This window comes from Chroicocephalus ridibundus, chromosome 1 (genome assembly GCF_963924245.1).
Source record: "Chroicocephalus ridibundus chromosome 1, bChrRid1.1, whole genome shotgun sequence".
Taxonomy (NCBI): domain Eukaryota; kingdom Metazoa; phylum Chordata; class Aves; order Charadriiformes; family Laridae; genus Chroicocephalus; species Chroicocephalus ridibundus.
Window position 1 is genome coordinate 75,039,689 of NC_086284.1, and position 243,793 is coordinate 75,283,481.

A 243,793-nucleotide genomic window follows, 5' to 3' on the forward strand; every position below is an offset into this window, starting at 1 on the left:
CTGGGCTTGACAGCTGTAACTTCTCAGCACTGGAAGCCAAAGCAACTTCTTTCCAAAAAGTGCATTATTTATTCGAAGGCAGAGGGAGGGTGTTCAACAGTGTTGCTTTTGTATTTCTTTGCAGTTTGGGGAGTACTGCTCAGTTCAAATCCAAATTCCCTAACCCCAGCTAGGAAGAGGAAGGAAACTCCTGGAGCCGTACATTGGTGTCTCCATCAGTGATGCCTCTGACTGCTGCTGCCCACACTCTGCTCTTTTTTCACTAGACTAGAAAATCCGACAGATTAGTGACCCTCTGACTCCAAGCGTTGGCCTAGAGAGAGAAGAAAACTTTGTTAGCCTTGGCTGGGTTAGCTGACCAGCTGCTATTTAATAGTGATATTGTAAACAGTAATTGATAACATTCTCCCTGGTTGTAATTAATCTCAGTTATTATTTTATTTCTTCCCCCACCCCCCAAACTCTACAGACCTCCTTTTATTTCACTTTATGTTTTTTACTTTCATAAAAGTAATAAGTTGCTCTCAGTCAGCACAAGAGTCCTGGAAGAAGTGTGGGAAAATAAAGAGAAAGGGACGAGAACTGGAAAAGTGCCCAGCACAACCTGGGAACGCTGGGCATACAATCAGAAAATACAGCCTTTGGTTGACATGGCAGCCAAAAAAAAAAAAGAGAACAGCGTAGATTCTGAAGTGCCTTTCAAAGGAAAAAGTGTATCTACTGAAAATCTTTGGAGAGCCAGTCCTAAGAATTGCTCTCCACACGTCTATCTAATTCAATTTTGACAAGAGAGCAGCCCAAAACAATTCAAAGAGGCTTGTAACATCTCGTTCCTTCCTCACTTTAATGGGTTCTCCAAAAAGGAATGAAACTATGGGAAAGAAGACAGGGAAGGTTGGTTTTCAGATTACTTAGATAGCCGCTCTCATACACATATTTCTTAGCTCTGGCCTGGCTTGTGCTCGTGCTGCAACAAGTGCTCTGCAGGCTATTTGACACTCATGGGTTCTGTTAGTTCTGTGTTGAAAAACATCCTCATGTGTGCTTTCCAATCTGAATCAAAGATGAATGTTCTCTGTGGCTCGTTTCCATTTCAGTGGAGCAGTAACTTCCATTTGGCATTTAATGACCCTGCTACTCTTGCTGCATGGTCAGAGGAGAGAGAGGTTAAGAGGTCTACAAGGGATGGCGGTAATTTGAGTCAAGCCTCTCAGTGTTTTTTAAGAGAGCAAATCATATATCCAAACAGGATACTTTTGAGCTGCCTCCCAACTGTGTACAATGACTTCTTCCAGTCAGTAGCTGCTGGCATAAGATTGCTAAATGGTACCCAATCTCTATAAGCCCACTTTCTCTACAGTCTCAGTGTTGGCAGAGAGTTTGAAGAACTACAGATAATATGTAGCTAAAAAGAACCTATAATGGTGTGAGTTGCTGTAAAAATTTTATTACAAGTTTGAGATGGTTGCGTTACTCATTAATGACATTTCCTAGGCCAGTAGCAGGAAAACTTTTACAGCCCTTCACATCATCATATAGCGTCTCTCCCCACAGGTTCTTAAGACAAGTATTAAAATCCAGTAAAGCCAGATTTTTTGTCATTCTTTTCTCTTGTTCATTTCTTAAATATTTTGGAGTTCTTACTTATACCAGTCAAGGGATGGTCACAACTGTAGTATGGAGTTATTTCTGAAAATGATGAATGCAATGGACATTTTATGGGAAATAAAGATGTTCCTCATGCTTTTGATGGGAAAATAGACAGTAACATAAGTAAATCTTGACTGAAAATAAGAGCTTCTCTCTTTCTGAACAGAGTTTGAAATAAGTCATGCGAAGTACCTTTTTAAGTGTGGCTTTCTTCTCCCCATTCAAATGAATCGTAAGTTTATTGACACGGTTCAACTTTTACATTCTTCATTCCTCCCCATCACCTCTCATAGTAAATAAGAGGACAATATAACTGTTCAGGGAAAACGTTAACAATTTAAAGGCTTTGCAATGCAGATATTGTGAAGGGAGGGGACTTCTTTCTAGCAGAGTGATAAATATTAAAATTGGATTAGGAAGGCAGACTGATAGTGCTTCACTTCACACCTCCTGCAGCCCACAACATTTTATCCAATTTGCTCTCATCACCAACTCCGTTTATAAATGAAGAAGCCACATACCTCAATATTTATAGGTCAGAGCTGCAGGTCTATTTAGGGACATTATGAATACTGTAAATCAAGTCATACCATAAACAATGAAGGAGACCAATGGTATAACAGTAAAACCAGAGATAATTTATTGCCAGGTAGAAAAAAATACTTTAGATTAGTTTTTTCTCTTACCCAAAATGGATGTGCTGAGAGGGCAAGAGAAGTATAATTAACATTCTCAGATGAAGCAGACCCTTCTGTGGGCAGCCAGGAGTGATGAGATGAACCATTGGTGTGATTCATTTTGACCATTTTTTTTCCTGTCTATCTGGTAAACCTGCCCTGGAAATAAGTGCAATTCCATCCAGCTTTGCTAGAGGACATGGAAGGAAAGCAGAGACAAAAGAGCAGAGTGCCAAACACTCGTGGGCTACAGCGTAGCCCTTTTGGGACAGTTTCTTGCAAGTCCTGTAGCAGATGACTATGATCTCCTGTTTTAGGCCATTCAGTTTTGCTCCAGCACTTCCCAGATTCATCTATCAACTGCAGCAAAAGGGCTGGTGTAATATCGGTGTTTCCCTGAACTGTGTGCACCCGCATGCTCTGAGCTACAGTCACTGACAGTAACATGAACTACTTGACTGGGAGGAAATTTCACAAGCCAAAGTGGTCTGATCGACGCCTGCCTTTCCAGACAGGAGTTTGCGGAGAAAGGGGACCAGCTGACTTCAGGCGTCTCCTGAAAACTCCTTGTCCTGATTTCAGCTGGGACAAAGTTAATTTTCTTCCTAGTAGCTGGTTTGGATGTGGTTTTGGTTGTTGCAGTATTTTGGATTTAGTATGAGAATAATGTTGGTAACACACTGACATTTTAGTTGTTGCTGAGCAGTGCCTATACTAAGTTGAGGACTTTTCAGCTTCTCACACCACCCTGCCAGCAAGGAGGCTGGGAGTGCACAAGAAGCTGGGAGGGGACACAGCCAGGACAGCTGACCCCAACTTGCCAAAGGGATATTCCATATGTCGTTAACGCTAAGCAATAAAACCGGGGGGAGTTGGCCAGGGGGCAGCAGCCACTGCTGGGGGCCTGGCTGGGAGTCAGTCGGTGGATGGTTAGCATTGCATTGTGCCTCACTTGTTTTATTTATTTATTATTATTATTATTATTACTATTATTATTATTATTATTATTATTATTATTATTATTATTTGCCCTTCTTTTTCTGTACTATTTCTGTACTATTACTATTTATCTCAGCCCACGAGTTTTACCTTTTTTCCAGTTCTCTCCCCCATCCCACTGGGGGAAAGTGAGTGAGCAGCTGTGTGGTGTTTAGTTGCTGCTGGGTTAAACCACAACACCCCTTTTCAAAGCTCCTTTGGAGGAAAGAACTCTCTGCAACAACACGGCGGGTGCCTGAAGGAGGAAGAATAGCAGATTTTTTGCTTGCAACAGCCTTTGTCAAGTTGACATAAACATGTATAAAGGCAAGCACCTGACCCGAGTGTTTTTGTTTGAAGTAAAATGCTAAAGCAATAACCTTGATTATAAATTGCGCTGCTTGGACTTCTGGGACACTTTTATTGCTAGGGGCCCTTTGAATTCAGTACTGCTCTTAACCCTGATTTCGTGTTTGACTTCCTATGCAGCACTCCCTGCTGGTATGAAGTGGTAGCAAGCACAGCTATATGGTACTTTATCCCAGACATGGCATCATCCCCAAATCTTCCTATCACTTCATGAGCCTTCGTGGATAGCCAGGTGGTAACATACCCGTGTCTCGCTGACAACTATAGAAATGTGAGGGCCTTGGGAATCCCATCATTGTTTTTGTAGCAGTATTTTATATTTTTAGAACTGAGCCTGCTTTTATTTTTTTGGTTTTTTTTTTTTTTTTTCAGTTGTCATGGTCAAGGTAGTGCTTATATCACCCCAGAGAGCAATAGTTCTTGTAGTTAGAAACCTACCATGCCTGGGAAGGGTAAAAACTGAAACTTTGCTTCTGTATTATTTGTTCAAAAGTAGTTCATGTTGGTGGGTTCGAACTTTACATTTTTGAATACTAACTGCTACTGGCCATGATGTTTCAGAGCATGTTGAGGTCTGAGAACATTTGAACATCAGATTTATTTATTGAATGGCAAAGCCAGGCTGGAGGTTGTCATCCTAACTGGTCACAGTAGAATCATGAGACATTGTGGCTTTCAAAAGGAAACTCAAAGTTGGTGAAGTTTAGCTAAACGTGTGCAAGTAGGGTGTGTTCTGTCTTTGTTTAAATAAGCAATGTATTGAGCATTAAATATGAGGTACTGAGTAGCTTTTAAGGAAGAGAGTCCTCTGTTTCCAAAGCAGAGCATGAATTTCATAGCTAATTATGTGTTATTTATAGAAAGACCCCTTAAATTTAAATTCATGTCTGGCTAAAAGTGGAAATCGTTCATGTTTGCGAAATACAACTTTTCAATTACAACTGCTGTGTGGTTATAGCAGAACTTTGCTTTGAGTACTCAGCCACCACATTTGAGAGATCCTTGAACTCTGTTGCAGACCTTGTCAGCATTGAGCCAAAAAATATACCAGAAGCTATTGAAAGTTTCATTCTTTATTCTTAGTATATTCTTGCATTCCTTGGGCACAGAGCTGTATTTTGAATATATTGGGCTTTGAGTATCTGTGTATATTAATGTAAACTTGAAGGTGCAAACAAAGTGGAAAATGAAATGTTTAGGGTGACACAAGGCAAAACTAACAAACATTAAGTAAAAGAAGAGGCAAGACAAATCAAAATTTTCAGCAGTGAGTTCTCCTAAACCGCAGAATTTTCTCCCAAGTGAATCTGGAATGAGAGCACACTACTGAAGGCACCCAAAACTAGGCTGGACCTCTGTATATCAATGCCATAGTGTCTCAAATGTACCTGAAAAAGCAGTCCAGGTAATTCTCTTCTGTGGGTACTGTTAATCTACAAAGAAGGAATTGTCTGAATATTAGACCTCTGATACCAAAACTGGAAGCTATTTCTGGCAGGAACTGGAAGCTATTATTCACCAGTTAAGGGCAGTTGATACTAAGACTAAGTGTTGATGATCTCCATAAACAATCTGAGCCCTGGGAAGGAGTGGACACTCACTGAGCTAGCAAATGACACCACACTGGGGGGAGAGATTGATGTGCTGGTGGGTAGAGTTGCCATTCACAAGAACCTCAACGGGGTGGAAGAATGCACTGAAAGAAGCCAAATTAACAAATCAAAAAATTAAAATACAAAATCCTACACCTGGGACAGGAAAACTCCATGCAACATTGCAGGCAGGGGATGAGGGACTAGGGAGCAGCTTTGACCAAAAAGATGCAGGGGAACCTGGTATACAGCAGGCTGAACATGAGTCAGCATCGTGGTGGTGAAGACTACCAGACAGGGCTGTTTTAGCAAGAATTTAGCCAGCAAGTGTTTATTCCCTTCTACTTGGCATCTGTGAGGGTGTATGGGTGATACTGTGTCCAGCTTTTGGCTTCTCCATGCAGGAAGGACATCAATAAGCAGAAGTGAATGTATGGAGGACCACTGTGATGGCTGGGGAGCACAGGATGAGCAGAGGGACACTGAGGAGCCTTGGCTTGGTCAGCCTGGAAATAAGAAGGCAAAAAGAGGACCCTAACTGCTTTCCTTTACTCTGTAATGGGGGCTTGTAGGAAAAGAGAGATGGTAAGGGAAACTTCACTTGGATATAAAGGAAAAAAATTCTTCCCCTGAGTGCGATTCAGCACTGCACAAGGTTGTCTCAGGATGTCATGGAACAGCTTGGAGACGTTCAGCACTTGGTGGGAGAAGGCACGGAGCCACCTCACCTAATTTCAAGCCAGTCAATAGAAGAATTTATAAATACACTTGAAATAATGGTAGTCTAAGGAAGATGGATAAGGAGATTTTATCCTCTTGGTCTCGTAACAAAAAGAAGGACTGCCAATGAAATAAAAGGTGGTAAACTCAAAACTGATAAAAGCAGAGTTTTTTCCTGCATTATGAATTATTAGATAAAACAGTGAAGTTACAGTTTTAAAGGATTGATACAGATGTCTGGAGAGTTGCAGGGAAAAGTAGAATAAGAAGAGCTTTGTTAGTTACGGTGCCAGAAAAGGGAGATCGGAAGAGAGACAGAACTCCACATTTTGGTTTTAAAGAAGTTCTAAACATCTGCAACTCACATGAAGTACACATCAGGGCAACTTAGTCCTCTGTTGTCTGCTGTGGAATGTTTTCAGCAGTCCCAGACAGGAATGTATGTTTTAGGAAATCCAAAGCAATCCCTTCCAAAGCAATAGAAAAGCGCACACAAGTTCTTCTAAAATAGGATCAAGCTTTCCCTGCAGAAAGACATGATATTCAAATCTGTGGGGTGTACAACAAACTAAAAGTATTAACAAAGACATTGTCAAGTAACAAGCAAAGAAGTTTTCTCTCCTTACAGCTAACAACCATGCTCAGAATTTTCTTTTTCCATTAAATAATTGCTTAATCAGAAAGGACTGAAGCCCCTCTGTTCCTCTTAAAGCCATCCTGAGATCATAAACCTTTGCTTGGAAATATGAACACAGGTGTTGCTGAACTACATCAAAATGTCATGTACTACTTGCAAACATGGCTAGCAGTGATGACTGAGTATATGTCAGAATAAGTTTTGCCTTTCCCAAAATGAAATGAGTACCTTCTCCTCTGAGAAATGCTTCTGCTGACTCCACCTGAGCTCTGGACCCTGGGTGTGCTTCCTCGTTCCGGATGGGGTTTCCTGATCCTAGGACATGGGGATAAGATTTGTGTCCTTGAAGCTCCCCAGGGATTTTTGAGCTCAAGTTTTCATTAGGTGGAGCCCAGGTGTGGGGGCAAGGAAGGACAGGAGCATGGTCCCACAGGTCCCCTAGTCTTCAGAACTCCCCAAGACCGCCACCAAGGGAGCACCCCGTGGCGCATATTTGTCCCAGAGTTAAGAGCAGACACTGTGAATTATTCCTTCCTCCAATATAAAAATATTGTAATTATTACTCAGTTTAGCAGGGAATTTAAACACAACAAATTTATGTATGCATTTACATCTGAAGAGAGCATGAGAAGAATTTAAATGTAGACTAAGGCCATTCGGACAATTGATGTACCTTTGCATACACGGACATTTCTTCATTTTTGTGTGTGCAAAGAACTGTATGAAAGAAGCAGCAAAACAGAAGACATTAACAAGTGACTTGATTAAAAATCGCAGACTACTAAAGGCTGACAGGTCAAAGGGCTAGATTCCAGGTATATCTGAACAAGAAGGCAGCGAGTTTTGTTCTACTGATGTGCAGTAGGCAAACTAAACAAAAGGCAAACTAAAAAATGAAGTCGGGCAGGCATTAGATCTACAGCACTGATGTTCGTAACTGGCCTCATGACGAAACACCACAAAATCTTATTGAATTTCATGACGCTTTCGAAAATTCTATCATTATCTGTTTATTGGCCTCAGTTAAAGGCCTCAGCAGAACAGTTCTGGCCTGCTTGGCACAATTCTACTGCAGATTATAGAAAAAACAAAATTATAAGGAGCAGTAAGTATGCAAGCTAATATAAAAGCTATGAGATTTAAAACTTACTAAAATAGTGCAATAAACTTCTTGCAGGATTTCTTATGCTTCTTGTTGCATCAGCTCTCTGAAATGGTGTCTGAACTAGTTAAATTAAAAATGACAGAATTCAAAACACCTCAAGACTCACGTTGGTATTCGGACCTTTTGCTCTGATGTTTGGACATACTGCACTGTTCTAATGAGCTCTCTAACAGCAATTTCCACACTTCAGGAAGGGGAGCACTTCACAAAAAACAGGCAAGAAGTTTGCCTATGCACTTATGAAGTATTGCAAACGTGTCTGGAAATTAATCTATGGACTCTTCCATCTCCCCCACAGATGATGTCTGTCCAGTCATACTACAGCCTTGAAACCACTTCCTTTAGATTTGCCACATACTTCACCTGAATGAATATGCCTTTTCGTAACTCATGACTCATTCGTTTCCCATACGTATTGTTTTTAAAATATTAATTTCAGGGAAACACATAGCATTACTTCAAGCAGAACAACATTTCTCTGATTTTTCTATTAGTGAAGGACTCTATGGTAACAATCTTAGTTCTTCTGAAAGACATGGCAATATACCAGTTAATTTTATAGCAATTTCTTCAGCTATTTTGCTTAATAGTCATGCAGAATTCTTACACTTCTAGTTTCTTTTGCCCACAAACACTGTAATCTAGCGTACACTTGTTTCACTTCTGTCATGTCCTCATTTGACCCTTATTGGTAGCCTTTTGATTCTCATTGACTTATGAGACTTTTGATAAACTTCCAGATGCCAAAGCTTCCCACTTTTTACTGAAGATGCTCTTATTTTTACAGTCCTTGCCCTTGTGGTGAGCATTCCCTGGAGGGGGGTGTTTCAGGCGATTGTAAGGCTCAACATTAGAACATGTAAATGTTTAAATTATGGCTTGCAGATCAATGACAAGAAATAGGACATCTATTTCTGGTAACACTGTAGATTTATAGTTATGAGTCAAGGCTAATGCAAGGTGAACTCCTCCCTTTATGATCACTGCCACAAATGCATTAGCTCATCTGTGAATTTAAAAATCGACCTCCAGACAGTTAGTTGGCAATTTGGCACCTTGCTTTGATTGTATACAATTTAACAAAAGAACATCCAGCACTAATTCAACAGTAATATTGCTTCTGCCTTTCAGGAATGATTTATTCATTTGGATATGATGTCCAAATTACGTCTTCTTAAGAAGGGGGGTTTACTTTATTTGTTTGCAGTTTATTGTACTCCTTCTCAAGGACATGACAAAAGTGAAATTGTGGCTACTGATTATTAGGTTGAACGTAAGTATGTCCTGGGTGATGACCCTTTGTACAGAAAACCCAAGGGGCGGACAGGTGGGTGGGAGGGCAGTTGTTACACCACGCTTTATGACTTTTTACAACCTACCTCATCTGGAAACTACTGTCCCAGCTGTCGTCTGCATAAAACAGACAGAGGTCTTGAACCCCAGCGCTGCAGACCCGGAAGGATTCACTAGATCTTTATGTTGCCTCATCCTTGCAGCTGCAGCATGAGCATCTCAGCACTTCCCAGGCATCACTGGGCAATGGGCTTCACCTTGCCTGTGCTGAGCTCCCTGTCAGTGCCATAACCACAGTCTTGGGCTATTGTAGTGTTACGGCTGACGTTCACCAGTAAAACGGGTTTGGGTTTGTCTAACCCCTTTGGTAAGCAGCTGCCTCAGCTACACTGATGTACAGAAATGTATGCAACATTTTGTACAGCAGATCCCATTCTTACCCTCATCATAGAGGAACAGGCTTTCCTTTCCTCACTGTTGCCTGCAAGGATGACATGATGCATGACTTATTACTTGCAATGTTTTTACTGCCAGGGGCATAACTAGGAATTTAGACAGTGGGTCATTGCACTTATATTTTCTCATTAACAATATGCTTATTGTTATTTTTAAATCAAGTAGTATAAGTAAGTATTTAGGTGTCAGAGAATCCCTACTTTATTGATATTTCAGGTGAATTGTCTCCTTAGTTATTAACTGTCTGCTTGACTTTCTCTTTCTGGATGGGATTTTCACTGGATTTAGCCACTTGGTGCCTAGATCTTGTGGAAATTCATGCCTGGCTGGTTATTTCCACTAGGACTGTCTTGGTTTTGGGCACCCAAGTGTGAGCTAACTTTCATTCTTACCATGCATTGTAGCCATAGCCCTGCTAGATCCACTGTGGAGGGCATTTCAAAAGGATATTCTCCCAAGAAGGTGGTTACCTGCCCTACTAAGGAGGTCGTGCAGCTGTAGGTCTAAGATGTAAACATCTCTGTAACTATGGATCTCACATCTACTCAGTGGGTGCTCCGGTTTCCCAGTATAGTGTGTTGGGTCTGCATAGACATCTGGACTTGAAACAACTACCTGTGACTGCAGGTATACTTCACGAGAAAGGATATCTTCTTGGACTTAGTTCTCTCTCTTTGTTTCCAGGTCAGGCAGATAAGTAGCCCTAGCAGTGAAAAAAAACCCCACAGGTTATCATTGCTATTTGACCAAAGCAAATAACTGTCAGTGCTGGATGATAAAAGGTGGTCAAGCAGGTATGCTGTCATTTAATCACAGGCAGTGCTATGGTTTCCAGAATAATAGCAAACAGTGCTCCAGAGGTCTGCTGGGTCTATTACTGTGACACACGACTTGAGAGCCCAAGCCATAAATATGTCAACTAGACACATTTGTGCTCATTAAGTAAGCTTTGATCAATCAAAGAGGGGAGTTAACAGGCATTGGTGTAATACAGCTGATGCCTCATGTTTTAATGTCTCACAATGCTAAAGGGATCCAGCAATCTGCTATTTACAGTGTGAGTGATCCGAGGCGTTCCTTCCACTGACTTCCACGGACAACCAGTGGGGTGTCTGTGCCCACTGGCATTTCATTCGGGCTCATTAAGCATTTGATGGGAGGCTAGCTGGCAAGACAGTTTAGCTACCAACTCAGCTGGATAACTAAACTAACAGTTGCAGAGCGGTGATGGATAGTGTTTGGCCGGAAGACTAACAAGATATCACTGCTCACACACCTCTTTGAATGTCAGTCTGCTCAATGATGCTCTTATTAGAGGGAAAACTGAACACGGCAAGAGTTTCAGACCGGAGCAGACTGATGTTTCTGCTGGTTCCATAGGGCTGGTGCCGGTAACTAGCGAGAGGACATATGAGAGGATGCTGCACCTGGGACAGCAAGACAATTCCCCTCCTGGAATTGCACAGTTGCTGTATGTGTTTTTTTTCCCCAATGGCTGCATGTGAATGGAGAAAACCAAGAATGTTTTCACACAGGAACACTTTTGTTTCCACGGTGCATTGACTAGCTCCTTTACCACCAAAGCTGCTTACGTGGCAAGGTAGAGAAGAGTCCCATAAGGATAGTGATGATGTTTCACTTGAATGAGCTGTAAGACAGATTCACATCGCAGGTAATGACACCAACAGATTTCATGATAGCAAAAGTTTCAGAGATGGGTCATTGTAATTTATTTATTTTTTTTCTTTGAGGGAGAGGATTGGTGCAGGGCTCTCTCTTTCCTTGTCTTTCTCTCTCTTTTTCTCACTAATTTTAAATCTTTTCCTTTGCCAAAAATCCTGGAGGATCCTTCTCTTTCCCCTTTCCACTCCCTGCCATTTCTCAGGATATCCTCTTTTAGGCTATAGCCTTCCAGTATCTGTAGCCTTCCAGTATTCAAAGCCTTCCCCATTCCATAACCTACACAATAAATCTGCATTGCTCAAAACTTGACTGGGAATATGTGAGAGAGTGTCAGACTGTGGCTCACCTTGAACCCACTTTTTTACTTTAGCTAGGAATGTTTTAAACTACTTACTTACATTTCCGCCTACATAAAAATTCTTCTAAGCCATTGTACAACAGAAGATGGGGAACTTGGATGCAAAAGCTTTGTAGCAGATGTGCGTTTGTGACACCCTGCCTTTGCCTTACAGTTCTACCAGCAAAAAGTAGAAAATGGACCAATATTATCAGAAACTCCACAAATATTATGGAATTAATATCATGATTGCCTCTTCAACTGTTTTAAAGCTAAGACCAGTGTGAAAGAAAAAAACTCGCTACAGTATTTCCATCTTTACTTTTCCTGCAGATGTCTCTTCATTCTCACACATTTTTCAGCTTTGTATCGACAATGCCGCTTCTGTGGCCGCAGGCCTTGTGCCAGGCACAAAGGCGGCACCTCTGTCCAGTCCGGCTCCTGAGGCAGGCCTTTCTCCTGGGTCCCTCTCTTGAACAGCTTGTGAGACTTCTATATGAAATCACACTGAGCTTCTTCCTTGCCTTTGGCAACCACAGTAGCTACTATGAAGGCCTTTGGGTTCTCAAAAGCGTGAAAAGAGTGAGGGCAGTACAGAGAACTCTTTCTCAGAGAAAAGGGAGATTTGAGAATGAAATCCCAGGCTGGACTACGGAGTTTGGAAGTGTAAGAGTTTGTCAAGTTTATTATTGATTTTGTGCCCTGAAGCCCAAACAAATTAAAAATTCCCTTCTCCGAAACTTGTTGGGAAGGACCTTGAACTGATTTCAGGACTGGTTCCCTAAATTATAATAGAATCATAGACTCGTAGAATGTCTTGGATTGGAAGGGACCTTTAAAGGTCATCTAGTCGAACCCTCCTGAATAACTTCATGGTAAGGGTATTCTAGGGATAATTCCACCTCTGAGGGATTCCCCATGTGCCAACAATAATCTGGATTTCCTAGAATACAGCTTCTGTGTTAAAAGCAAACTGTAATGCTGAAAGCATTTATTCTCTACAAATTTAGTTCCATTTTGCCTACTTGGCATGGATGTTAAATTTCCAGCCTCCATAATTAAGCATTTATTAGAAATACAATTGAGTTATTTTAACTTAGAAAGGGATTTAGTAGACTATAAAAATTACTCTTCTCCTAAAGCAGGGCCAAACATGACACTGTCTTTCATACTCAGGTAAAACTCCTGCTGAAATGAAAGGGAGTTTTACTTGTGTAGGGACTACAGAGTATGCTCAGGCTCTGGCAAAATGTCAGCATTGCTGGGCTGCTGGTTTAAAAAGAATGACCTGTCTGAAAGGGAAGTAAAGATGAACTCCCCAAGCCCCCACCTTATGTGGGATGCAAGAAGACTGTGCTGGATAATACTCTTCTCACAATGTTTTAGTTTTTATCATAAGGTAATTCATCAAATAGTAGTTTGTTATTAAATGATTTGACTCTTATTTCACTGGGGACTGCACTAATTTATAAATTGTAGCAGGTGCGTTTTTGGATTTGCACAGCTGCTACCACGCATTATATTTGAAAAGCCTCTGGCAGAAATGACACCAGTGTGTTTTTCTTCCTAAGAGCACTAGGTAGACAAAACTAAAGTTTATGTTTTGAGGAAAATGTGCTAAAAAGTCTTTTCACCCTCTCATTTATTCATTCTTTTGTATTCTGCCGTTGGTTCACTCTGAACATCACAGCCACATCTGACAGTCTTGGTGGTCTTGTCAGCACAATACATTCGGTAATCTCACCACTATTTGCAAGTAATGCTTATTGTAAAAAGCTGCATTGGAGTAACAGCAGAAGTTGAATCTATTTCATGGATCACGAGGCTGAAATACAGAGAGCATTAGAATTACCCTTTTAATGACTCTCCTCACTGCGCTGCTTGGACTGAGACCTCTCATGTTGGAAGTCTTGCTGTACGAAGAGGACTGGAACACAGAGGAGTCAAACCCCTTCTTACATAAGGAGGAGAAATGTTATGTCACATGTCATAATTTTGGTAGGTAAGTTCACTGTCCTCCCATAGCTTCCTTTTCTTGCCTGCCATCTGTAGATGTGCTTATAATACATACGTGGACAAAGCTGTTATCAGAAAATATATCTAGATATTACTGCCCTTTAATCCTAGCAGGCTGCACTGCTATAAAATCAAATGTCTGTCTAATCAACTGAAACAAATTAAATAGCAGTTTTTTAAATGTATTGATTCAGCTTTACAGTTCTCCCACTTTTGTAAGAGGATAATGCTAAGCTTGACTTTTTATAGAACTGCAGAAAAAAAGTGCTTCCAAGCGGTATAATTAAGTCAAAATAAGAAAATCCAGCTAAACCTTTTGTTCACTTTCAGAAGGCCAGAGGTGCAAGTATAGATGAAGAAGAGCATTTTCTTCTCCGTCAGGAAGCTTCATACTTGGAGTTCTCTCCACTGTTTTAAATCAAAGTTCATTGTAAAATGTGATTAGGTAGAGCCTGAAGATGGCACAACGGTTGAGACATTTTTAAGCCTGTTTTCTTTAGAACGAAAATGCATCTTCATCTTGATCGCAGCTGTCGTTTCTTGGGAAGTAACTAACGAGGGATACTGCCATCTAGCAGAGGGAACAGGGCCTGATCGAGCAAAATTTCACTTTAGACCCCTGACATTTGACAAAGCCAGGACACCCTCTGGCTGCAGTACAGGTTTGCTGGTTTGACAGGTCAGCAGTGGAAGAGTGCTTACAACTTCTATGGAAATGTGTGTTATTGCCTTAAAACTGGAGCCAATAGATAGGGGGAGGCTGTGCAGCTTCAGTGCAGAGGATGAGCACTACTTGCTAGCTTGTGTAGACAGGGGAGCTCTGATGATGGTGGTGCAATAAAATATGCAGCTTGCATAGGGTGTCAGCAGAGCGGCAACAGGCACGGGATGGCTTAATAGATCTATTCTCCCCTCACTCTAATAATGTTTTGCTTCATTTTAAGTGAAAGCAGCTCTGTGATTCTTGACTCTGACTGACTTCATGACTTTCTTTCCAAAGAGATTTTGTTCTAAAATAGCAAAATCCAAAGAGAAACATTAAAGTGCAAATCTCTACAATTTTCAGTTTTAGAAATATATATAAAAGTAAATCTACAATATATATTAAATAATATACAATATAGTATAATACATAGAATAATAAATATTCTATTATATGATGTATGATATATATAATTTATCACATATCGTGCTCCTTATATCATATTTCCTATATTATATGATATATGCTATATATTACATTTCTACACGCTAAAAGGAATCCTTCAGAAAACTTAAGGACCAGACTCAACAAGGAAAGAACCAACTGAAGTTATTTTCTCTAATATTTCCTTTAAGTGAGAAATGCTAGGAAGAGCCGATTTGGTTTGCAAAGAAAAACTTGCAGCAAGGATTAGAAAAAGAAAACAAACAAACAAACAAAAAAAAACCAAACAAAAAACCCCAAAAAGCCCATAGCAAAGAATTTCTTGTAGGAAAGAAAACCTTGTAGCAAAGTTATATGGTAAAGACAGGGTGACATTCTAGCCAAGGGTGTTTATGAGGAGCATGTCTTGTGGGTGTGGGCGCGTGAGTGACAGACGGAGCACCTGGGCATCCATCTCTCCCTCTGCCTCCAAATTCACGTGCCCGTGGGAAGGGGCTGCAGTCATGGCGTTCCTTCTACTGCTCATGGAGAAAAGCTGGTTTCCCTAAAGGTGAGTTTAAGCAAAAGCATGATATAGGTGGTGTAAAAAGCCTATTTCTCCCCCCTGGAGAGGACTGAACCCGTGCACACCTGAAAGCAAAGGCACTTTTGCAGCCACACGCTTCCCCAGCACGCTTCACAAACTCCTGTTTGGTGCCGCGGTTCAACACAGCTGGAGAGTTAGGTGCTAAAACAGGGGCTTCACAGGAAAATGCAATGCAGAGAGTGCCTGGTGTGCTGAGGAGAAGTAAGAAACCTGCATCAGACCCGCTGGGCTACAAGAACAAACCTCATGCTGCTTGAGATGCAGAGTGTCAAACCTCTTCTGCAGCTAGGTACTTAAAGCTATTCCTTATAAAGTACAAGAGAGGTCAAACCTTTGTTCTAAAAGCCCTGACAATGCTGGAGAATATTAAAATTTCCTTCATACCTTTTAAAAGGTAAGATTTCCTTTTTACCGATTCCTTTTTAAATCAACATTTACTGGATATTGGAGATTTTAGTCCAAATTCAGTCCGTGCTTGAAGGGAGATGGATGTTTCAAGGAACGCCCCAGCTTCTATCTACTAGTGCTGTGTAGGCTAAAGGGACTCTTTTCTTTTTTTAAGCTTGTCTGATTTATACTATGTACTTACACACTCATTAGAGTGAAGCCCAGGACACAAGTCCTCCACCATACCAGACTGCTTTAACAATTAGCTTGTCGAGGCATCTCCTTGCTCTCACTTGATAATGCCAGTGATTAATTTTGTACGGTAGTGGAGGAGCTGTAATGGGCAAGACACACACGCACACACACACACACACGTGTGTGTGTGTGTGTGTGTCCCCAGAGGCTGGGCTGGACCTTCCGGTGCCACCAGTCACCAGCTGGCAGAGCCCCAGCTCTCTCCAGGGTCCACCCTGACACCCAGGTCTCGAGCCCCTCACCTCCTCACCAGCCTGTACTTGCCCGTGGTTGCCCCCCGACACCCCACACGCACCCGTCTCTCTGGTGCTGGCCCTGGCCCTGCAGCAGGTGGGCCCTCAGACCTCCCTTGTGTGGGCACAGGGTCTGTGTCCCTCTCCCAGGCAAACCATCAGAAACAGAGTTTAATGAGGAGACAGGAGAGGCTGCACTGGCTGGAACAGGCCTGGTCACACACATGGACTGACCAGCACCTGCTTACATGTCACTGGACCCTTTTATCCCATTTTACCTCTCTTTTCTCACACTTGTTCTTCCCCAGTACCCCACGATCCCTCCCTTTCACCACCTTTGTTCCCTCCTCTAAACATCCCATTCAAAATGCTCTTCCCCAATACAAAGTCTTGTGCCTGTAGGCAGTCACCCCACATCTGTCAAGTGACCTGGCCAGAGCCCTCCCATGGATTCATCTTGATGGGTCTCACCCAGCCCATGGGGTGTCTTCTCCCAGTGATGCTCCAGAGGGGCCATGGCAGCAGACTCAGCTGGCCCCCGTGGGCTTAATGGGGCTCGTCCACACACCCTTGAGCCTCCCTGCTCCTTTTGCAAGTCTTTTTTTATTACACAACCTAACAAACTTTTGAGTAGACCCAGTAGACCGTGGAAGCATGCCATGGCCATGTTTGTTTTGGGAGGTCCTCAAGGAGCTGCATGCCTCATTAACCTGCTCTCTGGAAGCAGGCAAGCGGGGACCTGGGGCTGAGACCCCTTCCAGTAGTGGGGAACATTTTGTACATGCCAGTCATACATAGACGTTTGAGTTAGATCCTAGGAAGCAGTTAAGCCCACTATGGTTTTCCTGGGGGATCTAGAGCAGTTTGGGATCCCTCTGGGCACAGGAATGGGAGAAGTTCCTCCTTAGCCAGAAGGGCGCATGGGAACATGGTGGACTGCCAGAGGAAGAAAATGATGCTCCAGAAGAAGGCAGTAAAAGCACTGAAAAAAAGCATGGTTTTTTTGTATAACTGAGAGAAAAAAAAAAGTCCTCGGGCATTGCGAAAGCCTGCTATCAGAAGGCAGGTTTTGATAACCTTTCAGTATTGATTAATCAGTTGCTGTGTTCATTTGAAACAAAGCCTACGGCTTATTTAGGAAGTAGCAACATTGCAGCTTAGTAGTGTCCAAAATACCATATCGCTATCAAGGCTAATTTAACACTGATGAGATCAATAGAGTTCCTAGGGCTAGGAGTAGATGAGAAACATGGCTCATTACATGCTGCTCTAGCTCTCCCCGGGAAAGAGGAAAAACATGCAGTAGGGTGAGAGAAAAGGGACTTGGAAACTATGGAGTTCTGAAAATCAGGCAGGTACTTTTGGCTTGCTCCAGTGAGTCACCTGAAGTGACACATCTGAAACGGCATCAGAAAACTGGGAGAGGTTCCTTTCTATATCCGACTTGATTAGCTGCACCCCTTGACCAGGACATCGTTTTTAGGCTATTGTTGTCCATGCTTGGTTGCTTTCCCTTCTCTCTCTTCCTTTCTTTTTATTTAAGCCCGCAAACATACAAAACCCAAGTTTTCTATACAAAGGTAGGTCTCTACGCAATCCCATAATCTTTAATGGTACCAACATAAGCATCAGGTTTACACATAACTTCTTGTGGATATTGTCTGGTAAATATTGCCTCCTGGTATGAAGTTTTAGAGTTAGACACAAAAAAGCACCCGCAGTCTTGAAAGAGGGGTGGGATGATGTTCACAAACCGCAGTGCAGCCCAGCCCCTGGATGGCATGTCACTCGTGCCTGTGCTCTGCAAGGGGAGAGACGGAGATGCCAGAAGAAGTACAAACAGCAAGCTTTCTGTAGCAGGCCTGCAGTCATCGCGATCAGAGGGCAGTAGCCAATGGGAAACACTACAGAAAAAGATGAAATCCTGGTCCTCTCTGGGAGTTAGGTGTCTTTGCTTGCCCTGGATGGAAAGCTCAGATCCCAGAAGTCAATAGCTGTATTCTTTTGTTCAAAGGACTGCATGGGGTGAAGGGAGAGTGTGTGGCTGATTCCCTTGTTTTTTCACAGTTTTAATATATCGCTTTAATAATCGAACTAGCAATCTGTATAGCAGACTAATAGAGTGCTCAGCAAGAAGATGGGAGCAATCAATTCCCTTTCCTCCCTGGCTAGAAGAGTTCAGCTTCATGTCCCAGCAGCGAAGCCAACCAACAGCCACAGCATCACACTCCTGCACGTCCTTTCTTCCTCCAGTATCGAATTTTTTCTTGCAAGTGGCACCACTACAATAAGAGAGGTTGGCAATGGTTCTTCCTTCTGTCTCCACCTCTAGTACCATCCAAGAATAACCCATGTAGTCTCTACCCCTTCTTGCAATCACTAGGCTCTGTGACGTTTTGAAGGCTAAAGTTGAGTTGAATTCTAGTACCTTCTAGGTTAGATGTGCAAAGATGATCAGGACAGCCTAGGTCTTTTGGTCTGTATGAGAGGATGCTGGCGCTTCCTGTGCAGGTCCAAGGGTAAGATAAGTTGACTGAAAAGCATTGAAGGGATTCACATGGCCAGATTACTCCCTTCTGAGTTGCAGGTTCATACCCAGTCTGTCATTGCAGTGATGAAGAGGGAACTTCAGATGGAGGATGAGTGATTTATTTGGGAAGTGTTTATTTATGCATTCCTATCTGGCACATACATACATCACCGACAGTCATATTTCATGGTGATGGGAAAGACACTGTGTGTAATTATCTTAGCCAGACAGTCATTTCCTCCTTTTAGAGAAAAGATGAAGAGTTCTGAAGTCAAAAGCACGGCAGGCTCTCCTTCCCAGAAGCACTACTCCTTTCCATGGTAAAAATTTATGTAGTTCATGTAAGAATCTTCCTGTTTGAGAAAGCTAGCTGGAAAAAGCATTTGGATTGCATTTCGTTTTCAATCGCCAAACACTCTAGTATGTGATGGTGGCAGTTCCAGGCAATATAATATGTAATTTTTGTACTTTGTTAGAGATAGTCTGTTTAAGAAAATGTTTTAACCATCCCATTTAACTTCTCAGCAACGTCACGCACTGACACAGAGGTGTCCTCTGGATCTTTTCTCACAAGTCAGATCTACCGGGCTGGAGACGGGCACAGCACCAGGGCTTTGCCTCGCCCATTAACCCTTGTCTCCCCACTCTTCCCAAAAACTTTGGAGTTGCAGTGGAAGTTGTGATGGTTCCTCCCATAGCCACCTCATGCCAAAGCAGCCCCACAGTCTCTGAAGCTCTGGGGCAGAGCCCCACATCAGCATCAGGGAAGTTGCCCCTGGCTGAATCATGCCAGGGGTGGCCAACTGCTGTGTGCCAGCCCGTGCTCCCAGTGATGCTGCCTTACCGCCTGTCAACCCACAGGATCCCTCCCTACACGGGACCTCTGGCTGAAAAGGGCCTTAGCCTCCCCATTCCCACCATCCTGTGTAACTGACTGCTTTTTTAGTCTTTCCTCCTAAAAACAGCTCCTTTGAGGCCGTAAGCACAAATATAGTTTAGAAGAGTAGGGTCCTAGAGGCTCCCAGGGCCCTCGGAACATTGCAGGCATGACACAGTACCCTACAAGAGAAAAAATGCCCTGCAGAAGTTAACATCAAATTGAATTCAGGGATGTATGCAGGAGCATAAGGCCTTAGCCTCTCAATAATTTCCACGGGAGCTAACTTTCAATCAAATAATGCAGTCAAAGTTCAAGCCAAAGAAAATGATCTCAAATAAGGAATGAACAGAGCTCAGCTAAAACTAGAATCAATAGAGTAGGGAACTTAATGACCTGTTCAACTTAGTATCATGTAATTGAGCCCAAATCATATTTAAGCAGATAGAAATCTGGCCTTACTGTTTGTTAATAGTTACTCATATTCCAGTAACAAGGCTACAAGAGTGTTCCTTTAAATGCACGTCATGTGTTCGCATTAGTACCCTACTCGAAGTAAGGGTAGCTGATTAACTCCAGCCAAGAGAGAAGAGTCAAATACAAATTAAATATTTAATGGCGTCAGCACATGCAGTGGAAGTAGATATGTAAATTATTGAAAAAAAAAAAAAAAGAATCCCCAAAGTAAGGAGAACTTTTTTTCAGCAGCATCCCTGTTTTAGGGGTTTCCAGTCTCTTTTATTCTGGAGAGTTGCACAATGACATACCCAGTGCAGCAGCTTGTGAGCCCACATTTTTCAGTCACAGTTTTCACAAAGGAGAAGTGTAGATAACACCAAACAGAAGGTGAATTGCACTTACGCAGTACGGTTTGTATGCTTTCAATCTGCAATTAATTTCATATGCGGTTTTTAAGACCTGTGATAGTTTTATTGTAATTAGCCAGTAATACACAATACCATGAAGCATTGTATCAAGCTGCAGAAGAGTATTTCCTTGCTTAGTCAACAGTGATGTTCAATGAAACTAACAACATAATAATGCATGAGATACATAGGACTGATTAGGGAAAGAAAAAAAAGGCTTAATTTTTGAAGAAAACTGTGTATCTGTCTGAGACGATCCCTTTCCTGATGACATCCTGCTTATTTCTGTCTTTGGAGGCTACAAGATAATGCTGAATCACGGTGCAATGGGAATAATTACTCTGTAGTAGAGTGGGCTTCCCCCCTGCCCTTTATTTTTTGAGCGATGGTTTCTGTGTTTAATTAGGACCAAACTGAAGCTCTCTGAGGTTAGCGAGCCTTTGGATTGATTCCAAGGGTGTTTCTGCCAGGGCTTAATGCTGCAATTTCATTGTGTCACTGGTTGAGCTTTCTTTCCCCTTTTGGAAGAATAACCAAAGTCTCAGTATACAGGGACAAGCTCAAAAATAATCAAGATACAACCCCATAGCTGGAAGACACTGTTCCCTAGCCAAGAAGTAGCAACTTACCGTGTTGGCCTTCAAAGCCCATTGGAACATAAACCAAAGTCAATTATTTAAATCAACAAGAATGTTAATGGAACCGTTAGTGGAGTATCAGGTTTCAGCCGTCTGTGACATGCAACATTTTGCGTTTTGAATCACATTAAAACTGTTTCGTAAGCAAAACAGGTGTTGTGACACTAGATAATCAACAGCAAACCATTTTACTTCACAGTACTACAGACAAGGAAGATAGCTGGTTACCACACCCCAGCAGAGGAAAAACAAACTTCTTGCAAGGTAAGCAATTTTTTCGGAAGTGCTAATTCAATTGCTTGTGCTTATGCAAAGATACCCATATTGGGGCATCAATATTTTCATTACACTGTGGACCTCAACAATCAATTATTGTATCTGCAGCACAGTTTCTCTCTTTTAATCAGTCTTTCAAGGTCTCCTTTTTCTGTTTGTCATATAGATTAAATATAATTAAAAGATAGTGCTGCAAAAAGCAGGTGACTGCCGTTGCTTAAAACTATTATTCCATTAATATCTGTATTTCTTTTCTTCAGCTGGTCTTCATGAAATTCAATATATGGAAGACTGATTCAAAGGACATCCAGTTAATAAACAGAACTAGTCTTATCAAGTCAATTTTCTATTACACTTGCCTTTCAGTATGCTGGAATTTTAGACAATGTTCATTTCAAAAGTCTTCACATTTCTGTAAATATTCTGACTTGAGGCATGAGGAAAAGACAGTACTACTTATTATTTGAACAATTCTCCATTTAAAAGAGCTTTGTTTATCTCTGCTTCATTTTATTATCCTGGATTTTCAATTTTGGGTACTTGGAGAGACCATCTGAGCTGTTTGGGAGTTCAGGTCCAGTTCCCTGGGGCCAAAGACATCACAATATGGCAGAGCAAGAAATCTGAATTTTACATTGCACGCTTGTAGCTTACTCAGTGACAGATTATATGTGTTGGAAGAATTATTATTATTATTATTTTTTATTTCATTTGAGTTGGTAGTAAAAGCTTTTGTTTTCTTTTCTCTTGTTTTAAGTACAACTAAGCACAACTTAACATGATCCAGCAGTGTGCCCAGGTGGCCAAGAAGGCCAACAGCATTCTGGCTTGTATCAGGAATAGCGTGGCCAGCAGGAGTAGGGAAGTGATGGTGCCTCTGTACTCGGCACTGGTGAGGCCTCACCTCGAGTGCTGTGTTCAGTTCTGGGCCCCTCTGTACGAGAGGGACATTGAAGTGCTGGAGCGTGTCCAGAGGAGAGCTACCAGGCTGGTGAGGGGTCTGGAGACCAGGTCATATGAGGAGAGGCTGAGGGAGCTGGGCATGTTCAGCTTGGAGAAGAGGAGGCTGAGGGGAGACCTCATTGCCCTCTACAACTCTCTGAAAGGAGGTTGGAGAGAGGTGGGTGTTGGCCTCTTCTCCCAGGTGAATAATGACAGGACCAGAGGAAATGGTCTGAAGTTGTGGCAGGGGAGGTTTCGATTAGATATTAGGAAGAATTACTTTACTGAAAGAGTGGTCAGGCACTGGAACAGCCTGCCCAGGGAGGTGGTTGAGTCACCATCCCTAGAGGTATTTAAGAAACGTCTAGATGTGGCACTTCAGGGCATGCTCTAGTGGCAGAGATTGTAGGGGGTTCTTTTGTTGTTGGGTTTTTTTTGTGTGTGTGTGTGTATGTGCTTATAGTTGGACTCGATGATCTCAAAGGTCCTTTCCAACCATGAAGATTCTATGATTCTATGATTCTAAGATTCTAAGCTGGGCCTCCTTCTGCTATTTCATGAGTATTTCAAGCTCCTCTCTGGACTGGTATCCTTGACAGAGGCTTTTCTTTACTGTCTTGTCTAAAGACATCAAAACCAGCTTGTTGTTCCAAGCTAGGTAGCACTGGACTACGAGAAGAGAGAAAAAACATTATATTTTGTTTGCACAATATATCACAAGTCACGGTGTTTTGTTACAGGAACTTTTGATCGGTAGAGGCAATTGTCAATAGACTGGTCAATAGGCAATAGGCTGCTAGCAAAAGGTTATACATTAAATAATTATATTTAATTTTTCTGCAGCACTAGGTTATGGAACAAAATCTTGTAGTTTCTGCATTGGGGCTACTACACTTTAGACATCTGTAATACCATCTGGAAAAAGGAAGAAACATTTGTTTTGGGACTTGAGTTCTTCCAAATGACCACCATATAATTGAACCATCTATTTTTACTGCATAACATACATAACCTCCAAAAGTGTGGGTGCTCCCGTTATGTACCCATGGTCCACAGAGCACAGGGCTTCAAAAGAGTAGTTTAGGTAAACTGATATAATTTGTAACTTCTAATTCTTTGCAGGAGCCTTGAATTTACAGTGGCATTCACAAAATAAGCAATCGCAATGGGTTTACAAATAATAGACAACTAGAAAAGGTGTCAGGGTGAACCTTTTTTGGGTTATAATCACAGAATCATAGAATGTATTGGTTTGGAAGGGACCTCTAAAGGTTATCTAGTCCAACCCCCCTGCAGTAAGCAGGGACATCTTTAACTAAATCAGATTGCTGGCTTTAAACATCTCCAGGGATGGGGCCTCCACCACCTCTCTGGGCAACCTCTTCCAGTGTTTCACCACCCTCATTGTAAAGAACTTCTTCCTAATGTCTAATCTAAACCTACCCTGCTGTAGTTTAAAACCATAGCCCCTCGTCCTATCACTGCATGACCTTGTATAATGCTGCTGGATGTATTGTGCAAAGATTTGCTGGAGAAAAGTTACATAGCAGTGGAAGGAAAAGCAGTGTACATCTCCAAATCTCTAGAAAGAGTTAACATTTCCTTTTTCAGGTGCTGGATATAAACACTGGATCTGAAACCATGTCCCGACCCAAATCACTGGAAATTTTGTCATTAATTAGGATGAAGCTCATATTCAGTGTTTAAAATATATGTCAATGACTACTGAAATGCACAGCTCTTCTGTCTAGCTTAGGTTGTTTGTTGCACTTCTCGTGACCTGTTGGGCTGATATTGCCCTGAAAACAGGGAGGACCTGGACTGACAGAAGTTCTGCGTCTTGATACCCAACATGCCAGTGGCCCTGAAATGCTTGCCTTAAATGGAAAATTCGCTCTGTCTACAAACAAGGCTTGAAAAGAAACAGAAAATCATTAAAAATTACAAAGGAAAGTACCAAAGATGCTTGGGCCTTGATTTTGCAGTCTGTTTTTATTGAACAAATCTGTGAGTGCTAGTGCAGCAGGACTAATGAATGCATTGATGCACTCTGCTCCTTTATGACTTGACTGAGATCCCTGTTGCAGCATGAAATGAAGGCTTCTGTGTTTGAAAACAAGTGGGTTCTGCGGAGATGGATTTCTGCCCTCCAAGGGTCCATCCCACAGATTCGACCCTGTGGGAAGAGAGTCTCACTCTTGGTGCTTCTGGAAGATGCTTTCTTGCTTTCTTCTGAAAGTGTTTCCACTCCTCTTCCTCCAACATTTTTGTGTCTTTCAATTCCTGCAGCCTTTCCTCAGTGCCAGGGAGTAGTTATTAATCAAGACATCAGTCTATTGTGCTGATCAAAATGGAGACATTTTCCCTCCAGAATTTCCATTTTCTCCTATTTAAATGGTCAGGGAAACAGTCTGCCTATTTGCATTGCAAAGCATGAAGTTACAGGTCAGGAATCATCTTAACTTTGTCTGAGAGCACCCAGCTTGATGGGTTGTGGTCTGTGGCTTGGATTTAGGCATTGTCAAACTGCAAACAGTAAATGTCATGGAAAGTTGACTGAAACAGGATGAATTTTGGAAAAAACCCAACCTCAACAGCATCTTTTATTTGTCCATAATGCATGAAGAAAGATTTTTATACAAACCATTTACCATAGGCATAAATTAATGTCTAACACTCTTGTCAGAAAGAGGAAGCAAATTTGCATGAAGCACTTTGATGTATTTGTTAACTGACCCTTTTCCTACTTCCTTTAATTAGAATTTCATATCTGGTAAAATGTATCATTTGTTTCTGATTGCTACGTACCAAAAGAGGAAGGAGACAGTCATTTTAGAAGAAGTTTTCACACCTGGTCTATATATAGCTAAATACATCTATTTCATAGCTAGCTTGCAGAGTGGATTAAAAAAAAGATAAATTACTGCACCATTTATCTGACCTTTCAAAACAACCATTTCCATAGTGAGATGGAGATGGAATTAGAGAAGGTCTAATTAATTTCTTTCTGTTTTCCTTCTCACATTGTTTCTCTAAAGACCTTTAGTCATCTTTATACTTTTTAGAAAATAAACAGGGAATTAGGGTTCATATATATTACTGCTTTCTCTAGACACAGTCCTAGAAAGGGAGTGAAAAGCCGCAGGAAGGGGATGGACTCAGTAGTGCTGCTCTCCATCCCAGGGAGGTGGTCAGTCGAGCAGATACTAAGGCTGAGAGGTGTCCTCCCTTTGCGCCACAGTGTTGTGCTAAATTAAAACTGACTTTGCCAACTGCACAAGCCGTCTGTGGGGGCCACTTTGCTCTCAAAGAGAGAAGGTACCTTTGCACCTATCCACCTGGCTGCTCTCTTGTGTTTCCTCCCTGTCAATAAAACCATTCACTATTGTGGACCATTTAATTTGATTATTGCTGTTTGTAGCCACAGGCTACTTCCGAATGTAATTATTAGCCTGAGACGTGTTATTCTTAAGAAATGACTGCTGCTTCAGTGTCCCATTATTTCCTGGTTCCCCTGGGCTCTGCTCAGTGGCAACTGAAACCCAGACCTCCTGGATGAGGCAGAGAGGCTCAGGACACCTCAGCAGAGTAAATAGAAAGTCATTGCCATAACACGTCTTGTTAAGCATAAACACTCAGCACAGCAGGGTCTTTGAAGGCTACCGGCAACCCAGTGCAAACAGGACACCTATGAAGCCCATCCGCCTCCCACTGAAGGGTCAGGAGCAAAGTTGCTATCAGCTAGACCGAGCACTCAGGATAAAAACAGCAATGCAGGCTGTAATCAGTATCAGCCCAAACTGTTTTATTGCCTCTTCTAGGTAAGTCAGCTAGGAAAGGATTAAGGACAATCTGTCTTGCAGGTAGCCCAGGAGAAGACGTCACAAAGGAGACTGTGAAACGATGAGAAGAGTGATGGCAGAGGCCATTAGCTCATGTTGTTTAGAGTTTTTGCTTTATTTTCTGCAATCTGTGGACTCTGTCTTTCCTCAAAGCACTTTGAAGAAACTTGAAACAAACCTGAAATGGAAGAGGGTTGACTTCTACCTCTTGGCTGGACAGTCATGAAATCCCACTAATGCACTCTCTCCCTTACCAATTTCCCACCTCATGAGGGCAGTTCAACATGGAGGAAAAAAGGCAAGGAAAAGGGTTTCTGTGAATCTGTTTTGGTCAGCTAATAGACGACAGTACTGCAAGATTTTAGCTTACTAGAAATACAAAGTGCTCCTGACTGCATGCATTGCCTGAGAAATCTTTGCTGGCTTTCCAGCACCATATTATAACCCCTTCATAGCTGGCTCAACTGAGAACCATGAGCTGTTTTCTGAGAACCTATTTGAGATCTTCGTTACCAGTGTGGTTCCTCTCCTTCTGAGGCACTTGCAGCGCCTGTCTCTGGGTGCTACTTACATCACATCAGGCTCCAACACGTTACCCAAGTCTCATCAAAATAGAATGAACCAAGCCTTACCAGGTATTGCAATATTTACCAGGAATGATGGCTCGAATGTCTGCATGGCTTTCTATCTGCTTTACTGCAGGCTCCACATCTCAGACACTGCACAGTTACACGTGGCTGTATCCAAGGAAAATGCAGCATTCTGTGAATTGGCTTCACAGTCTTTCTGTTCTTAGTTAAGGGGACACCTTTGCAAGGAAACACAAGGGTACTCCAAATCTCCCCATAGCACACACGGGGCGAGAGCAGAGGGAAGGAGACAAATTAATTTCACACCTGAATTAATTTCCCTTGGCCCTTGGCATGCCCAAAGGAAGACGAGCATTCACCCAGGCTCACTGGAGGGTGAATCAGTTCCCAAGTGCTGAGTAGTCTCTGAAGAAGCTCATTTCTTTTAATTGGCAGTACTGGGAGCCTGGGCTCCTCACAGAGGAGACAAAATTAGATGCCCAAAGATAAGTGGGGTGGGGAATCCGAGTCAAGGATCCTGGGGACAAAAACTTTATCGAATGTTGAGGGAGGAAAAAAAATTTAAAAAATCATGTGAGGCTTTTGTAAAAGCTGCCCTTACAAATGGGTCCAGGAACCATGAAGTTAGACCGCAGAGATTGCAGTTCCTCAGTTTGAACCAGTTGTCTGTCTGATAAAGCTTTTTTGTGCCTTTTATCTCCCTCACCTCCCAGTCTCCAGAAGTTGCAGTGCCTACAGCTCAAGTGATGCACATACATTTCAAAGTTTGCTGGTTTCATAAGGTGTATGAACAGAAGATCAGGCCTTAGGCCCTGAAATAAGACACAGCACAATTTGAGAATCAAAGATTTTGGGGTCCTGGTTGTAGATTTTCTGTAAATCTCCTTCTGCCAAACACTCCCAGGAAAACTTTGCCAGTGTTGTTAACAAATGCCTGTTTTAGAAAGGCTGGTCAGTTGAACCCATAAATATATAGACAGCTGTAGCACAAAAATATGCAAACAACATCTCCCACATTTTAAAATCATTAAGAATATCTTGAGAGACACCTGCGCCATCATAGTGGTGTAGTAGACACACATTCACAATGACAATCCTTTCACTTTTTTTTTACTCCTACTTGTTACATAAAGAATTATTTTTTCAGAAATGTTTATAGTGAAATTTTTAAATCCAAATTACCGCTTTGCCAACATTTTGTTGCATATTCATAACCACTTGTGACATGATGCCAGCTGCTGAATTAATTATTTAGTGAATATTTAGCGTGACACTTGAAGGAATGTGATGAAAGTGCTGGCTCTAGATCCTATTTTAAGAATTCTTATTAACAAGTGCTAGAAATACCTCAAGGTATGTTGCAGTCCTGGAGATCATGTATTACAACAAAAGAAAGTGGAGCAGCAAAACATTAAATTCCTTAATTTCCATGTAAGATGTTGAGGAAGTGAACTCAGTTGGAGGGACCTGTCCTTTGCTAGCTTGCAATAAGGAAAAGCTTTTAGTCTAGATAGAAAAAAAGGTAAATACCCCACTGACACATCTTTACACATGGAAATGTAAGATGAGATATTCTACTTTTCATCCATGCACCTTTTCTTTCATCCTTTCTTTCCTTTCCTTATTCCTTCTATGGGCTATTTCATATAAGTATTGCAATTAGATATTGCAAAAGCTTATTCAGTCGCCTAGTTCAAAGCCTTGCTAATTCTGCTTTCCCTACAATAAAAGGCATTTTCTAGATGATTGAAGTTTAGTTTAGCATCAAATGTCCCAGAGAGTAGATCTTCCACCATTTCCCATAGGAACCCATGTCTCAGTCTTATAGACCTTCTGTGATGTGCAGCTTAACTTTTCTGGCTCAAATTTCATCCCACTGCTTCCGACTATAAACCCCCACAGCTTTACAGAATCTCTCTTCAGACTTACCGTCTTCAGGCTGCCACTGTTCAAGACACGAAGTGTTGATTTCTACTTATCTAAGATTCTTTATATTTAAGATGGGATTTTCTGAATGGGACACGTTAAGATAAGATTTTGAGATAGGAAGCTGGTATTCTCCTAAGTGCTGACTATGACTGCAGGCATTGCTTGGATCTCAACACTTTCATAAACTCAGCAGTCAGCCTTTGGCTATTAATTCTTTTAGGCAGCCACATCGTTTTCAGCTTTCCCTCAGTCGCATCTCATGGGACTGAAAAACACAAGAGTGGTCATCAGAGGCAAATCTACCAAGTGGAAATATAGGGTGACGGCCACAGCCATTTTTCATGTCCTTTCTTGAGTTTCTCTATCTATCCCAAACTTTTAGCTCTTTATGGAATAGAGCAACTCAATTTGAAATTATTACATGGTTACATCTGGGAAAAAGTCTTTTGACCTGGGTGCTCATTTCATTCCAGACCTGATACTTCCCTTCCAACAGATGCCATTCATAACTAGAAGAAAAGCACAAAAAGCCACTTTTCATTCATTTTCCCTGTTTCAAGTTCCAATGAACTTTAGTTTCATAGCCTTCAGGGGCATCTCTCCTGCTTCTGAGGGTTTTCTGCCACGGTCCAAAAGGGAGAGTACTTGAGGTTGTGATGTGAGAGGTGCTTAAGGCAACTTCAGAAATATACTCTGAGATTAATGTGACGGATTTATCTATTCTTTAATTCCTTTGTGAAAGAGAAAGGATACAATTTTAACAAAAGAAAATTCTTCTTTAAAATCTTGACATTTGAACACGTAGAAGTAAAAATGTATACAAAGATGTGTAAAATTAAAAGGAAAATCTTAATAGAAATAGATTCTGACCTCTGTTTAAATCACTATCTGGACAAGTTCCTCATGGGCTGGGGGGTAGACAGGGTGAGGAAGAGAAAGGAATTGGACACTCAGTCAGAAGACAGCTGTGAAATTCCCAGCATTGAATATTTTCAAATCAACACTTGCATCAGTTCCATGGACTTGAAAGCTATTGAAGCATAACTTTAAAAAATAGGCTCGAAGAACGTAACTTGAAAGGTTTCTGCACCATAGAAAGAAAGATATTTAGAAACAATTTCAGTAGTTAAGCTTGAAATCCCTCATCTGCAGACATCTGAAGTGTGAATAGATATTTTTTAAAAGTCGGGAATTTGAAACTTCTGGTAAAAATACTCTTCAAAGGTGATAACAGCAACTGTGAATGAAGATGTAGAGATGAAATCCTGTCTGCAGCCACCAGCACTATTTTTTTAACAGTGAATGGTATCCCAAAGAAGACTACTGTGTTTTTCTCTGTGGCTGGGCGTGAGGTCCCCCAACAGTCCAAAGAATGGCATTGATCAAGAAACAGGAAAAAAAATCTTTAAAAAGGAATTGATGGTTTTCCCATATTTGATAAATCTCTGTAAAATTTTCCCTGTCAGCCTTTTGCAGTCCTATAAAGAAAATGACAGATTGCTTTGCCTGGCACTGCCCCTCTCAAAGCATCCTCCCTGTTAGACAGCTCTTGGGATCCACTAGTCTAAACGGTGTCCTCCACACCCAAGGTCTTGGCTGTGCCATGATGGCAACATCCCTCCGCATACCATGAGCCGTGACTTCCCCCGGGTACTCTGATCTCCCTGCTGGTTACGGGCTGTGAACTCCACCAGAGAGCTTTTAATGCAGTCTTTATCTTTACTTCTCGACGTCCGTCTTGCCATGTCTGCTGGGCCTCTTCTGCTCCTGTGACTTGTCAAGATGATGGATGTATTAAATAGCTGGTTAACTACCTGTGATGTTATACAAATAAAGAAAGGGAACAGGGAGAACATAATTTCCCAGGAAGTAACCTGGGGACGACATTATTAGCTCTACATTATTATGGGTGAGCAACAAGTACTTGTTGCTTAATAAAGCAGGGGCAAATATTAACAGCTGCTACCAGAAGAGCATACTGCGTACAATAATCAGAAACAAGCTGCCGATGGGCTGTGTAATAGAATTACAAATCAGTAAAGAAAAACTAGCGCTCTCTCTGACAGGTTGGTGTAGGTAGAGATGAGATAATTATGACCAAATAAATACCACAACAATAAAAATTCATAGGGAGGGCAGTTTCAGGCAGAGGCAGGCTGCAGTGCAGAACTAATGAGCAAAATTCAACACTCTTTAGCTGCAAAATGGAGATTAATTTGCTTTGTTATAAGGCACAGCTATTAAAAACCTCACAGGCCTACAGATACATTGCAATGCAGAGCTGTTGAAATGAGATTTCTATGTCCGATTTGTACTCTTACAATTATGCATGAGGCTTTTGCATATTATTTGAGAGGCTGAGATTATTAATGATTAAGAATCATTTATATCGTCTTCGAAGTTACATCCTCTTTTACAAAACTGATTAAGATGTGCTTGCTCTCTTCTCCCTCTCATCTTTTTCTTTCTCCTTCCGGACATGTGTCAATTAATGGACAAATATTGCTTTCTCCACTCACGACAGTATCCAAATGCATTTTTAGGGAAGCGTGAAAATCACATCAAACTGCCAAACTTTTGAGGTCCACTCATTATCAGACCAGATCACCTGTGTTTAGCTGTTATCAGGTGTTCAGAAGATTTTCAGAAATATCGAAAGCACATCGTGGCAAGAGAGTCAGCTAGATAGGCTCTGCCAGACGAAGAAGGTCCGTATCTCAGCACCACATTGCCTTCACAGGCCTTTGTCCTATGACAGACCAGGCTGGCAGACGGTACCAGACAGACTACCAGAATCACAGGATAATTTAGGCAGGGATGATCCCCAAAGGTCGTCTGGTCCAGCCTCTGCTCAGAGCAGTGCTGGTTTCCACATCAGCGCAGGCGTTGCTGGCAGCAGCTGTTTATAGGATCTCCCACGTGAACTTCAAGCCAGCTGCATCTGCATCTGGATGCTTCCTCCCTGCTCTGTCCTTGTGTCCAGCTATTCTTCTTGAACTCCTGGCTTTTTTTTGGCCTTCTTTCCTCATCCTTTATTTCACTGTATACCAGGAAGGAGATCCCTTTTTGCTACAGTAGCACTGAGTCCACCTTGATGCTACCTCCTTCTTTCAAACCTTTTTGGGTGAACCCCCCACAGCTATTATAAATGTTATTTCCACTCCATTCCTCTGCCTTTCTTTGGTGTTTTGCCTTTAAACTCTGTTTACATAGGAAATAATTTGGGGCAGTGTCTGTCACATCTTAAAACCTCTGTAAAGTGTCATAGGATATCATGGTGTCATCCAGCAAACCAATAATAATGAGGATAATGACTTCTTTCGTAGCTGTCAAACTTACTTTGTCAAGAACTCAATTCTTAAAAATACAGAACATGAAATGTTTGTCTTGACTTTCTGTCAAAAACATAAAATTTCAAGTGTGTATGAATTACATTTGTTATCATTCTTTTCACTCATTTATGTAATCAACCTGCAAAAATGTTAGATATGCAAAAGCACATTAAGTGACATGTTGTCAGTTTATAACAGTTTCATACTGTTAAAATAGTGATTTATACTGTGTCTGCTGTAGCTCTCACGTTGTAGCGTCTCACTAATGCTTGCACTTAACTGCATTAGCTTAATAGCATTGCCTGCTGATTCAGGACTTGCATGTTTCCTCTGTGAAAGATTTTTGTTCACATCAGTTTCAAAAACAACAAAAAAAAGAAATTTTGTGAAAACATAATATTCCTTTTTTGCACTTAACAAAATATTTTTTTTACATATTTGTTTTTTCATAATTCACTGGGGGATAGTTGGGTGTCCTTAAGCTGAGGTATTTTCTGGGAGCATCTAATTGTAGGAGTATACTTACAGAAATATCTCTTTGGCTTCATGGGGGTAATTTCACTGAACTTCATGAGTTGCTTTCTATATAACTGTGAAAATGATATGGTCTATAACATATATATATATATATATATATGTATATATAGAAAATAAGCTTGAAATTATGAGTAAGACTGTTTACTACCCAAATAAACTGGCAGTCTTCGTAGGATTATTTGAAAAGCTTGAAGGAAAACAAAAGCTGAAGTACAAACATTTTGTAGCCTGTAAGGATGATTTTGTACAAAAGCAGAACACAATAACATCTGCCTAATAACTGAACATTCATCATTGTACAAAATACTGAGAAATAACTTCAAACATGTATGAGCAATGGCTTATTCTAGCAGATGAAAGCAGATTTTGCTGTTTGCACATATCTGATCAGCCATAAAGCATCTTATGTAACAGGACAGAGGTACATTTTATTCTTTCTTCTTCTGTGATTAGACACAGGATCATCTCATTATACAGCTGAGTGAAACCAGAAGAGGCTCTTCGCTTCTTTATAAAACTCACAGTTGGAACCTTTTTTTTTCTCTTGTCTCATTTCCAAAAATACATGTAAGCACATTAAAGAAGACTTAGAAAACCTCTCTACAGTCCTCACACAAAAAATATTATGTATGTGTCAACTAGGTACTTGGTGACTTTGCAAGTTATGAGCACTGCTGAAGTTGTACACACTACCTGTTCGAAGGCCTTCAGAAAAGACCAAACCCATTTCAGGATGACAAACTGAATGTTCTCATGGTCTTGCCTGGCCTTAAAATGTTTATTTTGATTTCTGCATTGCTCAGGAGTTGTGCTCATCACAATTCTCCTGCTTCATTAGTTTTTTTGTGCGACTAGCCACATTAATGAACTTGATTGGGTCCTTCCAATATATTTAGGTGTCCATTTGTAGACAGGCTTCAACCCCCTGCAACTTCCAAAAAATTAGTCGTCTAGATACAGGCTGGGGAAAAGGCTTCCTTGTGCCTAATTTAGTGAGGGACTGAAACTGGAGGTCCTGGCTGCCAGTGATGGAGTGACAGAGTTGGGAAGGGAGAGAAAAGCCCTCCAAACAGCATACTTCCTTCTTTCCTGTCTCTGGTCTACAGAACTAGTTCTACATTATGAAATTAATGACTGCCAGAAGGCATTGCCAGGCCCTGGAATGAGACTTGTTGTACTGACACTGACACTGGGCCAAATTCCTGGGCACAGCTCAGATCACAGCATGGCCAAGCAACCATTCAGAAGGGCGGCTTGCATGCAGCCACTGTATTTTGGGAATTAAGAGCATTAATAGTGTAAACCTGGGCTCTTCTCTGCCATTTGGCCTCAATGCCTTAGCATCCTTATTTGCCAGTATAGACACAGTCCAAATGAAATGTAATCAATGGATTGAATAGCACCAGTTCCTTTTCCTTAGCCCGGCTTCTCAACCAATTAGCCAAAATTGAGTAAGAGCTTGCAACTTGACTTTACACCATTGGTTTCTAAACTGCTTACCTAATTCTTTTCTTTAAATTTTCCTTGGTGTAATATCAGAAGAATTGTACAAGTCATTCAGTGCTGAGACCATAAACCAATCCACACATTCCTAATACCCTATTATTTAAAAATGGGAACTGACCAAAGCTAGATTGCAAACTCATCTCTCATAGTGTTGAGAAATTACTCACTGAAAGATCCTCTTTGATTTCAGCGAAGCTGGTAAGGGAACAGTGACATGTTAAAATAAAGAATTTTTCACTCACAATATTCTTATTAAAAGTTTTTACAGTCCCTGCATATTAATTTAATATGTCCCAATGCTAAACTGTAGATGAAATTGGCATTTTAATTAATGCTATTTGTTTTGAAATGCATATATGTAACATTTTATATAATTTCTGAAAACAAATGAACGCTCTGTTCAAGAATTGGAGCCAGCAATGCCAGATCTGCCCAGAAACCAAATAAAACCAGTGAAAGCAAGAACAGTATGTGCCTTTTAAAACACAGGCATGTTACTAGAGCATTACTGGATGAAATTCGAAGCCCAGCACTCTCTATATGTACAACCTGGTTGGCAATTAAGTTCTTTTATTTGCTGTGTGTCTAGAAAAGCTTCCACCACTTATTTGTTAAGCCAAACAATTTTTTCAGTATTCCACATCCTTTTGAAACTGAATGTGTTGAGCCCCATCAGTCAATATTGACTCCTCTACCATTTATTATGTTTACAAAAGCTGCTCTGGAAGCTGCCTCATGCTGTAGCAGAAGAGCAGCTTCAGCCTGTAAATCTCTTGCTAGCTCACTTTTAAGACTAACGTATTAATACATTATGAATTATGCCTCTGGATTGCACCGTGTATTGCTCTCCAGTACGAAAAATAATTTATCAGCTTCTGTAGCCACCTCCATAATCTTAACCCAGATGTGATCTGCAGTATATTTACTTGTCTTATAACTCACTTGTAAACAGACAATCAATCTTGGTCCAACAAAGCCCAAAGATACACTAAAGGCAATGCAAAGACTCCCCATATAATATTATATGCTCATTTTGCCCTAGATGAGAACATTAGGCAACAAAAAGTGGCCCAGATGGTTTTTTGGTACTTATTGCAGGATGGTTGCTTTTGTTCTTAAAATGTCCCAAATATTTGGATGTAAGAAGCCTATACCCTTCTCCTCAGAAATTTCTGGACTATGCTGTGCCTGTAGTTGGAAAAGATGATTTTTGCAAGAGCCATTAATTAGTGTGGAGCACCCACCCCACCTCATGCCCTACAAGCTGAGATTTGTGACTGCCAATAAATCTCCATGTGATTGCTAAAGTCCCTTGCCTGCTCCTGTCCTTCACCATCCCACTCCAACAAGGCCTTCAATCTGGATTTGCTTTTTCTGGGTTCAGTTTTTTTCTGGAAGTATTCTGCTGCACCATACAAACACAAAATATTTGTGGAAATTTGAACTTTTAAACCTAGAGTGTGTATCCAACAATGGTTCCTGTGAATTCATACCTCCAGTGAAGGGAAATCCATGAAACAGCTTCTTCAGTCCATTGAAGCTGCTTTTCTCTTTCTTTCCACTGCTCTGGATAGCACTCCTCCCCCTCCTCTTGCCTCCAGCTTCTTTGTGCATCTGGGATTGATGGTTACTCAATAACAAAGAATTAGGTACCTCCAGGAAATGTGCCACTTTATGAATTGGTTTTCATACACACTGTAACATTAAGTTCTCTAAAAAGAAGATATGCTGGAAAATAAAGGTATGCTGTGAGAAATTTAATTGCATTTAGCTAGTGCCCCAGTCCTGAGTGCATGGCTGGACTAGTGCTGCTGTTGGCACAAACGTATGCTAAAGTCTTTGCAGCATCCTAGAGAAGTAAGCAGCAAGCTTGCATTACAAAGTGTAGCCCGATATTTTGTTATAGATTTGACTCTGAGCTTCTTTGCAAATCTGTGTTTCCTACTTTCCTACTTCTGTTACATCAGTGTGAGTAAGAGGAGTGGCAGACTGAGTTGAGCAACAACTTTCCAGTGTTTGTTGAACCTTAGCCTTTGTCATTCCTCTTCCTCACACCTTTCTGTAAGGACTGCATAGTCTTTGTCAGGAAAGATATCTTTAATATCAAATCTCTCTTAATGTCTTTATCATAAAAAATCTTTACTATATTTCAAGAAATACATAAAAATTATGGAAAATCTTGTACGCGTTGGGCTTATGAGTCATTACTATACACAACTATACATAGTACCATTGTGCCACTTCAAAATGATGTTGTTCAAGTTGGAAAATTCTCTTGGAAGTTACAAATCAGGTAAATAGAAAGACAATTTTACACATAATTGTTAAAGTAGGCTGGGTTTCAAACTAATAATTCATCCATAGAACGTATCCTAGAGATACATCAGAAATGTTCTCTTATTATGATAGGGGCCTCTTGGCAGTACAGCACAGCAGTTAGCCGGAAAAAAAAGCTCTGCTTCATTTTGTTCAACCAAGGGAACTGCAGCAGAACCTCATTTGAGTATCAGGCTCAGGCAGAAACCAAGTGTGCTTGATGTTCTTTCCATTCCCATGAACAAAGGCTCGAGCAGCAGCGCTGAGATGCAATCAGTGCCAGAAGACCTTCCTCACCTCCGTTCAAAATAAAAGCTGCACTTGGAATTTCATCAGCTGGATCAGTATTCTTTCCTGGAGTTTGGTTCTAAGAGACCAAGAAGATAGGTGACTTGTTTATGCATTTCTTATTTTAAGCATATTTAAATATAAGATAAGAATCACACTTGACTAAATAGAATCACTTTCCTCTGTCATTAATCATAATGGGGGAAACACATCATTAATCATTATGGAGCAACATACAATATGCTATTCTCTTATTTAAAATGTAACAGAGCTGAACTCTCACATACAATAAGACAGGGCTGCAAAACGGCCTAATATATGCAATATAGAATCATAGAATCATAGAATCATAGAATCATAGAATTGTTGAGGTTGGAAGGGACCTTTAAGATCATCGAGTCCAACCTTTAGCCTACCCTGACAAGAGCCACTTCTAAACCATGTCCCTCAGTGCCCCATCTACCCTTTTTTTAAACACCTCCAGAGATGGTGAATCCACCACCTCCCTGGGCAGCCTAATATATGCAATATATGTAAGTTAAGATTCCAGTGACACCTACATTGTTCTATACAACTAAAGGAACGTTTAATTTCCAGTATTAAACTAAATTATTTTTTTAAAATTAAAGTTAAATTTAAATTACCTTCTCCGCTGGGAAGTAAGACACACTTCCCCTGAGTAAAGGAACAATAATCCCTCTTTAGAATTTGCAGAATAGGAAAAGGGAATAATAGGTGTCATAATAGCATTTTGGTTTAAAGATTCGGACTGTTATTTTTTTTTATTATTGTGTATCTAGGAAGAAGTTTAACTTATTTGTACACAGATGACGCATGTTTACCTCCCTTTTTCTCGTGATGCCATATGGCTCCCTTATGAATGTTATGACTGCTGACACAGTCTGAGGGACTCAAAAATGGAACAGATGACTACTGGAAAGTAGAAAGTGTTTGTAATTAGTTCTTGAGCTTCTGGTGGAGATGTGCCACTGTAACATTCCCTCCACCCTCCTCCATCTCCTAAAAAAGAATATATATGAACAGGAACTATAAGGTTTTGGGGGGACAAGTTTATTCTTCTTACCACAGAGTTGCTACTTGAAGAGAATACTGTAGAAATAAATTGCCATTGAGAGTGACTCTTGAAATGTAAAAGGCTAAAAATATTATTTTGTTAAACGGTATACTTTACATTTCTAGGATTTGAATCTTCACAGTTCACTCATAAATACTCCTTTTCACAAATGTCATGGGGGCCTGTCAATAATTTTTATTTCAAGACAAGGTAAATGGTTAATGAATTCAGTTCAAGTTGGTTATCTCGGGTAAGGAATGCAAGCAGACACATGCAAGAGTAAAAGCAGGATCCAATAGCAGTAACCAAACATGTAAGTAAAAACGGCAGTTCTCTTGATTAGCAAGAATTGTGTAAAGATATTAAAATCAATTTGGTCTCTCATCTGCAGGTCTTGGAAAGTGGTGGGAAGAGATAACAGGTCTTCACCCAGAACTGGCCTTGGAAAGACCCCAACTGCTCCTGTCCTGCAGAAACAATTCACCCAGGCAATGCAGGGGTAAAGTCATTGGGTAAATTCTAAGCAAGGATATAGGGGCACAGCACCCTCTGGGGCACAGCAGAAAGGGGCTTTCCTCAGGGCTTATATGAGAATCATCAGAGTTGATTCACAGACTTTGTTTTCTCTCATCGGTGGCGGGCTGCTTGTCTGCAGTCATAATATATGGTGTACAAAATGTTCCTTCAGAATTAATTTTTTAAAACCGGGCCATTATTGAATGAGTAAATTCATGTGGGCAGTTCCAAGGGGACAAGGATTTTGCCACCTCCCCAAAAAGATGCTTGAAATGCAAAGAGTTCTTATGTCAGATCCTACAACGCTCATGAACCTTGGCCCTGTTGTTGGCAGATGTAAACTCTTCCAGAGAGTTGCACTGGAAAAGACAGTGTCAGGTAGATGTACTAGAGCCTGAGGACAGAAAAAAGACAAACTGGAGGAGAGATGGTTGGCAGAACTACCAGTGACTCATTGAAATCACTAGCACTGTAAAGGGAAAACGTGCATCCAGCGCAGCTTTTAATTGTCAAAAACTACAGCTACTCTTACTATCAAGAATAAAATGTTGTAGAAGAATGATTGTAGCTATAAAAAACCTACAACAGGCTTACTACAGTATTTTTGGCTGCTAGTGAATAATGCTATAACATATTTATTGGGCAAAGAAGGAGACCCGAAGAAAACAGCTTTAAAAGATTAATGAGTTCAGCAACCAGACAGAGTAACAAACACCCGAAAAATAGTCACACTTGCTATTGAGACAATATTATGTAAGTGCTTTTGTTTCCACTGTGGAAAATTAATTCTTGAATTTACGGTATTCTATATAGATGGTATTTCTAGGGTTTTGCATCTTTCACTGAATACAACTGTGTTCTGGTGTGCCCCAAAACATGCAGGGTGTCAGTTCAGTGTTTTCTGGCTTTTTTTTCCCTTTAGAAAGACTGAGCTTTAAAGTCTATTGCAAGACTTCTCATTTTTCCTTGGGTTTGTAAAAGCGATGAGATTTTTCTTTTTTTTTTGTCTCTCCTGAGAGTGTTAAAGGATAGCTTATTTGTAGGGATGTTCCTGCTTTTATTTGTGCCATTTCTTTGGTTTGCCGGGAATAGCAAATAGGAACCTTTTTAAATAAGCGTTCATACAGATACAGAATAAATCTATGGCCACTCTTGTCTCCTCATGGCAACAAGGCTCCTGAGACTCTTCTTTGTGGGCTGTCCATCTCTCTTCCCATTATGCTGCTTTGGCCCAACTGCCTCCATCCAAGGTCGCAAGTAGCACAGTTCCCCATCTCTGGGGCAGGAGCACTGCTTTTTTCTTACACTACTGAAGCCTAGAGGTGTATTTGGGAATGGGTCATCAGTTGTATCCCATTCTCTGCCTTTCCCAAAACCTGCAGGGCAGATGCTAGATCTCTGTTCTTACTGCAAAGATCAGCTCACGATGTTCCCATCATGGAGAATAAAATCAGCTTTAAGCCAACAATGATCTTATAGCTTCAAAACACGCTCATAGGTGAAAGTCAGAGCAAACCATTACAGGGGAGAGACCATTAAAGAGAAGCAATGAAACAAAGATGCCCGTTCTGCTGGAGGGTCAGACTGTATGGAGGAGCAGGGAAGGATCCAGATGACATTAGAAAGCCAATTACTGGATCCAGCCTCTGAAACAAGCTGTGTAATTTTAATCAGATGGGGCAAGACTGGAAATGGAAGGACATCATGCAGTTAAATAAAAAAAATCTATTAAAAAAAAGACTCCAGTAAAAAAATGTATGGTGGAGCAGAATTATAATAGAACTGAATCACAAAAGACTGAAAATGAAAAGAGCTTCTTTAAAAAGCTATCTTAGTTGGTTTTTCCAAGAGGATGACCGCAGAGATGATAGAAATGAACTGTACTTAAAAGAACCTCAGTACTCACATGGAAAATTTTGAAAAACAATTGAGAGGTCTTTGATGTGCTTTATCTTAGAATTTGAAGATTATAAACTGTGCAGTTTAATAGTAGTGTATTCTTACAGAGTTCATCTCCCAGATTACTGCTTACCCTCACCTGAAAGGCTGGTAAAATAACAATGACTGCCGACTGAAAGCCTGAAGAGATGTGAAGTCCTCCTCCCCAACTCCAGTGCAATGCATGTTTACCTATTACCCCCCCCCATGCTCTTCTCCCTTTCAGCAGCATAATTAGAAGTCGTCTCTATCCCTGGTGTCTCTCCATGATAGAGGTACCAAAAGCTGCTTCAGAAGGAGCTGGTGTGCCTACACCAATCCTATGCCACAGTGCTATTCAGACACTGGCTGGAAGTAATGTATTTATGCTGACGGACAGTGTGACACTGTCCTGCTTTATTAATTAATCCAGCTTATCAACAGGATTAATCCTGCTTCCGAGCAGTGCTGCAGGCTTGGATTCTGAAGCCCACTTGCTTGAGGGGTTGCAGGGTGCCATACCTATGCGTACCAGCAGGCACAGACGTCTCCCACTCCTCTGAACTTTGGCGTTTTCACTTCAGGTTGTAAGCATTGGGGAAGAGTCTGAGGTCATCTGACCCAAAAAACCAAAATTAATCTGACCAGATTTGAGACGTGTAAACTTTAGATATCTATTTTGGAATAAGTAACTCTTTCTTAGAAGTAGGAAGAAAAAGACATCTGGAGAAAGTGGTTCACCTAATCTACTTCAAACACTAAGGATGAGACGAACTGTAGTGTGGAGAAGGCCTGCTTCTCTACAGTGACCGTATAAGCAGAACAGGGCAAACAGGTCACATGTAGATCAAGCTTCAGGTGCTTGAATTATGACAGATGACTCTTCTCAACAGCCTATTTCCATAGTCTATGAGGAAAAAATAGAATCGCCAGAAGATGAGTCACTCCACGTCTTAGAAAGGAGAAATTTTTTCCTACATGCTAAAACAGGGACCCAAACCCAGGTTTAAAATGGATGCATACGCTTCAGATAGCTAAAATTAGGTGAAATGACTCCTAGGGAAGGTGGATACATTCTTTTGTCCCTCTATAACTTTTATAGAGGGGATCTAAGATTTTTCTTTGTGTTTTTCTCAGGACTTCTGCTACAAAACTTGTGTGTTCAAATTAACAGTTTTGTACTCTATGACCAACATGCAAGCTTTACTAAATATGAAGTGATTGTTACTTACTGCAGACGCCTACATGGTTATAAGCATAATGGCATAACGTTACTTTCCCTCCTTACTTCATGTCTTCTTATTCACCCACACTTTAAAATGTAATTCTGAAATACAGTGAGCAGTATAACCATAAGTTTCATGATAAATATTCTCTGCGTGAGAAAAGACACCGGGGAGCTCTAATGCTGAAAGATGGAAGGCAATAGTGGGCAGAAATTTACACCCATGTCTCTAATGCAATATAATGGGATAAAAATCCAGTGTCACTTTGGAGATGGGTACCCAGAGGATTCGTGAGGCAGGAAAGAAGCAGCCCTTTCATCTACTGCACTTTGACTGCTTTCTAGCCAAATACCAAATTGCCAGAAAAATGTTGACACACTGGAGGGGTTTCAGAGAAAAAGGGCTAGAAAGTGTGCTGAGGAGTCAAGTGCAGGGTGGTAAAAAAACAGAGGGAAGAGACCAGTATCAATCTAAGGAAGAAAGGAGTTGTAAGCTGTATGATAGATCCATCCGGTCTGCATTAAGTAGCCTATCAAGCGCATTTTTCCCTAGGGCATTCCACTCCCCAAAATTAGCATGAACAGGCAGCAAAAAGAAAGCAACACTCTTTTATAAGTAAGGACAACCCAAATCCCTACCTGGGCTACAAGCTACTGCTCTGTTATCTACTGTCTAATGTGATTTCTTCCTGTCAGTGAGGTACCTGTTTTTATGGCTTTCTTGTTTATTCCAGTGGAATGACTGGGATTTCTGCCCAGTTTGTCTCTCCAGTCTCTGTACCTATACGACACATACATCAGCAGCTCACTAACTCCTTGCTTGCTAGAAAATAAGTAGCACATCTCCATCTTTTAACATCAGTAGGGTTAAAACAATACTCTCGTACCCAGGGCACAAACACAGTCTGAACTATCATGGGCAGGGTGAAGATTTTGGGTGTTTCCTGGAGGCAGACTAAGGTGCCAGATTTTCCTCCATCGAAGAGCAGAAAGACTGAATAATTTGAGGATAAATTGCATAACTTAGTGAGCTGAAGTCAATGCAATGTATACTGATGGTCTAATTGGAAACGCTTGTTTTTATGGATGGATTAATACTACCAATATTAATTTCGTATTTTTCAACCTTCTTTTTTTTTCTAGAGTTAGAGGAGCCGGAGTGTCCTCCAAGGGATTGACAATAGGCCAATGTTGATAAGTCCTAAAAGAAAAGAATAAACAACTGCTCTAGAAGGGAACTAAAAGTCAAGTTTCTAAGGACAGTCTCTTGCATGTTGCTGAAGAACATAAATATTTCCCAAACAGGATGAGTACAAAATACTGGAAGGAAGCCAGAAATACAGGCTGAAAATATTTACAAAAATGGATGTGCATCTTAGCAATCTGAAGTGATTGACCTTTTTCTCAATACAGCAAACGGAGTGTTTATATAAGCATTTAAGACTTAAGTGTCTTGGAAGACATGCCTTGACTTAAATAGGATTATTGGTGTAAAGAATTACTAAAGTCATTATATTGCAGTGATTTATATAGATGTCACATGTTGCGTTGTTCATGGTAAGCTGTGAAAGAGTCACATAAAACATATGACCACAGAATCATTTAAAGACTATTGTTAATGCAGAACTGATGAATTGCAGTGGTAAGAACAAGAAAAAACTTGTTATAGAACGGGATATCACAGCAACATATGCACATAGATGCTGATGAATGGATAGGACCAAAAGAATAGATGCCTGGGATAAGATTCATCTAATTTTGAGCTCTCTTAGTTTCTATGAGTGCTGACAGAGATCTAGTAAACACAAGCAATAGTATATAAAGGATGGTTTACCTGGTAGCTATTTTAGACTGCAGTGAGTTGCTCTCTAGAGTCCACTGACTGGTGTTGACTAGATAGCTATCGACTAGAGTGGAGGCAAGCCAATTGCTCACATGTAGGCATTCACCTTGTAGCTAATCAGGTTAAGACAAGATCAAGTCAGTTCCTAATTTGAGGTATATTCTACCTTATTATTGAATGAATGCAAAACAAAACAAAAAAAAACAAAAAACAAACAACAAAGCGAAAGGCAAAGGCTGACATTGTTAAATTACAAAAGTAGGAAGAGGGAATCAAAATATGAAAAAAACCACTTGAAATTGACTATGCCAGTGGGAAATAAATATTCCTCTCCGTTTGACACTTGTCTGGAATGCCAACTCCATTTTAGCCATCAAGGTTATTTCAATGGAGATGTGATTATATGACTAGCTTAGCCATCAATTTTTTATACAATTTTACATTTATATAATGTGCACAATTACATTTTATATAATTATAATTAGATACTTTTATATTTCTTTTTTGTCATTGGCTATATTTTATTAAAATTGAAGTAGTACCACAGCTTCATAAATCTCAGGAATTGTTCTTCACTTTGATTTGCTTTTTTTGTATCCCAAAGCATTAAGAACTTATGAATTTTTTGTAGCTATTCAGAAAGGAAATAGAATCTTTGATGACTTAATAAAATTAAATCAATCATAATTACACCATTAGGCTGCAAAGTAGACAAGTATTACGAAGGTAACTCATCTTCTAAAGAAAATGTTTGCTTGGTACAGCTTGAGGTTTCAAAAACCAAATTCAGACCTCCTCAGGTGGCTGGTTGATGACCAATAATTTTCCCGTGAATTCTAAGGATGGTTAAGGTTAAAAACATGTTTCCTTTGCATCATGCCAAAAAAAAAGAGAAGCAATAAGCAAAAATATCTTTAAATCTGGTCAGTAATTCTGAGGGAACACCTTTTTCCTTGGAAGGTGTTATGAGGAAGAGTACTGGCAGTGAGTCGGCTCTGTGGGGTACACAAGGGGTACACAAGGGATACTCACACACGCACACACCGAGCAGGGTGTTATTCTGCTGATGGAAAGCCTAGCTCAACTGGTTCAAACCTGCTTTTTTCACTCATCAGGGAAGTATAGCAGCCAGGAGCCTCAGATATGAAAAGAGGTGAGCAGTGTTCCCCGCACCATGCAGTTCAAGCTGCATCTCTGTGCAGCAAACAATTCAAGAACTGACCCTACTAAGTAAGATGAAGGTGGTGCAACAGGGAGGTGGTGAGGGCTGCTGTCTGACAGGAGCTTCTCCAGCATTCCACCGCCTAAAGCATTTCCATGTTTTTGCTAGTGGGGTCAAAAACAGGAAAGAAAAGTCCAGTTCCTGCATGAAGGCGGCCCCACTCCCAGCTACAACCAAATATACAAACACACTCTCATGAAACAGTTGAGTATTTTTGACAGCAAGGTTGTGTACTATTGATACCATATCTACCGCCTTCCAGCTCAATCTATACCGAAATAAATAGGAGAGTTGTGTCTGGGAAAAGGGAATTTTAACTTTGTGAGAGGTCAGTGAACCCGTGCACACCATTTCCCGGGTCATCTCACCAATATAGGCTCACCGTTAGCGAAATTTTTGAAAATTATGTTGTAGCACTGTATTTCATTTTTGTGCCATCCTCACTGCTGTCAGAATGAATTGCGTGTGTGTATCAAACTCGGTATCATGGGGTGACTTCAGATGAGTCCAGATCTGCTTTGTAAAGACCTCAGCACCCATCACCATTACAAACTGTGTCTACACTAGCAAATAGTGTGATCCAAAAAGAACCAATTTGTAGAGTGAGATAGGTGGTGCGCGGGATCTGATGTCCATACTGTATGCACGTTCCTCCTTACACCAGCTCTAGCCTCAGCCCATGGACCCAGTGACCATTACCAGCTGAAAAGCATTTGCTGCTTTTTGGGAATACATCTCCCAGTTTAGATCATCCAAAAGGAATCTGCCTTCAGTGCTGTGAGACTGGTCCATGAAGGATGGTGAGAGGGACAGCAAGATCGGCTTTAAAAGGGCATTCCTGTCTGAACTAAAATCCTAATACAGATACACCCGCAGAAGAAAAGGGTTACACCAAGAGCAAACCTGGCCAGCAAACACCTCGGCCCCAGCAGGTGTCAGAGAGGTTAGGTGGGACTTTATAGGTCATAGTTTTAAGCTCAGACACCTACATGTTGTCAGAGTCTGTTTTAGGTGTCTCAGTACTTCAGCAGAGCAAGGACTCAGCCCCTCTGGGGCTTCGTTCCTCATGTGTAAGCATTTCCCTGTCCAAAGGAAATCATGAAGATAAGGAAAAAGACTGTGAAGTACTTCAGATGCTATGTTGATGAAAAATAGACGATTTTTTATAACAGTACAGAAAATGCTCCATTAATCATTTTTAAAAGGCTGTCCAATAAAACGTTCCAGTGCTAATAAACTAGGGGAAAAAAAGAGTGTAAATTAAAGCAATACACAAGGAAGCAGAGGAAGGTTCGCAGAGCTCAGGGAAGAGCTGTGATGTCCGTCAGCAGTGGAGATCACGGCCCGGTCTCTCTAGCAGCCCGAGGGAGGAGCTCCGGGCAGTGCAGGCAGGTGAGGCCGCGTCATTGCTCTGCTTTCCCTGCTCTACTCTTGGTAGCTCTGAAAGCACACAGACACATTGATAATTCCCCACTGAGAAAGACGCAAGGCCATAGTGCAGAAAACTGTTTACTCAGACATTGCAAGAAGTGTGTTTTCTTTTGACAAGACTGAAAAAATTCAGTGAGGTCTAATTTGTGGAAAATAAATTTCAAATCCACCTTCATCCAAATGGCTGATTAATCTTATCAGATACAGAAGCGTAGCATCTGGCCTTAGCTAACCATTACAACAGTTTGAACAGCTTACATAGGAGCTAGTGACCGAGACTCATACCTAGACATCACTTTACAGGTCCTGTGAATAATGAGACACTTAAGAGAGTTTCCTTGCAGCTGATATATCAACAACAAACAAGATTTAATTCCTTGAGTTCTCAAAGTTACATTCACAGATCTTATAAGTCAAAAACTTAATTATGCTAGAGTTATTTCTTTCACTGAGATATTTTTGAAAGCAATGTGCCCTTCACTCAGAGATTAAAGCAGACAACCTCTCTGTTAATTTAAATTTACAATACTCATTCTCTAGGCTATCACTTGTTTTCATTTTTCTAGACAAGCAGCTACTGTTCACCAGCCCGTGCACTTGAACTGCAGATTGTATCTGCATGAAACTCATAATTCAAACCACAACAGCATGCAGGAGCCCATTTGGAAAATGATGCCCATCAGGAAGAGATTCATTTCTCTGCGTGAATTTTTGGCAACACACTATTCTTCATAATTTGTACTGCAACTGCTCTCATTTACTGGCAGTACAGGTGTACCTTTGTGTGTTCATTTTTAACCGTAGGTGATTATGGAAAAAAAGAAAATTCCCTCAATGATAAGTCATCTATTCCACCTTTGTCAGATTTCCTAGTGCTTGACTTACAGATTTTTCAGTCTGAGTCAGCTTGACTATGGTATTAATGAGAAAACCAGGCATCATCAACTCTAGATCTTGAAAAGATCATCAGACTGTCATTTGGATGAGGAATGAGTACAATGATCACTGGATGTGACCCAACCAAGTACCGAATCTTCACAGCACATAACCTGTTTGAAATAAATGCAAAACCACATACATTTTGCAAGAGTGGGACTTCATTATCAAAAAAATTGTCAGTCCTCCTGGTCTCCTTAAACAGGGTTATTTAAAGATTTTGTGCAGGCTGATTTAGTCACACTTCTTCAGTGCTTTTACTCAGAGATTCCATAAATGAAAATAATTAAAATGTCTGAGAAAGAACTCTTCCTTGTGTTTCATTCCAAGAAAAAGGAAAAAAAAAGAAAAAAAAAAGAATATTGAACTAAATAAATACTCTTTGAAACTGATTCCTAGTAACTTATTAAAATGGTGTCGTGGAGGATCAAAAAGCCAAATTCAAAAGGCACACCAGCATGTGGGGAATGATCAAGTTATTTGCAAGTACTGAGGTTAGGGTGCTCCACCGTTGAGTGCATTTCTAAAGGCTCCAGCAAAGACAGTCTCAGGATGATGAGAAAAAATGCAGGCCACTTCTTTCTCTGAAGGTCTTCTAACCAAAATGTAGGAAAGTATTTAGACTTCTTTTGAGCCAGTTATTGTGAGTGCTCACAGTAAGGTGTCAAATATGTCTTCATGTATTCTCATTGCAGAAACGTAGAACCCTTTAGACCCACCAGTATGATAAAAAAATGATCATAACTGGACGTGTATTAGCAAATGTGAATTGGAACCTAACGTAAATGCTGGCACAGCTACATTGACTGGTTATAGTCACCTGGGGAAAAAAAAGAAAAGTAGTATCTTGTGAATAGGTTATGTCCCTACCCATCTCTGCTGCTTGCTGATGAAGGTCTTTGTCCACTTAATTTCTCACTTTAACTTTCTCTCTTTAAAGGACAGATGATCCAGGTAAGTGCAATTATATAAGTCAGAGAAGGAAACCCATACAAAGAAAGTCGATCTTCAGAGAAATGCAGCATCGATGCAGAGCAGGAGAAAGATAATTCAGACCTGCATCCAAGACAAACTTTCTCAAAGCTTATTTGGATACTCCATTTAAAGCAGAAGCTTCATTGAATCATGTACAATTTGCATGTACTCTTTACATCTCATAAATTTTATTTTTCTCGTGGTAGAGAGGAAGTGGTAATCCTAATAGCAAATTACTTTGATGGAAAGAATGCACTGGAATGCACTTCAAAACAGTGATTTTATAATACCTTACAAACTAAGTAACAGATTATGTGAAGGAAGCTTTGAGGGAAGCATGGGGAAATCTATCTGGATATATGTGGCTTGATGAAGCCCCGCTAATTGGCTTTGAAGCATAACGGCATGCTAGTGCAGCCACACTTGGTCTGGGACCTGAGCTGGCACCTCTGCAGAGCAGTGTGCTATGCATACTCCTTTCCTTGGAGGGGCTCAAGACCTTATGAGGAGATGCAGCACCATAGCTTTGATGGCTTTCCACGCAGCCATGATTCCTGATGGAGCTTTTGAACAGAGCTTCTGAACGGAGCTTTTGAGCATGCTTAGACAACCTGACAACAATAGACTGTGGGATTTAGTTGCCTACCTGGCTTACCATGCCTGGCTTCCAGCAGGCCATGTTAGACACCCTGATACAGCTGTGACGTGTGCAGCATTGACAGATCTAACACAGGAGATGCTTTGCCTTTGGAATGTCAGCTGGAGGACAAGAGGGTTATCTCATGGCACCTAAGTGGCATTAAAGACCTATGACTGCGTCCTGGAATCCTTCCCAAAGTGTCAGCATGCTTCAGAGCAGTGAACTGCTTTGAAATATATCTAAGAACTAGCAGGAGAATTGGAGAAATAAAAGCACTCTTAGGGAACACTTTTTATCTTGCAATTTTGTACTTCTGTCATTATCATAATTCTGGGAAATGACAACTTTTAAGAACATGTTGTTTTGTCCTTTTAAACTTGTCTTCCTAACTACAAGACAGGTTTTATTTTAAAATATTGGGGAACAGAAAAACAGCATTGATAAAGACTGTCTTCCAATGATTTGTGTTTTCTTTTGCCACGCTTCCCTCATTAATCTTGTACTGTTCACTTCATAGTTACAAATAATCCATGGAAGATTTGAGAAATCTCATTGTATATTTTGGCCTGTGGCCCAGTGGACAGGACGTGCTTGAGCAAGGCACTGAACTTGGGTTTTCCGCTTCATAATTAACTGCTCTAACTACTTGGCTGTGCTAAAAAAGGGGATCCGTAGCCCCCGCCAGTTAAAGCAGTGTGTCTTTCCCGGTTCTTTAGAAAACTGCTGGTAGCAGCCTGGTCTTAGGAAGAAATTTTAGCTGTGGACTCTACATGAAAAAGGTTTAATAAGCCTTACCTAGGGTCCAAAATGTGAAGTTTAGGCAAACATTTGTGCTCGAAGCCTTTCCATATGCATTCCAGTCTCTGGTACCCAGCTCCTCCCATATGCTCAGGCAGGAGCAATTGCAGACAGCACAGTCTGATAACAGGAGCCTGAGCAATGAAGCTAATGTGCAGTTGTACCTCCCTTTCATATACTTATGATCTTTACTGGACTGGCTCCAAATCCTCAGCAAGGGTCAGTCTTGTTCCCATTAAAATGAGTGAAAGTTTTCCCACTGAAATCGATATAATGAGAATCAGAGTCATTCTCATTAAATACAATTCCCATAGATTTAAGAGCCTATCATTTTATACTGACTGCTTATCAGTCAGTATAAGAAATGGACTTCATTATGGAAAAAAACAGCGTTGAGCTTTGGATTTTCAAAGCATGGTTTAAATATGAACCGATTAACTTCGAAGTTTTCACCTGATGCAGTGACAAATCATGATGACAAACATGCCAGTGCTAGTTATGAGTCTCACTAACCCAGTTGCCTTGGAGTTAAGTCTATAAAAAAGTTTTGAAAGAACCAAAGTTCTACAGGCATGGTTTATAAGGGAACATGAATCATTTATACAAAGAAAAATAATGAAAGGATTTTGCTCAGAAAGGTATTTGCCTTTATGTACCTTGATGTTAAAGCACCAGTAAGTTTAAATGCTGCTAAGAGAAATGAAGGGAATAGGATGGCTTCTGAGGACATAAAAGAAGATTTTTCTTACTATCCTATAGCTGCCAGAAAATTTCTGACTGATATTTTGTAAGATGAAAAAAAAAAAAAAAAGAGAGAGAGAAGGAATCTACAGTTATGTCCAAATTTTACATTTTTTTTTTCTATTTCACTTTTAAATGATACATTGTGTCTAAAATATCTTGGCCACTGCTTATAAGGTTGAATCTTCAGGGGTTTTTTTTTGTGCATGTCTCCAGAATGTCACCTTTAATGTGGAATGAGCATCCCTGGTCATTCCTTGCTTTTCAAGCAGTATCAAGAAGTAACTTCAGTGAATTGAGAAAACCAAACTGTAAGAACAAAGAGCAAACAGACACTTTTCAAAACAAAACAACACCCTAAAAAATGAGCCAAGATTTTCACTACCTCTTTTCCTAAACTAAGTTGAAGCTGGTCAATATGTGCAAAGAATCCTGACGGCTGGAGAAAGTCAACTGTCACAGTCATTTGCAAGAAGAATAACATGTCAGCCTCACCTTAATTCCTGGGAAGGTGGTGGAGCAAATCCTCCTGGAAGCCACCTCCAAGCACATGAAAGTGAAGAAGGTGACCTGGAAGAGCCAGGGCAAACCATGCCTGACCAACCTGTTTGCCTTCTGAGCCATGGGCAAGAGGAAAGAAGTAGATACCATTTATGTTGACCATGGCAAGGTGTTTGATGTAGTATTTTTACAGACAAACTGGTGAGACATCATTTGGATCAGCGGGCTATAAGATATATGGAAGACTGGACCACCAAGCTCAAAGGATTGTGATCAGCAGTACAAAATCCAGCTGTTCACTAGCTACTAGTGATGTCTATTATGAATCAGCAGTTGCACAATGCCCTTTTCGGACTTTATTTGAGATCCACAGAGCAGGACAGCATGGCCTCTCAGCGTGCCTAGGGACAGTGCTAAATCAGGTAGAGTAACTGGTACACTGGATGGCCGGGCTGCTATTTGCAGGCACGTTGACATGCTGGAGATATGGGCTGATAGGAAGCCCACAAAGATGCTGAACATTGAGTTTAGCAAAGGGAAATGCAAAGTTTTGCACCTGGGGGTGAATTGTCCTGTGTAGCAGTATAGGCTTGGGGCAACTGGACAGAAGGCAGTTTTGCAAAAAAGGACTTGAGGATTGTGCTGGGCAAGAAGTTGCCACAAGTCAGTAACGTGCAAAGACCATAGAATCATAGAATATCTCAAGCTGGAAGGGAACCATAAAGATCATTGAGTCCAACTCCCTGCTCCTCGTAGGACTACTTAAAATTAAACCATATGACTAAGAGTGCCATCCAAATGCTCCTTGAACCCTGACAGGTTTGGTGCTGTGACCACTTACCTGGAAACCCTGCTCCAGTGACCAACAAACCTCTTGGTGAAGAACCTTTTCTTAATGTCCGACCTGAACTCCTCCTCACTAAACTTCATATCACTTCCATGCATCCTATCACTGGTCATTAGAGAGAGGAGATCAACACCTCCTCCTCAGTTGCCTCTCCTGAGGTCGGAGTAAACTGCGATTAAGTCACCCCCTTCTCCCAGCTGAAGAAACCAAGTCATCTCAGACATTCCTCATAAGTCTTACCCTTGAGACCTTTCACCATCTTGGTCACCCTTCTCTGGACACATTCTAATAGTCTGATATCCTTCTTATATTGAGGCACTCAAAACTGCACACAGTACACGAGGTTGGGGCCACACCAGCGCAGCGTGGAGTGGCACAATCACCTCCCTCAAACAGCTAGCTATGCCAGGTGAAGGCTAGCCACATACTGGATTGTGTTAGCAATGCAATTAGCCAGGAGGTTGAGGTGAGTGACCCTTCACCTCTCTTCAGCACTTGTGAGATCACTCCTGGAGAACTTTGTGCAATTTGGGGCTCCCCTGTGCAAGAAAGACTTTGGCACAGGGGGAAAAATGCAGTGGATGCCAACAAGATGGTCAGAGGCTGGAGCACCTAACAGATGAGAAGAGGATGAGGGAGAGAGGACTGTTCATCCTGGAAAAGAAACAGTTTAGGGAGAAGTTATTACTGTTTTTACTAACCTACTCGGAAGGTGTAGAGAAGGCTGAGCCAGATTCTTCTTGGAGATGCACAGGGATAAGACAAGAGGCCATGGACACAAGCTGAAATATATGAAAGTCCAGATGTAGGGGAAAATTTTTAAGGGAAAGATAACTAAATTTTGAAAGAGGTTCCCTGGAGAGGTTGTTGAATTTCCATCCCTGGTGACAAACTGCAGCTGGACACAACCCTCAGCAATATGGTGTGACTGGACCTGCTTTGAGTGGGGTATTAGAATAGATGACCACCAAGGATTCCCTCCAACCTAAATTATGCTGTGGTGCTATGAAAAGAGGGCAGAAAAGCAGAAAGGGCTGGAGCACACCCTTTCCCTGAGAATAGTGCTGGATAAACTCTTGTGCCTAGGGATTGGGCACAGATCACAGAGTAGTTATTGAGTTACAGTCCTACTAACTAATCCCCCTACTTTTAGTGTGTATCCCCTTCTGTTGACAATTAGGATTCCGTGATGAACAAGCAGTTCACAATGAAAAATTATTACAGTGCTTCTGTCCTTCTAGCATTAGGGTTTTTTTCACTTTGCTTTATCTCGTATTCTCTGCGTACATTCATTTTTGCACCTCCATACGAACAAATGAGTCTGCCAAGGTGCTGCTGTCAGTTTTAGGTTTCTCTCACCCCACGTCATAAAGACCCAAATAAGCTACAAATGGCAAATGGACCTCACAAAGAAAGGCTTACATATAACGAGATAAGGCAAATAAGAAGCAGCGCAGGTATTATTACAGTGACAACTTTTGAATGGCACCCACGAAAGAAGGCTGACAAACAGAGAATGTGTTCTTATCCCCCAGTAAAGGAATGATAATTTTATATTGAAGAGCAGAACAATCTAAAAAAATGAGGGCTCCTTTAATTTTACATTTCAATATGGCTTTAAAAAAAAGTTACACAGAAAACCTGGAGCCTTTTTTGTTCCTTAAATTATAGCTTGTGAAGTCATTACTATGAATATCTTAATCTTTCTAAATGATCATTGTCTTCTTAATATTCCTTTGCATAATACACCATCAAAATTGAAATTCAAGAGTAAATTATTTTGCTGTGAACCATTTTTCTGCCATGATCTGCAGTCTGTATATGCACCACTTCCCTGCTTCTTTCTCTCTTGCAGATGTGTAGGTGAACTGTAGTAATTCTTACTTTGCAAATAGTGATGGTTTTCTACTTGCAAAGCCTTTTTTTTTTTTCCACTCTGGCTTCCCAAGAGAGGCTGACAACTGTTTGTAAATTAATAAAATTTGACTTTGTTCTCCAAGGAGCTTCAGACATTTTAGAGCCCAGAGGTGCCTCTAGGCTTGCTCTGTCTTGGAGAGAAGGCTGTTATATCGCATCCCTTGGTCCCCAAATTGAATACTACAGTCTGTATTTAACTAAACTATTTCTTCCAAACAGAAAGGTCTTGATTTGCTAGTGTGAAAGGTCACACTGTTTCTTTTGGTAATTTCATCTCACAATTAAAAGTGACTTCTGACCTGACTTCTTATTTAAGTGTGTCTGATATCAGCTTTCACCTACTAGAACTTGTTACTCTCTATTAGGTTAAGGAATCTTTTCATAAATAACATTTTTCTTCCTGGGGTGGGTCTTAAATATTGCTATCAGATCACTTTTTGATCTCCTTTATGACAAATTTTTTGTCATATGCCATATTACTGCACACTTTTTAAAAAAAATATCTCACCGTAGCAGGCCTTTGCTTTACTCTCTTCAATAATGTTTTGCTCAGCCTTCTTCAGTTCCTCGTTGTGTTTGACAATACAGATTGTATTTGTATGGAGATATTTTTTTTGGTCTTACTCACATTTTATGCTGCGAAGACTGCTTCCATATTCTTGTTCTTTTCTTCTTCTTCTTCTATGAAGATCATACCAATCCTTCACTCACAACCCTACGCAATGATATTTCATTTACTGTCCCCAAAGTCTTCTGAGAATACTTACTTTCTACAGTACCATCTCCCTTTCCCTATATTGATTTATCTTCTTTCTTCCTAGATGCACACTCTCAGGGGGTATTCACCTTACCAAAGGTATTCTGATTAAATCTATATTTACAATGTAGGTGCCCACAGCTGAACTACTACATGCAAGATAAAGGTACAGACATTTCTAAGGCCCTACCACTCTTACCCTGACAAAGGTGTTTAAAATAGGCCAGGTGAAATCATATCCGAAATGATGTATTCTCTATGCTGATGATAAAGGCATCTGAGGTGGTTAGCTCTGATGTAGACAACTAGTAGGCATTTAAAATGAGTTAAGCGTCACCCCTCATGCTTTCTTGCACCCATCTCGCTAAGGAACCACCTTATGATATATTACTTCCCCCCTTTCTCGTGCTTAAATAAGTATATAGTATATAAAATAAATATATATAAAATAATACCCATTTCCTCAACAGTCTACAACACCCACAAAATGCATTGGCAGTGACGTTATACTTGCTTCCAGATGAAGCATGAAAATTTGAGTATGTGATGTTCAGCAGTGATGCCTGAAGAATCACTGACTAACTGGGACTGCCCTATGTTCCTACCAAATGCCATCAGGTCATGACCACAGATACCAGGTAGCCACCAATTCACCAGTGCAGTAGTGACTTTACCTTTACCCTTCACAAGAAGGTCTGGAAGAGTTACCTTATGTTGTGTGGAATATGTTTTGGACATGAAATGTAATCCTTGCCTTTTAGAAAGTGATATGAACTACTGGCTATATACAATTGTCACTATCCGTCTCCAGATTGAAGCTCCCATGAAGTCCATATGATTTCTTTCCATGCATTGCAAAGGAGTGTTCTATCTCATTCTGATTTATACAGCATCCTAGCTGTGCTCCAGTACACTCAAACTACGAAACAAGAGCCTAGCAATTTACAAGCTCCCCATCCCTATTTAGGCAACAAAAATAACTGTCTCTGTTTTCAAAGGTGATGACTCTTTAAATGTTAAACCTGCTGATAAGTATAAGACACACATCTAAAGGTCAGAGATAAAGAAATCTACAGTAGTAAATTTAGTGTTAGGGTAACAGACTGCATCTTTCCTGGTAAAGTCACTGAGAGTTCTGTGACTTACTCTCTTATTTATGTGATATCAAGGGATAGTAGTGGATGGATTAGTCGGAGCATTGCTTACATTCCTCTTGTGTTCAAATCGACCTTGCTCAGCCCTGGAGCACCACCGAGACTTTCTTTTTATCTGTTAAATCCTCCGTTCCTTCCTTCCACCATGGTGCTAATTTATGTGAGCTGCAGTGGGTTGACATTGTGGGTTGGAGTCACCTCACCTAACTTTTTAAAGCCTGTGGTGTCGATGTCCACATGTGACCGTGTTTTCCCAGGCTCAGTTTGGAGTTGGAGTTCCTCTGACTTATTTTAAACATCCATGTTAAGACGAATTAAATCACACATAGAAAAGCCTGCTTCTCTCTGCTGATGATATGCCCAGGACACGAAAGTCTACAGTGTAAATCTGGACATCTGGTCCAGTGAGTCCCCCATGATATGTCTGACTGTAACTGGGGCTGGCTGCAAGGCTTCTGTCAGTCGCCTGCCCTCAGCTGTAACGGGGATGACAGGAAGAAAACCACAGAAGAGGTTGCTTTGCTTTGAAATACTAAGTACAGCAGTGAGTTGAAACAAACCTGTACAAATGCATTCTCAGTGGGAAATGAAAACTATTGTAAGTCATAGCAAAAGTCCTCCAACTACTGAAACTAAAGGTTATTCAGTTTTCAGATTCAATTTAGAGGTAACATTTTCAGCTCAGATAAAAGTCTGAGCTCATTTTCTGTCTAGAATAAAAAAGTTTTCAACTGATTTGTTTAAGTGTTAACATTTAGAATCCAAATGCTCTGACTATGCAAAATGACTTTTATTTATTTCCAAAATGTTTCTGAAAAATGGAACTGAAAAAAATCACAAGGCAGAAACACAGCTAAAAAAGGCTGTTCAAGCATGAATTATTCAGTTTAATTCTAGGTGAAAAATATTTGTGAAACAAAAGATATCACAGTGAAAAAAAGCACATTGCCAGCATTCACTATTGCATAATCACTGAATCTTCAAACATTGGTATTGCTCAGAAGGGAAAGATAAGTTATGCCATCAGGACCATGATTCCCATGCCAAAAAGGCCTGGACAACAACAGCAGGTAAGACAGAAATGTGACAGTAAATGATGTATGTGTGCACACGTGTGTGTGTGTGTCTAACACTCCAACTGTACGAAGGGCATCGTGCTAAAGAGGAAAATGACCATCTGCTGGGTTAAATGATAACCAGGGGGAGGCACACGCACTCTTGAAACAAGAAGTTGGCTTGAAAATTAGTATAAATGAAGCATAGAATACATGTATCAGAGGAGAGAGTGCTTGGGGTGGGAACGGAGCATCAGTAAAAACCTTGGTGGCCCCACGGCTCCACAGCCCCTGCCCAGGCAGCCTCCCCGGGGGACGGGGGAGGGGGATGCAGACAGCACCCAGAGAGGGTGACCGTGTGGGTGCGGTGTGGAGGGACCCGCACCTCAGGGTGTGACTTGGAGCCATGGGGGCTTCCTCACCGTCACGGAGGTCTGCGGGGTGTTGGGAGCAGCAGGGGGTGATGTGCAGCCAGAGCAGCCACGTCTCTTGTACGCACATGGATGCGAGAGGAGAGCTTCCTGCGATCAGCTACAGAACGGCATTTAGAAATTTGTAGGTGTTTATTAACGTTTTGTAACTGTCTTGTTTTGTGGTTTATCTGCTGCATTACCAACATTGATTCTGCGTGTATGGTTCATAGATTGTGAGTCAATGATCTCTCATTAATAAATCAATGAACTCTTTAAATTCTGATCTAATTCAAACCATGTGAACTGAGCAGCTTTTCCCTGTGGCATCAGAAAGGTCTGCGAATGAATATTTCGGTCTATACTGCCATCCCTACAGTGTCTTTGTGCGCTGTTCCAAAATAACATTTTTAGCTCCACAGTAAATGAGGTCCTTTTATTTAAAAAAGAAACCACCAACAAACGAACAAAAAAACGTCAGAAATGCAAACTCATTAGCCCCGGAGTAGACACTGTCCACAGAGGGAGGCAGTGGGCTGCAGCTCTGGGAAGTGCAAGCAAGAAGGGGCATATTGACAAATGACTGGAGGAGGGTTGCTCTAATCTACCTTTTTGCCCTGTGCTTCTCTACTGGTTTGCCAGGGAGCAGCCAGTACAACCCAGCATTGCCCAGATTCCCAAGGACCCTAGGAAGTATTTCTCCCCAGGCACACTTGGTGACACCTTGAATGACTCCTTCCACCAAGCCTGGACTGCTACCACAGAGCCTTTATCCTGCATAAGCTGTGGTCTTGACATCAAAATGACCTACATAAACAACTGAAAACGCTGACAGCAGCTTTATGGGATATCAGAAGAGCCTGGTTTGGAGGATGCCATGCATATTTAGGTTGGGGAGGACCCAGCCTTGGAGCATTTCTGGTGCCTCTGTACAGCTGCAGCATCCTCCTAGGTTGAATCAATTACAAGCAGAATGTCTCTCTCTTTTGGTAAAGCACCATTAAGAGCTACTGCTTTAAAATTATACTTATAATTTTTAACATTCTTCATTTCTTTTGTGACTGTAATTGATATTGAAAGAAAAATGTAATGTCAGCAGGACTCCACCTTTCCCTCCAGGTATCTCTATAATGGATGTAAGTGCACAGCCAGCAGCTAGTCCAGCACCTCACAGGTACATTAACAGGTAACAGACTTTTTCCGGGAAATAGTTATGCTATCACTAATGAAAAAAATAAATAAATCTGTGGAAATAAAGGAGAATTACAGCAGAGAAGCAACTCGGTCCTTTATAATTCTGTAATTTGCAGAGGGAAAGCCTTGCGTCTTGTCTGTCACTATTCTGGCAGATCTAACCTCCAGGACTATGAAAGAGCTGTTTAAAGAGACTTTCTTCGAGGAAGCCAGGCAATGGCCTCACTCGATGACCCTCTTCTCCAAGTGCAGCCCTGAAAGAAAACTCCAAACTTTCATGGTGGGGCAGCTGGTACACAGTCCTTGCATACAGAGTACCTATCAAGCAAGCAGGTTAATTAGTAACTGACCCCTGCATATAGTCAATCAAATATAAGGAATTGCTTGCTTCTGTGTTCTGAGGATATTTCTTCATTCTTCTCCCATAAGCATTTTCACAGAATCACAGCATGGTAGGGGTTGGAAGGGACCTCTGGAGATCATCTAGTCCAACCCCCTGCCAGAGCAGGGTCACCTACAGCAGGTTGCACAGGAACACGTCCAGGTGGGTTTTGAATGTCTCCAGAGTTGGAGACTCCACCACCTCTCTGGGCAGCCTCTTCCAGTGCTCTGCCACCCTCAAAGTAAAGAAGTTCCTCCTCATGTTTAGGTGGAACTTCCTATGATCAAGTTTGTGCCCGTTACCTCTTGTCCTGTCGCTGGGCACCACTGAAAAGAGCCTGGCCTCATCCTGACACCCACCCTTTAAGTATTTATAAGTATTGATAAGGTCCCTCCTCAGTTGTCTTTTTTTCCAGACTGAAAAGACCCAAGTCCCTCAGCCTTTCTTCATAAGAGAGGTGTTCCAGTCCCCTCATCATCTTTGCTGTACCCTCTCCAGCAGTTCCCTGTCCTATTTTCACAAAAGCAGTTGCAAGATCAAGGCTGCCCACCTCCTTTCATACATGTAGCTATGCTGTTCCCAGTCTCCTCCCAGAGCTATCCCCTCCCCAGTCCTGGGGATCCCCAGGTTTATTTCAACCTGTCTAGATTTCATTGTAACACAATGGCACCTATGTTATCTAGGTTCGATTGGTATCATCCAGAGTGAAAATTTATGGCTTTGACTCTAAGTCAAACCTAGACCTGGAGTCTTCAGTGGGAAGAGGAGGCTGACAGGTTGCGGAATAATTACTAAATTGGCCAAGAATACAAAAATACAGCATTGTTCACACATTAAGGAAAGTCATAAAATCAAGAGGCTTCCGAGGTAGAATACAGCTGCAGCTGGCACACGAAGAATGCCACATCTGTGATTCCCTGTACGAGGTTGTTTGCGAAACTACACGAGGGATGGAACGGAACACGCTTGTTCCGTGGCCTTCCCTTGTGACGAATAGCAGATATGGGGACGAGATGGTACTACGGAACTGATAAGCGGCCTACACGCTACCCAAGCCAACATTTCGTCAAATGTTGATGAAATACTGTCCTTTGTGCGAACTTTGCTCACTACAATGTACCAAAACACACCTCCATCCTGGAGACTATCCGCCTCCGAGGTGCGAACACTCCTCCTTGAGTACATTAATCATCATAAAAGTATGTATGACTAAAGTCACTCAAACTCCACTTTGAAGATAAAAAAATAGTATAAAAATAGCCCAAGAGAGAGGGGATGCCAGGGAAGACACCATCGCAAAGAATTCCATCGCTGATTTCCGGGATCAGTCGACGGGCTGAGCCTTTCCTCCCCCCCAAAGGGACGCCTTTGGTAAGACTTCAATTACACCGAGTGCTTTCTCGGGGACTTAGAAATTTCTCTAGAGAATCTCTACCCTACATTTATAGCCAGGCTGTATCATTTATAATTTTGTCGCGCGTTTTGTATACTTAACAATATCTTTGCACGTGCTTTGCAGACAGTGTATTTATCACCGGCAATCCTAAAGAACCTGTATATCTGTTGTTTAAATAAACTGCACTGTTTAAACAAACTGCACTGTTTAAGTAGCTAGTCGTTTCGCTTTCTCACTGAACACGACCAAAGACTCGAGAGTGGCCGTGCTAGTTCAGGAACACGACTAGACTGAAGGTGCAGTCCACTATTAGTGTATCCAAATCGCGATAGTTTAATACATATTAAACGCAATTGGACTGATAGTGCTGAATTGGGCATCATTCAGAATTTAAACCTAGCCGCACCTAGCCTCCCACCTCAGTGAGGAGTGTTAGAACGCAAGGGGGTTTATCTTCTGCCAAAACGGCTTGGCCCCTTTTCACACAACACAGGTCTGGGCAGTATATAGTCCGTACACGCACAGCACACCAGCTTCTGTTCTGATCTGGTGGTTCAAACGTTATTGATACCAGTGGTGCAAACTGATCTGACCAGAAATACACTGATTGCGGTGCACAATTTGTAGCAATATTTGCTTTTCTGGCTGCCTGGTTTTTCTGTTAAAGGTAAACTTTGCAGATGATGAAATCCTGACTTTAAAATCAGAGAGAAAAGAATGACTTTGGGGAAGTTGGTGGAGCCACTTATCATGGAGAGCGCCATGGAGAGCAAGAGAAGGGCTAAGAAATGTGAAGCGGAGCACTGGTGCAAACTGGGGCCCAGCTGCAGCTTGTCTGTGCATGGTGGCTATCCAAGAGGTGCAGCATTTAATATTCATGTGCTATGCTTCTAAGATGCCAGGCTCATCAGGCAAGATTAAGAGGTCAAAAACTGACAATCTAGACAATTAAAAGCTTCCAGTACTGGAGCCCATGAAGTAAGAGGGAGGTGCAGATGTGGGGAGAAAAGGGAGGAGGAAGATTTAATGATTCCTTCAGGGAAATTAATTTCCATCATCACCTTGTGTATTTTTGCCAATTTCTGGTTGACAAACGAATGCACAAAAAGCAGGAATTTTACTAAGTGTTTATGACAACATTATTTTGAATGAAGTTAATCATATTAACCTCCTGTGGGCCCTAGTAAAGGCTCTAAATCAATAACCCCGTGTAAGTCTGTAAGGTGAAATAGCTGCGTCTGGAGTGGGAGAAAAAGCGTCATGCCTGATACACGAGAGGAGTCACAGCACTGCCTCGATTACCGCAGCAGCTCTCCAACAAATGCTTGCGAAAGGTTTCCCCTTCAGACACATTTGCAAGTTCCTTAAAATGGGCCCTGAGTGTCTACTACAAGTGTCATGAAATTGAATTCTGTGCTAATTTTCCTTACTCCCATGAATGCCCCCATGGTCTGACCAGTATTCCAGTGCTGACTTAAATGGAGGCAAGGTACTACTGAGATACTTCCCCACAGATTTACAGCGAAAGCTTTTTTCTCTTTCTTAGCAAGCAGGTTTTTCCCCCCAACATATATGTTTTTACTATTCTAAAGTCAGGTTGGCCCTGCATTTGCCAAACAATTTAATCGGGGTTTTGCTGTTTGATTTGAGGTTGCTTTTCCGGTGTCCTCAGAGGCCAGCAGATCCCCTCTGGGTGTCTCAGATCCTGCTCGTTGACCTCCCAGGAGAGCGGGCTCAACACTGTGGTGCAATTTTCCACAGCATCTTCCTCTCACCTTCTGCTTGCAGCCTTTCCACTCTGTTCAAAGCACTTGAATACGCCCAGGACCACCTACTTGCACCACGGCAACCCTCCAGCTGGCTGCTTAGGGTGGCACTGGGGACACAGGCCACCTGGGTTCCAGTCTCAGTGCCCCTGAGGAGTTACACAGTTTGTGCATATCTTGTGAAGGGCTTCAGCAGAAATGAAGGGCACTCTCCGTCCTATACACCAAGTTGTCTGAGGATGCAGCCCATTTCCCGGGGTGCGAGTTCAGGAGAAAGGAAGATTTGTGCTGTGGAGGCTGAAGAGTTTCGGCTGAGCTGAAGTTGTTCTCCTGGTTCCCCTTCCTTCTGGTGAATTATTTAACCTTGTCGGCTAATGAAAAACTCATCACTTTGCTTTGATGTAACTAACAGTGGGGCCTGACTCCTATCTTACACCAACATTACCAAATGCAAAAGTTGATAGCTTTTTGCACTTACTTTCAGCCCTGCGTTTCTCCACTTCTCATGATTAAGAAAAGAGAAACAGCAGAGCAAGGTTAAAATGCTCATCCAACAATAGCTACAGTTCTCTGGCAAATTTTGCCATGAGGAAGCTATTGAAGTTGGCTTTAAATGCAGTGATACCCATTGCAAATATTATGTAGAAGCTGGGAAAAGATTGCTTATGTATCCTTTTTATCTATGTACTTATTTTAAAACCGCTATCCCCCAAAATAACAAAGTCCATTTTCTGAGACAGGGAATTCTCAAACAGAACAGAAAAGTAATTAGTGATGAGAGATTCCATGCTGGAAATTAATAACTTCTTATAAGCAGTGCCTAGTGAACCTGCATGGATCACATTCCTTGGACTACATCTGTATTATTATTATTATTATTATTATTATTATTATTATTATTATTATTATTACTGCCACTATTTCGTGGTCCAGGTTAGGGTCACCTAGTGGGGTGAGAGGACAAAATCAGGGAGATGTATGCCCACTTGCCTCATGATGTTGGTTCTTACAAGGAGGAAAGTCTAGTGAGGGGGCTGAGCAGATGTGATGGGGTGCTCCAGGAGACCCCCCAGGTGGTGGAATCAGCGGGACTGAAAAATAGAGGGTGCTGGAGTAAAGCCAGTTACAGCTTTTGGTGCTAGCCACTACACTTAGAAAATGAGAATTACTGCTAGAAAGAGCTTACAACCTAGAAGATAAGATGTATCAGCAGGATGGTGGAATTTGAAGCAAATATTTCTAAAAGGAAAAAGAAAATTATTATAAGGAACAGGTTTAAATTGATAATCCCCCTACACATGTAAAATTTGTTGAATGGAGCAGAACATAACTACATACTGTCAACAGTTAAACCCTAGCCATGGAAGAAGTATGTCACTGCATGTTTAAGTATGGACTCCTTCCCCAGAGTATGGGTGGATTAGCTGGTTTAAGAACAAGTATTACCCTTTCATTCAAGTCACAAGCCTGTGAGGGATCTGTGCGTACTTGACTGATGCAGTGTCACAGCCATGTAAGTTACGTGCTTTGACTTTCACTGGCTCTGCTGACATACAGATGGAAAGTAAGAGCTTGCAATGCGTCAGACAGTGAGGGAAAGGACATTAGAAGGGAAGATTGAAGTGGAAATGTTGGTGGGTGGCTTGCTAGCTTGCTCGTAGGAAGGCCTCAGCCTCATAGGAATCTTCATAGCAGCTGTGGAGAAAACAATGGGAGAAAAATTGCAAGTGGCATGAAAGCTCTGCTGTTAACAAAAGAGAAAAGGAAAAAAAATATTTAGGGATATAAAGCAAACATCCAGGTTCTCAGTATCAGCCAGACAACCTCGGTGTATAGTGCACATTGCACTGCCTTGGCTGCCTCCGACCAGGTACCATGGGCGGAAGCAAGGCCAATAGCCAATGGCACACACATTTTATTTGCTACAAGTTTTGCCTCTTTGTCACAGTATATGCACAGTTTTTCAAAAAGATCATTTTATAAGCACTCTTTCACTGGACATGTTCATGCAAGAACATGCTAACATCTCCCCCTTCCTAAAAGTGTTTCAGTGTCTAAGTAAGGTATCAGGAGTTGTTCCACACACCTTGTGTGCTCACTGAAGGTGAGCCAGAGAGCAGCTGAAGTGGGTGAGACTGAACCGTGTGCCAGCCTTCTCATGGCTGGCTGCGTCCCGCCATTCCACTGGAGAAAGGGTCAGCTTGGCCTGTCTTACCCAGGTGAATTCTGAATTCCTGCTTTGCTGTGGCACAACCTTAGCAAACAAACTGGGTACTGCAAAGGCATCTCAAAGCAGATCTTTCCAAATGAGCTTTGGAAGCTACCAGCTGATGCTACCAGCCTGGTAGCCTGGATAAGGTGCAGTACAGCCATTGCACTGCTGAGCTGTGTGTCCAGCAGTAACTATGCCCAGTGAAGGTGTTGCTTCTCTTAGCACGTTGTTCATGTTTCATAGAATGAATCACAGAATCATAGAATGTGTTGCGTTGGAAGGGACATTTAAAGGTCATCTAGTCCAACTCCCCTTTAACTAGATCAGATTGCTCGTAGCCTCATCAAGCCTGGCCTTGAATGTCTGTGGGGATGGGGCCTCCACGACCTCTCTGGGCAACCTGTTCCAGTGTCTTACCAAGGAGAGTTTCCAGTCTCAAGGGCCAGGTACCTATGTCACTTGTACGTAATTGTATTACAGCTCTTACTGTGGCACATAAATCCCTTTTTTATGGTCAGACCTTATTAGTTTAATTGTGATTGACTTACAAAGGTACTTACAATCTCAATAGACTATTGAAAGTTTTAAACTGATTTAGGAGCCTAAGTTGTTTAGACGCCCTTGAAAATCTTACCATCAAATGTCTCTCTTAAAGCCAACAGAAGTTGCCAAACTAACACAGGTTGAAAATCAGACCAGAAACACAAGCATTCAGTGGATTCTTCCTTTATACTGTCTGCTTTGTACTATTTTACATTTTACTTCCCTAAGAAGAAAAATAGCAAAGAAAACTTACCTGTGGCAATTATTAAACAAGCATATTTTTTTTTTATTTTTTTTTTTAATATTGCAATGGCACTCATTGGATCTTTTTCTCCTCATCAGCTTCTCACAGCTGCACCTGAATGTTGAGAGTGAACTACAGGCAGTTTAAGGTCTCCTCACTGACTTCTTTTAGGCAAGTTGATATTGCCGGGCCCAGAAAAAATTAAAGTCTTCATTGCAAAGAAATATCTTTAGTACAGCAGCACTTCACTGTGTCAGCGTAGGTGCAGTTCCACCTGAAGTGTCAGAGGTAATTTTAATGGGCATCAGGTGCCCTTTCAATTTCCATTTAGAAAATAAAAGAACAGCAAAAATTCATGGTCAGCGAGCCACCCTCAGAGGGAGTGAAGGAAACCCACAGACCTGAGCTGGCAGTCTGAACCTTTCGCAGTGCATCTTGCTGGCCAACCACACTGACTTGAATGTTTTTGTCTCGTGATGAAGAAAGTCTTCTTCACAGCTTCTCTTCTAATGCGCGACCACTGCGCCCCTCCCTCCAGACTGGAGCTGTGTGTGTGCATTTGTCCATACCTCCACAGCTCCTAGAAAACGAGGCTTTTTTTCACGATCAGGGACCAGGAGGCAGTAACTGGAAGGAATCCAAAAGCCTTTATAAGAAGCTGAGTTTCCTAACCTCCAAATTTCCAAACCTGGCGTGCAGTAAGGGCTCTGTGATTTTGCTCAGTGTTTTGCGTTAATGAACAGGGATTAATTTTACTGAAGAAAGTATTAGTGGTATTTAGAGATCTCGTGGGAGCAGTCATGTACTGTTCTTGGCAGAATTCCTTCATCGTCTAGTTAATAACTTTAGTTTCCTACACTGCTGACCCAGAGATACCTTTGAGAGGAGATGGATGATGAAATTAATTTTTCTTCTAATCTTTGATTAAACACGACAATGATTTACTTGGGCTGATACACATATTATAAGACCTGTTTCAAGGGAAATGGCCACAGGAACGGATGGAATATCTTTCAGTTACAAAGCTTTTCCTTATGTGTTCATGGTGAAACAAATTTCTCATTGTGGTAAGTGGTTACCGCAGGCTCTTACTCTAAACTGGAAGTTAGCTTCAGGACCGAGTTTAATCAATAAACTACTTTGTCAAAGAAGTAAATCACAATTAATCCTCATAAGAAGATTTTAGTAGTTTTGTGGAGTTAATACAACCTAGTGTAAGGAACTTCATGAAGTTACATGACAATAGGACTCTTGCCTTCTATGTGCAGGCTCTATTTTGAGATTGTCAGGTGCTAAGTTTGAAAGTGATGTGAATTCTGCTCTGTCTGAAGCAGAAACAAAAGCAACAGCCACTGGACACAAATTTTTGATGTGTTCTAAATATGCGAAATGTCCTTCAGATGTCAAAAAAGCATTAGTAACTGGGATCATTTTGCTTCTCTATATATACCAAAAAAATCCTTACACATCTGAAATACTAAGCAGTGCAGCTGTTCCAGAGCTTATGCTGAAAATTCATGTTATCTGAAGTCACTGAGTGCAGAGATCCAGGTGACTCTTACCTTGCCTCTGCTGCGTTGGAAGAAGTCACTGAATGCGGAAACCTCTACTTTGGATAGACAGAAAGTGTTGGCCTGTCAGACACACCCATCCAATAAATTTGTCATAGGAAAGAGCTATAAAGGCTCTTCTTCCAGGGGAATTCTTGACCAATTATTATTTTTTTTTAATTTTGAAATTCTGAATTCGTTGTATTTGTACCCTTTTTCTTTGCAATGTGGAGGAGAACCGAAATATACTACATGCTATAAAATGCGTCCACTATGTTAAAATTTAACAATTTTCTGGTTAGCTTTTGAAGGCTCAGCCCTACAAATACATATTCTTAATCATAGAACTTGTAATGCAGAAAAAACCCACCAGATTTGAAGTAACATAAATGGCCAAGAAGATTTTAATAACCCAACTGCATCCTCTCTGCTTAGCATTAAGAATCAATTGCTCTCCACTCAATGCTGATTCAGCTTCTGCAAGTCAACACTTAAGTGAGCCACATAAACATTCAGAATCAATCCTTCCCAAATACCCAAGTCTTTCCAAAGCTAAAATGAAACAAACCTCAAAATTTTCTATGATTTCTGAAAGAAGAATGATTAAAAGTATTTTATTAGGATTAGATTAGTAAATACATTAATCTTTGTAAACTTAAAGAAATGCCTAAAAAAATGAAGTTTATTTCCAAAAAGATTGTAATAAATTGCATCAACGTACTTTTTTTCATTTCAGAAATAAGCCTTCTTATTTTACTTCACAGCTGTGTTCTCCTGTGCTCCTCAACATAATATTTGCTGTCTGAAAAGGTTCATGTGAAAAGTTTTGTGTTGTATTATTAGGCCTTTTCACTCCACTTTCTTACAGATAAGATGAGATTGGAATAAACAATTCATGTCAATTAGAACTAGGGATAAAGACATGCAGAAAAGATAAAATGAGTTGCTGATAATTTTTTAAAACATGTCTCATTTTTGTTTACAAATCATTGGTGAGCATATCCTGAGATAGACACACTGTATCCTTAAAGCTGTCAAAATACTCAATGTGAGAAGACATTGGTACAGGTATATCTATGATTTATGTCATGTTTCATTGCAATCCTGTTCTATTCTCTGCCTCTAGTTTGTGTAGCTGTTGTAGATTTTTTGAAAGCAAAACAACAACTAGTGATTAACAGCTCAATTTGTTGGATGAACTCTGTATTAACTATAACAATTTACAACCTAGAAAGATTGTGGGAACCAAACTACGGGTTGGTGAATATTCAGCAGACGAAAGGCCAGGTGAATGAAGTTAGGTAGCTGCATTTGTGAAAATGTGAAAACTGCTTATTTTAATATATATGATCAGGTCTTACAACAAAACTGGAGTGTGGAAGGCAGCTTGTGAAAAGCAGAAGTGTTTCAGGCATAGGGAAAAAATGTGTGCAAATACAGATGCTTTACACGGTCTCATCCACATGGCTGAGCAACCCCCATCGATGGCAGCTGGTTTCATCCCAGAATTGGCTGTTACCCTCAGGCAAGGACCTGAGCACTACAGCATTTTCTGCTGGAGAACCTCTGGACACACACTTATGCCCACAACAGCTGGTCTTTTGAGGGAACACCTTTTGTAGCTTCTTTGTTAATTTTATAGCAGTATAGAAGGGTACGTTTGGCCAGCATAAGAATCTACACCACAGCAAAGCAGAGTAAAGGTCTGCCTGCCCGTTGTGCTATCTCCGCTTTGGTCAGTGTAAAATGCTTAAAATGGAAATAAAATATGATTCTTTTCCAGTTATTTACGCCCAACTTTCAGCAAGAAGCTGTTTAGGGAGGGGACATTGCAAGAAGTCTCAAGGTACAATCCATTAGTTAGTCTTTATGCGGGCTCTTGTACAGCTCATAGCATTTCAGCAGAGAAAAAAGTCAGAAAAGGGGCAAAATATGCTGCTGCTCCCTTTTCAGATGCCATACATTTTCCATAAAGCCCTTTCCCTTCCAGCATTTCCTAGAAACCCTGTTAACTAGAGAAACATTCAATACTTTTGTTCTTCTGAATGGTGCTCTTCATTTTGCTGAGCAGCTCTCACCTTTTCTCAATGTTTGCATCCTACATAAGAGGGTGCAGGGCATCTTTGGCCATGGTTTTAAAAGCAAGATGGAAAAGCCTTAGGATATCCACTGAAATGAGCAGGACAGTGATAATTGTTATGTTTGATTTATTTCTGATGGAGTATATTTCATCATACGTTTCATTATCAAGAAGAGGAAAATCATGGCAACAGAGCCTATTTAAATCTCTTCTGAGTGTACTTTACAATGGAGACATGGCTGAAAATATTTTTTAAAATTAACATTAGCCGGAGCATTTACTTATGTTCAGAACCTTGCTCCAAGAATAAATAGCAACTGGGGAGAAACAGCTTCTGCTCCTGAGACTGTGACAAGGAAACAAATGTTCACTGCGAGAAGTCAGGCCATCTCACTGCGCTTTCTGTTTTCTCGCTCGCTTCCTTTCAGTCACGCAGAGTTTTGTGATGTCACCCAAATAATGTTACCAACATCAAAGCAAACAAAGGCAATTTCCTTATCTGATAATTGTGGCCTTTCTCATTCCCTGCTGTGTGCGCTTCTTAAATAACCAGTGTCATTGACATCAGCAACTACCAGTACATGTTGTCTCATTTGCACACCACATGAAACAGAGCTGGTAAGAAATGTTCCCAATAACTAGGAGGCTATTCATCATCAATTAACAACATGCTTTAATGGGTTTCTTAGCAACATCATTTACTTTAAGCATACGCCCCTAAGGGATGTGTTCTGTGTTGTCAGACAAACAGCAAATCAGGGCAGCTGTTGATCCCTACCCGGTTGGATACTGGATTACAACATACAAGGATAGCTATGTCAAAATGACACTTGGACTCAAAATGCTTATATTGCTAGATGTTTCCATTAAGAATTAAATGTCCCTTCCATTCCCCCAGTGGGATTCACAACTAAAATTATGATTTAATGAAGGGATTTCAATCAAAAACTGACAAAAATCAGTCAAATCTCCAGTCTTGAAGTTATAGAAACATGGTAAAACTCTAATACCTGCTGGAGAAGAGCAGGTGGTCCCCAAAGCTAGATGAAAGCATTTAGTCAGAGTATTTTTAGGGAAAATAGAGAAACAGGACCTTGAAAATCTTTCAAGAGGCCATACAGCTCTAAAAAACATTCCATTCTCCATAGTTCCAGGGTATAATTGTTTGTGTGATGACAGTTTCTCCTAATGCTTCACATTATTTTGCATCTAGTATTTGAATTTTCATCCATTTCTTATTCAACCACGTGGGGAACCACATTCCCTTCTTTTTTTGCAGGTATTGTTTTATATGTTTGAAGAATATGGGACCTAATGAGGTACATCCGCGGGTCCTGAGGGAACTGGATGAAGTTCTTAAGCCACTATCCATCATATTTGAGAAGTCATAGCAGTCCAGTGAAGTTCCTGCTCACTGGAAAAGGGGAAACATAACATAGATTTTTAAAAAGGGAGAAAAAGGAAGACCTGGGGAACTACAGGCCAGTCAGTCTCACCTCTGTGCCTGACAAGATCATGGAGCAGATCCTCCTGGAAACTCTGCTAAGGCGCATGGAAAATAAAGAGGTGATCGGTGACAGGCAACATGGCTTCACTAGGGGCAAATCGTGCCTGACAAATTTGGTGGCCTTCTACGATGGCGTTACAGCATCGGTGTATGAGAGAAGAGCAGCTGACATCAATTACCTGGACTTGCACAAAGCAATAGACACTGTCCTGCATGGCATCCTTGTCTCTAAATTGGAGAGACATGGATTTGATGATGGACCACTCAGTGGATAAAGAATTGGCTGGATGGTTGCACTCAAAGAGTTGTGATCAATGGCTTGATGTCCAGTGGCACTTTCCTCATTGTATCTTCTGCTATACCTCTGTGTAGCTAGATACCACTGTTATTTTAAAGAAATTAGGGCCAAAATAGGAAGAGAGGAGGAAATTACAGTTTGGAGAGGGTTTTTTTTTTTATTCAGCACAAATATGGGACAACATTTTGAAGGGGCAGACAGAACATAAGATTTACTGTGCCAGCCTTACCTTCCTCCTTGACTTGACACACCACTAAATTCTGAAAACATGCAAAATTTTCATACCATTTATGTTAATGGGATAAATAGCCATCAATTATGCTCAAGCAAATAAACTTATTCCTTTGACAGCTGCTGCATTTTAGTTACTCTTGAAGATGGGTGATACCATCCCCAGAATGGTACTCAGTAAAGGACCAAGCCATAAACTCAGTGACAGTCTGAGAACCAGAGGACATTTTTTGCAGTAATTGATATTCTCTCAGCTCTATTAATGCAAGTCTGACCAGTTTAGCCCTTATTTCAGTCAGTTTTCTTCAAATTGTTGAGAAAACGTGCAATAAAAACTTCAACTTTGTTCCAGCAAGAGCACTTGGCAGGAGAGGTTTGAAAGCGTGCACTCAAGGGGAAACACATTATGAATTTATGTGCTTACTTTTCATTTCCTTAAGGATATTTTTTTTTTCACAAGAATTTTTTGAGAGTTAGTAACTGCTGTCCTCTTCAAGGTGAAGAACTCTATGGAAGCACTAAATACTAAGTGTTTCTGATTTTTGCAAACTTACCAAGATTTGAGTAGCCATTTGGGGGGGAAAAAAAGGGTGTGTTGAGTGTTACCATGGACTGCAGACATGCCTGTTTGCATTTTCATTAGGGTAAACCATTCCACTAAAACTAATTGTTTAAAAGAATCTTTAAAAATTTAAGCATCTTAACACCACACAGAAAAGTTATCAGAGTATTCCTAAAAATATCTTGTAGGGTTCTTGTGGCTTAAAATGCAGAATTCATCTTTGTGATTTGGTAAAGATCACACAGCGGAATTGCCCCTTTTTCTATGCATGGATGTCGGCATTATTTCAAGTGACTCATATGATGTTAGCAAGCACCAGTACACAAAGTATTTCACTCCTCAGTCTATTTGATAGTCATTGCTTCAGTCCCTTCCCAATGGCATTCTCTTTTTGAATCCACTTCCCCTGTTTTTCTTTTCTGCTACTTGAGAACATTTCTGGAACTTGCCACAGAGTTGTTTTTTTTCTTTCCAGTTAATGTGTAGAGTCTTGATTTACCCAACTCTGTCACTGTCACTGGGCAATGAAGAGAGAAAAAGGGTAAAAAAAATGCAGAATTCTTGCATTTTGTTTATGTTCTTTACTTTCTTCTTACAACTCAGCATATTGTATTTTGACCAAAAAACTTCTGTAAAACAAATAAAGCTTATTCTGAACAATGTCTTCTAAACATTGTCTTTCAAGAACCTTCCTCAAGTCATGAATGATATTTTCTTTTTATGAAGAGATGGAATTATCCATCTGCCCACAAGTTCAGTTTACAAAGCAGTTCTATTTCCTAGGGAGAGAAAGAAAAAAACTTTCAACAGAGTCTGAAGAAAAATGATCATGTTCTTTGAGTTATGAATCATTCCAGAAAGTCATGAGCTTTTGAAATTCTGATTTCTGCCTCTCATTTTGGATTTGTATTTCTTCCAAAGTGAATCTGTATTTCCTATTAATTTAATAATCCAGAAGTCCCTGTATTCTATGCATTTAAAGTTTTAGAGGCTGTAGAGCGTATCCCCAAGAGACAGAAGTCAGCACAGCTCCAGGAATGTAATTCAAGCTCTATTGATTTATACCTGCTGAGGATATGCTGGTGGATGAGATAGAAAAAGGAAATATACTCTTTGAAAGACAGAAAAATCCATTTAAGAAACCCATTGAAGTTGGTACTTGCCAACAAAGTCCTTTTCTACTATTCATAATAACAAGTATTTAAAATACAAAGAAAGCACCACATGAGTGTTTTAGAACCCTTGTCTTACCCTCAAGCTGCCATATATATTTTCATATATTTTTAAATGATCCTTTGTGCTGTCTGCCTGATTAGTATGTTTGTGCCTGATTAAAGGGTTTATTTTCAGAAAGCTAATCTTATAGCTTGTGGCCCCATCATCAAAAAAATCAAAAGATGTTCTAAGGGCATCTCTAAATACAAAATCTGCCTTCAGAAAATCTTGGACATTCATCTTAAATTACGGATGTTGAGCATCAAGAAATAGGAGTCCGTTGGCCCTGTTCTCTTGTCAGCTTCACCGGTCTTGTGCCCCTGAGCTTAAGAATTACAAGGTCATGGAAACAGAATTTGTCAGTCTCTCTCTTTGCCACCAAATATGAAGGGATTTCCTAACTCCTTTAAACCTTCAGCCTCAGTGGAGGTTACACCCCACCAGCTAAGCGATGGAGCCTGCTTTCAGCATTGCCTTGCTCTGTTCACAGAAGCTGCTGTATCTGATGAATGCATGTGAGAAAGGGGATTATCAGGAAAAAAGTCTGAAAATAAGTGGGGACTCTTCCTCAAGGCCAATCTCCTGCTCCAGCAAGCTTCATGAATGAAAAATGTGTCAATACAAAGGCCCAATAGAGCACTAGAAGCGAAAGCATAAGGCATTTCACATACCAAAGAAATGTGAAGAAACACCAAGAAAGACTGAATGCAGTACTGAGCCTCCCTCTCAGATAAATAAATATTTGTTTCACAAGCTATCCTCGAGACAGTGAAAATAAAGGTGAAGAGAACACGACAGAGCCTTCTGGTGACGGGTAAAAGCACTCATCTCGATGTAAATTGAATTGGGATTGAAGCAGTTTAATTTATGGCATGTATTTAACTGATAATCAGTGAGCTATACTTTCAGGATCAATATCAGCACCAGAACAAATATAAGGTGTGCTTTACGACCATCAATGTGGTCTGTCTTGCACTAGGACAGGTAGAAGAGCGTATATTGCTGTGCTCATGCCCTGAAATGCAGCACCTATTTGCGAACAGAGAAAACCTCAGGATGCCCTGAAGTAAGGTCTTGCTCCCCAGTGTTGTGTTTTGACTTCTTTCCACATGCTGTTCTCTGCTGGGTTTCTCCTGGCTGCCTCACATGTTTTTCTCAGAAACAAGGAAACAGCATCTGAAAGCTGCTTAGCAGGTGGAAACAGAAGGGACAGCAGTGACAGAGTATGGGGGTGGAGGATGGTTCCCTAAAAATAGGTGTCCAGGGGCTATTGAGATGTTCAAAGTTATCTGGCTGCCACTGCAAAGTGACACAAATCTCTTGTAGGGCAGATAATCTAGGAAGGCATTCTGTCATATCTGACAACCTGTAAGATTTCTTTCCCAAATGTCACTGGATTCCTTATGGTTAGGCAACAGCACCAAACCCAATGCAGCGCAGGCAGTGGAGTTTGGAGACTCATTCAGCTTTCCCCGAAGTCAATGCTTATAGTTGGCGAGTTGGGGAAGGAACCTCCAAGTAATGCTAAAGTGAAGAGAATGGGTTTACTCTGGTTTGAAATAACATAAGACAAAAAGTCAAAATAAGGTAAGACCTAAGATATAGTTAAGTGCTTTATGGTGTTAGAAGCATAGCAATATAATTTAGTTTGGGATTCAAATTACTCTGGGGAATAGGGAGAAATTAGTAAAACCTATTCACTATTAATGGAAGGATTGTAGCTTCGAGGGCCCTTTCATTCCCTTCCACACTGTAAAGTAAGGATTCCCATTTGCTGGTGTTCCCAAAATCTTGGCACAAGAGGGAATTGCTCCTGGTTACAACACACCTTCCTTATCCTGATTTAATATCCCTATTTCATACTAGGATATTTGATTTAAGTAGTCCAAATCCTCAATGATGTAAACTGGCTGAGTTACTGAAAAAGTCAGTATACCTCAACTTCATCAGCTAAAGGTCTAAGCTGGACACCTGTAATACCTTTAAAGTTGGTTCAAAGGAAAAAGTGCCTCCAGAAATGACTCATCCTATCTTAAAATAGTTGTCCAAGACAGATCAAGTGAACCATCTCTGGAGGTGCTCATTTTTCTCTAGTATCTGTAAAAGAAGCCTGCTGTGACTAGCTCGAGCTTAGCCATCTAACTTTGACACCTGTAAGGTAGATGAGATGCCATCTCCCCTCACTGACTTCGTGGCCTCTATTGGTGCCAATGAACGTCAAAGAGGCAATGCTGGAGAACTCAGGTTGCACAGGAAAAAGAAGTGCCAGGTTTGGATCCCTCATCCTGGTTATCAGAATCAGGCTCACAGCTTTTGTTTTGTTGGAGATATTTCTGTTTTGAAAGCAGAATTTCTGTGAAATGTCACTCATTCTCACTTTTTTTTTTTCCTCCTCAGATCTTCAGGTGTTACACAAAAGTTCCCTTCTAACACTCCAGATTTACAGTATTGTGAAAGGAGAGGTAATCACTGCCCAGGTTTCAGTGTGGTTTGTGTCTTAGTCCCAGATAGCAAACACACCTCATCCACAAGGGAGTATTTACTCTCGGCCTCTTGCTTTGCCAGTCCTGAAGAAAAGTAGCTCTTACGCTTCTTTAGCTCTGGGGATTTAACTCTGGTGTTCCAGCCTTTAAACAGGCCAGAGAGCAGATCATTCTCAAAAGTAGCATTTCTTAGTTTCCTATTCCCACAAGATACAGAAACCTTATTTGCCGCTTCAGTTTTTCAGCAGAAAAACTGCAAAAGCAGTGGGGAGCTGACTCTACGCCGCCAGCAGCAGACCAAGGCAATATAGCAATACAGAGACAACTGTGTGGAAAGTCAAGCACGTGTAAGCATTTTTTTACTTTTCTCAGTTACAATCTATATTGGTTTTGTCTGTATGAGGTATTCACATTCCCACAGTCTGCTTTGTTTACGAAAACAAACAAGATTTACTATAAATAAAAAGCAAGCCATAACTTTTTCGGTGAAATGTCTAAGTCAATGAAGCATATTAGAAGAAGGACGTCATAGGATTTTGGCACAATTCCACAGGTTATTATTGCTTTGAAATGACATAAAAACAGAGACCATCACTGAAGTGACGAAGTCTCATTCAGTAAGAATCCCATGCCAAATTACAGAGACTCAGCAGAGAGACCGCTGCCACAAAACATTGATTTGGCAGTAAATCCACTTCTTAGTACCTAGACGAGCTGGGGATTTTCAGAGCAAGCATTTGCAGATTCACCTATCAGGTTTCATTCAGCCTTTAGCTCAGCTGTGCACCCCCTGGAAGGAAATCCTTGTGCGACTGTAGAGGCAGGGTGGGGTTGAAAAGGACCTATACATATTTCAGGATCTCCAAATCTGGCTTCCCTTTGCGGAGGGTTCTGCTGCTGTGGGAACTCTCCACAGCTGTGAGGAAGGGGCTAGATCCTCGCTGCAACATCTGCCCCCTTTTGGAGAGCATGAAGAGGGAGCAAACACTGGAAGGGTGGGCAAAGGTTGAGCTTCTGTATCCCTCAGTGAAAGACAGACCCTCTACTACAGAGGACAGAGTGTAAGGAAAACCGGGAGGAAGTGGCTTTGTGTAATGTATAATTGTATATTATAATTGTATAATGACTCTCTGAAGCTTGGAGGTGGCATGGTATTAAACAGACCTTCGATTTGTTTAAATTACACCTGCAAGAGTACCCTAGCACTGCTCTTAAGGGTATCAAAAGATGGTTTAGACCTGAAGCAGTTTATATACACATTAGGAAGGAATACTTAGAAAGATGTCTCAATAAGAGTATATATATTTTATAATCAACACTGAAATATGATTTAAGGTATGCACAAAAGGCTTTGAATCAAAGGTAGCTCTGTGAGTGACAACTTGGAAGCTATTTTTTACATTTCCATCTCTTGATTGTTAGGAAGTTAATGTTAAATAGTAATGTTTACAGTTTTCACAACTGTAATTGTGTTAATGATGGGTTTGTGTGTGTAAGTTCAAGCTTAGTATGATTGATATTTTAAATAAATTTGTTTAACATTCACTCAATTACAGGTTTTACTTCCAAGTCTATCAAGAAAATAAAACTGAGATAAGTTATTTCCCTAAATTACAGTCTACAATCTGATTAAATTAAAATTTGAGTGCTTTGATTCCCATCAGTGTTTAGTAAATACTTTGAGCCATGGTTCCTCCTTTTGCTTGTTTCTTTAGGGGAATACCTTAGAGACAGACAGTGAGGAAAAGCCTGCCCACTGAATTCAGCATTCTATCAAAAGAAAGGTAAAATGGAACAAAAATAACAATTTTCACTTCTTTGAGGTAATAGCAGAACAGATAATCTCATAAATTTGGATTTGTCTGAGTACAGCAGCACTTGTTTCCATCTATATATTTAATATGAATTTTGTTAAAAGTGAATTTTGCCTCCCCACCTGCTCAGACTAGTTAGGAAAGCCTAGGCTGAAGAACTCCATGTCCTAAGGAGGCCGTGTCAGAGGCTGTCTTGGTAACCCTCTGACCCCTTTAGATACATCACTGCCATTTAACAGGAGACCCTTACTCTATTACAATCTCCTTCCAGGAGGAAGCAGGGCACTCTAGCCATATCTTAGGATCTCTGTTAGCCACAGCTTAGTGTGGATTTGAGTCAATGGTACCTGTATGAGTGCCATCTGAGTTGAGGTCGGATCCTGTGCACAAGCTTGTGTAGCATGTGGGTTGCTTGTGTCTCAGAATAAATCGAGTCATTGTCTAGGTGCTAAAGGAGGATCAGGACATTAAGACTCAAACCAAAGAAAAAAGAATACATATATTTGCAGACCTTCCTTCCACTAATAGATCTCGTGAGTACGATGTGTGTCAAGACTTCTGACCCTCCGAGGGGGAGGGAGAAAAGACAGTAAATAATCATTTTACTTCTTGGTCCTCAATCTTAACTATTGAGAAGGAGACTCGGTCAAAGCGCCTTCGATTCTTAGCAACCTCCATTCTCCCAGAAGAGGGATTTTTTTAATGGATCAGTTTGCTGTTGGTGGTGACTGTAACAGTGTTGCAGAAAGAGACTTTGTCACAGCTCTTTACTCCTGTCCATGAGTTGATGGATTTTCCCAGCTACGTATTTCAAGCCGCTCCTTAGATCATACTCTGCATGTTATGGCTGTCTGCTATTCAGATATTTGTATGCCCAAGATCCCCTCATTCTCTTTCCCTTGATGTCCGTTGCAGTCTCTTTGCTCTCTCTCCTTTCCTACTTACTGACATTCCCCCAGTCCAGCACTGGACGGACAGTTTGCTCCCGGCAGCAGAATTTCCTTTGGTGAGCAAGATGGGTACCCCAGCTGAGACTGGTATTCTGCAGTGACTCTTCCCTATGCTGAATTACTTTTTGCTCTAACTACCCTCCTTATAGCTATCTCCCTCCCTCCCTCCATACTGCTGCAGTAATGCTAGTATGAACGCCACCTAAGGTAGTTATCCTGCTTTCCATTTTCCTTTCATTTCTGTAGTTGGCCTGTTTGCAGTATTTCTCTGCAGGGAAGTACAAATCTACCCTTCGTTACACATTAGGATAATGAGATATCACAGCCTGCTTCTTTGTGAATAAGCTCTAATAGACGGTGTCCACATCCTGATAATATCCCAGACACAATCACAGGAAAAAGAATATGCATGTAACAAAACCTGACCTTTCTTCTGCCGTTGTCTGTTTCACAACACCTGGAATATATGCCATTACAGATTATCCTCTAGTGAACAGCCATCCTCTTCATCTGTGGAAGATGCCAAGTGACCGCACGTAGCTACCACGGTGTTTGAAGACTTGGGCTTGTATCTGGCAGCCCCAGTCACCAGATTAATATTATTAGAGTTAAAACCAAGCTATGGATCCACACTTCTTTCCTTCATGACCATGTTCCTCTGCCTTATTGTGGCGACCCTTCTCTGGAGACATTCAAAACCCGCCTGGATGCATTCCTGTCCAGCCTGCTCTAAATGAACCTGCTCTGGCAGGGGGGTTGGACTAGATGATCTCTGAAGATCCCTTCCAACCCCTATGATTCAGTGATTCTGTGACCCCTAATATCTTGCCAGCTCGTCATTCAGTCGTAGTGTTTCCATTTTCTAGCTTTTCACATTCTGGCCATGGTTTGATATTGTTGATTTCCACTGAAAAAGTTCCTTTACACGCTATGACTCTCATCCGGGCTTTCACTATTTTACATCTTTATTAGTACAAAATTGTTTTCATCTGCTTTGGCAAATCTCTCTCTTTACATATCCATTCAGACTGCTGCTGCAAAGTGCTGTTCTATGAGTCATTAATTTTGATCATATTACTCGTGTGTTGGATGATTTTCACTGTCTTTTTTTTCCTTTCTATTTTATCAGAAACAGGTCACTTGTCATCTCTTTCAAGGATCTTAATATCTTTGCCTTTCCATTTCGGCTCTCTTCACTATCCCAATGACTTCTTGCAACTCTTTTCAGCCTATGGCATCAACTGCATTTTCCAGAATCCTTTGCAAAGTTGCATCAAGATTGTCCATCAGCCCCTCCTTCACACTCCCTTTCTCTGTGAAGACAGCAAAGGCCTTGACAACATCTAGCCTGCTGATGCGCTGGAATCAATACCTCTAGTGTTTTTGCAGCACAGCTCTTTCATTTACCTGTTATGTTAGCTGGTTTTCTGCATGGCGAGTGTGCACACTGTCTGGGGAAAGGATTAGGTGTTTTTTTCCTGTGCTTGTATTTCCCAGTCTTGGTAGACTTAGTCCTTTTCTGTAATTGGACTTCCTAACCACAGCGGATTACTGCCAGACGGCTGTGTGACTTTTTTAAAGCAACATATAGATATGCTGACATAAGCCCAAATGAGGATACAACTATATTGGTACTTTCTGGATTGGTATAAGCAATGCTGATGTAAGTACTCGGGACAACTGGAACTGAAGCTTTTATTACAGTTACATACACAAAGATGCAAAATGTCCTTATTTAGAAAACTTGTAGGTCTCTGACTCATTTCACCATCAGACACAGTAAGGGTGGAGATGAGAATATACTCCTGTGAGGGGCATCAATATTATGACAATGAGGGCTAGAAAATACATATGTAGGTATTTAGTATACAAAATCATACAGGCAATACAGATGTCAAACCATCTAGCAGGACAAAGAACATTTTTCAGGGGGAGAAGAAGACCCTCAGGGACCACATCACCATTCATCTTGGTTAGTTGCCGTGTCTATGAAATCTTCCTCACACTTCCCCAGCACATGCTTCGATTGGTGCCCTCAGAGAATTACGTTTATTGCAAAGAAAGTTAATATTTAAAGATATGATCTTGTCTTCTGTTACATTTTGACATCATTCAGGCTTCTAATAGTTCTTAATCAATTCCTTTGCCCATTGTACTTTTTTCCAAAGAAGCATTCCCAACATCAGTTCCTTAAAGCAATGTTACAGGTGCTCATGGCTTCTTTGCCATGACGATGAAATGTTAAGGTATTTTTTCGTTGCAGTAGGTTTAGTCTGCCAGGAACTAAGTAAGTGTTTTTTGATCATATGCTCACCCCTTAAGTTTAATAAAATGGAATAACCCAATCTGTCAGATCTGTTTAAAAAAATGGATTAAGAGTTGTAACTGGCATGTTAGCAATAGGAGATACAACATTTTGATCTCTTCTGAATGCCCTAGTTGAAAAGAGTGAAGACTTGATATATCTGAAGATAAATCCATTCACCTGATGTCAGTCTAAGGAGCTGAATTGATGCAGCACTAAATTTAGAAAGAACTCAAGTGAGGCTGAATTTGTGAGTCTTCTTTTTCACAGGGAGAGGTCCTACCACATATCCCTGCATAGAAATATAGTTGGGGCAATACTCCCTCTATAATTACATAAAGTAATCAAGAAGCTAAGGCCCTAATTGAGCAACTCCTCTGTTCCGCTAAGCACATGTTCAAGTTATAGGCCTCTGTCTTTCTTATGTCATGTCCTAATTAGTTACATGTCAAGAAATGATATACAGCAGTGGTTAAGGAAGATGAGAATTAGAGGCTGTCATAGGAAATGACTGGAAAAACCTTCTGCCGGCATTACTCCTGCCAGTGTAATGGCAAAAAAAATGGGAGTAAAATTCTATTTACAGAAGCAGCTCCAAGCCCTCTAATTACTCCAGCTATAATAGTGACATGTTTGCTATCAAACTTGGCCAAATCATTGGAGAAAAAATTAAGCCTACAGAGGTGGATCTGGAGCTCAATTAGATACTAGAATACCATTTTTTTCCCATATTCATATGACCTGAGGCAGACTGATCCTGGATCCCCAGCCTGTAGATCAACACATGTTTGCAGAATGGCATCATCTTCTTTTTTGTGAGCCTGAGTAAGTATTTGGATTCCCTTTTCCCGGGCAGCTGACAAGAAGTTAGGCACAAGGCTTGATGTAGTCCGAGTCACACCTGCGGTGAATCCAGGACACTGTTAAAACGCACACCTTCATACAAAAAATTCAGGATTTCTTCTGGCCCAGTAATGTAGCCATCCCTCTAATGGACAATCACAGGCAGAGCATGTTTTTTTGGTCTGTGGTCTGAGCCAGAGGAGCAATCTCAGTCTGTTCTTGACTGTGGTCTGTGAGTGCAAGTGACCCAATATATCTAGGTTGGGTTCTGTCTTCAATCCAGCTCAGACCAACATAGTTCATTCCCTCTTCCTACTAAAAAATAGGAATATCATGTCTCTGAATCTCAGAGCGGGGGATGATGTGATAAAAATACGTCACTTTCAACATCAGCTTCGGAAAAGCACTTAATCCGATAGTGCTAAGTAGATTGCATGATTTTACATTATAAATGTAGCAGAAGTTTTGACTCTAAATAGAAGAATTTTGATAGTGAAATAGTGAATGACAACTGTCCATCCTTCTTTAACACAGGAGAAAAAGGTTGGTTTGACAGCACTACATCATTTGTTGCCTTTTCAGAACGCTGACGTGTAAATGCCACTTGCTTTACAGTCATTCACAAGAAATGTCACTTCAGCCAAGCAAGCTTATGGCTGAGGCTCTGTCGTCTCCCATCCAGTTTGCACAGTGAATCAGGCGCGGTGATAAAGGGGAGCAGAAGGCAGACAAGTGAGGTAAGTGGGGAGACGGCATGCTGAGAAAGCTTGGCAAGACAATTTTCTCTCAGCTTTAACCAAACTGACAAACGCTAAGAGAATGCCATTTACATGAAAACCGTGATCAGCTTGCAAATAAAGTTTGGTGATTCACAGGCTGCCTTTGTCCTTCTGAAACAATATTTGTAAGGCTGTGAAATATCGCATTTTCAATACAGTGACATTTAGAATACAATAACATAGGGATCTGCTTGCGTTAAAAAATGCCTCAATTTGAGCTAGTCCAAGGAGAACCAAAAATGTTTTTTTCACCACAGTTGCATCCCTATTTGATGCTGTGACCCCCGTTCATCTCCTCCTACACTATCCACAGCCCTTCCCATGGAACTGGCGCTCCCAGAAACTGCTGCAACATTTTCTGTGAGCCAGAAGTTCTCCTGAATGGGACAGGGATCTGTGGACATCGGCAAGATGACTTCAGCCCTGCCTTTGCAGCTACTAATGGCTAGATTGAGCCTGGTTCTGGCCTTTTTGGTGAGCCCAACCCATAAAAGGGATTAGAGACTGTTTGCAGCTATCCAAAAGGAGTGAGAGTTGAATGAAATAAAATGCTGGTTAAGGTCTTTTTCCACCTCCCAGTAGCTTAAATGGAGTCTCTGTAGGATATCTGAGAGAAGAGTATGTGGACAAGTTTATCTTGCAAAACTCACCAAACAGATTGGTTGATTGCTTAGGTTGCCTTTACTACCACACGGGTTGAGCAGATACTCTGAGGTCATGTCAATCACATGCTGCTCAGCCAAGTTTACAGAGTTCCCCTGGTTATGTAGGACATTGCTATGTTGGGCCCTGTGATACTGTAATTCCATAAATAAACTCTGGCTGGTGAGAGGACTTTGGGGGCAAATAAATATCCTGCCATCAGTTTTGGCAAGAACAGAAATTAAAATATACATGATACTAAATCCCTTCTCCCACCCCTGCCTAGTTGCAACCATCACCCTAAATGGGTTGATGTCTACATGCAGATGGCAGAACCATACTGTAGCACTGTGTCCAGGGGCACAGTGATGTTGGAGTGGTTGTATCAAAAGCTGGGATAAACAATGCCCCTCTTTGAATCATCTCTTACATTAATAAATTGCGGAGGGGCAGCACCTGTCTTCCAAAATACTCAAAACTAAAAGTTAAACCTAGCTAGTTAATTGTGGGTTTTCTTCTAACTAGTAAAAGCTGCTGCAAGAAGTTTAAAGTGGTGAATTAGACGCTGGCTTTGCCCTGAGCATTCTCTGGCAAACCAGTACAGTAGCAGCCTAATACATTTTATTCATTACTTGAGCAGAATTTATCCCAAATGTGAGCATGATGGTATTTCACTGAATGCAGCCAGCTTCACTGATCAGAAAATGAGAGCCCACAGTGCTTAGGAAATAGCCTATGAGAATGAAAATTATGTAGCTGTTAATGATGTAGAGATAACAAGGACCATTTGGATTTTGTAAGGACCACATATTACATTTATCACAGTGACTTTTAGCTTGTCCTCTTAGAGGTAAAAAACTTGTTTCACAAGTGGCTTTCATTCCAAAAATTTTATTCTATATTTTTGTAGTAACCTTTCCCAATTTAAATTTAGAATCTAGCAGTATCTACAAGCTTAATTCAGTAAACTCCCCCGATCGTGATATTGTCAGGGTGGATTCAGCCTATTTGGAACATACGTAACGCAGTCTGACCTCCAAGACTGTACAAACATCTGTACAAATTAGCAACTCATACAAAAATATTTTTCATATTAGAATCATGCTATTTTAGCAAACACCATACTCTTAAGCCAACCAACACTAAGTATGGGGTTTATTACAATGTGGTACAGTTGAATTCTACCTGAAATATTTTAAAAGCAGGCAAAACATCTATTTTTAATTTCCTAGAAGAGGGTTATTGCATCTGCTTTTGCATTATCTTTGAATTACCCTTAGTTTATCGTAATCCACGTGTGTCTTCAAGCCACGTTCCAGCAAAGCCGATTAGCAAACACATTTTGAAAGTTTTACCTGGAGTAGATCACAAAACTACTTCATCCACGGGCAAAACAAGTTACCTCAAGAGCATCAGATGTTGGATTTAGCTGTATTATTCAGTATGAACAGGAAAATTAATCAAGCATGATTATAAAGAAATTTGCAGCTTACCGTCACATGTCTGTAATGCCACACCTTCATCAGAACCGCAGCCTGCCCCCACAAAAGAGAAGCATCGACGCTGTCTGGTGTTTGGACTTCCCTTAACAAAGAGAAACTATCTCATCACTGCAGAAAGAGAGAAGAGGTTAACTGATTAGCCACTCAAACCTGCATTTGCCCCAGTGTATTATCCGGACTCTGTTTACCACTGCACATCTCAAATTTATTAAGATGTGAGTTGATTGACAAATTTTATTGAGAAACAGAGGGAGGCTCGGGGCTGTTCTGTCAACACAGGGCTCCAATTTTCCTCCAGGATGACAGACATGGAGAAGATGAAAGTCTTTAAGTAAATTAGTCAGTAAATTCCTGCCATCTTGTAGCTGACTGAAATGCTGTCACATGATGAAAACTGTGAGTCAAAACTAACTAAAAGCACATTTCATAACCCAGTAACCTATTTCCTTGGGGGGAGCGTGGGGAGCGGTCTTCATACTGTGTGTAGGAAGGGTCTTGTTCTGGTGTTGAGTGGAAGCACGATAATGCAAGTTATCAGCAAAAGCAACTGCCCAGTGCCAGCTTGGGTGTATTGCCACAATGCTTTCTTCCACAGAACCTCCGTGCCCAGCCGTCATGTTTACGATACTGCTTTCTGTCTGGGGAAAGCTTGGAGCAGATCACTGCAAAGTCAGGTAAACCGAGTTTCTAGTTCCCGATAAGAGACCGTAAAAGGGCAGGGGGAAGGGGAAAATGTCTGGAAACAACTATGTCAACTATATATCAACAATAGCGCAAGCAGGTCCCTGAGACACACAAGCAGAGCTGGTCTGACCAGTGACAGCGTAGGGGACCAGACATCAGAAAGCCACCAGGCTTGCTTTTGTGACCATAAATATTACACATCATCCTGCGGCCAGGAGACTCACGAAAAGGGCTCGCAGTTACTCTAGACAAATACAGTGACAATGCGGCACATCACACTGGCCTGGGAAGATAGCGCTCCTCGGTGGAACAAAGGCACATTTGACTCACAAATTAGCCTTCTGGTCCTCAGCACAACTGAGGCAGAACAAGTTCCTATTTGCACTATAAAATACAGAGACTGTTTCTGTGCTCTGTAAAGCCATAAATACTATGCTTTATTTACTCCTATTTCTCTGTTCTCCCAAACTGCTCAAACACACTTATTTTTATTAAAGTTTCAAATTTATACTCACCAGAGAGTAAGAAAAGCCACAAGAAATCTAGGCTTGTGGAGCTTCAGGTAAGTTGTGTAGTACTTTCTATGGAAGTGTAGGGTTTTGAGGTAGAATTAAACGGATATATAATAACCTCACAGTTCTTCAGCTATAGGTCTTCTGTAAGAGCTCAGGCAACCACAATTAATCATGTACAAAGAGATATACAAGAATTTCTTTGGGAAATAGATATAGAAAATACCTCTGCCTACCTCAGCTCTTTCTGCAGTCACACATTTATCATAGTACCAATTTGCACAAGTTATAAATAAATCCAAACATGCAGTGCTTCAGGGTGTTCTGATCCTCAAAGTTCAACCACTTCAAATGTGATAATAGTTTTAACACGGCCTGAAATAGTCACAAAAACTGGACAGTACAACATGGTATTTCAGTTGTACTGCAAGCAGGTTAAGCACAACTATACTGGAAAAATAAATACGGGGAAGACTGAACACATCCCTAAATCCTCGAAGAATATTTTGATCCCAAAAGCAGCTGGAAAAATTAGTGACAGAAAAGTCCTTAAGCTCTGTTACATGCACAGGCACGACTTCTTGCTCAGGGTACTCCTGCATCTCAGATTGTCAAAACTGGGAGACTCTTCTAGGGAGATACCCATCTGCATGTTCTGTTCTTCTGCTCTTGACTACCTGTGGAGTAATCATCCTGGGCTTGTTGGACTTTGGTTTGAGTCATGATGGTTCCTAATCTTTCTATATTTATGCTGTGTCTCTGTTAACAGTATCTTTGTTGATGTTTGCAAGCAAACCAGTTTGAGTCCTCATGCTGTCTCCTCCTCAGGACAGTATGTGCTGCTGTACGTGGGCACCTGTTCTACTCTCCAATTCAGTGGTTTTCTAGGCCAAAACTTTGTCCTCTCCTTCAGCGTCTGCCTAAGTTCCCCCAGCACAAATGCAACACCAGAACTGCCACTCACATTTGCTTTGTTTGGGCAATGCAGTGAGCAGCAAGACGGCACAACGTTTGACAAATGGCTGGCCAAGCAATTACCATTACAAACTAAGGGGGCAGCTGCTAGGCTTCCAGGTCTCCCAGCCCTGTGTCCTCTGCATAAAATACATACGCTGCCCCACTGCTTTATGTGCTTACCAAGTGGCTTCAAAGCGCAGTTACGTACCTGGCACACATACATACACACTCACCAGTTTGTCTCCTGATCATGTACTTCATTGAAAGCCAGTCGCATCCTGGGCTCCATCAAAACCACTGTGGCCAGCAGATCCAGAGAGGTGATTCTCCCCCTCTACTCTGCTCTTGTGAGACCCCGTTTGCAGTACTGCATCCAGCCCTGGAGCCCTCAGCACAAGAAGGACATGGACCTGTGGGAACAGGTCCAGAGGAGGGCCACGAAGATGATCAGAGGGCTGGAGCACCTCTCCTATGAAGACAGGCTGAGAGAGTTGGGGTTGTTCAGCCCGGAGAAGAGAAAGCTCTGGGGAGACCTTATAGTGGCCTTCCAGTACCTACAGGGGGCCTACAGGACAGATGGGGATGGGCTGTTTGCAAGGGCATGTAGTGATAGGACAAGGGGCAATGGTTTTAAACTAGAGCAGGGCAGATTTAGACTAAACATTAGGAAGAAGTTCTTTACAATGAGGGTGGTGAGACACTGGAACAGGTTGCCCAGAGAGGTGGTGGAGGCCCCATCCCTGGAGACATTCAAGGCCAGGCTTGATGAGGCTCTGAGCAATCTGATCTAGATAAAGATGTCCCTGCTTACTGCAGGGGGGTTGGACTAGATGACCTTTAAAGGTCCCTTCCAACCCAACACATGCTATGATTCTATGATTCTATATGAACACCCTTGCCGTATTAGGAGCTGTTGTGTCTTGTAGTAACACTGTGGTTGAAACTGGGAGGTATCTGAGCACCTCTAGGGGTGACATGTATACCTGAACTACTACATACTTCAGCCTCTTTCCATGGTTTTGGTCCTTTTCTCCACCAGTCTGTCCCTGTAAGCCTTCTTTCAGAACAACCACCTTCATCCTTATCACACTGTTAGCATGTCAAAACAGGAAAAAGGAGAAAGGTAATTGAAGGTAAGAGATAGAAGCATGAGATCATTTGGCCCTTCCTTTTTTCCTCAATGTTTGGCAATAATTCATCTGATCTAATCCTTCATACAAAATTTTAGCAAAACCCCCTCCCTTACTGCAAGGTGTTTAATAAGTAATTTGATACTAATTCATCACATCAAGGCTTTATTTCTTGAGGGAGGAATTCTTTACCATGGCCTTTTTGGTAGGGGGAAAGTTTGCTGGGCTTGAGATCAGCAGGTCTTTCTTTTTGGACAAGTGTCAGGATATCTTTGGCTCCAGAAACAACAGTGGTGGAAACCCCTCTAAATCTTTCCCCCCTAATTTCTCAGTTAATACTTTGACCCCTTCACTTACATTTATGCTACACTTATGGGGCCTCAGGCATAGACTAAGTGCAAACCCCTCCCTCCTTCTCCCACACTCGACGATTAGAACTGGTCAAAGGTTAACTAGTCCCCCAACAGACCTGGCCGTGAGTAACTGCTTGGGTTACCTGCCCCTACAGCTGGCTCTCCTGCTGCCTCTTCTTTTTTATTTTGTGCCTTCCTGGCTTTTTGTCTTTCCTACGGACAGCACGTTAAAAGCAATGGCAGAAAGTGCACCGGCTGCAACTGAACCAAAGTGTGACCTGTCATCTCCTTACCTCTTGTGGTTCCCCACTGGTCAGTGCTCCCAGGCAGCCACGGCAGGTATGAATTCAACAATTAATGTTTCGTGTTTCAAAAACAATTACCAGCAGTTGGGGAGTAAATTCTCGATCCTACTTCATAAGCTGCAGCAAAACCTCTCCCAGGAGCTCAGTTGAGACTTGAAGTTAGATCACGGTATATAAGCATTTCTGTCAGGAAGGAGATACCTATGAAGATATTAAATTTTGAACGTGCTCCTGCTTTGTGATTACTGATTAAACAATGTGTATCCTCAGTGGTCACACAGTTGCAGGCAGCATTTTTGGCAGTTTTCCTAGTGTTGTCTAATTGCCACCTGTCACATCAACATGTCAGGTATGATGCCCCTATTGAGAAAGGCTGATTCAATGAGTTAGAACAAACACGCCAAGGGACTTGTTTTTAGTTGGTTCACAAGAGGCTTTGTTACCGTGGCATTAGGCATTTATGGGGAGAGGGGATAAGAGTCTTGCATTACTCAAGAGAACTAGGTGTTTTGCCAAAGGAGGAGAGTTAAAGCTAGGAAAACTTGTTATATTAATGCCAAAACAACACAGAATTATTTTGGTCACGGGTACATGAACATGCAAACATACATACAGGGAAGAGGGATTAAATTAAATTAATATTTTCTGAAGCTTTTTGTTTAACTATTAGCTCATTTCCTAACCTTGTTTTGACCTGTTCAGACTGCTTGTCTGCAAAATAAGTTTTCTGTAAGGGGACTGTAAATGCCCCATTTGGTTATGGGACCAGGAGTCAGTCTTTGTTCAGCTTTTATCTGGCTCTACAGACATAGCCAGAGTGAGCTGGGCTTTGAGGCTAATTGCTCCACATTTCTGCCAGTAACTTGCTCTCCACCCATACTTGGGAGGCTCAAGCTTGTGGAGAGGGCAGAGGAGGAATGATGGAAGTTGTAGAGACAAAAGCACTGAGAAACAGCACTTCACATTGCACTTAGGAAAGCAGCTGGCTCTTTGAATACTATAATGCTACTAATGAACTGGAACAGGTCACGGACTGATCTGCCAACCACAGTGACAAATGTCAGAAAAGTGTGCTTCAGTCCAATGTGGGGAATGGAGAGGCCAGGAGACTTTTCACCTTTCACAGAAGTCAGCCAGGATGGGAATAAAGTTTGTTTCATGGTAAACCCTTTTGAAAAAAAAAAAAAATCTCTTTCCAGATTTCCAAATGTTTCTAAACCTCAGAGGAAACCATGGTTGAACCTGGAGCACAGCCAAGGGAGAAGAGGTTAGGATCACATTTCCGTGAAGAAAGAAGCACAGGGACTTGCTTGAGAAGAGCTCTGCAGTGCAAACTGCCGTGCCTAGCATGTCAGTGGTCCTGTGAGCCCTCAGAGAGGCGCATCCACAGGGTCCCTGCTGCAACTCCAGCTGCTTGTGAAGCTTCATGGTATCAATGGCCATCAGAAGAGCCTGTCCCAGGTGGGTGCCTTTGGTCAGACCTGCCACAGAAACTTCTGTGGTTCTCCACGTGCTCCAGAAACCACACAGATTTATGAAACATTTTGTTCAGTCCTGACATGCTGTGAGGAAACCGTGAGTTTGTATAGATCTATAAACACGCTCAGAGGGAGCAATTACTTCTGGCATGTGAATGATAGGATCAATACCTACACATTCTGAATAGCCTTTGCCCCGCCTGCTCAGTACGTAGGGGAGATTATTTTTAGCAGCGCAAGTTGTCTGCCAAGGTAGATTTTTCTGCCTTTGCTACAGTTACTTTAGCCTGGGAAAGGCCAGGGGAGAGACATCTGGTGGAAGGGTATGGATGGAGAGCAAGCTTGCTTCTAAATGAGAGAAAAAGTTTGGACCAAGCTTGCAAAGCCAAAAGCTAGGTTAATTAAAATATTTCATCCTGTCATTCTGATGCTCATTGAAGCAAACCAAAATACTTAATAGTGCCCTTCAGGGTCAGACTGATTTGCTTCACTTCTCTTCTAGCTGCCTCTCCCAGTCATTGTTAAGTGCAAGCCTCCAGCTCATAGGGACATCAAGTTTATTAATCAGGTTTCAGATGAGACCACATTATATTGGCCTGGGTTCCAAGGTCACCAGGTGTTTTCTGCAGAGGACTGAGTCTGATACTTTAGATTGATTGTCTATTTCTGGACATTTAGTGGAAACCTATTCTCTACAGTACTCCTCATAAGGTATCACCAAGTGACGTACATCACAAGCTGTAAAAGATTAGCTGTATTTCATATTAACAGAAACCATTTGGGGCTAAAGTACAAGTGCACTGAATGGTGTAGCATGGAAGAGGAAAGTATTGAAACAAACTCTTCCAGTGTCCACAAGTTACCAGCAAGGGTGGCTGCAATATGGAGTTGTATTAGGCTTCTGCTGAATCTATAGAATTTGAGCATTAATTTCCTCAAAGTCCTTAGAAAATCTTAAATTGAATCTCCCTGAAAAGCCATACATCAAAATGACAGAAGTTGAAGACTACATTTGTTGCAACTCAAAGCTGAAATCAGTATCATGGTCTCAATGAGGAGAAGAGAGCAGAAAAGAAGCTAACAAGTTAAGACTGACTTTCCCCCCCCGGCCAAATAAAAAAAAAAAGAAAAGAAAAAGGAAGATCTATCATGATTGAGGAGAAGGCAAATATTCGAGAAAAAAAAGATTCCTAAACCATTGTACATCACAGCCACAGTGACACACTCATGAGCCCAGGTTGTCTTTCTCCTCAGGTTCTCCAAACAGTTCTGCCTTTGCCACATTATGAAGGGATGGCTCCTCCTCGGGCCAAAGAGTGCTAGCAGGAGGTGGTAGCCCCCAGTATATTCGCTCAAATTTAACATGACCTCCACACCACTCTTGCTCTGATAGTGTTGGTAATAAGAAACGCAGCATAACTGGGTACTCTCAAATGAGTGATGGCACTGGACAGTGGGTCACAGCCTCATTGGTGAGCTGAAGCGGGAATAAAAGCCAGTGTTGCACCATTCCAAAGAAAGAGCTTCTAGGCAAAATGCCAGCCAATGTTTATTTCTCCAAGTTAAGGAGGAGATTACGACATTTTTCCTGGAACAATCCGAAGGACTACGCAAGAAATATGGTCTAGTGGGAGGTGTCCCTGACCGGGGCGGGGGGGGGGGTTGGAATTACATGATCTTTAAGGTCCCTTCTAACCTGAACCATTCTATGATTCTATGAAAAAGAGCTGACGCCCAGCTGTCAGGTTAAACAACAGGCTAAAACCCCAAGGATAAATACCATCTCAAAAGGATAGATACCATCTCCTTTGCTGCCGCTCTCTATGCAGCTTTAGGACTCTTGTCTCACTCGTGGAGGTTGACTGTAACTAGATTAGTCCTGAGCACATACACTGTCTCCCCTGAAATTCAAAATCTGTCTCTCCTTACATGTGAAAGAAGTAATTTCTTCTATATTTCCAAGTTTCTGAGGCAAGCAAAGGAAGCTCCACCCTTTCCTTGGCTACTGTGTCTTCCTGGCTCATTGGTTATCACCAAGAATTGTGATCCTATGGCTCAGCTCTTCTCTGAGTCCCTGCTGGTGTCAGCCTCATTTATCCATTTCTTTGCCTTCTCCTACTTCAAAGTCCTGTTCTTCTGTAAATCCCTCTCAATCACTACCAATGACAGAGCAGTAGTTCAACAGGTGTACATCAGCAGGGCACTGGAACAAACTTTATTGAAGAACAAAACAAGGGAATTTCAAAAACCCTGTTCCATATGGTCCAGAGCTCCTTCTGAAATGATGCAATGTTATTTCCTATTATTGTCCTCCTAATTTTTCCTTTATTCGCCCTTGTCATAAATTAAACTGGAAAGTCATTTCTTCCTCAGAAAGCAATGGAAAAACAAACAACAGAATAAGGAACTATAGCTCTTTTTTTTTTTTTAAGACTTCACGTGCTTCAAAGGAACAAGATCGCAGCTCGGCATCACTTGGATGAATAACTGCCGGAGGCACAACAAACTTCTTTACGGCTTAGCAAACACCACTAGAAACAAGAAATCAAATGCGAGCCCTTCCTTACATCATGCTGAGTCCTCTGTCGTTACTGTAGCTCTTCTCTTCTTCTTAAAGCATTTCCTTTCTTCTTCTTTATCTCAGCTGACTGGTTAGAAGGTCTCCAGAACTTGGGTGAAGGGTTGAGTGAGGTGTGGGGGAAGGTCCTGTTGTCCTGTCTGCAAGGCGAGTTATTTCCTCTGATGGAGGGGGAGTGTATTTGCCAGCTCAAAAAATTCTTCAGTGTGGTCTGTTTTACTAAGTGTTAGTGTAATGCTCAGCGTTTTACTGAGTGTTAGTGACTTTCAGAGGCCTTCAGCAGTGTATAGTATTCGATGCTGCTTGGCAACTCTCATGAATTTATCACATTATTTGTGAGTTTGATTTCTGAGGAAAAATTATACACCCTGGTTTTGCAACCCTTTCTCCTTCAGAAGCACAGGTCTTAGAGCCCTCCATGCATATATATAAACTCAGTTAAAGTCAGTCAGGGATATTAAGACAGATGAGGAAGTTGAGGTTTGAAGCCTGGGAGTACCCCTCAGAGCTGTGAAGAAGGTCTGGGACAGAGAAGATCAGTGGCCCAGAGCAGGAGATGGGGTGTCTGAGGGTGAGGAGGTGGGAAGAGGGATGGGGAGCTCACGGAAATGAAGACTGATTCAGCAATGTGGTTGCTGAATGGACTGTGGCTGCTGTAGGGACGGGGAAGAGGAGGAGGCGAAAGTGAAGCAGTTGGTGAGGAGAGAGTGGGCTTGAGGTAAAAACACGTTGATAGTTTCAGGTTTGGGGCTGACATATGGAAGGACATGGAGAATTATACCCCCAAACTCTGAGCATCAGTCTTCTCCAGCTGTCAACACACGGCTGTGAAATGCCACAACAGAGTGCGTGCCGTACCAAGTCTGGTGGAGGTCCTTGCAGGTGGGGACATGGCACCCTTGCTGCTGTTGGGGCCTGTGCCAGCAAAACAACGACAAGTGCTGTGGATTGCCCAAACCTGTGACAACAGGATGGTACCTAAAGAAGCCTTCGATTTATCCTCTATTTGGGTTTTTTAGAAAGCTACAAAGACTTTATGCAAAACTATTGTTAAAAAAAATAAATCTAAAAAATGCTGTTTGCAGACGCAATGATTTCAAAGATCAGCAGCATCAGAAGCAGGTGCAAATCAGTCTTGGATGGTATGTTACTAAATGTTGCCAGCGTCATATGGAAAAGTAGCGTCTGAACATGTAAAGACTCTCTCATAAGGCATATGCAGTAGAGGAGACATGTGTTACATTCAAATTACACAAGCAAAGTTTGAGTTTTCCCAGCTTATGAGTGCTTTTTTTGGCAACGATAGTAGGGTTATTTTAGCTTCACGAGTTCCATGTAAGCCAGTGCTGAAGCTAACAAGAGGCAGTATACACTGAGCTGCATAATCACGTCTATTCTTACTGTGAGAGTTTGGAGCATTAATGCCCTTTAAAGAGTTTATAGCTTTTGGTTTAACTGCGTGTTTATTGCTCAGTCTTTCATATGTTTGAATTTAGCCTCTACAAAGCCTATATACACGGTTTGTGTGGTTTTGTATGTAAGCTTATGTAGATAGGTATAATGAAATATTGTTCCATCAGCTTCCTCAAGTGAACTATAAATGGCACCCAGTTTACTGGTTTGTATAGGTTATATGTGAATGGCATATGTGTACCTAAGCTAAAAACACGCATGTGCGGAGAGAGGGCATTGAAGATTTTCTCAAAAAATACTGCTTTCACCTTCTGCTGTTTGTATTGCTCTATACCAGCCATACGTAAATGTGCTAATGTTTTGGGGTTTGGTTTTGTTGGTTGTTTTTTGGTTTTGGGGGTTTTTTGTTTTTTGTTTGTTTTTTTGTTGTTGCTGTTGTTGTTGTTTTTTGGTTTTGCTTTTGTTTTTTTCTTGTAGCTGGGTAACTCATCTATCTATTTCCACAGCATTTTGACTTCTAGGAACACCTAATTGGTGTTCCATTAGGCACAGTGCTAGCCTCACTTCAAACAAACACTGCATCCTCTTCCAGTATGCATCATTAATGACTGCATAGCACACAAAATCGTTCTCCATGAAGAAAAGACAGATGGCTTCTTTACGTTTTTAATATTGCACACAGTCAAGTCTTGCACTTGCTTTTATTCAATAAAATCTTTTGTCTCCTCTGCAGTAAGATGTATTCTAGCCTTTATGGCCTCACAACTTATTAGATAAATAATTACTGAATTTCCATCTATCACTGAAGGCACAGATATGCTATAGATACAGATGGGACTGGAGTGTGTTTATGAAACTGATAGATCATCTTTAATCAGTGGGTTCCTAAAGTGACCTTCAGAGATATAAATAGGTACCTGACTCTGAAGAAACTCTGTTTTCTTCTTCCTATGAAGAAAACAGAGTAGGTAAGGCATGTCCAGAGGGCAAATAAGAGGAGGAAAGTCACAAAGGTACTCTAAATCATTCTTTGAGAGGAAGGCTACCTCCGCAGATTAGGTACAGTGCCTAGTAAAAGAGTGTGAGCACCTAAATAAAGTTTGACTCCCAACAAACGCCAGTTGAACCCTGCCTTCTTCCCTCCTCTCCTCCAAGGAGAGTAGGAAGTATCAGAGAAGAGACTATCTTGGCAAGTACTTTTGTTATAGAAAGTCTTCAGCCCCAAAGGTGGTCCTGGGCATCTCCGGCCAGCTGCCGTAACTCAGGAATGGCCAAGCACACGCTCAGCCTCTGTCCTAATCTCAGAGGCAGTATATTATCTGCTGATCCTGGGAAATAATGGAAAATCCATTTTTTAAAGGATTATTGGAAATGTATTTACAGGAAGATTCTTGTGCCTGAAGAAGAGGCAGAGCTGGGCTGTTTTCTGGCTGTTTACCCACTGTGTGACAAGCAGTGGGACAATGGGAGGAAGGAGAGGTGGTCTCCTCCCCAGCTAGAAGTTAGTGATCTGCTCTAAGCTATTTACCTAAGCTCCTCTGTGAGTTGATGAAGGCAGAGAAGCGATCCCTTCCCCCCCAGTCTCAGACACAGACAGTCCCTCCTGGAGGTGCTTGTCTCTTCCTTATGATGCTATAGTGTCCCAAGTGAATGCATCCGCAGCACGTCTACATTTTAGACCTACACCTCTTGGGACCTGAATCACTTTTGTTTGGGCCTGACGCCTACTGCAGGTATCACACAAGACAAGATTTGCTTTTTCACAACAGCTTTTTAGAAAAAATCTGCCAGTCTGTGGTGAGAGGCAGCACATGTGAACTGAAACGGAGAGGGGCACACTGTGTTTTTCAAATCTTGGGTGGCCTGTGGCAATCAAGTACCCATTCTTCAGACTGTTGAAGGGCGAAACAAAAAAATAAATAAATCACCTTCCCTCCTGTGGATAAGAGCAATAGCAAGAAAATAAAGGATGGCCATCACTGGCACCCTAAGAGAGCAAGGAGAAATTGAAGTTAATTGCTGCCCTATTCCACAGAGGCCACAAGACCCTCATTAGGGAAGTCTCATGCAGCCTCTCACTTGGGCGTTGGTTTTTCCATGGAACAAAGGTAGTTATTGCAGAGGGGCAAATGACTGAAAGCACAAATGTTCTGCATTGATACTTCCCTTGTGAAAGGCCCAACCTCAGCCCTAGCTAGGGTTAGGAATCTCCTTGGACGTTACTGAGAATGAGGGCATCAAAAGCTCATTCTGACTCCTCTCATCCCAAACCAGAATCATTGCTTTCTTTTGCAGCAGTGTAACAGAGGCATAACACAGTTGGGCAATTTTTAAAATGCTGGAAAAGGGCACAAGATATTCACACAGCTATTTTTGCAGTGGATTTGTTTTTTTCTCTAATTTTTTTAATCCAGATGAAGAGGAAGCTCACGCCATCTGTACTTTCAGGATAACCTGGACAACAGCTGTTTCTCTTACATCAATGATGAACCTTTTGTTCTCCTCTGTGATTTGTCATCTGTGTTTTTGTTTGCTGTTTTTACTTTTTACTACTATATTCTTGCCCCACTAGGTCTAATTTTTCTCTGAGCTGTAAGGGTATAAATCAACAGTGAGTCCAATGAAGTCAGTGGTGCTGTGCTGACATGGAGACAGCATTTTCTCAGTGAAGTCTTTGGTCATTGCTTCCTAATGTTGTCACACACTCTTCTGAAACTGTGCAGGAGCTGTGGAAGCTAATGATTTTCTGAACCAGCAATTTTAATATCTAGTTACAAAATGTAGCCATATGGTCATTTGTCTCTTGGTCCTAAGGGCCCATATATCTTTGCATGCATCCTCTCCGGGGCCACCGCAGATGAAGAGCGCTTTGGGGACAGAACACAACAATAGCAACAGCAACACTCACTTCAGCTGGGTGGGAGCAGATTCATACCATTACCATGGTATTGTTGGGATCTTCCACTTGTTAGGAGGTTTATCATTTTCAAGTTACATAAGACAAGCATGTGTGTGAAAGGGAGAGAGACATACACAGAAGGAACATTCTGTACAATGCCTTTGTAAAAAATATATTAACTGGAAATGGCAAAAAAATGCTATTTTGCCTCAATGGTATCAAATGTCTTCTCCATCTTCCCCTTGATCTACAAATAGGCATTCAGGAGTCCAAAGTTTACCCAAATGTGGAGCGGTGACCACCATTTTAAGCAAGATCTGTCTCTTTCTGTAAAAACACCCCTGGTTTCCATTACCCACTCAGTGACCCTGCTACTGGTTCTGTTTCATTAGCACAACCCGTACTTGGGTTGGAAGTCCACCCCAAAATCATTCTCCAGCACAGCCGGGCAGTATCTCCTGACGCTGTGTGGATAGGCGTGATGACTGTCTGTGACCAAGAGGACTACCTATATCCACCTTTCTCATTATGGCACATCCTATCTTCCTCCTTTTCCTCTTTTAGATTATATTTCTCTCTAATTACAGGTTGCAGTACCTCTGGATGCCAGCAGGTGAAGGCAGGAGATTTGTAACCCTCCTGCTTAAATTCGAACACTTTGGGCTGTCCATCAAATTGAAGATGAATGTGCCTAAAGAACTTAAAATTCAGGAAGCGAGATTAATGGTACGTTGCTTTTTGTTTCATGCTTCTCAAGTAGTGCTATGTGCTCCTATGATCTTTATTTGCCTTTCAATCACAAACAAAAGCTCACTGCTGTGCTGTTCCTATCCCTCACATCTGCTTACAAAAAATCTCTCTGGACGATGCCTGATGCCTCCTCTCAGATACATAATTGAAGAAAGGGATCCTCTGAGGGAAAAAAGCACTTAACCATGTTTAACTTCTTGAATTAGATGCACATGAGTCTTTGACCCTAAGGATGGTCTCGGATACATCCCAAACAAGATAAATATTCAGTAAGGCTCTTGAAAGTGGTGTTTTTCTATTCGCCAGCCTTCTTGAATTTCCCTCCTAGCTCACACTGGTCTGTGTCACTTTTCATGCAACTTGTGATCTCCAAGGGGAAAAAAAGCACTTAACTATGCTGTCAGGCTCTTACTTCAGGCTCTCAACAATCTTCTGGTTCCTCTGAACACTAGTGTATATGCATGAGACTTATAGATATTGTCTGACTAAACAAATCAAACCACCAGCTATCTCATGGGAACTCCTGAGGTAGCTTTACTCCCCTACTCTTCAAAATGTCAGGGTGTCTTTTAAATAGGATTGAAAGTCTGCTAGAAATGCCAACCAAGTTGTAGTAACCTGAAAACAATCAAACGAATGTAGGTAAACAAGTTTGATAACTTTGCCCTAATTAGATACATTTTAGTAATAAGACATTAGAAAGGTGTATATATATACATTTATGAAATAATACACATACAAATACATTTTAATCTTGTGTATATAGTAAGTATGTGCATATATAGTATAGCAATGTAGCATAATAGCATACATATTGTTTTCCTATTGCTCTGTAAGTCTGATTTCTAGGGACACTGACAAATTTGGGAACTCTAAAGGAAGGATGTACGTGTGACAAAGAATATATTAAATCTGTCCCAAATCACACTTGGAAAGATACCAGGAAGTTACTATGTCTTAAATTATTATTAATTCACTCCTGAAGTAAAACGTAATTTGGTGGATGTTCCACAGACAAGCATATTATCTGGGAAAATGATTTACAGAAGAATAGGCTGTCTGAAAAAGCATACGTAGATGGATGGTCCACAGAATGGATGGGTTATCAAGTTAACGAAAACAGGAAACATCTTTGGGAAAACCAGTTAACCTTGTGTATGGATCATATAAGTAATCACACAAAGTATCATCAAAGTTGACTGTAAGTAATATCTTAGGTTGTGCGTATCAGACTCCATCACGCACAGCTGAGTTGTGCAAACACTGCTTTCCTTCAGAGTTGGGTGTGGGGAATTGTTCACGTTGAGATTCCCTACTGTAACACCAGGTATGTCACTATTAGTTTAGTAATATTAAAGGGAAATACGTTTCGATTGCTGGTGGTTGGTCTGGTACCCCACCCTTGAGATGTGCCTGCAATTTGTATGCAACAGAGGGATTTCTTCTGCGTTGCTTTCACAGTTCTTGCAGACCCTATGGAACCACACACAGCCCTACAGAAATATAAAGGATTAGTCTGAACCTATTTTTCTTCCTTTCTTTTTTCACTTTCTTTTCTTCCACGCTCAGTTTTCTAGCCATCACTGAGACATAGCTCACGGTTTGTAAAGAAAGCTCGAACAGCCTAGCAAATGGTGTGAGAACAAGCTCTTGATGCAGTACTCTTGTACTCGACGTCTCCGCACTGGCAAGCGCTTACAATTCCCCTTGGGTACCTCTAATTATAATGTATGGTTCATTAAAAATGACAACAGAGTTCATTGAGCCTGCATTCTTGTGATTAATTACAATGTTCTCCTAATCAGTTGTTGTTATTTATACCTCTGCCTTTATGCAACTGATTATACTGTACATTTGCACCATTCAGCGAGTAACAGAAGGGACAGGAAGGGCATGTTTACATGACGCAATGGAGCATGGTGTAGACATGCCTGAACCAGCGGTGACCCAAGCTGTGTGCTGGCACAGCACAGAGCTGTACAGCGCTAGAGAGACTCGCCTGGGTCTCCCTCTCAGACCCACAAGGAAGCGACGCCAAGCTTATAAGCTCTGCCTCTCAGAAGGATTTGTTAGCCTCTAGGAAGGGCTGTGGAGTCATGGTTTTTCTGCTTTCAGTTCCAGAGCTCATGCTGTCTCCAGTTGGTGAAAAATCACAGGCAGCTCAGTGCAGGTATTTCTCAGGAACTCCCTGTGAGTGTTCCTGCCTGTATGTGTGTGTGTGTGTGTATCAGATTTCGGCAGCCAGAAGCTAAATCCTTTTCTAAGCCTCCTAAAAATATCTTTAAAATATCCTAAATCCACTGACTGAGCACTGTTGTGTATTAAAGAACCCGTTGAATAAAACCTGAAAAAATATCTCTCAAAATCAGCTCCTGTCCATCAGGAGAAGAGAAATTTTGAGGGTGCAAAAGTCCATGTGAAGTTGCCAATAACAAGGCTGCAGTTTGATTTGTGTGCAAATGATTTCTGGCGATTCTTTCATGATCTCAGCTAAGGTAGTAAGCAGTTTTGGGGGCCTGTTATTGGATATCCCAACCCAATACAGACAGCAGTAATCTGATTCTTGGAGAAACTGCAGAGCAGTAATCTCTGCAAATTAGTTGGTTCCTCTCGTTTACGCTGGATGCACACACAAGAATGGTGCCGGTGACGTGCGAGCTCATTTTTCAGGGGATTTTTGCAGAGAAGCTACAAACTTCCTGTGTTGTTACAGATCTTTCTTATGCCTCCCTCTTCTTTTAGTTTTTCTGCTTGCTACACATCTGCTCTGCAATTCTCCTGTTCCTCAGTTTCAGGCTTTTAGTTGCAATCTAATGCTATTTGCACAGCATTATCGCCTGGAGGCCTAAGTCAACTTTGGCAAGCCTCCTACTGGCATGTTATGTTAATAACTGATTGGTTTTGTTCTCAGCGAGAGCAATTTGTTCCAACAACTGGGATGCATCCCACTTTTTTAGAGAGTACACAGCTACGCTCTAGCACAAACATTAAAGGCCAAGATCTTTAAAAATAGAAAGGGAGGGCCCACCAGCATCGCTGCATCCGATCCAACAGCTGCAGGCAACCACGGAGTAGCTGCCTAGTCCAAACTGCACACCCACTCCCGACCCCACTGTCACAGAGCCCTTCCCAGCTCCTGAAGGCAAATTTACATTTTCAGACTCCTGACTGAAGTTTTTGAGCATCCAAGCATCCCCACCAGCTTCAAGTATTTAGACATTTCAGCCAGACAGTAGTTAAAACTTTGGCCCGTTCTGATATATTGATGCTGCAGGAAAAATCACGCAGCTAAGGACCTGCAACTTACTGCGCTAATTCATATACAACGATGGGAATTAAGGTTGCAGGGACCATGCTTATCTGTAACATATTTGCTCTTCAAAATGTGCAAAGTATGTCCCTAATATTACAAGCATTTGTATTTGTCAATACGAGGATGTATGTCGATAGTTTAAGCTAGGCATTTTAACTGCCTGGGAAGTTTTAAAAAAAATCTCCCCAGACAAACAAAAAATGCTACTCGCAAGCAATGAAAAATAGTACGTGAAAATTACTTTGTCATCACATGCAATTTGCATTTTTAAAATGTGTCTGTGAAATTTTACAGTCATTTGCATTTCAAGTCAGCAATTAGATTAAAAAAGCCCACAACTGCAGCTGTGACAAGTACTCTCTTATTTGGAAAACCATAAACAATCCTCTTGTCCTCCAGTAACAGCTCTGATGAGAATGAATTTTAGCATAGCGCTCAACTTTTGCCTCTTCAAGGTTGCTTTCACCCTTGATATAGTATAACTGGAAAACTTAAAAGAACTGGAGTCCAAACAAGATATGTATTTAAAAATACAAATTGCTCTTGGTATTGCACTTGACCCTTTACAGAGCATCTTTTCAGGCACCATTAGGATCAGCTGTAGAGGAGCCCCGGAGCCACAGAGAGGCTTTTCCTGGCACACAGGGTGGGATGACATCCCATCAGCTCCACCATCCTTCAAATGAAGGGTAGATGAAGGTCTCTGGGGATGGACACCCATCAGCTCCCCCGGAGCTAGGACCACGTGCCCTCACAGGAAGGGGAGCCGAGGACAGATGCTTTCTCCCCCATCTTCCCCACATGTCTTGTTGACAGAGACTTTGAGGCTTTGTTTGGCAAAAAGATATACTTTTGTATTGCTCTATTTGAGCAGGACTGCAAATAAATATCACCTCTTTTCCCCAGCTTCCTCAGCTCTTAGCACCAAAACAGGCACCTTCCTTATAGACGTGCCTCCAGCTTGTCCTGGGCATTAGTGAACCCAATCCCAGGTGTAGCAGTCAGTCCATGACACCTTTGGGGAGTAACAGATACTTGGTGTAGAGAGGACTGACACTGAAAATTTAATTGCTCAACTGCTGCAGGTCTCTGCATTAAACGACCTTTGTCCTTGGCTTTGTCTTCAGCTTCTTTCTGTCCTGTCAAACAAAGCATCTCCCCACTTCACACTAGAACCAGCAGGTCACGACTGGCTGTGGGATCACCACTTGCCTTGGGGCTTGAATGGGATCTGATTTTCATCAGGGACATTTTGGAAATCAGGACTCCAGGCAGCCCAGCAAGTGGAGTACCCAAAAAAAAAAAAAAGAAAGGAAAGGGCAGGCAGTTTTAGTCATTTTAGAAAATGTCAGCTAGTATTCAGTAATGGGTTTTAAAACACGTCTCTGCATCAGCAGGAAAGCTCCTTTGGCTTTCTGAAGCACCCCTGCTCCAGCGGGCTGCCGGCTGCGCCTGCAGGGCACAACCCACACCGGGCAGCCAGAGACACCAACAATTAGTTATAAGCGCAGTGCAGCGCTCTGCTACGTGCTTGGTTGTTGCCATTGCTGCTGTTTTTCTCCTGGGTGGTTACTGAGAACAACATTTGTGAGTAGTCTTTATGCTTAGCTGATCTGGCGAGAGCAGGTGCTGTGGTCCACCACAGCCCCGTCCCAAGCGCCTCGCTTCACACACGGACAGTGGCTTCGGTTTCAAACCCTGAGATACTTCAGTGTTCATAGAATCATAGAATCATAGAATTGTTGAGGTTGGAAGGGACCTTTAAGATCATCGAGTCCAACCTTTAGCCTACCCTGACAAGAGCCACTTCTAAACCATGTCCCTCAGTGCCCCATCTACCCTTTTTTTAAACACCTCCAGAGATGGTGAATCCACCACCTCCCTGGGCAGCCTATTCCAATGTTTAATAACCCTTTCAGTGAAAAAATGTCTCCTAATATCTAATCTAAACCTCCCCTGACGTAACTTGAACCAGTTTCCCCTCGTCCTATCACTTGTCACCAGGGAGAAGAGGTCAGCCCCCATCTCTCTACAACCTCCTTTCAGGTAGTTGTAGAGGCTGATAAGGTCTCCCCTCAGCCTCCTCTTTTCCAGGCTAAACAACCCCAGCTCCCTCAGTCGTTCTTCATAATGTTCGTCCTCCAGGCCCCTCACCAGCTTTGTAGCCCTTCTCTGGACACGCTCCAACACCTCAATGTCCCTCTTGTAGCAAGGGGCCCAAAACTGAACACAGTGCTCGAGGTGGGGCCTCACCAGTGCCGAGTACAGGGGGATGATCACTTCCCTAGTCCGGCTCACCACGCTATTCCTGATACAGGCCAGGATGCTATTGGCCTTCTTGGCCACCTGGGCACACTGCTGGCTCATATTCAGCCGGCTGTCCACCAACACTCCCAAGTCCTTTTCTGTCGAGCTGCTTTCGAGCCATTCTGCCCCAATCCTGTAGCGCTGCATGGGGTTGTTGTGACCCAAGTGCAGGACCTGGCACTTGGCCTTGTTGAACCTCATACCATTGGTCTCAGCCCATCGGTCCAGCCTGTCCAGATCCCTCTGCAGAGCTAACCTACCCTCAAGCAGATCAACACGCCCGCCCAGCTTAGTGTCATCTGCGAACTTACTGAGGGTGCATTCAATCCCTTCATCCAGATCATTGATAAAGATATTAAAGAGAACCGGCCCCAGCACCGAGCCCTGGGGGACACCACTTGTGACTGGACACCAACTGGATTTAACTCCATTTACCACCACTCTCTGGGCACGGCCATCCAGCCAGTTTTTTACCCAGCGAAGAGTACGCCTGTCCAGGCCATGAGCAGCCAGTTTCTCCAGGAGAATGCTGTGGGAAACAGTGTCAAAACAGCGTCTCTTCCTGCCGGCACTAGTGCTCACAGGGGCGTGTTAAGCCTGAGCCCCAGCACCTTGCGGAGGAAATATGGCGCCTTGGAAAATATCCATCACCAGTCAATGTCTGGATTTCTCTGCGCTTCAAAACCTGTTCTTGCCTTATTTGTCAGTGGAGCTGGGTGAAAGATACAGACTACTTGGGCTCTGTTACTCATCGGTGAGATGGAAAGTAAGCTTTCTCTTCACCTTTAATTGAGGGCTTTTCCTTCCCTGTAATATGTGTTATCACAAAGTCCTTTCCTTATATCAAAAGGCAAGTGGATAGCACAGGGAGGAGAGAATTAGAGACACAAAAGAAGATTGAAAATAAATGATGAGCTAAAGGCTGGTCAGGGGAAGAGACTGACAATGGTTATGAGAAGAGTGTGTCCAAACAACACAAGAGAGGACGTAATCGCGAAAAATAAAGGCAATAGGAACAGTATATAATATTTTGGTGATTCATGGTCCAGAAAAAGGATGATGATGATGATTATTATTATTATTATTATTACTATTATTATTATTATTATTATTATTACTATTATTATTATTATTTTCTGCAACAGGTGAGAGAAAGACTAAGATGGTGGTCAGGGAAGAGAGGAGCAGGATATGACTAAAAATGAACTTGTTGCAGCTCAGCAAAGGGAAGGTTGAGAAAGATGTGATTTCTCTCTAGAAATCTATCGAAAGAGGAAATGCCAGACGGAGAACGGCTATTTGAGCTAAAGGGCAATTTTGGCAAAAGCCAAAAAAAAGAGGGAAAAGATCAGCCATAAGTACATTCAGCCTGGAGAGCTTTCCAACCATCTGAGCGGCAAGAGTCTGCAGCGTCCTCTGGGCTGGAGCCACTGGGGCAATCTCTGGGACTTCAAGGTAGAGGCTTCTCACTGCATGAAAAGGAGTGAGTGACGGGGCTGCCTGGCTTTGACAAGGCAGGGTGCTCCTGATGTGCAGGTCTCACTCTCGAAAAAGCCAATGAAAACGGAAATGAGCGCAGGATTTGCTGGCAGCCTTTTTGTTAGCCAGCAGCTATCAATAGGACTGAGTGCACTGAAAATTTCCACAGCGAGCTATCAGACCCTCATCCCGTCAGTGCCCTGAAGCTCTTACCTTCATGTTTTACAATCACTTTACAATGGAAAAAGGCATATATCCACGAAGATGGTGCTTCAGTGGCTATCAATGTTTTTTTCTTATTACTGCTGAAGCTACTAAATATGCCTTTCAAGATCATTTGCCATCTCAGCCAGCATTGAACTCCAAATGGGCCACTTAAATTTTAAAGAGAAATTCTCCCCACAATACTACATTATCAGCAGCATGGCGGTAGCTCCCCTTGCCTCCCTGCATTCAAGGTTCTCATCCTTCGCAGTTGTGATTTCTCTGTCCTTGTTTAAACCAGCAGTAACTCACCCTCAGACTGCTGGGCTGGTGTCAGCAGGCAGGAAATGGCACTAAAATCAGGCTCCCCTTCTTGTTTTTCATAGAATCATAGAATCATAGGGTTGGAAGGGACCTCTGGAGATCATCTAGTCCAACACCCCTGCCACAGCAGGGTCACCTAGAGCAGGTTGCACAGGAACGTGTCCAGGTGGATTTTGAATGTCTCCAGAGAAGGAGACTCCACCACCTCTCTGGGCAGCCTGTGCCAGTGCTCTGCCACCCTCACAGTAAAGAAGTTCCTCCTCATGTTTAGGTGGAACTTCCTATGTTCAAGTTTGTGCCCATTACCTCTTTTCTTGTCGCTGGGCACCACCGAAAAGAGCCTGGCCCCATCCTGACACCTACCCTTTCAGTATTTATAAGTGTTGATAAGGTCCCCCCTCAGTTGTCTTTTTTTCCAGACTGAAGAGACCCAAATCCCTCAGCCTTTCTTCATAAGAGAGGTGTTCCAGTCCCCTCATCATCTTGGTAGCTCTCTGCTGCACCCTTTCCAGCAGTTCCCTGTCCTTCTTGAACCGGGGAGCCCAGAACTGGACACAGTACTCCAGGTGCGGCCTCACCAGGGCAGAGTAGAGGGGGAAGATGACCTCCCTCGACCTGCTGGCCACACTCTTCTTGATGCACCCCAGGATGCCACTGGCCTTTTTGGCCACAAGGGCACATTGCTGACTCATGGTCACCCTGTTGTCCACCAGGACTCCCAGGTCTCTTTCCACCGAGCTGCTCTCCAGCAGGTCAGCCCCCAACCTGTACTGGTGCATGGGGTTATTCCTCCCCAGGTGCAGCACCCTACACTTGCCCTTATTGAATTTCATACGGTTCCTCTTTGCCCAACTCTCCAGCCTGTCCAGGTCTCTCAAGAGAGGTCTCTCCTGTCAACAGGTCTCTCCTGTTTTTGTACATCTGTAAGCAGTTTCTGGCCAAAAATGTCTCATACCTTCAGCTACAGTAACCTGGTTCAACACAGTCTGCTCTTAGATAAGGTTTCCTTTTCAACAAAGCATGCAATATCTCTATATTATTATTAAATAACAATAAAACTATTAATATTATTATATAAGCATTTGTGTTAATTAAAAATAGTAAGAATACGTATCTGTTGCAGTAGGACATCAGCCTGCCTCCAGAGATGGGGAGAGCCATTTCACCTGCCAAAGGTGCTCCACTTCCATTTTTTTGAGTGGTTTGGAGGCTTTTTATTTGGTTTGACATTTTTTTGCTAAGGGACAAGTCTGGGTTTTGTGGGCATCCATGGCCAAATGAAAATGCACTCTGCTTATTTGTCACCTTACCAGTTGCAATGTACTCGATTAAACTAAAATCGCACAAATTTCTGTCCCCTGCAGCTATCGCAATTTCAGGTTTTAGTCCTCTACTGTATTTTAATCTTTCCCATAGGTGCCTTAAGTTCTGGCATTTTTTTATATCTTGAATTTTATGTAATCAATTAAGATGTAATTTTTCCATCAGTCTGGCTAATATTAACTTCAGGAGCTACACAAAGTCTGTCGAAACCTCCGAGAGTTTTCTGTCGACTATAATGGGCTTTGGATCAGGACTCTTAACAGTAGTCATTTGTTTGAATCTATTCTAGTTTAATGAGTGATTAGCAGATGTTTATTCCACTCTTTACCTAACAGTTGATAAACCAGAATCCGTAAGGAGCTGTGTACTAAATAATGGTATGATTTTATAACCCTCAAATTGCTTTAGAAAATAGATTTATAAATCCTGCACATAAAAGTAAAGGATATTGACAAATTCTCTGCTATAAAAGAGGAGGCTTGCTGTGCTTTATGTGAGTCTCTCAACAATAAAGTGTTACCTACCATGGGACACTGGGAAAAACTATCAGCTCTTTATATAACTTGGTGTCTTGGGTACCTCTCCTTTCTGTTCTCTTTTATTTGAGGTAATTTACATGTCTTTGGTACTCCCGCTCAAATTCCTGCATCTTTTAGGACCAGATTCTTGTTTAAACAATGTTTAAATAACTCATGTAGGAAAAGAGTTGTGCAAAGAAAAAAAAAAGCCCTAGTTTTTCCAATTACTTGTTATAATTTTTTAAGTCACCTTCTGATCCAAGTAACGTTTCTAACACTGAAAGATACCAACTATCAGGATTTGTTCTACTCGACCTTTCATGATATTTAGGCATCTGGCTTTCCAGCTCAAGTAATCAAGATAATAATTAAACCTACATCTTTGTGAATGTCAAAACTGTCATCTGCATTCAGAATGTAACAGGTCTGCAAGAAATGGTGATCAAGAAAAATTTAACATCAGTGAGGTCATTAGGAAGCCATTCCAGCATTGGCTTCACCAAAAAATGCCTTGTCAAAGCGAATGAGATACATGGACGTGTGCTATATGGACTGCCCATATAGAATACCTAATCACTGTCATTATAAACTATGCATACTTTGCAAACGTAATTGTTGACAGCAATACTAAATCAGTAATAGCAGGTTATGGGTATCCTTTAGATTGTTTCACTATTAATACTTAGAATCATAGAATCTTCATGGCTTGAAAGGACTTTTGAGATCATCGAGTCCAACCAAACAACCTACAATCTCTGCCCTTCAGAGCATGCCCTGAAGTGCCAAATCTAGACGTTTCTTAAATACCTCTAGGGATGGTGACTCAACCACCTCCCTGGGCAGGCTGTTCCAGTGCCTGACCACTCTGTCAGTAAAGTAATTCTTCCTAATATCTAATCTAAACCTCCCCTGCCGCAACTTCACACCATTTCCTCTGGTCCTGTCATTATTCACCTGGGAGAAGAGGCCAACACCCACCTCTCTCCAACCTCCTTTCAGGTAGCTGTAGAGGGCAATGAGGTCTCCCCTCAGCCTCCTCTTCTCCAAGCTGAACATGCCCAGCTCCCTCAGCCTCTCCTCACATGACCTGGTCTCCAGACCCCTCACCAGCCTGGTCGCTCTCCTCTGGACACGCTCCAGCACTTCAATGTCCCTCTTGTACAGAGGGGCCCAGAACTGAACACAGCACTCGAGGTGAGGCCTCACCAGTGCTGAGTACAGAGGCACCATCACTTCCCTGTTCCTGCTGGCCACGCTATTCCTGATACAGGCCAGGATGCTGTTGGCCTTCTTGGCCACCTGGGCACACTGCTGGCTCGTGCTAAGCTGGCTCCACCAGCACCCCCAGGTCCATTTCTGCTGGGCAGCTTTCCAGCCACTCTTCCCCAAGCCTGTAGTGTTGCTTGGGGTTGTTGTGACCGAAATGCAGGACCCGGCACTTGGCCTTATTAAACCTCATACCGTTGGCCTTGGCCCATCGATCCAGCCTGTCCAGGTCCCTCTGTAGAGCCTTCCTACCCTCAAGCAGATCAACACTCCCACCTAGTTTGGTATCATCTGCAAACTTACTGAGGGTGCACTCAATCCCCTCATCATTGATAAAGATATTAAACACAACTGGCCCCAAAACTGAGCCCTGAGGGACACCACTGGTGACCAGCCGCCAAGAGGATTTCACCCCATTAATCACAACTCTCTGGGCATGACCATCCAGCCAGTTTTTAACCCAGAGAAGAGTACACTTGTCTATGCCATGATTCGCCAGCTTCTCCAGGAGAATGCTGTGGGAGACAGTGTCAAAGGCCTTACCAAAGTCCAGATAGACAACGTCCACTGCCTTCCCCACATCCAGAAGGCGGGTCACATGGTCATAGAAAGAGATCAGGTTGGTTAAGCAGGACCTCCCTTTCCTAAACCCATGCTGGCTGGCCCTGATCCCTTGGCTGCCCTGCACTTGCCGTGAGAGCTCACTCATGATCCTCTCCATGATCTTTCCTGGTACCGAGGTCAGGCTGACAGGCCTGTAGTTTCCCGGATCCTCCTTCCGACCCTTCTTGTAGATGGGCGTCACATTAGCCACCCTCCAGTCATCTGGTACCTCCCCTGTTGACCAGGATTGTTGATAAATGATGGAGAGAGGCTTGGTGAGCTCTCCCGCCAGCTCCCCGAGTACTCTTGGGTGAATCTCATCCAGCCCCATAGACTTATGTGTGTCCGGGTGCAGAAGCAGATCATTGACTACTTCCTCCTGTGGGTTGTTCTGCTCTCCATCCTTATCTTCCAGCTCAGGAGGCTGAACACTTTGCACTATGTGCAGTTGTAGACACTTCCAGCTTAGAATAAGGCAAAGTCAGGAGCTTTAAGTTCATGGGAAAAGGTGTCTTGAAATTGTTCCCGTTTGCAGATGAAGTCATGTCATTCTTTTCCAATCCCAATTAGCAATCAGAAGTTAGTTCCCAACAGCCAACATGGTCCTGAGTTTCCAGCCAAAGTTGTAAGCCCACACTTTGCTCTCACCGATACCGAAGGGGAGGCAGTAGGACAAAGTGTTGACCATCATACGGGATCACTTGCATCTATCATATGGAACTGAAACAGTTTAGTCCAAAGCATTATCAATTTAGGCAAGCATAGGAATTATTTCTATTTCTCTGGCCTTAGTCCTCTCTTGTACTCCCTGCCACTTTTAAACTTCAAGCACAGCAACTCCAGGGAATGAGTTCAGCCCATGTGCCCTCAGACAATTCTGAAGGGCAAAGCAGCACGTCCAGTGTGCAACTGTCCAGGAGAAGCAGCAGGAAATACAGAGCTTAGGGAGTGTCCATGCCTTGGAGGCACTCACTGCTTGCACCCGGCGCCTTTTCATGACAGGAGGCTCCCCTCCATCTAAGATGCAGGTAGCTGCAGTGTTTTGGTCAACTCCTCTTTACAGCAGAGGCAGATGAGTAGAGCACTTGCCCAAAGGGTGCTCTGCGTCACGTACCAGGACTGTTCTCAGCTGAGCTGGGAATTTCCATCAAAACTCTCCAGCTGCTCAGCCGAGAAGAAAGACCTTTGAAAGCAAGAGGAGCACAAGTGCCTGGCTCCAGCCTAGCTCTCGGGCTGCCTGCACTGGGAGATTTACCGCGTGCTGGTTCCTGCTCCTGCGACTGTTTGGGCCTTTCACATCAAATATCCCTGGAAGGAAAACACACGGAAAGACTTCATTGCCAGCAATTTTAAATACTTTTGCATCTACCTACTTTACTGGTGTTTTGGACTGCAAACTCTTAAGAGTAGCCCTAGGCAGGAAGAATTTTGTACCAAATTACTTCTGTCCCTGTGGATTAAATGTATAACCTGCAGCAAAATTTGAGCCTGGGTGTACAGAGAGAGGTTCTTAATTGCCTGACAGCCTGCAAATTCCCATTTTTCTAGTAATTTTCAAAGGATGAGAAAATGGGGTCTCTAGTGGCAGAGCTGGCATTTTAGATGGAGAAAGTGTGAAGCAGCAGTTAGTTGTTAAACTAATATAGCATCTGATCTGTGAGACACTTTTAACAAGCAGAATATCTAACGGTACAGCTGAGCAAGTCATCACTTGGCAGCACACGTCTGCAGGCTGGAGCTCTGGGTAACCTGTAGACAGATGGTTAACCTAGTGCAGGGGTAATGTAAAGCCTGACCTGTGATACGGATGAAGGGCGGTGGAAATACCCAGGGGAATGCTGCTGAACGGATTTTAAGTCTTTGGAAAACTCCCCATGCTCTGTCCCAGACTCCCGAGTACATGCACATAAAAAGCACCAGCACCTGGAGACAAGTGTGTTAACTCCTGAAGGCTAGAGCATAAACTCACATACATTTAAGTACAATATTAGAACGAATAACCTAAAGATTACCATGATGTATCATAGCCCCGAGTACACATGCTGTTTGTCGGTGTGCCTCCTGCCAGCTAGGATAATAGCTACTTTATCTCCAGATTTTTGCAGCAGGAGCAATAACATCTGAAAGAAGCCAACTGCTGATGGTAAACTGGGGGATAATTCAGAGTTTAGCCTAAGGCTCCCTCTGGAGTCAAAGGAGAGAGATCGGTGCCTCCAAAGAGGGATTCAGAGCAGGGACCTGAGTGGCTTTGAGGACCTTGGTCTAGGGAAAACCCAGGGAGGTGGTCTCCCTGTGCCTTGCTGAGGTATGCCAGTGCAGGGCAACCTTGGCCTGAGTGGCCACTTTCCGAGTTTTCCCTTGTTTCCAGGGGAGAAAAAAAACCTGCTAATCTAATCTAAATTAGGCTGCAATGCAGGGACAAAGGCTTACTGCATAGCACTTTGCAAAGGCAGGGGACGCTCTCCAAATAAATATTGTGCTTGCTTAAGCACTACCTAAAGTTCAGTTAATTAGGCAATAATATAAACGCTGGTTGATTTTAGGGACAGCAGCTGTTCTTTTCATATAATTACATATCCCTTTCATTTTCAAGTATGACAAGTGATGCTCTGTGTTGGGTAAGCTGCCAAAGGGTTTCATTTTCAGGTGTACGTGCCACAAGTCAGGCCCTCACAAGGTATAAGAACCACATAAATTAAACACCCCAAATCTGAAATAATTTTAGAAAAGCTCAGACCCTTTATTTGGAGGAGTTTGAAGGCACTTATGAGAGATTCTGTCTTTGTTCAAACAAATTTCAGAGAAGCCTTGGGATTCCCACTGCTTTTAGTTTAGTTCTCAGCTGTCTGCCATACTTCTACTGGCAGGTAGTATTTGCTGTTGAGACCATCGTGACTATAAAAGCAACATCTATGGAAATAGTCTTGATACTAAAAGGACCATATTTATTTGGGGAAAACAGCCAATCATTTCTAATAGAACCTGAACTCCTTTAATATAATGAGTAGTACTTAAGCCATTAATTGATAATGGTTATGAATACGTCATCTCCAAAACACTCAAATAAATACGTGTCTTACGAGATATTCCCAACCACAAAACTAAGTTTGGTACATCATTAATTTTTTCTACTATACAATGCATACAGGACTGGAATAAATAGATAATAGATGTTACTTATGATCTGGGAAGTGTTGCTAAAAGTGAGCAGAAGTGTGCTAAAATCAGAGCCTTTCTGTTGATTTCAAAGGCCTTGTAATCACAGCTATGGTGCTGGTCAAATCCTAAAAGTTGTGACATGTGCCATTAGCTACTATGAGATTTAAGCAAGCATGAGATCATTGTAGTTTAACCCCAGCCAGCAGCTAGGGCCACACAGCCGGTCGCTCACTCCTCCCAGTCGCAATGGGGGTGAGAATCAGAAGAGTAAAAGTGAGGAAAAAACTCATGGGTTGAGATAAAGACAGTTTAATGGGTAGAGCAAAAGCCATGCATGCAAGGAAAGCAAAACAAGGAATTCACTCCCTCTTCCCATCGGCAGGCAGGTGTTCAGCCATCTCCAGGAGAGCAGGGCTCCATCACGCGTAACAGTTACTTGGGAAGATGAACGGCACCTTCCCTGCCTTCTTCCCCCGCCCTTATATACTGAGCATGATGCCATACGGTACGGAATACCCCTTTGATCAGTTGGGGTCAGCTGTCCCGGCTGTGTCTCCTCTCAACTTCTTGTGCACCCCCAGCCTGCTCGCTGGTGGGGCGGTGTGAGGAGCAGAAAAGACCTTGACAGGTTAGCAACAACTAAAAACATTAGTGTTTTACCAACACTATTTCTCATCCCAAATCCAAAGCACAGCATCACACCAGCTGCTAGCAAGAAAGTTAACTCCACCCCAGCTGAAACCATGACAAACAGCTTGTTCCAAAGCAAAGCATGGCAACTGGGTTTAAGGACAGTCTGCTTTCCAAATCTTTAGGGTATTTTTTGGTTCTGGGGGAAGGGGTAGGTGAACTACTGTCAAGATGACTTTAAAACCCCTCTTGGAATCTGTCCATATCCTGACTCCTCTAAAATAACTTACTAATACTTATCAATAAAAAGTGTAATGAACACAATTAGCATTCCTGGATAAATTTTTTTTTGGTTGGTTTTGAAATGTTTATGATTTGATTAATGAAACAAATAAACAGGATACCACTGTCTTGTTCAGGTATCAAAAGCTCTTTAGCCTCCTGGGCAGGTCAAACTTTCATATAAAGCAGAGGACAAACTTTCTGCTCTTAACGGGCCATGCCCCAGCTTGAGCAGAGATTCATTCACCATTAAGAGTCTTGCTAAGTCAATGAATGTAGTTTTTCCCTCTTCCTTAATCTACCATAGAAAACACTAGAAAATATAGTAGTTTAATGCTTAAGAACCCTTTTGCTACTTGTGTGTTGATAAGGAAGTGCTTTCATGTTATTTTTCTGTAAAATTGGGTAAGACTAACCAGTACATTATATTCAATATGTAATTGAACATTAAAATTCAGCCCAACATACAGTCATCATACTCCCGCCATCCCCACAAAAAAGAAGTAAACAATTAATCTTTAAATCCTTTTTAATAAATGAATATTCATTCATCAATATTTTCATAAAGCATCTCTTCATCATTCCATTTTACTATTCTTTTTTTTTTTCATGGCTGAAAAATACCAAAAATACATAGATGTGCCTTAAGCAAAAAAGACTGGGTTTTAGTTTATCTTTACAATGGGATGAAATCAACTTAGAGTTAAACCACCTTAATATTTCTACTGTTTATTGACCTTTTGGCCTATAACATAAGATAGTACCAGTTTTGTTTTTTTCTTAATGCCTTTTACAAACAAACGATGTGCGAATGTTATTTATAATAGTGCTGAGTTAGAAAGGAGTTAATTAGCTATGAAATACGTTACTCTGGTGCAACTTGGTTGAAATTACCATTTTTAGTCTTAAAGCCATCTATGGTTAAAATCATACACTGCAGCTAGCATAAAGGGACAAGAGCCAGAAAATGGGAGGTCAAGGCAAACACTGTTCTTAACACATGGTTGTGTGTGTGTGTGTCCGTGTGTAAGAAGTGGTGCTGGGACTGGAGGAAGGGAATTGGCAAAAAAAGGCACAAAAATGCGTGTTAAAGATGAAGTGTTAACCTTAAGTGAGAATTTCCTGGCTTTTTTCAAGTCAAACCAAGACTTCGATTTGTTCAAGGTTCAAGCTGCTCATGCCCCACGGAACTCAACTAGGCTGATGACCATGAAATCCTTTGAAAAAGCTGAAACGTGCAACTGGCTGCTTTTTTGCGATGAGAGGCAAGGTGGGGAGTACGGTTTCATGGAAGAGGCTGCAGTAACACACCGCCCCCCCGTTGTGCAAAGGGTTAAGAGAGGAAGGGTCCTCAGAGACTCGATTCTCTTGCCCATGCAGGGTCCAGAAAATGCACATTGCCTCTTTGCCCTAGCCAGATAGTCATTTTCCATCTGCTTGAAGATCCTGGCTGAGGCCACAGGAGAACTGTTTTCTGCAGGACTTGGGAGTACACATTTCTATCAAAACTAAAAAGTCTCTTGTTGTTAAAGATCCCTGCCTGACCTCAGGATCTCTAGGAGCTGAGGCTTGAAGAAAAGAGAGAATTGTCATTAAATCATGCGGGTGGGACCACTATCTTCTTGAACCCCATTTTTCGGGGTAGTTGTTTAGGGCACTTACTGAAAGACTTGCTCAAAGACCATTTCATTAGGGTAATTTTTCTAAAGCAAAGCCTACCATTTTTAAATTTTATTAAAATCAGGGTTTTTTTGTTTAATTATATTTTGATATTAGGATAAAAAGTTGGGAGGGCTTTTCAACAATTCTACTAAATCTGTACTTTGGGAGGGTGTTAATTGTTTAGTTGCTTTGATTATAATGATGACAATGTGCTCTATAATCTCTTCACAGTTTGAAGAGATATTAGAGAGCTCGTAACCCACCGCGGTTTACCAACGGGAGCTAACGCTGAGGAGCTTTTAAAAACCAAGTTTTTCTGCTCCAGCTGTACGGGTTCCTTTGAGGCTCTTCATACTGTATAGTTGTCTGCAGGCACAGGGCTTAAAAAGCTGCGGTTACAGCCGCTGAGCACCACTGCCAAGGATGCAGCAGGACTGCGGTGCTGATCCTGCAACGCGCCGGCAGCCGGGGTTGCGGTGAACGCCACCAGCTGGGGATCGCATTGCAGCTTTGCCGCAAGGCAACCCTGCCGAGCCCATTCCGGTTCAAGGAGCAGCCCCGGGGACGGGATGACAACACAGCCCTCGTAACCCAGGTTCCTCTATGCTGAATTTCAGCCCAGAGCAAAGTTTCACAGTTCAGTTGCAAATAGTCGGGGGCGGGAACAGTAAGGGACCGTACACGGCAGCGACACAAGTATCATTGCTCTACTCACAGATAAGTCAAGCACTAGCGAGAACACGGGTCATTACAGAGCCAAGGCAGCCTTTTCAGTTTCATCCCTTTTTGATGTTTTCGGTAGATGCATACCCGCACATTTTTCTCCCATAGACATCTCTAACTATCATCCAAAGCTCTCTATCTGCCAAAAATCCCCATCGATGTCCAGAGGGATTCTACATGCAGAGAACTGGCAGGGCCATGCCTGAATTGTTTTTTTTAAGATCTATTTATGCTACTGTATCTGTTGTTATTTGTGAATGTACATGATAGAAACACTGCTTACAAAAAATATATCTTCTTTTCTTTAGAAAGGTTTAGTTCTGATAAATAACAAATTAAGTTTACAGATCTGAAATTGGCATACCTTGACGACTACAATCTACTAGACTGAAAAAAGTTGGAATCCCGGAGGGGGAATGAATACCAAAGTGGTCACATTTGCATGAAGGTTATGTTTGAACACAGTTGATGCTGAAACAAAACATACTGTTTGCTATCTCTTGTGATCTGTGACGGCAGCACACTAGCTTGGTAAATGTATGTGTATATACTTTAAGTATATAAATAAAATATGAAAATGCTCCATTACTGAATCAAAGTATCGGAAGTGCTCTATTTCCTCAATTCTAGAGAATAAAAAGTTGTAACATCACAGAAACAAAAATATGACATAGCATGCGGTCACGATAGCAAGCACAGGGAAGAAAAATATTGAGAAAATATACTTATATGCATATTATGCAAATATATTTTACATTAACATACAATGTTATAAGGATGTTAAATAATGTGAATGCATGTTTAAAAAAGGCTACAGCTAGGTGGTTTCATGTTGAAGTAGCAAATAACCTGAGACATCTTCTATGCTTTCACTGGAATAACAATCTTTACATCTACAGCAGATGTAGAACACATTGACAGTAGTTGAATTCTCAGCTAAATTATACTAAAAATGTGCTGTTCTCTTTCAGAATGACATGGCAGCTGGAAGCAGTCCAAGGGAAGGAAAATGTGCTGTACATTTACAGTACTTACAAAAGATTCGTTTCACTGTTGATGGACATTTAAAATGCTTGTTTGAAATATTATGAACACGTATATGTCTCCAAAGACCTAGAGCAACACTCCCATGATCAGTTTGCTTACCGCAGAAGAGAAAGCAAGAGATCATTAAAAACAATGCCCATTCAGGACTGGGGGGAAAGAAGTATTGTGACATATATAAACCCAAGAAATTTTAGCAAAGAAAAATAAATTTGGCTTGATGACATTGTAGTTGATGGATCTGCAATACAAATGACCTAGTTTAAACTTACCAGTGTAACTCTACCACTTTTTGATTAGTGTGTATGGCAGCATTTACAAACAATGTTACTAAATACTGACTTTATACACGATTACAGCTGTTTGAAAATTTCTATGACAATCAAAGTTTTGCAGTGATAATATACAACACTCACTTTCTCAAGGCTTGTTGTTTTGACGACACCTGCCTTCCAATTTAAAAAGTTCCTCTGAAGTGCATTCTATGTTAAAGTGTCCATAACCTCAGAACGAATGTGCACATGTGTGTGTGCATACATATATTCTTGCTTCGCAGTGTGTGCTTTTATGTACGCACAATTCCTTGCTATATGTATTCACACACACATGAGTATGGTCTACATAGTAAAAGTTCATATATATATATATTTTTATATATAAATATATATATAAACTCTGCAGGCAAATAGTACTTCACTTGTTATAATTGAAGTCCTTTAAAAAAGTTCAGTCACTCAGTTAACATAGTATAGCCAGTAAATTAAGTTGAAAAGAGAAAATGTGAATGGAAACACCATTCTTGACCATCTGTCGATGGCATTCACATCTGTTAGATCAGGGATTTTTATTTTCAGTTGTGAAGACCTTCTTCGTAAATGGCCCCTCTTGCTGTGGGAGCCTGTTCTTTCTGACGGACGCCTTCCAAGGCTTTCGCGATGTGAGCTTTGTTTTCTGTACTGGATTCCTGAGTTGTCAAAGGATATCGTTGAATTTCTGGCATCCGTAACGCTGGTGGTGACCTCGTTGCTTGCCACCTCGTTGTGAATTTCAAGCGATGTTAGCAGAATGTTTCCATGGGTGTCCACCTAGGGGGCAAAAATAGAAACAAAAATTGTTCCAAAAGACTTGACATCCATCAGCAGAATGTGGGTGTATTTAAACCTCCAAGCCCACACATATTTTAAGAAAGCATGTATTCATTTTAAGCATGTGATAATCTTAGAAAAAAATGGCAATACTCAACTGCTTAAAATTAGACAAGTACTTAAATACTCTTACAAACAGGGTTATCGTCGTACTACCAACATCCAGCACAAAACCGTATTTGGCAAAACCAATCATTTTCCTCTCCCTCCAAACCAGCCACATTGTAAAGGATGGTGTAGCTCAGTGAAACCTCTATTTTGCTAGCCGTGGGGGGAGAGGGTAAGGGATAGATTCTCTCTTTCCTACCTATGTGTGAAGTTTGCTAAAATCATGACACTAGCTCTGACTTGCTGAACTCTTTGCATTTTGGAATCACGAACCTTATTTACAACTTCTCTCTTAAACTTTTCTTTCCAAAGTCATTTGCACAGTTTTGCAATCATGGTAATGCTTAACTGTGGGCCTTTTCCATTTGGATAAGTGATCTTAAAAAGCAATTAATTTAGACATGGAAGAAAGCTGCTGAACTGAGGAAACAGGTGGCACCCTTCCCTTCCACCTCCTTATCTAAGAGGCACAGGTGAGCACAGTGTTGAGCACAGGTAAGCAACGTGATGCCATTTTCAGTAAATAAGCGGAAGATTATGGACATTTAGAGTCCTTAAATTCTGGTCCAGACTCTCTAGCCCCCCTGAGTACTGACAGAAGAGGAGAAGCACAGAGCTGGGTACGGCTCCTTCAATCCAGAAAAAACTTGCAGTTCCCATGAGTGGCACTGATGGGCAGTGCCAAACAATGCTGTCTTAGTCTCTATTTGGCAGCTTCAGTGGTGGGGCACCACATTCCCTCATGCCCCGTCCCCTGCGTGCTGGAGGACGGGCAGAGAAGACAGCCGATGCATGGATCAGCTCCAGTTTTCCTGCCTCCTTTTGGGAAAGGAAAATAACATCCAAATGTAAAAGAAATGCGCTGTACGGAGTATTTTCAAGCTGCTAACGCATGTGGAACTGTTCATGTGAACTCGGTTCCCCATGTCAGAAATAGACAGTGAATCATGGCATGCAAGATAATTTCCAGTTTTACGTATACAATGTATTCATCCACCATTCATCCTGCAATTAATACATTTTTCTAACCTGCCACATGATCTAGCTGTATTAACTGTGCAGCAGTTGAACATCTCATCCTAGAAGCATCTGTTTAAAAACGGTTGAGAAAACACACTATTGTCATGGCCTTTTGAAGTTTGTACAGTCATCTGATACCACATCCTTTGCAAGCTTTGTGTGACGCCTTAAGAGTATGCGTAGCTATGTGTATGTCCACATGCATTTAGGCTTTTTTCAATCCTGTTAAAATTCTGTAAAATGGATATTTCTTTCATCAATTATTGATGCTACAGCTTATCTTTTCTCAGTGAAACCAATTATGATAGCGTATCAGTAATGCTTTGCCAAGCTTCTTGCAAATGGAAAAAGAATATAAAATGACATATAGGCAAGTAGAAAAAAAATCCTAAAGCATCCAACAAATTCTGCTGTTGTACGCAACAGTACACAATGCTGTGAGTGCCTATAAATAAAAATAAACAACGTGAACCAAAATAATGGGGTGGAGAAGCCTCAGTGGTGATTAAGAAGAATTTATTTTCCCCATGGCAGAAACCCATTGGGTACAAAAGTACAAGCTTGAGGTTTGTAGAAACGAGTTCCTGCTGTTGAGCAGTATCTGTAACCAGGGAATACAAAGCCATAAAATACAACCACAGATAGCATCACTACTTATGGTGGTCTCTGAAAAGAACTGATTCCATTTTCTCTGTTTTTATTTCACAAAGAGTACAAGTTATGATCAGGATTTGTAACAGCATTGTGCAAAATATCTCCACAATATGCATTTTCCTTATGAAGCTTTAAATCTCTCATCCAGGCCCTCACAGCATCACGCCATCTCCTTTCCTGTCTCCTCCTAGGCTTCGAGAAACGTCCTTCAGCTTACTGAAAAAGCCGCAGCAGAGACCATTTTGCTGGGCTCCACCGTGACAGCACTGCCTTCCCCTTGCAGGGCTCTGCTCCCCTTCCTTCCACCACCACAGACGGCAGCTGCTCTTTCTCTCAGGGCTTCCTGATCTCTCCAGATTCTGTCTTCCACCTACACACAGACAGATGTTAGCACATCCACAGGTACTTTGTCCTTCTACACCGAGCCTGGATTTTTGTGAGGTGGCAGCTGAAAGCTTATATTCCAGAGGGTACGTCTATGTCTTCAGGCTTCTCCTGCCCAAGGAAATTATTAATTTGATTCCACTTATTTCATCCCAGGGAATAAACTGCTTCACCTTATCTGCTAACCTTACATGCCACCCTAACATAGCTCCTGCATCTGATCTGCCAATGATGCTGCCACTTTTCACTGCTCGTCACTGCATCTATAAATCGAACCAGAAAGGCGGTCAAGGAAGTTGCAACATTTGTGTAAATGCTTTGTCTGAACATACCATTATGTCCTATGAGGCTGTATGACAGCATTTATTTTCTCAAAATGTCAAATGAAACATATTTGGAAACACACTTTTGAAAAGCATCTCTTTGTTAACAGGGCAACAGACTTGCACGGCAAATAGAAGGAAGGAGCAGATGGAGAGAAGAAGGGGTCTGCAGAGACTGAAATCAGGCTTCTGGTCCACAGATATTCTTGAGATCTATTCCTGAAAACGGTATTGATTCCTTCAGAGGTTTAGGATAAACCACCTAAGCTCTCAACAAATTTAGAGCAGTATCTGCTAATGCTTTCTGACAACCTTAAGGTGATGTTGTGAAGTATGAATACTAAATGCATGCAACATGTTAAAAAGTATTCGCACATATTCTGAATGATTTAATCAATGATTTAAATGACTTTGACAAACGTACATGAGCTCTCTCAATGAATAAAGAAGCAAACCAATAATGTCTCATGTATCGTGTGCAGGTTGACTCATGTTTGCCTGAATATACAGGTAAGGCAAAATCCTCCATGAGTGAACATGAGTGCAGACCGGTGGCTCCAGGGAAACTCTTACTCCAGGTACAGATACAGATTAAGAAAAGTAGCTTCACAATATGGCTACACATGATGAACAAGGCCAACGTCTTTGATAAAACTTTGGTTTTACTCATTATGAGCCTTATAATAGAATTGTATCACTTGGGTCAGAAATCACTTGGGTCTGTGCACTGGAAAATCTCCCCAAAATGTAAACACTGGCCTTTGCTCTTGAACCTTGTTATAGAGAGATGACATTGCGTATTTGGACAAGTTCCCCTCACTCCTTACCTTTTGTGTTTTAACCTAAAAATTCCCCTTTTCTCCCTGTACCTCCATACCTCTTGTGGTCCCCTTTCTGCCTGACCGTGGCTCCACCTGAAGCCATTCATTCCTGTTTCCCTGCTGCCGGTGCTCCCGTCTCCTCCCCGACACAAGCCAGGGCGGGTTGTTTCCATGGAGTGTTTCCCAATGAGCTCATCAAAGGAGTCGGAAACAGCTGAGTACCAAACGATTAATTAATTCCCTGCTAAATCAGCATGGATGCAAATATGCAAGACTGATGCTCATATTTCAGAATCAATTTTAATCAAACCCCACCTGTCCCACCTGTGGACAACTACAGCCCCTGCATCAGGGTGAAGTGATTGAACCCCACATAACTCCGTTTGGAGGCTGAGAAGCATGAAATGCTGTGAGACATTTCAAACATGGAAAAAGAGATTCACTTTTAAAGGTTTACCATTTCTGAACTATACATGTTACAGTACAAAGAAAAAAATCCAAAACCTGTAGTAGCCTAACGTCATCACACAAAAATCACCATAACTTACCTAACTGAAGCCAGAAAGAGGAGACTTAAGATAGGGCTCACAAAGAACCTCTCATCCTTGCTCATGGAGGAACACCACGTGTCTAATAGGCTTAACTTGGATTGTACATTGTAGATATGAAACTTCAATGCCCTTTTACACCTGGAAAGTCCTGAATCTGCTTCTTAATTCTAGACAAGTCACTGGCTCATTTAGATGTTAAGTATTATATTTTAAAAGAAATGCAAGCCAAGAGCTGCTATTGAATACCTTTCTCCAATCAAGACCCTTGTAAAACTTCAGCTTTAATGCGAGTTTGGAAACACTTTACTAGGGTCGGGAAACTACCATAAGGCTTGATTTACTATTAGGTAGTGTCTGAATTATTTCAGGTTCATTTAGTTCTCTGTTTAATATTCCATAAATTTTAAGGAGTACTTTACAATGAAATCTCTTTTTCCTCCTAAGTCTTTCGCTCTACTACACAAAAAGAAAGAAAGGAAGCATTTTGCTCAAACCCCAAAGGCATGTTTAGGAGTTCATCAATCCCAAATTTTTAAATACCATGTAAACACTTTCCATCATATGAAGCAATATAAATGCAAATAGCAGGTTTAAATAACAGCACGAAAAGCTGTCTCTGTAGTTAGTCTTGTATTATTTTACATCAAAATTACTACTCAAGTAGATTATCCCACAAAACAGATCTCCCCTTAAAATTACAATAAAATGGAAATTATTTTTGGCTGAAATTGTAATCTAGACTCCAGCTACCTGATTCTCACCTGGTATGCCTTGGTGCAAGCATCTATGGTTATGCAAGGGGCAAACTACCTGGCAGCAGTTTTCACCTTCTTTACTTATTTATAGATGGCTTTCCAACAGAACAGTAAACCATCAGGCCCTAAGTGTTGTCTGCGCCTGAAGCAAAATTCATTGACCACATTATGCCTTGGATATTTTAAAAATAATTTAAAACTGCAAGCACAACCAAAACGATAGTGTTGGAGTGTTCTCCTTCAGTCAAAAAGTTGGTACTTCTCTCACTACCACTGTAACATGTTTACATTAATTAATAAGCATAAAAAAATGAAAGAGACTATTATGTCATATCAGCCTACTAGGTGAACCCAGGGTAGCCAGCAGAATTAGGGAGATGGAAAGATCTTGAAAAAAAAGGAAAGTACAAAGAATAAGAAACCCCAGGAAATTGTATCTTAGTATTACCGTCCATCAAGTAAGAATGGAGTTTGACAATTAACTTTGGTACATTTGAACTGATGAAGTAAAGGAAATGAATGTATCGTCCTCCCTTTCCCTGTATTTTACATTGTCTGAGGATTCTTACGCTCTCTGGGCTGTACTGTGGATTGCATGCACAAACCTTATTGCCATCTCTGGATTTGCACCATTCATACTTGTTTGTGCAAAGTGGCTGTCGAACAAAATCAGTACACGCACGAGTCTCCCAGTGCAACACTGATTGTCTCCATCATAAGCGCTACAGGACCAGAGTTCTTCCCACAGGAACTGTGCCTGTCACCCTTGACAGATATTTTTCAAGACTTGGCACCTACTCATCACACTCATGTTTCAGAAATATCCCACTGTTCTAAACAGCCCTGAAAAAAGTATCCAGGAAAGATGAAGATGCACAAGAGAATACTGGCAGCTTTGCTATTCTCATATTTCCCAATTTAAACTGAGTGATAAGTCTGCCACAGCAGCCAAGATATTCATTCTCAGAATAAAATCCCACTTGTGAGAAGGGTTGCTACAATTAACGATTCTTTAAAAGCGCTAAGTAGATGTAAGTGGCCTCTATTCTCAGCAATGCCTGGTGGGAAGCTGCCGCCTTGGCCGACAGTGAGAGTTTGAGCCAGGAATCTCCAGAGCTAAAAAAACATGCAGGAACTGCCTGACGAGAAGGGCCTTTTTATAAAGGGTTATGCATTATTTTTGTTCAAAGGAAGCTCTTCCCACATGTCTGACAGCCACAGGGGGTTGAAGCTTGAGTAAGCTTGTGTAATAGTTACCCTCCTCATTGATACCCCGGGGCTGAACTTTTGGTCCCACCAAACTGAAAACGTGAATTGCCACAGCTTGAACTGAGGAACAATATTTTTAGGAGGGGACTGTAACAAATCATAACCTCTGTGGATTGGCCCAGAAGGGGCAATGTCCAAAACACATGCCCACCAGCTGATTATGCCAGTAGCCTCCACCACAAGAGTGAACAACAAACGAGAAGAGAATTGCCTTAGAGCTCTCTCATGCTGATTTAGTTGTAAATTAGGCTGCGTCTGAGCCTTATTTAAAAGAAACAAATTATGTAACAAAACTGAAAGTGCACAGAGAGCTACAAACGAAGCTTGAATCTGCCAACTCCAACAGGAGAAACAGAATTGATCCGTAACAATGGTGATCAGTTTTCAAACGAAAACACTTTTACAGGCCGCTTATTCTTTTCTGACAGCTTTTAACAATTGCAGGACTTTAATTTAGGCACCCGTATTATAGGCAGAACAAATATTTTACAAAAAAAATCAAGATTCACTTCCTCCTTTATCCTAGAGCTTGCCCTTATATACGAACGAATGTATCAAGTGTTTTGAGAGAGGGTTTTCAATCCGAAACTGGTATGTGTACAAATATTGGTTTACACAAAAAAGGAGCATCCTATGTTCATCTCCAGTAGCTACGGTTTACCGGGAAAAGGCTGGAAAAGTTCAGCAAGGAATACCATTTACAGTGCATTATCTGAAATAAAATATGATGCAAAAGCAGTCAAAAGTAGAGATGGCTAAGTGTGAAATTTTCTTTGTAGTCAGCTGCTGATCCACAGATGAGTCATTCCTGAAGGCTCGCTCAGGTTTCATCTCATCACCAGCTCTGAATCTTCTGAAACCATTTCCAGAGATTCAGTTTAGTCAGACGTGCCTCAGTCACCGTGCCACCTCCAGCAGTGCTACACAGGAGAACACAGGGCAGAGTCTTCCTCTCCCCACTGCTTTTCCTTCTCACCCCCGCAACATGAGGACACCGGCTGTGCCGTTTCCATGCTGCGAGGGCTCTTTCTTCCCTTAGGCCTGGAGGTATCGGGCTCGTTGGCTTTAACACACAGGCAGAGCTGGACAGAAAGCCATAGCGGGAGCAGTGAAGCCAGCGGGCAGCTCAGCGGCAGCAGCTGGTGGAGCCCTCCTCAGCACAGCAAGCCTCAGTGGCAGCGTAGCAGGAATAACTCCGATAGAAGTGCCTAAAAAGCTTGGCGGTGGACAAGCGCGTCCATAGCAGCAGCATCAACATGGAGACGGCTGTGCCAATTTCAGCTTTTCGAGCCGGTAACCTCTGACGCAGGACAATGCAAATGCAAATTGCATTAGGAAGCAGAGTTACTGAGCATGAACAGTGGCTGCTTTGCAAAGCAATTATCAAATAAAATACAAACATACCCACATCTGTGGATTTTGTGGCCTAGAACATTTTTGTTATGAAAACTCTCCTGCTTTACAATCACTAGGAAAGCATGAAAAGGAAGAGGGGTGTTTATAACCAAGCCTGCTAGCTTGCACTCCAGACTTCAGTCCTCCGATGTGTAAAAAATGAACTACAATACCAGTGTCCATGCTGGTTCTACTGGTTTTCCACGGGCTAAAACGCTCCTGAGTGAAAATAACGCAGCATTTTCCCCTCATCCTTCTCTCGTTCCCCTTGCCTGAGAGAAAGACGCTGCCTCAGCAGCACTCCCCGGCTCGGGTACCATATGAGCAATACTTGAACTCAGGGCCTGAACGCCAGGCAACACGTTGTGCTGCCTCTGCTCTGCTCGTGCTGCCTCCCAACACAAACAAGCCATTTCCACGGCACCGAGACCCTCCTGACTCAGGCTGGATCTGACACAGCACAGAGTTGTTCTGTCACTACACCCACAAATTACAGCACAAGATGTGGACAACAAATGGACTAATGTTTATTTATTTATTTGGTTTGGTTTGGATTTTGTGCTTTGGGTTTTTTTTTCTAATGCTCTGAGCTAGGACTCTAAATCAATGACAGGGAGCTCATGCAGGGGGTTCGTATACAAGCAAATTCAATTACTAAAACAAAACAGCAACACACATCAACCCAAAATGCTAGTCTTAGAGACAAACTAAAAATAATGCCTTCTTGCAGTTTTGTATTTGAATCCTTTTCGATCTTCTTTCCAGCACAGCGTACATTCTGACAGTCATCAAATAGTGGTGATAGCTGCTAAGGGGGCTGGCCTGTTTTTAGGCACTTCCCCTGTCTTTGAAAATGTTGCTCATCCCCAAATCACATGAGATTTGAAATATTTCCCAGGATTAGAAACCTCCTCTTTCTGAATGAAAATACACTCCATAGAAGCCTCACCAAAAAGACAAAAATAATAATTTCATTGAACTTGCACAAGGTAGTCTTTATCCATGGCTCTGAGCCTCCCTTACAGTGCAATATGCCCTCCAGTTTGTGAGCCGCTCCCAGGGCATCCAGCCCCTAAGTCCCGGCTCTAAAGCAAGAAGCAAGTAAGTGCCAAGCAGCCATCATTTCCATCAGATTCAATGATCTTCAAGAACTAACAAAGGAGAGGTTGGAAGGTAATGCCTCTTTACTGCCCCTAAAGTGGTCAGAGACAAGGTTGCAGAGCTTTCAGGTACTGTCTTCCACGGCAAGCATGCTAAAAACTCTAGCATGGCCACCTGTCCCACTACATCCATAGAATCATAGAATCGTGGAATCATAGACTCATAGAATAGTTTGGGTTGAGAGAGACCTTTAGAAGGTCATCTAGTCCAACCCTCCCTGCAACAAGCAGGGACATCTTCAATGAGATCAGGTTCCTCAGAGCCCTGTCCAACCTGATCTCAAATGTTTCCAGGGATGGGGCATCTACCACCTCTCTGGGTAACCTGTTACAGTGCTTCACCACTCCTCTGGACTCACTCCAACAGGTCCATGTCTTTCCTTTGCTGAGGGCTCCAGAGCTGGATGCAGTACTCCAGGTCAGGTCTCATGAGAGCAGAGTAGAGGGAAAGAATCACCTCCCTCAACCTGCTGCCACGCTGCTTTTGATGCAACCCAGAATATGGTTGGCCTTCTGGGTTATGAGTGCATATTGGTGGCTTGTGTCCAGCTTTTCATCCACCAGTACCCTCAAGTCCTTCTTGGCAGAGCTGCTCTCAATCCCTTCATCCCACAGCCTGTATTCATACCGAGGACCGCCCCGACCCAGGTGCAGGACCCTGCACTTGGCCTTGTTGAACCTCATGAAGTTCATATGGTACTACTTCTCAAGCCTGTCCAGGTCCCTCTGGATGGCATCCTGTCCCTCAAACTTGTCAACCGCACTGCTCAGCTTGGTGCTGTCTGCAAACTTGCTGAGGGTGCGCTCAATCCCACTGTCTATGTCACTGATGAAGATATTGAAGAGTACTGGTCTCAGTACAGACCCCTGAGGGTCATCACTTGTCTACCGATCTCCACCTGGACATTGACCACTGCCCTTTGGATGCGACCATCCAACCAATTCCTCATCCAACGAACAGTCCAACCATCAAATTCATACCTTTACAATTTAAAGAGAAGGATGATGTGGGGAATCATGTCAAAGGCCTTACAGAAGTCCAGATAGACGACATCCACTCTTCCTTTGTCCACGGATGTAGTCACTCCATCATAGAAGGCCACTAGGTTGGTGAGGCAGGACTTACCCTTGGTGAAGCCATGCTGGCTGTCTCAAATTACCTCCCTGTCCTCCATGTGCCTTAGCATAGCTTCTAGGAAGGTCTGTTCCATGATCTTCCCAGGCATACAGGTGAGGCTGACAGGTCAGTAGTTCCCAGGGTCCTCCTTTCTACCCCTTTTAAAAATGTGTGCAATGTTTCCCTTTTTCCAGTCTTCACCTGACTGCCATGACTTTTCAAACATCATGGAGAGTAGCTTGGCAACTCCATCAGCCAGTTCCCTCAGGACTCTGGGATGCACCTTGTCAGGTCGCATAGACTTCTGTATGTTCACGTTCCTCAGGTGGTCAAGAATTTAATCTTCTCTTACAGTGGGAGGGAGTTGGCTCCCCCAGTGCCTGCCTTGTGGTCCATCCACTTGAGATGTGTGTGGAGAGAGGTTGCCAGTGAAGAGTGAAACAAAAAATTTGTTGAGTACCTCAGCCTTCTCCTTGTCCATCGTTACCAGTTTGCCAGTCCTGCCCATCAGGTGGGATAAGCTTTCTTTGACCTTCCTTTTCTCGCTGACATAGTTGTAGAAGCCCTTATTATTATTCTTTGTGTCCCTCACCAAGTTCATCTCCAATTGCGCCTTGGCCTTCCTGACCCCATCCCTACACAACCACGCAGCGTCCCTATAGTCTTCCCAAGATACCTGTCTCTGCTCCCACTGCCCGTGCATTCCCTTCTTGTCCTTTAGTTTGACCAGCAGGTCTTGACTCAGCCATGCCAGTCTCTTGCCTTCCTTTCCTGATTTCTTACACCTGGGGATCAAGAGCTCTTGCACTCTATGGAAAGCGTCCTTAAAGATCTGCCAGCTCTGTTCTGATCCCTTGTCCATGAGGGTAGTTTCCCAGGGGGTCCTATTGACTAATTCCTTGAACAGCTGGAAGCTTGCTTTATTAAAATTCAGGGTCCTGACTTTACTCTTTGCCTCACCTGTATCCCTCAGGGCTATGAACTCCACCGGATCATGATCACTGCAGCCCAGGCTGCCTCTAATCTTGACGTCACCAATTAGCTCACTTGTGCTGGTGATCAACAGGTTCAGTATCTGGTAGGGCTGTCTATTACCTGGCTTAAGAATTTATCCTCAATGCATTCCAGGAGTCTCCTGGATTGCCTACAGCTTGCCGTGCTACTTTTGCAGCAGATGGTGGCTGAAGTCCCCCAGCAGGATGAGAGCTTGTGAGCGTGACGCCTCCTGTAGCTGTAGTAAAAAGGCTTCATAATAGGCTCCCCTTGATCAGGTGGCCTGTAGTAGACATCAACCAAAGGCTCCCTTTGTTGCCTCAGCCTCTTATTCTTACCCATAGGCTTTCAACCTGCTCATGGCTATTCTTCAGAGACAGCTCATCGCACTATTCATTTCTTGATGTAGAGGACAATGCCTCTGCCCCTCCTTCCTTGCCTGTTCCTTCTGAACAGCCTGCAGCCATCGATAGCCGCAGACCAGCCATGGGATTTGTCCCACCAGGTTTCAGGAGCAACTAGGTCTTAGCTATCTAGCAGCACAGTGGCTTCCAGCTCCTCCTGTTTGTTGCTCATGCTGCATGCATTGGTGTAGAGGCACTTCAGCTGGGCTGCCGGCCATCTCACCTTCTTAGAGGAACACCCCTTAGTTCCTTTGAGGTATTTCACCGTTGTTTCCCTCTTGGCTCCTATTACCTCAGGAGCCCCTGGTGCATCTCCATAAGACTTCAAGTGTGCTGCAGTGTAGCCAGCATGTCTCAGAGCTACAGGCTGAGGGTACTTGCTGGTACCCTGTCCCTCTAACCTTGGCATGACATCCCACTATGTGTCACGGGCAAACCTGGTATCATCATCCCCCTCCCCTTCAAGACTAGTTTAAAGCTCTGTCAATGAGTCCCACTAGCCTGTGAGCAAAGACCCTCTTGCCCCTTTCAGAAAGGTGAATCCCATCTAACGCCAGCAAGCCTGGATGACTGTACATCCATGGATGTCCGTACAGCATGGTACACAGTGGGCATGATCCAGAACAATGGAAACCATTTCTCTGCCTCAAGGCTGTTGTGTCTGGAAACTCTGGCAAACTTTGTCCAAAGCAGGTCTTCTAGATGGATTTTTCCTGAGCTGCTCATCCTGAAAGCAACAGGACCTCTGAGCAGTCCCCTCTGCTTTGCATTTGCCAGTGTTTCTCAAATCAGAAATTCAGATTTGACACCCTACATGAACTGAATCTGCATTTTCTGTCTATGCTGTGTTTCAAAGGAAGATTTCTGATCAGCTCTACCTAATGTCCCTGTCTTTCCCTATTGTATGCTGGCATTTCTTGTCTGAAGGCACTGAATCCAGTGACTGAAGCGAAGCTCTGTTGACTTCACCAGTTGAGGCCTGGAGACAAAATGTTTTCCGCACAGAATGGAACCATACCTCATTATTTATCCTATGTCATTTGAACAGCAAATATTCACAGTCAGTATGAGCATATGCATTTCTACACAGCATACAGAGTTCCTTTTTACAGCTGGGACTCCAAGGGACAAAGTAACACACTCCTCTTTCAGCTCTGGTGTGCTGAATTTATATCCTAATTTCATTCAAGCATGGTGTATATTATTATTAAACCAGCAGAAAAGTCACAACAGTCCATGATATTTGCTTCAGATGGCCCAGAAAGAAAAAAAAAAAAAGGTTGCAAGTCAAAAGTGAGAAAAAAAAGATTGATATATTGTATGATCAGATCTGGGATATAAAAATTACGCGATGAAAACCCCTCATTTTCATTAATTAATTTACATATGCTTCTTTTGACGATGTAGACCAATTGATGTCAAGACAGAAGAACAGTCAGGCATGGGGTGCTATTGGGCCCATTAACAAGACTTGTACTGAATTATGTAAATCATTTAAATGGATGAGATTCACCAGATGGTTTCCTTTGGGAGAATATCTGCATTACCTGCTTGCTGCTAAAATCTTCTCCATTACTTTCAGTGGTACTCTTTTTTTCCCCCATCGGCTTTTTTTATTATTATAACTATTTATTTTTCCAGGAAAGGGGATTCATTCTTCCTGCTAGCTTGGTCCTAGGCAGTACTGCTGACTGTGATGAGAATTTGGTTTCATTATGGACAAAAATGAGTTTATTGATTCAAAAATTATTTCACAGATATCAGTTTCAATAATTAGGTGTGCATTACATTTCCTATAGCAGACAGAATCATTAGGGTAAAAAAATACAGCTTGAAATTACTTTTATGATACCGGTATTTAATACACAGGTAGTAGTTTTGCCACTATGAGCTCTTCTAATTATAGCTGATAGAAAAAAAATAGTCTTACTCAACAGAACAGAATGAAAAAGCCTCACTGGGAGCATTTTAGACAAAAAAGGTGTCCTATTCAAACTGACATGGCTTGCTGACATCATATAGTATTGAATACCTTGAATTTTTCTTCCAAAGGGGAAAAGAAAAGTTATTTATTGGATGAAGTAACACTCCAAGCAAGGAAATAGACTGGAGTGTAATCAGCACACACCATGCCAATACTGTGCTTCAGAAATCAATTTGAAAGTTTCTCTTGCAATCATAATTTTCTGCTGGTCCTAAACAGCAGCAGATGACAATGCCACACACAGCGGTTCAGCTATGCTGGACAATGAATTACCATGGCAGAACTAATCCTTATCTGTTCTCTCCCATTCTAAATGTGTCTGCTCTAAGTGAGAAAAAGTATGCTCAGATCCCAGATTCCCTTATGTAGGTACTTAAACGAAATAAAAAATAAATTACATCTGCTTTAGACAAATAAACTCCTTTGTAGATCTCGGCCTTTATTTTCTAGCTAGCTGCGCTCCCATTGTTTTCTCCTTCTTACAGTTACTTGTCATACTGATCATACTCACTTCAAGTTCCGCATGCCTAAATATATTTTCTATGCAGGTTCTCGAATATAAAAATGCCAAAGTTTGTCCACAAAAACAAGATGTTGATGATGTTTTTACGCAAGCTTTTTTTTGTTTGTTTCATACAGTTAGTTTTTATAATAAAAGAAAAGAAAGACTATATATAGATTAAAGAATCCTACCCGGCTGCCTTCAAACTTTGAGCGATCGTTGTTTGCCTTTGCTGTTTTTTCTGCAAGTTTCTTCTGCCTTTGAGGGCCTTTTCCAAAGAAAATGTAGTTGACAAAGGCGTATTCAAGTAAGGCCAAGAAGACAAATACAAAGCAGCCCATAAGATACATGTCAATGGCTTTAACATACGGAATTTTAGGCAAAGTCTCTCGCAGATGAGTGTTGATTGTTGTCATAGTCAGCACAGTTGTAATTCCTACACAAAAGAAAAAAAGAGCATATATCTTACAACTCCAAGCAGATCATGCTTCAATTTTGTTTTCATTTTTGGCAAATTTGCCTTATCAGTGTGAAGAAGCTTAAGAATTTGCGAAAGATACATCTCCGGCGACATCACTGCGAAAGAAAGTAAAAATAAAGCTTGATGTGTTATTATTCTGTTACAATACTTCCTTCATATGATCGGGGGAACAGCTAACAAGGGGGCCTGGCACCACTGCCATGAGTTAATGTAGCTTCATGGAAGGCAGTGCAGCTGTCCTGAAGATCTCCTCCATGAAGACCAAACGGATCTGCGACAGGAAGGCAAATAGTCTTCCAAGCATAAAAAAGTTGTGCTCTTCCAGCACGGTGCTGCTCAACATATTGCAGAGAAATTTTGAAAAAGTAACAGAACTAATTGGGGGTCTGGATAGACAAAACTGCGTGCACACATTAAGGCAGAGAGTTCGTATAGATGGTGAAAGATTCTTCTCATGCAGTTTTAAATTTCTAAGAGTTAAGCCGTTGGTTGAAGTTAGTTCTGTAGGCCCCCCCTGTAGTGGGTGGAGAGAGACAGGGACCTTTCTAAAGCAGTTCATCCCATCTGCTTTAGATACCTATTTCAGGAAAGGACAATATAAAAGAGGGATTTGAGATGACTACTTTAGAGCAATAGTCTAATTTCTACAGAGAAAGAAGTGAGATGAGCAGTGAGCGGCAGACAGGTATGTGCATTTGTGGAAAGAAAAAGCCAAGGAGGGAGAGCAGCATTTTTATTGTGATCAGCTGGACACTAATAAAGTACCTAGAAAATCTATAAGGTATGTCAACCCCTTGTTTGTTTACCTGAGGATGGACATAGCACCTGAAAATACATTATAGAGCACTGTTTTGAAAAGCTGGTAAGAAAAGCAAATTTATTGTCAGTCTGCTTGAGTTCACAATAAACCACAGCGTTTGTATCTCTGCTGGAAATTTTATGAGAATCGCAAATCACAGGTGGCTGAAAACACAGATTTGTGGAATAAGTCTACAACGGTAAAAGAGGCAAGCCATTCTAATAGGTCCCCTCCATTACTATATTCTCTGATTCCATAATTATACCATCAGGTTGTAAGTAATCACTGAAAATGCAGGAGGTACAAAAATAAAGAATGGAAGAGAATTGTTGCCATATAATAAAGCACAGCTTCTTTTACCTGAAGAGACAGAAATAAACACAATATAACTCAAAATCAAGCCGTCAGTGTAAACAGTGTCACTCCAGGGAACTGTAGCGGTAGCCTATGAGGTTCTGTAACAGATATTTTGTATATTTAGTAGGTCAGTGTCATGCAGTTTTCAGTGCTTTTCCTCTAAACCATGAAACAAGTGTGTGTTGATGTCAGATGTTTCACGTCTTGAATTACAGCAGAGACACACAGAGCACAAGCTTATTTAAAAATTTTATTGGGTATAACTCACCCATCTCTGCAGTAAAATGAGGAGTATAGCTGAGATTATTTTTACCTAAAGAAACTTTGACAAAGTCTCTAGAAAACCTCCATGAGAGCACAAGCAACAGGGGTGAGAAGGGTGGAGGACTGCAGCAAACACTGCAAACTCGTATGTTTGCAGCCCAAGGGATTTCACTGCCTGAATTAGCTTCTTTCCTTGTAGGATTACCTGCTGCCGCTTCCCATAATGGATTCAATGAATTATCTAAGATCCAATTGTTTCTTGTATCAGAAATCCCACAGATTCCTTTTAACACACCCTTGGCATCTCACTAGCATCCCCCAGACGCTTACCAAAGTGTAGGTCAACATGGGATTTAGATGTCCACCCAGTGAGGGTTATGATGCCCATGTTTTTGGTGCCTGTTCCCAGGCTGTAATCTAGATTCCAGAGATAAGACCTTAAACACCACACAGGGAGAGTTTGGTGGCTCTCTTGGTGACCCAGAAGATTAAACACACTGAATAGAAAGGTGGCTATCACTAACCAAAAGGAATTACATCCTCTGAAAGATCCTGATACCCTGCAGGCAGAGGCCCTTCTGAAGATCAATAATTTATTTTAAAGCACAGCTGGAGGAGAAGCAGCTGACACTCACCTATCATATAAAAATAGGATAATCTTGTGGTGATTACAGCCCTTTACAAGAGTGAGAACTCTTGAGATTATTTTTCTTCTCTCACAAAGGACAAAATTTAGGAACTTCTAGGGATAACTAGCAAAATCTCAGTTTTTAACAGAATGATGGTTTTGAATATTTCTCTTGAGATCAGCCCTATATCAGCCTCTACCTGCAGTGTCCATAGCATGTAGTCTCTGGGATGAGCTGGCCTTTGCTCTATGCCTACGTTTCTCGGTTGAGGGAACTACTCGGTTCAGTCCAGGCTGGACCACAGACAGCGTGTGCAGTAAGAGTCAGGGACGGGAGCAAAACATGGAAGTGAATGAACTAAAATCAGGCTCTTTCAGAGAACACAGGCTTCCTACAGGGGTACAGTAAAAGCTTGCCTCCATATCCCTAAGGACTGCACAGGGAATTCTTCCTCTAGCAAATACCTAAGCCAGCAGGCCTTCTCCTCCTCTGTACTGTGCTTTTCAGAGCCAGTCAACTTTGATACCATTTCATATCAGCTTCAGACTCATAAAAGGGGCTATACAAAGGAACATAGGATTAGACCCATGGTACTGAACTTTATTATACAAACATCACAGACGTAATCACCAAGGCACTAATTGTTCTCACAGAAGAACCTACTAGATGGATTTTCGTCCCCTCAAAAGGACTTTATATCAATGGGAAGTAGAGCATCTGGGCTCCTGAGCTTGCCTCGAATGTACTCTCTGACTTTTGTTTTAATATTTGTGTTATCACAGTACAGTACTTGATGAAATTCTGCTACACAGAAATAGGCCACATGAGAGAGTCCTATTCCTTGAACAAGGAAAAACTGCGTGAACCGATTATAGAAGGGCACCGAATGTCACTGGGTTTGGTAACTTCTGTCTAACCATCTGTTCTCTGCAGTCCTGGCTGGCATGTAAAAATCTAGATGCTGTCTGATGTGTTTGAAGCATACCCCTCACGCGGTCATAATGTCTCCGGGGTGGATCTGGATCCAGTAGTTCATTTATGAACACATCAGAACAGTTTGGACTCTTTACCCCACCTCCCATTAAGCTACTACTTAGCTGCAACGTGCCGAATGTGCACTAACTGCTGAGTGGCAATGCTAGGCTGTGGCGCACCATATGCGCCAGCTAACCCACAGTAGAATTACTGTAGAATTACCGTACAGTAACTGCAGTTAATCTACAATATCTTCAGTTACCCAAGTTCAGATGCTAAGACATAATATGATGTTGCACAAATGTGTGGCTGTAGCTGCCCAGCATGCTTTGGTATGTGGGGTCTTGGGAGGTACAGGGTCCAGCAATGGGGAATCACATGGACACAGGTTGGAGTCCCGGTTTGCTGCGGTACATATCAGAAAAACAAGGGAACTAGGGAATATGTTCCTGTTCTAAGAACAGAAGAGATCATAGCAGGAAGCTATACAGCATAGGCTTAGTGTCAAGTTTTGGGAAGGAAGGTATGTGTTCTTGGGAAGCATAGTGTTGAAGAAAGGATTTGGGATGAGATGAGTGGCAGTTATAAGGATTTATGGATCCATTTAATCCTCCTTGTCTATAGCTATTCCTGAGCATGCTTCTTAATAGATGAAATATTTCCTGTGAGTTATTTTGAAGCCACCTTCCCTTATCTAAAGGACACTTTAATCTGAAAAGGCCTTGGACAGGGATCACCAACCTGTGCCAAATCCATGTTTTTCTGCCATGAGGTAAATGGCACTTTAAGCTGTTACAAAAATGAGCTTGGCATGCCATGCACTCTGAGGCTTAGGTGGGATGTCACGGTCTGTAGCTGACGTGCCCCTGCACTCGGAACTAGCACATGGTTCTTGAGGTCTATTCCTGCCACTGTCAGTTAAAGCAGGCAGGACCTCAGGTGGAGGCTTGGAGCCACACTTGTCTCCCCACAATGAGCTGGACTAAGAGCCCACGCTTAAGCCCTTGGAGTACAATCCTGGAGCTGGTCCCCTTGCTGAAGCTACTGACAACAACTTTAGCTTTGATGAGAACAAGGCTGGGACCCATATGAGCAGCTCATGTCAGAGATTCAGTGGTAGCTAAATTCTTGCATGGAGGGGAAAACTCATCACTTTTGAGGCAATACTGGATGACATAATTTTGACGTAAATGATTTTGGAATATCAAAACATTGACATCACGTTGCAGTCTTTAACAAGCTCCGAAGGCTACATTCAGTCTGACATTTTAATGTCCCACTCATTCTCAGCACATACCAAGGGCAACTCTTGCTGCTGATGCATCATAATTGATCCAGAATGACACCCATGATAAAATGGTAATCAGTATGGAGGGCATGTAGGTTTGAAGAATGAAGTATCCAATATTTCTCTTCAACCTGAAGCTCAGTGAGAGTCTTGGATAGGCACCTGAGGAAAAGGAAGGGAAAACAGCGTTATTTATACTGAAGAAAAGACACTTGCAGATACTTGTCTTCAGTTTCCGTAGAAACTACAGCATGAACATTTTATGGGGTAGTATGACATCTGCAGAACAGTAGGGAAAACGCCTTCACTCTATTACTGGTTGGTATTAAAAGAAGCCTTGCAGTGAATACAGTGATATCCAAGCAATTTGTATTTGTAAAGAAAAGAGAGAGTAACTTATTCTAGATTATTGAACAGATGGGTGAGCACCGGTTAGGTTTTAAAAACAGATGCTTAGGTCTCCATGTAAAATGCTTATCCAAATATACAGTTTTAGGTATAGTATTTATACTGAGAGGATTAATAATGTGCATAGTTTTATATTTACATGGAAGAGATGTTCATGAGATGGCACTTAATTACATCCGAACTATGAGAAACATGCTATCTGTGGTGTTAAAAATAAATTGTAATGAATCCCAGTGAGGAAAAGCCTTCAGATTAGATCCAAAGGCCTCTAACAACAATTACAGCTGGACAGAATTTTTCTTCCAAAAATATTTTAAGCAAAAAAAAAAGACAATTTTATATGTGTGTGTGCATATATATACACAGTATACATATATATGATTCATGAATTGTTACAATTGGAGCAAATAAACAATGAAAAACATGAATAACCTCAATAAAAATGTTTCAAACAAAACATTTTATTATTTAACTTCAAACTGGTGTATTTCAAAATTGGTGTTAATCTTCCTGACTATATTTTATCCATTTAGAAATCCGAAACAGTTGAAAAATCATGACTCCTCTCACCAAATGCAAAGAGGGTTAAATCTGAGTGCAGCTGTACAAGAAAAAGGTAGTCATTCACACATTAGTTCATGATTTCAGTGTTTGCATTATTAGTCTTAGATGTGATACTTCTAATAGCTCATCTAAAAGCTCTAGTTATAGTCAACACCCTAAAAAACACTTCTGAACACACTGAGGGCCCAATTAGATACTAGAACCCATCCCATCCAAGTCTAATGCAAATATGTGCAAGACACGAAAGATTACATCTAGTAACAAAGAAAAAATTACAAACTTCCCTTTAAATTATGCTGATATGTTTGCATACGAACATAAGAAATTATACTTGCACATATACAAGTATACATATATTCCTGAGAAAGAAGGTGAAAGAAGGCACAGAAAAATGCAGATTTCATCACATTCCTGATAGTTAGGTATACTTTGAGTCATATGACAGAAAAAAATGCTACACCATTTCCAGGCAGCAGAAGCATCCAGAGAGTATCAAACTTTATGCAACTATCCTTAACTGTTTTACCAAACAATCTCAGAAGAACTACCATTTTAAAAAGAAATCTCTGGTAGATGTATTTGGTTGCTGTGATTACTTCAATAAGTAATATTTTTTTCCAGGATGAAATGCCTTCTAGTTTCACCAATAGAAGTTTATTGGTATAGAGTCAGAAGAATTTAGTTCATCATGAAAATCAGACCAAGGTTTTCTGCTGTCTAAAGCAGTCAATGTAACTTTCAGCAAAGAATCATTTAGAATTTAGCTTGCTTAAAATCTTCATTTTCCAATGATCAAGTTTAATTTCAAAGGACAAACTCGGTTCTTGAAACAATGCCTGCTTTTTTGCTAACAAAGCTTAACTCTTTCATTGAGCTTCTTATGAAACGGTATCTATGGCTTTCTGTCTGCAGACAATGTAAATAAAACAGGAACATACCCTACCATCATGAAATACATTAAAAATGTAGCAGACCTGATCACCTTTCTGCAGTAAGAGTAGTGCATCAGACAGACATCTTTATAAAGCTCTGTTGAGGAAAATTATTTCATATAATATACCACCCATGTAAAGGATTCTCTATAAATCTTTTCCACGAGTCCTGTCAAGGTCTGGGTGTCTGTGGAATATCATTGATAGAGGTGATGACTGGAAAATCTCCCATAAAATACTGATTCTTTGATAAATAATCTGAAAGATTAATTCAAGAAGGTTCAGTGGAACTGAATCACTGAATCAAAGCCTCTTCTTGGGCTGCTCCAGTGCCAAGGACCCTGGACACATGGGGGAAACCTCAGAGAAAGAACACAGCACTTTGCTATGGATAAAGCAGGGAAAATGGTGTGGATGGAGGAGGTGTGTGTTAACAGTGGAGAGAATTAATGCGTCACGTATGTCAGTAATACTCTAATTAAATCCTGAACTGAGAATCGGTATAACAGAGCAAACTGTAGGCATTTATCTTGAATGCTTCCCCTGTGATCATCATCCATTACCTCGTCACCACCTCCATCTACCAAGAAGGTAATTATCGAAATTAGTGGGACCTGGTCTTAAAGGTGGACTCTCCAGACAGATTGTCCAAAGGCCAGAGATGTCAACATAAAGTTGTTTCAAGAACCAGGTTCTTTGCCCCAAAGCTAGAAGGTAAAACCCTAAGAACCATACCTAGGGCCAGGACTGTCAGTGCTGGCTGTCCTCCCCCTCTAGAGATGGAGCTGGGCTGTAACAGAGAGATTCAGTTGCAAATCTGAAGGCTGCACTGCTCCTTTTGAGATGTCTTATGGTATCTCAGGCACCAGCATGCAGCTGGCAGATATCTTTTCAATCAGCAGCTGGAGACTAAGAAGGCTGCCCTATGCCATCTCAAATAGCAGTTGATTAAACAACTCACTTTAACTGCATACACATGAGCTAGGTGTCTAAGCTCCCATTACATTTATGGGAGAGTCAGTTCATCTAGTCAGTCTAGTAAACAAAACCTAGAGAATTATCTGTCTCTTCCTAAAATAGACGCCTATTGGTGGATTGGATTTGTCTCCAGACTCCATGGACTGTATTGACCAGATTCCCATCAACTAAGACACTTAGTTCATATGTAGACACTGAAATTATATTCACCTTAAATCAGAGCAAGATGAATCCCAGCCTTGCAAGTCTCAGGGCAGGTTTTGAGGGTCTGTAGCTCCTGGACAATCTAACCAAAAGTCTTGCTGGCATCACAGCTACTTACTGGAGTTGACACAGAATGTTGTCCTGTTTTGTGGTGATTTTCCAAGCTCAAATTTTATTGGGAGGTCTGGGTCTCAGGAAATTTCAGAGTAAGCTGGTCTTTGTATAGTTCAGGTTAAAATTGAAACATAAACTGGTAGCCCTGGGTTTTTTTCATACTATGCAGCCAGATTTCTCCTTTAGGCAGCTTTTCCAGAGACTACAAAAGTTTGTATTACTTTCACCTGTATTGCTTTTATGATCTATTGCTATCTATGATCTATTATGATCTGTCCTGCCTGCAGCCTGCTATAATATTTCACCACCAGCAAACAGACCACAGGAATCTGTGGAAAAAAAGAAATAAAAGAAGGAACACTCCTTGTTTCCCCTACTTATTTTCCCCTTTGTCTAGATGGCTAAAGCTCAGTGAAAAGGATGGGTCCTAACCTGCATGGAACAAAGATTGTAAGTCCAGATCTTTATTTATCTAAGAAGGAACCATCTTGTGTAATTTATTTAATAAAAATGGATTTCTTCATGAGCTCAACAATTACACTGTTACTTGCCTTATTATGCTTGGATAATGATTTGTCAATTAAGGCTCAGTACATTTAGAGATTAATTACCAGGAAATTCTAGTTGTTAACATTCCATCAAAATTTGTTTTCGCCTAAAGAAGAGCATTGCTGTTCAGGGACCAGATTTGTTACCCTTCCTCCCATCTCATATAACATGTTGATGTCTATGGGCTAATTTAAATAGTACAAGAATAACAGAATTTGGCCTGAAGAATTAAAATCTAACAACAGCATTGAGAATGCAAGCATGAAAACAAATACTTAATCAATAACTTAGCTCAAAATATTCCTCTTTCGTATATTTGGGCACTTAGTAAAAAGTAATTACTTGTTTCTGTTTCAATTTCATTAAAAGCTACCAAGCTGAGACATCTAGCTCCAAGGCTAAATTATTCTCTTGCTGTTTTATCCAAGTATGAACCAAGATAACAGAGTTGGTCAGTTACAGAATTCTCATTTTACTCTGTCCTTCTGGGAAGGTTCTTTGGCTATTGGAAATGTACTTTACAGATTGATCTTTCAGAATACAGCAAATAATTAATTTTCCAATCTTTTAAGACCGCTCTCCTCTTACCAACAGGTTGCTAATCTGGCTCTGACTGCTTTATATCTTGAAGCTTTTAGGTGGTGTTTTACATAGCCCTGTTCCTGTTCAGTTTCTTAGCATTTCTGGATAACAAACATTTAGGAGGCAGATTCAGCTCACAGGTCTAGGCACTGCATTTCAGGTGTTTGTATGCAGATTTTTACACATGGATGACACATAAGCTCTCAATGTAAACCATGGAGATCTAGACTTACAGCCAGCTGATTCTAAGGGTGTGATTTAATTGCCTGTATAGAAGTGTCTAATGCCATTTGATATGCCTTAGGCTACTGAAGAGTGAACTTAATACTAGTTAAGTAACTAATACTGAAGCAGTAGTTTGGCACATAGGACACAAGACTGTAAGACTCCAGAACAGCAGCCTAACTGCTAAGCAGTGAGCTACAGCTACAGCATCTCAAGAGGCACAAGATACCTATGTTTGGGCAACTGAATAGTGTCCTAAGAGCTATTCACTTGACAGAATAGAGGTATTCAAGAGCTGAATAACTCTTTAGGCTCCATTGACAGCACTGATTTGATATCATTTGCCTACGGGCTTAATTCAGTTACTGACACCTAGGTATCCAGTGCCATTTTATATGCCTTATGGTAGCCTGCATGGGCTTCAGTTGGTGTTAGAATGATAGTCAAACCAAATTTTTCTTCTTCAGGGCAATTTAAATACTCTCTTCTCTTTTCGTCATGGATAAAGAGAACAAACTATTCCTTATATCTTTGCAGATGCTTTCTAGATGCTTGAAGACTTTATTTGCCACCAAGTGTTCTCTTTTTTTAAACTACACAATCATACCTGGCTCTCTGGAAACCTCGTGTATTCCATTTCCTGGAATTTTCCCTAGACCCTCTTTTGTTGCTCAACAACGGTCTTGAATAGTTCTACCCACAAATATGCAGCTCAGGCTTTAGCAATGGAAGTCAGACTCCTTGTAGGATGTGTTTTTTTTTCTTTTTTCCCCAAAAAGATGTTATTGGCTCATGTTCACTCTGAGATAGATTGATAGTAACCCCCAGATTTCTACACACAGAAATCTGGCCTAACTTGGTATTCCCTGTCCTGAATTTGGATAGGAATAATTAGTTGTATAAAGGTTGTATTTTGCACTTGTCCATACTTACTTTTATACTTTTTTCCTGACCCATTTTGCTAATTTGGCAAGATAATTTTGCACTCCAAAGCTATGCTTCAACATGCATGCAGTTCCTCCGCTATTCTTGCAGCCCCGCACAGCTTTATGCCATTATCTATGGGTTTTTTCTCATGCTTACCGTTGCTTCTCAGTAGTAACTATGGGAACAGATTTTTCCATTTGCATAAGTTACACAAGATTATACAGCACTGTTCCTCATGGACGACAGGAGAAACAACTACTCCAAAAGCTGTTTATGGCATGACTCTGAAGTCTTCTTTTAGTTTTATGCAATCAAAGCACACTAGTACTGAAATCTCTGAAATGTTCACTGAGATACTGCACTCAAAGAACTAATATCTTCCCTTGAGACTTCAATAACCTCAAAGTCCCAAAAAAAAAAAAAATAGCATGCCTGACTTATTTTCCACAAAAATGTAGAAACTGGCCCTAATTACTAGGGCCATAAAAAAAGTAGGGTCTTGAGAAGAAATTTGAAAAGAGTGTGCTGACTTTAGCCGTCAGATTCACTAGCATGCTTCAGATTTACAGTTAACTATGTGCTTTTGAGAAACAAATGTGATGTTTTCCCTGCACGGAAATACTTTTCATAAAATTTCATAATTAATCAAGCATTTTCATAATGTCCTGTATCTAAATAATAGTAAATACAGTATCATGTCTTCATCAGTGACAAAAATTATACGCTTCAGAAAATGGTACAAGAAACATAGAGTAATCTGGTCTCTGTGACTGTCTCATCCTACTCCCTAATGCCAAGCTGTCTTAAACCCTGAAGCATGAGACTTTTTTACCCCTTCCACAAGTTTTTTTGGGAAGAACTGTTATGAGTCTGAATATTTGGTCAGTCATATAAATGTTTTCATCCCTAGTTTTCATTCTCTCTCATAGTTGCCTCACAGGTCTTTGGATTTCTCTTTCTTCCTGAATTTAACATATCTCTCTCATCTCTGAATTACTAAATCATGTCTTTACCTAAATACTTCATATGGAACTGAAAGGTGGCTTTGGACTGTCATGAAAACTTCCCAAATAATTTCTCTGTATTCTCATTGTTGTCCAAAGAGCTATTCCACAAAAGTATATCCAGTCTCGTGGAGGGGCAGATAAGCCCTGGCTGCTGAAGGTAACGCTGGCGGCAGAATGAAGGGATACAGGGTTAGAGTATCGATTTATCTTTAAAACACCCTTCCATTCACAATGAGAAACAAGAACAGCAGCAGTTGGCAAACCTCCTAATATTAATTTCAATCCCAGCAATATTTACATTTTGTTCTGAAATACAACTTGTGTTTCTGTGTACTTTGAAACAGATGCTATGTCCAAAGAGTGGGTGAAGTGATGCTTACAAACATAATAGAGCTGTGCTTCATTTGTTCTAGTGCGCTGGGACAGATGGAACAACACACTCCTGTGGTCTGGAGAGTACTGAAAGTCTGAAGGTCCCAAAAAGTGGCCCCACACTTGCTGATGGCTTTCTGTGGCGCTTTGGTCTTTTCACACGTAACAACATTTTCCTATGCTGGTGTCTAACATTAAACACGTAAACCAACGTTGTGCTATGTCACCTGAAGACATCCAATGCTGTGAGTTACCAGTAGCTTTTATTACGTCTTCAAGGAAACAAGGATGAAAACCAGGGATTTAATTTTAGCATCTTAACAATGATAACAAAAGCACTGGCTGTGTATACAGTACTATATACCCATCAGTGCAAATCAAGATATAAAAGGCATTGCATTCACTATGCAACAACAGAACAAACACGCACTGAAAAGTTGTAGGGAGGCGTTCATAAAAACGGCAGCTTTTTGACCTGGTATGCCAAAACATACTTATGTATGATCAGTAACCCTGTAGGCTACGTTTAAACTAATGATTCAGAGGTGAATGACTTCATATTTATTTAGATCACAGATATTTAGGCGCCTGGTGAAGTATTACACACACATACACAAGAAAAAGAAAAGTAAACAAGAAATGCTATTTCATCGACGTCTGGCTCCAGGCTTTTTCGAGTAATTTCTTTAGCCAAACACACAACACAGTGCTAGGACTAAATATAATTACAATTAAGAAACCAGTAATTCTCATACACAAGGAAATTAAACACCAAATGGGCACTTGCCTGTGGCAAAGACAACATTCTTTGACACCAGTCTATATTCCACAATGGAGAACTGAGGAAGCTCAATCCTCTCCACACCAGTGACTGCGTTATCTCCACCTCTCCAGTAGAATTCTATGTCGTCAGTTGTGTAGCCATCTGCATGCAAAGCAGGAGTAAAAAAAAGTCAGAAATAGCAGCAGACTGAAATGTAGCTTCCAACACAGTACACACCGTTTGTCATTTGAGACAATGAAAAGAATCAGAAGAGCTGGAGTGGTGTATGGTATTCTGTTCTGTCTGCCTGTGGGAAGGTCTTCCAAAGGGCTCTGCCATTACAGTCTACACAGGAATTTGAGGTAAAACACTCTGTTTTCTTTTCCTTTTTTTTGGTATCATTCTCTTAAAATTCACATAAGGATTAATGGCCCCAATGAAACAGAAAATGCTACCCAAAAATCTGCAAAATTGCGGATTAGCATGATTTAAGGCATCACACGCATTTAGCTCTGAAACCAAGTGTATATTTATGCTGATAATCACCAGGAAAAGACGGATTATTCAATGAATACAGACAAACATAATTGGGGCAGATCTTTTCCGCTCACTAAAGAGGGGTAGTTGCACCATTTCCATTAGCTTCTCTAGTGGAGGAGTACAGTTGAATATAGACTGTATACCAGCATTTTCTGTACATGGCCCACAATGTCCAGCCAGTAGCAGAAATGGAGCAGGAATTCTTGAAGCACAAATATACATCTGAATATTGCAATCCTAGGACAAGGCTAGGTGGAAGAGAGAATCTGGCTCTGCGTGGAACAGAATTGCAAATCATAAATGGGGCTGATCTGCAAGACCGGGAGGGGTCCTGCAACAAGACCATCCATGCATAATAAAGCACACTGAAAGAAAATGATGTCACAGTGTTTGCTCTCTTGAAAATGGATTTGATTAAAATATGAACGTTAATTCTCTTGTGTTGAAGATAAGCATCCAGTCACTGCCTCTGCCAAGTCAGGCTGGAGCGATAAATGGCTTCATCCTGTCTCAAACCCATTTTTCTAGGATGTATCCATCCATCTAGAAATGGATGACCCCTTATATTTTTTGAAAAAGTCAAATGAACAAACAAAAAATCCAAAGGGTGATAATTATATGATTCACATAGTGTTTACAGACACCACTATAAATATTACACAGTTCTATAAAAGGAAAACCGCCCAGCATCTGAACTAGGTTTTACATGCATTTTCTTATATACATACAGCTTTCTATTTCCAGAGTACAGTTCTGTTCATCTAATGGGTATCTTCTCAAGTCCATCATACAAGCTGCAGTGGTTGTGATTCTGAAATACAAACGTCAAATACAATTACTGTACAGCCAGTAATCCAGGTTTTGTTGTCGTTGTTGTTTATTTTTCAAAGTGAGGACTCTCTGAAGAATAGCTTACAATAATTGAGAATCTGGTCCATCGTTCTACATGGAGCAGCAGCTTAATACAACAGCAGTTACACTGACTGCAGTGGAACAACTCACTGTGACTTACCCTTATGCAACTAGTCCCTTTGGGCTTCAATGGACCTATCTGCATATGCAAATACTACACCAAAATTTCCTGAGATTAAAGACTATGGCTTCATATCAGAAAACATGGAGAGAAAACAGCTTGCTACAAACGTCAAAGTAATTGACATAAAGCCTGTGTCAATAACCGATGACTTGGTTCTATGGTAGCTCTAGAAAAAAAAACAGAATGTTGAAAAAATATCTTAAGTCCAGCGAAATGCTTTGTTTCAAAATCGAGCATACTTCTCCAGTTTTCAAACTTAAAGAGGGTTTTGTAATGAAGCACCATATTGAATTTTAAATTCTATCTCCAAATAAAAATATATTTTTGCTTTTTTACTGCTAATGCAGGCAATTTAGCACACTAATGATGAATTTGCAAAACATTTCAGTAATGATGAATCCGCGTTTTTCCTCCGGCTGTTGTATATCAGGAGTGTCAACAACACACATGTACAACCAAAACAATTACAATAGCAGCCTCACACAGCATTTGCACTTTATTTTTAAATTAATGGATTTATATATTTGTACTAAATTTTAGACTGATATAACCGTATGCTCGTGATTAACCTTCAGTGTATTTCAGTGTTTTGCTGAATCATAGCCTTCGCCAAGAGTATGTACATTATTATGTATCATTTCTTTATAATGGAGTCATATAAATTTCACGTTTAAATTATCTTCTGGGCCTGACTAGGTCCGTTCCTTATTGATCCTTTTCTGATATAAACAAGGCATGTACCTTGTACACAGTTAATTCCTAAACCAATAATACTCTGGTGATAATTTATGCTCATAACACAAGAGGGGAAATGCCTTAAGTAGACCTCTAAAAACTGGAACCCTCGATGTTATGGTTTTGTCCACGTGTTTTCTCAGTTTTGAAGCTTTCTCATTAATCCCTTAACCTTCAGAAATTACAGTCTTCTAATTTGGTAAAGTAGTTTAAAATTCAGGACTACCATTTCAAGAGGAGAAAAGCAGTTAGGTGCCTTTCTTTAACTCTTTCACACCTTTCTTTCTTTAACTCTTTCACACTAACGAAAAACCTGGTGTTATTATGAATATCTTATCCAATTCTCCCAGAAAAGGAAGGAAAAATGCTTATCCTTAGCATATAGGTTATTTCAGACAGATAACTTCACATAAAATCCAAAGGAAGGGATTAAGACCATTATAGCTATCTCACAGGACAACAGAATCCATCTTCTCTTACTGAGAAAACGCTTTTGCAAGAAAATACTATAATTTCTTTGCCAAGGGGGAGACAGCTGTATGAACACAAAGGCAACGGGTGGGCCAGGAAAGGTACAAGCTCAAGGATTTGTTACTCAGCATATGTTTTCACTTGCCCTCCTACCAGTAGCCAGTAAGAAAGACATGCACTTGATCTTTATCTTTCCCAGCTATATCTACAGCATGATCATGCCTTTGCCTCTGCTGTCCATGCTGGGTGTTCTCTGAATACCCTCCTGTGGGTCCCACAAGCTTTCAGGGATCAGGTATTGTATCACAGGATACAATCAGGTCAATCCTCCTCCAGATGCCTGTTGGGAGATGCTCTGGTTCCTCTGTTAGCACATGTCCCAGTGGGCTGGACCAGCCTCAGCTGTTCTGCACTTTAGGGGGAGGTTTTCTTTGCACCGAACATTTACAAGTGCCCTTCTGGACCTTCAAGCAAGGTGCTAGATACAGGGCTACTATTTATGGCTATGAACGTCTCCTCAGTATGATGACTACTAGCTGCCTAGCTAAGCATATAAAGTTAGTACTAGCCTATGTTCTTAGAAGAGAATACTTAAGCCTTAAATCTGTGATCGTTGATGAACAAGTTCTTAGCAGTAGTCAGCTCTACAAAGACATACTGATTGCCCAATCAAATGATCTTGCTCCTGAGTCAATTGATAACTGTGCTCCAAGTAAAACAAGCAGGCCCACTTGGGCATGGCGGCTATGAGGCTTCTGTCCCATGCTTTAGTACATTCCCCTACTCTGACCTAGGGCTCATTTAAGATCCTGCAGCGCAATCCACATGAGCTAAGTGGATACAAGAGGGAGTGTGGTACCAGCATCTTAACTGCTATGTTGTATAACTAGCTTTAAATGCCAGCCATACAGAAAAAATGCACTTACAAATTATTAATTTGGCAGAATTATTAAAAATTAGGTAGCTGGCAATCTTGCATTCAACTTGTTAATGTCCTTACGGCTTTTTAAGGAATGTATTTTTGTTTTGGCCTGTTCACGTACCATAGTGGTTCTGTGTCACAAGTTCCAATACCAGAAACTGCATATTATTGCTCAAGAAACTTTTTACACTACAGCAAAATGTATGTTTTTAATTTCATAAATATCCACTAGAAAAGAAGACACAGCTAGATATAGATAGAAACAGATCTACCCCATTTACTCAAAGTAAGTTGAGTGCTCAGAGGTCCCTCCTGAATGAACATTCAAGCAACCAAATTTAACTTGCACAAATGCTCACCAAAAGAAAATGTTAATTGCTCAGGCTTGTGCACGCTCCCAAGAAGAGCAGGTTTATTTTTATGGGGTGGGATATTGCCTGACGCAGCAGGACAAAAGGGTTTCAAGAATTCATCATCACAGCAGTGACAGAGAAACAATTACGAGCCAGACAAAGATAAAGCGGTACACAGATACACATACATTTTGGGTGAAAGCAATACACAAAGGAAATATTCTTAATTGTTTAAAATTTTCTACTCCAGTTATCTGTCCTCTGGATACAGCTTCTCTTACCCTTCCCTGCTATTCTATTACGAGGCTGATTGCTTTTGATTATTTTGATATATTGTATAGGAACCCCACCTGTGATGTGCTGGGAGGTGCTGCATAAACAACTGACAGAAGGATATTTTGCGTCCCCAAAATGTTTACAATATAAATCAGTCTAAGCAATATAAATACATCTTATGTGACTAGGCCAACTTGATCGTCTTCTCATCTTGACACAGAAATACACTCATCCAAAAAAGATCAGAAATAAGTGTGGTTGCCTGGTCTGACCAATCACAACTAACCTTTTCACCTTGCAAAGATCCATCATGTTTTATATTCATGCAACAACTACATGAGTCCTTTCAGATAAAACAAATCTGTTCCTCCGCTCTATTTATTCATAACATTTAGCATTGTACTGCCTGAGAACAAGAAGTATACATACGGCAAACACACAAGCAGTCAGAAAGACTCTATTTTTTGATCCCCAGCCTATAATGTCATGATTTCTTTTTTGGTCTATTATGAAAAAAAGCTGTTGTATCATCCTATGTCTTGTATACTGTTCTGAACAAGGTGGAACAAAGTCAGTATTGTGCCCAAAGAAAAAAATTCCCCAGAAACGGATTGAACTTCAAAAAGCTACTGCCCCATTCTCCCCAACACTCACAGACTTCTGCAGCGGTAGCAAACTGCTTTCTCTGAAGTAGAGAGGAACCCTGGATAACAGAAGGTCAAGTCTTTCAAAACTATGATAAATTCCACATTTTTCAGGAGAGCACAGAGCCAGTGTGGCCTTGGGATCACTTTCGTTATAAATTTTGGAGGAACTGCTTTGCTCCATGGTTATTCTATAATCGGTTTCAACCCTCCAAAATTTCCCCTATTATTCTCAGTGGCCCTGCGTTTTGTGGCACATAAAACTCCAGGTTCTGGCCTCAGCCCATAGGATGAATCACTGCCTCCAGACTGCGGCTTGAGGCCAATGCCATCGGGATGCTCTGAAGCCACAACACGAGAAGTTAGGCTAGTGGCAGAGCAACACAAAGCTAAAGTTTTAAATCAACAGAGCTAAGGCTCAGATATTTTCTTCTTTCTGACCACAATGTCCTGTATTTTGCAGAGATTTAATTTCAGACAGTTATCCTTCATTAAGTAACTTGGCTGCTTCACACCATGGATATTTGACCATGGATATTGTGTGCTTTCAGAAGAAAGGGAATGGAAAGAAGTTTGCCACACATGAGCCACTGGTGAAATCCCTGCCAAGCAAATACTATCAAGTGAAATGCAATCTGCTTGTGCACATTTACGTTTTGCAGAAGAGGCAGCTAACTTATTCAAATACACTATTTTATGACAGATAATCCTCACCCGAATGATTCCAAATGCTTTTAGCGTGACAGAAAGACTTCTATACATTATTACAATCACAAGATTTCTAATCTCCATCACTTTTTTATTACATTGCTTGTGGGGATGATTCTTGAGATACAGTAAAGGAAACAAAAATATCTTGCATCGTTTTTTGATATTTAACTACTTGTGGAAGGAATCCTAAACCAGCAGCGTTCCATATTTGGTCAAAAGCATGCAAGATGAAAGCCTGCCTTTCCTAAAAACAGTTAATTATAAAGACAACATTTCCTGAACATCCTAAACTTCTTTCAAATTTCATAACAGGCCAAGTCTGGTTTTACTATGTCTAGAAAGATACATCCAATTATAGTCCATACATGATATGTAACAGGAATTAAAGAGGTGAGAAGCCAAGAGCCAAGTCAGGTAAAAAGTTCAACTGTTGATAAAAAAACAAAACCAGGTAAAGCAGTCATACAATCCATCTGAACCACTTTTCAGATCTCATTTATTTTTATACTGGGGTCTCTTTATCCTGCACTATGTGTGTACAGCTATCTCGAGTGTTATCTATGCTTAGAAATACAAGAAACTTCTCATGATGGAAAGGCACCATCACTGGCAAAGACTTGTTTTGACGTTATAGTTTAAACCAATGGAGCAAATGGGGTAGCCTGCCTAAAGAAAGCAACTTTTTGATACTACTGAGTCTTCATTAGGATTTTTGCTAGTGTAATTACGTTTATTAAGGGAAGGATTTTTCATCATTCCTAACCATAAAAGCTATGACAGAAAACAGAGAAATCATAGGACAAGCCTAAAATACGTAGAAAGTAGAATAATGTAAGGTCACTTTGTACCTCTGGTTTGAAATATAACACATTGCAGTGCTGATCCCTGTTTGAAGAAATCACTGAAGGCACCCATAGTCATGGTCTTGCCTGTGGCTGTCTCCATTCAACCAGGGCTGCTTGTGGCTTTTTCTTTGTAGACTACAGACACATCAAGAGACAACATAAGCACCCACGTTCAATCTTACCGCCTGTATTTTGGACAAAACTTTCAGGTTTACAATTAATGCTTGCCTTTCTGCTTCCTGTAGCTACTGGGCTTTCCAGATATGGTGACTCTACAGAAACAGATAAAACCTGACTGGAGGCGCTTCTGGCAAAATTAAGAAACATCGAGTGTGTCATTTGTTTTCTACAGGCATCTTTCGGAGTTACGGGAAGGTTACATAATGCACTACCCATTGTTTGTAATAACCTTGTACCAGAAAGCAAATATCAACAATACCTAACGACGGTGATTAAATCTTCATCACGGAAGTACAGACCTGAGACCGTAAAGCACCGTTCCATCTGGGTGGAGGCGAATCATTCGATTCTTCACGGTAACGCCATGCACAAATGATTTCTTGTCATTTAAGAAGTAAGTGTCAGGCACCCAGAGTTGATCTGCCACTCGGTTATCAAGCGTGAGGTTGAGAGGTATGCCAGCGTAAGCCAGCCTCTTATCTCTCCAGTACTGTTGAAAATACATAGTCAAAGTGTAATCCTGGTGAGGAAAAAAAAGAGAAACACAACAGTCAATCATACTTGGCGTAACTAGCTTATTTTGCTGTTGGTTTAATTCCATTTTAAATATTTCTATCACTTATTAAATAATTCTAATCTAGTATCACTTATTAAATAATTCTAATCTAGTATCACTCTAGTCTAAGGGAGAATTTAAAATCTTAAGAAATTCAGCTATTATTGGTATGTTTTGTCCTGCTACTCCATTTCTTTCATTTAGTTCCCCTGACAACTATCCGAAATTATGGTGTTTGTGGAATGATAAATGAGGTAATAGGTAAATACTGCGATCTTCCCCATTTTTAAAACCGACAGCTGAATGCAAAAACTTTCACAGTATTTTGAAGTAGTATGCAAAATTGTTTTTGAACAATAAGCTGTAAAGATGTTGTCTATACATGTGCCTTTATGTGAGACTGCACCTTGCATGACATAAAGATTTTCTCATCAACAGGCTACATCGGTACTTAGAAGAACAGTAAATTGCAGTAAACTCCTACTAATGTCAATGTCTGGGTTTCATAACTTTGTCACTTAAGGTTCATGGTGTCTCCTAAGAGCTGTGATCACTAACATAAGAGCCTAAACATGGATACAGAAGCATAAAACATCCATTTAAAAATTCTATATTTCATTTCAGAATTTGCTAACTTGACGTGGTCACGTCATAATAATGTTATGTTGAAACACTTTGAAAGTCTCAGACAATAGGCATTCATTAGCTTCATGGTATTATTAAACAAAAAATATGGGAACGTTTTAAAGTTAAGTAACAAAAAAAATTGAAAAAAACAATAATCACATGAAATAGCAAAATTTCCTGTTAGGAAAGAAGAGCCTTTGTCCCTTCATTCCCTCATAACTTTCAAAGTATGGAAAGACATTTTCCTTTTTAGAAAGCCTGTTTTTATGCATGAAATAAAAAAGGTGAGTATCTGAAAATAATACTCTCTTATATATGGACAGTAATGTTTACAATTAAAACATTGGGTTTAGGTCTGATAATATTGTCATATTTAACAATGAAAAAAACGAGACGGCAAGTACAGGCCATTAAAACACTGATTTTCAAATTACAGAAGTGCTCTAAAAGACAAAACTCTTCATGAAACTCTTCACAAAGCACTGAGAAATCTATGTGATCTCCAAACACATTTAAATATTTAGCAGCAGGTGTGCAAGCCACAGGATACCTGCATTTGCATCTGGTTCTACAAGCTGGTGATGCAAATCCCCTCAGGCTTGCTGCTTGTTTGGGAAAAGGATGCTCAGGATTTCTAACTACGGCTGTTGGGAAGGGTCTATTCTTGTAATGGGTTTCGTGTGGAGACAACCCAATTTCAGGCACTGATCCTGCCCTGCTTCCCTCATGCCCTCCAGCCTTTCCTTGAAATCAAATGAAACCTGAGCACACCTTTCACACCCAGAGCCTTGGCGTTTTTTATTCAGTGATTCATCCTCTTTAATGAGGGAGCTGCTATAGCTTTAAGAAATCAATTTTAATTGCTTAGAAAAATAAATCATTATAGATATCAATGACAAGCTGTTCCCATTTTAGGAAACTAATAGGAGACCTTTGAAACCAAAAGGGCCCGGTGATGGGAGAAAGGAGCTTGTATGGAACTGCCTGGAAGGAAGGTCATCCTTCAAAACTCAAATCCAACACGACTGCTCAGGAGAACATGCTCCGACCTTTTGGTTAGAAGCTTTCTTTGGTGGGACTAATTGTCCCTGCTCATCATGGAACAAGGTACATGCCACACTGGGTGCAGTTGCCTTGCTTCCCGTAGCATGTCAGGAAGACCACATCTCTCCTCATGTTCTCTGCAACCAATTTTCTGACACTGACGGATTAGAATGAATACCCTCTACCAGCTCCGTCTTGCCTTAATTAAAGCTTGTTTCTATTAACGTTCAAAATTTGCTATGTGCTTGGCTTCTATAATGGTTTGCACATCAATGTCAAGAAACTGGGGATTGTAAAAGCTGTGGACACATCAGCAGTACACCAAAAGCTCACTATGTATAAATGCACAATATACACACAAAATAATGCAAAACAGAAATAAAGAGATGGGGTGGCACTGCACAGCATTGAAAGAAGTGAAATAGGTAGCCCTAGAATATGAGAGAAGCAGTACATTTGAGCAGAAGAGAGCTTTAGGCTGGCCTCCTTTTTCCTTTGCCTTGAGATACAATTCATGTTAACAGCTAATGAATGGAGTAATTAACTAGCTAAGTAAAACATATGTAACAACACATGCAGTAATAGTCTGTCATTTTATTTGTTTATTTAACTATGGCAGGGAACAATGGAGAAAAAAGTTTACAAATTGCACACAGCCACAGCAACATCCAGCAAACGTCAAGAACTTGCAGTGGCTTGACTGAAAGACAAACTTTCAAAATACATCCTCTGAGGTACAAATTTCATTAGTACGTTCTCAATTAACCTTGACTTCTTATTTCATCTTAACTCTAAATAAAAAACACCTACCTATATATCTGCTAATGTATACAACTATATTTGCACGTATTGAAAGCAATGATACCCCAATAAGTTATTTCAAAAAGAAGTACATTATTGCATGTGAAATACCAGTTTATTCACAGTTCTTTGCTGGGGATCTAGTAAGGAAAATGCTCAAGCCACATCTTCTGCAATGGCAATATACTGTCCAGATGCACTGACGCGTCTGACTAACCCAGCTCTCTGCACTTTGAACAACAGGCAAGGCACAAATAGAGTGCCCGAGCAAGCATGTGTGCTACCACACACCTTGAAGGATCACTGTACACTTGTGCTCTGTCAGCCTGACCTGCTCTGAAGGCCATGGGATAGAAAGAATGAATACGAATCATGCTTTTTCACCATCACACTTTTTCCGATCACCTCAAGGCAAAAGGCAGCAGCAAACTCAAATTAGAACTACACTGCAACTCCTTGGCTGTGCAAGGAGCGATGAAGTGAGCAGGAAAGGCCAGTTCCTTAGGGCGGCTCTACAAAAGTCACCACCAACAGAACCTAAGCTTATTTAAACCCGTAAGGATGTCAGCTCTCATTCTTTCATTAGCTAATTTGCTAGGCTTTGTACCCATAAAGGAAGTTTTCCCCCTTTCTACGCTCCAGAGGGAAATGCAAAGGTGGTTTGAGTGTGGACTGGAAAAATGCCCTAGGTATTCGTCAGGTAAAATGAGAAAATGGACTTTTACCCCTAGGTAAGCAGCCTACAAAGTTTATTAAGGGCTATCTTCCTCCAGGGGAGCTTATGGTGACTAGCACTGATATAGAGGCCAAAGGGTAGATGTCTAAAGCTAGAAGAGATTAATCCCACTACAGCTACTGTATTAGGATGCTATTATATGTCAAAGATGACACAGAGTTGCCAGCTTTAGGAAATTCTAACTACTGCACAGAGCAGTGGACAATTTTCTCAGCAGCAAAGACCTCCATAAATCATAATTTTTTTCCCACACAATACCATGCCACATTCAAGGTCCCCCTTTCACCTCTCCAGTTCCTCACAGTAATAGACGCTTCAGGTGGAAAATGGTAAGAAAATCACTCAAAGCCCTGAAAGAAGGACAAACCCAGTGCTTCTGAAGTACAGGAGAAATGTCCTCAAAATAGGAAAAGCTAAGCTGCAGAAGAAACATGAGCTTTCTTTTGTATATTCAAAGACCATGAAACATCCTACAAGGACAAAGAACAGTGACGAGCATCCCTTGACTTTCTAGCACTGCCACGGTGCCACTAATGTAAGGAAAGGCACACAGAAAGGTGTGCTGGTGTTTTTTCAACATAATTTCCCCCTGAGGAAAAAAAAAATAAAAGAAAAAACTCAAATAGTAGATAATACTAGGGAAGGAACTTAGATACAATGGTAAAGAGGCCTCTATCGCAACGGAGCATAATATATCTGTATTCTTTGTGTGTATTAGCTGTGATTTCAAAACATCTGAAGCAAGAATTATAGAGACTTACAAATACTATATGATGCTAACCTTGTACAAAAAAATTTTTAAGCGTTTTCTACATGATATTTGTCTCTTCACATACTGAACATACCATGTAGGAAGCATGCTATGATTTAACTACAAAGCCACTTCAGAATGTGCTATAGTATGCTACTCTACAGTACCTAATGCACTGGCTATAGGACTAACGAACAATAAATAATAATATGCTGCAATACGAACAGCAAACAATAATGTTTTCTATTACAGGGTTTGTTTTTTCTCTCCTCCACCCAATAAAAGGGAAAGAAAAATTTAAAAATATAGTTTACTCATCAAAATAAAATTAACAGCATTGTATCAGCAATAATGCTCTAAAATTGACTGTCACTGTTTACAGTCTTGGTGTGTTATCTATCAAGGATGTTAAAGTTTTCCATTAGCTGAAAAAATCTTGTGTTTCTTCAAAATGACTACTAGATAGAACACTGTAATTAATAATTATGATGGAATACTGTTCATATGGCAGTTATAAAAAGAATTTATTCATGCAAAACAAAAATAAATATATTGAAAGTTACTGTAAATATTGGGAAAAGTTATACAAAAAACTATTCTGCTGCATGGGAGGACAGCCTTGTATCTACTTGAAGTGCAGATTCCTGTCTTAGATTTGCATTTGAATCTAAATTCCCATCCTGGTTTTCTTGACCAACAGACAAATGTGATTATTACCATTGGCTTGTGGATTATTTATTTTGATGAGTTAATAAAGTAAATACTCATTCAGCGGATAAACAGATGTGTTGAAAATCCATGTCTTAGTCTCCATATAACTTCAAGGTCCCTTTCCTCAACTTCTACATAATTTCAAAACTTAGATATGGCTGCTGTAGTGTAAGGAGCTATTTCTGAAGCATTGATGATTGAGTTACATTCTTCCCAATCAGCCCAAAGTGAGTTGCAAAGCCAAACTCATAAATCCTACACTTTGACAACATAGCTGTAAATCTGTCCCCCTACTATACACAGAAGACAACTGAGAAACAGATTCATGGACACATTAATTCACGTAGTTAAATATGAACATAATAAAGACATATTCAGAAAGGCTAACCTTAGGAAGTCAGAATTTACCAGCAATAATAGTCTGCTGTGTGAGATGATCGCTTAATTTTTTTTCTCAGCATTCAAAGTTTTCTAAAAGGTTCAGCAACTTTCATATTCAAAAAAAAAGCTTTATTGAAGAAAAGATTTATTAAAGAAAAATTTCCATTACATTTTACCTGTTGACATTTTGATTTGCCCAATGTCTAAACTACATATTACTTATTTAATTGTCAGTGAATGGAGAAAATCACCAAACTCTGTCCTTCTGCAAAGTCTTCTACAAGAAAACTGCCTGATTAGAACCTCTTTGGTGTTAGATGTAGTTCATGAGCAGCCTGAGTGAAGGAGATTTGTGCATACACTCAGACACACACATCCACCCTACCCCTCCAAAGCACCTTCCTCTAATGTTTCTTGGTCTACATGCAGTTATACTCAATATTCACCTCACCTATAAGATCCTGATCCAGGCTTCTCTCTGGCACCACTCAAAAAACCCTATAATAATGACCAGTTGAAAACACGGCACATATTTTCCCAAGCATGTGGCTGAAATACTCTTCTGTTAAGAAAATGTAATACTAAAGCACTGATTTCAATTACACTGATTTCACTGTGACCCTCCATATATCCATGTTCTCTTGGCATCCTTTGTACCAAACTGCCATGATTTTTTTCCTCTTTTACTGAAACACGCGAGGATGGTGTTATAAATAAGGAAATATTTAGCCTTCAAGAAACCATTTGATGCCAAAAACCCAAAGTTTTCCAAATAAATGTATGATTACATGGGTCTTTCCTGCCCTCTTATACCCTTTGCCACAAGAGTTTCCATCTCCAACACAACCACAGTGCCTTCTCCAAAGAGCCTGTTCCCCACTGAGCATCTCCAGGTGCTCCAAGGAGGGTTGCCATACCAACCAGCGCTTGGCTTTCTGCAGGCAAAGGGAGCATGGTTGACATAGCAACCGGCCAAAGCAGCTTCTCCCCAGCTTTTCAGGGACAGGTGTTGGTCACTGCAACAGAAATTAAGCTTCTTAACAGGAATGAGGGGAGCAGCCAGGCACCCTTGGTGGGCACTGACCCATGGCACCTTCCTGCCATGGCCACAGGAGCTTACTACTCAAAAGCTGGGTATTGGCTTTTCTCTGTATGTGTTCCTCTGCCCACAACAAACTGACAGGGATGCCTTCCCGCTCTTGGGGTGTTCTCTCATCCACACATCAAAGGACGCCAGCTGACAAGGAAGCAAATGCTTTGTCTCAGCTTTGGTAGGCAAATACAGAGAGAGACAGAAGAAAGTTCCTGCAAACACTTCAGGGATGTAAGTCAGGGCAATAAGAAGTCAGTCTGGGCTATTTAATCCCTGACAGATGGGGGTGGCGGAAGAATACTTAAATATATTTCTTCTCTGATTCAGAGTATCACAGTTAGTGTATCACAGCATCACAACACCATAGGCTTCTCAGTAGTCAGGAGTTTCTATTCCCAAAGGGCTGATCAAAAAAAGACTAACATACACCTTTACACATCAGGGGTATCATATTCTCTGATCTGGTGGCAGAAAGCTAGTTAAAAGAAGTATGGTTTTTCACTACACCCCTGAAGATCTGTCCAAAGATTAGGTGGCAAATTGCAATCAAAATCCACTTGATGATGGACAGATACAACAAAAAATTCAACATCTGAAGAAGCCCTCCTAAACAAGAGGAATAGAAATAGAGATGTCAAATGTTTAGATGTTATACTTCAAAACTCTGAAAGAGATCAAGTCAGAAAAAAATCCACCAAACATCCTGGAAAAAAAAAGACTTATAAGAAAGAAAAATAATCCTACGCTTACTGAGGCACAGAACTTGCTTCATGAAGCACAAATTTATTTATTTTAAAGCTGACAGGACCTCAAGACAACAGGTACATTTAATTGCACTAATTGAAATCCTGCTAACAACCTACCGGGAAGAAAAAAAATCAACCTTTATCAGCTGTCAGATGGTTCCCACGATTGAGGCAGCTGACCTTAGAGAGATGGGAACTGACAACTAATGGATTGTGCCTCCTACACAGTAGCGGGATGTGCCACAAGTGAGTTGGAGAAACAAGCTAGCGCCCTAAAATCTTAAAGCTATGGTTTGGGTTTTTTTCAGTTATGAGATACGAACAGAGGCTAAAAAATTGGGATCTACCAGGTACCCATTTTCGAGAATGAAGGACTTCTCACACTTCTACTTTGTTCTTTCAATAAATACTATCAGCTTATGTCTCTCTTTGGTATTACTTGAATTATCAATAAAAATCTGGAAGGAAACACAAAACTCAAAGGAAACCCTATAAGTTGAAATTATTTGTCACATTTGTTCAGGTCTTCCTACTTCTTAGACTATTGCATGCATAATTCTTTTACTGTTTGCAAGGTGCTCCAGGACAGCAGGGATGGAGTTAGTTAAGACCCTCCATAGTTCTTTTTCCTCTTCTATTTTACTAGATACACAGATGTGTTTCAAATAATGTGACCATACATATACAGTTCCATGCCCCTCTTATTTGCTATGATTAAACATGAAAACCCTCCAAAACAATTTTCAGTAAACCCATATATCAGACCAAAAAGTCTACAATCTTTTTGTCACCATGGAATTGCAAAAAGACCTTTCTAAAGGCACTCCAGAACTCGTATGATATGTTTTTAATCACTCCAGAGTTCAGGAATAAAACAAAACTATATTTAGAAACAGAGAGCTAACGGAAACATACCCTTGAATGAAAAATGAAATGCATATCGGTTCACATCCACACTTTTTGGTTAAAAAAAGGAATATTTACTCCACTGTGGGGAGAACTTTTTAAATTTTCTCACCTCCAAACCTATTCATTTGCTGACTCCAGGAGCCAGCCAGTCTCACTGGCAGTAGAGCAGCAAGGCTGATGCCCAGATTTCTACTTGCTGTCTGTGATTATCTGAACCACCAGATATTCTTACAGGAAATCCCATTCCAGACAGACACCACGAACGAAATGCCCTTTGAGAAAGAGAGTGGGAACACGCTGGCCATCAAATGCTTTTAAAATGCGTAACTTGAAACACGATCTGTGTATTTTTCAGTATCGCAGCATACACCATTTGGGTATGCCAGGCCTGGGGGGCATCCCCAGATCTTGTTGGCCCTGCTAGTCCCCTGGGGCTCTTCCTACCCTGCCCAAAGCCCAGGACCCCATGATAGACCCCCAAGGCCGTCAGACCCTGCCCCAACAATGCTGCAGCAGGGCTGATCTCCATCTCCCCACAGCCCTGCCCTGCCTGGCCATGGGGCCCGGATTCAGGCCCACCCACAGGGCCATGTCCGGGCCTTGGCCCGTCCCCATCCCCATGGAGGTGCCCGATGCCCAGGGCTGGGGCTGCCCTGGTGCCCCCGGCTGCTCTGCGCCTGGCTGGGGGTGGGACAGGCCCTGGCTGCCAGCCCCTGTCGTCCTGTCCTCCATGGGGAGCCACCACCACCACGGACACCATGACAGGGTGTCCACAGCAACTGTGTTTTTTCATATGTAAATGGGCAGTTCATCTTGACCAGGATGTTATGTGTTCATTTTTAAGGAAGGAAATAAACCCCGCCATGGCAGCGGCTTGGAACTAGATGATCTTTAAGGTTCCTTCCAACCTAAACCATTCCATGATTCTATGATTCTATGAAACTAGAAGAGATTTCTCTGCAATGGCTGAGAGTTGGAAAGGTGATCAGCAAACTGCCCTGGGCAGCCTATTCCCTTCCCTCCCAGGCACGTTACTTAGGCTGCCAGCTTCCCTCACTTCACCCTTTCACTCTATCAGCAACGCTAAATCCAACTTTACGTCTTGCAGTCACAAAATTGGGATGCATGCTAAGTCAAAAGGAAAACTACGCATTTGCTAAGAACTCATTACTGCGGGTATGATAAACTCATCACGTGCCACAGCTATGCTCATAAAACTTGGTAAAGCGCAAAATAAATAAATGGGTAACAAAAGCCAAAAGCTGCATCCAAGAGGAAATATTACAGCGTACGTGATATTCAACCCCCACACAAACCTCTTGCTGTACAGAGACTTGCAAAAGAAGTGGAAAAGAGTGTGCCCCAGCCAGTGCCGTTTAAAAAATTAGGCTGTGAGTGATTTTAAAGGCAAATGTCTTGCTGAGGGAGCGTCTCCCCTCCTGCACATGACCCGAAAACCCTGCAGAGATCTGCTAATAGCTTCTGGAACCAGGGAACCAAAATCTGTCACTGCGTAAAGAAAAATGAGGAAGGTTTCAAACTGTAATGCTGGCTGGCTCCTGAAACCACAAACAGGATGGTCTAAACAACCGACATGAAACATGTATTTATTCACAAATATTCCAGTTTTAGTATCTGGATTTTTTGAAGCAGAGTTCTCTGATGACAGCAGGTACTCCCAGGGTTTTTTATCTACTTAGGATACTTAGAGCAAAGCTGATCCTGTAGTGGATAATGTGTTGGTTACTTTCCCCTTCATGTGAATCTCATGAGGTTCAACAAGGCCAAGTGCAAGGTCCTGCACCTGGGTTGATACAATCCCAGGCACAAATAGAGGCTGGGCAGAGAATGGGTTGAGAGCAGCTTAGAAGAGATAGACTTGAGGGTGTTGGTGGACAAGAAGCTCAACATGAGCCGGCAATGTGCGCTCACAGCGCAGAAAGACAATTGCATCCTGGGCTGCATCAAAAGAAGCATGGCCAGCAGGTCAATGGAGGTGATTCCCTCTACTCTGCTCTCTTGAGAACCCACTGCATCCAGCTTTTGGGCCCCCAACATAAGAAGGACATGGACCTGTTGGAGAGAGTCCAGAGGAGAGCCACCAAGATGATCAGAGGGCTGAAGCACCTCTCCTATGAAGACAGGCTGAGAGAGTTGGGGTTGTTCAGCCTGGAGAAGAGGAGGGTCCAGGAGACCTTATAGCAGCCTGCCAGTACTTCAAGGGGGCCTGCAGGAAAGATAGGGAGGGACTCTTTATCAGGCAGTGTAGTGATAGGATGAAGGGTAACAGATTTAAGCTGAAAGAGGGTAGGTTTAGGTTAGATATTAGGAAGAAATTCTTTACTGTGAGGGTGGTGAGACACTGGAACAGGTTGCCCAGAGAAGTTGTGGATGCCCGATCTCTGGAAATGTTCAAGGCCAGGTTGCATGGGCTTTGAGCAACCTAGTCTAGTGGGAGGTGTCCCTGCCTGTGGCAGAGGGGTTGGAATTAGATGATCTTTAAGGTCCCTTCCAACCAAACCATTTTGTGTCTATGGTTCAATGATCTACATATAGTAAAAATACTTTCCTCAATGTTCTTGTAAGCTATTTTCCAACATCAACATGTGGGTGCAATACGAGATACCTGCAAAGACGAAAAACTGTGAATGTATTCTGCCATATGGTCACTTCAAGTAATCGAATGTAGAAGAGGCTACTTGTGTTTTGCGACATTCCTCCTAGTGTGGTACCAACTGGGAGGACAGAAGGCAAATATTTTTATTTCCTTGGAAATTTGTTGAAAACAATGAGAACTGAAAACTTGGTTTGTATACCTCCCTTACACAAAGTGTTTTTCTCTCTCTAGACAGTTACTCTGCTGTATGTAATGCCTGTCCTGCAGCAAAATTAATTGTATAGATCTGTGCTAGGTGGACACACTGATTTCAAAGGCACTCCTTGAATTCAGAAGTAAAGACACAGACCAGTTATTTAAAGAACTGGAGCCTTCCCTACCACAGGTATAGCCTATAACCACCGCTCAATTACTTACCTAATTCATCTACTATTGTCAAATACCTCAGAAGCGGCAAAGTGCATTTAAGAGGCAAGAAATCATTTTCCCCACAAGGCCTGTGGGTGAAGAAAATGTGGCTGACTAAAGGAGCATGAGCAAACTGCATTATATACCATTGCTTTCAGCCAGAGATTAGTATTCTGCAGAGCACCTCAGTTAGGATAATCAGATGGCCTCCTCAAATACGAAAATTATATCCTTGATCACTACTTCTGCTCTTGCGCCGGCAGTGCTTTTTCATGCTGGCTGGAGAATCAGTCTTTCGGACATCGGCATAGGGATGAAGGGTTTGGATTCATCAGGAACTGGACAAACTTTATACAAATTCTGCACAGCAAAAATAGGATTTAGGTAAAGCTGCTGGAATTAAAAACCATAAAGGTTACCGGAGAAGGGGATTGAATTAAAGACTATAGGAAAGTCAACAGGTGCAAAAGAAAATGTGGCTTGGGGGATGAATCATAGAGGGGTGAAATTATAAAAGCTTTATATCCTTGAGCAAAAGATAAGACTGAAGCTGGTAAAACTCATTTAGGACACAAGTTAAGCTCATTCTGCACCAAAAATACCATTTAAAGATAGCACAGAAAAACAAGCAACCAGATCAAATGCATACATGCTACTATTGAAATGCTAGAAGTTTTTAAATAAGATGAAGGAAGTAGGATATTTATTTTTAAGTGAGAATATTCACCTAATAGGAGCACCAGAGACTCAATGGAAGGAAAGCAGTCGGTAGAAACCTGTAACACAAAACAAACTACATCATAGGCAAGAAAAAGAAGGATGTAGTTTATGTTGAAGAAAGCTTTGCATCAGATAGTTAACTGTACTGAATATTACACTCTATGGATTAAGATGCCAGGCCTACATAAGTATTAGAAATAAGTTGTCATTGCCTAATCAGGATGACAATGGTGTTAGTAAGGTGCCAAGAGAGATTTAAGAGACAGCAAAAAAACCAAATTAGTAATCAGAAACTTCAAGCACCCCCACATAGACTGGGTAAATGTCAGGTTGGGGTGTGATGCAGAGACTAAATGACACCACAAATGACTGATTCATGGAGGAGCTTTTGGTGAAAGCTGAAACACGGCAAGACACTCTTGACTTGGTTCTGAGCAACGTGCAAGTCACGGGTCAAAATACTGTGACAGAACTGCTCCATAACCCTGATGTAATTGGGAAATCATCTTTTAAAACCAAGAAAAATCTAAAATGACATAAAAATAGCCTTCAATTTCAAAAAGTAAGCTGTATGAAAATGAGGCAGCTGGTTTCCAAGTTGGAGAAGAGATTGTTTCTAGTCATTGTAATTGAACTATATATCAAAAATAACTGTTGAGTAACAAACAAACAAAACCCAGAATGTTTAAAATTTCAGTTAAACAATTTTATTAGAACTAAAAAGATGTACTTCAAAAATAAGAAGTCACATCTGAAGGTGAAGAAATAGCTAAGAAGATAAACATAGAAGAGCAAGCCAAAACCACATAAACAGTAATTTGCTAAAGACATAGGCACTTACTATAAGTTATCAAATGGTCTTAAGGAAAGCCTTGTAGAACAAGAAAGTATTTCCTGCCATGGAGTAATGACCAGGTGAAAGATAAGAAGCAAACAACAGAGCTCAGCAGCCAGTTTTCACAACAGCAGGAGTACACTTGCAGACCTGAATGGAGACCTGTGCAGGACTTCATTCTGGTCATCATCCTCATAAACAGCATAGACAGGGGATGCGCATTAAGGTGCTTATATTTGCTACAACATTTCCCAGGATAATAAAAACGAAAGATGCGAGTGTGAGGAAGTGCAGAAGAACAACGGCATTCTGAACACCCCAGTGATAAAACAGATAAAAGTCAATCTGATGCACAGTAATGTATATGGAGAAAAAACAATCCTAACTATGGACCAAGTGGTAGGTTCTGAGCTAATTATGACCACTATGAAAAAAAGGTTGCGATATTAATCAGCAGTTTTATGAAGAGATCAGTTCAATATTCTGTAAATTCAAAATAAGCAAACCGAATGCTAAGATGGCTTGGAAAAGCAATAAAAAAAAAGGAAAAATCATTGCGCTCCATCATTTTACTCTACTTAATCTATTGAACACTGCGTACAGTTCTGGTCCCTGTACCTAACAGGGCAGAGCATAACAAGGTACCAGGAACTGCAGCAAGGGGAATGAACGGCACAGAACATCTCCCATATGAAGACAGACTAAACACACAAGGACTTTTCTAACCAGGAAAGAAGCAACTAAGAGCTATATTGCAGATATGTCTATTAACTTTATGGAGTAGGCCAACAAGTACTCATAGCTCCTCACTTTGAAGAAACAGAGATCAGAAAAAGAAATTACCAGATGTTGGCCTCAAAACAAATGAAAGGATACTCTATTTTCATGCATATGTGTACAGATGTGCATGTTTAAACTGGGCAGTTCTTACCCACTGCCTGACACCAAAAATATGCAGGGGTCCCTGCTGTTTGATGCTGGAAGAACATCAAAGAAATACCACAATTTAGTCTCATCCTACTTTTATACTCTTCTTGAGGCTTCACCATTGCCCACAGCTGAAAACAGTATACCGGGAAAGATGGACTTCTGGTCTAACTTCACAACACTGTTCTCAACTCTTTATTTTCTTGGAGTGAGCTATTAAGTCATTTAGGACTTCACTGTATTGTTCATGAGCTGATGAGCTTGTCCTGTGGTGTTAATAAGGACTGCTGTCGGGACTGACAACTAATCGTTCCAGGGAGAAAGAAGTAGAAGTTATGACCTGGAACACTTACGCAATTCATTTTTGATTCAACTGCACATGAAGATAATATTGTACATGAGATTTTTGCAAATAGCATAAATATGCCAATGTAGAATATTTAACTGCCTGTCAAAGTTCAGAATTTATTATAGAGGCGCTTCTTTAATGATGTTGAGTGATAGTTATGTTCACTTTAATTTGTCTAACATCTGCTCCTGGCAAATGTAAGCAGATGCGTCTAATTATTACCTTTCGATACTTGTATATGCATAGCATGAATAAGAATATGAAAAAGTTAGATTTTTGTAAAGTAGAGGTAAAATTCCTTTGAAGCAAACGACAGAGCAATGAATCAGATAGATAGCTAAAATATCTATTTTATAGTTGGGAAGTTAGCAAATAAACACAGGAGATACATTATTCCAATTGAAAACCTTGTTTGAAGATGATAGATATATTTAGTCTATGTGAAATTTAAATTAGTTTGGCGCTCTAAGTCAGAACTGTGTTCTTTCCTATTTATGTTGATTGATAGGGGTAATATTCTTGACCTTATTTTCCAACTGCAACACCATTCACATTTTATTTCAGTGTTTTTTACATGCTGAAAGATTTTTAAATTAGTTAAAACATCAATTAAAGCGGTGCATTTACCCTTTTTAACACAACACAACAATTACATACATTTCTGGTCAATGTCAGGAGACAGAAGTTTAACTATAAATCCTCCGCAGAAGGATTCTCCACTCAGTTATGTCTGTCTCATCAAATTGGCACCTCGAATCCCATAGCCCCTCGTGCAGCCTCTCCACCGCTCTCACCTACATCTCTAGCCCTAGATTTTGGGTCAGTTGTTGACAGCACAGCTCTTGGACTTGCTGCTGTGCCCAGGGACAAATTGCTACCACTCAGCTGGTTGCCACCATGCAAGCCTGCAGGCAGGCAACGCCGCTCGGCTGACACGCAGGATCTTTCTGCGGTGCAAGGGAGTAGCTGTTGGCTTTACTTCCGTAAAAATGAAAAAAAACTAAACCAAACTGTGTTCAGTTTTAGGCCACTTACTACATGAAAGGCATTGAGGTACTGGAGTGGGTCCAGAGAAGGGCAACAAAGCTAGTGAAGGGTCTAGAGCATGAGTCCTATGAGCAGCAGCTGAGGGAGCTGGGGCCGTTTAGCCTGGAGAAAAGGAGGCTGAGGGGAGACCTTATCGCTCTCTGCAACTACCTGAAAGGCGGCTGTAGCCAGGTGGGGGTCGGTCTCTTCTCCCAAGTAACAGGCAGTAGGAGAAGAGGAAAAGCCCTTAAGTTACACCAGGGGAGGTTTAGGATGGATATTAGGAAAAAATTCTTGACTGGAAGGGTTGTTAAGCATTGGAACAGACTGCCCAGGGAAGTGGTTGAGTCACCATCTCTGGAGGTATTTAAAAGATGTGAGGATGTAGTGTTAAGGGACACGGTTTAGTGGTAACTTGCCAGTTAACAGTTGGACTTGATAATCTGAAAGGTCTCTTCCAACCAAAACTATTCTATGAATCTATTTCTGACAGGTTGCTGTCTTCCCTGTCCCTGGCGTGGCTGCTGCTCTACATGGCAGCATGCTGGAGTCTCTGGACTCTTCGGGGTTACAAAACGTATTGCACAAAGAGGGTGCGACAGGTTTCTAGGGCAATTTGATCAGGAAAAAAAAAAACCTTGACAACTGTTGCAAGAACAACATAATCTCAAGCAATTCAAGAAGTCATACCATTTGCACCAAGTGCAAAGTTGGTTAGGTTATCACCTCTCATACACCGAGCACAGATCACGCCAGTAAAGAAGGAAACATTCGACTTTAAATATCTGACTATTTAATCCACAGATAAATTCTTTCAGCAGTTTAAATTTTAAGGACAATTGTTTCACTGTTAAATGATCTGATTTTATTTACAGTATGTAGACAAAACGGCTCCGCTTATAACCAAATATCAAATTTTTTACATGGTAAAAAACCAACCTGCAAATAGTTCAAATTCTGATAGATAAGAAAGATGTTTCTAAAACCGTACTGCATGCCAATATGTATCGCTGGACAAGCTAAAAATAATTATTCATCCACCTTAGTGTGGTAGAGTGAATTTTGATTCTGTTCCTATCTATGCAAACAGATACTTTTTCTACACAACTAGCTAGTTTCTGTCATGACTATAATAAGTTTATATCTTCTTTCTAATTAGAATTGCAATTATCAGCTACTAGCAGAAACAGAATTACCAAATCATTAATTACATAAAACAACAACAAAATGTAGACCGCATCTCAAAATCAGAAACGAAATGTATGTACACTCTGTACTTCACTATATAACCTAGTTTTCCTTTATCTTTTTCACGTTTGCCCAGGTTCATCTCACGAAGAATTCACTCCTACACGGCCAGCTTTTCTCCATGGTCCCAAATCCAGCAGCTCACCTTCAGAGTAGAAGCTGCTGAATGCTGAGCACATTAAAACCTCTGATGCTATACTGGGAAAAAAAGCTCTTAGAAATGTCATGGTAATGATGAAAATGGATGCATTCGAAAAACCTGGTTGATTGGTTATCTTTTAAAACTACCTGTAACAAATGCATTTACACTAATTAAAAAATTGACTTTCTTTGAATTCAGACCCTGTTCCCAAGTGGATGATTTATGTTATGCTTAGAAAAGGCCTTTGCTAGAATTATTGATGTATGTGTTGTTATTAGAATAACAGGACATGGTAGAAATATTCCAAATGGATTCAAAAAGTGGGTCCCTGGCAATATAACTAAATACAAATATAAAGGATTTATCTTTCCTACCAAATATACAGATCATACACACATTTGTATGTGCAGGCATGCAGGCTTTAAATCCTGGTTCCATGCTACTGTACATGAAAGAAAAGTCCAGTGTTTTCATGTCACACTAACTCGTATTTCCAGTAATACAGCTACCCCATCTGGGCTTTAAAAAGCTACTGGTTTTATGTTAACGCTACTGGTTAATGTTACCATTTCAAAAAAGTAATTTGCTGATCATTCACAAACCATCTGAAATATACAAAGAGTCACTGCTTGCAGTTATTTTTTCAAAACCTTTACCTGACGCTATGAATTCTAGAAGGCTAATTTAATTAAAAATTATTTTTAAAATATCATTTAGGCAATATTGCTTTCTCGGAGTACCAGAATTTATTTTACATACTTTGTGTTTTCAGAATTGCCTGACCTTCCTTTGCAGGAATATTCTTGAAATGACTACGAAATGTAATGTCATTTGGGTGTTTTCAGTAACGACAAATACAAATTATATTGAAGCCTGTAGGAAATTAGCTCCTGCCTTTTATAAGGCTAGAATTTCATCGATTGTCACAGGTTCAGCCAAAGAGGATATGAAGCGGTTTGAAACTGGGGAACACAGAAGTGGAAAGCCATGCACCAAGGGACTAAGAACGGCAGCAAAGTCAGCTGCTCAGTAGGTAGAAAGTGTGGAAGATGAAGCTGGGTATTTCGGGTGGTTGCAAGAGTACTATGAGTTGTCAGTGAAATGCACATGTGAAAGATGCTATTGTGGCCCCAGCACGCACCGCGCGATGGAAATAGCGGTGTCACTGCACAAGGCATCAGTTGCGATTTCACCTAAAGCAAGGTGTCAAGTTCTGGACACCTTTCCTGAAAAACTTAAACTGGAAAAGATGTAGAGAAGGGCTAATAAAAGGCCAGGGGAAGAGAGAACCTGTCTTCTGAATAAAAAACTGGCTTGTTTACCTCACTGACATGGAAAATGGAGTGCATTATGATTCTCTATCCACTGATTTCTTTCAAACTGAGTAACAGGAGGTGGAGGGAACGTGTGCACCTGCGTCTCAGCACAACACACAGTCAGGACGCACCTGGAGTGCTTACCTTGATCCTAGGGAAGGAAACACACCATGTTCCGATGCAATCTAAGACAGTTCACAATTGATTGCCCCAATAGCCACCCAGCCACAGTTCATCATTTGGCATTAACCTTTCACAGAAAGGTCTAAAATAAACTCCAATTTATATAAAGAAGCAGGCAATAGGTCTTTTTTCTTTCAAAGGTGCCTAGGTGCTGTTAGGATGTAGGCTCCTAAATTACTTATGATCTTAAACTCCTTACCAAAGATCTCATCAAATAAATTGTTCAAATTTTAATGGGAATTAATCAGAATAAATTAATCAGAATTTTTCTAATTTATTAGAAAAAACATATCAACTATATTTAGATGTTTAGTTGCCTACTTAATGTTGATCTGATTTGTTGGTCTCTGTCATTGATTGTCACTAATGAAAGATTCAAAATGTTTATTTTGGATGATTTATAGTGTTATGAACAGCAAACAGAAAGAGAAACTAAACCTGAAGTTGCGGGACCTGTCCAAGCACATTCGGGGCAAAAGCCACAAAACCATTTACATGTCTCAATGCTACTCGAGTGCATACTTCACATTGCACACACACATCAGTGTGCATTTGGAAACCTAAACATGGACCTCAAGAGCGTGTCAAACCATACGCGTGGGGTGTAATGATACTGGACATACAGCGACAAACTGCACCTCTGCAGCATGTGGAGATGCCTGATGCCACCTGCTGATGGGCTGCCTCACCAAAAAGTGATGTAAAGGCCCAGGAGTATGGGAACGGGGGGCAAGAGCACACTTTGAGGCTGTAGTTTGCGTTGTCACGAGTCGGTAAATAGGAGTTGGAGACCTCTGTGCATTTGTGAGTTTCCCAGGAGCAGACTGATGCCCCAGTATCAGGAACCAAGTGCGAATGATGCAGAGGGAAGATTGCTCATGAAGGCTGACGAAGAAAGAAGACACAGAGGTAAAGCTCTGCTTTGGCACCCCAACGCTTGACAAAACCAGGGTGTAAGTTACAGCCCAGGTAAAGCAGTTGCTGCTTTCAGACTGTTTCTACATCACCACGTTAGCATTATCACAGTTTCGTTTCAAATATGCTTATTCTTGCATTTGAGGATTATGTTCAATTTCGACTGAAAGGAAGCATTACAAGTAGAAGATACTGATGAAAACCTGCAACAACGGTGATAGCATGCAGTTTACATGTAACTACAGTTACTGTTGTACTTAGGATGAGAGCATATTCATAGCTTTAATGCAGCAGACCTATGGCATGTCCATGCCTGGATAAATGTTCTCTAGAACAGAGTCATAGCAGAAGAGATGCACATTTTAAAATACTTCTGTTGTGTGATTCGGATTCTGGACTGAGCTCAGACAGACAATTTACAAATAATAGGCCAGACTCAGATAATGTGACGCTATTAGAACTCTACAGGTTCTGATGGGGTTGTACTCCTCTAAAGAAGATGTACGCTTCTCCCAGTAAACAGTAAAATAATGATTCCTGTAGAATGCTATGATACAAGACTAAATATAACCCAGAATTAAACATGTATGCTTCCCTCCTTTCAGGGCACACACCGCTCTTTCTGTAGGTTTCCGCCAGCTAGATAGTTCTTTCTCCTTTTATAAACTGAGTTTGTGCTCAGGCAAATTCTTCATTTATTGATTTTTTTTAGTATTCTACCTACAGTCATCCATTATATGGCCTATGCCACTGGAGCTTTATCCTCTTTGCCATATTTTTGTTTCTGAGTATATCTGATTTGGTCTGTTCTTTTAAATGCATTCCTCCTTCCACAGAAATCATATTTCTTCCTCTAAATGTACTCTCCCATACTTGTTTCTGCCACTGTGCACTTTTTAGATTACACTTGTTGTTACAATACTATCAGACCAGAGCAATAGATTCCTCCTTATTTCTCTGCTGTGGATTTAGTCTGAATTCACACAGATGTAACAGTGCAGAAACTGAAATAGAACATTTTAAGGTGTGGGAATCAATCTGTTTCCACAAGCCAGCGCTTGTATTTATGGCAACGTGTTTTAATAAGTATTTCTCTTCCTTATAAAAGTGCTGTGAATAACAAGCAGTCATGCAGTTCTGCAGGGCTGGCCTTGGGAACTTTGCTGGTTGCTGTGTGTTGGGTATCACCCTACTTCTGCGCATCAACTGTTAGATGCAACCAGTTTAAACCTCATTAATCTAAATGTCTCCAAACCCCATAGGTAGTAAAAGTAGCTCCCTGCCTAGGAAAAAATACAGATTATTGAAGCCACCTAAGAACTAATGATTTTATCAATAAACTCAGGGGTTTACATGTGATCTGAGCCACCCGGGCCCAGATTTACCAGGCTCATAAATTCACCAGGCAGAAGGAAGAGGAAAGCTGGAAGACTTACAAAGTTCAGCCAAAAGCATTCTGCATTTTATTCTAAGATGATGTGCAGGTAAAAAAAGGTAACTTTGGCTACTGATCCCTCTCTCTCTGGCAGTTTCCACAGGCTGATATTGCTGTGTGTTTTACTGTTGTGTTACAGAATGAGAAGTATTCACAGGACAGACAGTTCGTTCAGGTCTAACTACCTGGATAGTTAGACATACGGCATTAAGGGAATTGCACTTAGTCATTTGGAGACTTTTGTTCGAATTATGTAGATTTCAAATCAGTTCCTCAAAAGGACCTCATGACAACTGTTGAAAGTAATTAAAATATTCATTAGCGAGGAGTGAATCACAATAGATTGCAACCAAACTAATCTGATGCAGTCATTGTTTTTCCTTATTTGTTTCCCTCATACACAACACACATCACAACTTTCCCAGGATGCCCAAACTTCCTTCAGATGGATTAGCCAAACTATTTCTAAGCAATTTTTAAAACTCCCTTCTAAAAATAATTTTTAGAAATTTCTATTCTGAATATTGCATCTTTATTGAACATTTTATTCTTTTACTCTTCATATGCGGAAAAAAAAAAGTCAATACCCTTTACTCAAAACATACTCTTTAAACACAATACTTAAAAAAATATTCTGGAGTGTATACACTTTCCCTTCACTGATCATTTTACCTGTGAAGTTGTTACCCAGAAATTTTAATCACAAAATCCTCAGTGATCTTGGTCCAGCAATATTGTTCTTATTCTTTAAGTTTTTTTTAACTACTAAGGAACTTCCGAAGTTCTTTGCTGTTTTCTGTCTCAGAAGCAAAATGGAGCGATCTTAAAACGATATAACTTCAGCCCTAACCTTTGTTTAAACACGCAGTGCCGTTGTTACTAGAGCCTCCAACCATAACGATGAAACCCCATTCATTTTGTGTATCTGTCACTCCACAAGAAGAAAGAGCTGCCCAGCAAACACCACCACTGAGCTTTACCTTTTTGTACATGTATGACTTAGTCATAGCAGTTTAGCTATAGCATAGACGTAATCCCTGCGGCAGAGACGGAAACAATTTGGAAATACAAATGCTCTGTTGCAATGAAGTCAGAGTGGCTTGAGGGGTTGTGCTCTCCCTCGTTTGGCAGTAAGAGAAGCAAATATTTTGATTATCTATTACCATCACACCATACGGTGTCACTGGCTGATACATTTCAATCCAGTTTAAATAAAAGGAACACAGAATGACACCCCTGTGCAACAGAGATTGACACTAAAAATATTTCTCTGTCAAATGCCTTTACTGAAGCCAGAGGGGAAACAAACCCAAACCCTAATGCTCTCTGTTCAATAAGCCTGGCAAGTACTTCAGTCCAAAGGAGATACCACATTTGTGCAGGTATGGTTTTACCAGGAACCCAGACTTCGAACAAATAATGGAAATACCCAAAATACTATGAGGTCGGCACCTTACACGTGATTCAGCTCAGCAAGAAAAGGTACGTATCATACCAGTGTCTGAGGACAGTTTGAAAATGCAGATGCTGGAGATTTAGTTTCATTATAAAGAGATATATGAAAGGAAGAAAGGACCAGAGTAAAAATGCACCATCCATGAGGAGGAGGCTGCATGTGCAGCCCCAGGAGAAAGCCAAAACCCACAGGGGTTTTTCTGGGGCTAGAGTGTTTATAGCAAAGACCAACTTATTTCTGAACACAAGAGGGATGCCTCTTTATGCACAGAGTGACCAGGAAAACACGACTTTTCATATACTTTGTTTCCTTTGTAAACAAACACCAGGATTGGACCAAATAATATCAAACTCATTCATTTCCCTTTCTCACCAAAAATGTAACAACACCCTTTATGTTATCAAACTGCACAAATCTCAGCACAGTAGTATCCACACATGCTGTTACAGTTTTAACGATTAATTAATTAATATTCACAAAACCAATTTCCTTATTTAGTACTTACAAAATTGATTCTGCCTGGAATACACATTATGAAGCAACAGGTGAACGGAAAAGCTGAAAAGAAACATGCTCCAGAGCTGTTTATATATTAATGTATTTTAATACGCCTGAAATATTTTTTTAGTGAAACCTTTATTTTTCACTTCAATTTTTGAGATTTAAGCCACCGTTGAAGCAGAAGTAATTGACACCCTGTGGATGCAGAACAAAGAAAGACAATGTTACTTTATACTTCCAGTATAAAAATAAGGGTAAACAAATGAGTTCCCAATTGCCTGTGTATAGAACTCAAGGGCTGAATCAGCTCATTCCTAGAGCTGCGCTACCCTTCCAGTGTTTCCAATTCAGGAAAACATCAGCCCATAACTAACCAGAGTGCGTGGTTAAAATCCAAGATTTGCTCATACAAGATTTTATTATGATCTTTAGAAACGAAATGAATTTAAAGTTGTCTGCTTAGAAATAGCAAGCTGCTTCAGCTTAATGCATTTGCTGGGGGTAGCAGGTGAAAACACCTCTTTCTTTCAGACTCAGTAACTGCCATTTCAGGCTGCAAAAAATAGAAAGCAGTAAAATGTCAGCTGACACAGTGAATATCTGTATAAAAGCAATGACACAACTTGGCTAAAGTTAGGGAGTTGTATGTGATAGCTGAGGGCAGTAGAGCTGTCAAGCCTGCTGTGCAGATTTTATTGTATTTCTCGTGAAAAAAACAGTAACGCGGTTTATATCGTGCACTACAGATACAATATTTCTGCATTTTTTAGTGCTCACCTTCCTATCAGCACTTTTACTTTGTCACTCGTATATTAGTAGCTGCAGAATAAAGGTATGCAACAGGGTGTAATGGCTTGGTTAACTGGTATCTGCTTGTCCGCTTGTGCAATTAAATCAGCTCATTGAAAATACTAAAGCAAGCTTGATTAAAAAGTAACCTCATTTAGATAAAAAAAAAAAAAAATTTACATGAATCGAACTAGAGAGTCTGCCAAATTTCCATGATGTCAGTTTTAGTGAAGAAGCAACCCAAAACTCCATGGGCAGCCACTCTGATGCTTCGGAGGATATTTGACGTACACAAGTGCACATCATTTGCATCCCCATAAACATGAGATGAACACATTTCTTTCTTGCATCTGTCCTCTTTCTGTAGCTTTGGACTATTATGTGATCTCTGTCTACCAATATAATCTGGCTGGCACTAACTCAAAGAGTATGTTCCTGCCAAATAGTTTTCCCTATGACAAAAATGCTTCATATTTTCCCTTCTGTACTCCCACACATATTTACATCCATCTTCGATAGCCTGTGGACTGTTGGGCCTCAGAAAACACTCAGAAAGTTTGTAGAAAAGAAACTATTTTAGCTGAAGAAAAACCATTTCAGAACATTTTTGTCTTAGAAAACACTTCAGTATTCCCATTGTCCTCAGCAGCGGGTCTGCGGATGTTGCCCTCATTGGCAGTACGTAAAGCCCAGGAGCTCACCAAAGAGAGGACAAGGATAAAAAGAGTACCCAAATGTCAAATAACTTTTCTAAGCTGGTGTCACCAGTAAACACCATGGTGAAACCAGGACACGTTTCCCCGGTACCCCATGCTGATCTGACAGTAGACATGAATAGTGAGACTACTGGTAAACGATGTAAATCACTTACTACTGATGCCAGTACAAGCTCTCCCTTTGCCTTTCATAAACCAAATGACATCATATATAAAAAGGAAAGAAAACCAGTGGCAATGATTACTAGCAGTTTTACTTCCTTTTTGACTTTTAATGAAGAGACAGCACAACAAATTACAGATGATAATAAAAATTCTATCCAACAGACACTGTTTACTTATAGTCTGTAAAAATTGAACACAACTTCATCTAGATCTATAATCATTGTATTGTTGCTTTGACGTTTGTGTGTACACACGACTTGAAAGAATATATACGTTAAAACAAAATAGCTTTTTTCCTGAAATCTATAAAGTAGTGACAGAAGCCTACTTGTTCTGAAATACAGATATTACAAATATGAGAAAGCCTGTTCAAATCTAGGAATGTAAATACTGATTATGAGAGAAACTAACTTAGAATGTGTACAAGTATTTTTTTTTCTCGCGTGAAAAAAATAAATAGTACTTATTTTACAAGGATTTCTTAGAATTTTTCTTCAGTGGCTCTTTACAAAATAATTCTAGTCCACAATATAGTGTCTTTCAGTGTGTTACTTGTAGCTCATTTAGTGCTCAAGGTTTTGTTTTTTCAGAGCTCTCAGAATCTGGCACCCAAACACCAGCTTGTGACCCCGCAACACAAGTAACCCATCTCACATCTTTGAAGAAAAAGAACATTTTCACTCTACTGGATACTTGACACACAATGACTCATGAACTGAATGCTTGGCAAACAGATTAAAACACCATTTTCTAAACCTTCTAGTAGCTTGCCGACTACTTAATAATAATTCAAATTTTCCCACTCCAAACCATGGCTTCTTTTTAATTTACGCTTGCCGTTCTCCTCTCCCTTCTCCTTCTCTTCCCTTTCCCTAACCTTCCTCTTTCCTTACTCTTCCTCTCCCCTTCCCTCTTTATTCATTTCTTATCAAAAATAACAAAGGTCATCATTTCTGCCATTACGCAGTGAAGGTAATGAAGAGACACTCAAGTGGATGTTGGATGACAACAGGAATGGTACCCCATGAGAAGCTTGCCCAGAATACTCTGCTGTAGTTTAGTGCCAGTGTTTTGCATTCTTAATTCTCCAGCCCTGGACTCCTCCTGAGCACAGACCCGTGATCATTTCTGAGCAGAAAGATGTGACCACATATTTCAGTTACAGCTTCCATATTCTGAACACTTGTGATCATTGAAAAACTCCTTCACAGCCAGTAATACCAAATATTGCTGGACATTAAAGAGGCAGAAACTTCCAAGGAAAGAAATACTACACGCTACAATAAACATCTGAAATGAAGCCAATCTTCTATTTTGTTGTTGTACGGAGAGTGACTGTAAATACAGGCTATATGATGACCATGCTTTCTTTTTCATGAATGACAGGAAAAAGAAAAAGAAAACATCTATTACTTCTTCAGAGAGCATAAGCGTTTAGGCCCAGGCTCATCCCACTGACTTTTAAGCACCTACATGAGTGAGGCACATAATTGCCCCGGGCCAGTGGAGAAGGCAACCTATTCTAGAGGGCCATTTAGGTCTTAGGCAAGCTGAAGCATCGGGAGGTGCGCATCTCTTTCCATTGAGTGCATATGCAACCTAGGACAAATTTAGGCTCGTACTTTAGGCTCATAATTTAGGCACCTCTTATGAACTCCAATTCTGTTTTCACAGGCAAGTTACTCAGCTTGGTCTAATCAGAGTTGAAACAAGGCCACCTCTGAACTAAACGTATCAGAATCTGAATCAAATGCCTATTGCAAGTGCAGTTTTAGTCTTTTTTCACCACATAATTGCAAGCAACTCTTGTCCGTTTCAGCCCCTCATTATATTTCTAGAGCTGAAGAGTTGATGTCTGTTTATAATAGATTTAGGAAAAGATTTAGATTTCAATTTCCTGCTGCCTCCAAATGTTCTGTAAATAGGAAGGATCATCCATTGTCTACTTACTACTCAAGATAGTAAACAGATAACTAACCTCTTCTAGTACACCATATGCCTCTATAAAAATTTCACAACACATTTGCTTGTAGAAATAAAGCAAGAAATAACACACCTCCTTCAGCTAGAGCTGGCAGTCACACTTGCCAGACAGACTCACAGACTACTGGACAAGCATCGGTGTGTTGCGGTCATCTTACAAACACACTCTAAGGTGGTAGATAAAATTTTTGTACACACAATTGTTAGCTTAACTTTGTTAGACTATCGAAAGCTGTAATTTCATATTTATTAGAAACCTGTTTTTATTTACTGCGAGGAAACAGAGGGGAAGTGAACAAACAGTAATAAAATAATTAACATTATAGAAAAAAATTTAGACTTGCAATTAGACCCTAAGCCCAAACTAAGTTTCTTTTTATTTCCAGAGAGAAACTAGCCCTTTGTCTGAAGGGCTTAATAATCAACAATGTCAAGCAAGTATTTGCCCACTAGAGGCGTAACGTGGGGAAAAAACCCTGCCTGACAGGAAATTCATTACAACGGGTGTAAATATGTAGAGGTGAACAGATCTCTGACACTAAAATTCATTCTCCTGGAGTCTAGTGTGTTTCTGCACTCTGGCGGCTCTGGCAGATCTCAGCGTATCCAGCCCTGTTACAGTAGTGCCTCCGGCTGGCCTGGAAGCTGATTCACGTGTCCCTTTGGTACCTGCGGGCAGGGTTCAGTTACCAAGACACACAAACCTGCTCCTCTTCGGTATCTAAGATTTCTGCACAAGACTGCAGATAGGACGCATGACCCACTCCCCTCCCAGGACTCTACCCGGACGCCAGATGGAACACCTGTAGCACTTAAAGGGACAGTAGATAACTGTAACTGAGCAAAGGACTCCAACCCTCTCTACTACAAAATTAATACAGATTAATTAAAAAAAAAAAAAAAAAAAAAAAAAAGAGTGAGATGAGCAAAAGTTGCGGAGGCATTAGACTGAAATAGCCGACTGAGTCACAAGCAGCAGGCAAAAGCATAGGCCACAAATTCTGATGTCAAACAAATTTCATGCTCCTGTGTAACTTCTCCCACTTTCTGTTCCATTTTGCTAACTTAGTCATAGAAGAAGCCCCTGCTGTTTCTCTATCAGGGTTTCATTTTTTCTTTGTAAATGAGTCAAAAGAGAAATGAGATAAAAGATGACAAGAAATACTTAACTGATTCAACTCCTTTTCAGTCCATTTCTGTGATGTTCATTGCCAACTTTTTCACCCAGACATCCTCAAAATAAGTTACCAGAATCAGAGTTTCAACTCCCAAAGCTGTAAACACCTCCAGATAAACAATGCTTGACAATGCAAACAACACTTGGCAATATATACACTTATAGGGTAAACACTCACTGTCCTGAATGGCTTACTGACAGAGTCTTCCAAGAGGGTGGGATTTTATATTGAATAGGTAGACATATAAGGTCCTAAAATCTCTATATTTACAGCTAGAAATAGTAACTTGAAGAGGAACGATCCTTGCCGGTGCAGAATTTGTCTTTTACAACTACATGCCTGGGATCTCCGCTTGTGCAACTGTGGTCTTCTGGTTCAAGCACTCCAGCTTTTTCCGAGTATGAAGAGAAATCAAAATATAACTTAATTATACCAATATTACAGTTGTTACATATTTTATGACCTAAAGCAGACAAAAGGTATAATTTTAAGTATTCAAGCATATGCATATCTGGAGAATACAGGAGTGTTTATATCCTATTCATCTTTTGTGTACAGAAGTAATTTTTGAAAACTCAAAAAGCAGAGTCGACAAGAACAGCAGGAAAAGGTTCAGTCACTCTCATTCATTCTACATCGAATTAATTAGCAAATTAATACCAGAAATGTATCTGTCAGACATCACTCATTTTACAGAGTCATTAAAACTTGATGTAAGAAATATTGGATGGATAGCAGAAGAGCTGTATGATACACGCTTTTAAACAGAAGGGCAAAATTATACTCTATGCAAATTGTTGTCCAACTAAGGCACTTTTACATATGATTAATTTTTTCACAATAACTATTGAAGACCTGTTGAATGAACTTTTGGGATTTGAAAAAGGCAATATGATTTATTTCTGGGACAAAGTATGATCAATACTATATCAAGGGTGTGCATCCTCATTAAGAAATCTAGTGAGGAGACATAAAAAGAAGCCCATCTTATGGGAGTGACCTTTAGAAACTGGCAAAAGACATTCCAGCCATTCCTGAGTACGTCAGCTGGGGCAATTTGCTCAGGATAAATGTACTGGAAGGATATGTCTGTGTTACAGAAGACAAGCATGAAAGGAGCCCTCCATAGGCAAAGCTGCAGTACCGACCTTGCAAAAGATTCTGGGTTGCACCAAGTTCAGAATTCAGTTGACTTCTGTTGGTGGCTGCCAAGAGATTGACAGAGAGAGGGAGAGGGATGGAGAGAAGGAACTTCAGTAAGATTTAGGCCATCATAGCCAAGGAAATCAGAAGCTCCACATAGAGTATTCCAGTGGGAGAGCATAGAAAACTCTGAGTAATCCCTCTGCTCTGGATGTAGGCTGATCTTGGTGACAAGCTGAAAGTAATTGTGCCTGATCTGGTGCTGTCTCACACTACAGCCACAGTATAGCCCCTGCTGTACAACACTACATATGCTTGATACAGGTGAGGGAAGCTTTCACAGAATCACAACATGGTAAGGGTTGGAAGGGACCTCTGGAGATCATCTAGTCCAACCCCCCTGCCAGAGCAGGGTCACCTACAGCAGGTTGCACAGGAACACGTCCAGGCGGGTTTTGAATGTCTCCAGGGTTGGAGACTCCACCACCTCTCTGGGCAGCCTGTTCCAGTGCTCTGCCACCCTCAAAGAAGTTCCTCCTCATGTTTAGGTGGAACTTCCTGTGTTCAAGTTTGTGCCCATTACCTCTTGTCCTGTCACTGGGCACCACTGAAAAGAGCCTGGCCCCATCCCCCTGACACCCACCCTTTCAGTATTTATAAGTGTTGATAAGGTCCCCCCTCAGCCGTCTTTTTTCCAGACTGAAGAGACCCAAATCCCTCAGCCTTTCTTCATAAGAGAGGTGTTCCAGTCCCCTCATCATCTTGGTAGCCCTTTGCTGTACCCTCTCCAGCAGTTCCCTGTCCTTCTTGAACCGGGGAGCCCAGAACGGGACACAGTTTCACTGTGTTCACCAATTTGAACAGTTGCACTGGTTCTCTGGAGAGAAGGGCTTAAAGCAAGTTGCTCAGTCTGAAAACAAACTGTGCATGAGTATGTACGTCAGAGTACAGGGCAGTTCTGGAAAAGCCCCCAAGGACAAGTCACACATCGCCCTGATGTGTGCTTCTGCCCCCTTGCACAGGGTTCCCAGGCTGCCCGCAGTGCACAGAGCAGGCTGGCAGACGACCACCAGTCTGGAACATTGCTGTAAAACATGCAGATGCATGGGTTGCATCAGAGCACCTATGGACAGGAACAGCACCTGGCAGGACTGAATCTGAAGTTGTTTTCAAACACACAAGGAAAACTAAGACCAGCCTAAATACCAGCAGATGACATTAAGAGTAAGGATGCAATTTTACCTCCTTGGGAAAGCAGGTTAACATCAGAAGGCTTGCTGTACCGATGCCAGATGGGGTTTTTCAAGCATCTGTAGATCAAACTGAAGGCTTCAGGCAAACCAGAGACAAAGACACGGCAGTGTTCATCACCCACTCATAAACAGTACCAGGGAAAACCAAACCAAACAAGCAGATGCAAACAAACCTGGAGGCAGGACTTCCTATGTTTTAGGCATTAACTGTGAAGTGTATTGCTGTAATTTCTTTGTGGTCAGCTGCCCCAGCAGGGACATAAGGCAAAATTAATACAGCTAAGCAACTTTGATAGAAGAGTGCAGAGTATAAGAGTAGAAACAATCTGCTTTTAAGTAAAAACATAAATTTGTTTACACAGGCATGATTTATAGACATGATCAGAAAACTCTCTGTAAAATTCTGAGGCAACATTTTTCTGCTCAGATTAGCCACGCCAAATGGGTGACAGATTTTCCCTTTCTCCCTACTTCCTTTTTCTTCAAAACTCAGAAGTTAACAGTACCTCTAAATTCAGCAAAATGTAAGAAAATGTAGTTCACCTGCAAAAAAGACAACAGAATTGTTTTTATTAACAACTCAGCAAGGGAACCAAGAAATACCAGTGTTTTGGAAATGCCAAGATGGTACTTCAGAGCCCCACTTTTCCTTTTTCTACCTATAAGGTAGTTATTTCAGGCTCAAGAATCATCCCTACGTATCACCTCCAAGTGAGGAGAACCGTGAGGCTCGTCAGCAAGTGCTCCGCTGCAGACAGAGCTCTGCTGCTCCTCCTGTGCTCCACGAACCAGTCGCCTGGGAAGGATGGAACTGAACTTCCATCCGAATCCTCCTCCCCACCCAAACTTGGGTAGGAAAGCAACAGCCACACAGGTCTTGCTCTGCCTCGTTCTCTGTTCTGGTGCCAACATGTATGGGAGGCTGCCCATGCTAGCATCTACACCAACAAGTTACATGTCTTGAATCTCCAACCAGGATTAATCAAATCAATTATAAACTGATCAACAGAAAGGATGCTAATGAGGCAATAATTAATATCACCAGCCATTTCAAACATTTTAAATACAATCAAAGCAACAGAAGCGGAAAGCTAAACGTTGAACTACTCCCAGTACAAGAAAGAAGCAAAGCAAAAAAGGGAGGTGTTACTTTTTTTTATCCAGTAGGACATCTAACAAGCATGATAGCTGGCTTTAGTTGTAGAGATATGAATTCAGATCTCTCAGACAAGTGTCCTTGACAGGGGTATTCTGAAGGGTATTTTGAAATGCCTTTAAACTACTCCTGTCTTTAAGGCTTCTTGTTCTTCCACTGGGTTTAAAATACTCAATACTCAGGGAGCCATTAGGAAGCAAACATGAAGTTAACTCAGTCACCAGATGGCTAGGACATTCACCTAGACACTGAGCTCCTCTTCCTGCTCCAGTGAACACAGAAGCGTTGTATACCAAGTACAACATCATCAAATAGGAGAGACTTGCAGGACCCCACATGCAAGTAAACCATGCTCATGGTTGTATCTTCCAAATGGTAAATGGGTCAAAACTCATTACAACAACGAAAGGAACTGATCCTCAGATGTCCATGCCTAAGGGTGCCACTGAAGGCCTATAAAGTAAAATGAAAACTCTTCTATTTAATTATTCTGACTTAAATAGTCGTCTTTTTTTTTTTTTCCTTTGGGAACTAATGAGTGGCTTCTGAATCAATCTCACTTTTTACACACCTACACACAAAAGAAAACTCTAATTTCGATACACTTAGTGGAGGAAAAAATCACCACTCCAAAAGAAACGTACAGAAACCAAACAGAAAATTGGAAAGAAAACTAATCCAATGAATCCAGTTTACAAGTCAAAGGATATATTGGGAAAGATCATGATCTTCAATGGCCTTTCTTCCAAATCCCATAAAGAGTAATGTTCCACATCTATTGGAAAACAATGACTCTGAAGAAGATAAATGGCCAAAATAGGCTCACTGTGGTATCTTCCTCTTTAACTGGAAGGTCCTCTGAATTTATCTATATATTTCCACATATAAACTAGTAGTAATTCATGGTCTGTGTCTGTTTATTCCTCGTGTTGGGAGAGGGAAGACAATTTCTGCCCAGCCAAACTGAGACTCTCTGTAGAAAGTAACAGGCCAACTCTGTCACTTGGGGGCTGCTACCTCACTTTCTGTAATTCTGAAAAGCTACGTCCTCTCCATCTCCTGGTTGCTGCAGTAAAACGTAGTACTTCTGGAATCTGAAATTGATTCTCCAAGAAAAAAAAGGTACCAGTTTCATGCCAGCCATGGAAGCGCTACTTCACTGGTTGTTTTCCAATGACACAGTCATAGTAAATCCCCAAGCATGAGTCTTGCATAATCCTGCAGCTCATTCTCCCTTGTTTGTGGATTTAATTATAGCCGGATAAACTATTGCCCAGATAACTTAAGATACAGGAGAAAAACAATAATCCAATTTACACAACAATGTAATTAAATTTCACAGTGCAAATGTATGCTGTTTGTTTCATTTGTTTAAAATCATGTGCCAAACACTAACCTTCTCTCTAATAACCATCAACTAGCAACACGGAAAAGTTGCGAAGGATGTAGAGTCGTGCCGAGTGCTATCTGGTTGAAACTTTAATTTGTGTGGAGGCCCACGTGAATCCTCGGGGCCCGTTATGTAAAACTGTTGCTGAAAAGATAGACGGGGCACAGTGAAAGGGGGTGAACTGAGGCTCCCTGGTCTGGGTTAGCTGTTTGTGTTTGGTACTTTGATGTTGCTACGAAGTTGTTATAGCAACGGGCCAGAACCCTCTGGGGGAGAAAAAAGAAAAAAAAAGAAAAAAGAAAACAAACAGAAAGACTTTATGTGACATGTGGGTCACTGTGAACCTGTTTTGATTGAACAAGGATGGGGAACGGGCACTGCCCTGTTCCGATACATCTGTGCAGGCTTGAATTTCTCCGTTTGTTTAGCTTGGGACTTTATCGTCCATTAGACTCCACAAACAAACATGTATGTCCTCCTTTAACCTAAATAAAATCCTAGCTGGTCCAGTCAAGTAGAGGAAAACTGATGGGGATATTACAGAAAACAGACAGGGATATTAACCTTTTCTTGACTGTCTCCCAACAGGTCTGAAATTGCTTAACTTTTCCTCTCCTGCCATTCATGCCTTCACCTTACTTCCCTGCTTTTCTGACCAACAACAGCAGCAACCTGTGATGTAAGTGGTTTGGAAGGATTAGTGAGGTAAGGGAGTTGATCGGACTTATATTGAGCGGGGAAGCATGGAAACTATTGAACTGCAAACAAGAATGTCAGATTCTTCATCATTGTCATGTGCCTCCTTCTGACTTACCTCTGCTGGATTTTGAAACACCCACCAAAACCTGACCATTCATAACAATTTTATCTTTCCCAAGAAGAATTATTATAAATACATATATATATAAAAATAATATATTTATATATAAATAATATAAAACACTGATAAGGGAGAATTCCTCACTATAGGCCTAATTTCAAAATTTAAATGGCCTACATTTGTTATCCTCACCCTTTTTTCTAATTTGGTAAGAAAATGGAGAAATAAATTTATTTAGCAATGTACCGCAGGTAAAAAAGCATCAAAAATCTGAGTTTTTAATAACTTCAGCATCTTGAGAATAATAAAGAGAGAATTAAAAGGATAATTCAGAAGTGCATTCATTCTAACCGTTCATTGCGGCATTGGTGTGGGGAGAGTCGCACGTCACCTTGAGGTAGTACAGAAGACTGGCTTATAAAGAACCAAACCAACCTGGATAAATGTTCAGCTCTTGGTGCATGGCAGGCAGCATATGGCAATCTTTGGTTTATACTGTCAAATGTAGATACAGGATGGGTAACATCAATTTATGACAACCACATTATTCAGATACAGCTATCTAAGTTTCTAAAGCCTTCAGGGCTCTACAGTATGTCAAACATAGTTACATTCTCATGTTTAGTGGCCCTTAAACGTGTATCCTAATTATGTAAATACCTACATTTTACATAAAACTCCTCAAGGACTACTGGCAGGAAAGAGGACACACCTTTTACACATACAAGCATACTCCAGAAAGTGGGGTCCCCAATCTTTCAGCTCTTTTCAACCCAGGACAAGCAAAGGGCTGGAGGAAGAGATGAAGTGCTTGAGCTGCCACGAGCAGAGCAATGACTTTCCACCCACATACCAAATTCAAATAGGACATAAACGTAACTTCTTGCACTACCTGGGAAACCAAGATATTTTTGAAAACATATCTGGTTCAGCCTGGAAATAAATTAGCCGCTGTACATTCAGCTACATGGGGATGTGCTGAGGATGACTAGCCAGCTGAGGATTATTCATGGCTGTGAAACCTGCTCTCAGCATTCCCAGCTGATAAGCATACAGTGCATGGCCTTTTGGCTGTCTATACTTGGACCACTCTGCTTAGAGGGCTTTGCATTCGCTTAGCATTGGCCAGGTCATTACAGCAGGCATCAGCGCTTCCCTATAAAACAGAACGATTGCCTGAAGCGGTTTTAATCAGTTTGTAACTGAAAATGTCCCATACAGGTCAATGGCTATCAGTTGTCGGAGTGTGCATAATGTAATTAGCATGGGCTACTTGCTATTTTTGACTTAAATTAAGAGCCTTTTTGCTAAAGTCCACAGCTTTATCTGAAGAGATACTGAACTGTCTCTTTCTTGTAGTAGTGGCACAGCCCATGGAGGCTTCATTCTCCGAACCATGAAATTTGGACTCTTTAAAGAAATCCATTATGCATAAATACTACAGGAGAGGGAGAAGGAGAGGGCTGTTTGGTTTTCTTCGAGTCAATACTCTGCTGCCTTTCCTCTGCAGAATTTAGGAGTTGGCTTTCCCTTATGAATCAATATAGAACACGTATTGATTAATACATATTGGAGGGCATGAAAGATGTTACTACTGTTAGCATATACCTTGTAAAGCCCTCCACAGGCTGTTCCGTATTATGCCGTATGTTATTCACACGGTAGCAATTTTGTCTTCTGAGTCCTTTGGACTCAGTTCTCTTCTTTCAGCAGAATCTTGGAACAGTAGCTTCTGGGCTCCTAGGTGTCTACAGCCCTAAAAGCATTCAGGAACTAAAAGGACATTACCTTTCTTTCAAGCTCTCTCCAAGCTTCAGTTCCTGCAGCTCTCTCCTGTGTTTCTAGGTAGTTTGGTAATTAAGCATACCTGGCTTTGAGAGGCAGGTCACGCAATTATTCTGAAGCAAACAAGACAACTTCTCCAGGCTACTGATAGCGGCTGTTGCCCTCTCATTGTGTTTTGCATATTTAAAGCCGAACTTCCATCACAAGGTAAAATTAGCACTGAAGCAGATAATTTTTTAAAGCATCAGTTCATAATGTTAAACAGAGCAAGCGACTTTCCCTTTGAATTTACATGTTAACAACCATCCCCACAGTCTGTGTGTTCCTTGTTTTAAATGGCAATAGGTGGGAAAAAAAAGCCAAGGAGGTAAAACAGCAACAAGCAGTAATGGCGAACTGAAATAATATTTAATGCTAAAAAAACTCTCCTTTTATTATTATTGAAAAGCAACATTAAAGCAGCACCTGAATGCATTGGTTTAGATTAGGCTGTATTTGGTAACTGCTGTACAGAATAGATATGAATACAGTTTTCATTCTGTACAGTTTGCTCTCTAAAAGACATACTGGGATGCAAAAGGATGTTTGGGAAGAAATACAAATACAACCAATGCTACTGTTACACTAACCTCTTTGTGTATTAAAATGATAGTCAATTATTCTTGTGCCATCACCCTCTCAATGTACTTGAAAGCACAAAATCTTAGAGGTCTCTCATTGGCATTCCCGCAGAAACGGGTCATGAGAAGACTGAAACCTTACCCAGGATGGAGAACTGCATCCAAAAAGGTGTGGGCATTTTTCTTTGAGTAGCAGAAGGGTGAGGAAGATGAGGGTAGCTCCCTTTGTGGAGGGGTAGAGAGCAATCTGATAAAATACAAAGGGAACCAGCCACAAAAGATACAGCTGTTTCCAGAAGTTGAAGCAGACAAGGCAAATGTGATGGAAGAGGAAGAAGAGGCAGTGGTCGGATTCCCAATGGGAGAGCTCTGAATTCAAACTTACTGGCAAAAAAAAAAAAAATTGCTTGAGTGTCTGTACTTAAAAAAAGAAGAATGGAAAATGAGCAAGATGTGAGGAAAAACAGAAAAGGAAAGTCTATGTCACTAAAGGACACTGAAGTAAGCTTGGATCACACAAGGACATGTTTTAGAAACTTACTGTAGAGATGCATTAGCAATTACAAGCAGAAAGAGAAGAAATAAAATGAGTTGTAACATTAAACAAACACAGAATATGAATGGAAAGGCAAGCCTGGGGCTACGTATTTATCTAAGCATTGTTCAGCCTTGATCAAGGGAAATGAAACCTTTGGATTGAAATGACACAATAGATCAAATAAAAATATATTGACAATAGCTAGTGCTGGTTCAGACCTAGACAAGAGAACTCATGAGAGGGTTTAACTATCACATACGTACCCAGGGAATTCTTTGGTAATAATTACGGAAAGAAAGAAATTCAAGCATGGTAGTTTGTCTTAATAACAGGCAATGCTGAAGGAGTCTTTCCAATCACGTTCAGCCCAATTAGAACTTTCCGGGGGAGGAGGGGCTGGTGGCGGTGGTGTTTGTGGTTTGGTTTTTTTAACTGCTGTGTCTCTGACATAATCATTCAGTGCAGGGCTCTACTGAAGAGAATTGCCAGTCTGCTTCCGACGACCAACCACTGGAATTACAGCGCATTGCTAATCACTTTTTCATCCTGCTTATTTGCAGCCTCGATCTAGTCCCTCTCCATGATCTTTGCACATTCTTTTTGCTGTTCCCTTCCTCACGTTCTTGGCAGAGAGGTGGACTTTTGGAAGGCCAAGAATGAAAGGAAGCAAGAGGAGACTACTTTGAAGTCCCTCTTTCTCCCCATGCCGAGCTCAGCAGACAGTTTTATGGCTTCTGGCATGACTTCTGTACTTGCAACTTGGGGTACCCTCCCCTGTTTCTGGAAGGAGCCATTTGGACTGGTATCTTGTGCCCGTTCTCCTTATTTGTTTGTAGACAAAGGTACCAGTGCAACAAACTTCGGAAACATTTGCTGTTCGCTGGGTCTAATGTCTGGGAGGTGGAAAAAAGGGAATCTGAATGAATAGCATTTCTACTCAAACATGTCTACAGATATTTAGTATTGGCTTAAATCTAATCGTAAACTTTAAAAAAATCTAACCAAACAAAACTTCACTCCCTCTTCACAGTAGGGAGGCTTCGCAGGAGTAAGTGTACTCTCAGATATCCTTGTTTATAATCAAGACCAAAATGTTAAGCTTCATAGGCAAGCTCTATTATATAAATTAAATTAAATAGTTCAAGCTGGCTTAATTTGTATTGAAAAGATCCCATTAGTATGTACATTTTTCAAACAAAAAGAAATCTGTCTACAAGTGCAGGGTGTATTTATGTGTATAATTAGTGTAATTGTAATAGCTGCAAAATGAAAATCTGCAGAAACGCTCTAGAAAACATGGACTAACCAGTAACAATTATCATTCCTGTTGATATAATGTGCTAACTGACTGAAGAGCTCCCTTCTAGAGACTTCCAAATGTGTTTATTTTTAGAAAGAGCATGAAAAAATAGACAACTCAGATCCTTTCACTGCGGGTCATTTCTCTAAATCCAGTGCAGGTTACAAGAGCCAGATAGTCAGTCATGTACTGAGCGTGATTCACAGCCTATATGAAAAATTTCATTCTCCTTAATGAAGTCTTAAAGAGCGCATCACAAACCTGGTTAAGGCACCAATGCTGAAATGTGATTAAGAACCGTTTTTTTCTTTAGAAGCCTGGCTAAATAAATCCACACTGCCCAAAACATTTCAGTACATTCCTAACTTTATGCCTAGGCAGGGGTCTCATGGAAGCAAAGGGGACAACGTACATGGTCCAAGCCTGAGACGCACCTAAGTGAGCTGCTGAATAAGACCTAAATTACAACCTTGTGAGTAAGCTCAGCTGGGAGGCCAAAGTCATAGAATAAATTACCACTTCGCCCTCAGACATGCCTTCCTCCAGACTCCAACTGAATTATATCAGCAGGGGCTGGGGAGAATTTTGCATTGGTGACAAGATAGGTGTGATTTTCAATTCAACCTAAGGAGAGTGATAATATGGCAACCCCTTCCGATACTCCCACTAGCACTCCAGGTGTCCTGGGCTTCTGAAATGAGCTCCTGAGCAGATCTCAGCTTGGCTTTCCACCTCCTGTGTAATTGTACTGCTTTTCAGGATGCTATCATCATGGTCTTTAACCAAATTAAAACTTGAAAATCCACAGACAAAATGCTGAATGATAATTTTATTCCAGATTTGAAGAGTTGCTTGTAGGAACTGGAGTAATGTAGGATGATAAAAAATCTCTGCGAAGAGTGGGATAACCTCTGCTAGTAAGACCTTTGGAAAACACGCACCATTCAGCTAGGTATCTAAGACCTAAGGGTAAAATTCTCAAGCAGAAATGACTGAACTGTACCTTGAGAGGGGAGACCCACTCCCTGACTACTCTCTTCAATCTATCTGTTCATCATGATCCACTTACTCAAATCATGGTGATCAATAAACTAATGGAGGTCTTTTTTAAATAACCTGGTTCTGGCCATAACGTCTTTTCCGCTAACAGTGTTCTATCACATCAGCAGCTGTAAAAGAATAAACCAAGGTATTTCCTCAGACAAGTCTCTTGCTTCAGTCTGGCGCCCAGCTGAGAGGTGGACGATTCCAGGAGAGCATGGCCCACCAGCGGATGGGTGATGCAGAACCGCTCTTGCGCAGCTGGGGCTGAGCTGGCACCTGCAGGTCGTTCCCTTCCCTGCCACGGGGGCGGTGGGCTTGGCTTCCAGGAGGAGGATCTTGCTATTCCTAGGAATCAGGCCCCTTTGGCCACATCCCATCCTAGCAGAGGACCGACTGCTAGTACCAGTGCTGTGCATCAACAGGAGACTGCAGCCCTCAGGGCTACTAGCCTGGTTCTGCTCCCTTCACAAGCCATGAAAATTGTATTTTAAAACTATATAGATACACAAATATATATCCAAGAAGATGATGGCTTTTTATGCTACTGATAAGTAGCCCATAGGTCAGCCCACATGTTTGATATCTAAGATGACAATATTAATATTTCTATTATCTTTGAGAACCAGGGTACACAGCTACCCTGAGGAGTTTTACATTATTTTCTGCACATTGTATTACTGGGTTTATATTCTAATAGAAAACAGAAGTCATTCTTTTTCTGGCATACTCCAGCTTGCAAGAGGAGATCAAGAACATTGTGTGAACAAGAATTCAGAGAAAAAAAACAAGTCTAGCTGTTTGATACGACAATTAATTTACCAAAACAAATAGAAAGAAAAACCATTTGGCAAGTGGTGATGGACTTAGTGCTGCTGCTAGCCAATTTTAGTTTACTTCCAGTAAGAGCACGTCCACCGCATAGCAACCTTGAGTTCACTTTGCCAAAATCAGTGGAGAAACAGTCTGTCAATTGCAATAGATGACGCTGGCCTTGAGTAGCTGGCCTGGAGTACTCACTTTCAAAGTGGTAAGTCGGTAAGGCTTGTCTTCCATTTGGGGGCACAGACAGGGCACCACTGTTCATACTTGTCTTTGCCTCTACTCTGTGGGTTGTCCTCTGGTCTTTAAACAGGGCATACAAAGTGCTAAACAATGATCATCTAATATTTATCTGGCCATTCGTGTTTAATGAGGTCTGCATTGTTCCTTCCTGTACGTCGAAATGTATCATTCGCAAAAAAAAAATAAAATTCTTAAATAAAAAAAGAGAAACAGGAAATGGGGGCTGAAGAGGGGAAGGACTACAGAATAAAAATTAAGAGGAAAAACACAGAAATATGGCTTGACTATCTAAAACGGTCCTCCAGCTGAGAATTCTTAGGTTCCCTACAAATAGAGTTGCTCCCTTGTAAGTATTTTATAAATCACTATTCTGCTGGCAAACAGTACGTAAGCCGTTAAGCTCTTACAGATGTTATATCTACATCGGAAAATAATGCTCTATTTTTAGTCACAAACATTTTCTGGTTAAAGAAAAGCAAAGTAAAGCCATGACAATTAAACCTAATAGCTGTGCACAGCAGTCTTGTCAGGCTGCCTCTCTATAGGTGAATGGAAAATGCAGGGGGACTAAAAGCTCTGTAGCTGAAGGAAATTGCACAATCGAGATGCTTCTCTGATTTGGTATTTTTAATCTGGTTTTTAGGAGAAAGAAGCTATGACTTTGAGATTTTCTTCTAGTAACAGGGAAAACATTTCAGCAAGACTTGTTCCTTTGATCCTATACCTTGTGTATATACAGTGTATATACAAAGGAAACTCACAGAAATACAGTGAGTTTCCATTTCTTAGAGCATGTTCTGCTATAAAAGAGAGGAACGAGCGGAAGATGTAATCATTCACCATTTGGCTCTTTGCTTTCCTTTCATGGTTCTCAACTCCACCTCTAGTCTTTAGATCCTCAAAAAAAAAAAAAAGACCAAAACCCAACCAAACAAAAAACAGACAGACACACAAAAAGACTTAAAAACCAAAACCAAAATGTAAAACCAAAAGAAACCCCTAACACAACAAAATGCTTGTTTCTTTTTCAGATATTGCAGACATTTCTCATTAGCAGACCTTTCTTTGGCCCAAATTTGAGAGTGCTTGGTAAAGCCACTTGTAAGATACGAGACTCAGGATAAATAGGTGTTAATTATGTTTTGAAGAATCTCTTAGCACTTTTTGCCATGTTGCATCTCCAAAAATTGTCTGTTCTGGAAACTTCAAATAAACCTCATCTGAAGTGAGATGTAGCTGAAAAGGGCCATTAGAAGAAGCAGGAAGGCATTCTGGGATATTAATTGTTAGTAATTAGGAAAGCAAGAAGAATATTACGAGCCTTGAAAGATGTTTAAAGGATGTGAAATGACTAAATAAGATTTGGAGTTCTAATCCTTACAGTTAACCACAGGTGAATGTGGCCTTGGAGAAAACAATGGAGTAACAAGATTATTCAAATGGCGGAATTGAGCTCTCTTCCATCCAGCTGAGAGACATACATTTTCAAGGCAACTAGCAAGGAAGTTTTACAGCCAACACTGCCTTCAGATGACATTTTCAGGATGACACTAGTGCCTGAGTCAGAGAAGCTTCCTTCAGGTTTGCAGTGGAAAAACATAATCTTACTGAACTGGAAGAGATTTAGCAGGTCAAGGCACAGACCCTACGCTGCATGGGGTATAGCACATCTGGCCCTTTGTGTCTGAGATGGACCCAAAGATGATGGACCAAAGAGACAGACCCAAGAGATCTTCCAGGTGCTGCTACGAAGGCCAGAAAATAATCACAGCACTTACCAGCCAGGCCCCTGAACAGGACACGGGGGACCAGTGCTCAGGGCACGTCTTAGAGTCTTTTCTCTGAGGCTGAGGTATCACAGTGCTTCTGCTCACAGGCTGTGATAAGGGTCAGCTGAACGTGGGGGAAAAAAAAGACTGATAACCGGCAAATCTAACCACCTGTGCAGGTTTTGCCTTTTTGGGAAACTATGATCAGCAGCAGAAGGCTTCCCAATGTATTATTTATAGGGATGCTGGAACTAGATATTTTAAAAAAGGGGAAAAAAGGATTTCGAACAGCAGCTAATACAAATTTCGCGCATTACAGCTCTCTCTTAAAATAAAGGAGTAGAACCAATTTATGATCTCTGAACAAGGCTAGGCTCTCTCGTAGGTGTTTGGGAGTCTGTGCAGTCTTTTCCATACACAACCACCCTGTTCTTACACTCCAGCCATGGTGAGCTTCATAGAGAGAAGCACCGTTTCACATGACACTCCGTCTTAGTCAAATGGTTCGCTTCAAGATGACTATCACAAAGATTTCATTTTTCTTTCCTTCAGAGGGCATACGCTCCTACCCACTCAAACGCTGAGACTGAAGTATCTCTTCATCTATAATAAAGGCATATCACAGCAGTGACAGATACAGATGCTGTGTTAATAAACACCGAGGACCAGAGCCTTATTTGTTACAGCTTTGTATCTCTGAAGGTCTGCAAGGAGGGAAAGCAGAAATCAATACGTGGAGGCAGCGGGAACACGGAGAAACTGCCGAGGTGGACATATGTAGCTCTCCAAAGGCTGGGGGAGAGGCAGGGGAAATGGAAATTCATGAGTACAGAGCAATATAGAGAACCCACAGACCCATGAAAACTCCTCTTCAAATGTTTTGTCCCAGTGTCTCACAGAGAAAATATACAGAAAAGGAATTCCTAGAGGAAAAAGTCTTTATTAAGCTAAAATCATAGTTCAGAACTTATTTCAATAACCAAAGGTAATACAAAAGTATTTCACTTGCAGTGAAATAATCACTAAAAGAGGAGGAAACTGAGTGTTAAATACAACTAAAACTCAAAGATTCAAAAGCACTGAAAAGCGTGTTATCCAAACAGCTCTGGGTCTGCCCAAAAGCTATTCATGTGGAACAACACAAAAACCAACAACAAAATAAAACCCAGTTCAGTAACTCGGAGATCACCTTTTTCACCAGAACGAAACGGGTTCATTTTCATCAGCAATACAGCAAAATAGAATTATTTAAATTCAACTTTTAAATTTTCATACTAATACCATCCTCTGGGATCCAGAGAGAGCTCACAACAGAGGCTGTAACTTACACCAGCTTGACTCGGGGCAGAAGATGGAAGTCAACCTTCCACAACGTTTTACTGTGAAGCCTTCCATTATGTTACAGAAGCTCAGGGTGCCACACAAAGGCACAGAGTTCACATGAAATAAGAGTCGCGCATATCTATAAAGCAGCAGAGGGAGAAAGAACCTGACCTTAAACTGTTAATTTAACAAAAATACAATTGTGCTTTTCAGCCTGAAGCCAGTGTCTGGGGAAAGTACGCTTACATAAGTACAGTAATAGAGAAAAATGGTTTCCATGCAACATAGCTAGATAATCTATCTGAATAAGAATCTATTTTTAGTTTTCAAGAAAAATGACTTCTTCAGATGAAAGCATCACTTTCACTATACTCAAAAATGACTTCTCGTCAAACAGTCATAAGTATAATGTGCATCATCTATTTACGTGTTTCATGCAGATTTGATATTTTACCTGATACATTTCTTAGATGCTAAATTCTATTAAAATACATATAATTTGTTCTTGATAGTAGAATATTTCATTCCAGTTCTATTTATTAAAATGAATGAATACAAGGTTTTCCTTGAAGACGACTGCGTTGTTATGTGCTGTGAATAGAAGCCAGTGATGTTTCTGTGATACTAATTGTAATTTTTGAAGACACTGATGTAATTTCCTTATAAACCATTTTCTCACAACAGTACTGTACAACAGCATGATAAAGATTTATTTTTTTTTCTAGCTTATCCTTTAAGGATCTCTCTCTGACCAGTTAAAAATTCTTTTGCTATGCTGAATGCATGGCACTTACACACAATGCTCATCACAACTGAATTCAGAAGCAGCTATTAATTATGTCACTGATTTGTATTAAGACAGGATTAATTTAAAACAGGACCCCACACCAGCAGTCTCTGAGCCAGTCCCTAAACCAAAGTACTTACTCCATCGAGAAAAGTCAAAGAAAAAAAACAAGCGGAGAGGAGAGCACGACAGCGACAGAAGTCATATTAGCGTCACAGAAAGAGTGTGCCATGCTTTCTATATATAGATACGTAAGGCAGGATGACAAAAGAAGTGGGAAGGCAAAAACGGCAGAGGAGAGGGAGCACAACAGGAGAGGGAACGGTGGAAAAGAATAACATAATAGAAGCAATTGTCGTAGGCAGGCGGTTAGTGGATGGACAGGCGGTCACAGGTGACTGAAGTCCTGCGATTCCAGTTGTAACTCGGCAGCTCACAGTGATTACCCTCGGCCCAACCCACTAGCGAAGTAAAAGCATTTAGGACTTGGGGAAGTGGCTTTAACCAATAAAGTTTACTTCACGAACAGGAATGCAGGAGTGTGAGTACGGTCACTCGGGGCTGAGGAACGATCCAGCCTCTCATTTCATGAGATCAGCTCCCTGTCCTCAGCAAGAGCCGCTGCTGGTTGTTTGAGCCAAGGGCACAACCACCCCAGGCCTGTTCATGTATCCTTCCGTCTCGCCTTTACCAAGAGCCAGTGATGGCCACCGTGGCTGTTCAGATTTATGTTTTTCTCTGATGATCAGTTCTGCACGTGTATGTTAGGAATATCATGGACTTAGTTCATATATATTCAGAGATAATAATGTAGTTCAGACTACCAACTCCTCCTGGGAAAAGGAACACTTATTTAGCGTAAACACTCTGTTTGCAGCCCAAACTGAAAAATAATGCTGGCTAGCCAGCTGACATTTGCCCAAAACATCTTTATGTGACAAAGGAAAACTCCCTCAAACAAGGACAACAATACAATAATGAATGAGCAAATGAGATCTATTGCTCTTGTAACACTGTAATTAGGATGGGATTTTAAAATGGAAACAATTTTAAAGGAAAATTTGATGTAAAACTTAAACCCAAAGAAGTGACTATTTCTAGAGGGGAAAGCCAGAACCAGAACTCTTAAAGATGATGGATCCCATAGAATACATACATTATCTCATCTGAAAAGTATTGCCTCCAGGGACGTATTTTTAGGCATCAGCCTAGGATGACGGATGAGCTCAACAAAGGATACATAGCTCTGCAACACCAAAGAGTTTGGCTGTCACCTGAAAGAGCAAGAGCCAGTAGCTCTGAATAACCATTTTGTGCACATATGGGGAAATCTGGTTTTATGAGTAATGGGGCATTCAGGCAAAACCTTTTAGTGCCCTAACACCCCTGAACGTGTAGTAGGGGAAGTAGTAGATGGGTACTGTGCTGGTCGCCTGGGAACCTGGAAAAAAAATGATGCATCTTTGTGGATCTTTCCCTGCAAGTCCTGCAGAGTTCATAGCAAGACACTCCATCGAGAACTGTGTGTCCTTACGACATATACAAACAAAACTCACATTAGTAGCTGCAAATTCTTTTCTTATTGCTAATATTATTCATGAGATCTTTATTTAAGGGGTTTCTGGTTTGTTCAGTTCTCTTTTTTCTGAAGTTCAAACAGAACATTTTAGCTGTATTTCAGATGGGGTCATCCTGAACACTGCTACAGCAATCCCTGGCACAGATTTTGACCAAACGTGTTTGGATTGAGACAACTTGGTCATTTAATTTAATTAAATTTCTCTACTCTTCTCCCTTTTCCATCATGTATAATTTAAGCCATGTGTAGAATCTTAGGTTAATGCAGCAGTGAGAAAGCAAATCTTTCTACCAGCAATTTCTTTAAGTAAATCTTACACTAGTGTTGTTAATAAAGGGAGTCAGGGACTGAATGAGAACAATCTTATGTTTAATAGTTTTTAAAACCTTGTACATTTAAGGAATACTAAAAATTCTTAATGCTAGTATGTCAGTGGTGTTACTGTATGCTATATACTCTTCAGCTGGCGCAGTTCCCAGGCATATTGCTGATAAAGCACAATAGCTGAAATCATTATGCCACTAACACACTTAGGATGTTGGACTAAGCAAGCTGATTGCTATTATTAGCATTTGCCTTTTGATGCAAAATAATAACTCAGAATATAATTCAGTGCTCTAGAAAAAAAAAAGAAAAAAAAAAGAACCCAATTTCATCTATGGCTCAGTTCCAGTGAATATATGCAAGGAAGACTTTGGACCGATTCATCAACTAAATCTGTTGTATTACACATGTTCACTTAAGTGACAATGACTTTATTTCGAAAAGTGCTGAAGCAGCACAAAATAAGCAAAGAATCTGTGTGCAGCAGAAACTGCAATTACCTGAGGTGCTCCTTGAAGCTCCAAGTCAATCTTCTTTAGCTGTCATAGCGAGATTGTCATGTAGAATTTTCCGATATTTTGCTTTTAGCAAAATAAAAGCATACGGTGAGGTCTTGTTTGGGGTTGCTTTTTTTTTCCTCCTGGTTTTCAAGACTTGTATGTTCTCAAACATTATCATTCTGTTGCGCTGTAAAAATCTTGCCTGTTGCTGCTCTGCTATGTTTTCGATTATTCCCTGTTTCAGTCTTGGAGCAAATTAGTCTTCCTACAACTACCTAGCTGGACTACACCTTTCTGTTGAATACTGAGAAAAGTTAGGGCACGCATACACACTCCCACATCACAATAATCATGACAGCAGCTATTTTTGCCCACGACAAATCTTCTAGGGTCGAAGTTGCCTCCTTGTCTTCCATTTTTAAAGGTGGGAGTAATTTGTAAGGAGCATTCTGCGTTCTGGCACAATTCAGTTGGAAACCTACTGGCTTCCCCGGCATCCTATGATTCAGCAACAAGAAAGGCAGGTAGCATAGCCAAGGCTGAAAGACTGGTTTTACAATCCACTTAATTCCCTTGTGCACATATGTAGCCTAATCCTAATCTACCCTTTAAAACTAAAATAGAAGAAAAGGATTAGACAAATACACACACATGCTTGTATTAGGAAAATAAAGAATGGATGTTACATCCAGTAGAAACAAACTCCATGAACATCCCTGAATGTTTCTTCAAGTGTATAATATTTACTATTTTATGTGTTAGACAACTGAAAGGATGTTAAAAAGGAAAAGGAAAATTAGGCATTGTGCATTTATAGCATTAAACAGCATCAAATTCACTGAGGACATTCCAGCTCCAAAGGGGTGGAAGAGCCCAAAAGCAAAAAAAGAAAAATCTGGTCACCTGTGATCTGACAGGCCCAGAAAATTGTGTAGCAATATATGAAACTCTATTGCTTTTAACACAGATTTAGAAGAAATTCTATTTGCCAGAATGAACAGAAAAATAATTAAACTTATTACTGTGTCAGAAGTTTTCTACTTTTCATGCTAGTGATTAACTGCTGGCAAAAATTAGTTTACATGTCTTGCATCTTTAAGAGCTATCTATGTCTACTGCCCTCTGGACAGTTTGGGTCTCTTAAATTACATCTACTGCCTAAGAATTTTAATAACTGATTCAGTGATTGATATGTTCTGGATCATTAGGAGCTGAAGACAAAGAAAGCAGCACTTCAGTGTTTACTACCAAATAATGGTTTTAAGTAAATATCCAAAAAAAGAAAGAAGTCGTCTTCAGCGGAACTGAAGCTATCTGGGCAAAAATGATCTCACTTTTTTTTTTTTTTTTTTTTTTTTTTTTTACCAAAACAGGAGTTTCCTAATGGGATTTGGAAAAACTCTTCACAGACCATGCATGTGAGGGGAAAGAGTGGTGTGAGGGGGAGATCTTTTAATCCAAATTGTTTCACATAGGATTATATGATATTGCACAAACTTGCTAAAGTTACATAAGAAAATTATAGGCAGAGCTAGACTCTCGTATCTTCACTCTGCTTCTAGAGATCTTCAGTAAGCCTATCACAAGGCACTAGAGGCCCAAATATAAAAGGACTAATCAGTGCGGGTAGGAATATCAGAATCGGATCCTACACTCTTTCCAAAGTGAAATCTCATAGCTTTTCACTAAAACCCAGGTCTGACTTTCAAAAAATTGGAAGAAAATTGAAGAAAATCCCAGAAAATGTGTTTTTTGAAAGACACATCCGCAAGCTATTTTCAATTACTTACATGCTAGCTAACAATTCTCTTAAGTTTTTTCCTTTTGGGTAAATTATTTTTGTGTAAATTGGTGTGAAAAGTCATGGTAAAGTAATAGAGAAGCACTGAATTTACTGACTGCTAGTCTGATTTCTTGATCCCTAAGAAGTTCGGTGTTTGGTTGTGAAGAAAGCTGCAGTAGATAGTTGATATCAGAACAGAAACTACACCATTTTAACCACGGTATGCAGAGTCAGGAAAAGGGAAATAAGAAGACAGAGAAGTTGTGACAGAAACTGCAGTCAATATAGAGAGAAGGCGATGGCAATGGCCATGTCTAATCACGCTCCTGACTACTTAAAACATGCACTGGATGACACAGAGAACTGAGATTTCCACAGCATAATGAAGTTTGAGAGAAGCACAATCTCTGATGCAACAGTTTTTCTACCTGATGTATACATTAGAAGGTCCTCTAGAACTTGAGCCACCATAAATATCAAAATCACAAAGCGATAACACTGAGGTAATGGAAACAGCAGAAAGATGGGTTAGAGCGATCCAGCAACGTCACAAGCACTGATCAGCAAAATACCTGACACAAATTCCAACGCCCATGAAGGAACGCAGCCTTGTCAAAACCCATGCTTCTAATTTGAAAATACATCTTCATTTGTACGACTGCTGAGCTGGCATTAACCTCACCACTCCAGCTGGAATGGGATGCCTGAATCACAGAAGAGTATGATTTACAGATTTTACCTCTTTGTTGGGTAACCAGAAAAGCTCCCCAGCTACAAGCATGTTCTTGAGCAGGAATGGTGTGCAAGGTGAAGGATGGAGGAGCACACATTGGCTCATGCACCATCAAATGTTCTGCAAAGACTTTTTATTACACAAAAACCTGTACAGGTGTCTGTGCATCTCATCAGTTTGACTCATTTAATGCCACATGGGCACTCTCAACAGTAAGCAGTCATTAAACAAACACCATTGCTTACAGTTCACTGTGTTTTTCCATCTGTGGATTGGCTGAGAACAACTAATGGAAGCATTTGCTACCCAAGATTTGTTTTCCAAGTTGTACGGATCAGCCTGATAAGCCAAACAAGCTTAGGAGAATTGTTTCTGGAATGGAAAACAATGATTTGTATTGGAAGAATGTTTTAAAAAACCTGGCGTTTCCCTATGTGGCACAATATAACGTGTGAGTATGAACAATACACAAACAATCTCTAAAGAAAGCCTAGCCTCGTTATTTGATGAGTAATTCAAGGCTATAGCTGCAGTTACAGGACTGTCTGTCTAGGCTAATTTAGCCTGCTGTCATTTTGCTATGAAGAGATTTTCAGCATTTTGGAGTTCTGAGTCTCATGGGAGAAGGGAACACTTTTCACGAGACACGGCAATTAAGCAGTATTAGCAAATATTCAAATAATTTCAGCCTGAATGCTGCTCAGTGCAGCCCTAGCCCTGAAGGTTAAAATTATTATTTAACTCCTTACTGACGACATCTGCCCAATTTTAATCTTGTTGCACACAGGGCATGGTGGGGTCCTTTACTCTGTAAATGGGTGAAATAAATCCACTGCAGATTTACGAGCATAGGAACAGAGAATGGGAAAGTACTATCAAAGTTACTGAACGCCATCCCTTGCAATGGCAGGATTGGATGGAGTCACAATTCCATCCACTAAGAGAACCAGGAGGGAGTAAGCAACCAGTGGCATTAGAAGGGCAGAAGCAGGCTCTTAAATTAAGGTTCATCAGCCAAAGACTGGTAGAGACATTGTTTTTCCTACTGTACTACTAATCATTATGTAAAAGGCATGACTTCCAGTTTGCAAACTTAATGTTCTTATGCCCAGAGAATTTCTATGGGCAAAATTTAAATTGCTTCAATGCTTGTAGAAGGCACACACAGCAGCAGTATAGATACAAGCAGTGCCTGCTCAGGTAAACAGTGCGGTGCAGTAAACTGCCTTCTCCAAAAGCTCAGGAACCTCACTTCTGATATTTTTACCACCGGATGGAACCATCAGCCTTTGAGAGTTATTTTAGATACCGGTTAAAATGCATCTGATATCAGCATGCAAATGGACAAAAGCCCACTGTCGTTTCCAGAATCAAAGGTCTCACATACAATGCAAACTGTCTGATGTATTTTGGGTAGGCACCTCCTGATGACCTTCAGGACTAAAATGATCACAGATTCACCTCCTGACTGTGTGCCAGAGGTGTGTCTTTAACATCCAGGTAGACAGTTGGTGAAAGCTGACAGATAAAATTTGGCAAATCAAGATCTGCTTGATAGGTCGTTTTAGTGTCTGTTTGCAAAGTAAGTACCGCATTCCTGGGCATTTCAGTTGTCAGCCATGTTTGAGCAGATCGGCCTCCAAAAGTAATCTGATGGACGGCAAGAGAGAAATTGTGTAGACACGAAAGGTTTTGCTGCGTGGTAGGTGACACACAGGAGGACTGAGTAAATCCAGCAAATACACCACACAAATGAGAACAGAGAGTCACAAGGTCCCGCAGACGGCTCTCGTGCCCACGGCGCAGCAGTAGCACCGCATCATGGCACAGCAGCACTAGCCAACTCCTGAAAACACAATAGCTGTACTGGGACAGTGACACCACCGCTCCAATATGCTCAGCCACTGCATGGGATATGGTGTAAGGGAGAACTTTGTAGAGTGGAGCTGATGGTTGGACTCGATGATCCCAAGGGTCTTTTCCAACCTAAATGATTCTATGATTCTATGTTTTGATATCCCCTTGGAAGTACCAGTTCCCACTGAGATTAAATTTCACAGAGGAATATAGCCTGCTCCAGCCCATTTTGGTTTGGTTGACTTGAGGAAGTCCACCGCATTGAAGTGGATGGCTGCAAACGTAGCACAAGATACTTGCCTCCCAATTTTGGTTTTGAATGGTGGGTATTTGCAGGAAAGAGACATTAACACTGTCCTATCATTGTCTTCTTCAGAACAGCAAAGTCTGAAAACTTCTAGTAGAAAAACACTCTGGCATTTTACCGATAGGGAGGAAACTGAAGAAACAAAAAAGCAGAAAATCTACACTCCAGAAATGCCAGAGAAGTATTCTGGTGAAAGGAAGTGGATGATACGACAAGGCGGCGGTGGCAAAGAAGATGAAGACAAAGATGAAGAAAAAGGTCAAGGGGCCCTAGGATCATTTTTTAACCCAGTTTTTGCTCATTGCAGCAGAAATAGAGGAGATTTCTCTTGAAACTTATCTTCCATATCTATATTACTACTGCACCGTTCATTTGGAGTGTCCTCTAAGGCAAAAGCTATTACACGTGCAAATGAAGAAACTATAACCTATGGAGCTAGGGAGCCGCATTTCAGCTGTGGAAGAAATTATTGGACCTTTTTATAATTACATGACATTTAAAAAGGGTGTTGAGATGTCTCATACTGTAAGATAGTGGCTTGCACATAGTATTGACAGTCAAGAATTTACAAGTTTTACCACATTTTTTCATAATTTACTCCATTTTGGCAAGAATATCACTTCAGTCACCACCTTCCTTAAACAGATAGAGCTAGGCACTTATACATATTTTGAAGAACATAGGTAAGTGTTTGATGCCTCTCACCTGCAGTATGCATCAAATTGAATAAGACCCGTTAACTAAACATTAAAAAACTACTGAATTTTTCAGGAAGAAAGTAGTGTGGGATGTGACGCAGCAGGAGAACTGAGTATGCTCCACTTCACAGTCCACTGCCAGACTTCTCAAAAAAAGGCAGCTCAGGCTGAATATTTTTGAAGGCAAATATTCAATACCTGATTACATTTTATGAGGATACAAATGATGACACCGTATCCCAACATTACTAAAAGGAGTACAAACATTATCGAACCATCTGTACAACTCAATCTTTCTTTTAAACACTCTTTTACAAAAGCAAAGTAGGCAAAGAAGACATTTTCATCTTAACAAATTGAAATTCCAGCCCGGCATAAGCAGGGTAAGTCAAAGTATTATTTCCATGCAGTCATTCAATAAAAGTCTACTATACATCTCAGTAGGATAACCGAGGGCAGAAGAAGGAGTTCTGTACTTAAGATCCAGGTGAAGTATTTGTCATATTTAATCACACTACAAATTCATTAAAATCATAAGTCATGACAAGTATTATCATTAGGGAAATCAGAATGATAAAAATTGTATTTTTAACAGTATTAAATGTCCTTGAACTCTGTATGCAGTAGTACTCTATTTGCTCCTTTAACTAAAATATTCACTATCAACAAAGTAAACAATTTACTTTGTATTTACAGTATATTTCTATACCAAATGTTAACTTACATGCGTTTGCTTACTAGCAGCTTCTCAAGATATTGGTGTTACAGAACATCAGTGTTTCATAGTTGTCAGCATGAGTAATTCAGGTTGATGTTCAATAAGGCGGGTTTGTTCACCTCAGCATGTGAAAATCTGAAGTGGGGTTTGTAATTCATCCCTTGAAAGTGCGCAGTAGCACTGATAGGATCAGTAAAAGTAAAGAAGGCTCATTTTACTTTAAAACTGGAGCATTGGTAATTGAGGTCTATGTTCAAGTTGCCTTCCCTAAAGTGCACAAGCATCCTTAGGCCTGTGCTCTGATCACTGAGGGAAACTTTCACAGTTTGATCAGCTTAATATGTACAAACTCACAGTTTAAAATGTTTTTTTTCTACATTCTCCAAATCAAAGAATTTGTCCCAAATACAATCAATTGCCTTACTTAAATATGCTAGAATCTATCAGGCTGTGAAATGGTTTGGCAGCAGCTTTCCATATAAACTGAAACCTCTGCAAACACCAAGCACAATATTTTCCAGCTTTCCAGCAGTTATCATTCCATCCCTTATTTTTCAAAGAAATGGGGACAGACATCAAATAAATGGTTTGAAATAGTCCTGGTAAAATTATACTCAGGCTCAAAGTGGCAGACAACCCAGGTCACATTTGTTCTCCCTTGCCTTAAGCTTTTTATTATGCAGCAAAGTTTTTCCTAAACATGCCTTGCAACCCTGATTAAATTTAATTATGCTTTAGCTGTTATCCAAATAACTTAAAATGAGTAATCTTTGTGATTAACAAATATAGTAAGATTGCAACTTCCAACCCAGTTGCATTGCACCTCACACCATTTTAAATCTTCCATAAATACACATGTAGTTAGTTAAATGACTAGCAGTTCACCGAGTGGACAAGCACTGAAGAGCCCACGGAAGGGTAAACTCTGACTGTAAATATGCATGACATACATAGGCATTTATCAGTTCTTAATTCGGTTTCATTGTCTGAAAAAAACATAGCCTATTGCACATATGCAAATAAAATTGTCAATTACAACAACAGATGTCTTCAAAGTATTCCACACTGTAGCCAGGTTTCAGGTAATAATGACACTAAACTACGCTGTCTGCACTCTTGATAAACACCATGTAGAAATCGGAATTCCCTACAAAAATACTAAACGGTGGGAGTATTATTCATTGTGTTTTCTCAAAAATATACGGTCAAGGGATTTCAACACAACCTGTTTTGTTGCCATTCTCTATGAAGTGCCTGAAAATTTAAATAACGTGTCTGAGCTTTAGAGCTGTCTGGCCAGAGAGGTCTCACTGGGAGGAGGAATATTAATCATGGTGTCTTTCAGATAACGTGGAGCCCTTCCTTCTCCAGCATTTTCAGATATGCTTATTGTAGATACACATCTAGAAATACCTCTGAGAGCTCTGGGCACATAGCTGGTAAGAAAAACAGCTACAAAATTAAGGGCTATCCACTTCTATAATCAAATCTTTCCACCCCCTACCAGAAGGGAAAATTGAACTTAGTTTTATATACAAAGGCTTGATGGCAGACTGAAAAATTACTTTACAGAGCCTGCATAATGTGCTTCTTGTGGTCACTTACGACTTATATTATTCCAAATTCCCATCAAGAAGGACTTTGTAGGACCCTGCATAAAGACTTTTCAAAGGACCAACTCCATGAGAGAAGAGTCAAAAATAATGTCTGCTTCACTAAAAATTCCAAGGAAAATTAAATCCTATCAAACTCCCGCCATTTTTAACAACTGTATTTTTTTCTTTCTTTTTTCTTTTTTTTTTATGTATGATGAACTTCCAAGTTCACCCCTGCAATTCTGCTTCTCAGTCCTGACTACCTCTCTCTGATTTCTTATCCCATCTATATGCTTATGGGCATATAGTCTTCCAGACTAGAGAAGCTCTGTTCAGAGGTACATACCATTACACAGAAGCTCAGCATAAAAAGGAAAGGTACAGGAAACAAACTCTGGGTTTGGAATCATATAAATTACAGAAGAACTCCAGGTTTTTTAGAATTTTCTAGCCCATATAGTTGCAGAAAAAACCCTTAAAAAAGTCAATTCTCACTGCTCAAAATCCATAAAACAAGAAAACGCCTAACAAATTGTTTTTCTACCTGACAAGCACTAATACAATTCAGCCTTGTAATCAGTTTCAAGATGCAATAGCCGTCATTAAACTTCGCATCTGGCATCTGGCCGTAAAAGAGAGCGCTGCCGCGCTCCCGCTCTGCGCTGCGCCTTCGCCAGGGGATGCCTGCCCAGCCCAGCCCTCCGCTCCAGCGCTGGCTCTCTCATTTAGCAGGGAATACAGATTTCACATTGCCCCAGTTCCACTCTACGTTCTTGGAGGTTAAGATCATGTCACCAATATGATTTAGAACCTGATGCAAAAATTTATTGAAGGCAGCCAGTGCTGGATCGGTTTCTCAAAGGCAAGTATTAGAAGTCTAACGCTTCTACATTCTCAGTCATTTGGCAGTGGCAAGTATCACAGTGGTGTTGAAGAAATAAGGTTTGCTCAAATGACATATGTACATCCAGAATTATATTGTTCAAAGTTAAAAGGTGAGTTTAGAAAACTAAAAGACCTGAATGCTACCCAGTTTGCTCCCCGTACATTCGTACCGACAAACATCTACAAAAACACTGTGGAAGTCATCTCCCCAAGAGCCTCTGCTGACCTGGGCTCTCCAGTCTTGACATTCAGACACAACGCAGGATTGACCACCTTAAAGCTTCACATCTCTCCTGAAGTTTGTTTTTTTTAAGGAGTCTGCTGCTGTTCATTTGATTTCATGATCGATTTTAATAAACAGGTGAAATTCACTGATGCCTCAACCTTGGAGCCAAAGCCAGCAGACCACACTCTGCTTCACCTGCAACGCCCACACACAAACCAGTCGAAACCAAACGAAGGGGCACAGGAAAAGAGCATAAGGCAGATTATTTTATAAGGGCTGAAAGAACAAAAAAACAAATATAAAAAAATCCTGCCAAATGAAGGGAGAGAGGTTTTTTGTTTACATATGTTAGAGATGGCAAAAGATACTGACTTCTCCTGCTAACCCGGTCACTTAATATATGAAATTGCTTCTTCCTAAGCATGTTGGTACGCAGTTTACAAATAGAGACTTCCACTGCTTAACTGTCAATCTCCTCCACAGCCTGACATATCCCACTGACCAACTCTCCCTCACATTTCTTCTAAACCACTGCCATATAGATTATTCGTATGGTGTGTCTCCTCTAATGACTCTGAATTGCTCTTTATCTTTTCAGTATCTGTACACTGCAAGCAGAGATTATCTCAGGATTAGGGTGTTAATTTAGAGCATATCAAGTGGTCAGAGAAACTAGTCTTGTGCTTGATCTTATGTCACTTGAACCTTAAGGCAATTTGCCATTCTTTCACTGACAGGTAAACAATTTCTAATTAATTATTAGCAGTTATTTTGACTTTCTTTTCTGATCTTCCTACAGAAGGTTCATTCCGGTTTTAAAATTTAAAATGTAGAAGAGACTATGCGGCATAAAACAAAATGCTAGTAGTTAATACTGTACGTAACAGTGATGCTGCACTTGAATTAGCCAAGTATGAGAACAATGTAAGGGAAAAATAAGGCTTTACTCATAAAGTGTTTTAGTCTTGATCTTTAAGTATAGGGCCATTTATCAAATTGTATTTTTAAATGGACCATGAATCTTGAAACTGTATCTATTAAACTCCTCCACAAATAAATAATTTTAAAAGCGTTTCTTCCCCAATAACACCACCAAGTCAGGAAAGCACTTTTATTTAGCAATTCATTTAGCATCATTTAACTCTGCTGACCAGGGTGTGCCTCACAGCGATGCTGAACCCAGGCCTTAAAACGTCACTGCCAGTTTGAAGAACCCTGGCAAGGCTCTGCCCTCCGTCGCCGCCCTTCCTGCATGGCTCTGCCACATATAAACCAAGTAGAAAGGACTCCTGCCACAGCATGAGTGGAATAGCCGGGATGCTGTCATTTCCGAGGTGATTTTCAGTAAATGAACCGAAAGAAAATTCCTGCAGCCGTATTACAAATCGGGGGCCTTCGGGCTGCGCTCCTTCAGAGGCTACGCAGGCTTCAACGGAGCAAGGAAATGCTGGCGACGCTGACCCAGAGCACACACCGCCTTTCTTTTAGATTTTCCCTTCCCTGCTGCGATCATTCTTTGAAGCGGGTACACGGGGCAAGAGGGGAAAAGGGTTAAAAGACCACAGATGCCGCAACATCCCACAGCCTGGGGTACGTGGTGCTGGTCCCCCACCAGCAAATCCTCGGGGAAGGCTCCCGGGAGGGAGCAGTCCCTCATCACTCACAACACCGGAGCCATCAGCTCCTCCTGCCATTTCTCAAATGCATTTAACTGGGAGAGTTAAGTAATCTCAATTTGATTTAATCTAGTGGCTCTGGGGGGGCAGTAAGTATTTCAAGCTCTATCTAATTTCTGGGGAAAGCGGTAGATTTAGGATTGGAGGAAGAATAATGTATTGGTTTTTTTCCTGACTTTACATTTCTCTGCTTCTTCATGATACAGAAAAAAAATAAAAATAGCAAGATAACTTTATCTTTTAAAATAGCTTCTATTCCCAAAAGGTGAAGCTGCATTTGCTCACACTACCGCTCAAGAACACGATAAAGACATTTAAGCCAAAATGAAGAATTCTAGTCAGAAATCATCCACGCTTTTAACAGATGACAACGAAGGGATTAGGAATTTATGACTCTAATCAAGGTAGGTTCTCCACATTAAAGAAATCATCTTCAATTAACAGAGCAGAAAACCTACACAGAGCCTCCAGAGACTCTTTGGGTGGCTCTGGGAGTGTGGAAGTCACTCACAGTTTAGTGGCCGCTCCTCTGCGTTACGATATGCACCATGTGCCACTGCAGTAAAGGAACTTGTAACAAACTTCATTGACACTAGCATTAGAAATTTATGATGAGCTCTCCCAAGTATAAAAGACCATTTACAATGACTGACAGAAGGGAGAAGGTTAGAATTGCTATTACTTTTATCAGACTCTGCAGTAAAAACAATGAAAAAATATACCTTAGAATTTTAACCGCAACTTGTTAGTAAGTAAAAGTCTCCAGCTGGTTTTGAAAACTTTAAATACTGAAATTGCATGAAAGAAAGGAATACATAATTTTTTTTTTCAGTGCCACTTCTCTACATTTTGCTTGCAGTCATCTAATTTATTATTAAAAAATACTCAGCAACTCTGGAAAAAGGAAATATACATCAAAATAAACATGTTTTTTAGCTGATAAGCTTATCCAAGTAAGTACGGAGAAAAAAAAGCTCACAGTGGGAATGAAAACAGGAGTTAATTTTACTAGCGCTACAGGTCAACAAGAAAGATACTCGTTAAAACAATATTGTTTAACGTGCAGGAACAAACACCACTGTTGAGTGAAACAATACAACATTTAGTGTTGGTTCATCTTACTTACTCCTCTTTAAGAACACAGAATTATCCATGATTTTACCTTTCTCAAACGTTAACTGGATTTGCAGAAGACTGAGTGCAGCACAGGACTGTACCTCGGAGGCAAATGCCTACCTTTACGAGGAGAAGCAGTTCAGACACTACAAAAATGCATGTGAGCTGTTCACGCAGAAACACGATCCGAACAAAAAGCAAAATGTCATTTTGAAAAATTCAATGACAACAGGCCAGGACACATTTATGTAAAATGTTCAAAGTCTGCCTTTGTTTATTTCTAAAATTATGAGATATCTTAAAGGAAAATAAAATGAAAACTCAGGCAACTAATGTTCTATTAAGCAATCAACAAGTTATAAATAATTACGAGCTTATCTATGCACTACTACATGAATAATTTTCACAGTTATTTTACCCTAACATACACACGGTACTGCTAGTCTAATGCCTTGGTTTAGATACAGCCAAAATCAAACAAAATAATTTTTTATGTCAACATATTTTTAGGGGCCACTACAGAGAGACTTTTGAAGTTGGGATTTTTGCTTGCCTATTTTGTTGTATTCTTCCGTGAAATGATTCTAAAATCAACATGTTTCTAAAATATTGATCCTAAGATGCGTTTTGTAATCATAATTCCAGTCAATTTAAATAGATTATTTTCCCCATTTCTATAACTAATAAAGTTTAAGCGATGCCACGCTGACACTAAATTATTTCACGTACAAAGGAAGAAAATACACTTGCCAAAAAGAAGAACCTGAACAAAACCTGGGTGTTCCACAGAGGGGTGACTAAATTAGATCCATAACCTTGTTCTACTGTACCCAATCTCAGCTGAACTATTGAAATGTAGCATAATAGAATACCATTTTATTTTCCTACAGGAGATAATATACAGCATCTTAAAAAAAAAAAAAAACAAACCAAAACCTAATTCCTGATGGATATAAAATGTCACAGTATCACTACTTTCAGAAGTGAGGTATTGCAGATAGAGGCACACATGTTGGGTCATGGGATGATTTCAGCGAAGGAACGAGTTTGCCAGCTGCATCAGGTGGATGACAGAGGGAGCCGGCCACCGCCTGAGTCGCATGTCGTGTGTCAGCATCAAAAAGAGGAAAAAAATACCTTCTGCAGCAATTCAGGAGGTTCTGGCAAGAAGGCAGCTCACTGCTTGCTACAAGCAGCCTCACTGGAAGACAGCACTGAAAAGGCTGCAACTTCAAGACAGGCTTTCAGTTTCCATTGGAATATTCCCTTTCCTCCTTACAATAATTCACTATTATATATAGCTACGTATGTTACTGGGGATGTAAAATATATACTTCCTGTGATGGCTAAAGTGTAAAAAAACTTATTAAATAAATCTGTTGCAAAAATCAGTGTGCATATTATGCATCAAACAGGCGATTTGGTCTCTATTTTAGAGTAATTTCTAAAACTGACTTGCTGCCCCAGCGGCAACCACTCTAATGTAATGACATGGTCTTTACAAATGCCACATCACAAATGCACGCACCTGGAGCTACTTTCCTGAGCCTGGACTGTAAGCATGACAGCAGGATGTTGAAGAGTATGAAATTATCCCAGTATGGCCCCAGTAATAAGTCTACCCTGAGAGTCGAGGGCTTTCTGTGATTTTTGCGATACCCGTGGTCTTACCTAGGAATTAATAGCCCAATCCAAGCATGCATCAGCTAATGACTCTTACCATCCCGGTGTAGAAAAACACGCTTAGTCAGACTCCGCTTGAGTTCAGCCGGCTTGCTGTATGTTTAAGGACAGGCTGTTACGTCTGTACATACACCCTTGGCTGGTATGACCAGTCCTGACGCTACGCCTCTCATCCTAGACTTCATCCGGCAAAAGATCCTAACACCCCTTCGCATCCGCCCCTGTCCAGACTAAGGAGGACCAAATACTGACCCACATATTCTTCATACACTCATTCAGTTAACTTAATAGAGCAAATAATACTCTAAAATCAGCAGACCTTTTGTTGAGGGGATGTAACTTCACAAAGGATCATAAAGGTCTGCCTGATAGGGTATATTCCTACCCTACCTTTTGAGATTAGTCAGTCAGAAGTGATTGCAACTACAAATCTCCAGAGAAATATTTAATAGGCATGTAATATTTACTTCTCTGAAAGTATCCGATGCAACTGCATCCCACTGTGGAGGACTACACTGTCCACAGAAGCCTCTTTGGAAAAAAAATTAACAAATAAATGAGCGAATAAATAAATAAACAAATAAACGACCAAGCATATCTCCGTAATAAATTGATTTCAAGCAGAGATTTGCTGGAGCGTGACATAGGATATAGTTACAAAGCAAAGGTGTGATCATCATGTGCTAAAATGCTGGTGCTACCTGCGCTGGATAAAATAACAGCGAAAGTGAGAACTTGAAAGCTCAGGCTTCAATACACTCCTGCATTCCTGGAGTTAGCTCTGCCATTGCTACTACATGCTAGTAAATAAATAAAGGCTATTCTAACTCTTTATTTTCCCACTTGTACCGAAGAGATTCAGCAGGCACACAGATGCCAGTTTTGTTACGCACGCACTTCTATTTTGCTAGGAGTGCTTAGCACCATAATGAGTATTCTAATAGCACTATAGTTGTTTTCACATTGCTAAAAAGTACTATGGCATCAAAATTATACTTTGTCTGCCAGAATATATTGATTTTGACAAAATGCCATTTAGGAAAAAAAAAACTGTTTGAAGAAAATCAATGTTTTGTTGCAATATTTCAGTAAATATTTCAGTATAGTTTCATATTAAATTAGCACTATATTGAAAAAAAAATCAGCATTACAATAAAAAACATTTTGACTGCTCCCAAGAAATATTTTTTAAAATACGTTCTATTGAAAATATTCAAATATGAAAATTTTTTGATTCTGGGCCAGAACAAATGTGTAAATAATAAAATTGCCATTAAGTGGACAGTCCGGTTCCTACACAACTCCCTTAATTAATGTTTTGCATCTGGAAGTGACCTCAAGAGAAGACTCACATTACAGTAAGTCTACCGCTTGGTGTTCTCCTCCCATACACTCCAGACTTCTTCTGGAAAGCTTCTACAGTGGCTCTTCATACCCTGCAAGAATAAGAGCTCTAATTCCTCAAAATGCACCTTGTGCCTGTTGCCTGCCTACCTGATCGCAGCAGGAATCCACACTGGAGTCTGACAACTCACAGCTATGGTTAAGAAGGGGTGGAGAACGTATGGACACTTGTGACTCCTCTTGCACCATCTGGTCAGCAACTTTTGCCAAAATAGTCTTGGAAGATCTTGAAACAACTCACCAGAGAAGAATTTGGGCATTTCACCGCATCACAATAGAGGGAGAAAATGACTGTGAAGATTAGCTTCTCTCTCTGTCTCCCCGCTCTCCATTCTCATTATTTTGCTCTGCACCATACCTGAAGCGACGATGATTGATTTATCTGGAAAACTCTATAGCAGTACCAGGGTAGACAACAGTGAAGAAGATGCTGTTGTGAAGAACATGAGGAAGCACTTACTGAGAAGACAGTGTGTCAGTGAAAGACCTGTGTGTGTAGTGGGAACCACAGATTATGTCTGAACTGAGACACGCGGGAACTCGTTGCCAACTCCTGAATAAGGGTTCATGTCTCCAGGCACCATACCCAAGAATGCCCTGACCACAGGAAAAATATCCTCTTTTCCACCTTTTTATGATGCAAATAAAAATTATATTGCCCATTTTAAGAAAAGCAATACTTAATCCTGATCTCTAATCGATTTTCTGACCTAGATTTCACGATGACATACATTCTGAAGCTTTATCTTTTCGGAAAGGGAGGAGTGGTGAGTTCTTGAAAGAACACTGCACCTGCTCTCAATTCCTATTCTGCATCAAAAAATACAGATTTTAACAGCTTTCAAAATGTATTACAGTTTCTTTTTTTAAAGTTCATTGAAGTCATCAGAAACTCTCATCTTGGGGATTACACACTCCTATATCTTACACTGTAGAACTCAGTATTGTAGGCAAAAGGAGCTTGAGGAAAAGTAGTTTCAGACATAAATTAATCCATGACTGAATATCCAAAGACATTCGGATTTTCTCCTCCTGAATTCACAGTAACATAATTCAAACATTACTTCAGAAAGATTTTTGAGGACTAGTGCGATTTAAAGCAAACAAATTGCTGCTTTGAGATTTCCAGACTGGAAAAGTCCAGAAATTTAGGGGAGAGTTTACAGTTTTTTCCCTTTTATAGTCTCAGACAGACACGCAGTGCTTTATACTGTTTGTACACTGAAGTTTCCTGGCATACAGAAGAAACAGTTGATGAAAGCAAGCAACTTCCAGAAATCCGCATGATAGCACGGAAGTAAATTTCACTGCAATATCAGTGATTAACACTGGACATCTTTGGGGATTTAACGAGTGCAACTAACAACAATGATGGCGCACGTTGTAATAATATGTTGTAAAAAGTATGATCTACAAGGAAAAATGTGGCCAAAACCTATACATAGTGATATCTTTTATCTAGGAGTACATTAGCTAAATAACTGCAATCATTTATTTTAATATCCTTTAGCTTAAGCATTAAGAAACCAGCTGCAACCACAGATATTCCTGTACTGAAAATTATGAAGGCTGGTAGATTTTTCCAGGGAAGTATTGCTTTTTTATGCTATTCATTGAACATCTGATACTAGCCATAGTCAGAGATATGAGGCTGGGCTAAGAGACATTTGGTATGAGCTGATACAGCAATTCTTACACCTGTTTACAACTGCTTCTTGTGAACGGCGGAGAAATGAGAATAAAGATGAAGATATCACTTCCCAACTAGTTGCTAATTAAGTGATGAATAAATAACACATCAGATGGGAATGTGCTTCAGTGTCCCAAAATGAAATGACAATTCATCCTAAAAATGGGAGTCAGTATGGCTTTGAGTTATCTATATTAGCACTGTAGCTCTAATCGGGAACGTGCTTTTGAAGTGAATGTGCCAGTGGGTCTCCCTTACTATACCTTGATTCACGCTGCAAAGCTGTTTGGGAGCATGACAACTTTACTCCTTTGGGATGGACCCAAACCAGAGGCACTCTCCATAAGGATACCTAAAACTCCAACCACAACTCACCATGCAGCTCACTGAACCAAACCAGAACTACTTCTACAAAGTAAACTCCCAACAGAAGCATTTAATGTGGACATCGGCCACCCAGCTGCGTTCTGCAGATCTCCACCTACTGGGTTGTGTGGTACCAGCCTTTGTCACCAAGAACTGGACCATATCTCATGAAAGCAGGGTCTGTCACTGGTCTGCTGAAGGATGCTTCCTTCACACGCTTCCTTGTCTGTGGCACACCATAAGACTGTTGAACTCCTTTAGATGGAACTTTGAGACCTATCAGTGAAAGGCAATTTCCACAGTTATTTCAAATGCATGGTTAACATGACATTCTGGTAATCAGTTCCCTTACAGTGGTACAGCATTGTACCTTGGCTTCGTAAACTATCTACAACCCGCCCACAACTCACTCGTCAAGCTCTTCACTAAAGAATAGAGACATTTGGGCAGAATCAGACCCTCTGGAGCCCATGAGCAGCTGGAAGGTCAGCCCGCAGAGCACACAGGTAGGTCAGTGCAGAGAAGGCATTCTTACATGAAAATCTTACAGATTGCTGCTATAAATGGAGATGTCATTCGGCTTCATTCTCCACTGACGTGTTTCCAAAATAGACAGTTTCCCACTTTTGTTAACAGAAAGCCTGCAAAATAATTCTGCATAGCATTAAAAAAAAAATTACCTGGTTTGATAAGTACACATCAAACAGATGTTTATCTGTGTTAATTCTACTGACATTTTCTCCCTCATCTCTCACGCACACTGAATATCAAATATTTCCTCGGAGTGCTACAAGCGAAAGAAGAAAGAAAGTTTGCACCGCAGAAAGGCTCTGATGGTGCCAAGGATGAAAAGCGCAGGGTGGTGGCATCCGGACAGCTGGCCATCGCACCCAACAGGGGCAACCTGCCAGCGCAGCATCAGCTATAGGTGTGAGGCCTGTTGAGTCCAGAGTCATGCATTTCCTTCAGGAAAAAATTCTTTGGGAAAAGCTGAGCTGCACACATCACTGGGGCCTTTTGTCACAGCAAACTGTGGGGAATTTTCACCAGCTCTGAATTCCGGCTGAGAATTAACCCTCGTTTAAAAGTCCAACAGGTGTGCCTTAGCGAGGATGTTTAATAAGGCTCAATGCAGTACAGCCAGTACATCTGGTTAAAAGAAATAAAAAAAAGAAGAAGCTGAATTTATTAGGCTTATAGGTCAGTATATAAATTTCTCAAAGAGACTCTATGGCTATGTCTCTACTAGTGTATTAAATGTGATGAGAATATTAAACACATACTCTAGCACTGAGGCCATCTGGCAAGAACATTTCGAGTCCTTACTATTAGACCATCTCACCCTCCAAAAAGGGGTGGCTGTAGGCTAGCTGGGTATCAGAAGCATCTCTGGCCCGTGCAGACTCCTGAGCAACGCCTGGGAAGCCTTTGAGGGAGCGTCAGTTGGCAGGGGCTGAGACCACCCCAGGAAATGCTCCAAGGATTTATTGGTAGGGTTGGTTGGACTTCCAGTACTTGGGAACGTTTTCCAAAACTCTTTACTAACATGGAGCAGCCTACTGGCAGCAGGGTCTGCATGTGCGTCCCCCTGCCTTTTTTGTGTAAGTACACACACACACGTCAGGGAAACTCAGTTCCTGGGGATATTTCTTCATGGTCCGGCAGTAACTGCTGAACTGCAAAGTCTTGAATACTTACTTTAGGATGTACACTAACTCTAAATGACACTAAGCCTCTGGAGATTATTGAATAATTAATAAAACATTTTTTCTCCCCTTTTATCAGTGTCTAATGTTCTAGTATGTTTACTCCCATGAAGGGAAACCAAGAAAAAAATGGGTTGGACTTGCTGGTAGATAATAGACACTAAGACAAACAAAACTTTTTATTCAGTTTCTATGTTTTTCACCAGCAGATTTGCTTTAAAAGTATTAAGAAAACAATGTTTTGAAAATGTCTTGATCAGGTCTTCATCAGGTAAAGCTTACAGTCAGAACAGCCGAAGGGAAAAATGGGAAAAGTTGTCTTAAATCACTTTCTTGTTCCTCTGATCCCAAAGCGGCCAGACTGAGCCAACTCCCAGCATGAACTGCAGCAGAGCAAGGACTACAGAAATATGATGCTGCCAAGTCATCTCAGTGTCAAACAGACCCCGTTGCACACAAATTGTGTCCTCTGCTCATCCTGACAAGCTTCTCTCCATATGCCACCTGGACAGAAAGGGGTTATTAGCTCCAGGGAGGTATTTCCAACAGCAATTTTCTTCCCTTCTGGAAGGAAATCCTCAGCTTCTTATTTACTCTCTTGCACTGAGACAACAACCAACAACTATACTCCAGAAAAGGATCTGACTATTTCCTAGACCTCTGGATTAAAAAAGCTCCTTTTCATATATAAAACTTACAGTACAATGCTAGACAATAGATCAGCATGAATCATGACTAAACCACTAACGAGAACACTTGATTAAAAACAACAAAGATAAGCTGGGGACTGATTAATGAAAAAGGGCAAGTTTTAGAAACACATCAGCATTTAAGAACTCCAGCCAATACTCTTGCAAAGCTAAAGAGTAAGTAATACTGTTCGCATGCATATGAAGATACTGAACTGAATACCAGCCACAGTTCTGCTACACGTTTTGCTGCTTTTAGAAAAAAGGCGAGGGCAGAACAAGACCTAAAATTCATACAGATCATGGGATGATCAACCGAAGTAGTGTCTGAAAAAAAGTTCTTCAAAGAAATGAAGATTTTAAGTATATTCAGAATTTAGTCTTGTAATTACATGTAATTCTTCTGCCGTTTTTAACTCACTCTCCACTACTCACAGTGCTGTGGTCCTAGTTTTTCAAGGAATATACATAGGATGGAAGGTATGGCCACTTCTCACCTTTCAAAGCACCTAAAAATTCAGGCTATGATACCTAACCGCCTAAAAACTACAATCTTGGCAATTAGTTGTGTCTGTAGCTTTTGTGGCATCCTATGAAGACATAATGGGATAAGCTGCTGGTCAGGATATGGGCGTTAGCACTGGATTGCTTTGCTTCTGCCAGTCTGTGCAACAGCCCACAGAAGATGGGCCGAAACCTCTTCTCTCTGACTCCCCTGAAATTGCACCACTGCATGTAACAGCCCAACTTGACACTGTATTTTCCCTGGAAGGGAAAGGAAAATGTGCTCCTCAGAAGTCCGATATGACATAATATGCTAAAATAGTCTTCTCTGGAGTTTTTTCAGTCAATCAATAAAGTAAGTGTCTTGGAGGAATACTGAATGCATGTTTTTGATCACGTGGAGATCACAGCTCCTTCTGAGTAACTGCCTATTTACCAATGGTTTTTGTGGAAAACAATAAACATACTCCGTCCCTGCTGAGCAATGATAATCAAATAAAATTGAACTTTCACTCCACTGCGATCTTACAGTAATCTAAAAATTGAACAATTCCCCCTCGAATTCCTTCCCCGTGCTCACTAACTCCATTAGAAACAGTCACAGTTTATAGTATGGCTCACTACAGCAAAAGCAAAGGTAGAAGTAAACTGGAGTATTTTGTTGTAGAGGACTGGTCCCTCAAGTCTTTTAAAGATTTGACCCTTCTTATATTTATTGATACAGCACAAATGTCTGCTACTCAGGTCAATAAAAAAATAAGACATAGCATAGCAGTATCATTAAAAATAAGCATTTTCTCTTTTCAAAGAAATTAACAAGCCTGTACTGACAGCCGTGCCACGCCAGAAGAAACGGAGACACAGAACGAGATTTGAAGCTGAGCAATGAGGCAGGGTAGCCAGCTGTAGGCAAGGGTGTCTTGAAGAATATGAAAAAGCCTAAGTGGCAGTGGGTTGGTTGTGCTGCAAGAACTGATGAAAAAATATCACACCTCTGACAACAAAACGACCGGAGAGTAATAGACATGAAGATTCAGCAAGGGACAACTAGGAGAAAAAGATGCAAATATACTAGTAGTCTCAGTAGAAGCTAGGACAAAATCTGGTTGCAGTGATAGATGACTACAATTCAATGACAGATTGAAAAGTAACCCTGACACTTTCATCCTTTGATTGCCTTCATCAACATTACATCTAGTCAATTCTTCACACCCATTATTTCCATATATCTGAAGATTTATCACTCATCTTTGAAAGGCAGTATTTCATTTTGTGTCCTCTAGAAGCAATTAACTAAATCCATCTTCTGAATCTTCAGCATTGTTACTGCATTATTGCTGTGTTTTAATCAAATTCCTCAGAAGTGATCTGCCATTAAGTATAGATTCATCAGAACATTTTATTTTAGGTTTGCTTTGGTTTTATTATAATGAAGGTGGCCACAATGACATATCAACGTATAAAAGACATACAGGATTCAACAAGCCACACATAGCAGGGTAAAGATGACATTTAATATTGCTCTGTAAATGTTATAATCAAACAGCATATAGCATTGCAAAGAATTTTTAAACTCATTTATTACGACGCTGTGCCGTAGCAAGCATCAGCTACAGTGAAACTCAGGACTAGCTACTTGTGTGCCAGAAAATAGCATTTGTATTTAGCTTAATTCAGCAGTGTTTTCAGGGGGAGGGAGGAAACTAGTTTTCCCACAAAAGATTATTTTTTCTTTTAGACCTTTAGGAAAAGGACTAGAAAAATAACGATGAGAAAAATGGAGCCTCCTGCTTCAGAGCACAATAAATGTGAATAATCAAGAGTCAAGAGGGAAGAGAAAGAAAAATTGCAAAAGATTCATACAGGAGTCTCATGAGATTTGGACACTTTCTTGAGCTATTAAAAAAAATCATTCAGTGACTTTTGGGGAAAAGTAGTAATAAATGACTATGGCTTCTGTCTTAAAGACAGCTGTTCAGTGAGAAGCAGCAGTCGAATTAATAGGCATACTTAGATCTGAGTGGAATAATTCTTTTTTCGGTCAAATCACTTTGCACGTATAGAAGCCTTTGTGCCAGCAGGTTACTAAATGACATTATACATGCGTCTCTGTGGGTAAATTAGAGGAATATAAGGCAAGATACTTTTAGATGTGACTAATGAAGGAAAGGAATAACATGACGAGTGTTAGGGCTAGACTGTTTCTTTAGGAAGGCTAAGCAGAAGTGATCTTCTTTAGAGTTTGAAATTATTTATTTTTTTAATGTAAAGATAAATAAATACTTCCTTAATGGATAACAAGATTAGTTTATGCAAGCTTCTGGCTTCCTTTTCCAAATTACAGAATCAGCATCCAATTCAAAGGCACATAACACCACATAAATGGGAATGCTGGGAAAGACGCAGAGTATCAACCTTGATGCAGTACTTTACAATCAGGTTAATAATATATGAGCATGCAACTGAAGTGGGTCTACTGGAAAGATAAGCTGATCAACTATCCTAAATGCATTTTCTCATTCAGTGCCCATTTTTTCTTCCTTTTTTTTTTTCCTGTCCATTTAAGGGGGAGGGTTTATAAAAAGAATTGTAGGCAGATAATCATAGCGAATCTATTCCCAAGCTAGCTCAACTGTTTTTTTCTGGAAAAAAAATGGAAGAAATGCCAAGGGACACACCACTTTTTGATTAAAAGGAAATGACATATTTCCTCCTTAAAATTGATTTCTGTTAATCACCTCTCGTTCATCACACAAACGCACAGGTAGTGCTAACTACTTCTCTTCACTTTCCCTAATCCCTTACTGCCCAAGGACAAACTGCTTTCTCTGTCACATGAGGTAAAGGTGAAGTCCAGTCTACCTCATCTAGGCAATTAACTTGCACCCACATTCTAGGTGCCTAATGAAGGCTGCACAGGGGACCTTGGTACTTTCTTTTGTTTGTTTTCATGAAGAGAGGTAAGTACTCTGGAAACCCTCTACAGAAAGATCACTATCTACCGAAACATCTCCATCTGAATTTAAGTGCATGTTAACTGCCCGGTGTAGCTGGCTTGGATGCCAGCTCAAGCTCTTTCTCTTCATCAGTGGCTGTCACTCATCTACCAGAGTTTCTGCTCTTTGATGCAGCTCAAGATGCAGCTTTCAAACTATGTGGGAAGTCACTGTCAACGGGTATGAGCCAACCGAGACCAAGAGACAGAGCTCATCCCCGAGAAACAAGCTTGCAACAGCAATATCCCAATGTGCAGAGAATATTTGTCCACCTATTTTCTGTAAAGAAACACAGTCTCCACAAGAAACAAAGAGCTCTGACAGCAAGGCAGAGTCAAGAGGACATGCAGGTGGCATTCACTGCACCTACGTCCAGAATCTTAACCCACGGGCATTTGCCCCAAGTCATCCTCCTTGTACAGAGCACAGAAAGAAAGGAGCCCTCTGCAATGAGTTATCTTCTAATACAGTTACTGCCAGTCAGATCGGACGTATCACCCTCTGGAGAGTCACAGCTCTCCCACTAGAAAAAGTGACTACATAACTTCACAGGGGTGCAATGTGCTTTTTTTGGATATATCTAGCCTAGCAAATAAAGTGAGCCAGGGAGTTTTCTGGTCCGAAGGACAAGTGGCGTGGCATGGCACAGCTTGTTTCTGTCTAGATTAAGTTATTTCACAGCACAAGTAGCTGCATCCAAGCTGCGTAGTGGGAATGGACCTGGCAGGTGCTAACCTCCAGACAGTACCCAAGTACCACCTGGAAAAATGCTGGGCCAAATCCATGCTCGTGATTAACACACGATGGGTGCATGCCTGAGCTCAGGCACCATGCTCAAAGCACAGAAGTCTTGACATTCTGCAGATTATCAGGAGAGTCACAACTCTTCAATCTGGCAGATCCATAGCTTATGGAGTCCTTTCAAAAACAAAATTGAGGGTCATATCTGTTCTGCAAGTCCTGCAAACATTTTCCTACGCAAAGTTCCAGTTGTTTTGGGAGATGTTTTTATTATCTGAATAGAAGGCCTATTTTACATGATAGGAAAATGCTTAGAAAGGCCAAGTGGTGTTATCTGAATAGCCTAGGAGGTCAGAAGCTAAAGCAAATCACTGCTGGTGCAGAGAAACACAGACATGTCATTGTGTTATATCACAAAAAAAAGGCCCGAGTTCATCTTTTGTATTTTAATGAATAATAAGACTTAGTGCATTACTCAGTACTCCCCTCTTGAGTTGGTGTATTTTAAAATTCAGAATTTAAATGCATTTTTGTATTAGCTATTATTTTCAACTTCAAAATTTCAGTGCATTTTAAAAGGCACAATGGCAACAGAAACCACTGAAAAGAAGAAATATAGCTATCTGCTTACAAAATAAATTTAGATTAAGTAGAGAAATTATTTCCACTAGTTTACATTTTAGCATTCTAAGTCTGGCAGATTCAATTTCTTACTCTTCCAGACTTATTTCCCCACTGAAAAACATGAGAGGGGCTCAGCTTCCCTGCACAGCCAAGCTCAGCTCCTGGAAGGGGAAACCCTCAGCTCTTTAATTCTGCCCCAAAGACTCTCAGTCCCAAAGAGTGGAGGGTCCTGCCAACCGATCTCACATGGCGCGTGAATTGCATTACACCTCAACAGTTGACACTATAACTAAGCAATGAGCTCACATGATAAGCCTATGACGGATAAGTAATCACCTGAATGGGAGATGTTAAAATATTCCCTCATGTGATCAGGAAACAGGCACTCAAGGGAATGAAGCTCTTTCCCTTCAAGTAACTTTAGGGTTAACAGACCAGCAGAGTATGATAGTGGGGCTATCTTACATCTCAATTAAAAGAGCAAGGGATGAGCTATTTTTAAATCACATGGATCTGAGCTTGCTTTTAAAGGTTATCTTCTCTGTCCTACATGTATTTCAATTTAGGACCCACACAAAATCTACCAGAAAAACCTTACATAGTTCAAACTCTATATAGAATTTTACATGCATTAATCTGCTGGGTAGTATTAGTTAGTGCTGCTAAAGATCACCTGTGTACCAGTTCAGCATAGTCTTCTACTTACCTTCAAAAAGGCAGGTTAAGGAGGAACGATAGGTGTAATTCATCCCAACATTAACTAAAACTGAGCATCTATCCTAGGACAATCAACTCCTCTCATTGTCTTCTTCGTCCCGTTACCCTGTTAGCACTTCTAGATGGGCACTTCTGGAGGGCCAGTCATCCTTACTGTCTTAAATACCTGTCTTAGAACAAAAAATAGCGTCTTATGGAACTGCTTCTCTCTGTTAAAGGGAGCCCTGATGATCAGCGCTGGCTGGATGCTGGTCCTATGCTGGGTAACCTATGTAAAGCTTGTGAAACAAGTTGTATTCAAGGACCTAACTCCCACTGATACAGCCATGCTGTACAGAGCTCCGCACTGACATAACTTCAGCTTCCAGAAACTGCACTAGCTGCACCAGAGGTACCTCTGGCATCTCTGCAGAGTGCTGTATTGTGCCATGGAGACATACCCGTGAACTAATGAAAATTCAACATTCATATTAGTATAAAGAAAAAAAGTCATTAACTGCTATTGAACTGCCAATTATCCAGCGTAACTGCAGACCTCCCAGCACAGCTGTTTTACCTTCCCTCTCTGCTGTATGCAATATTACATTCATATTGCAGGTTACATTATCACAGCAACCTGTAACTGGTTCCTAACTGCTGAGAGAACAAATTATTTTGCCAAAATTATTGGTTCGAATCTGCAATGGTGAATAATGAATTAGACATGCCTAGACTTGGGGATTTTTTCCTTGCATTATCTGCAGTTATAAGGAACTGAAATTCAATTACAAATATTAAATGAACTCTCCTTTTGAAATTATTCTTCTTCCAGCTATTTTTTTATGACTGTGTCACATGGGAGAAAAAAGAAAGTTTGTCCTGGATAAGCTAAAATCCCTAATGGTAGCTAAATGTTACTCAACCTTTTCAACTGAAAGTTTACATTATCCTTCAGTATTGATGGATTGCACTTGATACTACCCAATTTTAAATTTTTACCTAATCAAATCTTTATTAAAATGAAAATTGGAGGGAAAAGTGTATCATTACTAAATGATCCCAACGCTCTGGTGACTCCTAAACAAGAAGTGCTCTCTCTCAGAGTCTCGAGACTCAGGAATTCTCAAGTCACAAATCATGGGAGGTGGCAAGAGTACACTAGAGAAGTATTAACGCATGTTTATTTTATTCTTCCCTAAGTGTGCACTACCAGCCAGTATCAGAGGCAGGACACTTGGCTGGGTGGACCTTTAGTCAGACGTGTCATGGATGTTCCCAGGTTTGTATGTTGTCTTCTGCCAAGCACAAGATTGCCTGCCATGCCTATATCAAGTTGTTAAGCTTTCTGTGTCACTACAGACATTAAATTATCTGAATAAGCACTCAGTGCATGAATAAAAAATCTTCATATAAATATCACTCTCTTTTTTCTCTCTTTTTTTTCTGTCTTCAAAGGAATGGGAAAAATTGCTAGACATGGAGTGGGTATAAATCCGTGAAGTTTCTGCGAATTTTCCACTCCTGTATAACTTAAGTTAGTGTACTTCTTCAATACTTGGGCATGATGAAAAGCTGTCAACAGAAGTAAAATTGTACTTATGGTTACATGCACAGAAGTCCTGACCTTGTACTTTACAACTCTTTTTTTTTTTATGACAGGTATATTCAAAAGGACATACCTGTAAAACCTGTTGCAATCAATGCAAAGATACCGAGAACACGATGAAGATACATACACAGTGGTTACTAACATCTCGGATAGTGTGGCATATCCTTATGACACTGGCATACATTACAAACGGCCTATGGGAGACTCCTGATCATCTTCAGCATCAGCACGAGACCAGCAGGGGCATCCGAAACCACACCAAGACACACTTGTGTGCACAACTCAGGGGAGCACTGACAGAAATAATAATTAAATCAGAGCAGAGATTCACAGAAATATGGTGCTGGAAAAGATTTCAAAGCATCAGCTAGCCCAGCCTCTCCAGGGGCAAGAGCAAGACCATTGGAAGAGGTATTTTCTAGTCTCTTCTTGAAAACCTGCAACAAAGGAGATGCTACAACAAATGTAGATGGCTGAAAACTAATCTGAAATCAATTAATTAATTTCTTTAGGTCTTACTTCAAATGGTTCTAAAGAGCAGCTGATCATCCTTCTCCTACCGCTAGCTTCCTACATTTATGTACTCTACCCTATTTTTCAGTGGTAAACAAAACCATTTACTTCAACGTTGCCGCATACGCCCTGTTTTCTAATTATTTTAATTAGAAACATTTGTTTCCCTTCCTTACACCTCCTGCTCATTTCCATCTCCCTAAAAGCCAGCGCAAAAACACTGGACATTCTTGCTCAGGCTTCACTAACGGTGGACAGAGAAATCCCCGTGTCTCATGAATGACACTTCTATTTATGTACCCAAGAGTAAGACGTGTCTTTTTTCAATTGTATTGCACTTGGGATTTGGATTAACTTTTTCACTTGCTTTAGACTCTCGTCCAGTAAAAACTCTACATCCTTTTTTTTCTGCGCTGCTGCTTAGCCAATTCTTTCTCATTTTAAATACTGGATTCTTCCTCCCTTACAAAATGTAGGACTTTGTGCTTGCCCCTTCTTTATTTAGGGCCATTCCTCTAATTTGTAAACATCATTTCGAGTTCCCTTTTTCTCCCCTGAAATGTTTGCAATTATTCCAGATGGATGTCATCACAGATTGTACCTATTCCATCATCCAAGTCAGGATGATTCAATGTTGGCAGCCGGGGTTGGTTTTAAAAAGCCTATTGCCACCTCCCACCAACATAAACTACCTTCTTTTCTCTGCATAAGCAGGTATTTCTTCCCCTTTAGAGCAGCCGCTTTCCCCTGCAGATAAGCAGAAGCCTGTCATCAGTTCCCCTGGCCAAACAGGAGTCATTCTCCTATCGTGCTGCCTGCTACAAGCATTTCTCTCTGTCAACAGGAACTAGGAAACATGACAGGAGTGGGGAGACAGAGTGAGGCAAGCTGGGGGAATCCATGAATTCTGTCCCGAGGAAGAAAAATGGATGGGGTCAAGAGAGGGGATTAGAAGGAAGGATGCTCTTGTTGCCAGCTGGCAACGAGAGGGCAGGTAACCGGGTAAGATAGACTGTCCTTCAGAAGCAGTACCCATTGCTGCCATCTCCTAGTGGATGGCTACTGGCTCATCACCAGCACAGCGAGACCACACTTTGCAGGGCTATGCTGGTCTCAGGAGATGCTTCCCTGCCTGGGCAGTGTTTCTTTCTTCTTCTTCCTTTTTTTTTTCCTATCCATCAAACACATACACATATATATATATACACACACATACACAAAATTATTTATATGGTCTATCTGCCATATCTATTTAGTACGATCTACTAGTCTCCCTACATACATTAAATCATAAAATATATAAAAGCAAAACTCAGTATATAAAGTTATATATTCTATTTCATACTCTTGTGATTTGTGATCAAGTTATAAGCACTGCACACATTAATCTTCTTCTAGCTAGAAAACTTGTGTTTGCAATAAAAATGATTATGTAATCACTCTATTAGTACAACTCATTTAATTTCTCCATCTGAATCTTCAAAGCAAAATATGTCACAACACAGTTATGATTTCCTGCATGAGGTAACTTTGAGATTCTATTTCAAAATATTTATAAAGTAGCTGTTTATGGTAGGAAATATGATCTATGTTTATGATAGGAAACATAGGTTACATTTCACCGTGCCTAGCTGCAGCCACACGAGCTTTGGTGGTTGGACTAGATGATCTGAAAGGTCCCTTCCAACCTCGGCAATTCTATGATTCTAGGATTCCATGAAGACTAATCAAGTTGTCTTGGCACTCCCACAGCCATTCAGGAAAGATGGACACCTCCCAGAAAGACGAATCCTTCCATCTTTGAAAAAACCCCACACAGATATCTCTAACACATTAGTGGTTATGTCCTCCTGATTCCAGAGGGAGCCTGGAGGATGAGCTTTGGCTGGACACATAGGGAACAATTCACTTACCTAGGCAAGGTGTCTGGTGCCATTTTGGATGCCCTGGATGACAGAATCCCTGTACAGGGCTGGCAGGTACAGGATGGGATCTCTGGGAGTCCCCTACCCTTCTGGAGAGGCAACTGGAGTCCAAACGGGATACCCCAAGGCATTTAAAATATCTAAGAAGCGCTATTGAAGTGTCTGTTTTAAGATGAACAGCTCTCTGGACTCCATCACCTATATTAACAAGAGCAAGACTCAGTTGTTTAAACTTCAGGAGTTGGTGTCATGTCTAACACATGTGCACAGAGCACATGGATATGGCAGAGGGCTTGTGAGAGATCTGTGCCAACCTGGACTGGAATTTGGAGGGCAAGTACAATACCATGAAACCAAAATGACAGCAGACACCTTTGCCTATGCAGCCACGTTCTGTCCTAGATCCCTGTTAACTACAGTCGTAGAGCTTACCAATCCAGCTCACATTTAGACATCTAATTGTATACAACTCAATTTACATGAATTGAATCCCACCCCATTTTTTAGACATCTAAAGTAAGATGTTACAAATCTCATCAACAGAAGTTTGAAGGTTCTGCACCTTCAGTACTTCAGGCGAAGTATGAATTGATTCACCTCGTAATCATTATCTATGCACCGCTATCTAAGGAAAGTAGACAATATTTGCCCTCGACGAGTAAGAACTTTAGTTGACCTTACAGCAGCAACTAAAACACAGTTTGTCAGAAAGATGCCAAAATTGCTTTGAAAATCAGCAGGCACCCAATGTAGTCCATATGCGTGCTTGCAGTTTTACAATGGAACATATGTAAAAATAAAAAATTACAGTGTTAGCATAGAGCAGATTACATCTTTTTCAGAAACAACAACTCGTAAGTTTTATGGTCTGACTTTATGTCAAACTAATTTTCTGAATACAGTATTCTCAAAACAGCAGGATGACTATATAGCCAATGATGCCTCCTGGGTTTTGCTGGTTTGAGTTTAATTTTATCGAAATTAGAGCCTTTGAAAAACCCTGGATGAACAGCTCTGAAGTCCCCTCTATACACAAAGAGAATGTAGGCAGCACTTTAGAAAGCAGTAGCACAAGTTTCCTTTCCTACAGGAGATCATACTATTCTCTGCAAAACATTATCTCTCAGGAGAAAGGTTCATTTTTGCACTGATCCCCTTGTTTTCTCTATCCACTTTATAGCTTTACCTCCCATAAACTGTAAGACACGTCCCAGAATGATGTGAAAATGAAAGCACAGCACCTTAGTCTTCCAGCTCTAATGATGAGTTTATAGAAGGGGTTATTTGGAGACTCAATGTATTGATTATTTAACTTCCTGAGGATAAAAAGCTACGGGAGTATTTGGGTGCTTGAAAATTATATGCCTGGAACTAACGCATTTGATTCACAGACCTAATGTTGAACAAGAATCAGACTATAGAAATTCACCAACTGTGGATATTGTCTGATCAGAAATAGGCTGACAGGCTAGTAAAAAGCACCAGAACTGTTTATTTTTCAATTCATATCATCTAAGCAAAACATACCTCTAAAGCACAGAAAGTAAAGAACACAATCAACCCAAATCATGTAAAATGATAAATTATAAAGCCAAATTATTGAAATCTGACAACAGTAATGTTCCATACTTTTTATTTGTAAAATGACTTACAGTGTTTTCTCAGTATTACGTCTGTTGTTATTGATTAGTATTTTGTTTGGAGAGGTACATTACTGTACATTTTACAGGCATTTACAGCAGTTTTAAATGCAATTATTGGAGGTATGCACAAAAAAAGGCAGGTGGTTAAGTACCCAATTACAGGTATAATTTGTGAAATAGGCAAATAATAATGGGAAAGCATGCACAGGTAAATCAGGGAAATAAAGCACGTATGGAGAAATACATACATATGCACATATATATATATACACCTGCAGGTCATTAACAGACTGCAGCCCTTCCTTGAATAATGCCCTTCTCACATGCAACTTCATTAATTCATTCTTTCTACGATATATATAACTCAAAGGATAAACATCAAGGCGTATTTTTTTTACTTCATAAATGTTTAGTATTTTCAGTATGATGTAAATAGTGTAGCAGAGTAACAAGTTCAATAATGCTACTCAGTATTTTCGAGATGTTATGAGATCAAATAGAAACTGCTTATTTAAAAGATTTCAGTAAAACAACTTGATGCTGTGCAGTCCTGATACTTGCATCATTCCTCCTGATACAGCTTAGCATTTCAGCATTAAAAGTAAAGAAAAAATTTAACTGTTCCATGTAATCTGAGAAGAAGCAAATTACTATTCAATAAGTCTATTCTAAAAAATAGCTACAGGTAGCCTGGATATAGGGTGGGCAAAGGATTTTTAATATTTTTCAACAGAAATACTAAAAATACACAAATAAATTTTTAAAATGCTGTAAAGCCAAATGAATATCTCGTAACTGAAGATTCATAGAGGAATATATTATACATAAGCCTACAGTTTGATTAAGAATAGAAAAGAGTATGATACAAGCTGTAATTCTTGTTACAAAGACTTGTCATCATATTACTGAAAGCTACATTACAGGCTGCCTAGAAGGCAGTATAATAAAACTTGCTGTAATAACTTTTTATTTATATTCATAAAATTGAAGAATGTTAATTCTCTAGTTATTTTATTTTTAATATAGAGATGAATTTTAACAAGCTAATTTATAAAAGGTTACAACAATGTCTAGATTTAAATCAAAGGAATTAATGTCCATACTACCACAGTTCATAGAGAGAAATTCTTGTAAGACATTTCAATAGTTGATGAGGCTAAAGGTCAATGCTCACAATATCTGCTTGGAATTAAATGAAAGACTATGTCAAAGATTAAAAGTTTAGTTGGTAACCAACATGAAGTTCAACAGCTATGGCTCAGGTCTTCAAACTAATTGTGACCTTTTGTCCCTCCTCCAAATTACTATCTCAGAATGTATACTTCAGTGATCTTGAAAAGCTCCTTCTGTTCATCCTTATTCATCATTTCTTGATATTTACTCAAGAATCTTTGCAGAACAGTATAAAGTTACCTAAAACAAGTGGAAGCAATCAACTCAGGCAGTACTTGAATATAGCTATGCTTAGCCAAAGATGACTTCTTTCACAGGCAGAAGAAACAAGATCAGCTGAAACTTTGGTTGAAGTAAGGTGTTCACCAACCAGAAGCCCTTTCTGCTCATTTTTCCTGAAGCAAATACACTTTTTATAACAACAGTACTTTAGCAATTTCCTTCAGAAACCTGTATTTGTTTCTGTCGCAAGATCTGTATTGTTATTTTTCAGACTTTGCATTGCCTCACGAGAGGGCACAGAAAAAACCTCTTCGCTTTTTTAGAGCTCTGGCAATTAATGGGTACCAGCGGGCACTGACTTGCGGGCCAGCTAGAAACTAAAGTAATTGATACCTTGGCTCACTGTCCGGGAGAAAGGGATGACACCCATCATCTTGAGGAGCTCTTGTCTTATTCAAGATCTAATTACCCAGTCTAGCAGCACAACAAGCAGTGTAATTACTTACTTTTCCTTATACTCCTGCTACAGTAGATTGGACAAGTTGTTATTTAAACCTAACAGGCTTTCCCACAGCTGTGGGGGGGAACACAAAAAGCACTACACATCCTCTCATTTTCTTTCCAGTCTCAGCCTGCCTTTCTCTGATATTTATTGCCTATGTGGCACTTCACATACGTAAACTGTTATATATTAATTTAATGCATAATGTGGTGCTTCCCTGAGTATGGAGCATAGCCAAAGGTGCGGAAGGTGGCAGTGGGGATAGTGAAGTCAGACTTTTGAATTACTCTTCAAAGACTCAGCTTCCATTTTTTGGGGAAGCAATCCTACAGGTACAGAAAAGCCTGTAGAATATATAAGGTGTCTCTGCAGCTGCCTGAATTTGCAGGAAGCCTAAAAGAAAATCTTACAAGTAAGAACTATCTCATTTGTCCCTCCTGAATGAGTAGAAAGGCAGACGTTGGTGCCACTTTTAACTGCAAACAGGTATCTCTGTTAAAACCATTTTTTAAAAGACTGGAAGTAGAGCAAAAAGTTTCTATCTCAGAATCTCAAGTACAGCGGGTGAAAGAAGGGGCAGGATTAGTGAAAACACACAGATCATGTATAAAGCCAAGCTGTGCTACCTTGTAACACTGCACCAGTGCATTGAAGGAGGGGTAGTGCTGGTGTCAGTGTCGTTTCCTGAGAGAGAGCTGGGCTTCCAAACGTGCAGATTACTGTTAATGCCACAAATGTAACTACAGCATTGCAGAGTAGGCTGATCATTTACCTCAGGTTTGCAAAAGGAAAAATCCAAGAGACAGGGGGAACGAGTAATTTGCTCAGAAACACGAAAAATCCACTTCACATTTAGGATTAGGACAAGAAACGTCAATTCTGCCGTCCAACCCCAAACCACCAAACTGCACAGACCCGGAGACCGAACCGCAGAAACACACCAAACACCTGCCTTTTCCTCGGTGGCCCCGACAGCCCCTCAGCAGCATCGCTTTGCCAAGCCAAATTACAATCCCTCCGAAGCCCATAGGCAGTCGCGCCTGCTCTACGTGCCCGACAATAATTAACACGCTCGCACATGTACAGAGTTTATCCCCCGACCAGCCGGGTTGTGGGGAAGCCCGAACCGCGCCGGCAGCGGGAGGGATGCCGACAGCCGCGGCCCTCCGACACCGACACCGGCAACCCCCCCGCCGACCGCCGCCGCCAGCCCGCTCCGCTCCGCATCCCGCCGGCTGTGAGGGGCCGTCGCAAGGTGCCTGTGGCCCGGCGGAGCCCCAGCGAGCTCCGGCCGGTGCCGACCGGCGGTGAACGAGGAGGAGGAGGAAAGGGGGTGTCAGGCATCCCGGCACCCCCGGGCTCGGCCGGGCCACGCACACCCGCGGCAGCGAGAGGGGAAAAGGAGGGCACCGGGGAAAGCGCGTCTGCGGGGAAAATAAAAGTTTCCAGGCGGAGAGGGCAGCGCTCGGGGCCCCGCTGGGCTGCCCCTGGCAGCGGCGACTTCGTGAGAAGGGGAGGGACGGGAAACGGGCGGCAGCCCCGGCCCCGGCGCCGGCCGGGCTCCCCCGGCTACTCACCATGTTGACTTCGGAAACCATGTCGATGCTGGCGATGTCGATGTTCATCCCCACGCAGACGGGCGGACCTGCGGGCAGAAGAGACCGTCACCCGCCGCCGTTACGAGACCTGGCGGGCCAGAGGGGCCGCGGGAGCCGGCTCCGCCGTGCGGGAGGGGCGGCAGACCCGGGGAGAACCGGTGGGAGGAGGGGGCTCCGGGCGGCGAGCCCGGTCAGGGCGACTCACCTCCGAAATCCGGCCGGAGGCGGATGTCGTAGCCCTTCAACAATTTATCCACAGTTTCTTTCACGAAGGACATGTTGCCGGGATCGTTCACACTGTGGGGGCGAGAGAAACGGGGGGGGAAGGGGAGGGAGGGGGTGTCGGGCGGGGGAGGCAGAGGACGGGGTGCGGGGGGCCGGGGGCGACCGCGGGAGGGGGGGAGACGGGGATGGGGGCGGGGGGGGGAGCGCATCAGCTTGTTCCCCTGGCGAAACGCATCCCGCCGCCGCCGCCGCCGCCGGGGCACGCTGGCTCCTACCTCTGGGCGCAGCAGACCACGGCCACCAGGACGGGAGCGGAGAAGATCCCGAAGATCCTGCCTCCCCCAAAGCCCCACATCCCTCCGCTCCGCGCTCCCACCGCGCAGCAGCAGCAGCAGCCGCCGCCGCCGCCGCCGCGATCCGGCTGCCCCGGCTGCCGCTGAGGAAGAGGCGGAGGCGACAGTCCCCGTCGTCGTCGTCTTTCTCCCCCTCCCTCCCCCCCCCCCAGCCCTCCCACCCCCCCAAAAAAAAATAAAAAATAAAAAATACTATCCCCCACCCCCTGCCCCAAACACCGCTGCCCGGCCCGCGGGAGCTGCCCGCGCACCCGGCTGCGCCCACCCCGCGGCCGGACGCCGCCGAGCCCCGGAGGAAGCCGCCCTCCGCCGGAGCCCGGCCGCCTGGTTTCCCCGCCGCCCGCCCGCCCGCCCTGCCGCCTTCCCGCCAGCCGGGAGGGGAGGGGAGAGGGAGGGCGCCGCCGTCCCTCCCGGCGGAGAGCCCGAGGAGGGGCGCGGTGGGGAGCGGGGCTTCGGCGGGGCCGGCCGCGGGAGGCGGCGGTTCCCCGGGCACCGCCTCGGGGCACGCCCGCCCCGCCGGCCGCGACAGCGGCCCCGCGGCAGCAGCCCTGAGGCAGGGGTCGCCCCCTGGCAGCCGCGGCTCCCCGCGGCCGGCTCCTTCTCTTCGGGAGGGCGAGGGGATCCGGGCGGCGGCCCGCCGGGACTCCCCCCTGCAGCCGGGTGAGAGGGGGCTGCCTGCCGCCGGGCCGGGCTGAGGGGCGAGCGCCGGGCCTCAGCCCTGAGGCCGGCCGCCCTCCCCTGCCTCGAGCGGGGCGACGGCGCCCACCTGCCCCTCGGCCCGTCCCGGGAGCCGTGCCCGGGGGGAGGCCGCTGAGGCCGGGGAGGGAGCGGGGCTGGGAGCCCGGCCCTGACCCGCAGAGGGCCAGAGGGGGTCCCTGCCGCGGCCAGGGGTGTGTGCGGCGGGCACATAGAGGCGCTGGGCCTGAGGGTCCCCTCAGCCATGCCTGCGAGGGTGCCATTAGCACGCATCTAGATCGTCGTGTTTTGCCTCCATTGGCTCCAAAGCGCATAGAACCGGGGCTGTTAAGTGGGATGGTAATGGAGGGAAACTGCGCTGGTGCCAAAGGGACATACTGTGAGAGCTGTGGTCTCTCTGTTGTGCTGCCTGTGAACTCCTGGGTGCTCCTGGCTTTGTATAAAACATTGGTTGGGGTGGAGGCAGCGCGGTTGTTACTATTGTTAACCTCCTTCCAGGTTAATTAGTCCTTTCAGCAGGACTAATTGGCATGGAAACAGAAGCACGCTGACTTGGCTATATTGCCTTTGGTTCCAGAGCCAGCTCCAGCTCAATGCCAATGCTCTTCACCATGCGCTACCATGCCCTGAGCCAGCTCCTGATTCTGGTTACATTGCAATCAGTGGCCACTGGTCCATGACAGAGCACAACATTTCACTAGTCAAGGAAGAAAAGCAATGTCTTTTTTTCGCACTTGTTCTCTTACCACCTGTTTTTCTTTCTACATATCCTCTTCCCATAGAGAAACTGCTAGGAAAAGGATGGATGGACACTTGAGGGCTGCTGTGGTGGTGTGTACAGGTGAGAAAGCATGGATGGCTTTCTGTCTCTCCTCAACTAATTCTTGAAAAGAAAGGTGAGTGCAATCCATAACGTACATCCTGACCATGTTGCTGTTGCAGTTAATAATAAAGGGCCAATAAAAAAATAAGGAGCAGGCTCAGTTTTAAAAACAACATAAAACCCTATAGACAATGAGGAAAAATGTAGAGAAACTGAGTGTTGCCAAATCTTGTGATTTCATGTTAAGTCTTGCAATATTTGGATGTTTATCCAAATCTTAGCTTTCATTTAAAAATGCATGATGCTTATGATGAAAGCTTGAGAATTCTGACACAAAGCACACATGACTCAAGGGCTCAAAAATGAAAAGTCAAATAACAAATATATACATATATAAAAAATATATATATATATATATATAAAAAGTGATTTGAGAGCCCTGGATCCTGAAGTTTTTTCAGTACTATGGATGGGCAGTATTGAAGACTAGTTCTTTCAAAGACTTCAGCGGAAGTGAATTTAGGGAAGGGTACCAACTCAGTTCTTTCCCCCTAAGTGCTGAAAGTAAGTATTAACACTGAAGAAAATATTTCTTATGAAGAATTTAACATGGTTTAAAAGCACATTTAAGCACTAATAACTTTTCTTAAATAGACTGTCAGTTTTATAACAGAAATAAAATATTTTAGAGAACACTATTTCTGATTAACGTGCTATCCTGGTACTTTGGAAACACATCTGAGGTAGGAATGAATCAACAGTGCTGTAGAGTCTGTCATATTTTATCACTTCATTTAAGTATTTGTCTTCTTCATCTTTCAGAGCAACCGTTTCCATTTACTTGTGGGTAGTTTAAAGATAATCCAGGTTGGGACTGATGGGACAAAGAAGTACTTAGGGGGTTATGGAGCATTTGTTCCTTGGGACTTTGGATTCAATTAGGCTTAGCAGTAACTCAAAGACATTAAAAGGTATAAATGATCGATGAATTTCATGAATGGCAAAAATCATCTTGACTTCTCAGTGATAGAGCATTTACAGTGAAGATGGCAGTTTGGGTTTTGTCCACAGGGAAGACTCATAACAAAGCTTCTGTGGCAACGGTCTGGAGGTAAGACCCAGCAAAGCCCTGCATAATGCAGAGTAGTTAAGGAAATAATGGAAGCAACGACTTTTGGGGAGCTATTTAATGTGGCCAATAGGAAAAATATGGGTACAGAAATAGACTCCTTGTCCTGCCCCAAAATTTGCCACCCTGGCTTTTCCCTTGGAATTAGGCTCCTAAACATCTTCTTTCAAAAAGCAAACATTATTTCAAGGCGTGGCAGGAAGGAGCCTTGGCACTTTTATTCACTAAAGCAAAGCACCCAGTCAGAACCTTTGGATTCTCCATCCAAGAAAATCCCAAGAATGTATCTCCTGAGATCAACCCAGACTACAGGACCCCGGGGTAAGGTTTTCATTTTGGTTGTTTGAAATGTTCCACTTTCCAGCAAATTGTTAAGTAGGGGAGAGAGCAAAAGAGTTAACATGACTCTGTGGCCTAGTGGTTTGTCTCTTATCTGTGAAGTACTGTTATTTCATAAATAATCTAGTAATTCATTAATTAATTGCTGGATAAAATAAATCAAAGTTCAGTGGTGTAAGGAACAGAGCCTGATTCTCAGCTCCCCTTAGGTGCCTTCGTCATTGCTCATTCTCACTCTTGCTCTTTTTCCAACATACAGTCTTTCTGTCCCAGTAAAATTATCCCTGTAAAAGACGAGACGTCGAATGTTGTAGTTCAGGGACTAAAATTCGTCACCTTTTCTACTACTTTGGTGAATGTTCCAGCCTCTGGGCCATGGGACAGTTAAGATCTATGCTCCTGATCAAATTTAGTTCAATAAGGTAAGCACAGCGATATTCTTTTCTTCCTTAGCATTGCCAATATGGGTAAGGGCCGCTTCAAAAATGGATAAGTCTAAGCTGCAAAGGCGAGCATTATGTGTGAAGGAGCAAAAGGACTGTCCTTGGGCCAGTGCAAATACATGTGGAAGAATACTTCTGCCAAGCCGACATCCACACCACACCCATTTTATTGTGGGTTTGGTTTTTTTTTTTTTCTTAGGAAAAGTTCTAATCTGGTCCCGTAGACTAAATGTTCATTAGCGGTTGGACCACATTCAGTGCACTGCTGGGGCGCATTTTCCACCTTAGTTTCGTACGAAAGGAATAGAATTCGTGCGCTCTGAAACTGCTCTGAGATGTGAACCGAAGAACAGTAAGTGGGAATGATCAAATGATTCACTTCACAGGCACAGTCCTGATCTGCACTGAAATGCTATGTAGATGCGCCCATCATCTCCTGTCAGAAGGAGCTGGAACAGAGCACCCTCAGCCTTTGTTAAAGAACAGAAATTGTTGAAGGCAGTGGGAGTGGAATGAGGAGCTGCTCAAAATTTTGGAACAAATTCCAGTTTTCTTCATCATTGTCAGTACTAATGGAGATACAGAAGACGAGGCAATGACAGGAAGGCTAGAGAAGAGGCCAGGTCTGCTCACAACTGATGCATTTGCAGTACTACCACTATCAGTCACCAGACTGTAGGAAAAGGACTGGCTTGAGAATCAGGGAAGAAGTATTTGCTCACACCGTGCAATACATCACTGAGCTCTTGCGCTGGCAAGTGGTACTGAGGGTTTACCTGACAAAATGAACATAACCCAATTTACACGCTGAGGTCAGAATCACTTATCAGAAGGTTTTCTTTTTCATTTTCCTCTCTGGCTTGTCCGTCATTTAACTGGTTTTGACAAAGATCCAGTCTTATCCTGGAGCAAACTGCAATCACAGAGGGTTCAGAGATACAAAAGAGAGAGAGGCAGAAACTAAAAAAAGTGGGAAGAATTGCTGCTACAGCTGAAGTGGTGTCTTCTAAGGAACACAGGACATTAATCTTACTAGGCTGAGACCCATGCTGCTGCTTAGCTATTCTGCCTTGCAGCAATTTTAATAGACTGCTGGTTTAACCTGCTGAGAAGGTGTAATTAATAAAACCGGCTGGGAAAAAATCCACAAGAAAATTGTCAACTCTCTTTTTTTTTCTTTTTTGCTTTATGAAATCGGAAGTTGAGGACCATTTTTGCCAAAATACCATTGAACAGACACTTCATATTTCCTTCAGAAAGGTCAACTTCCTTACTTTCTGTCCTACAGTATCTCAGCAGAAGCAGGGTTTCAGAGTGTCAGGAGGATGCTGTAGAGTAGATACGTGGCATCAGGGCTTAGAGAATACTCTGCATTCTTACAGTTTCATACACTGTGTTTTGCTTGTTCAGATAATGAGCAGTGGTTGTTGGACATACTATGTGAGGAAAAAAATATTATATTTATCTACTATGTATATTTATCAGGAATCGCATGTATTATTTTCTGATGTTGAGTAATACTCAACAGTTTATGCTGAGCTTATAACTGACAATGAGTTTATACTCATTGTCCCCATTTCTGTCAGGCAGATTGCAAACAGCATTGCATGAATCCATTTGCTTTGGTTGCATAATTTGCTGGTTTTCACTTAATTATACAGAAATATTAATATTGTCCTGTCAACAGTTCTGATGTAGTGGAGATCTGAATGTTTCAGTGGGCCACATAAAGAATAAGGTATTAATCAATATGAGTAATGGGGACAAATTTGCCTTTAATAAGAGGCTTGACCCAAATTGTTTTGAACTGTTGTTTAATTTTCAGATGGTTATTTTTCTTCATATTCAAGAAAATAGAACAAAAATTTGCATTATCTGACTGAATTTTAAAGAGTATTCCTGCAATATTCCATTCCTTATGCGGCAAAACCTCTGGATTATGCACACAATGAGTCAGGCACATCAAAATAAAAATCCATTGACACTTTGGCAGAGGAAGAAATAATCAAGGCTCTTTATAACTCACATTTTTTCATCATAAAGATTAATGATTATGTACTGAAATAACATTAATGCATTAGAGAAGCCTGTGGTGCTTTAGAAGTACTATTCTTTAAGTCTCTGTCCTGATGAAAACACAGTCTGTGTTTGGAAAAACAGATAAACAACTGAGTTCCGATTTTTTTTTTTTTTACTGTAACTGCAGTTAAAGAAGAGCTATTTTACATAGGACTTCTTTGTTAAGAGTTTCTACTTGAGTGTTTTCATCTAAATCCCTTTATAAAGAGCACATTATTCTTAACAAAACAGTATGCAGCAGTTACCTTTTTTCTTTAAGGTTAGATAAAAATAGAATCATGTAGCCCATTTCTTTGTGTTCTCATATTTATCAATAACTTTATGAATCTCATTTGTGACAATTATTGTTTATGCAATTTTTTACTACAGCAGCCAGAATTCCAAGTCAAGACCCAAGCCTCATTGTGCGGGAGATTATACGGAATGAAGAAGACAAGTGCAAGTTTTTTGAATTGATTGCTTATATTTAGTATGATGTATATTTAAAGGAAGATCAAGTCAGGATCCTAACTGATGGGTCTGTATAAGGACTACCTAAAACACCAGGAGATGCCGGTTCCTAACATTTTCATCCAAATGTCCCTTTGAATTTTAACAATGGAAAAGTAGAAAGACAAAGAATAAACAATGGGGGGGGGGGAAGCAAGCCATTTATGCATGCAAACACCACACATAAAACAGCATAAGCAATGAGAGGGAAGTGCAGTGAAATGATTTGGCATCAATCCTGATTTGCTAAGATTAAGAAGAATTCCGGAAGCGATAATCCAGGGTAACAAAGAAAAAGCTATGGGTAGAATAAAGTGAAAGCCTGATGTATGTCTTCCTCTTATCCTTTGAGGACGTTTTTTACTTGTGCTAAGGAGTGCCCTTAACAGGAAACAGCCCATGAAGGATGAGGGGAAAGGAAATGCTTCAGAGTGTGGAGGTGTGTTTATACAGAGGCTGTATCCACAGCCGTGCACTGCCAAGACATAGCGCTCTGCTGGTGAAAGTGCCTCTTAGTCTTTTTTAATGCATCCCCTTTTCCCAAGGCTGTGCCAGCTAGCCCTTCGCTCTTGTTCCCCAAACACTGGCATCAGAAGCAGCCATGGTTAAGATCATATTACACAGATCAGGATCGTGGGCCATATTCCATCTGTGGAATAACATATAAATTAAGCTGGCTGTGCAACTGCATTTCTTTGTCATATGGACTGTATATAAAGGGAAATCACTATATACAAAGGGGAATCATTATTAGGTAGATACAGAATTTTGTGTATGATAATCTAAAATAGTTGACATTGTGCTTCAATTTAAAGATTACTTTATGCGTCAGGAAAAAAAATAATAAATTTTAATATTGTTTAACATTTTAAAGGGTTAACATTCCATTTACAGGTAATAATCACGTTTTTAAAATAGCTTTTGTTACTCACCTTGTGTCATAAATGGCATATAGTTTTTTGTTTTCTTCAACTGCATTCCTAAAAAGAGAGAAAGAGAGAATATCATTTGCATGCCCTGTGTACGTTGCCAAAACAAAATGTAGTTTAGGGCCCTGATGGTTTTCAGACCATCATTGTAGAATCTAGGGATGGGGGAAAAAAAAAATCTATAAATTGACTTGTTCAAACCCTGACATGACAAGATTGTAATAATCTTTTGGAAGTTGTCTAAGTGAGTTTTTAATTATAGGTCCATGACTGTGTTGCCAAGAAATGAAACAGGAAAAAAATAGTCACTGCTTTTGTGAAAAACACAATGCAACAATACGGTTTTGATAGAGCTATGTGAATAATTTTCAGGAAAGGTTTCAAATTGATCCAGAGGAACATTATGCAATTCAGTTATTTCGTTATTTTTTTATAAGCCAAACTAAAAAATTACATTGTAGTTTAATGCATTGTATTCAATGTAAAATTAAATACTTTATCTCTGATGTTTTATATATTTTTATGTGTTTAAACATTGAAGTTCATATAAAAAAGGCATATTGAAAACTTGAAGCTTAAGTCTATATTTTTGAGCTTTTTCAATGGAAATACTTATCACTTTGCAGAATACATTTTGCATTTTTTAACTAGAAAAAAGAGATCTTTTCCCTGAATGTTTTCGTTGTACTGTTTCAGGACATGTGGGAACAAAGGACTCTTCTGAAATAGTGCTACTGATTTAAGAGAGAGCAAGAGGAGATGTTGTCCGAAATGTGTTGGCTTTGCTGGAATCTGCAATAGAATATAAGTTTTAGCCAAGTAGTTTCTGAGAAGGCGTGATGAATGTAAGGGGCTCTCCATAATAAGTATTGATTTGTATCTTACAATCTGATTTACGTCTCTGTGCATTACTTCACCTGTCTGCTTAGAGAAGTTAAAGAGAAGCAACTAAAAGCATGGGGTAAATGATCCCGAGTTTGAATGCATTAAGGTCCACTTACATGGGAAAGGTAGATCCATCCTGGGTTTGGTCCCTGTTCCTGGAGGGATTATGCGTTTTATATTAAATATGCACTGGCTAAAGGATGTTAACAGCTGAGTATTGTGAATGCCCCACTCCCTTGTGCACTGGGTAGGGAGACGTGAGGCCTTTCTCATGTCTTGTATCCCCTTGAGATAGTCATCTAGAACAGAACTGGTAGGGCTGGGTAGGGCAAAGGTTAGATGCCACCATCTACTCCATTTAAGATGCCCTGAGTTACTAGAGACAGTGCATAGAGCTGTCAGTTACAACACAGGACTTATGCTGATACCCACGCTCTACTGGAGAAGTTACTGGAGTCCAAGGGGGATTCCTAGGAGCATCCCAATGGCTCAGGGTGCTTGTGTACGGGAACTGGGCCGAGCCTCTCAGGTCAGATTCCGCCCAAGAGAAGGATCCCCAGCTTTCTATACATAGGCTCCATTAACTGAGTTGAATAGATCTCTGTTGACATAATGGGAACATCCAGTTCTCATGTAGACACCTACACCTAATCTTCAGATGAATCCAACTCCAAACTTCACAATAGCTTACGTTCTTTTGATAGTTTTAGGCATCAGGATTCACAAGCCACATTGCTCTGGGTTTAAAGACCATAGTATTGCATGCCTGCAACCATGCCTGAGCATGCTATTTTGTGGTTTGATTGATGTTCTAAGTACAGTTTTGTCTAGTGTCCACGGTTATTAGGTGTCTGGTCCACCGTGCCTCGGTATAGGCTTGAGATAAATTCTTGAGCTCAGCAAAGGAGAGAGAAAGGGAGGAAGAACAGAGAAGGGACATCTAAAGCCTCAGCACTGACCCAAATGTATCCCCTGCTGATAGTCACATATCTCATCTTGGCAGTCACACGGTCAATATTGAGACGAGAAGATGGCTGGGCTCTTCCCTGAAGTGCACGTGGCCACTTGCTGCAAGGTATAGGAGCAAGCACTCTACGTTTGCAGAGGCTGGATATAGAGAGTCGGGGACCATGCTCAGCCTACGTCTTCCTTTAGGACTATGCTCCCAAATACAGCCAATGACACCTGAGAGACAGACACAGCTCACCCTGTAACCATGACAACTGGCATGGGTTTTATAGCAAATTAGCTATGGGTGGAAGAGGGCACCACTTCTACATGAACACGTACAATATAGGGGGAATAAGTGTCTGTTTTCAAACCCCTTACCTAAATATATCCATACCTATAAGGTATAAAGAAACTTGCATATACTAACAGTTTCTGTTAATATATTTATTAAAATTTTCAAAACATCTTGTATGGCCACCTTGTGTTTATAACTTTTGACATCCATCAGCAAAAATGCCAATGGCAGGATAGAATTAACTTAGCTTGTTTTTTTGGGAGAGAGATGATAACAGCAAAGGGAGATCAGGAAAACAATTAGGCAAATGAAACAGGAAAAGAATCAAATTTCATCTTTTAAATGTGGAAGTTTCACAATGGGGTTTTATTCAGTGCATGATAATGCACTCCGTTTTTTTCTTCTCTTATAAAAATGTACACACATCTTGATGCTGAAATTCTCGTATTCAGCGGAGTGGTAAAATCCTTTGGTCCCTGCATTGAAAAATGCCTTCTTGTGAACGATGAGTAAATGGAGTTCATCTCTTACAGAAGTCTCCTACTGTTTCTGTCTGCCTGGCACCAAGGGAAGACATGCTTCGGAAAGTATTACAAAAGTAATTCCCCCGTCACAAAAGCGCCACATTAAAAGTACTTATATTAAAAGCACTTTGTTGTATATGAATATCATTATATAATTGATTATTCCCATTAAAATGCTTTGCATCCTTATCACAACTTTAATAAAAGAACAAAACTGCTTTGAATATTGTACATGCACTTGCCTAGAGCCACTATTAAGCAGAGAGGCTCTGTGTGCAGCCAGGCAGTCGTTGATGGTAAATCAAATGGAGGGCATATGGTTTCCGTATTGCTGCTGGTGGAGTTTTTGTTGCTAGAGAGAGCTAATGTTTTGCATTTAGGATTATTAAAGTAACAAAAATAGTAACTTGTCTCTTCCCCTTTTTTCTCCTCCCAGCTCTCTTGAAGTCTCACTCCATACAATACAGGAAAAGATGCCATGAGCAACCTATACCGGAATGGTAGGACTTTTCTGAACTGCAAAATAAGACCTTTGTGTGCTTGTTTTAAAGCCTGCACAATTTCTGGATGGTACCGCGACTCAGAATGTCTCTGGTTGGGATTCCTCCTTGCTGATGTAAGCATCAGAAATTAAATGTGTAAGTCTGAGCCAGTTACCATAGGCTACGTTAACAGTACAGGGGGGAAAGTCCAAAGACTGAAAGACACTCCAAAGGCCGAAAAAGGCTAAAATAAGGTGGATGAATCACCCTCCAGAAGTACCTACTAACTGTGAACATAGCCTATACCTAGCTAGATGTCTGACTTTGGGGTATATACTATGGTATAAGATAAATCCCACCCATGGTGATTTGAAGGGAAGGAAGGCTAGATCTGTTTCAATACACTGAGCATATTGCCCTCCAAAAGCATATCAGACCAAGACGTCTTATATGTCTTTAGAATATCCCCGTTAAAGGTAAGTGGACAGCAAAGAAACAGGAAAGCTGCTGAGTTAGTACTATATTTCTGGAATTGCTGGAGTCTTTTAACTAAATGTAAGTTAAATTTTAAACAACGATCATCACTTTTTGTCACACCTTCAAATCCTACAAGGTCATGTAAAAGCAGAAATTAAGTTAAATATCATACTCATTTGAAAACAGTCTTTAGGAGAGTGAAATGTGATAGCCCTTTCTGGATTAAGGCCAGGACACGAAGCAGTGCTCGTGAATCACAGAATGCTTAACGAGTACTCTTGATGTTTTGTATCTAACAAAATGATTCAGCATGAAAATATAGATACAAAGGCTAATATTTATAGCTTGGAAGATAATGCTAACAACAAGAAAGTAAGATATTTCAGCTTCAGATTTTGAAAGTATCTGAACATGGAATGCCACTATTAAGAAAAAATTATTTTTCTACTCTGGAAAGAACTCACAAGCCATTTACAAACAGGAAGGAAAACAAACGTGATACTAAACTCCTTCTTCACAGGCTTGAAGAATGCACACCTTGTTACATTTGAACCTTTTTCATTTTGAAGTGAAGAAAATACTTTTTTTGATTCACCCAGCGTACACAACAGAGACCAAATCAAGCCCGTACTAGGTGGCTTTGGCACAATAACTATTGGTTTAACAGCTAGATGCAAAACCTCAGTGTTAACTCATCCTCCCTGGAACACCTGCTTCTGGGCTTCTACCTCAAGATTACTCAACCCACCTTGCAAACCCTACCTCCAGAACCTTCAGAAACAGTGAGGCACCCTCACCAATGAGTCAGTAAAATTCATTTTCCCTTTTCCTAGGAGGTTCAACCTGTGCTAACCAGGTTAGGCGTTCAAGGGCATCATTGTCACACAGCATGATAGGCACTAACGAATTATTTTTAGTACCTAGAAGCCTATCAAGAAAAGCAAGAAAGTACAGAGCAAAATGCCAAATGCAAAAATGGGAAACTGTGTTTAAAACTCACAGGATATTATAGACACAGTTATTGAATTACCATTGTAGATCTGCTGAAACCTCAGTAAGCAGCAGACGATGGAGGTTTCTGCTATAAGATTCACATAGCTATCTCTTATTTTTTAAAGTATAAATTAAGTGGATGCAAGCCAAGTTTTCATAAATAATGCCAAAAATGTTTATGTATGAGACGCTTAAACTATGTCGCTCGAGCTGAAATAAATGTTTCAGTGAACATGATTTTAAACATGATTTATTCAAATGTTATGTTAAGTAAGCATTCAATATGCTTTTATGTAATGCCGATGCCCAAGTTACATGTAATTATGATGACATTATAGCATCCTCGATCTTTCATAACCTCTCTAGAAATTCATTTTTCCCAGCATCAAGCTCTACAAAGAGTATGGAAGTGACAATGTCACATAGTATAAACGGTTACCAGAACAATACTTTTCAGGTCCAATTCTATGAGGGTTAGCCAGTCTTGACTCCTTTTGACATCAGCCAGAGCTGGGAAGTTTAGCTTTGCTCAGAAACATGCCCGTGAATCTGCGAGTCTGAACACCCGTTCGCTGGCATTTAAGAGCAAGGTCGGAAGGATGAAGTGAGAATATGTCAAGACATAGCCACCTGTTTACTCACGTTTTAAATCACTGATATTCTTGAAGGTGTCTAGTTCTAGTTCAGATCCAATAAGTTCTATACCATTATTTTAGTCCAGAGAATTTCTTTTCCTTTTCTTTTTAAGGCATTCTCTTTCCAAATATAAAAATTACACTCAACAGAGGTGCATAAATTTGCCGTGATCCTTACAGTAAAGATCTCAAAGTCACTGCAGATAGTTCAGTGAAGGTCTCAGTTCCATGCTTAGCAGAGGTCAAAAAGATTAACAAGCGCTAAGAACAATCAGGGAATTAATAGAACAAAACAGGATCGGTACAGTATTTTGAAATCTGTGGTCTACCCACATCCTCTAAACTTCATGCAGGTGTCTTCCATCTCAAAGAGCTTGAGAGCTAGATAAAGGTATAGGAAAGGGCTACAGGGATGATTAGAGGTATAAAATGGCATTGGTAGGAAGAAAGAGACTTAGGTTAAGATTCTGAAGTCTGGAAAGCAGATGGGGGAGGAGAGATATGATAGATGTATATGAAGTCACAGACTGCATAAATGAATATTTGTTATTGCTCATACCATAAAAAACAAAGGAGCAATCAGATGATCAGGCGGTCGGTTTAAAGCAAGCAATATGAAGTCCTTTTTCACACAATGCATAATTAAATTGTGGAGCTTCTTGCCAGAGGAAGCTGTGGAGGCCACAGTTATAAATGGGCTCAAAAAGCCATTAGACAAATGCATGAAAAGTTGCTCCATCAATGGGTATTAAAATCAATGCTGTGAATGCACCCTCTGGCTTAGGAAGTCCATAAACCTCAGGCTGCTTGAAACTGAAAGGTTATACCTGGGGAAGAATGACTTTACTTTTTATCTGGCCTGTTTTTTTATGCTCCTTCCAAATTACGTGCCCATCGTCAGAGGCAGCAAACTAGACAGCAAACCACATGCAACTTTGGCGTGATTCATTATGGGAATTTTTACGCTCAATGCGATCAGAAATACATGTGTGTGGTTTACTGTGGTCCAGCACTGAAATAATTTTCACATCTTAAACTGTCCTGTTGTTTTTGTTATTATATTCTCCACAAATAAACGGCAGGTTTTGCTTCTCGTTCCTTAAGTCAGTGGTTCTTCAGAAAATCATTCAGTTGCGTATTTTTATTTTCTGTTCTTCCATCCCCTGAAGCACTTGCCTACATGCCAGGGTGACACAAAGTTTGCCCGCGTCCCTTCTAATCCTCATGAGCTATTGGAGTGCTGTCATAAAACACAGGCATTTTTTTTAAGGAAGGAAAACTTTCGGGTGCAGTTAATGCTCATGAAATCCTGTAGAAAAGAATCTCTTTACACTTTCACAGTCCAGATTATACGTTCGACAAGTGTATCCGTGTTATAAAAGACATGAGGTCTACTTCTTGGTACAAGGATTGTGCATCTTTAAGGTATATTGGAGTGCATTTCAATTTTGGTGGCAGCAGAAATTACTACTTAGAACGAAGCCCACTCTCTCAGCCTCTTTAATTTCTTTTTATTCTTTTACGTATTTTTTTCATTTTCAGAATGAAAGTTAATAGTCTGGGTAAAATAAAAATTAATTCAGGAAGAATAGTTGACACCACTTCTGAAAGGCTTGTGGCTGAGAAGGCCAGCTCCCCACAGAGGGATTCAGATTTTCCATGCAAAGTTACACGGGAGGCAGAAGGGAGCCTTGAGTTCTCATCCTGGCATCCTGGAGGGCACTGTGTATGTTGACTCGATGACCCGCATTACAAAATGCAGAGGTCACATTGACCCAACATTATGACAGTTTTGAATGAAGTAGGTGTCGCTAACATGCTCGGTGACAAACTCAGTGCTGTTGTGTAAAATAGCCACGCCAATGAGCACATCTATTTGACAAGGCCCATTAGGTACCCCTCAGGTACTTTTACTGCAAAATTTAAAGTGCCCTTGGTCTCCAAAGAAGTTAGGGTTTCTCTGGATCGTTGCTTGGGTTTTGTAAGCACCCGCAGAAAACAGAAAAATACTTTCTTTTATTTTGTTTAAAAATAATATTCAGGGGAAAAAAAGTGGAGAGAAGGCATTTCCATGAAATACTCAAGTATTTCAGTTATTTGAAAAAATATGAGGAGAATAATTTCTTGATCCATTCTAAACCTCATTGTGAGTGTATATATTGCTACACACAAGTACCTAAAATAGCATTAGGAATCTTTATCAGGGAGTGTAATGATAGAAGGAGGGGTAATAGTTTCAAACTGAAGGAGGGTAGATTTAGATTGGATATTAGGAAGAAATTCTTTCCTGTGAGGGTGGTGAGACACTGGAACAGGTTGCCCAGAGAAGCTGTGGATGCCCCATCCCTGGAAGTGTTCAAGGCCAGGCTGGATGGGGCTTTGAGCAGCCTGGTCTAGTGGGAGGTGTCCCTGCCCATGGCAGGGGGGTGGCAACTAGATGATCCTTAAGGTCCCTTCCAACACAAACCATTCTATGACTCTATGTCTCTATGTTTCTCTGAATCCCCCTGACAGACACCCCCCAGCTGCCCACCAGCACAGACAAAACTAGTCTCCAAATTGTGCACGGAACAACAATTTTAAGATGATGAAAACATGTATGATCAGATGAAGTAATCACCTGCATGTGTACGTGGTAGTACTTTCTCATAGGTTGCTACTGCTTTGTAAGTACAGATCAAAATAATTATTCTAAATGATCTTTAGCTCTTTCGGTTGTTTAGATAGGAAGTCTTTATAAATTCAAAGGCTGTCAGCCCACAGTGTGTCAGGAAACTTGAATTTAAGAGCC

The 243,793-nt window shown here is 41.1% G+C and overlaps 1 protein-coding gene across 1 annotated transcript; it reads right to left on the reverse strand.

The window, feature by feature from the left end:
* Positions 1 to 112,119: 112,119 nt before the first annotated feature.
* Positions 112,120 to 228,971, reverse strand: GABRB3 (gamma-aminobutyric acid type A receptor subunit beta3). The gene is made up of 9 exons (XM_063340062.1): positions 228,756 to 228,971; positions 228,461 to 228,552; positions 228,235 to 228,302; positions 149,020 to 149,240; positions 143,276 to 143,358; positions 142,032 to 142,169; positions 134,392 to 134,544; positions 129,781 to 130,025; positions 112,120 to 116,089 (listed from the first exon to the last, which is right to left on the reverse strand). Exons 1-9 carry the CDS (start codon positions 228,833 to 228,835, stop codon positions 115,739 to 115,741), a joined length of 1,431 nt encoding a protein of 476 aa, XP_063196132.1. The 5' UTR covers positions 228,836 to 228,971; the 3' UTR covers positions 112,120 to 115,738.
* Positions 228,972 to 243,793: the final 14,822 nt, after the last annotated feature.

Excerpts from the sequence above, each read along its gene's own strand:
- GABRB3 (XM_063340062.1), bottom strand. The coding sequence starts at position 228,835 with ATGTGGGGCTTTGGGGGAGGCAGGATCTTCGGGATCTTCTCCGCTCCC. Across the intron at positions 142,170-143,275 it reads TACTCTGGAAATAGAAAGCT|ATGGCTACACAACTGACGAC; the intron begins GTATGTATATAA and ends CTTTGCATGCAG. Across the intron at positions 130,026-134,391 it reads AGCAGCAAGAGTTGCCCTTG|GAATTACAACTGTGCTGACT; the intron begins GTATGTGCTGAG and ends TCTTTTGTGTAG.